The sequence below is a fragment of the Oncorhynchus nerka genome, linkage group LG20, assembly GCF_034236695.1.
Source record: "Oncorhynchus nerka isolate Pitt River linkage group LG20, Oner_Uvic_2.0, whole genome shotgun sequence".
NCBI classification, from domain to species: domain Eukaryota; kingdom Metazoa; phylum Chordata; class Actinopteri; order Salmoniformes; family Salmonidae; genus Oncorhynchus; species Oncorhynchus nerka.
Genome location: NC_088415.1, coordinates 48,035,362 through 48,323,719, shown reverse-complemented (window position 1 = coordinate 48,323,719; position 288,358 = coordinate 48,035,362). Strand labels below are relative to the sequence as shown.

General features: G+C 43.5%; 4 protein-coding genes across 6 annotated transcripts; all 4 read left to right on the top strand.

Moving 5' to 3' along the window:
- Positions 1 to 33,615: 33,615 nt before the first annotated feature.
- LOC115102583 (ral GTPase-activating protein subunit beta-like) lies at positions 33,616 to 38,149 on the top strand. 2 transcript variants are annotated; one of them, XM_065005554.1, is made up of 4 exons: positions 33,616 to 35,651; positions 35,948 to 36,136; positions 36,673 to 36,826; positions 37,243 to 38,149. In XM_065005554.1, the coding sequence occupies exons 3-4, from the start codon at positions 36,734 to 36,736 to the stop codon at positions 37,402 to 37,404; spliced, it is 255 nt and encodes an 84-aa protein (XP_064861626.1). In that variant the 5' UTR covers positions 33,616 to 35,651; positions 35,948 to 36,136; positions 36,673 to 36,733; the 3' UTR covers positions 37,405 to 38,149. Both variants share the same exon structure in this region; 1 of them encodes a protein (XP_064861626.1).
- Positions 38,150 to 60,089: 21,940 nt separating this feature from the next.
- Positions 60,090 to 199,208, top strand: LOC115102584 (phosphatidylinositol 3,4,5-trisphosphate-dependent Rac exchanger 1 protein-like). 2 transcript variants are annotated; one of them, XM_029622685.2, is made up of 40 exons: positions 60,092 to 60,685; positions 91,064 to 91,129; positions 91,378 to 91,500; positions 98,790 to 98,894; positions 100,700 to 100,801; positions 110,011 to 110,172; positions 116,577 to 116,710; positions 117,035 to 117,150; positions 118,526 to 118,675; positions 121,199 to 121,346; positions 126,102 to 126,202; positions 139,116 to 139,219; positions 139,719 to 139,768; positions 141,588 to 141,663; positions 141,785 to 141,857; positions 144,627 to 144,772; positions 157,177 to 157,269; positions 158,468 to 158,616; positions 160,376 to 160,461; positions 161,636 to 161,775; positions 163,657 to 163,771; positions 163,928 to 164,112; positions 165,566 to 165,727; positions 165,943 to 166,153; positions 168,506 to 168,785; positions 173,559 to 173,765; positions 176,709 to 176,797; positions 176,933 to 177,015; positions 177,542 to 177,632; positions 177,797 to 177,922; positions 178,076 to 178,117; positions 178,602 to 178,819; positions 180,275 to 180,377; positions 181,312 to 181,455; positions 186,248 to 186,362; positions 187,578 to 187,644; positions 187,785 to 187,960; positions 188,195 to 188,297; positions 188,819 to 188,886; positions 189,766 to 199,208. In XM_029622685.2, the coding sequence occupies exons 1-40, from the start codon at positions 60,548 to 60,550 to the stop codon at positions 189,806 to 189,808; spliced, it is 4,890 nt and encodes a 1,629-aa protein (XP_029478545.1). In that variant the 5' UTR covers positions 60,092 to 60,547; the 3' UTR covers positions 189,809 to 199,208. The 2 variants fall into 2 exon arrangements, with proteins under 2 accessions (XP_064861625.1, XP_029478545.1); XM_065005553.1 differs by lacking the exons at positions 186,248 to 186,362; positions 187,578 to 187,644; positions 187,785 to 187,960; ... (1 more) ...; positions 188,819 to 188,886; positions 189,766 to 199,208 and having other exon boundaries at positions 60,090 to 60,685; positions 180,275 to 180,373; positions 181,312 to 181,449.
- Positions 199,209 to 233,991: 34,783 nt separating this feature from the next.
- Positions 233,992 to 235,901, top strand: LOC115101702 (tumor necrosis factor receptor superfamily member 6B-like). Its single transcript, XM_029621170.2, has 4 exons — positions 233,992 to 234,123; positions 234,331 to 234,742; positions 234,890 to 235,072; positions 235,382 to 235,901. The coding sequence occupies exons 1-4, from the start codon at positions 234,115 to 234,117 to the stop codon at positions 235,651 to 235,653; spliced, it is 876 nt and encodes a 291-aa protein (XP_029477030.2). The 5' UTR covers positions 233,992 to 234,114; the 3' UTR covers positions 235,654 to 235,901.
- An 11,917-nt stretch (positions 235,902 to 247,818) lies between these two features.
- Positions 247,819 to 260,607, top strand: zgpat (zinc finger, CCCH-type with G patch domain). The gene is made up of 7 exons (XM_029622686.2): positions 247,819 to 247,977; positions 248,507 to 249,165; positions 250,468 to 250,601; positions 255,261 to 255,425; positions 258,174 to 258,296; positions 258,875 to 259,316; positions 259,691 to 260,607. The coding sequence occupies exons 2-7, from the start codon at positions 248,558 to 248,560 to the stop codon at positions 259,827 to 259,829; spliced, it is 1,611 nt and encodes a 536-aa protein (XP_029478546.2). The 5' UTR covers positions 247,819 to 247,977; positions 248,507 to 248,557; the 3' UTR covers positions 259,830 to 260,607.
- Positions 260,608 to 288,358: the final 27,751 nt, after the last annotated feature.

Genomic DNA, 288,358 nt, shown 5'->3' with positions numbered 1-288,358 from the left:
CTTATTTTGCACACCTGGTTTGCATTCCCCAATCATACTGCATGTATTTATTCCTCTGTTCCCCCTCATGTTCCCCCTCATGTCTTTGTGTGATATTGTTTGTGTTTACGTGTCATTTTGACGTGCCAGACTGGTGTTCGTATTATTCCGTGTTTTGTCACGAGGTATGTTTATTTGTTTGTACATAAATTATTGTGAATGTTTTTGGCACTTTTGCCAATTGGCTGGAGGTTTAGACGCAGTTGCGTCCGTCTGTTGGTTTCTCTTGCCTAAATAAAGAGTGCGCTTGTTCACAACTCTCGGCTCTCCTGCACCTGACTTCGCTACCAGTACGCACACCCCTGACACTATTCTTATTCACAATAAAAGTGACTTCAAAATGACACTATTCATTATTTACCATTAATTTCTATTCAACACAACATAATCCAAAATACTCATTATTTAACCTTTCTGCTATTATAATCAAGACATCCATCCTGAAAGAGTGGTTGTATCACAAGGTGGGGCATTGTACGGTTCAGGGAATCGTACATGTTTTAATAACACATGGCAGTTCAGGGTGACATGGGTCTGGGCCATTAACTTTGGCCTCGTGCTAACAGCTGTTGTAGCCCGCCTGTTATTTAGTAACTGGAATACAAATACTGCTGTTTCATATCACCCAAGCCATTTATTGGTTGCTGAGGTGTGGGGGCTTGCATGTGCCTTAGGGGGAAGGGAGAGGGTGTAACAGAGGAATACTTAAGGTCTCCCAAGTGGCACAATTGTCTAAGGCACTGCATCTCAGTGCTAGAGGTGTCACTACAGACCCTGGTTTGATTCCAGGCTGTGTCTCAACCGGCTGTGATTGGGAGTCCCATTGGGCGGCGCACAATTGGCCCAGCACCGGGGTAGGCCGTCATTGTAAATAAGAATTTGTTCTTAATTGACTTGCCTAGTTAAATAAAGGTTAAATACCTGGAATTTGTGCGCATGCCTGTAAATATGTTGCCAGCCTTTAAAATGAGTGACTGTCCCGAAGAGAAGCAACGGAGCACACAGCGACTATGACAAGACGGTTTGATTCTACTAGTTGCTGAAGCTTGATGCTTCAGATGAAGCTTGATGCTCGCACGTGAGCGGGCAGTAATGGTTGAGGAAAGGGGAAATAAATAATACTAGGTTTACTATCTACATTTTACTCTGGGCCTGTTGGGGAAACAAGCGAGATAGGGAAAAGGCGATTTGTTTCCCTTTAACATAAGTTCCTCATGGGATTCGATTGTAAGTCACATAAGTGTCTTGAAAACCTATATTGTAAGGTGTTATGTGTGTTTTAAAGCCAACTTTGGTGGTATACACTGTTGTTTTTGAGTGCTTCATAATTGGTGTGATTTTGCAAGTATATTTCAAATATGAAATATGCCTTACTACAAATACAAGTTATATCAGGGTTAGTTAATCAGTCATTAATATTTCTGAGTATGTTAGTGTTTAACCAGAAATGCATGGGTCATTATAATTCAGTTCATATGCAGTGTGTGATTACATTTGATGATCAATGTATTATGTAACTTATGTAACCTTTTTATGCCGAACAGCATTTCTCTGAATCGATAGAGTTCAACAGGTCGGAGCTGGAGAAGAAATCATATACCTTAAGGCCATTCTTTCTCCACCCTCCATTTACCAGCAGCCAGCCCACACTCGCCTGCGCTCCACAGTTTAGCATACACCATGAATAGATGAATCCTTTCCAGTAACAACTAAACTATAAAACCCTCACACTTGAATCATACTGTATGCCCCTAACTAGGGCAAGCATGGATACAATGTATGTCAATTCAAAGATGCTGTTTATTTTTAAGCCGCTAATCAGCACAGTGACCTCGATGCCTGGGCCTGTGAACGGAGCTAACAGATGATTTTGGTACAGTGAAGGCTAGCGCAACGTATGAGAGTCTCCGAAGACCTTCTGGATCTTGCATAATAGGTTAGCTCTTCAGTAGGATAGCGTGACCGTCTATTGGCTTCTTGGCTAGATATGGATCCCTATGGGTTGGGAGTGATCAGCCAATGATCAGAGCATTGATTGTCTTCTTCTTCAAATGTGTTTGCCTAGTTTGTAAATGGCTTTATACTATATCACCGCCATCTAGTGGCCACAATAAAATAATGAAAACAAGATTTGGTTCAAGTCTCCAGCAGTTGATGTGGCGCTAAATCACTAGTAATAGCATAATTCTTTCCCTAACATCAACAGAAGAAGAAAATGTACTACTTTAAAGTGGAGGTAACTTTGTCACAGATGCCATAATGGCACATATACAACATTGTGATCTCTATAAATCTATAAGAACAGGACCTAGTTCTGAGGAGAGAGATTCTCTGCACGAGCATTGGAGCTGAACATCAGTTCAATAATACTTCATTTTACCTCAGGTCCAACTTGAACACACTTGAATCCTCTACATATGTGATGCTGCATTCACATACTATTGACAACTCAGAATCTCCGAGTTAAAATGAATGTAAGTTATTTGCATTGGACATCCTATTGGTTGATTCTGATACTTCCCAAGTAGAAAACCCAGGACCATCTTTCTACAAGGATTTAGTAAGTACTTTCCTAATTCCGACTAGCACGTAAAATCGGCATAACCTCAAGCAGCTACAAATATAATATTTTTGAATTACTTTTTTTCTATTACCCATTTTGTCTGGTGGGGAAAACTGCAAAAACTTTATATTGAACACGATCCAACATTAATCATTGAATGAATTGCTTGTCAGAGTATACATAAAAAAACATACATATTGAACTCTGTATAAACCAAATATGGATTATTTTGGCCTATTCACTGTAAAAAGTATAAAAGCTAAATAATAGGTCATTTGTCTTAATGTGAAGGGGACACAGAAAAATGGATATGTACAGTGCCTTGCGAAAGTATTCGGCCCCCTTGAACTTTGCGACCTTTTGCCACATTTCAGGCTTCAAACATAAAGATATAAAACTGTATTTTTTTGTGAAGAATCAACAACAAGTGGGACACAATCATGAAGTGGAACGACATTTATTGGATATTTCAAACTTTTTTAAACAAATCAAAAACTGAAAAATTGGCCGTGCAAAATTATTCAGCCCCCTTAAGTTAATACTTTGTAGCGCCACCTTTTGCTGCGATTACAGCTGTAAGTCGCTTGGGGTATGTCTCTATCAATTTTGCACATCGAGAGACTGACATTTTTTCCCATTCCTCCTTGCAAAACAGCTCGAGCTCAGTGAGGTTGGATGGAGAGCATTTGTGAACAGCAGTTTTCAGTTCTTTCCACAGATTCTCGATTGGATTCAGGTCTGGACTTTGACTTGGCCATTCTAACACCTGGATATGTTTATTTTTGAACCATTCCATTGTAGATTTTGCTTTATGTTTTGGATCATTGTCTTGTTGGAAGACAAATCTCCGTCCCAGTCTCAGGTCTTTTGCAGACTCCATCAGGTTTCTTCCAGAATGGTCCTGTATTTGGCTCCATCCATCTTCCCATCAATTTTAACCATCTTCCCTGTCCCTGCTGGAGAAAAGCAGGCCCAAACCATGATGCTGCCACCACCATGTTTGACAGTGGGGGTGGTGTGTTCAGGGTGATGAGCTGTGTTGCTTTTACGCCAAACATAACGTTTTGCATTGTTGCCAAAAAGTTCCATTTTGGTTTCATCTGACCAGAGCACCTTCTTCCACATGTTTGGTGTGTCTCCCAGGTGGCTTGTGGCAAACTTTAAACAACACTTTTTATGGATATCTTTAAGAAATGGCTTTCTTCTTGCCACTCTTCCATAAAGGCCAGATTTGTACAATATACGACGGATTGTTGTCCTATGGACAGAGTCTCCCACCTCAGCTGTAGATCTCTGCAGTTCATCCAGAGTGATCATGGGCCTCTTGGCTGCATCTCTGATCAGTCTTCTCCTTGTATGAGCTGAAAGTTTAGAGGGACGGCCAGGTCTTGGTAGATTTGCAGTGGTCTGCTACTCCTTCCATTTCAATATTATCGCTTGCACAGTGCTCCTTGGGATGTTTAAAGCTTGGGAAATCTTTTTGTATCCAAATCCAGCTTTAAACTTCTTCACAACAGTATCTCGGACCTGCCTGGTGTGTTCCTTGTTCTTCATGATGCTCTCTGCGCTTTTAACAGATCTCTGAGACTATCACAGTGCAGGTGCATTCATACAGAGACTTGATTACACACAGGTGGATTGTATTTATCATCATTAGTCATTTAGGTCAACATTGGATCATACAGAGATCCTCACTGAACTTCTGGAGAGAGTTTGCTGCACTGAAAGTAAAGGGGCTGAATAATTTTGCACGCCCAATTTTTCAGTTTTTGATTTGTTAAACAAGTTTGAAATATCCAATAAATGTCGTTCCACTTCATGATTGTGTCAAATCAAATCAAATCAAATCAAATTTATTTATATAGCCCTTCGTACATCAGCTGATATCTCAAAGTGCTGTACAGAAACCCAGCCTAAAACCCCAAACAGCCAGCAATGCAGGTGTAGAAGCACGGTGGCTAGGAAAAACTCCCTAGAAAGGCCAAAACCTAGGCTATGTGGGGTGGCCAGTCCTCTTCTGGCTGTGCCGGGTGGAGATTATAACAGAACATGGCCAAGATGTTCAAATGTTCATAAATGACCAGCATGGTCGAATAATAATAAGGCAGAACAGTTGAAACTGGAGCAGCAGCACAGTCAGGTGGAAGTTGAAACTGGAACAGCAGCATGGCCAGGTGGACTGGGGACAGCAAGGAGTCATCATGTCAGGTGGTCCTGGGGCATGGTCCTAGGGCTCAGGTCCTCCGAGAGAGAGAAAGAAAGAGAGAAGGAGAGAATTAGAGAACGCACACTTAGATTCACACAGGACACCGAATAGGACAGGAGAAGTACTCCAGATATAACAAACTGACCCCAGCCCCCCAACACAAACTACTGCAGCATAAATACTGGAGGCTGAGACAGGAGGGGTCAGGAGACACTGTGGCCCCATCCGAGGACACCCCCGGACAGGGCCAAACAGGAAGGATATAACCCCACCCACTTTGCCAAAGCACAGCCCCCACACCACTAGAGGGATATCTTCAACCACCAACTTACCATCCTGAGACAAGGCTGAGTATAGCCCACAAAGATCTTCGCCACGGCACAACCCAAGGGGGGGGGCACCAACCCAGACAGGATGGCCACAACAGTGAATCAACCCACTCAGGTGACGCACCCCCTCCAGGGACGGCATGAGAGAGCCCCAGTAAGCCAGTGACTCAGCCCCTGTAATAGGGTTAGAGGCAGAGAATCCCAGTGGAAAGAGGGGAACCGGCCAGGCAGAGACAGCAAGGGCGGTTCGTTGCTCCAGAGCCTTTCCGTTCACCCTCCCACTCCTGGGCCAGACTACACTCAATCATATGACCCACTGAAGAGATGAGTCTTCAGTAAAGACTTAAAGGTTGAGACCGAGTTTGTGTCTCTCACATGGGTAGGCAGACCATTCCTTAAAAATGGAGCTCTATAGGAGAAAGCCCTGCCTCCAGCTGTTTGCTTAGAAATTCTAGGGACAATTAGGAGGCCTGCGTCTTGTGACCGTAGCGTACGTGTAGGTATGTACGGCAGGACCAAATCAGAGAGATAGGTAGGAGCAAGCCCATGTAATGCTTTGTAGGTTAGCAGTAAAACCTTGCAAGTGTCCCACTTGTTGTTGATTCTTCACAAAAAAATACAGTTTTATATCTTTATGTTTGAAGCCTGAAATGTGGCAAAAGGTCGCAAAGTTCAAGGGGGCCGAATACTTTCGCAAGGCACTGTATACCAACAGGTAGGTCTAATCCTGAATCCTCCTCCCCCTCCCCCCCCCTCCTCCCTCTCTGCAGATGACTTCGTCAACCATTTTGAAAAGAAGGTCGACGACATCCGATCCTCGTTTGCTAAGTCAAACGACACCGCTGGTTCTGCTCACACTGCCCTACCCTGTGCTCTGACCTCTTTCTCCCCTCTCTCTCCAGATGAAATCTCGCGTCTTGTGACGGCCGGCCGCCCAACAACCTGCCCGCTTGACCCTATTCCCTCCTCTCTTCTCCAGACCATTTCCGGAGACCTTCTCCCTTACCTCACCTCGCTCATCAACTCATCCCTGACCGCTGGCGACGTCCCTTCTGTCTTCAAGAGAGCGAGAGTTGCACCCCTTCTGAAAAAACCTACACTCGATCCCTCCGATGTCAACAACTACAGACCAGTATCCCTTCTTTCTTTTCTCTCCAAAACTCTTGAACGTGCCGTCCTTGGCCAGCTCTCCCGCTATCTCTCTCAGAATGACCTTCTTGATCCAAATCAGTCAGGTTTCAAGACTAGTCATTCAACTGAGTCTGCTCTTCTCTGTATCACGGAGGCCCTCCGCACTGCTAAAGCTAACTCTCTCTCCTCTGCTCTCATCCTTCTAGACCTATCGGCTGCCTTCGATACTGTGAACCATCAGATCCTCCTCTCCACCCTCTCCGAGTTGGGCATCTCCGGCGCGGCCCACGCTTGATTGCGTCCTACCTGACAGGTCGCTCCTACCAGGTGGCGTGGCGAGAATCTGTCTCCTCACCACGCGCTCTCACCACTGGTGTCCCCCAGGGCTCTGTTCTAGGCCCTCTCCTATTCTCGCTATACACCAAGTCACTTGGCTCTGTCATAACCTCACATGGTCTCTCCTATCATTGCTATGCAGACGACACACAATTAATCTTCTCCTTTCCCCCTTCTGATGACCAGGTGGCGAATCGCATCTCTGCATGTCTGGCAGACATATCAGTGTGGATGACGGATCACCACCTCAAGCTGAACCTCGGCAAGACGGAGCTGCTCTTCCTCCCGGGGAAGGACTGCCCGTTCCATGATCTCGCCATCACGGTTGACAACTCCATTGTGTCCTCCTCCCAGAGCGCTAAGAACCTTGGCGTGATCCTGGACAACACCCTGTCGTTCTCAACTAACATCAAGGCGGTGGCCCGTTCTTGAAGGTTCATGCTCTACAACATCCGCAGAGTACGACCCTGCCTCACACAGGAAGTGGCGCAGGTCCTAATCCAGGCACTTGTCATCTCCCGTCTGGATTACTGCAACTCGCTGTTGGCTGGGCTCCCTGCCTGTGCCATTAAACCCCTACAACTCATCCAGAACGCCGCAGCCCGTCTGGTGTTCAACCTTCCCAAGTTCTCTCACGTCACCCCGCTCCTCCGCTCTCTCCACTGGCTTCCAGTTGAAGCTCGCATCCGCTACAAGACCATGGTGCTTGCCTACGGAGCTGTGAGGGGAACGGCACCTCAGTACCTCCAGGCTCTGTTCAGGCCCTACACCCAAACAAGGGCACTGCGTTCATCCACCTCTGGCCTGCTCGCCTCCCTACCACTGAGGAAGTACAGTTCCCGCGCAGCCCAGTCAAAACTGTTCGCTGCTCTGGCCCCCCAATGGTGGAACAAACTCCCTCACGACGCCAGGACAGCGGAGTCAATCACCACCTTCCGGAGACACCTGAAACCCCACCTCTTTCAGGAATACCTAGGATAGGATAAAGTAATCCTTCTCACCCCCTTAAAATATTTAGATGCACTATTGTAAAGTGGCTGTTCCACTGGATGTCTTAAGGTGAACGCACCAATTTGTAAGTCGCTCTGGATAAGAGCGTCTGCTAAATGACTTAAATGTAAATGTAAATGTAATCCTGGATGCTGATTGGTTAAAACCAATCCGTGTCTATTTCACGACTAGACTTACCACTGGCTAAGGCTATGACATTGAAATGCCTATTAAGTTTCCATCTCACTTCTCAATTCACTGTCTCATCTCCCCAGCCATGCAATTTATAAACTTTTTTTTATTTATAAAAAAGCACCTACTGTAGACATCTCCCCTTGCTTTTTGCTAGCATTTGATTTGCAACAGTAGAGATTTGTATAAACCTTGTTGTCTGTCTCTCTGTTTGTAACATTGCTGTCCTACACATTAAAATCAGGGAGGGGACTGTACAATTGTCTCCAGGCGTTAAGACTGGATCTGTCTCTGTCTGTGGTACGTTAGTACCTTCTTATGTTAGTCACACACGATATCTTAAACAGCCCTGGCCCGATTTTGATGAAACTTTTTGGTGAATGATGCGTCTGTCACGGTTCATGAATCCACTGCCTACTTCTCTCTTTCTCTCTCTCTCTCTCTCTCTCTCTCTCTCTCTCTCTCTCTCTCTCTCTCTCTCTCCCGTGTTTGTGTGGGCGTGGTTCCCAATCTCGGCCTGATTGTCTGCGCCAGCTGGAATCACTTATCTTCCCTTTATATGTTCTGTAACCAGTGTTTCTTGTTGTCAGATCGGTGTTACTTCCCTGAGGTTGTGTCGTGTGTCCGTGCTCATTCTCTCGCCGCCCTTGTGTGGATTATCTGCTGTGCTCCTTCCTACCCATCCGGACACTCTCCCCTGGATTTCTCAGCACGCTATCATAGGAGGATGCGCCCTAGTCCCTGGGTCGGATTCCATCTGAGTACAGTCTGTCTGTCCTGTTGCTGCTGTAAACTGTATTCATTAAACCATCGTTGCTTGCATCTTGCATCCGCCTCTGTATTGTTACAGCGTCTTGCCATAGAAATCCGGCATTTACAAAATTACACTAATTGGCCTAAGGGGGGCACTAAGGTAATCAACTGTAAGTACATTAGTCACATGCAATATCTGACACCGCTGGCCCAATTTGGACGAAACTTGGGTGAATGATGCGTCTTGCAGTAGAGATCCGTCATGAACCAAATTACACTAATTGGCCTAAGGGGGCCGATACATAATTCGTGGTGGATGACATGTTTACTTTGCCTTGTATACATTTTGAATTGCACTCCCATAACATGTAAGGATGAAACAGACAGCTTATCTCAGCCAGCCGAAATCATTAATCAGCATCATTTTTATGGATATATACAAAGAAATGTAAATATTAAAAAAGAGTAAAACAAAAATAAATGCAGCTACCCACTGGGGCACATACTGGTTGAATCAATGTTGTTTCAATGTAATTTGTCAATGTATTGTGATGTGGAATCAATGTGAAAAATATATTGTATTTGAAAAAGGCAATCAACTGGTGCTTGGTTGGTCCAAGAACGCCTTGTCTGCAGCTGGAGACCATGTAAACGGGACCTCGGGAGAGGTGAGAGCTGACATGAGGGGAAGCCCGGTGCTGTAGCCTCGGATGAACCGGCAGGTAGAAATTGGTGAACCCCAGGAAGCGTTGCAGCTGCACTCTGGAGGTGGGTTTGCGGCCAATCCACCCCGCTCTCACCTTTTCAGAATACATCTTTATGTTGCCTGCAGCTATGATGTACCCAAGGAAGGAGATGGTGGAGCGATGGAATTTGCATTTGGTTCTCGAGAAGAAGCTGGAGGACTTGTCTGACATGGATGATATGTTCTTGAGCCGAGTGGGAAAACACGAGGATGTCATCAAGGTAGACGCACTGGTTCAACATGTCCTGGAGAAAGTTGTTTACCAGGGCCTGGAACACAGCAGGAGAGTTGGTCAGTCCAAACGGCATCACCAGGTATTTGTAGTGTCCGCTAGCCATGTTAAAGGCTGTCTTCCACTCATCCCCTTGCCATATCTGTACTAGATGGTAGGTGTTTCGGAAGTCCAACATAGAGAAGATGGTAGCCCCCTGGAGAGGCTCGAAAGCTGAGGCGATGAGTGGAAGCGGGTAACGTTTTTTAACCGTGATGTCATTCAGGCCCCGTTAGTCGGTACACGGATGCAGGGTTTTGTTCTTCTTCTCCACAAAGAAGGACCCTGCGCCGTTATGGTAGAGTGCCTTCAGAAAGTATTCACACCCCTTGACTTTTTCCACATTCTGTTGTGTCACAGCCTCAACTTAAAATGGATTTAAGATGTTTTGTCACTGTCCTACAAAAAATATACCTTAATGTCAAAATGGAATTGTGTTTATAGAAATGATTAGTAATTACAAAAAATTAAAAGCTGAAATGTCTTCAGTCAGTCAATAAGTATTTAACCCCTTTGTTATGGCAAGCCTAAATAAGTTCAGGAGTAAACATTTTCTGAACAACTCATATAATAAATTGCATGCACTCAAGTTAGCTTTCAAAAGTCTGCATTTTCAAACACAGACCCTCAAAAAATCTGCACTTGAATAGAGTTCACCTGTATTCTAATTAAACAAAAGGACGATAAATACATACTCAGTGTTCTAGAAAGCAGGACAATATGGGTCAGTTCAAGAGGGTGCTATGTGAAAACATTATAATCACATACAATCACATCACATAATCTGAGCGATATTTTAGCCTCAATATTCTTGTAGTCGTTAGTGTTGATGAAATAAGAACGCTATAGGTGCATTGTAAAAATGACAAGCACGTGACACGCATCTGATTAATTCATTAGGAATAGGATTAATTGAATTGAATTATTTTACATTATTCATTGTAACCACAATGTAACAAATAATCAAACTCTGGTTTGAACTTTAGCAAATGAACTAGTCTGCTGTGCACAAATGTGTTACATCCCTCTTACTGAGAATTTCTCCTCTGCCAAAAAAATACATCCACCTGAAAGGTGGGGCATATCAAGAAGCTGATTTAACAGCATGATTGTTACACAGGTGCACCTTGTGCAGGGGACAATAAAAGGCCACTCTAAAATGTGCAGGTTTGTCACACAACACAATGCCATAGATGTCTTAAGTTTTGAGGGAGCGTGCAATTGGCAAAGAATTGTTGCCAGAAAATGTCATATTCATTTCTTTACAATGAGCCACCTCCAACGTTGTTTTAGAAAATTTGGTAGTAAGTCCAACCGTCCTCACAACCTCAGACCACATGCAACCACACCAGCCCAGGACCACCACACCCGCGGGATCATGAGACCAGCCACCAGGACAGTTGATGAAACTTATAAGTATTTCTGTCTGTAATAAAGCCCTTTTCTGGAGAAAAAACTCATTCTGATTGGCTGGGCCTGGCTCCCCAGTAGGTGGGCCTGGCTCCTAAGTTGATGGGCCTATGCACTCCACGGCCCCTGCCCAGTCATGTGAAATCAATAGATTTGGGCCTAATTAATGCATTTCAATTGACTGATTTCCTTATGTGAACTGTAACTCAGTAAAATCATGGAAAGTGTTGCATGTTGTGTTTGTATTTTTGTTTAGTATATATTTACTCATTTTAGCACTGGTCAAAAATGGCTCGTGACCTACCAAAATAAAATTTGGGGCCTCCAGTGCCCCCATCGGTGGAATGAAGACACCCCTGATCACACACAAACACAGTTCACTTTCATAGCAGCCACATACAAACAGCATGATCACTTTGCTCTTTGTATAATTCCTTATCACATCTACTCGCTCTCCTCCTCTCATCTTTTCCCTTTGCTTGTGGACAGTGGACAACTCATCAACTCTCTGTGACCAGACGAAAAAACCTTTCCAAACCAAACCTTAATATCATAACTGCTCACCACTACACATAGCCTAAATCATTGTCACTATATTAGCTAATGTCATAGTCAACATTGCTACTATAACTAGCGTGTTAGTAAACCCGTCACAATAATGCAGCACAGTGTACCATCAGCAAGCAGTTTAGCAGTTACACAGGTGGGCCCTGGTGGCAATAAATTAATAAAAACAAAAGCTTAGCTTGACTTGGAAGAGTTCCAGTTTTGGATACCCATAGCCAGCTAGCTAACATAGCATCCCTCTCCGTTTGAGCTGGGTGTTTGCATTCGCTAGCTACGAAAGTGAATGTCAAAAAAGGAAAAGAAATATAGCTAGCTCTCTCTACCTTCTCTTTCATTATTAAAGAAATTAATTTGTTCAAAACTGTTAAACTATTGTCTTTCTCTCACTTTGAGTCAACTACTCATCACTAGCTAGCTAGCTAGCTGTAGCTTATGCTTTCAATACTCGATTCATTCTCTGATCCTTTGATTGGGTGGACAACATGTCATTTCATGCTGCAAGAGTTCTGATAGTTGGAGGACGTCGTCCAAACGTTGTCATAATTACTGTGTAAGTCTATGGAAGGTGGTGAGGACAATGAGCCTCTTGTTTTGTATTCAAATCAAATCAAATGTATTTATATAGCCCTTCGTACATCAGCTGATATCTCAAAGTGCTGTACAGAAACCCAGCCTAAAACCCCAGGTGCCAGGTGGAGATTATAACAGAACATGGCCAAGATGTTCAAATGTTCATAAATGACCAGCATGGTCCAATAATAATATATTGATAATAATAGTAATAATAGTATTGAAGTCAATGTACCCAGAGAAGGACGGAAACTAGCTGTCTTCCAGCCTCACCATGGTGTGATCATGCTGTTTGTATGTGGTTGCTATGAAAGTGAACTGTGTTTGCATGTGATAAGGGGTGTATTCATTCTGCTGATCTAGCAAGAAGTGAGTTATTGCTACGAAGCTCTCGGTCTTGATTCGTTTCAGCAGGACTTCGGCGATTAGATTTCTCTTTGTTGCTGCGCCCTCTTCCATCTCCATCACCAGCACAGGCCAATTGGAGTGAAATCCCTCGACTGTTCTGGATAGGGACAGCCACCTCACAGCACTGGGTTGCTTTGTATTGGGCAATTTTCTCTGTTCCTTTTGATGCATCTAAGGCCACAAGCGCAGCACAATGTGCACCACAGTTTCTCTCCTACAATCTCTGACCGACCCCTGCGTTTCAGACATGACACTTGCCCAGTCCAACCTTCTTCAAATCAAAACCCCTTGATACGAATGTTGCTAGAACGATGTTTGGCTAAAATATAATAATTTCTATTATGCGTGGGAATACTTTGGAACAGATTTCTTACATTTACAATCCCTTGGAGAAAACCATCCGCTGGCTACATTTGGCCAGTTGGGGAACCCTGGTGTAGGTGGTACCCGACTGAAGGGCAGGGCATCCGTTTTCTTTTTGCAGTGCTATCTACATTGGAAACTTGCTGTATGTCCTCTTTTGCCATACAGTCAGCAGTTGTACCATTTTGGAGTCCCTTGTTTGCTTTTCTGCCTCTTCCAATGTTAGGCTACTCCCCCTAAAAATGTGTAAGGGCTGAAGCAATACTGCTTCCCAGTGGTCACTGCTCTGCATGAAGTTTTAATACACTTTCGGATATGTTGCACAGCCTCTGGAGAAGGAATCATTTTTCAGAACAGGGCTCCGGGCAGCCGAGCGGAAATGGGGGAAAACTCGCCTCCCTGCGGACCTGGCATCCTTTCACTCCCTCCTCTCTACATTTTCCTCTTCTGTCTCTGCTGCTAAAGCCACGTTCTACCACTCTAAATTCCAAGCATCTGCCTCTAACCATAGGAAGCTCTTTGCCACCTTCTCCTCCCTCCTGAATCCTCCTCCCCCTCCCCCCCCTCATCTCTCTCTGCAGATGACTTCGTCAACCATTTTGAAAAGAAGGTCGACGACATCCGATCCCCGTTTGCTAAGTCAAACGACACCGCTGGTTCTGCTCACACTGCCCTACCCTGTGCTCTGACCTCTTTCTCCCCTCTCTCTCCAGATGAAATCTCGCGTCTTGTGACGTCCGGCCGCCCAACAACCTGCCCGCTTGACCCTATCCCCTCCTCTCTTCTCCAGACCATTTCCGGAGACCTTCTCCCTTACCTCACCTCGCTCATCAACTCATCCCTGACCGCTGGCTACGTCCCTTCCGTCTTCAAGAGAGCGAGAGTTGCACCCCTTCTGAAAAACCTACACTCGATCCCTCCGATGTCAACAACTACAGACCAGTATCCCTTCTTTCTTTTCTCTCCAAAACTCTTGAACGTGCCGTCCTTGGCCAGCTCTCCCGCTATCTCTCTCAGAATGACCTTCTTGATCCAAATCAGTCAGGTTTCAAGACTAGTCATTCAACTGAGACTGCTCTTCTCTGTATCACGGAGGCGCTCCGCACTGCTAAAGCTAACTCTCTCTCCTCTGCTCTCATCCTTCTAGACCTATCGGCTGCCTTCGATACTGTGAACCATCAGATCCTCCTCTCCACCCTCTCCGAGTTGGGCATCTCCGGCGTGGCCCACGCTTGGATTGCGTCCTACCTGACAGGTCGCTCCTACCAGGTGGCGTGGCGAGAATCTGTCTCCTCACCACGCGCTCTCACCACTGGCGTCCCCCAGGGCTCTGTTCTAGGCCCTCTCCTATTCTCGCTATACACCAAGTCACTTGGCTCTGTCATAACCTCACATGGTCTCTCCTATCATTGCTATGCAGACGACACACAATTAATCTTCTCCTTTCCCCCTTCTGATGACCAGGTGGCGAATCGCATCTCTGCATGTCTGGCAGACATATCAGTGTGGATGACGGATCACCACCTCAAGCTGAACCTCGGCAAGACGGAGCTGCTCTTCCTCCCGGGAAGGACTGCCCGTTCCATGATCTCGCCATCACGGTTGACAACTCCATTGTGTCCTCCTCCCAGAGCGCTAAGAACCTTGGCGTGATCCTGGACAACACCCTGTCGTTCTCAACTAACATCAAGGCGGTGGTCCGTTCCTGTAGGTTCATGCTCTACAACATCCGCAGAGTACGACCCTGCCTCACACAGGAAGCGGCGCAGGTCCTAATCCAGGCTCTTGTCATCTCCCGTCTGGATTACTGCAACTCGCTGTTGGCTGGGCTCCCTGCCTGTGCCATTAAACCCCTACAACTCATCCAGAACGCCGCAGCCCGTCTGGTGTTCAACCTTCCCAAGTTCTCTCACGTCACCCCGCTCCTCCGCTCTCTCCACTGGCTTCCAGTTGAAGCTCGCATCCGCTACAAGACCATGGTGCTTGCCTACGGAGCTGTGAGGGGAACGGCACCTCAGTACCTCCAGGCTCTGATCAGGCCCTACACCCAAACAAGGGCACTGCGTTCATCCACCTCTGGCCTGCTCGCCTCCCTACCACTGAGGAAGTACAGTTCCCGCGCAGCCCAGTCAAAACTGTTCGCTGCTCTGGCCCCCAATGGTGGAACAAACTCCCTCACGACGCCAGGACAGCGGAGTCAATCACCACCTTCCGGAGACACCTGAAACCCCACCTCTTTCAGGAATACCTAGGATAGGATAAAGTAATCCTTCTCACCCCCCCCCCCTTACTAGATTTAGATGCACTATTGTAAAGTGGCTGTTCCACTGGATGTCTTAAGGTGAACGCACCAATCTGTAAGTCGTTCTGGATAAGAGCGTCTGCTAAATGACTTAAATGTAAATGTTTTCACACATTTCTCACAAAGAGCAAAACATATGTTTCCCTTTCACACCATCTACTACTTCTTCCTTCAATTTAAGCTGTTTCTGTGGGCCATTAGCATTAGCTGCAGTCTCCTCTTTCCTGGCCATCTCTGTAGCTGCAGTCTGTCATTTTCTCTGTCTGTCACATTCTCTGTCACAGTGTCTCTCGCAGTCTCTGTCTCACTTTCATTTCGATTTGCAGAAGGGTTAAAGAACCCTAGTAGTGTTCTTTGTGTTAATTGGCTCGTCATTGTTTATGTTGGCTAGCCATTCCATTCAGTCAAGCTTTTTTCTTAAAATATTCCCCCGGTTTAAATGTAACCTAGCAATGAAAATGCCACTGACAGCTACACTCACCCTCCGAGCACTGCCGCAGAGAGAAAGTTTGTGTTTTGAACAGTTTTAACATTTTTGGATAATCACAGCGAGTCTGTTTAAATATAAACATGTGGAACTTGAAATGTAATGTAATGGTCTGTACACCTGCATTTTCAGAATGCAACACACATGTGTTATGCTTTTTCAGCATAAAAAAAGACAATGAATATCCCTTTGAGCATGGTGAAGTTATTAATTACACTTTGGATGGTGTATCAATACACCCAGTCAATACAAAGATACAGGTGTCCTTCCTAACTCAGTTGCTGAAGAGGAAGGAAACTGCTCAGGGGTTTCACCATGAGGCCAGTGGTGACTTTAAAATAGAATTTAATGGCTGTGATAGAAGAAAAGTGAGGATGGATCAGCAACATTGTAATCATCCTGTTTGCAATAAGGAACTAAAGTAAAATTGCAACAAAAAAATGCATAGAAATTAAGTTTATGTCCTGAATACAAAGTGTAATGTTTTGGGCAAATCCAACACAACACATCACTGTGTACCACTCTTCATATTTCAAGCATGGTGGTGGCAACATCATGTTATGGGTATGCTTGTCATCGGCAAGGAAGGTTTTTTTGGGGGGGATAAAAAGAAACGGAAGAGCCAAGCACAGGTAAAATCCTAGAGGAAAACCTGGTTCAGTCTGCTTTCCGACAGATACTAGGAGACAAATGTACCTTTCAGCAGGATAATAACCTAAAACACAAGGCCAAATACACACTGGAGTTGATTACCAAGATGACAGAGAATGTTCCTGAGTGGCCTTGTTTTGACATCAATCGTCTTGAAAATCTATAGCAAGACATAAATGGTTGTCTAGCAATGAACAACAACTGACAAGGCAGAGCCTGAAGAACAATACAAATAGTAATGTACAAATATTGTACTATCTAGGTGTGCAAAGCTCTTAGAGTGTAAGAGGGTCAAACAGGGGGGGGGGGTGCAAATAGTCTGGGTAGCCATTTGATTAAGTGTTCAGGAGTCTTATGGCTTGGGGGTAGAAGCTGTTTAGAAGCCTCTTGGACCTAGACTTGGCACTCCGATACCGCTTGCCATGCGGTAGCAGAGAGAACAGTCTATGACTAGGGTGGCTGGAGTATTTGACAATTTATAGGGCCTTCCTCTGACACCGCCTGGTATAGAGGTCCTGGATGTCAGGGAGCTTGGCCCCAGTGATGTACTGGGCCGTTCTCACTACCCTATGTAGTAGTGCCTTGCGGTTGGAGGCCGAGCTGTTGCCATACCAGGCAGTGATGCAACCAATCAGGATGCTCTCGATGGTGCAGCTGTGGAACCTTTTGAGGATCTGAGGACCCATGCCAAGTCTTTTCAGTCTCCTGAGGGGTAATAGGTTTTGTCGTGTCCTCTTCATGACTGTCTTGGTGTCATCTCCTTTGTCTTGATCAAATTGAGGGAGAGGATGTTGTCCTTGCACCACACAGCCATGTCTCTGACCTCCTCCCTATAGGCTGTTTCGTCATTGTCGGTGATCAGGCCTACCACTGTTATGTCATCGGCAAACTTAATGATGGTGTTGGAGTCATGCCTGGCCATGCAATCATGGGTGAACAGGGAGTACAGGAGGGGACTGAGCACGCACCCCTGAAAGGCCCCTGTGTTGAGGATCAGCGTAGCGGGTGTGTTGTTACCTACCCTGACCACCTGGGATGCGGCCCATTAGGAAGTCCAGGATCCAGTTGCAGAAGGAGGGGTTTTATCCCAGGATCTTTAGCTTATTGATGAGCTTTGAGGGTGCTATGGTGTTGAACGCTGAGCTGTAGTCAATGAATAGCATTCTCACATAGGTGTTCATTTTGTTCAGGTGGGAAAGGGCAGTGTGGAGTGCAATAGAGATTGCATAATCTGTGGATCTGTTGGGGTGGTATACAAATTGAAGTGGGTCTAGGGTTTCTGGGATAATGGTGTTGATGTGAGCCATGATCAGACTTTCAAAGTACTTCACGGCTACAGACATGAGGGCTATGGGACGGTAGTCATTTAGGCTTGTTACCTTAGTATTCTTGGGCACAGGCACTATGGTGGTCTGCTTAAAACATGTTGGTATTACAGACTCAGACAGGGAGAGGTTAAAAATGTCAGTGAAGACACATGCCAGTTGGTCAGCACATGCTCGCAGTACACGTCCTGGTAATCGGTCTTACTCACATCGGCTGCGGAGAGCGTGATCATAGTCTTCTGGAACAGCTGCTGCTCTCAAGCATGTTTCAGTGTTATTTGCCTCGAAGCGAGCATAGAAGTAGTTGAGCTCGTCTGGTTGGCTCGTGTCACTGGCAGCTCTCGGCTGTGCTTCCCTTTGTAGTCTGTAATGGTTTGCAAGCCCTGCCACATCCAACGAGCATCAGAGCCGGTGTAGTATGATTCAATCTTAGTCCTGTATTTTCACTTTGCCTATTTGATGGTTCGTCGGAGGGCATAGCGGGATTTTTTATAAGCTTCCGGGTCAGAACAACGCTCCTTGAAAGCAGAAGCTCCAGCCTTTAGCTCAGTGTGGATGTTGCCTGTAAATCCATGGCTTCTGGTATGTACGTACGTCATAGATGCACTTATTGATGAAGCCAATGACTGATGTGGTGTACTCCTCAATGCCATCAGAGGAATCCCGGAACATATTCCAGTCTGTGCTAGCAAAACAGTCCTGTAGCTTAGCATCTGCTTCATCTGACCACTTTTGTATTGATCTAGACACTGGTGCTTCCTGCTTTATTTTTTGCTTGTAAGCAGGAATCAGGAGGATAGAATTATGGTCAGATTTGCAAAATGGAGGCTGAGGGAGATCTTTGTATGCGTCTCTCTTTGTATGCGTGTGTTGAGTAAAGGTGGTCCAGAGTTTTTTTTCCTCTGGTTGCATATTTAACATGCTGATAGAAATTTGGTCAAACGGATTTAAGTTTCCCTGCATTAAAGTCCCCAGCTACTAGGAGCACCGCCTCTGGGTGAGCGTTTTCTTGTTTGCTTGTGGCAGAATGCAGCTCATTGAGTGCTGTCTTAGTGCCAGACTGAACGTGGTGGTATGTAAACAGCTTTGAAAAATATAGATAAACTCTCTCAGTAGATAGTGTGGTCTACAGCTTATCATGAGATACTATAACTCAGGCGATCAATAGCTTGAGACTTCCTTAGATATCATGCAGCAGCTGTTATTAACAAAAATACATTGTCCACCCCCCTTGTCTTACCAGACGCCGCTGTTCTATCCTACGGTACAGCGTATAACCAGCCAGCTGTATGTTGATAGTGTATGTTGACAGTTTTGAATGGTAGTTGGTAGTTTAATCTGGTGCGTAGGTCATCAATGTTATTCTCCAAAGATTGCACTTCTGCTAGCAGAATGGAACAAAATGAAACCAAGATAGAACTCTTCGGCCTGGAATGCCAAGCGTTCTGTCTGGAGGAAACCTGTCACCGTCCCTATAGTGAAGCATGGTGGTGACAGCATCATGCTGTGGGGATGTTATTCAGCGGCAGGGACTGGGAGACTAGTAAGGATCAAGGGAAAGATGAACGGCGCAAAGTACAGAGATCCTTGATGAAACCCTGCTCCAGAGCACTCAGGATCAAGAAGTTTCACCATCCAACAGGACAATGACAATGACCCTAAGAACACAGCCAAGACAACGCAGGAGTAGCTTCGGGACAAATCTCTGAATGTCCTTGAGTGGCCCATCCAGAGCCCGGACTTGAACCTGATCAAACATCTCTGGAGAGACCTGAAAATAGCTGTGCAGCGACACTCCCCATCCAACCTGGTAGAGATTGAGAGAATCTGCAGAGAAGAATGAGAAACTCCCCAAATACAGGTGTGCCAAGTTTGTAGTGTCATACCCAAGAAGACTCGAGGCTGTAATCGCTTCTTCAAAGTAAAGGGTCTGAATAATTATGTAAATCTTATGTAAATCTATTAAAAATAATTATACATTTGCAAACATTTCCAAAAAACAGTTTTTGCTTCATAATTATGCTGTATTGTGTGTAGATTGATGAGGAAAAATAGAATTTAATCAATTTTAGAATAAGGCTGAAACAAAATGTGAAAAAAGTCAAGGGGTCTTAATACTTTCCGAATGCACTGTACATCAATTACAAAATACATAAAAAGCAAACACAAAAACATAAAAGCGATAACACAATCATTAGTAAAAAAAAAAGGCCCTCTAGCATCTGTCGGAATTGCCCTAGAGGGACCAAATCCACCAACTTTAAGGACTTTTGGAGATCATTCCATACGAGGGCTGCAAGAAAACGAAATGCAGATTTACCTAACTGTAGAGGTTGAAGGGATCTCCAGGGTTAGCCATCCCTGAATCCGGGTCCGGTAACTTATATACGTCTGAAGGTTAACAATGAATAGGTCTGCACAGTGTTTCTTCTTACAGTATGTGAATCCAGTCCATCAATTCCTGCCTGACGAGTGACTACTACTGGTAGATGAGGGGTAATGCAATTTGATATTTGGTTTGGTTCACAATTCAGTCTGTCTACAAATGAATGATTACAAATGTCTACAAATGAATGATTATGTTATATTCACGTCTCCATCTCAACCAAAAATCTAAGTCAAAGAATAGAACTAAATCAAATCAAACTTTAAATGCAAGAAATAAAGTTTGATTTAGTCCTATTTTTCAGCTTGGATTTTTGGTTGCGATGGAGACGTGAATCCAACATATTAAAAACGTGTCGATTAAATCTGAAATCAAGCAACCAGCCTTCATATACAAGACAATATCCAAAGGTAGACGTTTATTATTATCATGAATTTGGCATCCTCTTTATAGGGCTAATGGTACCTACTTCTAAACTTCCAAAGATCCAGTCAAACATGAATGAATGAATGAATGATAGTATACCTAGCTACACATTGAAATGGTTTCATTTGTTGGGAAAATCAGATGTCGACTTAGCCTGCATAAACCCAACCACACTCCCAATTTACTGTCACATACAGCTTGTGTAAGAAAAGTTAGAGTTACTTTCAACTATTTAATGTTATTTAGGTCGTCTACGCAAATGAGTATGGAAGCTGATCAATGTCTAAATGTGTTGACATAATAGCTCAGCTGAAATGTACACAGCTTGTTTCCAAAGGGTCCTGAGACGTAGCCATCAGGATGGTAAACTTGTTTTCACTGAAGTGTATTACTCCTCATATACCAGTAGGAGTCACTGTTCAGGCTACAGTCATTGGACTGTGGCTTCACATTTTACTTTTCTATATAGAATTCACATTGAAATTTCAATGTATACACAGTTCTGATTATTAGATTAATGTAACAACCTGTTAGTCAGATTAGGTCAATGTAGTTACAGTTGAAGTTGGAAGTTTACATACACTTAGGTTGGAGTCATTAAAACTCGTTTTTCAACCACTCCACAAAAGCTTTTTGGCAAGTCGGTTAGGACATCTACTGTGCATGACACAAGTCATTTTTCGAAGAATTGTTTACAGACAGATTATTTCACTGTATGGCAGTGGGTCAGAAGTTTACATACACTAAATTGACTTTTGCATACACTAAAGTTGACCTTTAAACAGCTTAGAATATTCCAGAAAATGATGTCATGGCTTTAGAAGCTTCTGATAGGCTATTGACATCATTTGAGTCAATTGGAGGTGTACCTGTGGATGTATTTCATGGCCTACCTTCAAACTCAGTGCCTCTTTGCTTGACATCATGGGAAAATCAAAAGAAAACAACCAAGACCTCAAAAAAAATGATACACCTCCACAAGTCTGGTTCATCCTTTATAGCAATTTCCTGAAGGTACCACGTTCATCTGTACAAACAATAGTACACAAGTATAAAAACCATGGACCACGCAGCCGTCATACCGCTCAGGAAGGAGACGCATTCTGTTTCCTAGAGATGAACGTACTTTGGTGTGAAAATCAATCCCAGAACAACAGCAAAGGACCTTGTGAAGATGCTGGAGGAAACAGGTACAAAAGTATCTGTATCCATAGTAAAAAAAAGTCCTATATCGACATAACCTGAAAGGCCGCTCAGCAAGGAAGCCACTGCTCCAAAACCGCCATAAAAAATGTCAGACTACGGTTTGCAACTGCACATGGGGTCAAGGATCGTACTTTTTGGAGAAAAGTCCTCTAATCTGTTGAAACAAAAATGGAACTGTTTGGCCATAATGACCATCGTCATGTTTGGAGGAAAAAGGGGGAGTCTTGCAAGCCACCATCCCAACCGTGAAGCACGGGGTGGCAGCATAATGTTGTGGGGGTGCATTGCAGCAGGAGGGACTAGTGCACTTCACAAAATAGATGGCTTCATGAGGAGGGAAAATGATGTGGATATATTGAAGCAACATCAAGACAGCAGTCAGGAAGTTAAAGCTTGGTCGCAAACTGGTCTCCCAAATGACAATGACCCCAAGCATACTTCCAAAGTTGTGGCACAATAGCTTAAGGACAAAATCAAGGTATTGGAGTGGCCATCACAAAGCCCTGACCTCAATCCTATAGAAAATTTGTGGGCAGAACTGAAAAACAATTTGCGAACAAGGAGGCCTACAACGCTGACTCAGTTACACCAGCTCAGGGATAGCTCAGGGACAAAATTCACCCAACTTATTGTGGGAAGCTTGTGGATGGCTACCTGAAACATTTGACCCAAGTTAAACAGTTTAAAGGCAATGATACCAAATACTAACTGAATGTATGTCAACTTCTGACCCACTGGAAAAGTGATGAAAGAAATACAATTTTAAATAAATAATTCGCTCTACTATTATTCAGACATTTCACTTTCTTAAAATGTGTGTACCCAGTGGGTGGTTTTCTAGCAAGCAAGGGGAAGAGCCTCCATAGCAACCATTTTTGTTTGCCATAGCAACCTGTCAATCCAATGAGCGACTTGTGAACCTTGACTGGCAAAACATTCCAATTGAACAAATGACCATCCGGCCTGGGTAGCAACCCCAGGACTATAGCCTTGTGGAAGGATGAAATAGTATGAATAAATTATTTTTTAAAAAGTTAATGAAAATGTCAATCATTTTTTTAATATGCTGGTAACTGTTGAATTCAAGTGACAATGCCATCGAAGCAGTGGTTTGGAGGATATGTTGGCACGGTTTGCCGGCCCTCGACGAGCAACACTGTAAAATAATAATTTTAAGTATGGGTAAAAGGTTTAATATGTCAACCAATCTTGAAGCCTTGCTCAAGAAGAAGAGCATGAACACTCATTTGACAAATTTCTCTTGCATCCATTTTGTATGAAATATATTTCAAATACATAATATTGGATCATCAAGGACACCTTCAATGTTTTTAAAAGAGCAACAAACACCAGTATTTTCATCTAGTGCACTCTCAGGTATACTGTATATCCTTTCGGTCTTGTTCTTGCTGTGTTCAAACAAAACTAATTTCCTCGAACACCACATTTCTGGAAACATTTCAATTTTTTGTAATATCCTTTGAATTTGAGTGTCCTGTGAGGGCATAAGAGTGACAGATAGATAAAATAACTTTGTTGCTGGCATGAGTTAGTAGTCGTAAGAGAATATTACAGCAATTTTAAACAGGGAAAGGGTACAGTCAAAGCTACCATGACCATATCCTCAAACTTGGTAATAATAAGGGCAAAGAATGATGAAGGCAAGAAATGCAAGTAATTGTGTGCTATGCTTTGGAGAGAATACAATGTAAAGGAACATACTGGAAACCCCTGATATTATATGAGCCACTTTACAAATCATTTAGAATGATGAAGACTTTGGACCATGAATAATGTTACATGAGAGCAATAATACAAAGAGAGCAATAAGAATGGTTGCATTCAGAGATGAGAGAACATAACACATTCAGAACATTTTTAAGTCACATACATGTTATCATATGATATCTACCGTATGGATGTAACAAGGTAGATGTCCACCCCCTGGTGGTGTGATGCAGTCCATTCCTTGACATAATCACTGATCTGTAAGTGAGTGGATGGTGCAGACAGGAGGGGGTGCGAAGGGGGGTGCTGTGGGATTATTTAAGAAACCCTTTTTGTTGTCTTTTAAAAAATATATTTTTATTAAAGTTTTACAAAATGTACATCAATCTAGGTACAACGATTGTACCATATCCCAACCACCCTCCCTCCATACAACACATGCACCCAACCCACCTAGTCCCTTCCCTACCTCAGTCCACCCACCATGATTCCCTCCCAACCACCCACCCTGATCACCACATATAGCCATCCCACACCCTCCCTCAATTCAGTCCTAGAAAATTCACAACAAATAAACAAGAATATGGGGGGTACAAACAACAATACAGATTCAAAATACAAAAACATAAATAAATGATCAGTAAACCTAAGACAAACTTGCTTGAACTTGATAGCATTATATTGATGACTGTACCTATTATGTAATGACTACTGGTAATACCTACTGGGAAATCTTAAAGCATTTTATCAGAGCGGAGCCTCTGCAAGCCATTAAAGTATGATATAATTGTTGCCATTTTCTAACAAATGTATCATTGGAACCCCTATGAGAATACTTACTTTTCTCCAGCTTTAGGAAGAACATTACATCGTTGAGCCGTTGAGAAGTAGAGGGGGGCTGTGCAGACTTCCACTGGAAAATAATTCTACGTTGAGCTAATAAGGATGTAAAAGCAACAATATCGGCATGTTTGGGGTCCAAGGAGAACAAGTCTTCTGGAATACCAAAAACAGCTATCAAGGGAAAATGAAAAATGGATCAATGATGGCTAGAAGACCGGTGACGTCGACCGCCGAGCACCACCACCAACAAGGAGAGGCAACGACTTTGGCAGAAGTCGTGACAGCCAGCCAATCTGGATTTGGAAAAATGCACCCTCAGTAAAACCTTAAATTGTACGAGACCAAGACGAGCACAAGATGTAGTGGAGCGTACTCTATCAATTGCCTCATCCCACCATTCATGTGTAAATTCAACACCCATTTCCTGTTCCCAAGCGGATGTAATTGTTATTGGAGTGTTTGTTCAATGACAAAATACACAGATAGATCTGAGAAATGACTGCTTTCTGTACATTTCCTTGTCCAGTAAGAGAAAGCATTTAAGTCCTTCCAAGACTTGTGTAAATATACTTTTTTCTAGTTTTCCCAACTTGGCCTTTAAATACTCTTTGCCTCCATCTCACTTTTTCCGTTACCTTCAAATTAGGCATTGTGTCTCCTCCCAATTTTCTGGCTTCCCTGCCCCACCCCCTTGCCAAGCCTGGAATGCCATATTGACTCTATTACTTCAACAGAAAGCAGTAATTTCTCAGATCTATCTGTGTATTTTATCAATAGGACCCATAGTAGATGCAGCTGAGAATTTAAAAATGCCGTCAAAACTGGTACCAAATCTTAAGTGTGGAAAGCACTAGAGGATTGATCCTTTTTACAGCATTAATCCTTCCTATCGGAAAATCAGTTTTAATTTGCGAAAGAAGGCGAGCGAAAAAAGAGCATGAAATGAACGAGTTGCGTTCACTCCAAGGTATTTGAAACCAGAGTGGCTAAGCTGAAAGGACAAGTCTGTCTGCTGGAGCTGTAGCGCTGCTGGATTGACTGGGAAGCACTCACTTTTCTGGAGATTCAGCTTGTAACCGGAGAAGGAGCCAAAGATCTCCAGAATAGAAAGGGTCGAAAGTAAACCAGTTACTGGGTTATTTACATAGATTATCATAATATGCAGATGATTTGTTACTCTATGTTCAACTCCTTCCCGTGTTACACCTTGGAAAGAGGAGGATGCCTGTAAAGCTACTGAAAGAGGCTCATCGGCGACGAGAAATAATAAAGGGGACAGCGAGCAGCCTTGGCGTGTCTCACGTTCCAGGGCAAAATAATCAGAACAGGTGTCATTGGTACAGACACTGGCTGGGGCGATGTATACAAGAGCTTGATCCATGAGCTAAATTTGTATCCAAATCCACACTTTAAGAACAGCAAATAGGTACTCCCACTCAATTCTGTTGAATGCCTTCTCTGCGTCTAGGGAGATTACCACCTCGGGGGAGTTGGAGGATTGTTTAGAATAAATCATGTTAAACAGCGTCCGAAAGTTTAAAAAAAAGGAATATCTGTCCTTTATAAAGCCGGTTTGTTCCTGTGATATGAGTCCTGGTAAGACGACTTCCAGACGCCTCGCTATCACCTTCGCCTTTACATCCACATTAAGGAGACTTAGGGGGCTAAATGAAGAACAGGAAGTGGGGTCTTTTCCCTTCTTAAGAAGCACTATTGAAGCCTGTGTTAGAGTAGGTGGCAACGAGCCACGTTCAAGTGAGTCATTATACATAGCCCCTTTACTTTTATCTAAATTGGTATAGAATTTCTTAAAGAACTCAGTTGGAAACCCATCAGGCCCTGGAGCATTGCTGCTCTGCACTGACTTGATAGACTGAATGACTTCAAGGCTGAGAGGGGAATCAAGGTCATCTGCAGTTTTAGCCTTAACTGTGGGAGTCTCCAGTTCACCCAAAAATTTGGTCATATTGGCAGTATCTGATGGAAATTCAGACATATACAGGAAGGAATAGAAAGATTTGAAGGTGTCATTGATCCCCGTAGAGTCGGAAATCAAGCTATGAGAGGAATCTTCCAAGGCAGTTATAGTCAATGAACTAATCACTGATCGTAATCCTGATATGATTGGCCTGACTGAAACATGGCTTAAGCCTGAAGAATTTACTGTGTTAAATGAGGCCTCACCTCCTGGTTAAACTAGTAACCATATCAAATCACGTGCGCTGAATACAACAGGTTTAGACATTACAGTGAAATGTTTACTTACAGCCTCTAACCAATAGTGCAAAAAAGGTATTAGGTAAACAATAGGTAGGTAAAGAAATGAAACAACAGTAAAAATATAGGTTATATACAGTAGTGAGGCTATAAAAGTAGCGAGGCTAAATACAGACAACGGTTAGTCAGGCTGATTGAGGTAGTATGTACATGTAGTTATGGTTAAAGTGACTATGCAAATATGATAAACAGAGAGTAGCAGTAGCGTAAAATAGGGGTTGGCGGGTGGCGGGTGGGCACAATGCAGATAGCCCAGTTAGCCAATGTGCGGGAGCACTTGTTGGTTGGCCCAATTGAGGTAGTATGTACATGAATGTATAGTTAAAGTGACTATGCATATATGATAAACAGAGTAGCAGCAGTGTAAAAAGAGGGGTTGGGGGGCACACAATGCAAATAGTCCAGGTAGCCATTTGAGAACCTGTTCAGGAGTCTTATGGCTTGGGGGTAAAAACTGTTGAGAAGCCTTTTTGTCCTAGACTTCGCACTCCGGTACCCCTTACCATGCGGTAGCATAGAGAACCGTCTTTGACTGGGGTGGCTGAGGTCTTTGACAATTTATAGGGCCTTCCTTTATAGGGCCTTCCTCTGACACCGCCTGGTGTAGAGGTCCTGGATGGCAGGTAGCTTGAAGCTCTCAACCTGCTCCACTACAGCCCCGTCGATGAGAATGGGGGTGTGCCCGGTCCTCCTTTTACTGTAGTTCACAATAATCTCCTTAGTCTTGGTTACGTTGAGAGATAGGTTGTTATTCTGGCACCACCCGGCCAGGTCTCTGACTTCCTCCCTATAGGCTGTCTCGTCGTTGTCGGTGATCAGTGCTACCACTGTTGTGTCATCAGAAAACTTAATGGAGTACAGGGGGGGGACTGAGCACGCACCCCTGGGGAGCTCCAGTGTTGAGGATCATCGCGGCAGATGTGTTGCTAACTAACCTCACCACATGGGGGCAGCCCGTCAGGAAGTCCAGGATCCAGTTGCAGAGGGAGGTGTTTAGTCCCAGGGTCCTTAGCTTATTGATGAGCTGTGAGGGTACTATGGTGTTGAACGCTGAGCTGTAGTAAATTAATAGCATTCTCACACAAGTGTTCCTTTCGTCCATGTTTGGAAAAGGCAGTGCAATAGAGATTGCATCATCTGTGGATCTGTTTGGGTGGTATGCAAATTGGAGTTGGTCTAGGGTTTCTGGGATAATGGTGTTGATGTGAGCCATTACCAACCTTTCAAAGCACTTCATGGCTACGGACGTGAGTGCTATGGGTCTGTAGTCATTTAGGCAGGTTGCCTTTGCTTTCTTGGGCACAGGGACTATGGTGGTCTGCTTGAAACATGTTGGTATTACAGGGACATGTTGAAAATGTTAGTGAAGACACCTGCCAGTTGGTCAGCACATTCCCGGAGCACACGTCTTGGTAATCCGTCTGGCCCCGCAGCCTTGTGAATGTTGACCTGTTTTAAGGTCTTAATTACGTCGGCTGAGGAGAGCACGATCACACAGTCGTACGGAACAGCTGATGCTCTCATGCATGCCTCAGTGTTGCTTGCCTCGAAGCGAGCATAGAAGTAATTTAGCTCGTCTGGTCGGCTCGTGTCACTGGGCAGCTCGCGGCTGTGCTTCCCTTTGTCCTCTGTAATAGTTTGCAAGCCCTACCACATAAGACGATCGTCGGAGCCTGTGTAGTATGATTCAATCTTAGCCCTGTATTGACGCTTTGCCTGTTTGATGGTTCGTCGCAGGGCATAGCAGGATTTCTTGTAAGCTTCCAGGTTAGAGTCCCGCACCTTGAAAGCGGCAGCTCTACCCTTTAGCTCAGTGCAAATGTTGCAAGAAATCTGTGGCTTCTGGTTGGGGTATGTGCATACAGTCACTGTGGGGACGACGTCCTCGATGCACTTATTGATAAAGCCAGTGACTGATGTGGTGTACTCCTCAATGCCATTGGAAGAATCCCGGAACATGTTCCAGCTTGTGATAGCAAAACGGTCCTGTAGTTTAGCATCTGCTTCATCTGACCACTTTTTATAGACCGAGTCACTGTTGCTTCCTGCTTTCATTTTTGCTTGTAAGCAGGAATTAGGAGGATAGAGCTGTGGTCGGATTTACCAAATGGAGGGCGAGGGAGTGCTTTGTACGGGTCTCTGTGTGTGGAGTACAGGTGATCTAGAATTTGTTTCCCTCTGGTTGCTCATTTAACATGTTGGTATAAATTATTGACACTGACCCAACTCCAGCCACTTTAATAATGGGAATTGATGGGAAATGATGTAAATATATCACTAGCCACTTTAAACAATGCTACCTTATATAATGTTACTTACCCTACATTATTCATCTCATACGCATACGTATATACTGTACTCTACATCATCGACTGCATCCTTATGTAATACATGTATCACTAGCCACTTTAACTATGCCACTTTTTTTACTTTGTCTACATACTCATCTCATATGTATATACTGTACTCGATACCATCTACTGTATGCTGCTCTGTACCATCACTCATTCATATATCCTTATGTACATATTCTTTATCCCCTTACACTGTGTATAAGAGAGTAGTTTTGGAATTGTTAGTTAGATTACTTGTTGGTTATCACTGCATTGTCGGAACTAGAAGCACAAGCATTTCGCTACACTCGCATTAACATCTGCTAACCATGTGTATGTGACAATACGATTTGATTTGATTTTATGTAGAACTGATTTAGGTATCCCTGCATTAAAGTCTCCGGCCACTAGGAGCGCCGCCTCTGGGTGAGTGGTTTCCTGTTTGCTTATTTCCTTATACAGCTGACTGAGTGCGGTCTTAGTGCCAGCATCTGTCTGTGGTGGTAAATAAACAGCCACGAAAAGTATAGCTGAAAACTCTCTCGGCAAGTAGTGTGGTCTGAAATTTATCACAATATACTCTACTTCAGGCGAGAAAAATCTAGAGACTTCCTTATGTGCACCAGCTGTTGTTTACAAATATGCACAGACCGCCCCCCTTCGTTTTACCGGAGTGTGCTGTTCTATCTTGCCGGCGCAGCATATATCCCGCTAGCTGAATATCCATGTCGTCATTCAGCCACGATTCTGTGAAACATAGGATATTACAGTTTTTGATGTCCCGTTGGTAGGATATTCGCGATCATACCTCGTCTAGTTTATTGTCCAATGATTGCACGTTGGCGAGTAGTTTTGACAGTAACGGCAGCATTCCCACTCGCCTTTACCGGGTCCTGACCAGGCATCCGGTTATTTGTCCTCTGTATCTGCGTCGCTTCCTCTTGCAAATAACGGGGTGTTTGGAGAATGTCTTTTGCGTCTTGTTTTTTTTTTTTTTTTTTTTACCCCTTTTTCTCCCCAATTTCGTGGTAACTAATTGTTGTAGTAGCTACTATCTTGTCTCATCGCTACAACTCCCGTACAGGCTCGGGAGAGACGAAGGTTGAAAGTCATGCGTCCTCCGATACACAACCCAACCTAGCCGCACTGCTTCTTAACACAGCGCGCATCCAACCCGGAAGCCAGCCGCACCAATGTGTCGGAGGAAACACCGTGCACCTGGCAACCTTGGTTAGCCGGCCCGGCCCGCCACAAGAGTCGCTGGTGCGCGATGAGACAAGGACATCCCTACCGACCAAGCCCTCCCTAACCCGGAAGACGCTAGGCCAATTGTGCGTCGCCCCATGGACCTCCCGGGCGCGGCCGGTTACGACAGAGCCTGGGAGCGAACCCAGAGTCTCTGATGGCACAGCTGGCGCTGCAGTACAGCGCCCTTAACCACTGCGCCACCCCGGGAGGCCTGCGTCTTGTTTGTTGAAGAAAAAATCGTAGTCTAATCTGAGGTGAGGGATCGCGGTCCTGATATCCAGAAGCTATTTTTTTGCCATAAGATACGGTTGCAGAAACATTATGTACTTAATAAGTTACAAATAATGCGAGAAAAAAAAACAATTGATTGGGTGCCCGTAAAACTCCTGCCATTTCTTCCTGCACATCCCGCCAAGACGGAGGTGCTGCTAACATTTATAATAGCAAATTTCAATTTACAAAAAAACAATGTTTTCATCTTTTGAGCTTCTAGTCAGGAAATCTATGCAGCCTACTTAATCACTTTTTGAGCTACTGTTTACAGGCCTCCTGTGCCATATACAGCGTTCCTCACTGAGTTCCCTGAATTCCTATCGGACCTTATAGTCATGGCAGATAATATTCACATTTTTGGTGACTTTAATATTGATGTGGAAAAGTTTCAGAGCCATTGACTCAGTGGGTTTTGTCCAACATGTCTCCGGACCTACTCTGCCAGTCATACTCTGGACCTAGTTTTGTCCCGTGGAATAAATGTTGTGGATCTTAATGTTTTTCCCTCATAATCCTGGACTATCGGACCACCATTTTATTATGTTTGCAATCGCAACAAATAATCTGCTCAGACCCCAACCAAGGATCATCGTGCTATAAATTCTCGGACAACCCAAAGATTCCTAGATGCCATTCCAGACTCCAGCCGCCTACCCAAGGAAGTCAGAGTACAAAAATAATTTAACAACCTAACTGAGGAACTAAATGTAACCTTGCGCAATACCCTAGATGCAGTCTCACCCCTAAAAACAAAAAACATTTGTCATAAGAAACTAGCTCCCTGGTATACAGACAATATCCGAGCTCTGAAGCAAGCTTCCAGAAAATTGGAACAGAAATGGCGGCACACCAAACAGTATCGTGTAGTATTGAAGAGACTGTTGCAAAGCTAACTAAAAAATCAGCATTCCCCAAGACAGGATGTCTTTCACTTCAGCAGTGATAAATTCATGAACTTCTTTGATGAAAAGATCATGATCATTAGAAAGCTAATTACAGACTCCTCTTTAATTCTGCGTATTCCTCCAAAGCTCAGTTCTCCTGAGTCTGCACAACTCTGCCAGGACCTAGGATCAAGAGAGACACTCAAGTGTTTTAGTACTATATCTCTTGACACAATGATGAAAATAATCATGGCCTCTAAACCTTCAAGCTGCATACTGGACCCTATTCCAACTAAAGTACTGAAAGAGCTGCTTCCTGTGCTTGGCCTTTAAATGGCGTCAGACCGAGGCTGTGCATCCGTCATCGTGTTCCTAGACCTTAGTGCCGCTTTTGATACCATCGATCACCACATTCTTTTGGAGAGATTGGAAACCCAAATTGGTCTACACGGACAAATTCTGGCCTGGTTTAGATCTTATCTCTCTGAAAGATATCAGTTTGTCTCTGTGGATGGTTTGTCAACTGGACATTTCGGTGTTCCTCAAGGTTCCGTTTTAGATACCACAATTGTTTTCACACCTCAGTGATGTCATTCGGAAACAGAATGTTAACTTTCAATGCAATGCGGAAGACACAAATCTCTACATTTCTATGAAACATGGTGAAGCCCCAAGGTTGCCATTGCTGAAAGCCTGTGTTTCAGACATAAGGAAGTGGATGGCTGCAAATGTTCTACTTTTAAACTCTGATCAAACAGAGATGCTTGTTCTAGGTCCCAAGAAACAAAGAGATCTTCTGCTGAATCTGACAATTAATTTTGATGGTTTTACAGTCGTCTCAAATAAAACTGAAGGACCTCGGCATTACACTGGACCCTGAGCTCTCTTTTGATGAATATATCAAGACTGTTTCAAGGACAGCTTTTTTCCATCTACGTAACATTGCAAAAATCAGACACTTCCTGTACAACTTTTTTTTTTTTGTCACTTCTAGGTTAGACTACTGCAATGCTCTACCTTCGAGCTGGATAAGGCACTAAATAAACTTCAGTTAGTGATAAACACGGCTGCTAGAATCTTGACTAGAACGAAAAAAATGTATCATATTACTCCAGTGCTAGCCTCTCTAAAGTGGCTTCCTGTTAAGGCAAGGGCTGATTAAGGTTTTACTGATAACCTACAAAGCATTACATGGGCTTGCTCCTACCCATCTTTCCGATTTGGTCCTGCCGTACATACCTACACGTACGCTACGGTCACGAGACGCAGGCCTCCTAACTGCCCCTACCATTTCTAAGCAAACAGCTGGAGGCAGGGCTTTCTCCTATAGAGCTCCATTTTTATGGAATGGTCTGCCTACCCATGTGAGAGATGCAGACTCAGTCTCAACCTTTAAGTCTTTATTGAAGAGTGATCTCTTCAGTAGGTCATATGATTGAGTGTAGTCTGGCGAACGGAAAGGCACTGGAGCAACGAACCGCCCTTGCTGTCTCTGCCGGGCCAGTTCCCCTCTCTCCACTGGGATTCTCTGCCTCTAACCCTATTACAGGGGCTGAGTCACTGGCTTACTGGTGCACTTCCATGCCGTCACTAGTGTTGTGGAGGATCGTTAAAAAATATAACACTTACAAGAACTTGTGAATTCAATATAGGCTTTTAATACAAACATATCAGAAGCCTAGATGGTCCGCGGAACACACACTTTTCCAGAGCACTGGCTCTGATTTATATACATACAAAATATGTGTCCATCCCGCATGAAAATTAAGTTATTTCCCTCAGTCCATCTGCCACCATTATATCCCAATCGGTGCATCCTGCTTGTTCACGCCCAATAACGCCCATATATGCTTTCAGTCAAGTTATAATGGTCACAGGACCTCTTCATGTCCCAAAAATAATACATGCCCATCTTATCCTATGGGCCCCTTATGTTCAGTTTGGTGTGGTCTTTGGTATGTCTGTCCTTATTAGGACTAGTAGACTATGTGTCTCTTCTCTTCATGTCCTAAAAATATATGCCCTATGTCTATAGTCCATCCGTTGGTCATTTGGCTGACCCCCTCCTTTGTATGTTCCTATGACCTTGGTATGTCCAGCTGTCCTATGCTCTCATGGCCTTACTTTGGTTTCCTGTCCTATACAATAGACAATGCATTTTTACCAGAATGGCAAATGCACTCTAAGTGTATCTTTCTCTTGTGGTACAGTATTATGTTTCTCCCTATATGTACATCTTTCTCCCACACTAGGAGGGGTGCGTCACTTGAGTGGGTTGAGTCACTGACATGATCTTCCTGTCTGGGTTGGCCTCCCCTTGGGTTGTGCTGTGGCGGAGACCTTTGCGGGTTTTACTCGGCCTTGCCTCAGGATGGTACATTGGTGGTTGAAGATATCCCTCTAGTGGTGTGGGGGCTGTGCTTTGGCAAAGTGGGTGGGGTTTTATCCTGCCTGATTTGCCCTTTCCGTGGGTATCGTCAGACGGGGCCACAGTGTCTCTCTACCCCTCCTGTCTCAGCCTCCAGTATTTATGCTGCAGTAGTTTATGTGTCGGGGGGCTAGGGTCAGTCTGTTATATCTGGAGTATTTCTCCTGTCTTATCCGGTGTCCTGTGTGAATTTAAGTATGCTCTCTAATTCTCTTTCTCTCGGGAGACCTGCGCCCTAGGGCCATGCATCAGGACTACCTGGCCTGATGACTCCTTGCTGTCCCCAGTCCACCTGGCCGTGCTGCTGCTCCAGTTTCAACTGTTCTGCCTCTGGCTCTGGCTGTGGGACCCTGACCTGTTCTCCGGACATGCTACCCGTCCCAGACCTGCTGTTTTCAACTCTCTAGAGACAGCAGGAGGGATAGAGATACTCTCAATGATCAGCTATGAAAAGCCAACTGACATTTACTCCTGAGGTGCTGTCCTGTTGCACCCTCGACAACCTCTGTGATTATTATTATTTGACCCCGCTGGTCATCTATGAACATTTGAACATCTTGGCCATGTTCTGTTATAATCTCCACCCGGCACAGCCAGACTGACCACCCCTCATAGCCTGGTTCCTCTCTAGGTTTCTTCCTAGGTTCTGGCCTTTCTAGGGAGTTTTTCCTAGCCACCATGCTTCTACACCTGCATTGCTTGCTGTTTGGGGTTTTAGGCTGGGTTTCTGTATGGCACTTTGAGATATCAGCTGATGTAAGAAGGGCTATATGAAGACATTTGATTTATAGTGCGATTAATGTATTGTTTAGTGTTGTGTTGTGTAATGGCTTTGCTGGCATGTATCTAAAAAAAATGGGGAGTTTGCCCCACATGATTTACATGCTAAAATCACCACTGATGGGCAGTGAAACATGACAGTTCGTGGCTGTTTCTCAGGAACCTACCAATAACAGAGGTTAGAATTTTATATCATACCCCCAAGACATGCTAACCTCTCACCATTACCAATAACAGGGGAGGTTAGCATTTTATATCATACCCCCAAGACATGCTAACCTCTCACCATTACCAATAACAGGGGAGGTTAGCATTTTATATCATACCCCCGAGACATGCTAACCTCTCACCATTACCAATAACAGGGGAGGTTAGCATTTTATATCATACCCCCGAGACATGCTAACCTCTCACCATTACCAATAACAGGGGAGGTTAGCATTTTATATCATACCCCCGAGACATGCTAACCTCTCACCATTACCAAAAACGGGGGAGGTTAGAATTTTATATCATACCCCCAAGACATGCCAACCTCTCACCATTACCAATAACAGGGGAGGTTAGCATTTTATATCATACCCCCAAGACATGCTAACCTCTCACCATTACAATAACAGGGGAGGTTAGCATTTCTCTTTCACACTCTTCATGATTAATTAATTCATGATTATCCATAAATGTGGTTGAATCCACGTTAATGACGCAGTGTTTAGAAACACATTCTAATTACAATAAACGTGACTTCAAAATAACACACTACATTATTTACATTTCTATTGGGCAAAATAATCTTAAAAACACAACCAAAACAAACTGCAACTGCATCCAACAGTATTTTTTTCAACGGTTCACCCGATTTGGATGAAATCACAAAGTACTGGAATACAGAGCCAAAACAACAAAACATGTCACTGTCCAAATACCTTTGGACCTCACTATATTTGTCTATTTGTTTATTAACCATGTATGACCAATATGTTTGTTGTAGGACCATGTCTGAGGTATTGACCATGTGTGGAGTTTTTCCTGTATTTGACCTGTGTCTCTCTCTCTGTCAGGTGGAGGTGTTGTAGATCGTAGAGATGGGTATCTCAGGCAGCAAGTCTAAACAAGAGCAGGAGGTGAGGCACAAGGGAGGGAAGGAGCACATCCCGGCCTCCAATAGGGTTAAGGATGCAGCCGAGGCCACCCTCTCCTGGTGAGATTCTAAAACCAGCACAGTGCACTAAACACCTGGGTTGTGTTCATTAGGCATAACAATGAAGGAAAATGGTTGATACAGGGTGTATCTGCCCAGACTTGTCCATTAACAAATATATTTTTGTTTTCTGTTTCAAAACACGGTGTACCTTGATGAACATGACCCTTGTATTTTTGCCCAAAATTGCACATGTCCAATAATAACTAAATAAATACTGTTAATTGCTCCTGTCTGGGTAGCCACTTTGTAACCAACCTCCTATCTCTCTCGTTGGTTTTGTTGTTGTTGTCCAGTATCATCCAGGTCCTGGGGGCCTTCCCCTCCCCCAGTGGCCCAGCCTCCACCTGCAGCCTGCTGAACGAGGATACCCCCGATACGCTACGCCCGCCTCAAAGCCACGGGACCCAGAAACCTCCGCTACTTTGTCCTGGACAACTCAGTCATCCTGGCCATGCTGGAGCATCCGTTGGGCAATGAGCAGAGTGAGTGGGACTGAGCAGAACTGACAAAACCAGACCTCCCTTTTTTTTAAAGACCTGGGCTTTCACTTCATTTGGATAAACTCACTTTATTTGGATAGACTGCAGCTACTGTACATTCCTCTTATAGCGATCACATCTGTGCAGGACAATTTATTCACTCTAAGCACTATAACCACATACTATAACCACATTCACTACAAGCATAGTGCACTGTATTGATTTTGACATGTAACAACTGGGTTTATGAACTATTGTCAGTTGCATGTTGCTGTTGTTTTTGTCGTATTGTCGTGTCTGTTGGTTGATGCTTGTGTTGCTTTTAAAAAAAAACTCAAAATCAAGCTTGTTTTGCTAAGTTTCTCAATCATGACACTCACCTGGTACAATGAACCGCAAAATAAGTCAGAGACATAAATGCAAATAGGACACTGGCTTATGAAAGTGTGTAGGCATCCCAATGGCAGATGGCTAGTCAGGCAGCCATTTTATCTCAAGCACTGGGAACCCTGGTGTAACCGCTTCTCTGCTCTCTGCAGAACCCCGGCCCGTCAGTGGCTTTCCTGATCCGAGGGCGTGCCTGGCCGACACACCTGGACCATGCAGCTCTTCCACCAGCCCAGAGGAGCACGGGCAACCAGAGGGGGAGACCAGTTAGTTGGCCCACTGGTCCACCTTAGTCTGTCTGTGAGGGTATAACAGAGTATAACCTTTCACACTACCTTAATAACCCGAACCTTACTGTTCTGGCTCTGATATTGTCATAGTACAATTTAGCAGGCTTTGCTTAGCTCAGCTCAGTAGTGTGGAAAGGGTATGAGAGCTTTGCTTCCATACAAAATGATTTGTGTAAGGGGGTGCTTTCCCTATTACCAATAGGAAAATGTTAGAAATGAAATGGCTAGCAAACTACAATAACAAGCGATTTATTTGCATCTTCAAATGTTTGAGGCTTTATTTTGTGGTAGCTGTTTACACCAACTAGTATTTCTCAAATCTCTGCTGATTCCATACTCTACTCTTATAGTAATACACAACTGTTATACCCAGTATTATATAATAATAATAATAATAATAAATAAATACTAATTGAACATCCTCTCCTACAGCAGGTGTTTGTCCCAGAGGGCAGCCCAGTGTCCAAGGATGACGTGGGAATCCGCTACAACGTCAAGCAGAGGCCCTTCCCAGAGGAGGTGGGCAAGATCCCCCTGGTCAAAGCTGACGTCTGCATTCCAGACCTGGACGACATAGTCAACAAGGAGGTGTGAGCGACAATGTTGACCGCCACCATGACCCCAATAGACTCTTGATTATCCTAGTCTTCTCATATCCTCTCTTACATGACCAATGATATGAAAGTACCTTGATAACATGTTCATCTTATTTCTCTCACCTATCCAGTTTTTTTCTACTATCCATGATCATAAAGGAAAGAATGCAGGGACAGGAGGGTCAAAGTAGTTTAGCATATTGGAACGCAGCTCTTATCACTGTCCAAATTGAATGTAAACTTATTCTAAAGTGAATGACTTTTGGACAAAACCCTAGATGTGGAGAATAAAGAGAGTAAAATGATAATGTTACCCACGCTTATGGAGACAGACCAGCTACTATGGTACATTCTTATTGATGTGGAATCAAGTGTCGTCTATGAACTGGCAGGATGAAGTGTGTGTGCCATGCATACTGAAATATAATCACCCACGCAGGAGTTGTCCCATCCTTTCGGAGACGGACAGGTCAAAGGTCAACCAGATCTGGCACCTCCATGTCTCTTTCGTTTTTTTGTCAAACTTTTTATTGCAGCTTTGTCTTTGTTCATTTTATAGTTTTTATTTTTCTATACTGTGTCTTGTCTTTCTGTTAGTTGTTATAAAAACCACGTGCAACCTACAGTACATTACATATTGAGATAAACGTTTCCTTTGTTATTCATTTTGTCCAGAGTTGTCTCATTCACTTGTAGCTGAGATTTAAAAAATAAATAAATTTGGATTCCATGGAGTATACTCACATTGTTACGTTTCTTCCTCACTATCTAACTGAGGGTTACTGAGGGCTGTTTTATATCAAAGCATGTCTTGGGGGTATGATATAAAATGCTAACCTCCCCTGTTATTGGTAATGGTGAGAGATTAGCACTGTGTTTCACTTTAGCCATTCAGATACTGGATTTGATTAGACTAACATTAGAGCCCGAACGATAAACCAGTTGACCAATATTATCTGCCGAATATTAGCCTTCACCGAAATATTTGTATCGGTCTTTAATCCACTGATAAAGCACTGATCTTATAAACATAGAATGAACCAATACATCTGCTCCTTTGCGGACATTAAAAAAAAAAGTTAAATGGTTCCCTGAAGAGGGTGCTCTACAACCTGCTCATTGAACATCATTCATCCCTAAGTCACAACGTGAGAGAAAGTAGGCAACAGTGTATTTTAAATAAGTAAAAAATCTAAAGTACACTTCACCAAGCGAGCAGGCCTGACCTCATCACATTCTCACTTAGTTAGCGTTACCTGGCTATCTAGCCAGCAAGGTAGTTTGACTAGCTAGCTAGCAATCTGTGCTACTAATGTACAAACACTGGACTGGCGCCAAAGTGAATACTCATCCTGATTAACATAGTTACTGCCTGGGCCTGTTATGTTAGTGGGCTTATTTAGTTTGTTTTCCAAAATATGCAATCTGCAAAATGAAGACAGTTGGTGTAGATCTATCATTCAGGCCATATGCTTGCATTCATGATGAGATAAGATTGTTAGCTAGCTAGCTAAATTAGAATGTGTGTGGCTAAAACCAGTGCGGCAAGCATTTTGCTGCATTTCATGCATTCCTGCATTAATGTTTTCAGTCATCAGCGCGTGCCATTTGCAGTTGAAGGATATTCAATACAAAATGTATTGGCTATAAAAGTTTAATTTACATTATAGGTTCAGTAAGAAAATATTGTTGTAATGAGCACCTAGCGTGTGCTTGTCGTAACAAGCTCTCATTGCTAGGTTGTCATAAAGTGATTCTACCCATTACCTTTGTTGTAATGTACTGTAGTGAATCTACTCAATACAAATGCTGCCATTTAGTGGTGACATTATGAACTGCATGTTACTGCATTTCACTGCATAGGTTGTGAACAGTGCAGTTTCAGATTTACTTTGAGACCAAGTTTAAATTATTCAGCCCTTCTTGTTTATTAGTGTGCTTGTGGTGCTTCAGCACAAACACTTCTGCATTCTTATCCACGGCTATAGATGCAAATATTTTAAGTTGTACCTAAGAAGATAAACTGAACAAGTATTTTGTATTTAGTTTCGTATAGAGAATATAGTTGCTTCATATAAACCACAAATTAAATGTTCTTCAATAATATTAATTTAATATTTAGTTAAAAAGTCATAATTTAGAGTATCTGTTAATCATTTGGAGTATAATTTGTGTAAAAAAATACATGTTTTTCAATCCACCTCTAAAAATCAATATCGGTTTCAGACCCAAAAATCCCATATCGGTTGGGCTCTAACATTTGTAAATAAAATGTAAAAAATGTATTTTACCCCCTTTTTCGTGATATCCAATTGCAATCCAATTACAATCTTGTCTAATCGCTGCAACTCCCCAACGGCCTCGGGAGAGGTCGAGTCATGCGTCCTCCGAAACATGACCGGCCAAAACGCGCTTCCTAACACTCGCCCGCTTTACCCGGAAGCCAGCCACGCCAACGTGTTGGAGGAAACACCGTTCAACTGACAACCGACCGTAAGTCACAAGGACTTGCTAGAGCGTGACGAGTCAAGTAAAAATAAACGGCCAACCCCTCCCCTAACCTGGACGACGCTGGGCCAATTGTGCGCAGCCCTATGGGACTCCCGGTCACGGACGGTTGTTTCACAGCCTGGAATTGAACCCGGGTCTGTAGTGACACCTCAAGCTCTACGATGCAGGGCCTTATACCGCTGCAACACTCGGGAAGCCCACATTGGTCTATTCTTGATTGCAGTTCTGAATTTGTTTACAGGTATGGTTATGGCAGAACTTGGTTTACTTACATTGTTTAAGATTATAGGGTGGGTACAGTCGCGGGTACATACACTAATATGTACAAACACTACAACATGAGGTGTGTATGACTGTGTGTGAATCCTTACAGTTGCCCCTGCTCACACATACTTTACCTTTTCCATCCTCTCAGCTGGAGATGCAGCATGTTAGGCTGCGAAGCATTATGAGCCAGCAGATGGAATATGAGTGTTCCCTGGAGCATCACAGCAAGGACATCTGAGTTCTAAGTCCTTCCCGGACCCACTGACCGACTACAGCCCCCTCTGCCTGCCCAGGAGTTTCAGGCGGCACTCATCTTCCTCTCTCACTTCGGCTTCCTGTCTTTGGAGACACTAAAGGTAGGAAAATGTAGTTTATGGCCAATGTATAGTAGTTTTTTAATTTTTTTATACAAAAAACCACCAACCCACCAACCTTAGCTTTCTATCTGAAAGGTATTGCCGTCAAAAAAGCCACTACTTCTATTTCTGCCAACTGCCCTAGGCATGAATGCGGTAATGTTTAAAAGTCCTCCCAACCCCTCAGTATAAACATCGCCTCTCATCTTACCGTCTTCGGCATGCATTAAATCATGAACATTCTATTGTTGTTGTCCGACATTAAACTTGTCCTTTTCCTCATGAAAAACTATAAACAAACAAATGTCAGTCTGCATTAAATCTCAGCAGTCTGGTCCAAATAGCAACGTTACCTGCTCTCTATTTTTCTTTTTTTTGCATCAAAAAACCTGCTTACAAATGCATTTAGGATATGTCAATCTCACAAGACAGGCAACTAAACTAATGTTTTAGTCTGTTGCTAGCTTTTTAGCTGGCTAGCCAGCACATATCTGACAAAGTTTTGAGTTTTACTATAGCCAACTTTTTATTCTCCATAACAGGTGTAACGTCGGGATAGTGATGGGTGTGGAGTCAGACGCAGAGAGTAGAAGGTAGACAGGGAAAAAAGCTTTAATGTCCTCAATCACAGTAACAGGGACAAACATGGGTGAAGCCCAAAACACAGGCGCAACAAAACCCAAACCCACTGTTACCAAGATACCAGACAGCGAAAACCCAAACCCACTGTTACCAAGATACAGGACAGCGAAAACCCAAACCCACTGTTACCAAGATACCGGACAGCGAAATCCAAACCCACTGTTACCAAGATACAGGACAGGGAAAACCCAAACCCACTGTTACCAAGATACCAGACAGCGAAAACCCAAACCCACTGTTACCAAGATACCGGACAGCGAACACCCAAACCCACTGTTACCAAGATACCGGACAGCGAAAACCCAAACCCACTGTTACCAAGATACCGGACAGTGAAAACCCAAACCCACTGTTACAGGGCAGGGAAAACCCAAACCAAGATACCGGACAGCGAAAACCCAAACCCACTGTTACCAAGATACCGGACAGCGAAAACCCAAACCCACTGTTACCAAGATACAGGACAGGAAAACCCAAACCCACTGTTACCAAGATACCAGACAGCGAAAACCCAAACCCACTGTTACCAAGATACCAGACAGCGAAAACCCAAACCCACTGTTACCAAGATACCGGACAGCGAAAACCCAAACCCACTGTTACCAAGATACCGGACAGGGAAAACCCAAACCCACTGTTACCAAGATACCAGACAGCGAAAACCCAAACCCACTGTTACCAAGATACCAGACAGCGAAAACCCAAACCCACTGTTACCAAGATACCGGACAGCGAAAACCCAAACCCACTGTTACCAAGATACCGGACAGCGAAAACCCAAACCCACTGTTACCAAGATACCAGACAGCGAAAACCCAAACCCACTGTTACCAAGATACCGGACAGCGAAAACCCAAACCCACTGTTACCAAGATACCGGACAGCGAAAACCCAAACCCACTGTTATCAAGATACCGGACAGCGAAAACCCAATCTCACTGTTACCAAGATACCGGACAGCGAAAACCCAAACCCACTGTTACCAAGATACCAGAAAACAAACCCACTGTTAAAACCAGACAAACCCACTGTTACCAAGATACCGGACAGCGAAAACCCAAACCCACTGTTACCAAGATACCGGACAGCGAACACCCAAACCCACTGTTACCAAGATACCGGACAGCGAAAACCCAAACCCACTCTTACCAAGATACCGGACAGCGAAAACCCAAACCCACTGTTACCAAAATACCGGACAGCGAAAACCCAAACCCACTGTTACCAAAATACCGGACAGCAAAAACCCAAACCCACTGTTACCAAAATACCGGACAGCGAAAACCCAAAAGTACACAAACACCACTCACGTAAAATAACCACAAGCCCGCACAAACACCAGCGGGCTAAACAAACTTAAATAACACCCAACCCAAAACCCCAACAAGGAACAGGTGAAAACAATTAGACATAATCAAATTAAAATTAAATTGGGATCGGTGGCAGCTAGTAGACCGGCGACGACGACCACCGAGCGCCACCCGAACAGGAAGGGTAGCCACCTTCGTTGGTATTCGTGACAACAGGAAAATTAAAACATTACAAGATAAAACTGTCACAACAACAGAGTCAACATTGAATTACTCTTGCTAAGTTTAGGGCTGGGACGATATATAATTCAATCGAATATTGTGATATGCAAGACTATATTCTATTTGAACTTTACAAATGAAAACATTGCAGTTTTACCAGTTAGACCGTATCAATATGCTGAAATTGAAGTCTAAATATACAATGCATTCAGAAAATATTCAGACTCCTTAACTTTTTCCACATTTTGTTATTGTCACATCCTGACCTTAGTTCCTTTTTTTATGTCTCTATTTTAGTTTGGTCAGGGCGTGAGTTGGGGTGGCATTCTATGTTTTGTGTTCTATGTGTTTGGCCTGGTAAGGTTCCCAATCAGAGGCAGGTGGCAATCGTTGTTTTCATTTATTTCTCTTGTTCTTTTGTATTCAGTGTTCGGTTACATTTCATTAAAATATGGAAACTTACCACGCTGCGCATTGGTCCGATCTTTCCTACTCCTCCTCAGAAGAGGAGGAAAACCCTTACAGAACTACCCACCACCAAAGGACCAATCAGCGTGGTGAAAGGGACTCCTGGACAGGTCAGCAGCGCTATCTGGAGTATGAGACAACCTGGGAGGAGATAGAGGTGGTCGGTCGACTCCAGGAAGAGTGCCGGAGCCCGCCTGGGATTCTCTAGAACAGTGCGAGGAGGGATACCGTGCCGGGCGAATGTGGGCATTGAGCCTAAGGGAGAGGTGTGAGTGGTATGCACCAGATCTCCAGTGCTCACCCACAGCCCGGTTCAACCTGTGCCTGCACACTGGAGGGTCCGGGCTAAAGTGGTCATCCAGCCTCGAGGAGTGGTGCCAAGGCTGCGCACCAGAGCTCCAGTGCTCCCCCACAGCCTGGTCCATCCGGTGCCTCCTCCACGCACCAGGCTTCCTGTAGGACTCCCCAGCCTGGTGGGTCCTGTGGCAGCCCCACTCACCAGGCTGTCTCTCCGTCTCCTCCCTCCAGGTTCTGCCGCCTGTCCGGCGCTTCCAGAGCCGCCCTCCTGTCCGCAACTGCCAGAACCGCCCTCCTGTCTGGAGCTGCCCATCAGTAAGGAGCCGCCCGTCAGTCAGGAGCTGCCCAAGTCGCCCATCAGTCCGGCGCTGCCGGGGTCTGCCGCCTGTCCGGCGCTGCCGGAGTCTCCCGTCTATTCGGGGCCAGCTGCAAGGGTCCCCAGGTCGGCGGCGAGGATCGCCGCTCCACTGAAGTGGGCCAAGACTATGGTGGAGTGGGGTCCACGTCCCGCGCCAGGGCCACCACCGCGGACAGATGCCCACCCAGACCCTCCCCTATGGGTTTAAGTTTTGCGGTCCTCACCTTTGGGGGGGTACTGTCACGTCCTGACCTTAGTTCCTTTTTATGTCTATTTTAGTTTGGTCAGGGTGTGAGTTGGGGTGGGCATTCTATGTTTTGTGTTCTATGTTTTCTATTTCTATGTGTTTGGCCTGGTATAGTTCCCAATCTGAGGCAGCTGGCAATCGTTGTCTCTGATTGAGAACCACTATGGGTTGTGGGTAGTTGTTTTCTGTGTCTGTGTTTTACCATACGGAACTGTTTCGGTTTTCATTTATTTCTCTTGTTCTTTTGTGTTCGGTTACATTTCATTAAAATATGGACACTTACCACGCTGCGCATTGGTCCGATCTTTCCTACTCCTTCTCAGAAGAGGAGGAAAACCGTTACAGTTATGTTACAACCTTATTCTAAACTGACTTAAATTGTGTCTCCCCCCTAATCAATCTACACAAAATAACCCATAATGACAAAGCAAAAACTGTTTTTTAGAAATAGTTGCAAATGTACTAAAAATAAAATTAATCTCTACTTTGATGAAGCACCTTTGGCAGCGATTACAGCCTCGAGTCTTCTTGGGTATGACGCTACAAGTTTGGCACACCTGTATTTGGGGAGTTTCTCCTATTCTTCTCTACAGATCCTCTCAAACTCTGTCAGGTTGGATGGGAAGCGTCACTGCACAGCTATTTTCAGGTCTCTCCAGAGATGTTAGATAGGGTTCAAGTCATTCACAGACTTGTTCCAAAGCCACTCCTGCGTTGTCTTGGCTGTGTTCTTAGACTTGCTGTCCTGTTGGAAGGTGAACCTTCAACGCAGTCTGAGGTCCTGAGTGCTCTGGAGCAGGTTTTCATCAAGGAACTATCTGTATTTTGCTTCGTTCATCTTTCCCTCGATCCTGACTAGTCTCCCAGTCCCTGCCGCTGAATAACATCCCACAGCATGATGCAGCCACCACCATAGGGATGGTATTGGCCAGGTGATGAGCTGTGTCTGGTTTCCTCCAGACGAGTTCCTCCAAAGAGTTCAATCTCATTTTCATCAGTCCAGAGAATCTTGTTTCTCATGGTCGGAGTCCATTAGGTGCTTTTTACAAACTCCAAGCGGGCTGTCATGTGCCTTTTACTGATGAGTGGCTTCCATCTGGTCACTCTAGCATAAAGGCCTGATTGGTGGAGTGCTGCAGACATGGTTGTCCTTCTGTAAGGTTCTCCCATCTCCACAGAGGAACTCTGGAGCTCTGCCAGAGTGACCATCAGGTTTTTGGTCACCTCCCTAACCAAGGCCCTTTTCCACCGATTTCTCAGTTTGGCTGGGCGGCCAGCTCTAGGAAGAGTCTTGGTGGTTCCAAACTTCTTCCATTTAAGAATGATGGAGGCCACTGTGTTCTTGGGGACCTTCAATGCTTTAGACATTTTTTGGTACTTTTCCCCAGATCTGTGCCTAGACACAATCACGTCTCGGAGCTCTACGGACAATTCCTTCGAACTCATGGCTTGGTTTTGCTCTGTCATGCGCTGTCAACTGCTGGACCTTATATAGACAGGTGTGTGCCTTTCCAAATCATGTTCAATCAATTGAATTTACCAAAGGTGGACTCCAATCAAGTTGTAGAGACATCTCAAGGATGACCAATGGAAACAGGATGCACCTGAGCTCAATTTCGAGTCACCTAGCAAAGTGTCTGAATACTTATGTAAACAAGGTATTTCTGTTTTTTTATACATTTACAAAAAACTCTGAAAACCTGTTTTCACTTTGTCATTATGGGGTATTGTGTGTAGATAGATGAGGACAAACATTTATTTAATCTATTTTAGAATAACGTAATAAAATGTGGAAAAAGTGAAGGGTCTGAATACTTTCTGAATGCATTGTAATTACGGTGATGCTTCCAGAACGTTAGTATAATTTCAACCAGTAGTTTTGAAAGTTGTGCTCACGATAAAAACGGGTCCCTGTTTTTGTGTACTACTTCATCCAATTATGTACTGTGTCATCCATTTTGTATGATATGTTTGTTACATCCTGCAAAAGTTATTATTATCATAACATTTTTGCAATTCGTATATGTAACGAATCCAATTCATACAATACTTTACAAATTTGTTGTTCTTAAGGTCCCGGACTGTAAATAAGCACAAAAATTGCACAGTTTGGAATTATCAAGCCATTACACAATTATATTGGATATCGTGAAAGCATATCGTGGTAGAGTTCTCCCCAAATATCACCCAACCCTAGCTCAGCTGCAGCTATGCAATGGCTATATAAAAGGCAAATGCCGACAAAAATGTGACTGTTTGAAAGCGGAACAGATAAACATTACCCAATTGTTTTTTCAGGCAACATTCCCGAAAAATGTAAATCATAGGTACACTTCAACTATGACAGACAAAATGAGAGAAAAAATCCAGAAAATCACATAGGATTTTTAATGAATTTATTTGCAAATTATGGTGGAAAAAGGAAAGGAGGAAGGGGGATCCCCAATAGCACCGAGAGCTGCAACGTTCCCGCTGTTCTTTCCAGTCTGCATGTTCAAACTAAAAATAGGTGTGAAAAAGGAATATATTAAATATTGCAAGTTCTAGGACCATCGAGGACTTTGAAAGGAGAAGAGTATATAGCTATCAATGTGAGGTTAAATAAAAATAAAACAAAGAAAATTGGTATGTGTTTTTCAGCATAGCCATTACATTGTTGGAATCACTTTTAATTTTAATTGATCTACCATTTTATTAGGCCAATTATACTTTAGTAGCCGGGGATGTCAAAAGGACTTTGGATTATTAATCAGGGGGAAGGCACCTTGGGAGTGCTTAGGAAAGAACGTTCCCTCCTCCAAGAGGCTGCATAACAATATTCTTGGTACCATTTGAAAGAAAACATTTTACGTTTGTGTCAATGTGAATGAATCTGCATCTGCAAATATAACTAATAAAGGTGATGTAAAAATGGTGTCCACAAGAGGGCATCAGTGGATGTAGACATGAATATATTAAATTCAAAGCATTCCAAATGACCTCCACAAGAACAAAACTATAGAAAACATACAAAAATGCTATCACCTACATAAAATGTACTAACAGGAGACCAAACCCCAACCACAAAGTAAAAAATAAATAAATAAGTCAAATAAAATGAGCCCTCTACAAGATTGTGCTGCTGGTCCCAAGTCCCTTCAGCTGTACCAATTATTATTTTTTAATGAACCTTTAGGACTACCCCGGACCAAACCAACGCTGGTCCATTGTGCTGAACATAAGATAAGCCTAATCAGTCAAATAAAATGTACACATTATTTACAATGACTGATCTTACAACACGCCCTCTACACAAGATTGTGCTGCTGGTCCCAAGTCCCTTTCAGCTGTACCAATTATTATTATTTTTTAATGAACCTTTATTGAACTAGGCAAGTCAGTACAAATTCTTATTTACAATAATGCATACCCCGGCCAAACCTGGACGACGCTGGTCCAATTGTGCGCCTCCCTATGGGACTCCCAAAAATCAGGGCCGGATGTGATGCAGCCTGGATTCAAACCAGGTACTGCAGTGTGTTAGACGACTGTGCCAGTCGGGTGCCCAATGTGTATTGTATGTTGACTTTGACATGTTGTGGCTTTCGGATTTACAATATTAAAGAATATAAATATAAAGACTCGGATTTCACTTACCATGCATACAGCTGTTGTGCAAGAATATCTGCATGATTTAGCTTTTCCAGTATTAGTAGCCATGTTGTAAGTTCAACATTTGCAAAACACTTAGTTTTCATAACTCACAGATATGCAAATGCACTTCGCCATATTCTTGCATAAATGGCCAAAAGGAACTTGCCTCCTGGCGCGCAAGGTAAGTTCAACGATTGTGCGACGGATAGATATTTGACTTTCTAAAATGGGCTTCCGTAGATACCTTTCTAAAATGGGCTTCTTATTGGACATAACGAATGCAGAACGATTTAGTAATGACTGGATAACTGTTAGGGTGTCTGAGGAATAAATACCAACGTAATTTGACTGGTTGAATTCATGTTTAGCGGTAGATTTTCACAGATTTCTTTCTTTGCAAGTTGAATGAGTGGAAATACAAAATCGATCGTGCATGCTATATGGACCTTTTTAGGGTATGAAAAATGATTTTATCTAACAAAATGACACTGGGACCCTTAGGATGACAAATCAGAGCAAGATTTCAGAATGTAAGTAAATATTTCACCTTTAGATGTGAATGTATCAAGCCTGTCACGGTGAAACAAGTGTTTTGTTGATTCCCTCAAACAATAGCATGGCATTTTTTTCCCGCTGTAACAGCTACAGTAAATTGAACAATGCAGTTAGATTAACAATAATTTAAGGTTTCAGCAGATATAAGACACTTATATGTACCAACATTTTATTCCACGCTAAAATCAGCGTCCATGACACATTGGGCTACATGATTTACAACTGTCCCGTAGACGGGACACGATCCCGAAGAAGTTGACAGTTAATTGGTACTTGAGGTCACCGAGAAAGTCTGGACATGGCCTGCTCTCCCTTATGGAAGGAATTAGGCACTTTCCCATGTTTACTACAGTATGTATTGTAGGCTGTGTACTTGTCAGTAGCCTAATAAACAAATGCAGGTGGCTTATCTTCAAAATGCTTTAAATGCTTTAAATGCTTTATTATCCAACTGAAAAAGCATATACTGCATAGTACTGTATTTCTTCATCTGCATCTTTATGCTTTCGTTAATACAATAATGATAAAAATACTCTTTAAAAATGCAGATGTTTATTTAGTTATAAGGCCATAATTAATTACTATGGGAATAAATATCACTGAATTACAGAAATATTGGAACAAAGTTGTCTAATGAGGGTAAACAAATGGTTGCTTACTGGAAAACACTCTTTCAAACACACATGGTCACGTTGTACAGTGCCATTATGGCTATTAGCAGGTAGCTGGACAATAGAATTGCCTAGAAGGAGGGTAGGGGGAGAATTCTATCATCAAAAGTATTTCTTAGTCAGGTTGGCTGTGATTGGTTGCAATTTTAGTTTAATCCACCAGAAAAGACAAAAAAATAATACAACAAAAAGTATTATTATTATTATGTATCTCATCCGACTGTGATTAGGAGACCCATACGGCGGTGCACAATTGGACCAGCATTATTTTGCACTTTATTCAGATTACAATCGCTCACTTATGTTTAAAAAAAATAATTAAAAAACTCCAAAATATCGTTATACATTATCAAGTTGATGGCACAGTCATATAGCCTCGGCACCTACATAAAGCTGAGTGACTCACTCATTCATGGCTTTGGATCAAAATAAATTAGAACCAACATTCTTTCTGATAGTCTTTAATAAAGAAATGTTCTGGTTATCCTGACCTGGACACCATGTACAGTATTATAATAGCCCATTATGGGCTGTTAGCAGGACAATATACCTTACCAACACCTCTCTGTATTTTGATACCTTGTGGATGGCGGCTCCCGAGTGGTGCAGCGCAGTGCAAACTGCGTTCTACAGATGCAGGTTCGATACCCGTGCCGTTCGCCACCGGGAGACCCATGAGGCAGCTTTTGGTTATAGTTTAGAATCCTCTATATGTAATTATTGGCAGAGTCACGTCATATTTGTCGATATACTGTAGGCCTACCATAGGCGACATGAGTCTCACTAGTGTTGAGTAATGTTCTGTTAAAAGTGTGCCCGCACGTCACAGGTATTCTTTAGTTAAATAGTCTGGTACTGTAGCCTACTCCCGACCACATTGTACAGCGCCATATTTTCTGTTCCATTCCAACAGAAACCCAGAGGGTTTTTCATTTCTTGTAATAGAAACACCATAATATTAAGCAAATGAATTAAGCAAAATGTCTTAAAATCAGTCCCACATACAATGTTCTTACAAGAAAGGTTCTCTGGAACAGCCACTAACTATTGAAGGCTATCAAATGCTTCTCAAAGATGCCCTCTGGTGGTTAAACTAGCACTTAAATAACGTGCCATAGAATTCTGTGGCACCATGCAAGCTGTGCTGCAGTACACTGCAACTTTTAAAGGGCGACCCTGTCAAGCCCAGGTCGAAGAATTTTGTGTTTATCTTCATTTATTTGGTCAGGCCAGGGTGTGGCATGGGTTTTGTATGTGGTGAGTATGTATTGGGATTGTAGCTTAGTGGGGTGTTCTAGTTAAGTCTATGGCTGTCTGAAGTGGTTCTCAATCAGAGGCAGGTGTTTATCGTTGTCTCTGATTGGGAACCATATTTAGGCAGCCATATTCTTTGAGTGTTTCGTGGGTGATTGTCCTTAGTGTCCTTGTTCCTGTCTCTGTGTTAGTTTACACAAGTATAGGCTGTTTTGGTTTTTGTTACGTTCTTTGTTTTGTAGTGTTTATAATTGATTCGTGTTTTACGTTTGTTTATTAAACATGGATCGCAATCTACACGCTGCATTTTGGTCCGACTCTCCTTCACCACAAGATAACCGTTACAGACCCACTGCAGATTGCATCATACTAAGTATTAAGATGGGGTTGGAACAGAGCCTATATCTCAGACAAGGTGAACGGTTAATACTTCCATATTTGCTCTGTCCCCACAGAAGAGGCAGCGACACCGGCGGATCAAATCAAATCAAACAGTGGCATAGTTAAAGTGGCTAGTGATACATGTATTACATAAAGATGCAGTAGATGATATGAGATTAATAATGTAGGGTGTGTAAACATTATATTAGGTAGCATTGTTTAAAGTGGCTAGTGATATATTTTACATCATTTCCCATCAATTCCCATTATTAAAGTGGCTGGGATAGGGATTGATTGAATATGTCCGTAAACACACCAGCCAGCTGGTCTGCACATGCTCTGAGGGCGCGGCTGGGGATGCCGTCTGGGCCTGCAGCCTTGCGAGGGTTAACACGTTTAAATATTTTACTCACCTCAGCTGCAGTGAAGGAGAGGCCGCATGTTTTGGTTGCAGGCCGTGTCAGTGGCACTGTATTGTCCTCAAAGCGGGAAAAAAAGTTATTTAGTCTGCCTGGGAGCAAGACATCCTGGTCCGTGACGGGGCTGGTTTTCTTTTTGTAATCCGTGATTGACTGTAGACCCTACCACATACCTCTTGTGTCTGAGCCGTTGAATTGAGATTCTACTTTGTCTCTATACTGACGCTTAGCTTGTTTGATTGCCTTGCAGAGGGAATAGCTACACTGTTTGTATTCGGTCATGTCTTTCAGTTTCACGTAAATGCTGCCATCAATCCACGGTTTCTGATCCAGGTGGTTCTGTGTTCAACGGGGAAAAGAAGGTGCTGTACAATGCCGATGCTCTGACTGAGATTACCTTTGTAGTTTAATCACTGACAGACTCCTCAGGTCAGCATTTACATATACCTGTAGGTTGTATTAAACTGTCATTTTATTTTGTCTTAAAAGGACATTCTCCAAAATCTAAGTTTTCCAGATGTTTCCGGACCTAGAAAGTAGTCTAATGTCAAGATAAATCCACGTCTTTCCCATTCATTTCGGATATTTGCATATAACTAAAGCTACTGAACAGATGTCCTGGGATGTGGTCTTATCTCAATGGATCACTTTTGACATGTAAAATATATGACAAACTTAGTGTTGAGTGTAATGTCTCTTTAATGCAAACTATTTGAAGACACAGTTTTGCCCATCTCTGGATGGCTTATGGCTCTTTTTGTATTTGCAGAGGATTCCTCGGTGCACAGTGACTCGAAAGTGGAAGCGGACACACACGCAGACCTCCTGCCTTGTTTACTGAAGCAACCCAACCTAACACTGGAGCTCTTCCCCAATTATTCAGACAACTTATCAGCTTCCCAAAGGGTAACTAACTCACAATCCTACATGAAGACAGATTTGATTTAACAAAGGGTTGTTTTGGTATTGTCATCAGCGCTGAGATTTCTCAGATCACTTTGATCTCAAGTATGAATCAGTCCTTGTATCAATCGCTGTCTATGTATTTTAGAGTGGTTACATTTCTCCAACGCCATTACTCAGCTGTTTGGGATTGTTGTTGTTTGAATCCCAGATTGCACCTTTAACGTTACTTGAGTTTGAATATATAACATGTTCAAAGAATTTCAAACTTAACTTCAAGAATTTGTTTGAGGAAAATATTAAATCTCAGGGTATCTCTGGACACTTCTATGCCTGGTCTATTGACATCTCTCTCTCTGATCTCTTCTCTCCTCTAGCAGAGTCATATGTTGAAGACCAAGATATCATCTACAGGAAAGACTGCTCCTCCCCTGGGGCCTGAGACCAAGGTGCTTGTGGTCTGGGTGGAGCACCACTTTATAACACGTTCACCCTCTGACCTGCGTCTGTGTTTCTGTCCTCATATGATTTTGCATAAGACCACCCATGATTTGTTTTTACTGTTCCGTTAGCAGTACCTGCCTAACCAAAGTGAGAAACCAAAGTGAGACACTGTTGAAGGTGTTTCCCCTTGTTTTTCTCTAGAGAACATCCCTCTGTCTAATCTCTTGGTGGAAACCAACACAGGTTTGGAGGTGAACCCTAACAACAGCACTTCCTGCAGGTCCTGAGGCCCACGCCCAACCAAACAGTAACCCTCAGGCTAACACACCAAACATGGCTGTCCGTTATAGTGAGCAGGAGTAATGTACTGAAGAGCCAGATGTACAAGCAAATATTTAAATGGGATGCCTTCCTCTTGATGGGATGCCTTCCTCGGTATAGATATGATCATTTCAGCAGTAAGGAATATTTTTTATTCATGTCAAGTAGAATGACAATTTCAGTAGGTTACCACTGTGGACATTTTCAGTTCACTGTTTGTGACTGTTTGAGGTTGTGGACAGGTGTCTTTTATACTGATAACAAGTTCAAACAGGTGCCATTAATACAGGTAACGAGTGGAGGACAGAGGAGCCTCTTAAAGAAGAAGTTACAGGTCTGTGAGAGCCAGACATCTTGCTTGTTTGTAGGTGACCAAATACTTATTTTCCACCATAATTTGCAAATAAATTCATTAAAAATCCTACAATGTGATTTCCTGATTTTCTTTTCTCATTTTGTCTGTCATAGTTGAAGTGTACCTATGATGAAAATTACAGGCCTCTCTCATCTTTTTAAGTGGGAGAACTTGCACAATTGGTGGCTGACTAAATACTTTTTTGCCCCACTGTAAATATAAAGTGAGGCATATCAGTTGTCTGTTGCGTTCCTCATTTGAAAAGGCAAACAAAAATTGTATGAAACTAGAATCACAGTGGATAATAATGTAACCTGCATTCATTATATTTTCATTTCTTAAATGTTTAACCAACATTTGAGGAATATAGTAAAAACACACTTAACGTTCTCTCAATCATTGGAATTTGACTCGTTTGACACTTTAATTTGACCCAAAGTTGTAAGAGTTTGCTGCTGTGCTATGAATGAGTCCACTCTCATATTTTTAAATTCAACACGGCTCCTGCTTTGTGCTCAACTAAAAACCAACTTATGTTTCATCCGAAAATGTGGTCGGAGGCTCCGTGTGGGGGCATGCAGAGGCCAAATACAACTCTGCCCAGCATCTCCATGCGACTCCAAAATGTTATAACAGTGGAGGGCTCAGTATCGCACCGCATTGACATGATTGGTTGACTGTAGGTGGGGGCGGGATGTCCTGTATAAACACAAACTTGTTTCCTTGACAACAGCTCTGTTCAACCGCTCTGTGCTGACAACAGCTCTGTTCAACCGCTCTGTGCTGACAACAGCTCTGTTCAACCGCTCTGTGCTGAAAACAGCTCTGTTCAACCGCTCTGTGCTGACAACAGCTCTGTTCAATCGCTCTGTGCTCACAACAGCTCTGTTCAACCGCTCCGTGCTGACAACAGCTCTGTACAACAGCTCTGTTCAACAGCTCCCTGCTGACAATAGCTCTGTTCAACCACTCCATGCTGAAAACAGCTCTGTTCAACCGCTCCGTGCTGACAACAGCTCTGTTCAACCGCTCTGTGCTGACAACAGCTCTGTTCAACCGCTCTGTGCTGACAACAGCTCTGTTCAACCGCTCTGTGCTGAAAACAGCTCTGTTCAACCGCTCTGTGCTGACAACAGCTCTGTTCAATCGCTCTGTGCTCACAACAGCTCTATTCAACCGCTCCGTGCTGACAACAGCTCTGTACAACAGCTCTGTTCAACAGCTCCCTGCTGACAATAGCTCTGTTCAACCACTCCATGCTGAAAACAGCTCTGTTCAACCGCTCCCCGCTGACAACAGCTCTGTTCAACTGCTCCCCGCTGACAACATCTCTGTTCAACTGCTCCGTGCTGACAACAGCTCTGTTCAACAGCTCCGTGCTGACAACAGCTCTGTTCAACTGCTCCGTGCTGACAACAGCTCTGTTCAACCGCTCCGTGCTGACAACAGCTCTGTTCAACAGCTCCGTGCTGACAACAGCTCTGTTCAACCGCTCCGTGCTGACAACAGCTCTGTTCAACCGCTCTCCGCTGATGACAGCTCTGTTCAACTGCTCCCCGCTGACAACAGCTCTGTTCAACTGCTCCCCGCTGACAACATCTCTGTTCAACTGCTCCGTGCTGACAACAGCTCTGTTCAACAGCTCCCCGCTGACAACAGCTCTGTTCAACTGCTCCGTGCTGACAACAGCTCTGTTCAACAGCTCCGTGCTGACAACAGCTCTGTTCAACCGCTCCGTGCTGACAACAGCTCTGTTCAACAGCTCCCCGCTGACAACAGCTCTGTTCAACTGCTCCCCGCTGACAACAGCTCTGTTCAACCGCTCCGTGCTGACAACAGCTCTGTTCAACAGCTCCCCGCTGACAACAGCTCTGTTCAACTGCTCCCCGCTGACAACAGCTCTGTTCAACCGCTCTGTGCTCACAACAGCTCTGTTCAACCGCTCCGTGCTGACAACAGCTCTGTTCAACTGCTCCCTGCTGACAACAGCTCTGTTCAACCGCTCTGTGCTCACAACAGCTCTGTTCAACCGCTCCGTGCTGACAACAACTCTGTTCAACCGCTCCCTGCTGACAACAGCTCTGTTCAACCGCTCTGTGCTCACAACAGCTCTGTTCAACCGCTCCGTGCTGACAACAGCTCTGTTCAACAGCTCCCCGCTGACAACAGCTCTGTTCAACTGCTCCCTGCTGACAACAGCTCTGTTCAACTGCTCCCCGCTGACAACATCTCTGTTCAACTGCTCCGTGCTGACAACAGCTCTGTTCAACAGCTCCCCGCTGACAACAGCTCTGTTCAACTGCTCCGTGCTGACAACAGCTCTGTTCAACCGCTCTGTGCTCACAACAGCTCTGTTCAACCGCTCCGTGCTGACAACAGCTCTGTTCAACAGCTCCCCGCTGACAACAGCTCTGTTCAACTGCTCCCTGCTGACAACAGCTCTGTTCAACTGCTCCCCGCTGACAACATCTCTGTTCAACTGCTCCGTGCTGACAACAGCTCTGTTCAACAGCTCCCCGCTGACAACAGCTCTGTTCAACTGCTCCGTGCTGACAACAGCTCTGTTCAACCGCTCCGTGCTGACAACAGCTCTGTTCAACAGCTCCCCGCTGACAACAGCTCTGTTCAACCGCTCCGTGCTGACAACAGCTCTGTTCTGTTCAACAGCTCAACCTCGCTGAGCTCTGTTCACCGCTCCGTGCTGACAGCTCTGTTCAACTGCTCCCTGCTGACAACAGCTCTGTTCAACTGCTCTGTGCTGCTGACAACAGCTCTGTTCAACCGCTCCCGTGCACAACAGCTCCTGTTCCGCTCCGTGCTGACAAAAGCTCTGTTCAACTGCTGCTGACAACAGCTCTGTTCAACTGCTCTCCCTGCTGACAACAGCTCACAACAGCTCTGTTCTGTTGCTCACAACAGCTCTGTTGCTCCGTGCTGACAACAGCTCTGTTCAACCGCTCTCCTGCTGCTGACAACAGCTCTGTTCAACCGCTCTGTGCTGACAACAGCTCTGTTCAACCGCTCCCTGCTGACAACAGCTCTGTTCAACTGCTCTGTTCCGCTGACAACAGCTCTGTTGCAACTGCCCGTGCTGACAACAGCTCTGTTCAACCGCTCCGTGCTGACAACAGCTCTGTTCAACAGCTCCCCGCTGACAACAGCTCTGTTCAACCGCTCCGTGCTGACAACAGCTCTGTTCAACAGCTCCCCGCTGACAACAGCTCTGTTCAACTGCTCCCTGCTGACAACAGCTCTGTTCAACTGCTCTGTGCTCACAACAGCTCTGTTCAACCGCTCCGTGCTGACAAAAGCTCTGTTCAACTGCTCCCTGCTGACAACAGCTCTGTTCAACCGCTCTGTGCTCACAACAGCTCTGTTCAACCGCTCCCTGCTGACAACAGCTCTGTTCAACCGCTCTGTGCTCACAACAGCTCTGTTCAACCGCTCCCTGCTGACAACAGCTCTGTTCAACCGCTCTGTGCTCACAACAGCTCTGTTCAACCGCTCCGTGCTGACAACAGCTCTGTTCAACAGCTCCCCGCTGACAACAGCTCTGTTCAACTGCTCCCCGCTGACAACAGCTCTGTTCAACCGCTCCGTGCTGACAACAGCTCTGTTCAACCGCTCCCCGCTGACAACAGCTCTGTTCAACTGCTCCCCGCTGACAACAGCTCTGTTCAACTGCTCCCCGCTGACAACATCTCTGTTCAACTGCTCCGTGCTGACAACAGCTCTGTTCAACAGCTCCGTGCTGACAACAGCTCTGTTCAACTGCTCCGTGCTGACAACAGCTCTGTTCAACCGCTCCGTGCTGACAACAGCTCTGTTCAACAGCTCCGTGCTGACAACAGCTCTGTTCAACCGCTCCGTGCTGACAACAGCTCTGTTCAACCGCTCCCCGCTGACGACAGCTCTGTTCAACTGCTCCCCGCTGACAACAGCTCTGTTCAACTGCTCCCCGCTGACAACATCTCTGTTCAACTGCTCCGTGCTGACAACAGCTCTGTTCAACAGCTCCCCGCTGACAACAGCTCTGTTCAACTGCTCCGTGCTGACAACAGCTCTGTTCAACCACTCCATGCTGAAAACAGCTCTGTTCAACCGCTCTGTGCTGACAACAGCTCTGTTCAACCGCTCCTTGCTGACAACAGCTCTGTTCAACCGCTCTGTGCTGTCAACAGCTCTGTTCAACCGCTCCGTGCTGACAACATCTCTGTTCAACCGCTCCGTGCTGACAACAGCTCTGTTCAACCGCTCCCCGCTGACAACAGCTCTGTTCAACTGCTCCGTGCTGACAACAGCTCTGTTCAACAGCTCCCCGCTGACAACAGCTCTGTTCAACTGCTCCGTGCTGACAACAGCTCTGTTCAACCGCTCCCTGCTGACAACAGCTCTGTTCAACCGCTCTGTGCTCACAACAGCTCTGTTCAACCGCTCCGTGCTGACAACAGCTCTGTTCAACAGCTCCCCGCTGACAACAGCTCTGTTCAACTGCTCCCTGCTGACAACAGCTCTGTTCAACCACTCCATGCTGAAAACAGCTCTGTTCAACCGCTCTGTGCTGACAACAGCTCTGTTCAACCGCTCCGTGCTGACAACAGCTCTGTTCAACCGCTCCCCGCTGACAACAGCTCTGTTCAACTGCTCCCCGCTGACAACAGCTCTGTTCAACTGCTCCCCGCTGACAACATCTCTGTTCAACTGCTCCGTGCTGACAACAGCTCTGTTCAACAGCTCCCCGCTGACAACAGCTCTGTTCAACTGCTCCGTGCTGACAACAGCTCTGTTCAACCGCTCCGTGCTGACAACAGCTCTGTTCAACCGCTCCCCGCTGACAACAGCTCTGTTCAACTGCTCCGTGCTGACAACAGCTCTGTTCAACAGCTCCCCGCTGACAACAGCTCTGTTCAACTGCTCCGTGCTGACAACAGCTCTGTTCAACCGCTCCGTGCTGACAACAGCTCTGTTCAACAGCTCCGTGCTGACAACAGCTCTGTTCAACCGCTCCGTGCTGACAACAGCTCTGTTCAACAGCTCCCCGCTGACAACAGCTCTGTTCAACTGCTCCCTGCTGACAACAGCTCTGTTCAACCGCTCTGTGCTCACAACAGCTCTGTTCAACCGCTCTGTGCTGACAACAGCTCTGTTCAACTGCTCCCTGCTGACAACAGCTCTGTTCAACCCGCTCTGTGCTCACAACAGCTCTGTTCAACCGCTCCCTGCTGACAACAGCTCTGTTCAACCGCTCTGTGCTCACAACAGCTCTGTTCAACCGCTCCGTGCTGACAACAGCTCTGTTCAACAGCTCCCCGCTGACAACAGCTCTGTTCAACTGCTCCCTGCTGACAACAGCTCTGTTCAACCGCTCTGTGCTCACAACAGCTCTGTTCAACCGCTCCGTGCTGACAACAGCTCTGTTCAACAGCTCCCCGCTGACAACAGCTCTGTTCAACTGCTCCCTGCTGACAACAGCTTTGTTCAACCGCTCCATGCTGAAAACAGCTCTGTTCAACCGCTCTGTGCTGACAACAGCTCTGTTCAACCGCTCCCCGCTGACAACAGCTCTGTTCAACTGCTCCCCGCTGACAACAGCTCTGTTCAACTGCTCCCCGCTGACAACAGCTCTGTTCAACTGCTCCCCGCTGACAACATCTCTGTTCAACTGCTCCGTGCTGACAACAGCTCTGTTCAACAGCTCCCCGCTGACAACAGCTCTGTTCAACCGCTCCGTGCTGACAACAGCTCTGTTCAACCGCTCCGTGCTGACAACAGCTCTGTTCAACAGCTCCGTGCTGACAACAGCTCTGTTCAACCGCTCCGTGCTGACAACAGCTCTGTTCAACAGCTCCCCGCTGACAACAGCTCTGTTCAACAGCTCCCCGCTGACAACAGCTCTGTTCAACCGCTCCGTGCTGACAACAGCTCTGTTCAACAGCTCCCCGCTGACAACAGCTCTGTTCAACTGCTCCCTGCTGACAACAGCTTTGTTCAACCGCTCCGTGCTCACAACAGCTCTGTTCAAACGCTCCGTGCTGACAACAGCTCTGTTCAACAGCTCCCTGCTGACAACAGCTCTGTTCAACCGCTCTGTGCTCACAACAGCTCTGTTCAACCGCTCCCTGCTGACAACAGCTCTGTTCAACCGCTCTGTGCTCACAACAGCTCTGTTCAACCGCTCCGTGCTGACAACAGCTCTGTTCAACAGCTCCCCGCTGACACCAGCTCTGTTCAACTGCTCCCTGCTGACAACAGCTCTGTTCAACCACTCCATGCTGAAAACAGCTCTGTTCAACCGCTCTGTGCTGACAACAGCTCTGTTCAACCGCTCCGTGCTGACAACAACTCTGTTCAACCGCTCCGTGCTAACAGCTCTGTTCAACCGCTCTGTGCTCACAACAGCTCTGTTCAACTGCTCCGTGCTGACAACAGCTCTGTTCAACCGCTCTGTGCTCACAACGGCTCTGTTCAACCGCTCTGTGCTGACAACAGCTCTGTTCAACAGCTCCGTGCTGACAACAGCTCTGTTCAACCGCTCCGTGCTGACAACAGCTCTGTCCAACCGCTCTGTGCTCACAACAGCTCTGTTCAAGCACTCTGTGCTGCTCCACGAAGAGCAAGACGTATGAATGCCTGACTTCTGCAGAGGCCGTATCTCCCTAAACGCTGCATGGCTAATGGAGACCTTGGATTGACCATGCAGCGTTTTAACACTTGAGCCAGTTGGTGGTACCGTTGGTTCTCTCAGAACCTCTTCATAAATTAAATAACAACAATCATCTATGATATTACATTGTATTCCTAAAACTGTCGACTTCATTTGCACCCTCGACTTGTTCAATTGTTTAATAGGCCTGGACAAATCATGGCACTTTATGCGTAAAGTAAATTATTAATTAGGCTGCCTTATTGAAAGAAGAATTGGGTATAGCATATGTTGTAGGTGCAGAATTAATGATTTGATATTGAACATGCATTCGTTATGCTAATTTCACCTACAGGTGGTCGGTCCCTACACTGCGGCACTTCTGAAAGCTACCACTTGCACCAGCGTTGGCACTGCGCTTAGTCCCAACAGAAGCTGAGAAGAGGACAACAGGCACTTTTCAGACTGCCTTCTGCAGAACTAGTACTGATTACATCGTGTGTTGTCTCCTCAACTAACCAACCTGAGAGCTTGTGCTTTAGCTCTCCTCTGATAGTTCATGAGCTGTAAGATTCTTATCTGAAGTTGTCCTTTGTTGTCCGGGAATCGGATCAATCAAATCGATCTGGAGTCGTTCGTCATTTATTGTGGCTTCAGTGTTTTCAAGAAACAACAAAAAAGTTAATCAAGACGTGTGCTTTTGTTTTAATACTTTTGGTTAAGTTCATGTAAAGCATATTGCGCATCCGTGTTTGGGGTTTGAAAATACGGTGTTGCAAAATGGACCTAAACTGCAACTAACTCGGGATACTTTTGCAGTGACTCAAGTATAAAGAATAACTGAAAGACTTGTTTTCCCGTACTTTTTTGGATAAAGATCAATCATGGAAGAGGGGCAACAGAACCGCGTCCTCCACAGCACCAAAGAGTCGGACCGCGAGCAACGCTTGAGGCTCTGTGTTTTACATGAAATCTTGAACACCGAGAGGGATTACGTTCGGGTATTGCTTTTCCTTCAATCGGTAAGTTTCTGTTCACGCTTTTGGCATTAACTGAGTTTGTGTTAGTCTGCTTGCCAAACATGGTATTTGCATTGTTCAGCTGTTGGATGATGTCACAAAGTGATGGCAACAAACACCTTTATGAGAAAGTGAAGGCAAGGCTGGCTTTCTACAACTGCTGAATGTCCTAGCATGGATCACTAGTTTATTTGTTGCACCGAAAACACAATCCAACATCCTGTCTGGTTTTAAACTTGTAGCTTCACCCTTCTGTTTAGAGCGGCGCTTTTCTGCATTTAATGAGGTTTTCGTTTGGGGGAACGGTCACTTCACCTCATCTCCATAGACCTGCTGCTTATGCTGTCTGACAAAATCACTGTTCTAGTGAATATCAATACCTCGCCAAGCAACTGGTCTCTGTATCCTCTTGATCGCGCATTTTTCTGTATTTTACATAGCAACCATAAAAGAAACACAGATTGGACAAGTAGCCGTGATTATGCTCATTATAGTCGGGTATCACCTTTTCTGCGCTGAACTATGTAGAACATTTGCCAGGTGGAAACAACTCCATTCTGCATCGCACAGTTCATGCATGATAGGATTTTATTTCAAGAGAAACTGCAGCGTGCATTGAGCTCACAGGAAGAAAAACACCAGAACATGGAATTCGAATAATTGAACTGACATCCGTTGTGTGGAAAAATAACCAACTTTTCGTTAATCACTCAGCCCTACAAGATACCATCTGATCAGAAGATGCGTAATTGTATCCCATCAATTTAGAGACAATTCAATTGTCCCATCAATTGTTCTGCTGATTCTGGTCTGTTTATTGGCTACGGTACTGTCTGACTGGTCCCTCTTGTCTGATTCAGAACCAGTGGGTGGGTGTCTGCTTTGATCCTATTCTGACCATGATAGCATGCCAGGGCGCTAATTCACTTCCCACAAGCCATCTTCTTAGCAGGTCTCAGTGACGCTGCTAATGGCTTATGTCGGCCTGAGTAACTTCGAAGTGTGGCATCCTATGGCTTGACGCGCGCGCACACACACACACACACACACACACATAATACACACAAACATCTCCTATTGTATCACTTAGTGTTTGTACCTTTTATCCATTATACACTATATTCTGAAGCTATACTGTGTAGATAACTTCCGATTGCTCTACATAAATCTAAATGTTAGCATGTAATCGTATCTAGTGAACAGCTATAGAAGGGGCTGTAGTATGGAGTGGAGATGTACAAGTTACCCGATGTCTTACATCACCGGCAGATCTGAGGCCGGTATCATATTGGAACATTCCGGATCTTACATCTATCTCTTCCCTGTCCAACTGATCTGTCACAGTGGACACACATCACTACTTCCAGATGGCCTCTACAATCTGTCATCTCCACCGCGTCACGTCACCTCTCAACATGATACCAACCACCGCGTCCCATATCCACTTCAGAAAAGCTCCACTCAAAAACCCCACTCATGCAAACGCACATTAAAGAGTGGGGGTGAACATAATTGTTGCAGCAACAGCAAACTGACTTGAAAGAGCTAAGTGCTCATAAAAGGATATTTATAATAGATTTCAATTAGCGTTCAGCGACCTAAGTCGGGAACACCCAAATTAGATGATTACAAAGACCCTCTCCTCCAATTGGACTTGCTTCTTTACTACTGGGCCAATTAAAAGGTCCTGATTCAGAGGACAAGCTGTACTAAAAAAGCTGTACATTCAACTAACCCAGAGCTAGTTGAATGTTCAGGGTTCTCACATACAGACTAGTAGCAATATGGGATGCATTGGACACTATAGCCTGTCATGATGGAACCCTCTGTTTTTCACCGAATCTTGATAAATTAGTGGTCCAATCAGCATGGCTGCAATTAGTAAAATGTTTTAGCTTGGCATTGTTGTAGAACCCATTGAGTAATATTTTCATTTTGGCATCGTACAAGATTTCCAACAACCCCAAGACAAAGTGTCATGTATGGAGAGACTACGGTCAGTAGTTTTAAATGGAACCAAGCTCGTCCGACCTACAGACAAGACAACAGAGTGTCTGGTCTCTCTTGTCTTTGAGAGGAAGTCTCTCATCCAGTCTTCCTGTCTGCGGCACCTTTTTGACGGAGCTGAGGAGAGACCGACTAGCCTCCCCGTAGCGAGACAGCTTCCGCTGTGAGCCTCTCAATGAGCCGTGAACTTTACAGCCCTTAAAGCAGAAGTGAGCGAGAGAAAGGCACGAGACCAAAATATGACTGTTGGCGATGCGCACGGCCGAGAGAGGAGGATTGTGGGGGAGAGGGTAAGATTATGAGGATAATTTTATCCCCCGCTGTGGGCAGGCTACAAAAAGGGGATTTCTTAATTTATTTATTCAATTTTAAATCAATTTTATTTATATAGCCCTTCTTACATCAGCTGATATATCAAAGTGCTGTACAGAAACTCAGCCTAAAACCCCAAACAGCAAGCAATGCAGTTGTAGAAGCACGGTGGCTAGGAAAAACTCCCTAGAAAATCCAGAACCTAGGAAGAAACCTAGAGCGGAACCAGGCTATGAGGGGTGAAATGCTTGTGCCTAGGGTTGCATATTTTTGGGAATATTCAGAGGTAGAAACTTTCAATGGGAATTAACGGAAATAAATGCAAATTAATATTAATACCATTTAAATGTAGATGTTTTATGTATTGGATATATTAAACTTATCATATGGAGACAAACCTTTTACCTTATCATAAGTAGACATAATTGCAAATGATTAAATCCTTCTAGTAGAATATATATATATTTTTAGGTATGATTTAAACTTTAATTAAATGAGTTGACTCTTCACATGGGATGATTTCACTGAACAACAAAAAAGGGAATATTGAATGATCCATCGCATCTCACAAAAACGTTTTCATCATGCATCTGTAAAATGATAGTCTAGAAACTAAAGCTTTGGTTGGTGGGATTTGGAAGATAGAAGGGAACGAGACGGATTACCAGGACGCTTACTCAAAGCATGCGCGGGCCAACTGTCAAGTGTCTTCACTGACATTTTCAACCTCTCCCTGACCGAGTCTGTAATCCCTACATGTTTCAAGCAGACCACCATAGTCCCTGTGCCCAAGGGAGCGAAGGTAACCTGTCTAAATGATTACCGCCCCGTGGAACTTACGTCGGTAACCATGAAGTGCTATGAAAGGCTGGTCATGGCTCACATCAACAGCATCCTCCCGGACACCCAAGACCCACTCCAATTCGTATACCACCCCAACAGATCCACAGATGACGCAATCTCAATCGTACTCCACACTGCCTTCCTCACCTGGACAAAAGGAACACCTATGTGAGAATGCTGTTCATTGACTACAGCTCAGTGTTCAACACCATAGTGCCCATGAAGCTCATAATTAAGCTAAGAACTCTGGGACTAAACACATCCCTCTGCAACTGGCTCCTGGACTTCCTGACAGGCTGCCCCCAGGTGGTAAGAGTAGGCAACAATACATCTGCCACTCTGATTCTTAACACTGGGGCCCCTCAGGGTGTGTGATTAGTCCCCTCCTGTATTCACAGTTCACAAACAACTGCGTAGCCAAACATGACTCAAACACCATCATTACGGTTGCTGACGATACGACAGTGGTAGGCCTGATCACCGACAACAATGAGACAGCCTATAGGGAGGAGGTCAAAGAACTGGCAGTATGGTGCCAGGACAACAACCTCTCCCTCAATGTGAGCAAGAAAAAGGAGCTGATCGTGGACTACAGGAAAGGCGGGCCGAACAGGCCTCCATTCACATCAACGGGGCTGTAGTGGAGCGGGTTGAGAGTTTCAAGTGCGAATGGCCCAGTACATCACTGGGGCCAAGCTTCCTGCCATCCAGGACCTATATAATAGGCGGTGTCTGAGGAAAGCCCATAAAATTATCAGAGACTCCAGACACCCCCACCTACATGTACAAATAACATCAACTAATCTGTACCCCCGCACCCTGACTCGGTACTGGTGCCCCCTGTATATAGCTTCGTTATTCTTATTGTGTTCATTTTTATTACTTTTTAATTTAGTCTACTTGGTAAATATTTTCTTAACTCGTCTTGAACTGCACTGTTGGTTAAGGGCTCGCATGTAAGTATTTCACGGTAAAGTCTACACTTGTTGTATTTGGCGCATGTGACAAAGTTTAATTTGAGCCTCAGATCCACCAGGTGGCTGCTAAGATATGTTGGCACGACTGCCATATTGCATCTCCATCCCAAAGCCCTTGCTTGGAAGTGTACTTTGTCAGATTGCCAAGAACCTTGCCCTCATCCAGGCCAAGGGGGTGAGACACGGTAGTGATGACACCATAGGCTTTGTTGATCTCTACACTAGACAGGATGCTCTTGCCAGCATACTTGCGGTCCAACATGTATGGGCGTCAGGCAGAAGTCTTCACGCTTTTTGATATGTTTCAGAACTGCAGTGTCCTCTGCTTAGGACAACAGTGAAGTAGGCAGGGCAGTACGGATTTCTTCTCTTACATCTGCAAGCAGAGTCTGATCATCAGACAGGATGGCATTGTCTCCTTCAGTCCGTGCAATGGCTACTGCTATAGGCTTCAGGCTGCTTACCACTCTCCCAAAATACATCATCCAGGAGGATCCTCTTGGTGGGGCTGTCCATATCACCAGACTGTCATATGGCCATTTCTTTGAGAGACTCCTTCCCCTCCATGAGACTGTCAAACATGATGACAACACCACCCCAATGGGTGTTGCTGGGCAGCTTCAATGTGGTGCTCTTATTCTTCTCACTTTGCTTGGTGAGGTAGGTTGCTGCTATGACTTGATTACCCTTCACATACCTAACCATTTCCTTGACTCTTTTGTAGAGTGTATCCATTGTTTTCAGTGCCATGATGTTCTTGAGGAGCAGATTCAAAGCATGAGCAGCACAGCTAATGGGTGTGACGTGAGGGTAGGACTCCTCCACTTTTGACCAAGCTCATGTTCACAGCATTGTCTGTCACCAGTGCAAATACCTTCTGTGGCCCAAGGTCATTGATGACTGCCTTCAGCTCATCTGCAATGTAGAGACTGGTGTGTCTGTGCTCTTTTTAAAATACTGCTTTAGGGGTGGAGATGATGTAGTTAAGTATTCCTTGCCCACGACCATTCAACCCCCCATCAGAGATGATTGCAATACAGTCTACTTTCTCTGATTTGCTTGACCTTCACTTGACCTCTGAACTCTGCATCCAGCAAATAAGTAGATAAAGCATGTTTGGTTGGATGGGTGTATGCTGGGTGAAGAACATTTAGTAATCTCTTCCAATACACATTTCCTGTGAGCATCAGAGGTGAACCAGTTGCATACACAAGTAAGACATTCAGAGTAAGACATTCATCAGCATTTCTCTGACTACTTTCCTCCATTTGAGTCAAAACGACTACTGATTCCAGGAGAACCATGAGCTGTCTGATTCATCATTTTCACCTCGAATAGAAGTAGAGGGACTTTTGTCAGAGGTTTCTTGTTGTGAGCGCTGAGGGAACTTTATGCTCTTGGCCAGATGATTCTGCATCTTTGTTGCATTCTTCACATGATTAGGCACATTATTTGCAAATGTACACAGCTTTTCCTTCTACATTAGCTACAGTGAAATGTCTCCACATCAGATAGTGCATGTGGCACTTTCCTGTAAAGACAAGACAAAAATGTATGAAAATAAAACAAATACAATTCCATGTACAGATTTAGTTAAGCCGTTAGATTAAACAACTCGTTTGTAAGATACATCTCACTGGTCATCCCCAAAGCCAACACCTCCTTTTGCTGCCTTTCATTCCAGTTCTCTGCTGCCAGTGACTGGAACGAATTGCAAAAATCGCTGAAGCTGGAGACTTACATTTCCCTCACTAACTTTAAACATCAGCTATCTGAGCAGCTAACCGATCGCTGCAGCTGTACATAGTCCATCTGTAAATAGTCCACCCAATCTACCTACCTTATCCCATACCTACCTCATCCCCAAAATCATGTACGTCATATAAAATATATTCCCCCACCCAGTATTGTAATCAAAACCTACCAGAAAGCATGTAGTCCTTGGCTCACACAGTGTAGTAGTGTGGGCTCAATTGCATGTCATTAGTGTGCAAGATCTTGAGAATCAGCTGTACATGCGATGGAAGAGTGGACTGCACTGTGTATGCAGAGGGTTGCAATTCCATTGAATTGTGGATAGTTTAACCAAAATATGCCACAAGACCTAGAATTGCCACAAAAAAGGTTCACTGTTATAAGCTAACTTTCTTTTGATGAATTTAAGCAAAATTCCCCAAATTCCAGAGCTTAACTTCCCATGGAAAAATTCTGGAAATTTACCGTAAAGTTTCCAACCCTTTGCAACCCTAACCAGGGTCTCTTGTGACTGAGCTGGTCTGGTGCTCATCGTAGGCTATAGCTTCTGAGTGCTGATGCAGCTATTGCTGGTGCGCAAACAGGAAAACACTCCATTTTTGTACCAGTCTCTTCCCCCTCGACCTCCACCCCTGTGCTTGGGGTGACCTGCTGATAAGACCTGCTACACTACTGTGGGAGACTTCTACCCCATTACGAATCATGGCCCTCTCCCGATGGGATGGGTTTGGTAGCATGTATTTAGAAATATGAGCAATACATGTTTCTTATGAGATACTGTATATTCCTTTCTCTTGCCCAGTAGATACTTCCAATCCTGTTGCCCGACGTGATGTTGGGCCCCTAATTCAACTATGAGAAGTGCAAGGCTTATATTTTGAAAGAGGCAATGTAGCCAATTGTGGTTTCCTTCCATATGTTTCCCATGCATTTCACACCCGCAGTCATTCTTTTGTCCGACGTAAAGGAAGGATGTGCTCCGTCTGAAACTCTCAATGTCACAGCCTCTATGATTCCCTTTCAATCCACAAATGGATTATTAACACGAATGAGCAGATGTAGCAAACAGTCCTGCCTCTTATGTCGATAAACAAAGAGCATGTTGGAGTGTCCTGTTGCCCTCAACTTCAGACCAGGCTTTCAGGCTCCCAAGTGGCGCTCCTAAGGCACTGCATCTCAGTGCAAGAGGTGTCACTACAGTCCCTGGTTCGAATCCAGGCGGAATCACATCCGGCTGTAATTGGGAGTCCCATATGGCGGTCTACAGTATCTCAATGTTCTTGTAGATTCAAATGACTCACTTGCTCTCTTCTGCCATACTAGCTTACAATGAACATACCAGAGGGTGAAATAGGGGTCTAACTAAGTTGCACAACTGACTGACCTTGTACCTCTTGAGCTGGTGCTTGTTGCACCCCAATTACTGTTCTGATTGGGGTGTAGTTGAGAACGTGCAGAGCAGTTTGATGTGAACCCACACACTCTTTCACTCATAGCGAAGAGAACCATATGATGCGCATAGTTGTTTCACTTTGCCGATGTTCGTAATTCATACCCAGATGTAATGCCAGGAAACCAATGGTCGATTTGCTTTTTCATCATAGCACTAATATAAGCACTGGTGCACTTCTACTACAGTCACAAAATGACTGCCATTTCCTTTGTTTAATAGTGGAGGAATGAACGAGACCATGGAGCACTTCAGTGTCGATACAATTCACTGCAAAAGTACCTGCCACCCTTTTCCCCTGCCCTCATCCATCCCCTCTTTTGCGCTGTTAGGCTCTTTTTTATTTAAAAAAAAAGTATTTTTCTTCTTTTTTTTTTTACCCTCCACAATGGCTGAGCGGCCCCTTTTGTGACTTCTGCTTTTCCCCTTCAGGGCCCCTTTTGTGACTTCTTTGTGACTTCTGCTTTTCCCCTTCAGGCCTGGGCCCGTGGGCCCGTATCCACAACGGCTGAGCGGCCCCTTTTGTGACTTCTGCTTTTCCCCTTCAGGCCACAACGGCTGAGCGGCCCCTTTTGTGACTTCTGCTTTTCCCCTTCAGGCCTGGGCTCGTATCCACAACGGCTGAGCGGCCCCTTTTGTGACTTCTGCTTTTCCCCTTCAGGCCTGGGCCCGTATCCACAACGGCTGAGCGGCCCCTTTTGTGACTTCTGCTTTTCCCCTTCAGGCCTGGGCCCGTATGCACAACGGCTGAGCGGCCCCTTTTGTGACTTCTGCTTTTCCCCTTCAGGCCTGGGCCCGTATCCACAACGGCTGAGCGGCCCCTTTTGTGACTTCTGCTTTTCCCCTTCAGGCCTGGGCCCGCACAACGGCTGCGGCCCCTTTTGTGACTTCTGCTTTTCCCCTTCAGGCCTGGGCCCGTATGCACAACGGCTGAGCGGCCCCTTTGTGACTTCTGCTTTTCCCCTTCAGGCCTGGGCCCGTATCAACGGCAGCGGCCCCTTTTGTGACTTCTGCTTTTCCCCTTCAGGCCTGGGGCTGAGCGGCCCCTTTTGTGACTTCTGCTTTTCCCCTTCAGGCCTGCCCCTTTTGTGACTTCTGCTTTTCCCCTTCAGGCCTGGGCCCGTATCCACAACGGCTGAGCGGCCCCTTTTGTGACTTCTGCTTTTCCCCTTCAGGCTGGGCCCGAGCTGAGCCCTTTTGTGACTTCTGCTTTTCCCCTTCAGGCCTGGGCCCGTATCCACAACGGCTGAGCGGCCCCTTTTGTGACTTCTGCTTTTCCCCTTCAGGCCTGGGCCCGTATGCACAACAGCTGAGCGGCCCCTTTTGTGACTTCTGCTTTTCCCCTTCAGGCCTGGGCCCGTATGCACAACGGCTGAGGCCTTTGTGACTTCTGCTTTTCCCCTTCAGGCCTGGGCCCGTATCCACAACGGCTGAGCCCCTTTTGTGACTTCTGCTTTTCCCCTTCCCCTTCAGCGGCCCCTTTTGTGGCTTTTCCCCTTCAGGCCTGGGCCCGTATCCACAACGGCTGAGCGGCCCCTTTTGTGACTTCTGCTTTTCCCCTTCAGGCCTGGGCCCGGCCCCTTTTGTGACTTCTGCTTTTCCCCTTCAGGCCTGGGCCCGTATCCAGCGGCCCCTTTTGTGACTTCTGCTTTTCCCCTTCAGGCCTGTATCCACAACGGCTGAGCGGCCCCTTTTGTGACTTCTGCTTTTCCCCTTCAGGCCTGGGCTCGTATCCACAACGGCTGAGCGGCCCCTTTTGTGACTTCTGCTTTTCCCCTTCAGGCCTGGGCTCGTATCCACAACGGCTGAGCAGCCCCTTTTGTGACTTCTGCTTTTCCCCTTCAGTAGGTATCGAGTCATTGCCGATTTAATGTTGCATAAAATATTTTAACGGTCATTAGTCAATGAACACACAGTCCATAGATGCTATCAATTGCCCAATTTTATAGGTGTGCCCAATTTAGGCATATTTTTTTTTAAAGGTGTAATATTGCGCTCCAAGGGAATAACTTGAAATAATGCATGTTAGTGAAATATTCTAAATATAAATGTGGTTATTTATTAGTCTAGTGGTTCTAAGTATTTAGCCCTCCATGTAAAATCATTTTGAAAAGCGCAACCAATACCTACTGTTGCATGTAGGTCTATATTATTTATCGGTTGATCATATAGAAATATCTAAATATTTCCTTTTGTTCTTTTTTTTATTACCCCAGTTCTCCTTTTAGCTTCACATCATTTTTTTCTGCATATCCCTGCTACTGTTCTGAGTAAAGGACTGAAAAAGGCTTTCCCTTTTTTGGTCTCCTTGTGTAAATGCAAACATCACTGCTTGTGCAGTGGAGAGGGGACGTGGGTAGACGAATGACGGTGACTTAACAGTAGGACTTAAGAGCTTTTGACAAATCCAGTCAGACGCCGTGATGTTTCACTGTTGATCTTTTGGAGAGGTTCACTGTGTCAATGTGAATGTGTGCAGCTCTCGAGTTTTGCAAGAAATGTCGATACACGGACAAAGGGGTCATGTTCAGTTGAGTCCAACGCCAGAATAGAACCGAAATAGAACATCCTTTTGAGACAAATCAGCCAAGAAGTGCCCCTCTTCAACCCTTCCCCTGTTTCAATCATAAGGTGGTGAAGTAGAGGGCTCCAGGTCAAGGTGCTGGGATAAAACTACTCTAGAATGATCACCAACCCTCATTATCCCATGAATGCCCTGATTAATCTTGTTAAAGCTGCAATATCTACATTTCTGGGCGAGCTGGCAAAATTCACATAGAAATGTTAGTTATAGATCTGTCATTCTCATTGAAAGCAAGTCTAAGGAGCGGTAGATTGGTTCTATGTGCGCTATGTATAGGCTTCCCGTTCTTAAGTTTGTTTTTGCATCTTACTTTTGTTTTTGTACACTGCTTCAAACCAGTGGTTTAGATGGTACAAAGATTCTCTACACTATAGTTGCTTGTTTTGTCACACTGACCTTAGGCAAACAATTAGAATTTTAGCAACCAGGAAATGGCGCAGCAATTTCTACATAGTGCATCTTTAACTGAATCAGGTTAACATTTTCATAGTGTCAACAACAATGTACAATCCCTTTTTTAACGAGATGTGTGTGCGTGTGTATATATAAGCAGAAATATTACATGAAAAAAAAAACTGCAAAAACCACATTAACAGCAACTAAAAATAAATAAATGGTGAAACACCCTAAGACGTGTTACAGAAGCATACAACCACCAAAATAACATTTTACAGTGGTCTGATCCAATAGGATAGAACATATTTGGGATATATTTCAGATGAAACACAGTGCCACAAGCCAATTGGATATCTCTCACAACCGCCCCACATGCACACAAAGCATAGTACACTACCCAGAGTTCCCTTCATTAGCCACTATTTCACCCACATCACTCTGCTCAACAAAATCAAAAAATTGCCCCCAAACCTTTTCAAAAGTGTCTTGTTTTACCCTTAACCGTATATGTTATCTTTTCCATAGTTAGGCAAGATGACATTTCCCTAAGCCATTGGGCAATACATTTCCCTAAGCCATTGGGCAATACATTTCCCTAAGCCATTGGGCAATACATTTCCCTAAGCCATTGGGCAAGACATTTCCCTAAGCCATTGGGCAAGACATTTCCCTAAGCCATTGGGCAAGACATTTCCCTAAGCCATTGGGCAAGACATTTCCCTAAGCCATTGGGCAAGACATTTCCCTAAGCCATTGGGCAAGACATTTCCCTAAGCCATTGGGCAAGACATTTCCCTAAGCCATTGGGCAAGACATTTCCCTAAGCCATTGGGCAACACATTTCCCTAAGCCATTGGGCAATACTAGAAGTGTTCACCCTTTCACAGGCAAGAGCTATCAATCGTTTTGCCTACAACCAGCAATTTTTTTAACCTTTTATTTAACTAGGCAAGTCCGTTAAGAACAAATTCTTATTTTCAATGACGGCCTGGGAACAGTGAGTTAACTGCCTTGTTCGGCGGCAGAACAACATATTTTTACCTTGTCAGCTTGAGGATTCAATCTTGCAACCTTTTGGTTACTAGTCCAACGCTCTAACCACTAGGCTACCTGCCACCCCATTTCTATAAGTGTTTGCACTTGGTTCTTTAGATGAGAATTGAATTTGGTACAACCCCAGGATGGACACTTTGGGATAGAGAGGCAAACAATCTGGAATTGTACTATTAAACATATTTAATTTAGCAGGGGTTACATATGTTTGCATAAACCAATAGTTTTGCAGAGTATTCACATTCTGAGCCTTAGTCTTGGAGTGTGGAGTAGTGTATGTACTATGTCCTCCCGAATAACTTCCTTCCAAGAGTTCAGTTTGTTGGCAGAGGATTCGTTTGAGCCAGACTCTAGCATATTGTATAGAGCTGAAATTCTACCCTTACCATTACAATGGGTTGAGATCGTATTTTCTAATGTGGACAGAAGGGGTTCTGTTAGGTTATGGGCAGCCGTGAGGAAGCTCCTTAGCTATAAATATAAAACAAATGTTTTCTAGGAACGTCATATTTCTTCAGATGACATAAAATACCTTCTTTATACAGGTCTTGAACTTTTCTTAAACCCTTGCTGGACCAACCCGGATCAGTTCTCCCAGGAGTGAAACTGTGGTTTCCCCAGATAGGACTAAAACATGACAAAGAATGCATTTCACCAAAGAACTTCCGCACCCCATACCAAACGTTGATCGTATAATTTTTTTAGTGTCTTGATATCAGCTGAATAAATGTAGAGGTTAAGGGGTAATTTGGGTACAACTGAAGACATTTCAATCTCCATGCACGTAGGTGAGAGACTCTGAGGTAAAATAGTACATAGCAGTGCGAAGCTGAACTGCCCAGTAGTACCACTAGATATTAGGCAAATGGAGCCCCCCTCTGTCATACGGTAGGTACAATAAGGACAAGTGAACTCTGGGATGTCTGTTATTCCAGATAAATATAGTGAATGTATTTTTTAAGCCTTGTAAAGAGGGGATGGTGGCGGTGGCAACAGAACGTTCTGAAATAAATACAACAGTTTTGGGAGGACATTCATTTTCACAATGTTAATCCGGCCAATTAAAGATGTACAGTAGGTAAAGATGACCATGTATCGATTGAGTTATTGAATCTACAACAGGTGCATAGTTAGTTGAGACTATGCAGTCAATCACTGGCACATTATGAATTCCGAGATATGTAAAGCATTCCGTAGCATTAAAAAAAAATAAGTCAGAGGTGTAAGTCTACGTCTTTCCTCCTCCTTTAGCATCATAATTGAGGATTTTGCATTATTTATTTTGTATCCCGAGAACACCCCAAACTCTTTGATAAGGTGCGGATATGGAATTTGCACAAGTCTGTAAGAAACAAAATGACATCGTCTGCATAGAGGGCAATTCAATGTTCCATCTGATCTATTCTGATACCTGAAATATAGGGGTGGGACCTAACATCTATGGCTAGAGGCTCAATGGCTAGGATAAACAGGAGAGGAGAAAGAGGGCAGCCCTTCCTAGAACCCCTGTAGATGTCGAAAGGTTAAGATACCGTATTAGTAGTAAGGATCTCTGCATTGTGATTTGTATTTAGTGTCATTATCCATTTACAAAAGCTCTCACCACAACCAAAATGGGTTAACATTTCAAAGAGGTAGGGTTACTCAACCCTGTCCAAGGCCTTCTCTGTGTCCAACGACAGGATCGCAGTGTCTGACGACCCAATTTAGGGTGGAAGCAGAACTTTTAGCATTCTCCTAACATTATGAATTCCTTGACGACCTTGAATAAAGCCATTTTGGTCTCAACCCACCACATCCGGATGAAAATCCTCCAACCTCCTCACAAATGCTTTCCAAAGAACCTTAGTGTCAGAATTCAAAAGTGAAATAGCATGATAGGGATCACGTTTGGTATGCAGCTTTTCAGGTTGTAGGAGCGGAGTGATCAGAGCTGTCAAAGAAGGGGGCAGGAGACCATTTTCGTAAGATTCCAAAAACATCTCCTGGAAAGGAGTGCACAGTTTGTTCTTAAATCTCTTGTAGATGTCAATGGGCAGCCCATCTGGGCCAGATGCCCTCATACTATCAATTGCATTGGAAATTTCCTCCACAGTCAGCTCAGCATTAAGAATATCCTTAGATTCATCTGAACGATTGGAGTTTCCCAATATATCTAAAAAGCTAGCCTGGGTATCAGTTTCAGGAGGATACTCTGATGCATATCATTTTTCAGAAAATGATTTAAAGGTATTGTTAATCTCCCGAGGGTCTACCGTCACAGCTCAAGAGGGATCACTTGTAGTCAGACTGGCTTCTCGCTTTGGGCACCTGAATGAGTCTTTAGGACCAGGGGTGTGTTCAGTAGGAACAAAACAGTAAAGAACGTTTTGAAACCGAACAGGTAGCCTACTACCTAGATTTCCAATAAGAAATGTCATTTTTCATTGCTCCGTTTTCAAAATGAACCCAGTCCAGGCCAGTGAACCCGACCCAGGGCAGACGTTGGAGGCAGCAGGCCTTTTCACCCTCTTGTCACTCTCCAGATGAGTGAACGCGGAATCCGATGCCAGCATATGTGCGTCTGCTCGTGGACACCCGTATGTCTGGCCCTTCCTTGAATTTGCTAAGTCACAGCAAATGGCAAACTCGGGGACCAACTCACATGACCCTTTTGGCTGCAAGTCATATGAGACTGGACCATGACCTCCCTGGGTTTGACTGAGAGCGCCACCAGCAGTTTGTGGCAGAGAAATGCTATCTCTCCAGCTGTGGTGATAGTTGGTAGTTGGCTAGTTTGTGGTGCTACTAGCTTCCAATGGTCTCCATCTTTATCTATGACCTGACAGCATGGGGAAGTGGAAATAAGGGCACAGTCTTTAGCCTTATGGCCCTTATGGTTGCATCTGAGGATTTGTTGCACTCCCTAACCAATCAAGAATTGTATTTTGGCCTGTGTTGAATTCATCTTATCTGTTGGCCTACGACTTTTGGGAATATGTGTAAATGTCACAATACCGCAATTCTATTGTCCTAATGCTATGATCATTTCCCATCTTTCAAGTCTCCAACGTATAAGGGATAAACTGTACCATTCTGTACATAACCTTGGATGACACCGCCGCCAGGTCCCTTTTGAGGAGTGCAATTTTCCAAGGTCATGTACAGAACACAGGTGTTTATCCCACTATACCACAGTTGCAAAGAACCATATGAAAGCACACATTTACTGGTAAAAAAAAACTTTTTCTCATTGATATATTTATAAGCTAATTCTCCTATCTTTTGGTTGCTAGAGTTGCGACCCAGTCGTTCTGGGGATTATCATCTCCCTCACTAGCTTTAAGAACCATCTGTCAGAGCAGCTCACAGATCACTGCACCTGTTCATAGCCCATCTTTATACAGCCCATCTATCTACCTCATCCCCATACTGTATTTATTTATTTTGCTCCTTTTGCACCACAGTATCTCTACTTGCACATCCATCTTTTGCACATCTACCATTCCAGTGTTTAATTGCCATATTGTAATTACTTTGCCACCATGGCCTATTTATTGCCCTATAACTCCCTTATTTGACCTTATTTGCACTCACTGTATATAGACTTTGTTTTCTTCTACTGTATTATTGACTGTATGTTTTGTTCATTCCATGTGTAACTCTGTGTTGTTGTATGTGTCGAACTGCTATGCTTTATCTTGGCCAGGTCGCAGTTGCAAATGAGAACTTGTTCTCAACTAGCTTACCTGGTTAAATAAAGGTAAAATAAAAAAGTTCAATATTTATGGACGTGACCCAGTCGTTCGTGCTTTATTTTTCGTTTGCTGGGAACGTTCTTATCCCTTGCTTGCTGCTAGCTAGCCAACAAGCTATGGCTACAAAGTCAATACCTCTGCAGCCAGAATAAATGCAATGTAGCTGTTTTTCTATTGAAGTTCATTTGGATTCATCTATGTCAATGAGCTGATGATGCCCGATTTTGCCTGGCATAGCTAGAAAGGTGTGCCTTCTCGTCAGGACACTCGTCAACACTGACTGTTCATTAAGAGGAGATTGCATATCAAACACTAGGCTAGAAGCTAGCTAAGTAGTTTGTTGCTAGCAAACCTGCCAACCAAATTCAAAAATATTCAAAGACTCATGGACACTTACTGACAGTTGTGGCTGCTTTGTGTAATGTTTTTACCCTGTGCTGCTGCCATGTTGTGCTGCTACCATGTTGTGTTGCTACCATGTTGTTGTCATGTGTTGCTGCCTTGCTATGTAGGTGTCTTAGGTCTCTTTTTATGTAGTGTTGTCTCTCTTGTTGTGATGTGTATTTTGTCCTATATTCTTATAGAATTTATTTGTATTCCAGCCCCCCCGTCCCTGCAGGAGGCCTTTTGGTAGGCCGTCATTGTAAATAAGAATTTGTTCTTAACTGACTTGCCTAGTTAAATGAAGGTTTAAAAAAAAAAACAGCTGGTCAAATTACAAAAGTGGGAGGATTTGAAAGCTTAAAGTCGGAGGGGACAGGAGAAATTCATGTTCATCACTCACCACGTTAAGTCATCAGATGCTCCCAAAAGATACCTGCAAAATCCAATCAATGCTAGCTAGCTAGGTTTTTTTCCCTCATTGGGACCTGCGTTTACAATGTATACAATTTCAGTTTGTGTGGTTGATGGTTTATCTTTCTGTAACTTTGTCGCAACTACACATGCAGACCGTATGTGGTTTTTGCGTCATGATTGCAAGTTGTCCTGATTTAAAATATATATATATTTTCCAACTGTCCGGTTATCTGGTTTTAATGTCTATTCTAGAATGCCCTTCTAGTCAATCAGAAACAAGTATTCAACAATGCTGTGGTATAAGAACTCTATACATTTTTACTACAGCACAATACTGTACACTCTGAAGCTCTATCTTGGCTCCTTGCAGTGACTTTGTGCAAAACCACAAATTATGTTCATGTATGGCATGATTGGACACGCACACTTCCTCTTCACAAAGCTTCACTTCCTGTCACGGGACATCCGCCTTGCTACTTTTGTGTCGCAAGCCAGTCACTGCGTATCTAACTTGAAATAATCTACTTTTTTTCAGACTTATACAGAAAAATATCTGTGGCTTTTTGTCAAATCTGACTGCTCTGTTTTCACTTCCTTTTTGAGCATCACAGAAGCACCAACAAAGAAAAGACAAACCGCAGTAAATCCTTTGCAACTGGGCTTGTACAAGCTACTCTGCAAAAAAATAAAATTACTCAGGTGGGAAGGGGTGGTTGCGTGCTGAGTGTGTTATTGACTCAACAGTGACAGAGAGTGCAAGTCTCTTTGGCTCTCAAACAATCAATCAAGTATTGTCCTTGTCCAGAACGCACACTGGAAACCAAGCTCCACTCGAGGCAATGCAGACATGGTTGAAGACTCAATTACCACAAGCGATACTCCTCCGTACTGTATAACATGTTGCTAGCAGATGGGTGATTCTTATGACGTTTTGGTTTCAAACATGAAATCTTTAAAAAGACTTGCATCAACAAATATAATTTTTAAGCATTAAAAACTAGGTCTGAAGTGTTTGAGCATTAATGTAAAAACATTTACTGAAAATTCTAACCTTTTTCTGAACATATTTTCCAAAACATGTCCTTAAAAAGCTCATTACCCCAGTGGTCTGAAAAGATCAAGACCATTAGGAAATCTAATACATTTTCATTTTTTTTTGTGTGTGATTATTAACAGTCATGCACAGTTGCTTGAAACTCTAAAATAATGTTTTTAAGTTTTAAAAATGGATTTGATTTTGACATTCTTATTACCGCAACACCTTCCGCAATCTACAACCTAATATTTTTTATATTATATTGAAACCTGACATAATTTTGAAAAATATGTGGCAAGCCTGAATGTGGCAAGCCTGCATTTAAAATAACTACTATTTTTCCTTTCATTAAATTAACATAAAATAAACCACTGTTGCCAAAATGATACATAGGTTTCGGAAATGAGGTTGATTTCGATAATGATAATAGGTATACTAAGACATGTTTTAACATAACATTTAATGTAGAAAATAAATTTGACTATTGGCACAATCATGGATTCAAGTTCAATCAATTTTGCAGTGCTTCAAAAGTGAATAACACAGGCTAAAAACAGAGAACACATAGAAACAACACATTAGAACAGCACATGTCATCGTCACTACACACACTGGACTGTACAGTGTCCCTTGGGGATTATGTTTCTATGACCCCAAGCTGGTGCAGCTTCTTTCTCTTCAAGCCAGTTTTCTCCTGTGACTCTTCGCTGGCCAATCCAAAATGGCTTAAATGTAAAGAATTGAGCCTTGGAAAGGTTGTGCCTTGGATTCTCAGACATAAATGTTCTATGAAGATTTGCCATAGTGTCCATTTTAAGGCTCTCTTATGGAATATCTGGTCCTTTCTCTGAATTTCTTCGGATTTCCCAGTTATTACAGTGGAGACTTCATCTTGATGAAGGAAGCGGCTAAGTTGCACATTAGTCTTCTCTGGCTGTTATTGGGTAATGTTCTCTGATGACCTCTTTGTCGTTTTCTTCTGGACCTCTGCCTTTCATGTTGACAATTACCTGCTTCCTCTTGGCCATCATCTCAACTCTTCTTTAGATTGACTATCTCTTTGGTCCTCTCTAGCAGCTTCTCTTCAGTGTCACGCAACTTTGAACTCAATTGTGATAGTTTTCTTTCTTCTGTTCCTCTTCTTGGGTGATTCCTTTAGGATAGATGTATTCATTGGTCCTGGTGTCTGTAGAGATGTCTCTTCTTTTAGGAGTTGAGTTGATGGCAGGGACATTTACCTGCTGAGGTGAGAAGGGCTGTGTCTTGAAGATGTTGAATAACTTCTTCATTTTGCTTCTTGAACATGTTGAAGTGTATCATCTTCCTTGATGGTGTTATGTCCAACAGCTGTCAGCTGTTTCTTTCCTCTGTGAAAACTGCGTTTTCAGACACAGTTTTTTTATTTTCATGTTGCTTCTTTGTCGGATCTTGAGTTTTGGCTTACTGACCGTGTGTGTGTATCCTATAGTAGAGACTGAATGGCTTACTGACCGTGTGGGTGTGTATCCTATAGTAGAGACTGAATGGCTTACTGACCGTGTGGGTATGTATCCTATAGTAGAGACTGAATGGCTTACAGACCGTGTGTGTGTATCCTATAGAAGGGACTGAATGGCTTACACTGTGTGTGGACATCCTATAGGATAAACTAAATGGCTTACTATGTGTGTGTGGTGGATGTGTTAGCGTGCATGTGTAGACTTCATAACACTGTAGGGTAATGACTTCCTATATGTATGTGACTTCTCTCTGTCCTTCCTTCTGGACTCTTCCAGCAGTTCTGGTTTGGTATAAACCTTTTCTCTGAATTCTGTCAGCCTTCGCTAAAGCTTTCTTTTTATCACTAGCTGACTATCTGCAATTAAACAAAGACGTAAAGCAAAATATCAACAGTTGGTAAATAATATTTAACTTTAATAGTTCATTTTATTTAAAAATATAGTCTGTATGATTAAATTCTCATTACCGAAACAGAAGTTCTCTCTACCGCAACTGGCCTTAAATTGCAGCGGTAAGTGAGAATGGTGTTGCGAAGGATGAGGAAACTTAAGATGTTTTGCTAACAATAGCAAGGTCTGCACCTGTTGTATTCGGAACACGTGACAAATAAACTTAGATTTGATTTGAAATGACTCTTTGTGCAAGGTAGAGAACACCATCTTTTATTATGATGTTATTTTACTAAATGTTTTATATTTAAAATCATTACTGCCATGGTATTTTAATGGTTTCATGAGAATGACCAGGATAGGACATTTGATCGGAGGTTGATCTTATCAGGCATTCAGTGTTGTAGCTATGATTCACAGTATTTCTCTTACTGACACAAAGTTTGTACATTAGTACTTGAATGTTTGGCGTTCATTTGTCTGGCAAGCGAGGCTAGAGAACAAGCAGGTTGGAGCGGATCTCCTTTGGGAGTTCCATATGAGCAAATTCAACCTTACAACCCCATAGTATTTTTATTTCTACTTTGCACATTCTTCCACTGCAAATCTACCATTCCAGTGTTTTACTTGCTATATTGTATTTACTTTGCCACCATGGCCTTTTTTTGCCTTTACCTCCCTTATCTCAGATCATTTGCTCACATCGTATATAGACTTGTTTATACTGTATTATTGACTGTATGTTTGTTTTACTCCATGTGTAACTGTGTCGTTTGTGTCAAACTGCTTTGCTTTATCTTGGCCAGGTCGCAATTGTAAATGAGAACTTGTTCTCAACTTGCCTACCTGGTTAAATAAAGGTGAAATAAAAAATAAATAAATAAAAATAGTCCTTCTGGCTACAGACCCTGGTGTGCAATATTGCTGCTCTGCTCCATTCAACAGCTCTTCCACTGTACAGCAGCAGACCATTAATCACCTGAATGAGGATCTCCAAAAGGAACTTTGTGGCCCTGCCAGAGTACTATTTGATGTGCTGTTATTAGCACATGATGTATTGACGACCCAACTAAATTTAGTCTGCATGCTATTTTGAGCCATCTATACGAGCACAGTGGATGACGTACTGTATAGAGTGGCGGGTCTCTTGCGATCATGGTTGGGGTCCGTTCAATTCAGTTGACTGAGGGGGGAAATGTACAGTGCCTTGCGAAAGTATTCGGCCCCCTTGAACTTTGCGACCTTTTGCCACATTTCAGGCTTCAAACATAAAGATATAAAACTGTATTTTTTTGTGAAGAATCAACAACAAGTGGGACACAATCATGAAGTGGAACGACATTTATTGGATATTTCAAACTTTTTTAACAAATCAAAAACTGAAAAATTGGGCGTGCAAAATTATTCAGCCCCCATAAGTTAATACTTTGTAGCGCCACCTTTTGCTGCGATTACAGCTGTAAGTCACTTGGGGTATGTCTCTATCAGTTTTGCACATCGAGAGACTGAAATTCTTTCCCATTCCTCCTTGCAAAACCGCTCGAGCTCAGTGAGGTTGGATGGAGAGCATTTGTGAACAGCAGTTTTCTGTTCTTTCCACAGATTCTCGATTGGATTCAGGTCTGGACTTTGACTTGGCCATTCTAACACCTGGATATGTTTATTTTTTGAACCATTCCATTGTAGATTTTGCTTTATGTTTTGGATCATTGTCTTGTTGGAAGACAAATCTCCGTCCCAGTCTCAGCTCTTTTGCAGACTCCATCAGGTTCTTCCAGAATGGTCCTGTATTTGGCTCCATCCATCTTCCCATCAATTTTAACCATCTTCCCTGTCCCTGCTGAAGAAAAGCAGGCCCAAACCATGATGCTGCCACCACCATGTTTGACAGTGTGTTCAGGGTGATGAGCTGTGTTGCTTTTATGCCAAAACATAACGTTTTGCATTGTTGCCAAAAAGTTCAATTTTGGTTTCATCTGACCAGAGCACCTTCTTCCACATGTTTGGTGTGTCTCCCAGGTGGCTTGTGGCAAACTTTAAACAACACTTTTTATGGATATCTTTAAGAAATGGCTTTCTTCTTGCCACTCTTCCATAAAGGCCAGATTTGTGCAATATACGACGGATTGTTGTCCTATGGACAGAGTCTCCCACCTCAGCTGTAGATCTCTGCAGTTCATCCAGAGTGATCATGGGCCTCTTGGCTGCATCTCTGATCAGTCTTCTCCTTGTATGAGCTGAAAGTTTAGAGGGACGGCCAGGTCTTGGTAGATTTGCAGTGGTCTGATACTCCTTCCATTTCAATATTATCGCTTGCACAGTGCTCCTTGGGATGTTTAAATCTTGGGAAATCTTTTTGTATCCAAATCCGGCTTTAAACTTCTTCACAACAGTATCTCGGACCTGCCTGGTGTGTTCCTTGTTCTTCATGATGCTCTCTGCGCTTTTAACGGACCTCTGAGACTATCACATTGCAGGTGCATTTATACGGAGACTTGATTACACACAGGTGGATTGTATTTATCATCATTAGTCATTTAGGTCAACATTGGATCATTCAGAGATCCTCACTGAACTTCTGGAGAGAGTTTGCTGCACTGAAAGTAAAGGGGCTGAATAATTTTGCACGCCCAATTTTTCAGTTTTTGATTTATTAAAAAAGTTTGAAATATCCAATAAATGTCGTTCCACTTCATGATTGTGTCCCACTTGTTGTTGATTCTTCACAAAAAAATACAGTTTTATATCTTTATGTTTGAAGCCTGAAATGTGGCAAAAGGTCGCAAAGTTCAAGGGGGCCGAATACTTTCGCAAGGCACTGTATTTGACACCAACCCTGTTTACTATTTGTAACTTTGAAGAAATGTGTTCACTGGAGCATTTTCTGTCAGCATGAATCTGGGCTGCCTACTCTATCCACATTGCTTTGTCTGCTTTTTTTCAGTGGGACACTGACTCTCCTCACATCTCTGTGTGCTACTGTCCCATTTGCCCACCACAGATTGTTTTCTTTTAATTCTGACCAGCCAGTGTGTTATCTGATCTGCCCTTTATCACCCCTGCTCAGTGATGCTGGTGGCAGCGCTTGGAGATTGACAAACTTCTCCTCTTCTCTTCCAATAAAAAAGTCTAGTCGTTTAGTAACGCAACACTGCCGATAGCCAATACAGCCTGGGTGATGGGGCATAATGCAGACACTGAAAGGACCCCTTTGTTGCTTGTGGCGTCGCACATTTGTACCACCTCCCTCTTTCTTCCACATCTGTGTGGCACATTTAGAAGTTTAGGAGTGAGACCATCCACAGTGCAGTTGAAATATATAATTTGACTTCTGAGAAATTAAGCTAATTGATTGCACCCAATTTGGCTCGTTTTAATTTATAGGGTTCATATAATAATCAGTAAATATACACTGTGCCCAAAAGTATGTGGACACCTCATCGAACATCTCATTACAAAATCATGGACATTAATATGGAGTTGGTCCTCCCCTTTGCTGCTACAGCAGCCTCCACTCTCCTGGCAAGGCTTTCCACTAGATGTTGGAACATTGCTTTGGGGACTTGCTTCCATTCAGCCACGAGCATTAGCGAGGTCGGGCACTGATGTTGGGTGATTAGGCCTGGCTTGCAGTCGGCATTCCAATTCATCCCAAACATGTTCAATGGAGTTGAGGTCAGGGCTCTGTGCAGGCCAGTCAAGTTCTTCCACATAGATCTCGACAAATAATTTATGTATAGACCTCGCTTTGAGCAAGGAGGCATTGTCATGCTGAAACAGGAAAGGGCCTTCCCCAAACTGTTGAAGCACAGAATGTCATTGTCAAATCAAATTACATTAGTCACATGCGCCGAATACAACAGGTATTCAACAGGTAACAACCTTACAATGAAATACCTACTTATGAGCCCCTAGCCCCTAACCAACAGTGCAGTTTCCCCCAAAAAATATGGATCAGAATAAGAGATTAAAGTAATAAGTAATTAAAGAGCAGCAGTAAAAAATAACAATAAATACAGGGGGGTGCCGGTACAGAGTCAGTGTGCGGTGGCACTGGTTAGTTTAGGTAATATGTACATGTAGGTAGAGTTATTAAAGTGACTATGCATGGATGACAACACCGAGTGGCAGTGGTGTGGAGAGGGGGGCAATGCAAATAGTCTGGGTAGTCATTTAACTAGATGTTCAGGAGTCTTATGTCTTGGGGGTAGAAGCTGTTTAGAAGTCTCTTGGACCTAAACTTGGTGCTCCGGTACCGCTTGCCATGCGGTAGCAGAGAGAACAGTCTATGACTAGGGTGGCTGGAGTTTTTAACCATTTTTAGGGCCTTCCTCTGACACCGCCTGGTAAAGAGGTCCTGGATGGCAGGAAGCTTGGCCCCAGGGATGTACTGGGCCATTCACACTACCCTTTGTAGTGCCTTGCGGTTGGAGGCCGAGCAGTTGCCATACCAGACAGTGATGCAAACAGTCAGGATGCTCTCAATGGTGCAGCTGTAGAACCTTTTTTGAGGATCTGAGGACCTATGGCAAATCTTTTCAGTCTCCTGAGGGGTAATAGGTTTTGTCATGCCCACTTCACGACTGTCTTGGTGTGCTTGGACCATGTTAGTTTGTTGGTGATGTGGACACCAAGGAACTTGAAGCTCTCAACATGCTCCACTGCAGCCCTGTCAACGTGAATGGGGGCATGTTCGGTCCTCTTTTTTTCTGTAGTCCACAATCATCTCCTTTGTCTTGATTACGTTGAGGGAGAGGTTGTTGTCCTGGCACCACATGGCCAGTTCTCTGACCACCTCCCTGTAGTCTCTTTGTCGGTGATCAGGCCTACCATTGTTGTGTCATCTGAAAATGTAATGATGATGTTGGAGTCATGCCTGGCCGTGCAATCATGAGTGATCAGGGAGTACAGGAGGGGACTGAGCACACACCCCTGAGAGGCCCCTGTGTTGAGGATCAGCGTGGGCGATGTGTTGTTACCTACCTTTACCACCTGGGGGTGGTTCAGCAGGAAGTCCTGGATCCAGTTGCAGAGGGAGGTGTTTAGTCCCAGGGTCCTTAGCTTATTGATGAGCTCTGAGGGCAATATGGTGTTGAACGCTGAGCTGTAGTCAATGAATAGCATTCTTACATAGGTGTTCCTTTTTTTCCAGGTGGGAAAGGACAGTGTGGAGTGCAATAGAGATTGCATCATCTGTGGATCTGTTTGGGCGGTATGCAAATTGGAGTGGGTCTAGGGTTTCTGGGATGATGGTGTTGATCTGAACCGTGACAAGCCTTTCAAAGCAATTCATGGCTACAGACGTGAGTGCTTTGGGTCGGTAGTCATTTAGGCAGGTTACCTTAGTATTCTTGGGCACAGGGACTCTGGTGGTCTGCTTGAAACATGTAGAGATTACAGACTCGGAGAGGTTGAAAATGTCAGTGAAGACACTTGCCAGTTGCTCACAGTACACATCCTGGTAATCCGTCTGGCCCTGCGGCCTTGTGAATGTTGATTTGTTTAAAGGTCTTACTCATGTTAGCTGCGGAGAGCGCGATCGCACAGTCTTCTGGTACAGCTGGTAGTCTCATGTATGTGTCAGTGTTATTTGCCTCGAAGCGAGCATAAAGTAGTCTAGTTCGTCTGGTAGGCTCGTGTCACTGGGCAGCTCTCGGCTGTGCTTCCCTTTGTAGTCTGTAATGGTTTGCAAGCCTTGCCACATCCGACGAGCGTCAGAGCCGGTGTAGTACGACTATCTTCGTCCTTTATCGAGGCTTTGCCTGTTTGATAGTTCGTCGAAGGGCATAGCGGGATTTCTTATAAGCTTCCGGGTTAGAGTCCCACTCCTTGAAAGCGGCAGCTCTAGCCTTTAGCTCAGTGCGGATGTTGCCTGTAATCCATGGCTTCTGGTTGGGGTATGTACATATTGTCACTGTGGGGATGACGTGATCAAAGCACTTATTGATGAAGCCAATGACAGATGTGGTGTACTCCTCAATGCCATTGGAGGAATCCCGGAACATATTGCAGTCTGTGCTAGCAAAACAGTCCTGTAGCTTAGCATATTGATCTAGTCACGGATGGGTCCTGCTTTAATTTGTAGCTTGTAAGCTAGAATCAGGAGGATTGAAGTATGGTCAGATTTGCTAAATGGAGTGTGAGGGAGAGGTTTGTATGCATCTCGGTGTGTGGAGTATAGGCGATCCAGAGTTCTTTTCCCTCTGGTTGCACATTTAACATGCTGATAGAAGGTTCCCTACATTAAAGTCCCCAGCAACTAAGAGCGTCCCCTCTGGTTGAGCGTTTTCTTGTTTGCTTATGGTGGATACAGCTCATTCAAGGCGATCTTAGTGCCAACCTCCTGACTGAGGTGGTATGTAAACAGCTATGAAGAATACTGATGAGAACTCTCTCGGTAGGTAGTGTGGTCTACAGCTTATGATATACTCAACCTCAGGCGAGCAATAGCTTGAGACTTCCTTAGATATCGTGCACCAGCTGTTATTTACAAAAATACATAATCCTCCGCTCCTTGTCTTACCAGGCGCCGCTGTTCTATCCTGCCGGTACATCGTAAATCCAGCCAGGTGTATGTTGATATTGTCGTCATTCAGCCACGACGCCATGAAGCATAAGATGTTAGTTTTTATTGTCCCGTTGTTTAATCTTCCCCGTAACTCGTAAAAAAAAAAAATTGTCCAAAGATTCCATGTTTGCTAGCAGAATTGAGGGAGTTGGGGGTTTATTCGATCGCCTTCAAATTCTCAGAAGGCATCCCGCTCTCCGGCCTTTTTCTCCGCCTCCTCTTCACGCAGATCACGGGGGTCGGAGCCTGTTCCCGAGGGAGCTGTATATCCTCCGCCTCGGGCTTGTCATTGTCGTGAAGGAAGAAAAAGGATTCTGCTGGTCGCAGTCCTGATGTCTAGAAGTTATTTTCGGTCATAAGAGACAACAGCAGCAAAACATTATTTACAAAATGAGTAAAAAAATAAGTTATAAACAAACAAAATAACACAATTGATTGTGGGCACGTAAAACATCTGCCTTCTGCTCCAGCGCCATCTTAACCTTAATTGTATGCTGTAGCGTTACGATTTCCCTTCACTGGAACTAAGGGGCCTAGTCCGAACCATAAAAAACAGCCCCAGACCATTATTCCTCCTCCACCAAACTTTACAGTTGCACTGTGCATTGGGGCAGGTAGCGTTCTCCTGGCATGATCTAGAAGAAAAAGTAACGCACACCTATTAAGACGAGGTGCTGGCTAGCGGAGTAGAAACTTGAAAAATAAAAGGGAGCTGCACACTCTTGGAGCTCAGATGCAAAAATGTAATACCAACGTTTCGACAGCCAAGCTGTCTTTGTCAGGGTATAATCACAAACACTGCGGGATGACTCGTTTATATAGTGTCAAAAGACACCGGCGTCTGTAATCATGGCCAAGAGTGGCCTAAAATCATTGGTTAATTCTCAAATATTAAAATGGCATACAAACAACACCATACAAACAACAAATGGATAGCATACGATCATAAATTCATTTTTGACTACACAAGCTTACAAACAATTACAATGGCAGTCACAATAATCACAAGAATGTCTTCAGATCAACGTCTATGTTGAGACCGAAGGGAGCAAGGGCCTTTAAGTTAAAGATCCAGGCAGCCTCTCGTTTTAAAGGTCACCCCCTCTCCTAGGGATGGTGACATATTCGAGGCCAATATAACGCAGAGACAAAATCGAGTGGCCTGCCTCCAAGAAGTGGGCCGCAACTGGATAAGTAAAGTTTTTACACCTAATGGTGCTACGATGCTCTGACATACGTACTTTTAATTCGCGCTTTGTTTTACCTACATAATTTCTACCACAAGGACAAGTTATAAGATAAATAACTGCCTTAGTGGAGCACGTAATAACACCTTTTATTGGGATCGATTTCCCTGTTTGTGGTTGTTTGAAGGATCTACATTTATAAGTGCCATTGCATTGAGCACAGCCATTACATTTGTAATTTCCATCCAGTAGGGGCGCAAATAGACGTTGTTCAGGAATATCTTGGGGTGGTAAATCAGAGTTTACCAATTGGTCTCTGAGATTTCTGCCCCGTGAGAATACGACCAAGGGAAGGTCCGAAAACACATTACCGAGACTATCATCGGATTTTAGGATGTGCCAATGTTTGAACAATTCCCTTAATTTGTTCAGAGCACTTTGAATAGCGGGTAGTTAGAACGCAAGAATGCGTCTTTTTGCGAGACTGACCTTGAAAAAGGTCATGTCTCGTTTTGTTTTGAATTTTCTCAATGGCAATATTAATCTGATCATTCTTGTAGCCCCTCTCCTTGAACTTTCTTTGCGTCTCAGCCATATTTCTGTCGAAATCGGACTGTTTTTTTGCAAATTCTTTTGATTCAACAGAATTGGCTGTAGGGCAAACTATTTTTTAAGGGAAGTGGGTGACAACTATCAGCCCTCAACAAACTGTTACAATCAGTAGGCTTCTGGTAAAGATCAGTGTATAGAACATTATCTTCACACAAGATCAGAAGATCAAGAAAACTGATTAGACGTGTATCAGATTGCATAGTAAATCTCAGATGCTCAGAACAGGAGTTAAGAAAAGCCTAAAACGCCTGGAGCTGTTTTGCATCACCCCTCCATAGAACAAAAATATCATCAATATGCCGTTTCCAAATAATGATGTGAGGCAAGAAAACATTTTTCAAAATAGACTGTTTCTCCATGTAACCCACATACAAATTAGCATAGTTAGGAGCCATGGGGGATCCCATAGCAGTACCCTTGTCTGAATAAAGAAATCATTTAGAAACACGAAATAGTTATGCGTGAGTACTATTTCAGCCAATGTTACAATGCATGCACTGGAAGGTAGTTCATTAGGGTCACGTTGCAGAAGAAAATGTTCCATAGCTTCAATACCGCCCTCGTGTGGAATATTGGTGTATAATGACTCAACATCAAAAGTAACTAACAAGGTATTCTCAGGGAGAGATCATACTGCTGGTGTCCTTTACAAAGGAGGGTAGCTGTTCTGCGAGTGGTCTAATAAAAAAGTCAACAAAAGTAGATAGGGGCCGTTACTGCATCAATGCCCGCTACAATAGGGCGCCCTGGAGGTTGTGTAACATTCTTGTGTAATTTCGGCAAAGTATAGAAAGTGGCAATTTTAGGGTGTTATCTGACCCGCAGTGTTTGTGATTATACCCTGATGAAGACAGCTTGGCTGTCGAAACGTTGGTATTCAATTTTTGCATCTGAGCTCCAAGAGTGTGCGGCTCTCTTTTTATTTTCAAGTTTCTACTCCGCTAGCCAGCACCTCGTCTTAATAGGTGTGCGTTTCTTTTTCTCCTGGCATCCACCAAACGCAGATTTGTCCATCGGACTGCCAGATGGTGAAGTGTGATTCATTACTCCAGGGAACTCGTTGCGCGTAGTGATCTTAGGCTTGTGTGCGGCTGTTGGAAATCCATTTCATGAAGCTCCCGGCGAACAGTTCTTGTGCAGATAGATGTTGTTTCCAGAGGCAGTTCGGAACTCGGTAGTGAGTGTTGCAACCAAGGACAAAATTTTTACGTGCTTCAGCACTCTGTTGTTCGGTGAGCTTGTGTGGCCTACCACTTCGCAGCTGAGCCGTTGCTGCTCCTAGATATTTCCACTTCACAGTAACAGCACTTACAGTTGACCAGGGCAGCTCCAGCAGGGCAGAAACTTGATGAACTGACTTGTTGAAAAAGTGGCATCCTGTGACAGTGCCACGTTGAAAGTCACTGATTTGGAGAAGAAAGTGCAATATGTGCCATGTAAGAAAGCTAACATTTTAAGTTCCTTCCTCAGAACATGAGAACAAATGAAAGCTGGTGGTTCCTTTTTAACGTTGAGTCTTCAATATTCCCCGGTAAGAAGTTTTAGGTTGTAGTTATTATAGGAATTATAGCACCATTTCTCTCTCTACGATTTGTATTTCATATACCTCTGACTATTGAATGTTCTTTTAGGCACTTTAGTGTTGCCAGTATAACAGTATAGCTTCCGAACCAGGAACACATCGACAACAGCCACCCTCGAAGCAGTGTTTCCCATCGCTCCACAAAAGCCGCGTCCCTTACAGAGCAAGGGGAACAACTACTCCAAGTCTGAGCGAGTGATGTTTGAAACGATATTAGCGCGCACCCCGCTAACTAGCTAGCCATTTCACATCGGTTACTCCAGCCTAATCTCGGGAGTTGATAGGCTTGAAGTCATAAACAGCGCAATGCTTGAAGCATTTTCACGCTTCGTAGCCAGATTATCTATAAGTAACACCATTGAGTTACACAATACATGTTTAAATACTTTAGGATGATTTTTAAATGAAGTGTGAAAATGCTAATATAGGTACCATTAACTTGCATTGGATTTGTGCCACAAATGTTAAAGTTGGCATTTGAAACAGTGACTGCTGTCGAACCTAGTCAATAGCCTGCTTACATGGTAAGGAAACCAATATATAATTTTGTCATTTGGGTGAACTCTCCCTTTTAACTTTGAGCTGGTGGGGTATCTTTAAAAAAATGTAATCTCCTAATAGCAAAAACGGCACCATCTAGTGGTCAGAATCTGGTAATATCAGGATGTAGGATAGAACATGAACTTCAATGACTAATTCCTCTGAACAGGGGAAAAAAATGTTTACTGGGAATAGGTGACGTAGGATGAAGAAGCAATACGCCGAGCCACAGCTCCATACTACTTGTCAGACCCTGACAACTGATACTAAATACTCGTTGTCGGGAATGCTAATAACTGTTTCTAACAACAAACGATTTCAGAAAAATCTTTACTGGTGGGTGTCAATCCTTTTTCTTGTTCAGTTTGAGGTGGAACAACCCTGCTCTGTCACTGTGGCTAGGAATGGGAAGGTGTAAAACAGTGCCACCAAACCCCACAAGAAGTTTGGGTCAACATTGCAAAAGGCAGTTGAGAAATCTGTTTCCAAGTTGGTGTTATTTCCCCATCTTCAGACTTTCTCTTTAGGTTTCATTAGTTGTCATTAACAATCTCAGTTATTGTAAGTGCTGCTAAAATATTTTTTATCCAGACACCGCTCCTACGTTGTCAAGCTATGAGTAGAAGTTTCGAGTCAGACAAACCGAGAGGAGACGGGACGGGGAAAGAGAGAGAGACTGAGGAGGCACGCTTTCCCACATCTCTTTTTCTTTTCTCTTGTCAGGATTTGAGTGACGGCTCAACATTTCTCCAGGGAGACGGTTTCCCACATATGTTGGTTTGAATGGCTTCTGTAGCAAAGACCTACAGTATACAGTAGTTACATTCATACAGATTCCCCGATACCTGTAAGGTACTGAGGCAAAGGTAAACAAGGGTGTAGCACATTTGGGTCTTCATTCTTGCACTGTGTGCGTCTGCGTGAGACCAGGATATTCACCCCCAACCTTAACCTTAAAACTAAAGTAAACTTACAGCCTATTGCTGTAAACAAACCTATGACAGTAAGACCGGATTTGAACCAGCATCTTTGTATTTCCTCTACTACCCATGCAGGCCTTTTTGCACAGAATCCGACAAACTGCAGAGGAGCAACAGTGTCTGTCACCTGAGCATGTCAAGGTAAATATACCTTTGCCTTTTTTAAAAACCGTTAGGATTATCCTGTAGATGTTTGGGCCATAATCGCCTTGTAATCTCTTCTGCACAGAGAAAAGTGTATTGTGGCACTGTAACGCTTTGATAATAGTAAACATTGACATGCTTTATAAGATACTGACCTTGGGTGAGTGTGTGTGTCACAATTTTGAATACAAAGTGAAGCGTTGAAATGACTGAAGTACTGGGAGTGTATGTGTCTGCTACCACAGACCCTGTTTTCCAACATCGAGTCCATCCTGGACGTTCACAAAGAGGTTCTGTCTGCAGTGGAGGCCAGTCTGCAGCCGGAGCCGCAGCCTGGGCACGGCCTTGGACACGTCTTCCTCCAGTTTGTGAGTGACACACACTTCCATTCACACACACACACACACGTGTATACACACACAGAGACCGGCATGATCATAAACACAGTCTCTCTCTCTCACACACACACACACACACACACACACACAGAGACCGGCATGATCATAAACACAGTCTCTCTCTCACACACACACACACACACACACACACACACACACACACACAGAGACCGGCATGATCATAAACACAGTCTCTCTCTCACACACACACACACACACACACACACACACACAGAGACCGGCATGATCATAAACACAGTCTCTCTCTCTCACACACACACACACACACACACACACAGAGACCGGCATGATCATAAACACAGTCTCTCTCACACACACACACACACACACACACACACACACACACACACACACACACAGAGAGACCGGCATGATCATAAACACAGTCTCTCTCTCACACACACACACACACACACACACACACAGAGACCGGCATGATCATAAACACAGTCTCTCTCTCACACACACACACACACACACACACACACACACACACACACACACACACACACACACACAGAGACCGGCATGATCATAAACACAGTCTCTCTCTCTCACACACACACACACACAGTCAGCTCTACTTGTTGAGGATTAACCTTCAAGATGGCTGAGAATGTAAAAGCCCTCCAACTCTCTCTTTCACATAATATACACAATCCACTCCCTCTCCCCCAGCCCCTCAAAAAGCCTGTATCCTGTTAACCAGAAAGACCCCTCTATCTGGGGTGGCAGGTAGCCTAGTGGTTAGATCGTTGGACTAGTAACTGAAAGGTTGCAAGATCGAATCCCTGAGCTGACAAGGTAAAAATCTGTCGCTCTGCCCTTGAACAAGGCAGTTAACCCACTGTTCCTAGGCCATCATTGAAAAGAATAATTTGTTCTTATCTGACTTGCCTAATTAAATCAGATACAATATCTGTTGCCTGCCAGCCCTATGCAAGGCCCCTGTCACTGGCATCAAATCAAAATGTATTTGTCACATTCGCCGAACAGTTGAATGCAACCTTACGGTGAGATGCTTACTTTACATCCCCTCAGCAGATTTATTTCCTCCTCCCACCTTCTCTTCCTCCCTCCTCCTTATCCCACCCTTTTTTAACTAATTTGGCCCTTGGGGACAACCAATAAGTGCCTTTGTTGGGGGAAGAGAGAGTGTCAGTCATCAATGGGACAAGTAACGGACACAGACACACTGAGGGGACTTTGTAGAATAAGAGACATTGAATGGAATATTCATTCAGTTGACGGAAAGTATGCTGTAAATGGTGTTTGTTCAAAGGGAAAGCTCCTGTAGTCAAAACAGAAATCGGTCAGTATTATCATTGTTTGTTGTATCAATTGAACGGATTTCGAAATGCCTTAAACTTCTCAATTAACATCTTTCAACTTCAGAATTTCAATGATTGAGAGACTCACCTGTCATTTTTTTACCCAACTAAAATATTCTATAATAAGGTTTTTCAATAAGTTATAGTAAATTGGGCTGTGTGGTAGTACCTGAGAAAGTGAGAGGCATCCCAAGTATTCCACATATGGGGCTTTGGTTTACAAAACGGATGGCACTGTGATAGACTACATCCAGTTTGCTGAGTAGAGTGTTGGATGCTATTTTATAGATGACATCGCCGAAATCAAGGATCGGTAGGATGGTCAGTTTTACGAGGGTATGTTTAGCAGCATGAGTGAAGGATGCTTTGTTGCGAAATAGGAAGCCGATTCTAGATTTAATTTTGGATTGGAGATGCTTAATGTGAGTCTGGAAGGAGAGTTTACAGTCTAGCCAGACACCTAGGTATTTGTAGTTATCCACGCATGTATTCTAAGTCAGAGCCGTCCAGAGTAGTGATGCTGGATGGGCGGGCAGGTGCAGGCAATGATCGGTTGAATAGCATGCATTTAGTTTTATTTGAGTTTAAGAGCAGTTGGAGGCCACAGAAGGAGAGTTGTATGGCATTGAAGCTCGTCTGGAGTTTAGTAAACACTGTCCAAAGAAGGGCCGGAAGTATACAGAATGGTGTCGTCTGCGTAGAGGTGGATTAGAGAATCCTCAGCAGCAGGAGCGACATCATTGATGTATACAGAGAAGAGAGTTGGCCCGACAATTGAACCCTGTGGCACCCCCATAGAGATTGCCAGAGGTCCGGACAACAGGCCCTCCGATTTGACACACTGAGCTCTATCAGAGAAGTAGTTGGTGAACAAGGCGAGGCAATCATTTGAGAAACCAAGGCTGTTGAGTCTGCCAATAAGAATGTGGTGATTGACAGAGTCGAAAGCCTTGGCCAGGTCGATGAGTACAGCTGCACAGTAATGTCTCTTATCGATGGCGGTTATGATATCGTTAAGGACCTTGAGCGTGGCTGAGGTGCACCCATGACCAGCTCGGAAACCAGATTGCATAGCGGAGAAGGTACGATGTGATTCAAAACGGTCAGTAATCTGTTTGTTAACTTGGCTTTCGAAGACCTTAGATATGTAGGATAGATATAGGTCTGTAGCAGGTTCATTGATAAATTGTGTGAGTTTGAGGGCATCAAGCTTAGATTGTAGGATGGCCGGGGTGTTAAGCATGTCCCAGTTTAGGTCACCTAGCAGCACGAGCTCAGAAGATAAATGGGAGCAATCAAATCACATATGGTGTCGAGGGCATAGCTGGGGGCAGAGGGTGGTCTATAGCAAGCGGCAACAGTGAGAGACTTGTTTCTGGAAAGGTACATTTTTAGAAGGTGAAGCTCAAATTGTTTGGGTACAGACCTGGATAGTAAGACAACCTGCAAAGTTCTATCTTTGCAGTAAATTGCAACACCGCCCCCTTTGGCAGTTCTATCTTGTCAGAAAATGTTATAGTTAGGAATGGAAATGTCAAGGTTTTTGGTGGTCTTCCTAAGCCAGGATTCAGACACGGCTAGGACATCCGGATTGGTGGAGTGTGCTAGGGCAGTGAATAAAACAAACTTAGGGAGGAGGCTTCTAATGTTAACATGCACAAAACCAAGGCTTTTACGGTTGCAGAAGTCAACAAATGAGAGAGCCTGGGGGATGGGAGTGGAGGTAGACACTGCAGGGCCTGGATTAACCTCTACATCACCAGAGGAACAGAGGAGGAGTATGATAAGGGTACGGCTAAAGGCTAACAGAAATGGACGCCTAGTACATTCAGAACAGAGAGTAAAAGGAGCAGATTTCTGGGCACGGTAGAATATATTCAAGGCATACTGTACAGACAAAGGTATAGTAGGATGTGAATACAGTGGGGGTAAACCTGTGCATATAGTGATAATGAAAGAGATATTGTCTCTAGAAATAGCTTTTAAACCAGGTGATGTCACTGCGTGTGTGGGAGGTGGAACTAAATTGTTAGCCGAGGCGTGTTGAGCAGTGCTAGAGGCTCTACAGTGAAATAAAACAATAGTTACAAACCAGTACAGCAATCGACACGGCATGGTGACGTTAGGGAAAGGCATGCGTAGCCGGGTGATCATACAAGTCCAGTGCGTGGCTTCAGGCAGCTAGCGGCACGGGGCTAGCAGGCTAACAGAAAGGCCTTAGAGGGATGACGCAACGGAGGAAAGTCTTTTGTGGCCCCCTCGTGCAGTTACATGAGCGGACGGATCAGCAGGGCTCCGTGTGGTAAACCTGGCCAATTGGCAAAATATGTATAAGGGCCGAAGAAATATGTCCGAAGGGCCTCTTAAGCCAGCAGTCCAATGTGCTTTAGATAGCTAGCAGGCCGCAGATTAGCGGCTGTGCGTTCAGGGGTCGTTAGCTACTATAATTCCAGGTGAAAAAAAATTAATACCATAATAAAAATGTCATTAAAAAAAATAGATTCAGAGCTTTCGGTAGGAATCTGGAGATATCGAGAAGAATAAGTCCGACTAACTCTGGTTTGAGTCGCGCTGTACAGACTGGCGAGAGTTGTCCGGGATAAAGGTAGCTGATGACTGCTAGCAAAGGATAGCTGACTGCTAGCTAGTGGCTTCGGAATGTATTCGATGGGCCTCGTAAGCCAACAGTCCGTTGTGCTCTAGACAGCTAGCATTCAGGGGACGTTAGCTGCGAAGGTCGGAAGGTGAGAAGGTTCAGAGTTTGCGATAGGAATCCGGGGATATGGAGAGAAAAAAATAAGCAAAGAGGCACTGAGTTTGAAGGTAGGCCTTGAAATACATCCACAGGTATACCTCCAATTGACTGAAATGTTGTCAATTAGCCCATCAGAAGTTTCTAAAGTCATGACATAATTTTCTGGAATTTTCCAAGCTGTTTAAAGGCACAGTCAACTTAGTGTATGTAAACTTCTGACCCCCTGGAATTGTGATACAGTGAATTAGAATTGAAATAATCTGTCTGTAAACAATTGTTGGAAAAATTACCTATCAAATCAAAATGTATTTTTTACATACACATGGTTAGCAGATGTTAATGCGAGTATAGCAAAATGCTTGTGCTTCTTGTTCCGACCATGCAGTAATCACAACAACTACCTTATGCACACAAGTGTAAAGGAATGAATAAGAATATGTACATAAAAATATATGAATGAGCGATGGCCGAACGGCATAGGCAAGATGCAGTAGATGGTATAGAGTTCAGTATATACATATGAGATGAGTAATGTAGGGTATGTAAACATTATATAAAGTGGCATTGTTTAAAGTGGCTAGTGATACGTTTATTACATACATTTTTTTATTATTAAAGTGGCTAGAAATGAGTCAGTATGTTGACAGCAGCCACTCAATGTTTAGTTATGGCTGTTTAACAGTCTGATGGCCTTGAGATAGAAGCTGATTTTCAGTCTCTCGGTCCCTGCTTTGATGCATCTGTACGGACCTCTCCTTCTGGATGATAGTGGGGTGAACAGGCAGTGGCTCGGGGGATTCTTGTCCTGATGATAATTTTGGCCTTCCTGTGACATCATGGGGTGTAGGGGTGCTGGAGGGCAGGTAGTTTGCCCCCGGTGATACGTTGTGCAGACCTCACTACCCTCTGGAGAGCCTTACGGTTGTGGGCGGAGCAGTTGTCGTACCAGGCGGTGATACAGCCCGACAGGATGTTCTTGATTGTGTATCTGTAGAAGTTTGTGTGTTTTTGGTGACAAGACGAATTTCTACAGCCTCCTGAGGTTGAAGAGGTGCTGTTGCCGCCTTCGTCACCACGCTGTCTGTGTGGGTGGACCATTTCATTGATGTGTACGCCGAGGAACTTAAAACTTTCCACCTTCTCCACTACTGTCCCGTCGATGTGGATAGGTGGGTGCTCCCTCTGTTGTTTCCTGAAGTCCACGATCATCTCCTTTTTGTTTTGTTGACGTGTGAGATTATTTACTGACACCACACTCCGAGGGCCCTCACCCCCTCCCTGTAGGCCGTCTCGTTGTTGTTGGTAATCAAGCCTACCAATCTAGTGTCGTCTGCAAACTTGATGATTGAGTTGGAGGCGTGCATGGCCACGCAGTCATGGGTGAACAGAGAGTACAGGAGAGGGCTGAGAACGCACCCTTGTGGGGCCCCAGTGTTGAGGATCAGCTGGGTGGAAATGTTGTTTCCTTCCCTCACCTCCTGGGGGCGGTCCGTCAGGAAGTTCAGGACCCAGTTGCACAGGGCGGGGTCGAGACCCAGGGTCTGGAGCTTAATTACGACGTTGGAGGGGACTACGGTGTTAAATGCTGAGCTGTAGTCGATGAACAGCATTCTTACATAGGTGTTCCTCTTGTCCAGATGGGTTAGGGCAGTGTGATAGCGTCTGTGGACCTATTGGGGCGGTTAGCAAATTGGAGGGGGTCTAGGGTGTCAGGTAGGTTGGAGGTGATATGGTCCTTGACAAGTCTCACAAAGCACTTCATGATGATGGAAGTGAGTGCTACGGGGCAATTGTCATTTAGCTCAGTTACCTTCGCTTTCTTGGGAACAGTAACAATGGTGGTCCTCTTGAAGCAGGTGGGAACAGCAGACCGGGATAAGGATTGATTGAATATGTCCGTAAACACACCAGCCAGGTGGTCTGCACATGCACTGAGGACGCGGCTGGGGATGCAGTCTGGGCTGTCAATCTTGCGAGGGATAACAAGTTTAAGTGTTTTACTCACGTTAGCTGCAGTGAAGGAGAGCCCACAGGTTTTGGTAGAGGGCCGTGTTAGTGGCACTGTATTGTCCTCAAAGCGAGCAAAGAAGTTGTTTAGTTTGTCTGGGAGCAAGACATCGTGGTCCGTGACGGGGCTGGTTTTAATTTTGTAGTCCGTGATTGAATTTAGACCCTGCCACATACCTTTCATGTCTGAGCCTTTGAATTGCGACTCTACTTTGTCTCTATATTGACGCTTAGCTTGTTTGATTGCCTTGCGGAGGGAATAGCTACACTGTTTGTATTCGGTCATGTTTCCAGTCACCTTGCTGTGTGTGTGTGTGTGTGTGTGGGGCAGCAGAGCCCTGGTCCCAAAAAAATTCCTCCCGCTGCATTGCCGTGTGGACCTGACACAGTCATGAGATTTGGAGGATCGAAGGCTAGATTAGACTATAGCAGCCTAGCTTCTTGAGTTAGTATATCAAGTCAATGTATCCAAAAAGCTGTGAGAGTTGGAATTTAGAAAAGAGAGCGGGGGTGAGAGAGAGCGACAGGGAAACAGAGGGAGATACTGAGACCAATGGAGCACCTTGTCAAGATGGTTACCTTTTACAATACTTTGTCCCATTAGAATTTTCACAATTACATCATGTTTTTAACATTGGATGCCTGATGTGCAGCATTCTTACCTCATGCTCAATATTCTAATGGCGAACGAAAACAAATCTTTTTAAAAGCACACATCCGGCTTTTGAGAGAGTGAGCGTAATTTTTGTTGGTTGTGAATTTATGCTAACCTTGCACACTCGGGCTAGGATTTAATTTCCTGCTCTGTTTCGGGTGACAGCAGCAGCATTTCGGGAACCAACCGTAGAGTGCAGTGCCCAGCACTGAATCTGGTTTCACTTCCTAAATGCTAGGGTACAACACATGGGTCTATCTGGAGTTTGGGGCTGTAGCCTAAATTGAATGCTGAGAGAGTGATTGCCTATGCCTATACATTGTTTCTAATGGTAGATGAATAATGCATCTATGTTTATCACAGCTATCATATTACTAAGTGTTCACGAGGAAAGCCTTCAGTGGCCAAACCTATTTGACCGTACAGTATATCCACTAGCTAGATCAGATCGGGCACTGAATGACTTGTTGTTTCTTCCTCCAACTTTCAGAAGGGGCGGTTCTCTGTGTATGGGGAGTACTGCAGTAACAACGAGAAGGCCCTGCGGCTGCTGATGGAGCTCAACAAGATCCCCGAAATCAGGACCTTCCTCCTGGTGAGGATCCCACCGCTCACGCAATTTGTCTCCTTTTCACGCATCTCCTTTTTGTCTCTTTCTCTGTCTATTATCACTATCTCTCTCATCATGTCAACTCTTCTTCCGCTTATGAACAATGAACACAGGAACTGCCTTTGACTGTGCTTCCAATGGTGATGTCATGCTCGGTGCCAGCTGCAGTGCATTGGCACAGCTGGATGGAAGATCTGAGCCTTGTTAACCCCGATGTGCTTCCTCCGTCTGGTTATTGACTGACCTGAACTTGCTCTAGTTGTGTTCTGTACATTTTCTCCCAGGCTGCTAGTGTAAAATTACATGGGGTACTTCTACTCAAGTCACATTTTTGTCTGACTAGCTAATGTTAGCTAGCGAACGCTAGACTATCTTACCTGTATACATCATCATGCATGATGGACGCATCTCCCTGTCAGGAATGCCATACCACGGTTGCCCTTAGTTTGAAGATGTCATCTGGAGAGAGGTGTTTTCTCCATCTCTTTAACTATCATACTCTAATTCCATTGATTTCAAAACTTGATCCTTCAGAAAGTGGAGAACACTTATGCAGCTCCACGACACAATACATTTTTTTTAATGCTGCGTTCGACAGCATTACCAAAACAGACTGAAGAGCTCAAATAGACCAAATTCTTCTATATGGCAGACCAATCCAAACTCATCTCTCGGCATGTCCAGCCCACTCATTATCTCAGCCAATCATGGCTAGTGGGAAGGTTAACAATTGTATTTGTATTTACAGATGGCATACACGTTTGATATTAAGGCACATGAAAGTTCACATGTTCAAGAAGGCATTTCCACCAAAAAACACATTTTGATATAACTATTTTTTTTTACATTCAAAGGGCTCTCCTGTGAATTCGTGACTTGAGACATACGCCTAGTTTCCTGAATCGGGTCACAACCCATTCCTTTTTCAACTGGTACCGGGGTTTCTTCAGATGTGTCTTGTGAGGCCTGTTGACATTCTAGAGTCCCACCTTTGCGCAGATGGGTCATATTACTGTGTATCCCAGACAGAAGTTGGCAGATCGGCTATACCGACCTCAGACGAGTCTCCTGACAGTTATGGAGGTCGTTGAGCAAAATGGACAACACCATCGTGTTTGTGAGAGTCTCATAGATGGGTCATAATAGTCATTTGTAGGCCAAACTGTTCGGATGCTACAGCCGATTTTGTGAGAAGACCGAGATGTCTCATGGTCTGACAAACACCGCTGTAGCTCTGTCATGGTTCACCGCAGATGCGAAAGTGCGACATAGGCGGATGCAGTGGATTGTGATTAAAAGGAAATGCGTGCCCTATACCGACCAATGATGGGCTTTCTGTTTTCTCCACTGTAGTATTCTGTTTTCTCCACTGTAGTATTCTGGTGTATCTACTTTGGTCTGGTGAATGCTGCCCTTGCTTACCCTTGGGGACTTAGAGCACAGAGAAGAGTAAACCCTCCAGCTTTATCTCCTTTCTCTCTCTCATGCAGCTGAATAATTCTCCTCAGAAGGGTTTCACCACCAAACTGATTTCTCGGTTTAATCTTTGAAGCATGACTTTTGTTCCAGTATGCCACCCGTCCCCCATGGAGGTCATTAATGCGGCTGAGACTTTCTATGGTGTTTTGGATTTTGCTTCTTGCCCATTTTACATAATCATTTTAGTGGAGTAACCAAGTTAGTTTGAGAAGAATAGTAAAGAATCACAAAAAGGAAATGTGTAATTTTACATGACCGTAGATGTGCCACATTAATAAATTAGTTTTTGTTCAAATCTTTCTGTGTTCCAGCACTGTATGCTGTTGGGAGGGAAGAAGAGCACAGACATTCCCCTGGAGGGGCACCTGCTATCACCCATTCAGAGAATCTGCAAGTATCCCCTCTTACTGAAGGTAAGGTCCTGCTGACCCCAAGGAGAATGTAACTCAGTCCTGCCTCCAAGTCAGAGGGGCAGTGTACTTTCTGACCAATTCATATTTCCTATTAGATGTCAAGATATATATTAAAAAAAGTCATTCTTTGATTACTTGATTTGAATCTGAAATCAAACAACCCAAACGGTTTATTTTTGTAGTTTTTACTGTCTAAAGTAAATATTAAATTACAAGAAAGCCAGTTCCACTGCAGTTTTTACATTTGTCCTGGTAAATGTGCACATCATTACCATATACAGTGGTCATGACCAATAGAGAACAGTTTTTAGTTTTGTCTATGTCAGGATCTGGTCATTTGTGATGAAGCCTATAAGCTACATCAATAATAAGGTATTATATAAAAAGCTCTGTCCACGGACCTATAGGATATGACACATCCTTTTGAAACTCTGATGCGCAACCGTGCGTAAAGACCAGAGCCTGGTTTCCTAAAATCATCTTGGTTCATCGTTAGAACCTATGGTTCTAATGCTGAACTTCGCCTTAAGATGGTTTTGGCAAGCTTGGCCCTGTGCCTCATTTCCCAAAGTCTTTGTATAGCGTTAAAATCATTGTTTGTGATCCAGACCACTTATAAAGCAGCCAGAGTGCACTGTTAGGCATATTGTCTGCCTTACCACACTAATAAATTGTTTAAGAATTATATATTGAGTTTTGTGTGAACGGGCAGGATCATATGATGATAAATGTTTAATTTGGGTAATGTATAGGATCTAATGTAATATTTGAAATGCAGTAGCAGTCAAGACACCTACTCATTCAAGGGTGTATAAATTTCTACATTGTAGAATAATAGTGATGACGACAAAATGATGAAATAACACATATGGAATCATCTAGTAACCGAAAGTGTTAAACAAATATATTTTATATTTCAAATTAGCCACCATTTGCCTTGATTGACAGTTTTGCACACTCTTGGCATTCTCTCCACCAGCTTCACCTGGAATGCTTTTCCAGCTGGAGTTCACATAAAATGCGGAGCACTTGTTGGCTGCTTTTCCTTCACTCTGCAGTTCAAATCATCCCACACCATCTCAATTGGGTTGAGGTCGAGTGATTGTGGTGACCAGGTCATCTTATGCAGCACCCGTCACTCTTTATTGGTCAAAAAGCCCTTACACAGCCTGGAGGTGTGTTGGGCCATTGTGCTGTTGGAAAAACAAATGATAGTCCACTAAGCGCAAACCAGATGGGTTGATGTATCGCTGCAGAATGCTGTGGTATCCATGCTGGTTAAATATGCCTTGAATCCTAAATAAATCACTGACAGTGTCACCAGCAAATCACCACCACACCACCTCCTCCATGCTTCACAATGGGAACCACACATGCAGAGATCATCTTCACCTACTCTGCGTCTCACAAAGACACAGCGGTTGGAACTAAAAATCTCAAATTTGGACTCATCAGACCAAAGGACAGATTTCCACCGGTCTAATGTCCTGTCCATTGCTCATGTTTCTTGGCCCAAGGAAGTCTCTTCTTCTTCTTATTGGTGTCCTTCTTATTGGTGTCCAGTTTTTGCGACTGCGCTTGAAGAAACTTTCAAAGTTCTTGACTTTTTCCAGATTGACTAACCTTCATGTCTTAAGGTAATGATGGAGTGTCGTTTTTAGTATGTGTGTCTAAACTTTTAACTGGTACTGTATGTATTTGTAACATTTTGTCAAGATTCGGTTTATCCCAAGCTGAATCTTATCTGGTACAAATTGGAAACACCTGGAACACTATAAACGCCAAGCCATTGTCAGACATCAGCAGAACAACTAAAAAGCATGTGGCTGCTATTCAGAAGATTGTTGCTCTCCATCATAACCGACGGCTGCGTTGGTGTATATAAAACAACCTGAGCCTGTTTCAGACTCACAATGATAGGGCAATAATACAGTAGAGGAGATACTCAAGACTGCTCTAACTTGTGTCCCTCTCAATCAGCCAACCAACCCGCTGCAACTTTGCGCTGAGTGCTTTTACTCAGCTGGGAGTTTTCTCGATTTCAGCACCAGGGAACTGGACTGCTCCCCCCAATGGAATCATGTGAAAATCTGAACATGCCCCCCTAAATCAGAGTCCAGCCTCAAGTGGGCCAGATGCACAGTTGTCAATAGGCCTATGGAAGCACCGCCACACCGGTGGTCATGAAGACAGTCAAATTTCATATGACCATTTTCAGCACAATAATTAGGTTTCTCCAAGCTCTGATGATGCTGCTGGTCATTAGTAGCCTACCAAACTTGTTAACTGACTGGTACTCAGCACTCTATTGTCCCTCTAATCACTCTGACATCAATGCAAATGTAATCTAAAATCTGATCAAACACTTCATGAGAGCCCATGAGCTCATTTTGCACAACATTTCTATAGGCTATGCAATTGTGTAAGAAAACAGCGTGATGGCCTCTATTAAAGAGACGAGGATCGAATCAGCTTTCTATAGGCTAGGCTTACTATATTTATTTCTCAACTTTCCTAATATTGAGCACATTGCTTCTCTTTACAACAAGAGTATAAAATAAATACAGCTATTCTGTTTCGAGACAGGTGCATGATATTGGTCCATTCTAAATCAAAGTTTACACATATCTAGAATCCACCACCTGGATTCGGTCTTATGTAGCAAGATTGGAAATGTTTTTTTTTACATTAGTAAAAAGTAGTGAATCAGAGCTACAAAATGGTATATTATACACTGCATTTTTGAGGAACAATGGGAAAGTAATTCTGCTTTGAATGTTGGTTAAACTTGAAAACTCACTTTTGAGAAAAAGGCCTTTTGAATCTTATGGTATCTACTGGAGAGCTCTCCTTTGTCAACACCCATTCAGCATTGTTCACCCTCTTAAGCCAGTCCCACCCATCTCTTTAAGGATTCACATGTGAGGTCATGTGCTAAACAGTGAGTAGTGTAGTAAAGATTAAGACTAAAAGTGGAAGTAGCCTACAATAAGGAAAAATTATAGCTAAACTGTGTCCAGATAAATAAAAAAAAATCTAAATATTAGATGATGCTGTCGTGTCTTAGGCATCATTAAAGGTGAAGACTTATTTTATCAAATCAGTTCTCTGTAATTATTATTACGTGATTAAACTAATCATGTACATTTAATTAACTAAGAAGTCGGGGCGCCACGGAAAATCTTCAGATTACAAAGTTTGAATTTTCCGAATAGAACTCTTCAGATATTTAATATCTGATTAATTAGTCTTCTATTAATTAATTATTCTTTACCTCACATCAGTCTCATTCCAAACATTTGTAAATCGTTGGTTATCTGCACGAACCCAGCCTAAACTATGAATCATCCATACACCAATCATTTATTTACTAGCTAAATAATCACAGAAATGCATTAACCTCTTGAGTGTGCTACATGACATTTATCATGAAGTCACCCAGGTGTCCCACACAAGTAGCTCAAATGTACCCAAGTGGCCAAATTGGTGAAGTTATACATTTTGAATGGAATAACTATATACAAAATACCAAAATGGTATTGTAACACCCCCCCAAAATGGAGAAAAAAAACATGAAGAAAAAAAGATTAACATTTACAAAATAACACTTTCAATATTTGGAAAAACCTCAGTCCTCTACACAATATTGTGCTGCTGATGCCAGGTGCCATAGCAGTCTCTTTCTGCTGTAAAGCAGAGGGTCACCAAGCATGTGGTGCAGGTGATGGGGGACTTAATTTTGCAAAGAACACAACGACGCCTCCATGCTGTGCCCTTTTGGCAATTCGGAGTCAGTGTCACTGTGAAAGAAAATGTTCAGTTAGAATAGTTTCACATATGAGCCCTGTATCAACAGGTATAATAAACAGATATATAAAGAGTACAGGGAACATAAGGTTGAATATATTATTATAGACCTGCTAGATCTACTGTCGTATTTATATTATGACAGACCAGCTAGATCTACTGTCTATTTTATATTATGACATTTCAGCTAGATCTACTGTCTCCATTTCACTTTGGCCATTGTTGTGGGCCTGCCCGCCTCCTCCCCCCTCAACAGCCTCAAATAGGCTATTTCATGTGAGGCTGGGTTGGGGCGGCAGACACACGGATCTCACATTTCATTACATTACATTTTTATATATTGCTACTCACATTTTAAAAAATCACAAATAATATTTTATATTATTAATTTCAAACAATGGCATTGGCATGAGAAGAACTTACCAGTCCAAAACGATGTCCTCTCCTTTCAAAATATATTCCTCCATTTGGGAATCGCTGAATTAAACGACCTCCAACAATCTGTCTCACTTTCCCGATCAATTTCTTCTAAAATTGTGTGTATATCTAGACCTAGATTTAGCTTTCCCTGACTTAGTCGCCATACTGATTGATATTTATAAACAGCTGAAAATGCGCTTTACCAAAACAACGCTGTGCGTAACATGCGTGGCTCCTTCCAGTATGAAACTTCAACGGCGAATGACCCTCTTTACGCCAGAGTTTACTACATGGGTTGGTCTTCCAACACATAAACATAACATATTGCCGTTTACCTCAGCTCATTGGCTATCTACCCAGCTAGATTTCAAGACGATCAGTGGTCATTGGGTTAAAATACAGTCAATCAATGAAACAGTGGTCATATCATTGGTGCACAATGATGTCATTACTTGTTGTCTTCAAATCGGTTTCTTTCAGTCAATACGTCCCGTGAAATGACCCATCACGTTTGGTTGTGTTACAAACAAACCAGTTGATTGCAATGAAACCAAACATGACTGGAAAAGTCACGTTTTGTGTGTGTATTTACATCAAATATGTCATCGAAATGGAATGAGACGGAATTCACGACACAAGCGGTTCACAAAATGTTAGGCTATAAAAATGGATTTTATCAAACAAAAGACCATTCATTGTGTAACAATGAGCATTGGGATTGTAAACAGAGGAAGATCGTCAAAGGTAAACAATTTATTTTATTGCAGTTTGTCATTTTGTTCCGCCTGTGCTGATTGAAATGGTTGTTTTTTATGGGGCCCTATCCTCAGATAATCGCATCGTACTCTTTAGCAGTAAATCCTTTCTTAAATCTGACAACGCAGTTGGATTGGCAAGATTCTAGGCTTTCGAAACTTGTGAGACACTTGTATTTTCATGAATGTTTAATATGACTATTTATGTAGCGATCACCGTATGTTGTCGAATGTTATCCCGCTAACGGGTTCGGTGCGCAGAGGTTAAGTAAATGTAAAGATACCCTAATAGAAAATGACTGAAGGAAAATACTACTAGAGTAAAAGTCTAATAAAAGTATTTTGTTTTAAATATACTTAAGTACAATTATTTTTGATACTTAATGTATTCCTTTTTTCTTTTGATACTGATCTCAAATTTCTTATATTAAACCAGGCGGCTCAATTTTTAATTTATTTTTATTGACGGATAGCCAGGGGCACACTCCAACACGCAGACATAATTTACAAACAAAGCATTTGTGTTTAATGAGTCTTCCAGATCAGATGCAGTAGGGATGACCAGGGATGTTCTCTTGATAAGTGTGTGAATTGGACAATTTTCCTGTCAAAATGTAACAAGTATCTTTGGGTGTCAGGGAAAATGAGTGAAAAGTACATTATTTTCTTTTGAAATGTAGTGAAGTAAAGTTGCCAAAAGTATAAATAGTAATGTACAGATACCCCCCAACAAATACGTAAGTAGTACTTTAAAGTATTTTTACTGTAGTACTTTACACCATTGCCCAAATGCCTTCACAGCAGTACATTAGCTTACTCTATATACTGTTACACACGCATTTATCACATAGTATTCCATACATAAGTTCATGCAACCGGAGTTGAAACCTGAGTGAGGTGCACATGTACAGTACATAAACAGTAACCAGCCAAATGGTTACTTGCGGAGTAGCAATATGTACATGAACAATATCAATAACGATATCAGCGATAGACAAGGTAGTTATATGCATACAATCAGGGGTAAAGTGGCTGAGCAGTAGTATAAAAAATTGTAGCAGCAACGTATGCATGTGTGTTAGGAGAGTCATTTGAATAGAGGCCCTGCAGATAGTGCTGATGACTGGATCGCCCGAACCACACATGAACAGGGGAATCTATATTTGGAGATCCTGTTTCTGTCCTGCCTTTGACTTTGGTGCAGGGCATGTGACGTCTCTATAGCCTCTTTGTTACAAAACTCCCTGATCTTCTCAAAAAGGTAAGTTTGTCTAGCTGTGTCCAGTCCAGGTGGTGCTTGTACAGGCACACCATCTTTGGGAGGAAGGATGTCAGCTTTGTGCAAACTTGTTCTTGTTTTGGCCACTGCAGTTATTACAATTCGGGTCCACACGTGTTTCCCCAACTCCCTAGTTGGTGAAGAAATGGTGCATATAGTTGATAACTGCACTGCTACCTTTGCTGGATGACGTGCCCTCATCAATCAAGTAGTTGACTTGTTGTGGTATTCCTTCACAGCAGACACCAAACAAGCCACACTTGCGAGGAGTTAAAAAGTAGATGGGACCTGGCTACATAGGGTCAGAAGGATTGTAGATGGACCTGGCTACATAGGGTCAGAAGGATAATAGATGGGACCTGGCTGCATAGGGTCAGAAGGATAATAGATGGGACCTGGCTGCATAGGGTCAGAAGGATAGTAGATGGGACCTGGCTGCATAGGGCCAGAAGGATAGTAGATGGGACCTGGCTACATAGGGCCAGAAGGATAGTAGATGGGACCTGTATACATAGGGCCAGAAGGATAGTAGATGGAGCCTGGCTGCATAGGGTCAGAAGGATAGTAGATGGACCTGGCTACATAGGGTCAGAAGGATAGTAGATGGACCTGGCTACATGGGTTCAGAAGGATAGTAGATGGGACCTGGGTCAGAATGATAGTAGATGGGACCTGGCTACATAGGGTCAGAAGGATAGTAGATGGGACCTGGGTCAGAAGGATAGTAGATGGACCTGGCTACATAGGGTCAGAAGGATAGTAGATGGGACCTGGCTGCATAGGGTCAGAAGGATAGTAGATGGACCTGGCTGCATAGGGTCAAGAGGATAGTAGATGGGACCTGGGTCAGAAGGATAGTAGATGGGACCTGGCTACATAGGGTCAGAAGGATAGTAGATGGGACCTGGCTACATAGGGTCAGAAGGATAGTAGATGGGACTTGGCTGCATAGGCTCAGAAATATAGTAGATGGGACCTGGCTACATAGGGTCAGAAGGATAGTAGATGGGACCTGGGTTAGAAGGATAGTAGATGGGACCTGGCTACATGGGGTCAGAAGGATAGTAGATGGGACCAGACTGCATAGGGTCAGAAGGATAGTAGACCTGTAAACAACAAAATAACATTGAGATAAATTACAATTAATTGTCTCACCCCTGTCAATCTGTATTCACACAGCTCAGTAAAAGGTATTTGCCTGCCTCCATTTATATATACACTACCGTTCAAAAGTTTGGGGTTACTTTTATAAATGTTTAAAAAAAATAAAGATAAGCACATTTTTTGTTGTCCATTAAAATAACATTAAATTGATCAGAAATATAGTATGACTATTGTAGCTGGAAACGGAAGATTGTTTTAAAAAAAGGAATATCTACATAGGTGTACAGAGGCCCATTATCAGCAACAATCACTCCTGTGTTCCATTGGCACGTTGTGTTAGCTAATCCAAGTTTATCATTTTAAAAGGCTAATTGATCATTAGGAAACTCCCGTCTGGATTACTGCAACTCGCTGTTGGCTGGGCTCCCTGCCTGTGCCATTAAACCCCTACAACTCATCCAGAACGCCGCAGCCCGTCTGGTGTTCAACCTTCCCAAGTTCTCTCACGTCACCCCGCTCCTCCGCTCTCTCCACTGGCTTCCAGTTGAAGCTCGCATCCGCTACAAGACCATGGTGCTTGCCTACGGAGCTGTGAGGGGAACGGCACCTCAGTACCTCCAGGCTCTGATCAGGCCCTACACCCAAACAAGGGCACTGCGTTCATCCACCTCTGGCCTGCTCGCCTCCCTACCACTGAGGAAGTACAGTTCCCGCGCAGCCCAGTCAAAACTGTTCGCTGCTCTGGCCCCCCAATGGTGGAACAAACTCCCTCACGATGCCAGGACAGCGGAGTCAATCACCACCTTCCGGAGACACCTGAAACCCCACCTCTTTCAGGAATACCTAGGATAGGATAAAGTAATCCTTCTCACCCCCCTTAAAAGATTTAGATGCACTATTGTAAAGTGGCTGTTCCACTGGATGTCTTAAGGTGAACGCACCAATTTGTAAGTCGCTCTGGTTAAGAGCGTCTGCTAAATGACTTAAATGTAAATGTAAATGAAACTCGCAATATGTTAGCACGGCTGAAAACTGTTGTTCTGATTTGAAAAACAATACAACTTGCCTTCTGTAGACTAGTTGAGTATCTGGAGCATCAGCATTTGTGGGTTTGATTACAGGCTCAAAATAGCCAGAAACAAAGACCTTTCTTCTGTAACTCGTCAGTCTATTCTTGTTCTGAGAAATGAAGGCTATTCCGTGAGAGAAATTGCCAAGAAACTGAAGATCTCATACAATGTGTACTACTCCCTTCACAGAACAGCACAAACGGGTTCTAACCAGAATAGAAAGAGATGTGGGAGGCCCTGGTGCACAACTGAGCAACAGGACAAGTATATTAGTCCTCAACTGGCAGCTTAATTTTTATTTAACCTTTATTTAACTAGGCAAGTCAGTTAAGAACAATTCCTATTTATAATGACAGCCTAAGAACAGTTCTGCCCCTGAACAGATTTTTGTCAGCTCCGGGATTCGATCTAGCGACCTTTCAGTCACTGGCCCAACACTCTAATCACTAGGCTACCTGCCACCCCATTAAATAGTACCCCGGAGTCGCCTCTTCACTGTTGACGTTGAGACTGGTGTTTTGCCGGTGCGATTTCATGAAGCTGCCAGTTGAGGACTATTTATGATCGCCATTTTCCACCCCACGTCCAACTTCTCTCTTTTCCAACTTCTACATTCAACTTCCACATAATGAGCATGGTGCTTAACAGCCCCGGTGCGCTGGATGACATCTGAAACAAATACTGTTTATGTACTGTAGTACTACTGAAGACATTTTGACTCTTTGCCATCATCCCCTTATGGTCTTTATTCCCTACTCTCTCTCCCCCCACTAGGAGCTGCTGAAGCGGACGCCCAAGAAGCACTCGGACTACCCTGCGGTGGAGGAGGCCCTGCAGGCCATGAAGGCAGTGTGCTCCAACATCAATGAGACCAAGAGACAGATGGAGAAATTGGAGGCCCTGGAGCAGCTACAGTCGCACATCGAGGGCTGGGAGGTGAGGGATACTATCCTATTTTAGGCCATGGTGCTAGGATGCACCCTAAAGATCACCATTGATGGAGGTAGAGCGGATGGGAGTGAGGGTAGAGAACAGTGCTCGAAGGTGAGAAAAGGGGGAAGAGAAGCGTTCCATAAGGATGAGGGGTGATCGAAGGGTGAGAGGGACATGGAAGGTGAAAAGAGAGAAAGGAGGAAGGAGTAATATAAAAATGAGAAGGATGAGAGCGAGAGAGGGGTGGGAGGTGAGGAGAAAGATTGAGAGGTCTGAGATAAAGATGGATGAGAGTCAGATGAAGATGGATGGAGAGAGAGAGAAAAGGGCAAGGTTCTCCTTTTATATAGAAATGGGACATGTGACCTGAAAGGGATGGAAAAGGGAAGCTCTGAGTTTGGAGTTTTGTCATTGGATTTTCCCCACTCTCTTTCTAGCTCGATCTCTCACACACGTATACTGTACACACAGACACACACGCACGCGCACACACCGTCCACCTCATTGACCCCATCCCCACTCTGTCCCGGCTGTTGCTATAAAGCTTTGGCCAGTTTTCGAGAGTCCACTGAGCACCATTTCATTTTCCGTGACGGTAAAATGCTCCTCCAGCCTCCCAAATCACCAGCGTGCACAGTACATGGATAGGGCTTGGGAGTGGAGTGGAGTGGGGTGCCCAGTGCTTTTCTTTCACACATCCCTCACCCTCCACAACAGAGCCCATGTCTCCTGACTCCCCTTGGCCCCCGAGAGGACAATCCACTCGCTCAAGAGCCAAGGGAAGGCCAACAGGCACCCTGCCTAATGTCACGATGTCATTGCGGTCCCTTCCACAGATCAATGTGTTGTGTTGATATAGAAATGTGATTGTGGTTTTTTTTCTCTCTAATTCAATTCTACCTACTGACGTGGGGGCAGTTGGACATCTGCGTTTGCGATTGGTTCTCTCATATCACTTTGCATTGACCCCTAGCAGTATTAGGATGAACGAGTAATGGGACATACACTCTTGCGTATCACAGTCTCATGAAAGGCACTGCCCTTCCTTGCTCCCTGTAAAGCACTCCATCTTTAGCCCATTAGTTCTACTTTCTCCACTCCCCCACGTTCCAGTTGAATTACCTCTCCACTCATAATGGGAATGTAGTAGTGCGGAATCAAGACCCAGCCGCATTACCGTTGTCCTGATAGACAGACAGCCCCCACTATCCCTACATCAACCACCTGGCTTTCTGCCCAGTTAAACATGGAATTGGATTGATCGGGGGAAACCTTATGTCTGCTAGGCTGGTTGGAATCTATCTGACCTGAAATGGCACCTATTTTTGTGCACTATTCCCTATTTCAAGGGGTACACAAGTAGTATTTGAGAAGGTCCTGTCGCACACATTTCCTAGGTGTCAAAGGTCCGGATGGATAATGTAATTTATCATCGTAGTAACAAACCCCCACCTCGCAACCCACTCGACCCGAAACTGTTCACACACCTCTTGTTGGTGGAGAGAACATTAAAAATGCACAAAGCTAATTTCCCACAATTCTGCACATTTTGCTTTGGGAAGAGATTGTTTTTCCTTTTTTAAGCTGATTTCCTGCAGTTCTACGCATTCTTCTATGTCTTATGTTTGTTTATATGATACCAGGAGTCGAAGCCCGACCAAATAAAAAATAAATAAATACATTTTGGAACCTGCAGTCCATATTGATCCCATTCCGGGTACCGTTCCGGTCTTCCAGTTGAGTATGGGGGCCCTATATAGTGCACTACTTTCGACCAGGGCCCTTAGGGTGCCATTTCAGACGCACCCCCATACGTGATTAACGTCACAGCTGAAATCCCATTGGTCAACCTTTGAAAATCCCTTTAGCTTTCTTGTTTACATTTTGTGATGGTGTATAACCCTAAAAATACTGACTTACAAATGTCACATCTAATGACTAAATTGTGATGAATGGACCTAAAGTTCACCCACGTTGTCAAAAAGGTTAATTGGCCACATACCGAGTCATATTAGAGCCTTTAGCACATACTGGATGATGTTATCCAGCTTCTAAAGCTACAAAGCTAATCAGAGAGACTTTAATATGTAGCCTGAATGATAATGTGTTATGAAACAAGTTGAGTCTCTCAATTGAAAACGTGTGGGTGGCTTAAAGAAGGACAAGTGAAATAGCCAGGTATTCAGACGCGCCTGAAATGCGGTTTGAGAGACATGCTAAAGCGAACAGTTTTTCCCATTTAGTTTGACAAGACTCCTTGTTGGTCCATTTTCGGCCGTTCAACTTTGACATTGAAAGGCCACCAAGGTTTTATTTCCTGTGAAACCGTGAGACTGGTTTATTTTCCATAAGAAGCAACACAAACAGAAGTGTTCTTCGCACTTATCGTTTTCACACATACCAACAAACTGGTGTGATCATTCTAAAGTGGTCCCTGCAGCATACGCTCAAACCGGTGTGATTAGAATGCTTATTTAGAATGTCCAGTTTTGATTGACGCAACAGTCAGCATGTGAGCTAGCCACACTGTTTTTTCACAGAAACCTTTTGCACAAGCACAGTCCTTACAAAGTTATGTCCTGAATGTGACCAGTTTATTTTTGGATGCAATGTTCAGACATTCACAGAAGTAGCGACAGCATAACACAATCGTCAGAACCGGAAAATGTAGGCTAAATTAGTCTTAGTGCTAACTGAGGAAAGATTGACGTAACACAAGTGGTCATAGTTAGCCAACTCTCGGCTGACAGAAACTACAATATGAATTAGCTAATAGCAATTACTATTTATAATTTGTCACATTACGGGTGAGCTCACCATTTATCGAAATAATCGAGTAAAAAACTTTCTAGAAAACAAAAGTAATCCGACGATGTGGTAGTTTGTGTGCGCCTCTGTTTTTTGTGTCAACCAAAGATAGAGGAGACTAGATGAGTTTGGTCTGTTTGCGGTGTGCATGTTGAAGGAGATGTGTCAGCTACCTTCCCTTCATTCACTTCCGGAAGTTGACACGAAAGATGAGTGAACCATTCCTTCAGCTCCATTATAACGTCTTTTGTCAAACAGACGTTTAGGTGATACCCAGAATGCATTATATAATGTCAACAAACATGGCGCCACACACAGCTGGCAAATAGCTTAGCATTAGCTCATTATAATCAGTACAACTTTCAGATAAGTATTTTACACACACCATAGGAATCCAATACAATCTATACAAGAATCAGAAGGCATTATTTGTCAGCAGTACTTGAAAACATGAATAAAACTGTAAATACATTATGCCACATGCATGTATACATTCAGTTGAAGTCGGTGGTTTACATACACCTTAGCCAAGTACATTTAAACTCAGTTTTTCACAATTCCTGACATTTAATCCTAGTAACAATTCCCCAGATTTAGGTCAGTTAGGATCACCACTTTATTTTAAGAATGTGAAATATCAGAATACTAGTAGAGTGATTTCTTTCAGCTTTTATTTCTTTCATCACATTCCCAGTGGGTCAGAATTTTACATACACTCAATTAGTATTTGGTAGCGTTGCCTTTAAATTGTTTAACCTGGGTCTTTTGTTTCGGGTAGCCTTCCACAAGCTTCCCACAACAAGTTGGGTGAATTTTGGCCCAATCCTCTTGACAGAGCTGGTGTAGGTTGGTCAGGTTTGTAGGCCTCCTTGCTCGCACATGCTTTTTCAGTTCTGCCAACAAATTTTCTATAGGCTTGAGGTCAGGGCTTTGTGATGGCCACTCGAATACCTTGACTTTGTTGTCCTTAAGCCATTTTGCCACAACTTTGGAAGTATGCCTGGGGTCATTCACCATTTGGAAGACCCATTTGCGACCAAGCATTAACTTCCTGACTGATGTCTTGAGATGTTGCTTCAATATATCCACATAATTGTCCATCCTCATGAAGCCATCTATTTTGTGAAGTGCACCAGTCCCTCCTGCAGCAAAGCACCCCCACAACATGATGCTGCCACCCCAGTGCTTCACGGTTGGGATGGTGTTCTTCAGCTTGCAAGCTTCCCCCTTTTTCCTCCTACCATAACGATGGTCATTATGGCCAAACAGTTCTATTTTTGTTTTATCAGACCAGAGGACATTTCTCCAAAAAGTACAATTTTTGTCCCCATGTTCAGTTGCAAACCGTAGTCTGCCTTTTTGTATGGCGGTTTTGGAGCAGTGGCTTCTTCCTTGCTGAGCGGCCTTTCAGGTTATGTCGATATAGGACTCGTTTTACTGTGGATATAGACACTCTTGTACCCGTGTCCTCCAGCATCTTCACAAGGTCCTTTACTGTTGTTCTGGGATTGATTTGCACTTTACGTACCAAAGTACGTTCATCTCTAGGAGACAGAACGTGTCTCCTTCCTTAGCGGTATGACAGCTGCGTGGTCCCATGGTGTTTATACTTGCGTACTATTCTTGTACAGATGAACGTGGTACCTTCAGGCGTTTGGAAATTGTTCAAGGATGAACCAGACTTGTGGAGGTCTACAAAAAAAATTCTGAGGTCTTGGCTGATTTCTTTTGATTTTCACATGATGTTATGGAAAGATGCACCGAGTTTGAAGGTAGGTCTTGAAATACATCCACAGGTACACCTCCAATTGACTCAAATTATGTCAATTAGCCTATCGGACGCTTCTAAAGCCATGACATCATTTTTTCCCCAGGCCTTTTAAAGGCACAGTCAACTTAGTGTGTGTAAACTTCTGATCTACTGGAATTATGATACAGTAAATTTTAAGTGAAATAATCTGTCTGTAAACAATTGTTGAAGAAATTACTTGTCATACACAAAGTAGATGTCCTAACCGACTTGCCAAAACTATAGTTTGTTAACAAGCCATTTGTGGAGTGGTTGAAAAACAGTGTTTGTAAACTTCCGACTTACATACATACATACATACATACATACATACATACAGTACAAGTCAAAAGATTGACACACCTACTCATTCCAGGGTTTTGACTGTTTTCTACATCAAAACTATGAAATTACATTCAATGTTGCCTTGATGTCAGCTGTGCACATTGTTGGCAGTCACCTGGAATGCATTTCAATTAACAGGTGTGCCTTGTTAAGTTAATTTGTTGAATTTATTCCTTAATGCATTTGAGCCAATCAGTTGTGTTGTGACAAGGTAGGGGTGGTATTCAGAAGATAGCCCTATTTGGTAAAAGACCAAGTCCATTTTATGGCAAAATCAGCTCAAATAAGCAAAGAGAAATGACAATCCATCATTACTTTAAGACATGAGGGTCAGTCAATCAAGAACTCTGATAGTTTCTTCAAGTGCAGTCTCTCAAACTATCAAGCGCTATGATGAAGCTGGCTCTCATGAGGACTGCCACAGGAAAGGAAGACCCAGAGTTACCTCTGCTGCAGAGTATAAGTTCATTAGTTATCTGCACCTCAGATTGCAGCCCAAATAAATGCATCAGAGTTAAAGTAACCGACACATCTCAACATCAACTGTTCTGAGGAGACTGCGTGAATCAGGCCTTCATGATGGAATTGCTGCAAAGAAACCACTACTAAAGGACACTGATAATAAGAAGAGACTTGCGTGCGCCAAGAAACACGAGCGATGAACATTAGACTGGTGGAAATCTGTCCTTTTGGTCTGATGAGACAAAATTTGAGATTTTTGGTTCCAACTACTGTGTCTTTGTGAGACGCAGAGTAGGTGAACGGAGTATCTCTGCATGTGTGGTTTCCACAGTGAAGCATGGATGAGGCGAGTCCAGGCTCTGTCGCAGCCGGCCGCGACCGGGAGACCCATGGGAAGGCGCACAATTGTCCCAGCGCCGTCCGGGTTAGGGGAGGGTTTGGCCGGAAGGGATGTTCTTGTCCCATCGTGCACTAGTGACTCCTGTGGCTGCATCGTTGAGAGCATCTTGACTGGCTGCATCACCGTTTGGGATGGCAACCGCTTGGCATCTTACCACAAGGCCCAGTACATCAATTGGGCCGAGTTCCCTGCCATCCAGGACCTCTATACCAGGCGGTGTCTGACGATGTTCCAAAACTACAGTCACCCAAGTCCGACTGTTCCATCTAGATTTTTTGATGCACCAAATCTGGAACCGACAGGACCCTGAACAGCTTCCACACCCAAGCCATAAGACTGCTAAATAGTTAACTAAATAGCTAGCCTATTTGTATTGACCATTTTTTGCACTAACTCTAACCCAAGTTAACGTTACTAACATTGTATTTATCCCTTGTGTTTATTATTTTTTAAATGTTCCTCTGCATTGTTGGGAAGGGCCCATAAGTAAGCATTTCACTTCTAGTCTACACCTGTTGTTTACGAAACATGTGACAAATACGATTTGATTTGAGAGATTGACGGGCACCAGTGATCTAATTGCCACCCTCTCTTGACTGTCAGGGCACCAATCTGACTGACATCTGCACCGAGCTGCTGCTCCACGGCAACCTGCTCAAGATCTCCGCCGGCAACATCCAAGAGAGAGTCTTCTTCCTGTTTGACAACCTCCTGGTCTACTGCAAGAGGAAGTCCAGGTGAGATTGGGTAGGAAGGGAAGGAGTGACGGAGTCATGCACCTCGGGAAAGTGGCAGGAATGTGTTTTCATTCATTGACGAGAAGTCACCATAGAAAGAAGCCAGACGTGGGAAAACTGAGTAAATCGCCAAATCCTGTTTGTGTAGTGTGTACCAAGCTCATTTTATATGCAAGTCAAACTAACGTGTGTGTGTGTGTGTGTGCATACTTGCGCCTGTGTGTGCTTGAGCACTGTATAATTGTTGTTTTTCCAAAGTTGCCAACACATTTTTTTTCTGAGCAGGAGTAACACATTTTCACAATTTTATGTTAAATTTCGTAGGGTAACTGGGAAGAAATCCACAAAGAGGACCAAGTCCATCAATGGCCCCCTGTATGTGTTCAGAGGAAGAATCAACACAGAGGTGATGGAAGTGGAAAACGTTGAGGATGGAACAGGTTCGTGCCAGCCCCACCAGTCATCAGTTCATATAGGAGCATCCATCCATCCCTCTTTTCATTCATCCATTCAGTCATTTTCTTTCTTTCTCGATTAGCTGGTAGAGTAGATTATACAAAGCTAATGAGTGTTGACAATTTGGGTGTGGCAATAAAATCTTGCGTAGGTTTTTCTTGTTTGAACTGCTTACAAACGGTCAGGTGACTATATGAATCTGCTGTCTGCACATTGGTTCAGAGCGGATGCACCGACCTGCATTTCACACCTTTGAACTACTGGGATGCATGCTGTTGCAAGAACTCGCACTTACCAATTTATAACACTGTTTTGCTCATGTGGTTTATTGCACACCAGCCTGTTTTTTTCATGTCTTGTGTTCAAATAGTAGTTAAAATTGTTCAACTAATTTAGTTGTGCTTAATCGAGCTAGCCTGGGGCAATATAACCAATGAAGTAGCTCCTAAAATGCTAATCCCTCCATTCTTGCACTCTAGACAGGCTCAAGGAAATGTTCAAAGCATCTGAAATATTTCAAGTACTCTTTGACGCCCAGGTCTGGTTGTTTTCTCTGAGTGGGTTTATAGTTGTAGCTGTAGGCCTTAGAGGTATGAATGCACGTCTTCTTGGGTTCACATGCCTCTTCTCTGTGCCCCACGGGTTATTTGCTGCCTGTCGCTTCGTACTTTCAGAGGAAATCACAAAGGAAAACATGTTCTCTCTCTGTATGTTTGTCAGAGAGACCGTATAACCTGATAGTGGGACCAAGGTCATGTGTCCTCTTTACACTGCCAGGTTAGCTTGTCTAAGGTTGATAACTGCACTTTTACACCATTCCATTGATTAGTTTTACAGTAATAAGGACAAGACCTAGTGGCTATTTTTTTCTTCAACTACATATTACAACATTGACATGCACTGACAACTGCAGCTAGACAACATGTAAACAAACAACAAAGCGAAGGCCAGTTCCTTGTTCGTAAGGAGACCTTTTTAGGGTGAGTGTGTGTATACACAGTCACACTGCTTTCATTGGATGAATGCAGTAGCATCATCCTCTTACATCTACTATTGTTTGATACCATTCCCCATGCACACCCAAACATGATTATTTCTCCCTATGCCTCCATCCGGTTTCACATTGCACTAATCCAACTCCATTACCCCAACCCATTGAGAGAGAGACACTCTGCTATTTTTTTCTTAGCAGTACTTACAGAATTATGGATATTTCAACTCCAGGGTGTTTCAAAGATAGGTGATGCTTGAGAGTGGTGTGGCTAGGCAGGCTGTATTACCTTCCAAGTTTTCAAGAAGAGGAGTATGGGGTGTGTACTGTACCATGGTCCCTTACTTGTTATCTACCTCTTTTCTTAGCTGACTACCACAGCAACAACTACACAGTGACCAACGGCTGGAAGCTCCACAACACGGCCAAGAACAAGTGGTTCGTCTGCATGGCCAAGAACGCAGAGGACAAGCAGAAGTGGCTCGACGCCATCTTGAGGGAACGAGAGCAGAGAGAGAGTGAGTAGAATGACAAGGGGGATGTCACTCACACTCCTTCTCTCCCACCTCCATGGAGTGTGTGAAAGAATGCTCTCATGTTTTCTGGTTGTGCTGGCTGACCTCCTCGACTGATGCAGTATCTCAGCAATGCTACGCTACGTGTTGCTAACACAATAATGCTTCAGATAAACAAATGGTTAGCGTTGCAAGAGGGAACAAAATAATTCCTCCTGGCTGTTGTGAGAGCTCCAATTGTCGCACGCAGGCATGCAAATTAATTGGTGCATCACTAGAACTGTTGTGTTATGCTTATGGTATGTGGATTATGATGCAGTATGTCTTTACTACCCAGAGTCTCTCTAGCTAGCTAGCATTTGTTTCATAAATAAAGTCTTTAAGATCATGACGTGATGACCTAGACCTGCGTTGCCAAATGTATGCAGGTGAGAGCCTAGAGTTTAACATTCAAAGAAATGAGCCAGTCGCCTCATGCGACGCAGTACGAGACCATGTTTTCGAATCAACACCCCTGAGAGAGCACTTTCTGGAGCAGTTCATTCACAAACAAATTTGAGATGTGCAAAAAAACAGACTATTCGCCAGAGCCCGAAAAAGAGCAGTAGCAGCAGCTTTGCCAGAAACCGTAACGCACCAAGCGTGCCAATAAAGCTTGAAAGGCTTTTGCAGGATTCTGTGGCTGTAGGCATGCCTGGTGATACCTGATAGCATTGGAGGCAGAAATCACAACAGCTTTCCCCAAACTGCATGCAAATGGCAATGACTCAACTTAAACAGCCAAGGGTTTTGAACAAATAGCCACACCTGGTTCTAGCTGTGTACAACAATATTGAATATTTGAAATGTAGCGAATGAGCCTAACGCATGGCCTTGAGTGAGCGGTCACAGCATGTCATGGTATCAGTACCTGATCCTGTGGCTACAGTCGAGAAGTGGAGCTTTCCAGAGTACCAAGGGACATTCTGGGTATCCGGTTATGCTAGGCGGAAGTTGACCTGAGGCTAATAGATACCAGATCAGTCACAGTGCAGCCGACCCCAACCCCAACCCCCCTCCCTGAAACCCCCGGCCTAGCCCACATCTGGAAGGTTTGACCATGGCCATTAGATCCACGGCACATCCCTTTCATCCCTGTTTTACTATTGATACCTGACCCATTGTTGGATTCCAGTTCCCGCAGCACACCTCTTTAAAAGGGTTTTGGTTGTGGCCCCTTTAAATACTCCCAAGACAGATCAATTTGTTTTGGCCCTGGCAGCTGGATGGGTCTGAGATCGTCTTATCAAAGATTTTGTGGCGATAGAGGGAAAATGAGTGGGCTAGCATGTAAGCCGGTTAGTCTGTGCCTGTGAGAGTGGGAAGAGGGGGTCTCTCGTCAGGCACTGACAGCTGGGGCAGCAGCCCGGGGTTGGGGCCCCCTGCACCAGGACCAGACCCCAGTCTGTCCAATGGCACTCTTTGTTTGAATCTACTCCAGCTCCTGTCAAGTGTAATCCAACCCCACCTCCATCAGCGGCACCCAGCTCTGGCACACCCGCAAATTGAGTTGGAATCCCATGGTTTAGCAGGACAGTGGAATTTAGCCAATCAGAGAGCCTGATGATGGAGCTTCAAGGTTCAGAGAGCCCAACCGTGTAGTTTAGCAGCTCAGAGAGCCCCACGGTAGAGTTTAGAACAGAGCTAGTTTTACCTACAGTATATGGTTTGGTAGCTCTGTGAGCATGGTCAACCTTCAACGGCTCAACATCAACTCTTGTTTTGAATTGCCTCTACATGTTTTTCATAATTTAACATTATTACTCATCTCAGTTGTGTTGCAGCTTGGTAAGCATAACTGCTGCTCTACACCAAAGATATAAACGCTCAGTGATGCCACAGTACATTAGCAGGCGAGTGTCGATACAGTACATTGGCAGGCGAATGTCGATACAGTACATTGGCAGGCGAATGTCGATACTGTACATTGGCAGGCGAGTGTCGATACAGTACATTGTTCGAGACCTAGACAGATTAACATCTGGATTTCCATCCGAAGGAGGTGGCATACGCCCCTGTACCGTGCCAGACTCCCCAACGAGGCCCTGCAGGCAGGGGCATTGCGTCTTCTGACAGCCCCGTGACAGCCTCTCCCCCTTGGGGGCTGAAACGCGTAGACGTCAGAGGGCTGACTGGAGGAAATGGTGGTGTCCCTCAGGGTTAGGTGTTGGGCCTTGTTTTTTTGACTGCTGTGACTGCTGCAGCCCCCCTGTGCAAGTCATGGGAATCAGCATGGCTTGTTATGCAGTGAGAGGAGGGTTGCAGCCTTTCTCTCGTTCACTCTCTCACCACACAGGGATTTATCTTTACCCCTATATTTTCTCCCCTTTCTTTCCTGCGTCTGAAAATCCAATTTCACAGTTGGGTTAGACAAATATTGATTGCAGTTTCTAACACCTTAGGCTTTCAATAATAACCAGGCTCATGAACTTCATATGCAAAATGCTTTGGTGTCTGACCCCTTGAGTTTTTCTCTGTTGGTAACAGGTCTGAAGCTTGGGATGGAGCGGGATGCCTACGTTATGATCGCCAAGAAAGGCGAGAAGCTTTACCATATGATGATGACCAAGAGCCGCCACCTGATCAAGGACCGGCGCCGAAAGTTGACTACCGTGCCCAAGTGCTTCATGGGAAAGTGAGTTCTTTCCCACGGAATAATTAACTGATGAGGGAGGTGTCTGGGAATTGTTTTCCTCCCTGTGTTGGGAGCCAAGCACTTTGTCTTTGGAGGCGACAGTTCCCAACGAATACAGAAAGAGCTTCATTAGAGAAGAGACCTTCCCTTTAACTGCCAGAGTATAATTTGGAACACCCTCCCCTCAAGGTGTGTCTGTGAATTAGCATGAACACACATGCTACAGGAATCATACATTTACCCTGCTTTCACAGTTATACGCACAAACCCACACACACACACTTTGGCATGAACACACATGTGGGGATCACACGTTTAGTCTGCTTCCACAGCAGGGAACACGCAAACATTGCATGAACACACATACAGTGGCAAGAAAAAGTATGTGAACCCTCTGGAATTACCTGGATTTCTGCATAAATTGGTCATAAAATTTGATATGGTTTTCATCTTAGTCACAACAATAGACAAACACAGTCTGCTGAAACTAATAGCACACAAACAAGAATATGTTTTCATGTCTTTATTGAACACACCGTGTAAACATTCACAGTGCAGGGTGCAAAAGTATGTGAACCCTTGGATTTAATAACTGGTTGACCCTCCTTTGGCAGCAATAACCTCAACCAAACATGTTCTGTAGTTGTGGATCAGACCTGTACAATGGTCAGGAGGAATTTTGGTCCATTCCTCTTTACAAAACTGTTTCAGTTCAGCAATATTCTTGGGATGTCTGGTGTGAACTGCTCTCAAGGTCATGCCACAGCATTTTAAATTGGGTTGAGGTCAGGACTCTGACTGGGCCACTCCAGAAGGCGTATTTTCTTCTGTTGAAGCCATTCTGTTGTTGATTTACTTCTGTGTTTTGGGTCGTTGTCCTGTTGCATCACCCAACTTCTGTTGAGCTTCAATTGGCGGACAGGTAGCCTTACGTTCTACTGCAAAATGTCTTGATTAACTTGGGAATTCATTTTTCCATTGATGATCGCATGCTGTCCAGGCCATGAGGCAGCAAAGCAGCCCCAAACCATGATGCTCCCTCCACCATACTTTACAGTTGAGATGAGGTTTTGATGGTGGTGTGCTGTGCCTGTTTTGCTCCACACATAGTGTTGTGTGTTCCTTCCAAACAACTCTACTTTAATTTCATCTGTCCACATAATATCTTGCACTCTTTTGCGAAATTCACACGTACAGCAATGTTTTTTTGGACAGCATTGGCTTCTTCTGTGGTGTCCTCCCATGAACACCATTCTGGTTTAGTGTTTCACGAATCGTAGACTCATCAACAGAGATGTTTCCATGTTCCAGAGATTTCTGTAAGTCTTTAGCTGACACTCTAGGATTCTTCTTAACCTCATTGAGCATTCTGTACTATGCTCTTGCAGTCATCTTTGCAGGATGGCCACTCCTTGGGAGAGTAGCAACAGTGCTAAACTTTCTCCATTTATATGCAATTTGTCTTTCCATGGACTGATGAACGTCAAGGCTTTTAGGGATACGTTTGTAACCCTTTCCAGCTTTATGCAAGTCAACAATTCTTAATCTTAGATCTTCTGAGATTTATTTTGTTCGAGGCATGGTTCACTTCAGTCAATGCTTCATGTGAATAGCAAACTCACATTTTGTGAGTGTTTTTTTATATTGCAAGGCAGCTCTAACCAACGTCTCCAATCTCGTCTCATTGATTGGACGCCAGGTTAGCTGACTCCAATTAGCTTTTGGATAAGTCATTAGCCTAGGGGTTCACATACGCATTCCAACCTACACTGTGAGTGTTTTAAATGATGTATTCAATATAGACAAGAAAAAGACAATAATGTGTGTGTTATTAGTTTAAGCACACTTTGTTTGAGTATTGTTGTGACTTAGAGGAAGATCAGATCAAATTTGATGACCAATTTATTCACATACTTTTTCTTGCCATTGTATTTGGATATTAACACACACAGGAATGACCCATTTAGACTGCTTCCTCAGCAATGCTCATGAACACACACGCGTTTTGCATGAACACACACACACAGGAATCACACATGTAGCCTGCTTTCTCAGCAATGCTCACATGCACACAGCGAGCCACTGGACTGAGCTGCGCTCTCCTTTTTTCTTTCCCATCAGTCTTTTGAATGCCATGAATTAACAATGAGGGCTGATTTGCCTGCAAGTAATGCATTTCTCATCATGCCTCACAGCTCCATAACAAAGTGTTTGCGAGATTCCTTTCAGGGGAAGGGGGAAAAAAGGGAGGAAAACGATGTTGATCACCAGGCATTCATTATGGAGTCAGTCAGCATCCTAACAAGGATTTAATGAGTTTCTTTAGAACTGTAAAATGTCATGTCAGGGAGGTACGATTCCATGGGCGTTATGTGTGGGGCAGTTGTCATTCTGTCTTATAAGGTTGAATTTTAAACCCAAATGAATTTGATACAGAATCCTACAATGCATATCAGTGCCCTCCCAAGTACTACTGATAAGAGAACTCATAATGCCAAGAACAATAACATTTCACACTGTCCCGCACCCAAACAAGCTCAATGCTTCCCCCCTCCGTACATCAAGCCGTCCATCCCCTCTGGTAGTTTTCCTTGTATGACATCCATATAAACACGAGGGGCAGCATTCTTCCCTCCTGTCAGCCCTCCCTCCCTGCATCCTTCCCTTCCTGCATCCTTCCCTTCCTGTTTTTATTGAATGCATCCTCTCTGTGTTACTGATGTTATTATAAATGAACATAGCTCACTTCAGGAGATGTCACTAAGTCTTATTGGATTAAATGATTCCGGTACAGAATGCCAATTTCACGGTGCCATTTATCTTCGTAGCTTCCTAATTCCACAATTTTTCAACGTCGTATTTAGGCAGTTGGTCGTATTCTTCTTTTAGCCTTCCTCTTTCTCAGCCAATTTCCTAATGCAGGTTTCTTTGCTCACATTGGTGCCTGTATTGCATCTTGGGTTTGGCAATGCACCAGGACAGTATTCATTGGCACGAAATGGAAGAAAACAGGCCCAAACATGAAAGGGTTACCTTAATTCTTATCTTATTGTCCTATAAGAAACACTTGTTTTAGTTTTATGTTACAAAACATTTTTCTATGTTTTGCTATGTTGTGCAGTAATGAATACGACCCAGATCTTGTGTATGCTGGATGTGCAAACTGATGTGGTTTTCACAAGATTAATTCATTTGACAGATTAGTATCTTGCACAATAGAAACAACATTTGCAATATCAAGTTCCTTGTTCAAGATGAAGCAAGCCTCATGTTGACTCTGATGTAGTATATCCAATAGCTAACGTAGATGACATTGTAGCATGCTGTGCAGAATGTCCGATACAGACACGTGTTCATATGCATGCACGCACACATACAGTACACACACACTGAGATAATCCCTTAACTTTATTGTACACCCCCCCCCACACACACACACACATATTACACATTTAGCCTGCTTTGGCAGGACTATTCATGACCGTTCGTTCGTTCATACATACATACACATTTGGCATGAACATGCATGCAGAGGAATCATACATTTACCCTGCTTTCGCAGCAGGGTACACAAGCACTCTCTCACATTTTGCATGAACACACACACAGGAATCGCACATTTAGCCTGCCTTCTCAGCAATGCTCACTCACACATACACATTCAGACAGTCGCTCACATTCACTGTTCGTCGTTCAATGGGATATTGAGTTTGCTCAGTGGTGTGGAACATTGAGCAGAGGGAAATGTTATTTTATCTGCTCCAAACATCTGGTTTGTCTCAAGAGGGACAATACAGTCTGAGGAGAGAAAATGCTATATTTAAATATGAGGAGGCTTGTATATGAATGGTGCTACAAAAGCCATGAATACAAATTGGCACATTTTGGAGGGAGTGAGAGCGAGAAAGAGGGTGTTTAAGGCTGGTGGGAGGGAGGACACTGGGAGCAAGGGAGAAGGGGCAGAGGGATAGAAAGGTTTAGGAGATGTGGAATAGGGGATAAAGAAGGGAAGCGGGAGAGATGAATGAAAGGGAAGAGAGAAGGCACCTCTGTACCTTTTGGGAGCGCTTATCTGTTACACACACACCTTTTAAAACCCAGTGTGTGTGTGTGTGTGTGTGTGTGTGCCATTTATATAATTCAGGTGACTGCATACGGTCTAAGGTGAATAGCACTAATTTCCAGAATCAGTAGTGTCAATGCCAGGCTGAAACAAAAAGCCTGCACAACCTTTGCCTCTCCCAGAACTGTAGTTGCCCTTCTCATTTTGAAATATCCTTGCCTAAAGCTATATCTGTATTCTATACCATTGGTTCCCAACAAGGGGTACTAGGACCCCTAGGGGTACTTGAAAAGACTGAAATGCACATGAGAAGGTACTTAAGGGGTAGTCCGGGCAGAGAAAAAACAAGTCAGGCTGGACTCCAGGAAGACCAGCAGTCATCATGGCATCAGGAAATGGGGATCTCAATAATGAATAATTCATTAATTTAATTATTGGGTTCCCCATTTGCTGATGCCATGATGACTGCTAGTCTTCCTGGGGTCCAGTCTGACTGTATCCCATGCTATTGGATCTGTGTGGCTCAGGGTTCGATTCCTGCTGGGGCCACATTTATACAGAAAAAGTATGCACTCACTTTGGATGAAAGCATCTTCTAAATGGCATTTGGTCTGTCTTTTTAAACTTTTTAACACCATGTTTATTTATGTTACACCTTATTATACCTAAGTGTTGTGTCCTTGTAACCACAGTGAGTTTGTGTCGTGGCTGATGGAGAGTGGAGAGATCAGCACGCCAGACGAGGGGGTCAACTTGGGTCAAGCTCTGCTGGAGAACGGAATCATCCACCATGGTGAGAGGACAGACTCTGTCCTTCATACCATTCTGTCATTCTTTCTGGCTTAACCCCCCTCTCACTTTTTCTCTCTGGCTCTCTTTGTCTTCCTCGTTCTCTCTCTGTCTCTCTGTCTCTTCTCTTGTTCTATATATGTTTCTCTCTAATCCTCCCACTCTCTTTTATTCTCTTCTTCTCTCTTTCCATATGCCTCATTATTTGCACTTCATGGGTGTATTTGTTTATATTATATTTTCAGTCTCACACTTCTGTCAGTCTCATTTGATATTATTGATTTATTATTTACTCCCCTCCTGTCTTGTCTCCATATTTCATTTATGTTTGTTTAACCAGGTAGGCCAGTTGAGACAAGTTCTCATTTACAACTGCGACCTGGCCAAGATAAAGCAAAGCAGTTGGGACAAAAACAACAACAGAGTTACACATAAACAAATGTACAGTCAATAACACAATAGAAAAATGTATGTACAGTGTGTGCAGATGTAGTAAGATTAGGGAGGTAAGGCAATAAATAGGCCATAATGCTAAATTGTAATTATTTTGCCAGTAACAGTGGTGTGTTAATGTGCAGATGATGATGTGCAAGTAGAGATACTGGGGTGCAAAAAAATAAGTAACATGGGGATGAGGTAGTTTACAGATGGGCTGTGTACAGGTGCAGTGATCTGTAAGCTGCTCTGACAGCTGACGTTTAAAGTTAGTGAGATCTAAGTCTCCAGCTTCAGTGATTTTTGCAGTTCGTTCCAGTCATTGGCAGCAGAGAACTGGAAGGAGATGTTTTGACGAATTGGCTTTGGGGATGATCAGTGAGATGTACCTGCTGGAGCGCGTGCTACGGGTGGGTGCTGCTATGGTGACCAGTGAGCTGAGATAAGGCAGAGCTTTACCTAGCAAGGACTTATAGATGACCTGGAGCCAGTGGGTTTGGCGACGAGTATTAAGTGAGGGCCAGCCAACGAGAGCGTACAGGTCGCAGTGGTGGGTAGTATATGGGGCTTTGGTGATAAAACAGATGGCACTGTGATAGCAACTTGGATGCAGTCTGAGTAGTGTTTGAGGCTATTTTGTAAATTACTTCTCCGAAGTCAAGGATCGATAGGATAGTCAGTTTTACGAGGGTATGTTTAGCAGCATGAGTGAAGGATGCATTGTTGCGAAATAGGAAGCCAATTCTAGATTTAATTTTGGATTGGAGATGCTTAATGTGCGTCTGAAAGGAGAGTTTACAGTCTAACAAGACACTTAGTTATTTGTAGTTGTCCACATATTCTAAGTCCGAACCGTCCAGAGTAGTGATGCTAGTCAGACGGGCCGGTGTGGGCAGTAATCGGTTGAAGAGCATGCACTTAGTTTTACTTTCATTTAAGAGCAGTTGGAGGCCACGGAAGGAGTGTTGTATGGCATTGACACTCGTCTGGAGGTTAGTTAACAGTGTCCAAAGAAGGGCCAGATGTATACTGAAGGGTGTCATCTGCGTAGAGGTGGATCAGAGAATCACCAGCAGCAAGAGCAACATCATTGATGTATACAGAGAAAAGAGTCGGCCTGAGAATTGAACCCTGTGGCACCCCCATAGAGCCTGCCAGAGGTCCGGACAGCAGACCCTCTGATTTGACACACTGAACTCTGTTGGAGAAGTAGTTTGTGAACCAGGCGAGGCAGTCATTTGAGAAACCAAGGCTATCGAGTCTGCCGATAAGAATGCAGTGCTTGACAGAGTCGAAAGCCTTTGTCAGGTCAATGAAGACGGCTGCACAGTACTGTCTTTTATCGATGGCGGTTATGATATCGTTTATCGGACTTTGAGCGTGGCTGAGGTGCACCCATGACCAGCTCGGAAACCAGATTGCATAGTGGAGAAGGTACGGTGGGATTCGAAATGGTCAGTCATCTGTTAACTTGGCTTTCGAGTACTTTAGAAAGGCAGGGCAGGATGGATATAGGTCTGTAACAGTTTGGGTCTAGAGTGTCTCTCCCTTTGAAGAGGGGGATGACCACATCAGCTTTCCAATCTTTAGGTAACTCAGATGACATGAAGGAGAGGTTGAACAGGCTTTGCAACAAGGGGTTGCAAAAATTTCGGCAGATAATTTTAGAAAGAGAGTCCATATTGTCTAGCATAGCTGATTCGTAGGGGTCCAGATTTTGCAGCACTTTCAGAACATCAGCTATATCGATTTGGGTAAAAGAGAAGGGGGGGCTTGGGCAAGTTGCTGCTGGAGGTGCAGAGTTGTTGGCTGGGGTAGTGGAAGCCAGGTGGAAAACATGGCCAGCTGTAGAAAAATGCTTATTGAATTTCTCAATTATCATAGATATATCGGTGCTGACAGTGTTTCCTAGCCTCAGTGTAGTGGGCTGCTGGGAGGAAGTGCTCTTATTCTCCATGGACTTTACAGTGTCCTGAAACTTTTTGGAATTAGTGCTAAAGGATGCAAATTTCTGTTTGAAAAAGCTAGGAAAGCAAAGGCTAACTGACTGTGTGTATTGGTTCCTAACTTCCCTGAAAAGTTGCATATCGCGGGGGCTATTCGATGCTAATGCAGAACGCCACAGGATGTTTTTGTGCTGGTCAAGGGCAGTCAGGTCTGGAGGGAACCAAGGGCAATATCTGTTCTTAGTTCTACATTTTTTGAAAGGGGTATGCTTATTTAAGATGGTGAGGAAATGACTTTTAAAGAACGACCAGGCATCCTCGACTGATGGGATGAGGTCAATATCCTTCCAGCATACCCAGGCCAGGTCGATTAGAAAGGCCTGCTCGCTGAAGTGTTTTAGGCAGCATTTGACATAAATGAGGGCTGGTCGTTTGACCGCGGACCCAATACGGACGCAGGCAATGAGGCAGTGATTGCTGAGATCCTGGTTGAAGACAGCAGAAGTGTATGTAGAGGGAAAGTTGGTCAGGATGATATCTATGAGGGTGCCCATGTTTACGGATTTAGGGTTGTACCTGGTAGGTTCCTTGATAATTTGTGTGAGATTGAGGGCATCTAGCTTAGATTGTAGGACTGCCGGGGTGCTAAACATGTCCCAGTTTAGGTCACCTAACAGTACGAACTCTGAAGATAGATGAGCAATCAATTCACATATGGTGTCCAGGGCTGAGGGGGGTCTATAACAAGCGGCAACAGTGAGAGACTTATTGGATTTTTAAAAGTAGAAGCTCGAACTGTTTGGGCACAGACCTGGATAGTAAGACGGGACTCTGCAGGCTCTCTCTGCTGTAGATTGCAACTCCTCCCCCTATGGCAGTTCTATCTTAACGGAAAATGTTGTAGTTGGGGATGAAAATTTCAGAATTTTTGGTGGCCTTCCTAAGCCATGATTCAGACACGGCTAGGACATCAGGGTTGGCGGAGTATGCTAAAAGCAGTGAAGAAAACAAACTTAGGGAGGAGGCTTCTGATGTTAACATGCATGAAATCAAGGCTTTTACGGTTACAGAAGTCAATAAATGATAGCGCTTGGGGAATAGGTGTAGTACTGGGGGCTACAGGGCCTGGGTTAACATCACCAGAGGATCAGAGGAGGAGTAGGAAGGGTACGGCAAAGGCTATGAGAACTGGTCGTCAAGTGCATTGGGAACAGAGAATAAAAAGAGCAGATTTCTGGGCGTGGTAGAATAGATTCAGGGCATAATGTACAGACAAGGGTATGGTAGGATGTGAGTACAGTGGATGTAAACCTAGGCATTGAGTGACGATGAGAGAGGTTGCATCTCTGGAGGCACCAGTTAAGCCAGGTGAGGTCTCCGCTTGAGTGGGGGGTGGGACAAAGGCATGTTGAGCAGGACTGTGGGTTCTACAGTGAAGTAAAACAATAAGAACTTTCTGAAACAGCAATAGACAAGGCATATTCACATTAGAGACGGTCACAAAGCAGTCACAGGTGTTGATCGGGAGAGCTCCGACAATAACGGGTAAATGTGATGGATGGGCAGAGAGGGTCAGTCCGGTACACACAGGACCTGAGTTCAAGGCTGCGGCTGACAGATAAACACATTTATGTACCGTGTTAGTGAACAGTCCAGCAGGCATCAGCTGTGTAGCCGAGTGATCACAGGGTCCAATGAGCAGCAATAGGTGAGTCAGGGAGCCGTTCGGTAGTCACAACTATTGTATTGTAGCCGAGAGTTAGCTGGTATACTTTGACGGCTAGCCGGGAGATGGGCCTAGCTCGAGGCTAGCTCAAGGCTAACTGGTGCTTGCTTCGGGACAGAGGTGTCAGCCAACAATAGCCACTCGGTTGCAGCTAGCTAGCTGCGATGATCCGGTGTAATGGTCCAGAGCTTGCAGCAGGAATCCGGTGATGTGGTAGAGAAATGCAGTCCGATATGCGCTGGGTTTATATAGCGCTTTGCAGACTGGCAGGTATTGATCTAGCTAAAGCTGGATGGTGTCCGAGCTCAAGGTCAAGACCGCTAGCAGTGGCTAACAATGAATACTAGCTAGTAGCTAGTTAGCTGGCTAACTTCTGATGGAGGTTCCAGTGTCTATCCAATGAGGGATGGTAGGAAAAAGAAAGAAATAAGAAATATTTTTCATAAATAGTTACAAAACCATTTCCCCAGGTTTATACCAGCAGACTTAGTAACTTAGTTACAGGTTTACCGATATAAATGATGCATTGATAACAGAACACACACACACACACACAATGTATTTGGCGCTGACAGTGAATCACTTGGGGCCTGCCTGCATCTAACGCAATAACAGACCTAAGCTATGAGAGAAACCAAAACCGAGAAACCTGCATATTTCTTGACACTGCCTACAGTGGCCCAGTAGGCTCAAAGGCAACACTGACTGGATTGGGGGGGGGGGGTGTTGTGGGATAGGACATGGGGACAGTGATGGCTTTACCTCTGGGGTATAGGGCTGCCACTCATTAGGCACTGATCTCAAGGGGAGCACAGGTGACTGAGAATGAGATTCAGGGTGACAGCAGAGAGTGGCAGGGAAAGAAGGCAGGGGAGAGAGACCTACTTTGTTATGGGGAGCTCAATTTGTGTGTGTCCAGTCATCAGCATCTCAAAACCAATTTCCCTGTGTTTTCCCCTTTCGACTTTTCATTTATGATTTGAGAGCTCTCAATGGGTCTCCCTTTGCACTGGCTCAATGGATGTTCTGAAAGCGTTAGTCTATACACAGCAGCAACCCTACTGGTTCAATGATTAGTGATGAATGTTTAACTAATGAACCAATCAGTTGTTGAACCCTCTCTCTCGCTCCCCCTTTCTCTCGCTCTCCCTCTCTCTCTCCATCTCGCTCTCTCTTCCCCATCTCTATCACTCTCTTCCGATCTCTCTCTTCTTGCTCTTTCCGTCTCGCTCTCTTTCCATCTCGCGCTCTTTTCGTCTTGCGCTCTTTTCATCTTGCTCTCTTTTCATCTCACACTCTCTCGCTCCCCCTCCCCCTCTTGTGCACTCTCTCGCTCCCCCTTCCTCCCCCCTCTTGTGCGCTCTCTCGCTCCCCCCCTCTTGCTCTATCTCTATTCCCGTCTCGGATCTTGCGCAATTGGTGGCTGACTAAATACTTTTTTGCCCCACTGTATATAAATAAATGGTGGGACCAACAGCGTTAATAATAGTAGTAGTGGACATGGGATTACCATTAACAACAACTACACTAACAATATTAATCAGAACAACAATGCATTAAAGCAATGGTAGTAGACCGGTGTCAACGTGACTGAGAAGACACATGGTATGAAAGACGAAACAAAATGGGAAATAATATTGACATTACACTTTTCACTGGCTGTCCCTCAGGTTGTGGCAGGAGGATACATATTTGGCTGCCAAAACTGCACATTTTGGCTTTGCACCCAATGAATATTAGATTTTTTTCTTAATCTTTTATAGTTTCATATTCTTTTGATTGAATTATAATTTTTTGAAATAAATATTCTCTTAGGTCTGAATATGTGTCACAGTGTAATAGGAAATGCAGCTCTGTCTCTACCTCTCCCCTGGAGCAGAGTGAGCGCCGCCTGTCCTCTCTGGACAGCCAGGTTTGTCTGTGACGACCGGTTTCTATAGCCAGACTGTGCTCACTGAGTCTGTACCTAGTCAATGTTTTTCTCAGTTTTCTATCAGTCACAGTGGTCAGATAGTCTGCCACCAACTACTGTCTGTTTAGAGCCAAATAGCATTGAAGTTTACTTTGTCTTTTTTGTGGTGTCTTTCCAATAGGTGATATATTTTTCTTTTTGTTTTATGATGATTTGGGCCAGATTTTCTGAGTGCTGTCCTGAGGCTCTATGGGGTTGGTTTGGGTTGGTGAACTGAGCCTCAGAACCAGCTGGCTGAGGGGACTCTTCTCTTGTTTCATCTCTTGACATTGTAGAGCTGTGTGATGAAATGTTTTGGTCGCTTGTTTTTAGATGGTTTTAACATTTGATGGTTCTTTTTTCTTTTCGAATGAGGGGGTATTGGCCCAATTCTGCTCTACATGCGTTATTTTGAGTTTTTCTTTGCACTTGCAATACAGTCTTGCAAAAATCTGCATGCAGTATTTCAATTGGATGTTTGTCCCATTTGGTAAATTCATTATTAGAGATTGGATCCCATACTTCACTGCCATATAGAGCAATTGGTTCTATAACCGATTGGAAAATTGAGCCAGATTGGAATTTCGATTATATAATGTTCCTTTTAATGGCATAGAATGCTCATTCACAACCATGTGAAAAACCATGTGAAAGCTACCTGAGTTGCTGATATTTAATCCTAGATATGGTGTGTTCTAATAGAACTGTGTCCAAATAGAATTTATATTTGTCAGCCTAATTTCCAGACCTTTTTTGGAATATCATTATATTTGTTTTTTTTAGGTTAAAGGTCAGAGCCCAGGTCTGACAGAACCTGTGAAGACGATCTAGGTGCTGCTGTAACCCCTCTTTAGTGGGAGACAGCAGCACCAGGTCATCTGCGTACAGCAGACACTTGATTTCAGTGCTTTGTAGGGTGATACCAGGTGCTTCCGATTCTTCTAATGTTTTTGCCAATTCATTAATGTAGATGTTAAATAGTGTTGGACTTAATGGGCAGCCCTGTTTCACTCCATGTCCCTGAGAGAAGAATTCTGTTTGCTTGTTGCCAATTTTAACCACACATTTTTTTTTGTGTATATTGATTTAATAACATACGTTTTCCCTCCAATACCACTTTCTATTAGTTTATAAAAAAGACCTTCGTGCCAAATTGAACCAAATGCTTTTTTGATATCTAGAAAACATGAGTAGATTTTGCCTTTGTTTTGGTTTACTTGTTTGTCAATTAGTGTGGAGGGTGTAAATGTGGTCTGTTGTACGATCATTTTTTAGAAATCCAATCTGGCTTCTGCTCAGAACGTTGTGTTCATCAAGGAAATTATGTAGTCTGCTATTTATAACACAGCAGAGAATTTTCCCCTAGTTGCTGTAACACACATTCCTCTAATTATTTGGGTCAAATTTGTCTCCATTTTTATAGATTGGTGTGATCAATCTCCAAATATCGGGGAAAATACCTGCAGTGAGGGTAATGTTGAAGAGTTTTGAGTATAGCCAATTTAAATTTAAAATACCATCAGCAACACAGGCCTTATTGGGTTTGAGAGTGCATTGTTTTTCCAATAATTCTTCTTCTGTTATTGGGGTATCCACACGATTCTGATAGTCTTTGACTACTGATTCAAGCATTTTTCTTGAATATATTGTTTTGTTCTGGGCTTTTTCCTATATTGCTGTAGAGGTTTGCAAAGTGATTTCTCCACATATCCCCATTTTGGATTGCCAATTCCTCATGATGAGGTTTGTTTAATTTATTCCAATTCCTCTAGAAATGGTTTGATTATATGGATTCCTCAATTACATCCAGCTGTTTTCTAATGTGCTGTTCTTTTTTGTTCTCAGGGTGTGTTTGTATTGCTTCAGTGTTTCCCCATATTGAAGGTGTATGTTTGTTCTCAGGGTGTGTTTGTATTGCTTCAGTGTTTCCCCATATTGAAGGTGTATGTTTGTTCTCAGGGTGTGTTTGTATTCCTTCAGTGTTTCCCCATATTGAAGGTGTATGTTTGTTATCAGGGTGTGTTTGTATTGCTTCAGTGTTTCCCCATATTGAAGGTGTATGTTTGTTATCAGGGTGTGTTTGTATTGCTTCAGTGTTTCCCCATATTGAAGGTGTATGTTTGTTATCAGGGTGTGTGTATTGCTTCAGTGTTTACCCATATTGAAGGTGTATGTTTGTTATCAGGGTGTGTTTGTATTGCTTCAGTGTTTCCCCATATTGAAGGTGTATGTTTGTTCTCAGGGTGTGTGTATTGCTTCAGTGTTTACCCATATTGAAGGTGTATGTTTGTTATCAGGGTGTGTTTGTATTGCTTCAGTGTTTCCCCATATTGAAGGTGTATGTTTGTTCTCAGGGTGTGTTTGTATTGCTTCAGTGTTTCCCCATATTGAAGGTGTATGTTTGTTCTCAGGGTGTGTTTGTATTGCTTCAGTGTTTCCCCATATTGAAGGTGTATGTTTGTTCTCAGGGTGTGTTTGTATTGCTTCAGTGTTTCCCCATATTGAAGGTGTATGTTTGTTCTCAGGGTATGTTTGTATTGCTTCAGTGTTTCCCCATATTGAAGGTGTATGTTTGTTCTCAGGGTGTGTTTGTATTGCTTCAGTGTTTCCCCATATTGAAGGCATACATTTTTGTTGGTTGGTTCTCTGTGTTTCTGAATAGATATTTTTCTCAATTACTTAGATTATCAAACCATTTTTCATTATCTGTTATTTCTGGTTTGCTCTTATGCTTCTTTAGATTAGCCAAGGAGGCTAATTTGTCAAATATAAAGTTTATGTTCCAAATGGCCAAATGTACACCTTCGTTGCTGTAGAAGGATGTTAAGGATAAAAAGTTGTCCAGAAGAGATTGTATTTTTTGGCTACTAATTGCTTTTTGGCAGATGTCTGTACTGTTTGCACTCCATCTATAGGCCTGTTTAGTACCATGTCATTTATTGGGCTGTGATGCTTCATGGTTGGGTTCCACTCTTCTCAGATACACTGTGATTTCACTGTGGTCTGAGAGAGGTGTTGGGGGGGTTACTGTGCAGGCTCTGAGAGACTCTGGGTTTAGGTCGGTGAGGAAGTAGTCTACAGTGCTGCTGCCAAGGGATGAGCTGTAGGTGTACCTACCAAAAGAGCCCCCTCTCAGCCTACCATTGACTATGTACAGACCCAGTGTTCGACAGAGCTTCACGAGCTGTACTCCGGTTTTGTTTTTCACTTTGTCATAGTTGTTTCTGTGGGGGTATTTGGGGAGGGAAAGGTTGTTACTTCCTGGTAGGTGTTTATCTCCATGACTGTTAATAGTGTCTTGTTCTTCTGCTGTTCTAGCATTCAGGTCTCCACAGACCAGTATGTTGCCTTGCGCCTGAAAGTGACTAATTTCCCCCTCTAGAATGGAGAAACTCTCTTCATTGAAGTAGGGTGACTCTGAGGGGGGAATGTATGTGGCACAGAGAAATATGTTTTTTATCTGGCAAGATAGCCTCCTTGTTGATTTTTAACCAGATGAAGAATTCTCCTGTTTTGATCAATTCGATTGATTTAATTAGTTCAGATTTATACCATATTAGCCTTCCCCCTGAGTCTCTGCCCTGTCTGATTCATTTTAATTTAGTGGATGGTATGATGATCTCCCTATAACCTAGTGGACAGCCAGTGGAAACATCACCTCTGCACCATGTTTCCTGTAGTACTACAATATCAACATCATCGATTTCTTTCAGGAAGTCTGGGTTTCTGCTCTTTAGTCCAAAAGCAGAGGACTTCAATCCTTGTAAATTCCAACATGTAATGTAAAAATGTACCTTCAAAATGAGACAAACACTCACAATCAAACAATAACTATTAAAATAGGATTTTTCAATTAAAGAGAACTCTTATGATTTGTTTATCAGTTAAGATATTATTTGTGTCATGACACTTGGGTGGATGGAGTGTGAGGATGGTGGAGTTCTTGTGCTCATCTTACCATGACCCTCGGCCTATCACATGTGAGCATAGTAGACTCTGCATTTGTTTAATGTCACTCATTTGGTTGGTGGGGGCTGGGCCAGTTGCTCCTCTCACAGCCTGTGTGTAGCTCTACCTGCTGGGCTGGGGCTTCTCCAAGTGTGGGTCTGCGGTGGGGCGCAGGGGGGTGGGAGGCCTCGCCTGGGTGGCTCTGAAGCTGGGCTAGGGTGGTCTGTGCTGTGCTGGCTGTGGTGGGCATTGAGGTTGGTGGTGCTGTGGTCGTGGCTGGGGGGTCCAGGGTGCTGGTCCGGGTTTTGTCTCGGTGAACTCAGAGGGGTGGAGATTTGCTCCTCTGTTCCTGGGTGGCGAGGTCGGGCTGCGGTTTAAAGCGATGTCCTTGAGTCTTGGCAAGGATGGGGAATGTCTCTCTGTACAGGTGAACATGGTCATAGAGACAGTCCAGATCGAGGGTGGGATTTAGATTTAGATGCACTATTGTAAAGTGGCTGCTCCACTGGATGTCATAAGGTGAATGCACCAATTTGTAAGTCGCTCTGGATAAGAGCGTCTGCTAAATGACTTAAATGTAAATGTGTACAATAGGTCGCAGGGCACAGTCCCGGGAGAGGCTGGCGTTTATTCTTTGGATTGTGGCAGGGTGGAAGTCCTTCCTCTGTAGAAGGGTTGACAGCGCGATTCTTGAGTTGGGAAAGATTGCGGAGGCCTTCTCGATCACTCCTCGTAGTGAAGTCGACACCCTCTTCTGCTGAGCACGCAGGTCGTTGCTTCCGGTGTGTATGGTTATGTGGCTTGGCGACCCGAGATGGGCCTTATCAAGCAGCTCCATGGCACTCTGCGTTGTTGGACACCACACCTTTCTCGTTTTGTGTTTAGGGAAAAATGTATTCTCCTGAACTAACTTCCCATTTGAGTCCATCAACATGACGATGTCAGCAAATATTTCTTCAGGACTGGAGGGGGCAGAGGGGGGGCTGGTGGGTGTTGGAGCTGGGGTGTGGCTGGTCTGTGCCGGTGCCACTGTCAGTGGGAGGCTGTTCTGTGGGTTGGGGAGGAGGGGTGCAGCAGGCAGGTCTGGGGAAGCCTGGCTGGTTGAGCTGGGCTCCTCTGCTGTGTGAGGGCAGGTCATAGAGTGGTCTAGCTGCTCCTGGAGCCTGTCATTCTGTTCTTTCTCTCCTGCAGCTCCTCTCTTAGTGTGGTCAGATTATTATTACTGCTCTGCCTGTCTTTTTGGAGCTCTCTCACCTCCTTTGTTAGATCAGCCAGCTCTCTCTTGAGTCCGTCTCTCTCTTGCTGAACCTCTTTCAGCTGTGTTGCAAGGCTGCTGTCCTGCTCTGTCCGCACCTTGGTTAGGAGCTCCTCTAAGGTGTGGTTGTCTGGTTGCTGTTGGCTCACGCTCTCCCTGAGCAGGACCACCTCCCCCTCCAGTCTGGTGAACTCATCCCTCATGGCAGCCATGGTGTTGAGGAGGACCACCTCCCCCTCCAGTCTGGTGAACTCATCCCTCATGGCAGCCATGGTGGTGAGGAGGACCACCTCCTCCTCCAGTCTGGTGAACTCATCCCTCATGGCAGCCATGGTGGTGAGGAGGACCACCTCCCCCTCCAGTCTGGTGAACTCATCCCTCATGGCAGCCATGGTGGTGAGGAGGACCACCTCCCCCTCCAGTCTGGTGAACTCATCCCTCATGGCAGCCATGGTGGTGAGGAGGACCACCTCCCCCTCCAGTCTGGTGAACTCATCCCTCATGGCAGCCATGGTGGTGAGGAGGACCACCTCCCCCTCCAGTCTGGTGAACTCATCCCTCATGGCAGCCATGGTGGTGAGGAGGGCCTGAGCCTGCTCTGCACTGAGGGGGTCGCTCTCCTGGGGTGTGTCCTCCACTATGGTGGGAAGAGAGGTGCTGGATGTGCCTTTTTGGGTGGGGAGAGTAGGGGTGAGGGTGGTGCTGGTGGAGTTTGTCTTGTGGGAGGGCATGTCACTGGTGGTGTCCTTCTCTCTCTCTGCTCTCTCCTTAATGGTCTGAAAGTCTGTTTCAAACAGCCTAATGTTACCTTGTACCATGACAGTCCCAGTCTTGTAGAGGTTGATTGTTATCATGGTGCTGTCAGGGTCGTCTGTCTCGATTTTCAGCTTCCACCCATTACAGATTCCCTCTGTCTTTATGGATGGGTAGTGAGAGCAGACTGCTGAGCTCCATGCATTTGGCTGGTCAGTGAGGAAGATGAGATTACTCACGTCACCGTTTTTGTAGAGGTCTGCGAAAAGGGTTTCTGGCTTCCCCTTTAGTAGTTTCTGTTTAAAAGCTTTCCTCGGTGTGTCATTTTTGGCCTCTTTAGGATAGAGAATGGATTCAGCGCTGAGGGGGAGTGGGCACATGGTGCCTGTGGGCTCTGCTGCTGCTGCTCTGTCCTGCTGCCCAGTTGCCATAGCAACCAGTTTGTCTGTCTGTTGCTAGCTAGCGCTAATTTAGCTCAAAAAACATTTTAAAAAAAGAGTGACTAATCCTCACACACAAAAAAACAGAAGATATGTTTAAAGTTAGTCCGTGCTCCTTTCTGGTTTACTCACTCAGTTTTGTCTTTTGATGTAGTTGTATTAACTCCCCTTGCTAGGTTTGTTCCTGCTTGTTTATTCTGGCTAGCTTGTTAGTCTGCTGGCTAGGTCTTTGATGTGTAGCCAGCTAGCTAGCTAGAGTCAAAACTTCTTACCTTGAGGCGCAAAGTTATTTTTTTCCTATTCTGATTGAATAGAGTTGTTGTTCATCACTTCTGGTCTGGAATTCTTTCTTGATTATAGTATCTCATTCTAAAAACCAAAAAATATGAAATATATCAGGAGCTCATGTTAAGCATGTCTCTTTCTCTCTCTTTCTCTCTCTTTCTCTCTCTTGACATTTAAGTGTCAGACAAGCACCAGTTCAAGAACGAGCCGGTGTTTTACCGTTTCCGCTACGATGACGGCACCTACAAGGCCAGGAGCGAGATGGAGGACATCATGTCAAAGGTATCTATCTGTGTTGGTATCAATTCCATTTCAATTCAGTCAAATTGAATTGTCTGAATTTAAATCGAATTGACCCCAACCCTGTTAATATATCAAGATGAAAAACAGCAGGAGTTCTTGTTTTGCACCAAAGCCATAAATAAACAGGCATCTGAAAAGTAGTTGTGGGATGTTGGACTTGGGGAGGGCAAGAGCTGTTACGAGATCAGCGCTTTAAGTGATGTCTGAACACATCTGACTGACTCATGTTTTGTTGCGCAAACGATCACTTCCACCAGGTGTCTTTAGCCAACATCCTACAGCACTGCTTCTGCTTTTGAACACTCAAGGGGAATCCTGACTTCTTCTTAAGTCAAATGTTCACTAAGTCATGCAGTGATGTCAATAGGAGACCAGGTCAAATTTGACTTAAGTTGAAGTTAGAATTTGCCCCTGATTTTGAGGGTTGCCTGCTGAGGATGCAGTGACTCAAAACTTGTTCTCTCTCTACTTCTTGTAGGGCGTGAGGCTTTACTGTCGTCTGCACAGCCTGTATACCCCTGTCGCCAAGTAGGTATCCCTCCTCCTCCCCTCCTACTCTTCCCCCATTTCTTCCTCCTCCCCTTTCCACCTCCGCCTCCCCCTACACCTCTTTCTCTGCCTACTCTCTGTTTCTTCCTTCTCCTCATCTCTCTTCTTCCCCCTGTCCATCTTGTCCCTCTTCCTTCTTCCACGCACACACACACACACACACACACACACACTGCTTCGGTCCTACCGCCGCCTCTCCCTCTTGCTCTGGGGCATTGATTGGTGTTGCCAGGGTGTCTGTCTCATACTTAACAGAATGGGTTTGGGAAAATATCACACTGATAGAAATATGTTGGTCACCCTGTCATAATGTAACAATGTTGGACCCATTTGGTATTTACAATGCAGTTTAGTGAAAACTAATCTGCCAGTTCAGAATGCCAACCGTTGACTGGCAAGGTACAAGGTTTTAAGAACACAGATTTTGGTTTTCTAAAATGTTTAGTGTGACGACTGACCACAACCCCGAGGTTGTATGGTCGTATAGAGGGTGCTACACTGTCGTTTAACATTACATTTGGGTCAATTTGTCATCGTTCACATAGTGCCTTGCAGAAACACCCTGTACTTAGTCACCACAGTGAGATTTATGAGCAAACACACTGTCGGCGTTTTCCGCCCGTCACGTGACAACCAACCAACCACATCCTTTCAGTGCTTCCTGAATCACTTATTTCTTTTTCTTACAATAATGGCCTAGTTTAGATGGTAGGACTTGCCCCTAACTACCAAAACCGGCCTTCGAGTTGAAAAATAAATTCTCTCATTGAATGGCATGCTTTGAGCACTACCGAAAAGTGCTATTTGCAATGAATGAATGACAGACATTTTATTTTTGTGTCAAATCGGCAATTGGCAACCCATCCCTTTGGGGATTAATTGACACATAAACAGACATTATAATTCACTATGGTAATTAAATGATCATTAATCTTCCGGCTTTCTCTGCATTGCGCATCGCATAAAGAGAAAAAATATATATATTTTATTTTATTTATTCATTTAACCTTTATTTAACTAGGTAAGTGAGTTAAGAACAAATTCTTATTTACAATGACGGCCTACACCGGCCAAACCCGGACGACTCTGGGCCAATCACGGCCGGTTGTGATACAGCCTGGATTCGAACCAGGGTGTCTGTAGTGACACCTCTAGCATTGAGAGGCAGTGCCTTAGACCCCAGCACCACCAGTAAATAAGGTTATCCAAACAATAACTACAACCCTAGAGCAGTAAAAATAATATCCATGCATATATATACACACACACAGACCTCAAAAAAAAAAATCTGAAAATCCTCAGGGTTTCGCCTGCCAAATAAGTTCTGTTATACTTGCAGACATCATTCAAACAGTGTTTTCTATCCAAATCTAATAATAATATACATATCTTAGCTTCTGGGCCTGAATAGCAGGCAGTTTACTTTGGACATGCTATTCATCCGGACGTGAAGATACTGCCCCCTATCCCAAAGAAGTTAACAAGAGATTTGTGGAGTGGTTGATACACTTAGGTTGGAGTCATTAAAACTAGTTTATGTAAACTTCTGACTTAAACTGTATTTGAATAGATTACCGGGCATATACAAACAGTTGAAACCGTTATTCAGTACAATGCATCGTATTTAAGCCAATGCTATTTGTGATACAATTTTCTGGTTGTCCCCCCTTGGCCTTCCCATATAAAAAAATCCTAGAACCCTATCTTGGAAGTGTGATTATTTGTGTGCACCTGATTTGCTTGAATGGGTGTTTTATGAAACCATATCCTTACTCGCCCATCTCCTTTTCACTTACAGGGATAGAGACTACCATTTAAAAACCTTCAAGTCTGTGTTGCCTGCCAGCAAACTTGTGGACTGGCTCTTGTCACAGGTACAGTGCACACACACACACACACACACACACACACACGCTCCCCACTGTGTCAACGAGGTGAAAACAACAAGTAAACAGGTGACACTCTTAATTGTGACTGCTTCATTCTGTTTCCAAGGGTGATTGTTCCACACGTGAGGAAGCGGTGACAATGGGGGTCGGACTGTGCAACAACGGCTTCATGCACCATGGTCAGTACAACACATACCAACGTCATGTGTTATAACTGACTGGAGGATATACACCAGGGATATTGCAGTACATTTTTCATCAGGCTCATGTTCCCCTGAGCAGATAGTCAGAGGGCCATAACATAATTTCATATAATTAATTTATGACAACACACGTTGCACTTCACTGGGGAATATACTGTACACACCATGCTAAGTGTTTCTCTGAGCAGGATATTTTTTCCAGAGAACATAATATACCTCTTGTTATACGATTCGGTTATCAATGATGGTATAATCAAAACATAACGTTTGACATTCACAATTTCTTCCTCATAGGTGTCAATTGTCATACACGTTCGGTTGTTTTCTTATAAACAATTAACACCTGGTATTGCATTGTCATATTTCTGTTTCATACTGTAACTGGCATTAGAAAGGTTTCCTATTCACATTGGAACGAATCCATACTTCCACTTTAGGCAAATTTTCACTTAATCATGCATGGATGTCAATGGGAGACTTCCACGTAAATTGGAGTTAAGTGCAAATTCGGGATTTGCCCCATTTATGACAGTCAGTAAATGTAGAAGGTCGTCCCACATCCATACATTTGAGTCAAGTCAGACGACCATAGACCACAGTCAGATATACACTGAACGCTCATGGTCTACGTCATAGCATTGAACCATTGAGAGTCTTTTAAAGGCCTTCCCAGAGCCCAAACATATCCCATAGCCTGGTCTGATTTAACTAGGCTAGACATTCCTGTTCTTGGTAGCTATTTCCTCGGGATGTCGAACACACTCAAACCAGCATAATATACAACATGTCCCGTGACGGACGGAGGCGACCGGAGGCGGGTGGGCGGACGGTCAAACGGATGGACGGACGGACGGAGGCGGGCGGACAGTTTCCGGTCACCTTGCCATGATTAAAAGCAGTGGTTCGCGAGAATGCTGCCATCAATCCACGGGTTTTGGTTGGGGAAGGTTTTAAGTCACCGTGGGTACAAAATCACCAATGCACTTGCTAATAAACTCGCTCACTGAATCAGTGTATAAATCAATGTTGTTGTTCGATGCTATCCGGAACATATCTCAGTCCACGTGATCGAAGCAATTTTGAAGCGTGGAATCAGACCAGCGTTGAACAGACCCGAGCATGGACGTTTCCTGTTTTAGTTTCTGTCTATAGGCTGGGAGCAACAAAATGGAATCGTGGTCAGATTTGCTGAAATGAGGGCGAGGGAGGGCTTTGTATGCATTGCGGGAATTAGAGTAGCAATGATTCAGAATTTTGCCAGCCCGGGTCGCGCAGGATACAAACAGCACTGGATTGAAATCATCAACATGTATTGATAACATCTTTACTAATGCTGCAGAAATGTGCTTAAAAGCAGTATCCAGATTAATCGTATGTAGTGATCACAATATAGTAACCATCTAGGAAAACCAAAGTTCCAAAGGCTGGGCCTAATATAGTTTATAAGAGGTCATACAATAAGTTTGGCAGGGATTCATATGTTGATGTAAAAAATATTTGTTGGTCCGTGGTGTATAATGAGGAGCAACCAGACACTGCACTTGACACATTTATTAAATTGCTTATCCCAGTTACTAGTAAGCATGCAGACATTAAGAAAATGACTGTAAAAACTGTTAAATCCCTGTGGATTGATGAGGAATCGAAAAATGGAATGGTTGAAAGGGATGAGGCAAAAGGAATGGCAAGTAAAGTCTGGCTGCACAAACGATTGGATAACGTACTGCAAATTGAGAAATCATGTGACTAAACTAAATAAAAAGAAGACTACACTATGAAATTTAGATACATTACATAAGGAATGATAGTAAAAAGCTTTGGAGCACCTTCAATGACATTTGGGGACAATAGGTCAACTGAGCTCCAACATTCATTGAACCAGGTGGCTCATTCTTTACAAAACCAACTGATATTGCTACAACTTAAATAATTTTTTCATTGGCAAGATTAGCGAATTTAGGCTTGACATGCCAGCAACACATGCTTACACTACACATTCAAGTATATCTGACCAAATTATGAAAGACAAGACATGTCATTTTGAATTTGTCTATCAACAATGACAAGCCACCAGGGTCTGACAACTTGGATGGAAAATTACTGAGGACAATGGCGGAAAATATTGCCACTCATATTTGCCATATCCTAAATATATCTTAAATGTCTGTCAGCTCAGACACCCATTCAGACACCCATGCATACCCCACAAGACACACCACCAGAGGTCTCTTCACAGTCCCCAAGTCCAGAACAGACTATGGGAGGTGCACAGTACTACATGTAGCCATGACTACATGGAACTCTATTCCACATCAGGTAACTGATGCAAGCAGTAGAATTTAAAAAAAAAAAACAGATAAAAATACACCTTATAGAACAGCGGGGACTGTGAAGCAACACAAGCATAGGCACAGACACATGCATACACATACATTATAACATGCGCACTATACACACACGTGCACATGGATTTTGTGTTGTCGATATGTGGTAGTGGAGTATGAGCCTGAGGGCACATACCTGGTGTGTTGTGAATTTTGTAATGAATATATTGGAATGTTTTCTAAATTGTATAACTACCTTAATTTTGCCGGACCCCAGGAAGAGTAGCTGGTGCCTTGGGGATCCATAATAAATACAAATACAACCTAGGGAACAGGGTGACGTTCCTTTTCAGACACAGACTCCGGTTAAAGATGTATTCAAGTGAACCACATTTATCTTCAGTTCAACTCTTTGTCACAGTTCTGGAGAAGACTGAGTTCAAAGACGAGTCGCAGTTCTTTCGTTTCTACGCCGACGAGGAGATGGAGGGTACCAACTCCAAGAGCAAGCAGCTGCAGCGCAACGACTTTAAGCTCATCGAGAACATCCTGGTCAAGTCCCTAGTGGTGAGTGTAATTACGGTGGTTCCTCCTTTAAAAGTTGCGAGCTTACGCTGCAGTATTTAGAGGTAACTCGTGGTTTAGTATGGTATCCTGCCACTTCATTGCTCCAGACCACCACAAGGGGGAGTTAGAGTACTGATTATGCTTTTGTGTCCTACTGTGTCTAACTGACAATGAATGGGTGACTTAAACCTAATTAGAAACTGATAATTGTGCACGACTTCAGTATTACTTACTAAAACTGTTACACTAAGGTTTTTATTATTTTATTTGTTAGGATTATTTTGCTCTTACTGTATTACTGTAGGCCACTCGTTGTACAGCGCCTGAGTGGCGCAATGGGCTATAAGACAGCATAGCAGTGCAAGCTGTGTTGCTACGGATGCTGGTTCAATACCTGTGCTGGCCTTGAATGGGAGACCCATGAGATGGTTTTTGTTTTTTCTCCCCCTAAAATCAGAAATAAATCATTCAGAATAACAAACTGGCTTAATTTACACATTAGTAACAATGGCTCACCCCATGTTCAAGAATGGCCTTTTTCTCGCTCGTTTTACATTATTTGAAAACAAAATCCTCTTCAAAATATTTAAGGGGCATTGCACTAATAATGGCGCTGACTAGGGAAATGTTCCCGCTGTTCTGTTCTTAGTATCAGTCTGCACGTTCAAACTAAAACAATGTAACTAATAGCATCTTTATGCTTTCATTAATAAAATAATGATAAAAATACTCTTTCAATATGCCGATGTTTATTTAGTTATGGATCCATTCCCCGTTGGGGAATTGAACCCCGGTCTTCCGCGTGCCTTGCCCGCATGACATAGGGATTCTTAAGCTAAATAGCCCAGTACTGTACTGCCGACCGTCACCTTGTGCAGCGCCATATTTTCCATTCCATCCTAATGGAAACCCAGAGGCTTTTTAGTGTTTTCTTGGAATAGAGAAACCATTATATTAATCAAATGAAATAAGCAAGTACCAGTCGAAAGTTTGAACACACCTACTCATTCCAGGATTTGTCTTTATCTTTACTCTTTTCTACATTGTAGAATAATAGTGAAGACGTCACAATTATGAAATAACACATGGAATCTGTTAAGAACAAATTATTTTTAACAAGGACAGCCTACCCCTTCCTCCACGTTGGGGAATTGAACCCTGGTGTCCTGCGTGCCTGCATTTCCATGTTTACTATAGTATGTATTGTAGGCTATGTTTACATGTCACACTGCACAGTAACCTAATAAACAAATGCAGGTGGCTTATCTTCTTTATTGCTTTATTATCCAAATGGAAAAGCATATACTGTACAGTACTGTATTTCTTCATCAGCATCTTTATGCTTTCGTTAATAAAATAATGATTAAAAATACTCTTTCAAAATGCCTTTATTTAGACTACAATCGCTCACTGTCGTTTTTATATTTTTCAAATATCGTTACTTTTTTAACGAAGCGATTTATTATTATTAATTTAGAATTATATTAAAGCCCCTTAGGATCTGTGAGAATATCTAACGAAAAATGCCCCTTAGAGATTAATTTAGAATCCTCCGATCCTCTAAATGTAATTATTGGTGGAGAGTTATGTCATTGAAAAAAATATTTTTTGATATACTGTAGGCCTACCATAGAAGAAATGAGTATTGGTTACACTACAATTAGGGTGTGGAAATGTTATGCCCCTTAGATATTAATTTAGAATCCTCAAATCCTATTACGCTGTAGCCCACTCCCGACCGTCACGTTGTACAACGCAATATTTTCCATTCCAACACTGAGGGTTTCATTTTTCTCGGAATAGAAACACCATAATATAAATTCAATTAATTAAGCCAAATTTCTTAAAGTCAGTCCCATGTACACTGTTATTCCAAAAAAGGTTTTAAATTCTCTAGTACAGCCAGTATTGAAGAATGTCAAATGCTTCTCAAAGTTGCCCTCTAGTGGTAAAACTAGCACTAACTTGCATTAACGTAAAAATGTCTGACAATTAAATAACGTGCCATTGAATGCTGCTGCTGCAGTATGACACAACTTTTAAAGGAGGAACCACTCTACACACACAAGAATGTACACAAATACACACACAAGAATGTATCCCCACACACATGAATGCACACACACGCACACACACATGAACGCACACACACACGTACACGCACACACACACACATGAACGCACGCACACATACACGCACACACATGCACGCACACACACACATGTGTTGGTCAAACTAGCACTAACTTGCATTAACGTAAAAATGTCTGACAATTAAATAACGTGCCATTGAATGCTGCTGCAGTATGACACAACTTTTAAAGGAGGAACCACTCTACACACACAAGAATGTACACAAATACACACACAAGAATGTATCCCCACACACATGAATGCACACACACACACATGAACGCACGCACACGCACACGCACACATGAACGCACGCACACACACACGTACACACACACACTTACACGTACACGGACACACATGAACACACACACACACGCATGAACGCACACACACACAAGCACATGAACGTACACACACACACATGAACGTACTCACACACACATGAATGTACACACACACACATGAATGTACTCACACACACATGAATGTACTCACACACACATGAACGTACACACATGAATGTACCCACACACACATGAATGTACCCACACACACATGAATGTACCCACACACACATGAATGTACACACACACATGAATGTACACACACACAAGAATGCACACACGTCCACACACGAACGTACACACACACACACGCATGAACGCACACACACACGCATGAACGCACACGCGCAAGCACATGAACGTACACACACATGAACGTACACACACACACACACACATGAACGTACACACACATGAATGTACACACACACACACACTCACACAAACATGCACACACGTCCACACACGAACGCACACACACACACACATACATGAACACACACACACACACAAACGCACACACACGCATGAACGTGCACACACACACACGCATGAACGTGCACACACACACACGCATGAACGTGCACACACACACACGCATGAACGTGCACACACACACACACACACACACATGAATGCGCACACACACACACATGAATGCGCACACACACACACACACATGAATGTACACACACATGAACGTACACACACACATACACACACATGAACGTACAAACACACCACACACACACACACACACATGAATGCGCACACACACACACATGAATGCACACACACACACACACACATGAATGTACACACACATGAACGTACACACACACATACACACACATGAACGTACAAACACACCACACACACACACGAATGTACACACACACACACACACACACAAATGTACACACACATAAATGAGCACATACACTTGTGTGAACGTAACAGCACTGTACATTTGTTACCAGTCAGTAATTCATTGAATGGTTTGTCCGCTGCTGTAACAATAAGCTGTCACACAGTGGTATTTAGAGGAGCAGGTTTTTGACTTCCCCAGAAGTCTGGGCATGATCAGAAACAGCCATGTCCTTCACTCTGCAAGGCCCAAGTGTGTGTGTGCGTATGTTTGTGTGATGACTTTAACCACATCTGGCTGTGGGTATCAGAGAGCACTTGGAGACATCTCATCCCCTCAGTGTCTGATGCAGCTCAAAACATCTCCTTTGAAGATGAGACAGGGCTTTGAAGTCCAACTGATCCATTAATGGCAGATGTCTTTGGGAAATCAGCGGGTTATGTTTCGGTGTGTGTGTAAGGAAGTCTCATAGGATGCGAGCATCAGGAAGAACAATTCAAACTAATGAGTTCAGTCGCTTTTGAGGAGACATGCACTTGACAGTTTGCTCATATTCAAACCGAACATTTGACAACATTAGTTCCGATAAAACGGTTAAGATATAAATATATTCTACAATATATATAAGGAAAATCAAGTATCAACACCCACAGACGGTCATGAGTTCAGTTGAAATGGATATAATTATTTTCTCCATGGGGGTAATTTCAGAAAGATGTTCCAAGAGAGGAGTCACGTTACGTGTTACGTGTTTCCATGCGTGAGCCGCACTTAGAATTGAATTAACCCCCCAACTGTGTGTGAAGATGGTAATTACGAATGGCTCTCCTATCCAATCAAATCTGATTCAAATCAAATGTTGTCACTAACAGTGAAATGCTTACTTATGGGGCCTTCCCAACAAATGCAGAGAGAAAATTAAAAACAATAATAAATACACAATGTGTAACGACAACTTCCCTATATATACACGGGATACCAGTATCGAGTCAATGTGCAGGGGTACGAAGTACAGTTGAAGTCGGAAGTTTACACACACCTTAGCCAAACACATTTAAACTCAGTTTTTCACAATTCCTGACATTTAATCCTAGTAAGAATTCCCTGTCTTAGGTCAGCTAGGATCACCACTTTATTTTAAGAGTGTGAAATGTCAGAATAATAGTAGAGTGATTTATTTCAGCTTTTATTTCTTTCATCATATTCCCAGTGGGTCAGAAGTTTACATACACTCAATTAGTATTTGGTAGCATTGCCTTTAAATTGTTTCACTTGGGTCAAATGTTTTGGGTAGCCTTCCACAAGCTTCCCACAATAAATTGGGTTAATTTTGGCCCATTCCTCTTGACAGAGCTGGTGTAACTGAGTCAGGTTTGTAGGCCTCCTTGCTCGCACACACTTTTTCAGTTCTGCCGACAAATTTTCTATACGATTGAGGTCATGGCTTTGATGGCCACTCCAATATCTTGACTTTGTTGTCCTTAAGCTATTTTGCCAAAACTTTGGAAGTATGCTTGGAAGACCCATTTGCGACCAAGATTTAACTTCCTGACTGATGTATTGATGTTGCTTCAATAGATCCACATAATTGTCCATCCTCATGATGCCTTTTATTTTGTGAAGTGCACCAGTCCCTCCTGCAGAAAAGCACCCCCACAACATGATGCTGCCACCCACGTGCTTCACGGTTAGGATGGTGTTATTCGGCTTGCAAGCCAAAAAGTACGATCTTTGTCCCTGTGTGCAGTTGCAAACCATAGTCTGGCTTTTTTATGCCGGTTTTGGAGCAGTGGTTTCTTCCTTCCTGAGCAGCCTTACAGGTTATGTCGATATAGGACTCGTTTTACTGTGGATATAGATACTTTTGTACCTGTTTCCTCCAGCATCTTCACAAGGTCCTGAACTGCTGTTCTGGAATTGATTTGCACTTTTCGCACCAAAATACATTCATCTTTACGAGACGGAATGCATTTCCTTCCTGAGCGGTATGATGGCTACGTGGTCCCATGGTGTTTATACTTGCATACTATTGTTTGTACAGATGAACGTGGTACCTTCAGGCATTTGGAAATAGCTCCCAATAATGAACCAGACTTGTGAGGTCTACAATTTCTACAAGGTCTTGGCTGATTTCTTTTGATTTTCCCATGATGTCAAACTGAGTTTGAAGGTAGGCCTTGAAATACATCCACAGGTACACCTCCTATTGTCTCAAATGATGTCAATTAGCCTATCAGAAGCTTCTTAAGCCATGACATAATTTTCTGGAATTTTCCAAGCTGTTTAAAGGCACAGTCAATAAAAATAATCTGTCTGTAAACAATTGTTGGGGAAATTACTTGTCATACACAAAGTAGGTGTCCTAACCGACTTGCCAAAACTATAGTTTGTTAATAAGAAATGTGTGGAGAGGTGTATATATGCACATATAACTAGGAATAAACTGACTAGGCAACAGAATAGACAATAAACAGTAGCAGCAGCATATATGATGAGTCAAAAGAGTTTGTGCAAAAAGGGTCCCAACAAATTGTGCTATTGTGTTTTTCTCACTTTTTTTGTAACTTAATTTGTACATCATGTTTCTGCCACCGTCTCATATGACTGAAAAGTGCTTCTAGATATTCAGGACAGCGATTTATCATCTTGGACTGGAAGAATACTTTTTCTTTAACGAGCCGGACACAAAGGATTTACTTCAGACATCTGACAAGGCCCTCATCCCCATCATTCGCAGGAGAAAGAGGCGGAGATATCAGGGACTTAGGTCTGGGTGCCTTGTAAGGATCCGACAGAGAGTGGGTAATCTGCCTTTACCATCGGTCGTATTAGCCAACGTACAATCATTGGATAATAAAATGGTCGACCTACGATCACCTTTATTTTCTACCAATGGGACATTAAAACTGTAATATCTTATGTTTCACTGAGTTGTGGCTGAATGACGACATGAATAACATGCATCTGGCGGGCTTTACACTGTATCGGCAAGATAGAACAGCAGCCTCTGGTAAGACAAGGGTTCTGTGTAATATTTGTAAACAACAGCTGGTGCATGAAATCTAATAGTAAGGAAGTCTTGAGGTTTTGCCCGCCTGAGTTCGAGCATCTCATGATAAGCTGTAGACCACACTATTTACCAAGAGATTTTTCATCTATATTCTTCATAGCTGTCTATTTACCACCACGAACTGATCCTGGCACTAACACCGCACTCAATGAGCTGTGTAGGGCCATAAGCAAACATGATAATGCTCATCCAAAGGCGGCGCTCCTACTGGCCGGGGACTTTAATGCAGGGGAACTTAAATCCGGTTTACCTAATTTCTTCCAGGATGTTAAATGTACAACCAGAGGGGGAAAAAATCTTAGACCACCTTTACTCCACACACAGAGACGGGTACAAAGCCGTTCAGGGTCCTGTTCGTTCCAGATAGTACATCTTGCCACGTGGTAGCAGAGAGAACAGTCTGACTTGGGTGGCTGGAGTATTTGACAATGAAAAAAATCTTTTTTTTCCCAATTATTTTTCTCCCTTTTTTTCTCCCCAATTTCATGGTATCCAATTGTTAGTAGTTACTGTCGTCTCATCGCTACAACCCTTGTACGGACTCGGGAGAGGCAAAGGTCGAGAGCCATGCGTCCTCCAAAACACAACCCAACCAAGCCACACTGCTTCTTAACACAGAGCTCATCCAACCCGGAAGCCAGCCGCACCAATGTGTCGGAGGAAACACTGTACACCTAGCGACCTGGTCAGTGCGCACTGCGCTAGGCCCGCCACAGGAGTCGCGTGAGGAGACAAGAATATCCCTGCCGGCAAAACCCTCCCTAACCCAGACGATGCTAGGGCAATTGTGAGTCGCCCCATGGACCTCCCGGTCGCGGCCGGCTGCGACAGAGCCTGAGCTCGAGTATTTTACAATTTATAGTGACTCCTCTGACACTACCTTGTATAGAGGGCCTGGATGGCAGGGAGCTCAGCCCCAGTGATGTACTGGGCTGCACACACTACCCTCTGTAGCACCTTGCGGTTGGATGCCGAGCAGTTGTCATACCAAGCGGTGATGCAGCCAGTCAAGAAGCTCTTAATGGTGCAGCTGTAGAACATTTTGAGGATCTGAGGGCCCATTCCAAATCTTTTCATCCTCCTGAGGGGGAAGAGGAATTGTCGTGCCCTCTTCACAACTGTGTTGGTGTGTGTGGACCATGCTAATTCCTTAGTGATGTGGATACTGAGGAACTTGAATCTCTCGACCTGCTCCACTAAAGCCCTGTAAATTTGGATGGGGGCATGCTCAGCCCTGCGTTTCCTGTGGTCCACTATCAGCTCCTTTGTCTAGCTGATGTTGAGGGAGAGGTTGTTGTCACTGACCTCCTCAATATAGTCTGTCTTATCATCATCTGTGATCAGGCCTACCACCGTTGTTGTCAGCAAACTTATTGATGGTGTTGGAGTCGTGCGTGGCCACGCAGTCATGGGTGAACAGGTATTACAGGAGGGGACTGAACATGCATACCTGAGGGGTGCCCGTGTTGAGGGTCAGCGTGGCGGATGTGTTCCCTAACCTCACCACCTGGGGGAGGCCATTCAGGAATTCCAGGATCCAGTTGCAGATAGGTGTTCAGTTGCAGGGTCCTGAGCTTAGTGGTGAGCTTTAAGGGCACTATGGTGTTCAATGTTGAGCTGTAGACCATGAACAGCATTCTGTTCATTCACATAGGTGTTCCTCTTGTCCAGGTGGAAAAGGGCAATAGAGATTGCGTCATCTGTAGATCTGTTGCATTACAGGTGTAGCGAAAACAAGCATTTCGCTACACCTGCAATAACATCTGCTAAATATGTGTATATGACCAATAAAATTGGATTTGTTTTGATGGGGTAGTATGTGAATTGGATGTGAATCTGGGATGATGGTGTTGATGTAAGCCATGCCCAGCGTTTCAAAACATTTCATGGCTACCAATTTGAGTACTACAGGACTATTGTAATCTTGAAAGGTCCACTTGGCATTCTTGTGCACAGGGACTATGGTGGTGTGCTTGAAACATATAGGTATTACAGACTGGGTCAGGGAGAGGTTGAAAATGTCAGTGAAGACACTTGCCAGCTGGTCAGCGCATGCTCTGAGTACGCGTCCTGGTAATCCGTTAGTCCCCGAGGCCTTGTGAATGTTAACCTGTTTAAAAGTCTTAATCACATTGGCTAGAGAGAGCGAGATCACACAATCATCCGGAACAGCATGGTACATGGTTCAGTGTTGCTTGCCTCGAAGTGAGCATAAATGGCATTTAGCTCATCTGATAGGGTCACATCACTGGGTGGTTGGGTTTCCCATTGTAATCTGTGATGGTTTGCAAGGATCTTAGTCCTATTTTGATGCTTAGCCTGTTTGATGGCTCGTCGGAGGTCATAGTGGATTTCTTATAAGCTTCCGGATTGGCGTACTGCTCCTTGAAAGCTGCAGCTCTAGCCTTTAGCTCATAGCGGATGTTGCCTCTTTCATGTCTTCTGGTTGAGATATGTACGTACGGTCATTGTGGGGATATCATTAATGCACTTATTAACCTGTCTGGCAGGTGGCACGGTAGCGTCCCACCTCGACAACAGCAAGTGAAATTGCAGGGCGCCAAATTCAAAACAGAAATCCCATAATTAAAATTCCTCAAACATACAAGTATTATACACCATTTTAAAGATAAACTTCTTGTAAATCCAACCACCGTGTCCGATTTCAAAAAGGCTTTACGGTGAAAGCACAGTCAGAAATGGCGATTAAATTCATCACTGACCTTTGATCTTCATCAGATGGCACTCACAGGACTTCATGTTACACAATAAATGTGTGTTTTGTTCGATAAAGTTAAACTTTATGTCCAAAAACCTCAGTTTTGTTGGTGCGTTTTAGTTCAGTAATCCAAAGGCACAATGCGCGCCCTCAACATCCAGACAATAATATTTCAACCGGACAAAAGCTTCATCAGTAGAAAAGGTAAACATGAAATGCGCGCTCCCGATCACGTGCTTGGCTCATGTCTGGAAATTTCCACTGCCCACTCATTGAAAGTGCTGTATCTCCCTAATTTTTCAGAGTAAAAGCCTGAAACAATGCCTAAAGACTGGCCACATGTAGAGGAAGCCATAGAGATCGTGAACTGGGTCCTAAGTCTTTGTATGGTGGATAGGCTTTCAATGGAAAAACAGCCTTTCAAAATAATAGTACTTCCTGGATGGATTTTCATCAGCTTTTCGCCTGCCATATCAGTTCTGTTATACTCAGACATTATTTGAACAGTTTTGGAAACTTTAGTGTTTTCTATCCAAATCTACTAATTATATGCATATCCTAGCATCTGGGCCTGAGGAGCAGGCAGTTTATTTTGGGCACGCTTCTCATCCAATCTTCCGAATGCTGCCCCTACCCGAGTGAAGTTAATGAAGCCGGGACTGATGTGGTGAATGTTAGCTGATGAATCCTGGAACATATTCCATTCTGTGCTAGTGAAGCTGTCCTGTAGATTAGCATCCGCTTTATCTGACCATTTCCATATTGAGCATCACTGGTACTTCCTGTTTTGAGTTTTTGCTTGTATGCATTAATCAAAATATAGCATTATGGTCAGATTTGCCAAATGGAGTGCAAGCCTTCTATGTGTTTCTGTATGTGGAGTAAAGGTAGTCTAGAGTTTTATTGCCTCTTGTTGCACAGGTGACCTTCTGGTAAATATGAGGTCAAACTGATTTCAGTTTCCCTGCATTAAAATGACTGGCCATGAAATATGTATTTTCTTGTTTGCCTATACAGCTTGTTGAGTGCGGTCTTAGTGCCAGAATCGGTTAGTGTCGTGGTAAATAGACAGCTATGAAAGATATATTGCTTAACCTCTCTGGGATATGTGGTACGCTAGCGCCAGGGAAAATGCAGAGCACCAAATTCAATTCAATTACTATAAAAATCTAACTTTCATTAAATCACACATGCAAGATAGCAAATTAAAGCTACACTTGTTTTGAATCCAGCCAACATGTCAGATTTCAAAGGCATTTCAGCGAAAGCAAACGATGCTATTATCTGAGGATAGCACCTCCGTAAACAAAGAGAAAGCATATTTCAACCCTGCAGGCGCGACACAAAACGAAGAAATAAAAAAATAATTAATGCCTTACCTTTGACGAGCTTCTTTTGTTGGCACTCCAATATGTCCCATAAACATCACAAATGGTCCTTTTTGTTCGATTAATTCCGTCGATATATATACCCAAAATGTCAATTTATTTGGCGCGTTTGATCCAGAAAAACACCGGTTCCATCTTGAGCAACGTGACTACAAAATATCTCAAAAGTTACCTGTAAACTTTGCCAAAACATTTCAAACTACTTTTGTAATATAACTTTAGGTATTTTGTAATGTAAATAATTGATCAAATTGAAGACGGGATGATCTGTGTTCAATCCAGGAGTCAAACAAACTGTAGCATGCTTTCTGGTCACGCACCTCTATCTATCTAACAGTACACTTCAAGTGACCCTTGTTCAAGATGGCCGTACTTCTTCATTACACAAAGGAAAAACCTCTACCAATTTCTAAAGACTGTTGACATCCAGTGGAAGCGATAGGAACTGCATGAAGGTCCCTTAGAAATCTGGATTCCCAATGAAAACCCATTGAAAATAGTGACCTCAAAAATACAATCTGAATGGTTTGTACTCTGGGTTTCGTCTGCTATCCAAATCTACTAATAATATGCATACCTTATCTTCTTGGGCATGCATTTCATCCGGACGTGAAAATACTGCCCCCTGTCACCAAGAAGTTAATAGTATGGTCTGCAGCCTATCATGAGCTATTCTAACTCAAGCGAGCAAGAACTTGAGACTGTTTTTAACATTAGAAATCTTTGCACTTGCTGTTGTTAAGAAATAAACACAACCCTCCTCCGTTCGTCTAATCCGAGGCTGCTGTCCGGTCTTAAAGATGTATTATCCAGATGTATTATCCATATCCATACCATCAATGAGATGTGCATTGTCCTTGTTCAGCCACGACTACGAGAAACTTTGAATATTACAGTTCTTCAGGTCCCATTGATAGGATAGTCTCAAACGGAGCTCCTCCGGTTCCTTCTCTAGTGACTGTAAGTTCTCCAATAGAAAGGAAGGTAGAGGCGGTTTATTTGCTCACCAACGTTGTCTCATCAGGGTACTGGCTCGTCTGCCTCTTTTACATCGTCGCTTCCTCTTTCGAGTCTGGGGCATTAGGGCCTGGTATGGAGTAAGCTGAACGTCCATAGCTGCCGACTTGTTTACGTAGAAATTGTCATCCAGATCGAGGTTAGTGATCGCATTCTGATGTCCAGAAGCTGTTTTCGATAATAGGAAATGATGGTGGAGACATTATGTAGATAAGTGTTTAAAAAAAACACACAAAACATCAGAATTGTCACATTTACCAACAGGTGCTGGAAGAATGAGAGGAATTTCGAATCCCCTTAACCCCTTAAGAAAAGGGCTGGAAACTGGAGTTACATTGCCAGGCTAACATTAACGCATTAGCTTTCCCTAGTGTTTCTTCAGAAGAACAAAGTAGGAAGTAGACATGATGCCCCATCCCCAATGATTAGCTCAAATGCTAATCCTTCCTAGTCCTTCCAGCCATGATTGAAGTGATGGACCCCAACACACACACACACACAGCTCTTTGACGCTGCAGAGACCATTGTTTTAGCCGTTCTCCTGTTACCAGTCTCCTCAGACGGCGTTAGCGATAGCCATCTTATCACAACTATGCAGAAGGGAAATAACCCCCACCTTGCAATTGGCGACTCTCCCGTTATTGCTCTGTAATGGAATAGTCCCAAATAAACCCAAATGTGATGTACGTATTTTACGCAGGTCTGTCATTGCATTGTCATTCGTTTGTTATTGACTGCACAGAGAGTGCCAGATAAAATGTCCTGATTTTGTTGGTTTGTTGTTCTGATGCATGAATGAATGAATCAATGTCGGTCAATGCCTTCTAAGCTCCTTGGTTGATGTTATTTTGTCTCCCCATAGATCCACCCGGAGGAGGAAGACTACGGCTTTGAGATTGAGGAGAAGAACAAGGCCATCGTGGTGAGGTCTGTCACCAGGGGCTCTCACGCTGAGGTGAGGAGTCTATAAACACACACACACACATAGACACGTAAAAGACACACACATAGATGACGACATACACACCCACCTATGCTTCCTCCTCCTTACTGACAGAGCCCGTTAGTCCCAGTGTGTGAGACAGTGGTGGTACTGTCTCCTCATGGGGACTTTATTCTCAGTGTGAGGATCAGAGCTGTTAGACATGTCTGCTCACATTCTCCCCACTGCCATCTCAGCTCTCTCTCTCTCTCTGTGTGTGTGTGTGTGCTGGAGGACATCCTTATATCTACTCTCTTTCTGAATCAACTCCTCAAGGTCTTGTTGACTAGTTGGATCAGAGCATATGTGCAACGACTGGGGATCCCTGAGGAAGGGAGGGATTGGTAAACACAGTCTTACAGCATTCCTTCCCTAACTGTTTCTGTGTTCCTTAATATCTTACTCCCCTCGCTGCCTGCCCACTCCAACTCACTCCTCCCGCCCTAAGGCCTACAGTTGTACCATCATCCTTACAGTTCCTAAAACGAACCTCTCACACTCCCTCTGTGCCCCTACACAATTTTTCCTCCCTCTCGTTTCCACTCCATCTCACTCCTCCTCATCCCCCTTCTATTCCTCCCCTCCTCTGCTTCAGACAGTGCCAGTGTAGTTGGGCCCTGGCTGGCACAGAGCGTGTGTATCCGAGACTGCCCAAACAATGAGTCCGTGTGTGCGTTGTGAATGAGGCTCAGCTGATTCCCATGGCCCAGTGGGGGGGAAAAAACCTGGGAGAGCCAGGGACTCCGGGAGTGTTGCGGGGAGAATACCGAACACACAAATGTGAAAACGCACGCAGGCACACTCACTCACTCACTCACTCAGTGGGCCACTGTGCATTCCTGTTCTGGGCTGTTCTCTAGAGCCAGCTTCCCAGACAACCAAAGCCAAGTGTCATACTGGTGGATCTGGTCCCTGTTTTGTCTCCTGTGTCCTGGGCTAGCCAGAGAGGATATAAAGGCTGCAGTGGGAAGAGCTGTGTTTTTGATCATTTAGATGTTATTTTTATGCTATTTCCATCACTTATCCAGGTTTTATAAGTGAAATCTGGTCAAATTGTTCACACTATTTTACATCTGAAAAACAAAATGGACACTGACATACCAGAAATGAAGAGACAACCTACCCTGATGTTCCGCCGTTGTTGTCTCTCTCTCTCCATCCTCCCCTCCAGATGGCGGGGCTGCAGGAGGGCAGGAAGATCTTCACCATCAACGAGGACCTGGTGTTTCTCAGGCCCTTCCAGGAGGTGGAGACCATGATCAGCCAGGCCTTCTGCATCCGCCGCTCCTTACGCCTGCTGGTCAACACCAAGTCCAAGGAGTGAGTACACAGGCATGTGTATACACACAGACAAGTATCCTCCACACACCTACACTAGTGGCAGTCGGTGCTGTTTAAGATGAGGGAGGACAATTTTTTTTTTAGGAGCATGGCCTTATTTCTATTACAGCATATTGGAAGACTGTCGTATTCCATTCATCCAGCTTAATGTAACACCGATAGGTTTAGGCTACTACATGATACTCATTGTTCCTATATCCATCATGCGGTTGGCTGCAAAATAGCCTATGAATGAAAGTTTACAATGTAGGTGAACAGGTAAACAGAGAAATTTGAGTCAAGGTGACAGACATTGACACATTCAATACCGCCTTGCACAATCTTACCTGCATCTAGCTGATCTAGTGTGTAGTCATTAGTCCACCAGTTGCAAACGAGTTTCTATTGAACAGGTATGTTTATCCCTGTTTTTGTTCTGTTTGCTTCTGTTTAAGAAACGTTTTTCAACAGAATCGGCGGAATGAATACACACCTGATCACATGCAAGGGTGTGTCGAGTAATCAGAGAAAACGAGTATCGTAACGCATATGGGAAATTTTCTGGATCAGATTACAGATTAGTATCGGGACAAATAATGCTTCACAAAAGCAGTGCACTGGGCCTTTTACAGGAAGGTTGCACAGGAAGGTTGCATTTTGGCTTCTGCTCAGATGGCTGAAGCGAGCGGGGAACACATGCAGCACACACACACACCACCGGCTACAGACCTACCACAGATCTTACTTGCAGTGCTGTAGTGCTATTTCTATAGATGAGGGAGCGCACAACTTGCATATATATATACACGGGGTACCAGTATCGAGTCAAAGTGCAAGGGTACGAAGTATAGTTGAAGTTGGAAGTTTACATACACCTTAGCCAAATACATTTAAACTCCGTTTTTCACAATTCCTGACATTTAATCCTAGTAAAAATTCCCTGTTTTAGGTCAGTTCGGATCACCTCTTTATTTTAAGAATGTGAAATGTCCGAAAAATAGTAGAGAGAATGATTTATTTCAGCTTTTATTTCTTTCATCACATTCCCAGTGGGTCAGCAGTTTACATACACTCAATTAGTATTTGGTAGCATTGCCTTTAAATTGTTTAACTTGGGTCAAAAGTTTCAGGAAGTCTTCCACAAGCTTCCCACAATAAGTTGGGTGAATTTTGGCCCATTTCCCTCTGACAGAGCTGGTGTAACTGAGTCAGGTTTGTATGCCTCCTTGCTCGCACACGCTTTTTCAGTTCTGCCCACTTTCTCTCTCTTTGAGTCAATTACTAACCACATTTTATGCACTGCAGTGCTAGTTAGCTGTAGCTTATGCTTTCAGGACTAGATTAATTTTCTGATCCTTTGATTGGATGGACAACATGTCGGTTCATGCTGCAAGAGCTTTGATGTCATAATTACCGTGGAAGTCTATGGAAAAGGGGGGGTGAGAAAGACGAGCCTCCTAGGTTTTTTATTGAAGTCAATGTACGCAGAGGAGGATGGAAACTAGCTGTCCTCCGGCTACAACATGATGCTATCTTATAAAATGCTGTTGAGGCTACTGTAGACCTTCATTGCAGAACAGTGTGTTTTAATCAAATATTTGGTGATGTGAATATATTAAGTATAGTTTTATCTAAAAAGGTTTTTTAAAAAAACGTTTTTAATGTTTCACTATTGTTTTAAATTCACTGGCGCTGGTCCTCCCCTTCCTCCTCTGAGGAGCCTCTACTGACCTACACACACACACTCTCGTTGTTATAGGATTGTGAAGATTCCAGACACTCCCTATGCCCTGTCCTTCAAACTCAGTGGCTCTGCCCCACCTCATGTACATGCAGTAAGGAAAGGTGAGTAACAACCTCTCTGATTGGGAAAGGGGGATACCTAGTCAGTTGTACAACTGAATGCATTGAACTGAAATGTGTCTTCCGCATTTAACCCAACTCTTCTGATTGGGAAAGGTACGGGGGGCTTCCTTAATCATCATTAAATTATAGGATGAGCCGTTACCTGCCAGCCATGCACCTGTTAGCTTCACTTCCAGTTTCTTGAGGCTCTGCTCTTTAGGACCACATGTTGGCCAGGCTATGGTCAAAGTACGTTTAAAAAGGAAAGAAAAAACACTGATTTACAACTGAGTCACGAGCAAGGGATCGGTCCAAATGTGTAAAACAGTTGGATAAGGAAGGAGGAAACATGACCGCCTATTTTCTGCTGCATTGAGGGAGAAGGAGTCACGACCCGGGGTCTTGCTTCTCTTTTATTATGTCAGAGGGAGCTCATACCCTCTGATCTGAACAGACACACGCAGGCTCCTTTCAGCTACTGGCCCCATAGGAGTTTCTGAATGATATCATACTCCCCAGCTCCCTCTCTCTTCTCCTAAATCAGGATCCTGGTTGACGGCTGGGATTTGGTTGGCTTGGGTTGGCTGCTTAACTGAAGTTATGGAGTCGTGTGCTTAGTGTGAGGTGGATCACTGGGGAAATTATGCTATGCCTGTTTTTTTTTTAAAAGGGACAGGAGATCTGTTCTTATTTTAGGGCACAGCTAAAGTGTTACCAGACAACTTATTTGAGTACCAAAACAATATAGGAACTTTAATTATTATTAAACACATAGCTTTATAATAATATATGCCATCTAGCAGATGCTTTTATCCAAAGTGACATACATGTGTGCTTACATTTTATGTATCGTGGTCCCGGGAATTGAACCCAAAACCCTGGAATTGCTAATGCCATGCTTTACCACCTAAGCCACACACCTATCTACTTCTGAGATAAGCAGATGGTCTTGGACATGCCTTATTCTCTGATGATGATAAAAACAGATGGGATCTCCAAATAAAATAGAATTAGCTAAATATGTACAGAATGGACCAGATAAGGATACATTGTACACATGCTGTTATTATAGAAAAACACTCATTCAACATGCATACATTCTGTGACATCGGTGGTTACAGGATTACACATAAGAACTGTGTCCCTGCCCACTTTGACCCCTGCATGATTATAGGGTCGGAGGCGGCGGTGGCAGGCCTCCAGCCAGGTCAGTGCATCCTGAAGGTGAATGGCAACAACATGAACCATAGCGACTACCAGGAGGTCCTGGAGCACTTCACCTCCCACCACGACCAGCAGGATCAGCCCGACATGGTGAGACATAGTTTGCGTGCAGAGCTGTGGTCCAGCGGTAACACTGCCAGATCCATACAAACATGGGACTCCCTACTGGGAAAACAGGGTTCAATCCCTGTCTCATCCACCTCTGATTCTTACTGTCTGTCAACAAAGCATTCAAATACATAGGGAGAGTCTCTTTTTTTAAGAAAGAGACATTTGACGACAAACATTGTTTTAGTACTTTACGCACAATATTAGGGAAACATACAGGATCAGAGATTCAACCATGATGGCATTAGCCTAATGTACCATTGTGACTTTTCTACCAGTGTCAAGACGTGTTTCAATCAAACTACTGTAGTGTGTTCCCTTCTACAGTGTCACATGCAAGGGTTTGACTGGTTTAATGCATCACAACCAGGGTTCTTCTTCATCCTCAATTTCACTCTTCTATTGTTTACAGTGAACTGCCAATATACCTACTTTTCCACTTGTTTTTATTTTCCTACTGTGACAAATATTTTGGCTTTATCGGCTTGGGACAGTGCAGGGTATACTATGGAGCAGAGGTGAGACCAGGTCATTGTTTTACAAGTCATAAGTAATTCTCAAGTCTTAGCACTCAAGTCCCAAGTCCAGTCCCAAGTCAAGACAGGCAAGTCCCAAGTCAAGACCGATAAGTGTCAAGTCTCAAGTCCTAAACTTTGAGTTTCGAGTATAACAAATAAATGTTATTGTGATCGACTATCGAGGTTCGCTATGGGGCGAAATCAGGTGATGTATGCTTGTAAAACAATCGTATAACCTCAATCGCCCAACCTTGATTTAGGAACATCTGGCAGGATTTAGGCTACCAACTGCCTAGCCAGTTGTAGCTCAATCTTGGGTGCAATGATCACATTCCCGCACTGATTGTGTGGAGGCTCATTGATTTAACGTTACGCTAGCCTACATGACACTAGCAAAGTAATAAAATATATAGCTGTCGGCTATATTCGCCACGCCTTACCATTCTTTGTGCAGCTTCAAATGCCGAACAAAGTTGGAAATTGTTGCGTCGCCGTCTAATTTTCTTCCTGATTGTTTTGCAATCCGTTTTGCAATCCGTTTTTTTGTTGATACAGCGTCATCTTTATATCCGTAAATAATAATTTTGGGTATCATCTTTCCAAGGGCTCCATCTGAATTCCCCCGCAGACGTTCCTCTGCACTGCCACGCACAACTTTTTCTCCGCTGGTACAATTTGATTGGCTGCTGTCCGATTCAAACTGTAATCCGATAAATGAAGAGTTGATAGCATATTTTTATATATTTGGGCTTGGGGAGGGTATCAAGTCAGGTCGAGTCAAAAGGCTCATGTCCAAGTTAAGTCACGAGTCATTGGTGAAAGTCCAGTTGCAAGTTATCATATTTGTGACTCGAGTCTGACTCGTACACACCTCTGCTATGGAGTGCTTTTATTAGAAGCTCCTTTGTTGATGTTTACTCTGGCTCCTCTCCTCTTGTCCAATCCCCTGCTTTGTTGATGTTTACCCTGGCTCCTCCTGTCCAATCCCCTGCTTTGTTGATGTTTAACCTGGCTCCTCCTGTCCAATGCCCTGCTTTGTTGATGTTTAACCTGGCTCCTCCTGTCCAATCCCCTGCTTTGTTGATGTGTAACCTGGCTCCTCCTGTCCAATCCCCTGCTTTGTTGATGTTTAACCTGGCTTAACTCCGTTTGGAGCACATCCTAATGTCTCTCTTTCTTCATTCACACACAACTTCTTTAACTGCCAGAGAAGCACATGTGATTCCAAGCACACTCTTGCACAGAAACCTAGACACACACTTGAATGTATGCACGCATATTATACACCTAGAGACACAAACACACCAGTGTTTGACCCTGGTGTGTCCTCCATGTGTCCTGTCAGTGTCAGTGGGTGTACCGTGCGTTTGAGGACGTGGAGGAGGAGGGGGGCTCGTTCAAGGCCTGCGCAGAAGAGAAATGCTCAGACATAGATGAGGAGCACGGCAGGAACGGAACAGGTACTGTACACCACCTCACCGTGTGTGTGAGAGAAAGATTGGGAACGGATCAGGTACCTTACACTTCTATGGTGAGATTGTGTATGTTTGTGTCTGTCTGCGAACAGCTGTGTACATGAAAGTAGGTACTCAAAAGCGTCTCTTTGTCCGATCCAGACTACAGGGGGGGCCTGAGCCAGCTGTCTCTGTCTGATGACACGGTGCCCCTGGTGAGCATGACGGTGGACAACGTGCACCTGGAGCACGGCGTGGTGTACGAGTATGTCAGTACAGCCGGCATCAAGTGCCACGTCCTGGAGAAGATGGTGGAGCCCAAGGGCTGCTTCAGCCTTACTGCGAAGGTACAGCACATGTCCACTGTTTTTGTAGTATTAGCATGCCAACACTACGCTTATCATGCTAGCAGCAGTATGTGGTTTATTTTCATGTTTTTATTGTGATGTACGCTAGCACAGTGACATGCTTTTCTTTCTTGCTCTTTCCCAACAATGCAGTATATATATTTTTTAAGTAGAACAAAAACACTAGAAATAGGAAGAACACGAATCAGTAATAAACCTATATACAGGGTCAGTGCAAACACCATATTTATCATGTGCAGGGATACTGGAGTGGCAGGGCTAGATATGTACAGTTGAAGTCGGAAGTTTACATACACCTTAGCCAAATACATTTCAACTCAGTTTTTCACAATTCCTGACATTTAATCCTAGTAAAAATCACCTGTCTTAGGTCATTTAGAATAACCACTTTATTTTAAGAATGTAACCAGGTAGGCCAGTTGAGAACAAGTTCTCATTTACTGCGACCTGGCCAAGATAAAGCAAAGCAGTGCGACACAAATGACAACACAGAGTTACACATGGGATAAACAAACATAGTCAATAATACAATAGAAAAAGTCTATATACAGTGTGTGCAAAAAATATATATATACACACGGGACACGACAAAGACGTCCGACTGCTATGCCATCTTGGAGTAGAGAGAATTATTTCTTTCAGCTTTTATTTCCTTCATCACTCAGTGGGTCAGAAGTTTACATACACTCAATTAGTATTTCGTAGCATTGCCTTTAAATTGTTTAATTTGGGTCAAACGTTTCGGGTAGCCTTCCACAAGCATCCCACAATAAGTTGGGTGAATTTTGGCCCATTCCTCCTGATAGAGCTGATGTAACTGAGTCAGGTATATAGGCCTCCTTGCTCGGACACACTTTTTCAATTCTGCCCACAAATGACTTGTCACGCACAAAGTAGATGTCTTAACCGATTTACCAAAACTATAGTTTGTTAACAAGAAATGTGTGGAGTGGTTGAAAAACAAGTTTTAGTGACTCCAACCTAAGTGTATGTAAACTTCCGACTTTAACTGTATAGGGGTAAGGTGACTAGGCATCAGGATATATGATAAACAGAGTAGCAGCAGCGTGTGTGTGTGTGTGTGGAAATGATGAGTGAGTGTGTAGAATGTGCATAGAGAAAAAATTAATAAATAAAATGGACGGGTCAATGCAGATAGTCACTGTAGCCTGAAGCCTTCTTTGGCCGTCAAGGAACAGGAAATGTCCTTTGTTGTAGTCTACTAGCATTAGCATAAACACTTTGGTTTTATCCTTATTGCATAACCACTGCCATGATTTCTACCATTTAGCATTTATGATGAGAACAATAGGAGTGAATGGTTCCCAGGTTGCTTCATGCTCTTCTCTCCATGCAAAAAAATCATTTCAAATAACTTGAACTTGAAGACGTGAACCCAAAGGGATTTAAAACATACACTCTGCCCTGTCAGATCCTGGAGGCCTTTGCAAGAGACGACAGTCATTTTGTGCGTAACTGCAGCCAGCTGATCTCGCAGAGTGACCGCGTGATGTCCATGCCCCAATTTGAGTTCAGGAACATCTGTGATACCAAGCTGGAGAGCATCCGCCGGCGAATCAGCAGATACCAGCAGGTACAGGAGCTACAGGATCCCTCATCATAGCCCCTTTTGTAGTGCAAGAGCAGCTACAAAGTCTTCAAGTTCTCTCTCTTTCTCCCTCTTCTTTCTCTCCTTCTCTCTCCCCCTCCCCCGCCACACACCCAGACACTCAGATCAGCAGCGACTATTGATCCATCATTATGTGATAGCGGTAAATATACCGTTTTTTCATTAGCTGTGGTTTTCAGTTTGCCCAGGAGCTGAGGAGAAAGGCGTGCCCCACATTCAAGCAGGCAGGCGTACTGACCCACCCACTGGGCTGCATGGACTTTGTGCCCACCAACTGCCACGTCAACCTGATGCAGGTGTCCCACCCCAAGACCACCATGGTGTCCGGCAGGGCCTTCAGCTTCCGCTTCGGACGCAAGAACTCCTTCTACGGCCTGGACCCCAACCAAGGTGGGGTGAGAAGACAATGCAGACGTGTGTGTGTGTGTGTGCGTGTGCGTGCTTAATAATTACAAATTAAAAGCTGAAATGTCTTGAGTCAATAACTATTCAACCCCTTGGTTAAGGCAAGCCTAAATAAGTTCAGGAGTAAAAATGTGCTTAACAAGTCACATAATAAGTTGCATGGATTTTTGACATTTTGCCTCATTGACCACAAAGACCAGGGAGGTTTTCCAATGCCTTGCAAGGAAGGGCACTATTGGTAGAAAGAAGACATTGAATATCCCTTTGAGCATGGTGAAGTTATTAATTACACTTTGGATGGTGTGTCAATAAACCCAGTCACTACAAAGATGCAGTTGCCAGAGAGGAAGGACTTTTGAACAGGTACAGAGTTTAATGGCTGTGATTGGAGAATATAACAAAACATGCATCCTGTTTGCAACAAGGCACTAAAGTAATACTGCAAAAAAATGTGGCAAAGCAATTCATTTGTTGTCCTGAATACAAAGTGTTATGTTTGGGGGCCAATCCAACACATTACTGAGTACCACTCTCCATATTGTCAAGCATAGTAAGAGTGAGAGAATGTTTTACACGTACTTAGCTGGTGAATTCAGCTTGATAGTCCAGCCTCCTCAAACAGAGACTAAATCTATGTTAGCTAGCTGGCTATGGCTATCCAACACTGGAACTCTTCCTTAGGAAAGCTTTTGGTTGTATTCATTTATTGCCACTGGGGCCCGCTGGTGTAACTGCCCAATAGAAAATCTTGTTTGCAACGGTTGGACCAATGATTACACCCTAGATCCGCTAGATGCAGGTAAGATTGTGCAAGGCGGTATTGAATGTGTCAATGTCTGTCACCTTGATGACTCAAATTTCTCTCGACCTGGGCACATACGTTGTAAACTTTAATTCATAGGCTAGGCTATAACAGAAATAAGGCCATGCTCATAAAAAAGATTTGCCCTCCCTCATCTTAAACAGCACCGACTGCCACTGTACTGTACATGCACACACATATAGTACACACTCATACACACACATACCTTTAGATTACAAATAGAACAACAGTACAGCAGCACACATACTACACAGCTCTATACCAACTCTGTAGAGTTGTGTCAATGCCCCAGTTCTGTTATTTTGTGGAATTCTAGTCCCAGTTGAGTTTTGCCAACAATAGCAAAGATCCCCTTTACAACATTGTGCAGAGCTAGCCTATAATCCACTTTAAAGCTTAAAACAAAGAGATAATTTCAACTAAATACCATCTTTGATCAATTAAATCCCACAGTACAAATGACTTTATAAGCTCTTGTGATGAAACAAACTGAGTTAATTAGCCTTTAGCCGCATATAGTGACAACTCCCACAGTACATTTGCGGTAAAGTAGTTGTAATCCCACCACTCTAATCGTCTCCATTGGTTTCCCATTAAACAACCATTAGCCTCAGGCGACCCCCACTCTGAAATGTTTATCCATCCTCTCTGTGGGTGTTGGTGAATGTCATCAAAGCGGTCCCTCTAAGACACCAGGGGTGGAATATTCTTCAGAAAGTGAGGGGAGAGAAGGTGATCATTGGATTACTTTTTCTGTTTAGATGGACAGGGAAAGAGAGGGGGAAGGACAGAGAAGAGGGAGAGAAACAGAGCGGAGAGAGAGAGTCGGCGGGAGAGATATTTTACAGGTGTAGCCCTTGGCCCCATCCTCAGAATTAAATGGAACATTATGTTTCTCTATGGGCCCATCTTGTCCTGTCTGTTTTGTCGGTCTCTGCGGTTTTGGTAGCCTGCCTTTCGGCCCGTCATACGGGCCGCTCTGACACGGCTCAGAAAAACACTAAGACGGGAAGAGACAGAGGAAGCTGCAACAGACAGACAGCCAGATGTCTGACTGGAAGATTAGCATTGTTAGTATTTCTTCAACCTTCCCCTCTCCTCAGTTCCTCGACTTAATCATAGCCTGTGCTATTATGTGCTAACATTACACCCATAGGCTTCTAGATCAGGCAGTAGAATTGTGAATTAGACATGATTATTCACTGTGTTTTTATCATGTTCCAGGCATTTTTTCATGACTCTCAAGGCAGTAGAATGTACATAGAACAGCGTAATGTGTAATGGGCCCTTTATACACAAGCACACTGTTTTTGTCAAAATGATAGGCTCAACATGTGGTGTAGGTATAGGTCTCGAAGTGAAAGTTGATTGTCTCTCCCTCTTCCAAGATGTGACGTGCAGCTTTTCTGATCAAAAATTTGAAAGACGTAGACACTTATTTTAATACTCTTTCACTTCCTTTCCTTTTCTTTACCTCCTATTTATTCATCTATTTATTTTCTCTCTCCCCACAGCTAACCTGTCTCGCATGTCTCACACCCAACACTGTGTGACTAGCATGGGTGCCCCGTCTTACAGCTGCAGCGATCTCGGGGAGGAGGGGGATGGTGAGGAGGACATCGAGGGCTCTGGAGAGGGCATCCCAGACAGGATGCAGCAAGCCAACCGGGGGAATGGCCTCAGCTTCCTGCTCAAACAGGAGGACATGGAGATCCAGGAAGCCTACATCCACCTCTACAACCGCCTGAACATCGCCGTGCAAGAGATGAGGCAGTACGTCACCCAGATAGACGTGTAAGTACACATATATGAAAATCCTTGCCAAGTACCTATTGTACGTCAGGGATCTCAATCTGGTGGCCCTCGAGCCAGACATGTTCCGCGAGCTCATTTAATGTGGCCAAATATACAGTGGGGTTCCAAAAATGTTTACACACTTGATAAAGACGAGTAAAAATATATCTATAAACCACAGGTTGCCAATGTGATTCAAGTCCTGAGACTGAGATGGCCATTGCAAAATGTAGATTTTTTTTGCCCAATTAATCAATTCTTTGTGGATTTTGATGTGTGCTTGGGGTTATTGTCTATATATAATTTCTCTTCTTTTTTTTAGCATACAATATAATTTAGCTCAGTATTTATCAAGGGTGTTATTATTCTGCATGAAATTGAAAGGCCAAGATATTATGGAACAGTTGTCCCCAGGCTGTCTTCTGAGGCCTGCCCCTGTTTGTCCAGCTTCCTGTTTTTCTTGTTTAAAGGAAAGAGTCACCCATTTTGCATGCTATATTGTATTTGTGCATGTCTGAGAGACGTTCTATTTATTCCTGGGGTCATTTTATGTTTTCATCTGTATATGAGCTATTCACCGTTCAAGCAGACAGAAATACAGCCGGTGTGGCGGCTGTGTTTCTGCATTCTTGAACGGGAATCGTTTCCATTGACGAGTCAAACAAGAAGGATACACTGCTTTCCCGGGAACAAGCCCAAATCCCGGGAATTTGCTTGAATAAAAGACAGAAGAAAAGAGGCCGCAGGTCAGGCTGCTTTCTGAGAATCCATAGGCAAGCGAGTAAACTCCCACTGCCATCCGTTCTACTCGCTAACATAACAATAATAAAATTGATGACCTACGATTTTCCTACCAATGGGACATTAAAAACTGTAATATCTTATGTTTCGCCGAGTCGTGGTTGAATGACGACACAGATAATATAGAGCTGGCGGGATTTTCCATGCACTGGCAGAACAGAGAATAAGCTACGTCTGGTAAGACGAGGAGTGGGGGTGTGTGTCTTTGTCAATAACAGCTGGTGCACGATGTTTAATATTAAGGCTCTGCGGAGGTAGACAACACTATTTACCAAGAGAGCTCTCATCTGTATTATTCGTAGTCATTTATTCGTATCACCACAGACCGATGCTGGCACTAAGACACACTCAACCAACTCTATAAGGCCATAAGCAAACAAGAAAATGCTCATCCAGAAGCAGCGCTCCTAGTGGCCGGGGACTTTAAGGCAGGCAAACAGACAATCAGTTATACCAAATTTTTACCAGCATGTCACATGTGCAACCAGAGGAGAAAAAAAAGTCTTGTCATGGTTCACATCAACAGCATCCTCCCGGATACCCTAGATCCACTCCAATTCGCATACTGCCCCAACAGATCCACAGATGACGCAATCTCAATCGCACTCCACACTGCCTTTTCCCACCTTGACAAAAGGAACACCTATGTGAGAATGCTGTTCATTGACTACAGCTCAGCGTTCAACACCATAGTGCCCACGAAGCTCATCCCTAAGCTAAGGACCCTGGGACTAAACACCTCCCTCTGCAACTGGATCCTGGACTTCCTGGCAGGCCTCCCCAGATGGTAAGGGTAGGCAACAACACGTCTGCCACGCTGAACCTCAACACGGGGGCCCCTCAGGGGCATGTACTTAGTCCCCTCCTGTACTCCCTGTTCACCCACGACTGCGTAGCCAAACACGACTCCAACACCATCATTAAGTTTGCTGACAACACAACAGTGGTAGGCCTGATCACCGACAACGACGAGACAACCTATAGGGAGGTCAGAGATGTGAGCAAGACAAAGGAGCTGATTGTGGACTACAGAAATAAAGGTGGGCCAAACAGGCACCCATTAACATTTACGGGGCTGTAGTGGAGCGGGTCGAGAGTTTCAAGTTCCTTGTTGTCCACATTACCAACCAACTAGAATGGTCCAAACATACCAAGACAGTTGTGAAGAGGGCACGACAACACCTTTTCCCCCTCAGGAGAATGAAAAGATTTGGCATGGGTCCCTAGATCCTCAAAGTTCTACAGCTGCACCATCGAGAGCATCCTGACCGGTTGCGTCACCGCCTGGTATATGGCAACTGCTCGGCATCTGATCGTAAGGCGCTTCCTGCCATCCAGGGCCTATATACAGTGGGACAAAAAAGTATTTAGTCAGCCACCGATTGTGCAAGTTCTCCCACTTAAAAAGATGAGAGAGACCTGTAATTTTCATCATAGGCACACTTCAACTATGACATACAAAATGAGAAAAGAAATCCAGAAAATCACATTGTAGGATTTTTTATGATTTTTTTGAAAATAAGTATTTGGTCACCTACAAACAAGCATGATTTCTGGCTCTCACAGACCTGTAACTTCTTCTTTTAAGAGGCTCCTCTGTCCTCCACTCATTACCTATATTAATGGCACCTGTTTGAACTTGTTATCAGTATAAAAGACACCTGTCCACAGCCTCAGAGAGTCACACTCCAAACTCCACTATGGCCAAGACCAAAGAGCTGTCAAAGGACACCAGAAACAAAATTGTAGACCTGCACCAGGCTGGGAAGACTGAATCTGCAATAGGGAAGCAGCTTGGTTTGAAGAAATCAACTGTGGGAGCAATTATTAGGAAATGGAAGACATACAAAACCACTGATAATTTCCCTCGAACTGGGGCTCCACGCAAGATCTCACCCGTGGGGTCAAAATGATCACAAGAACGGTGACCAAAAATCCCAGAACCACACGCCTAGTGAATGACCTGCAGAGAGCTGCGACCAAAGTAACAAAGCCTACCATCAGTAACACACTACGCCGCCAGGGACTCAAATCCTGCAGTGCCAGACGTGTCCCCCTGCTTAAGCCAGTACATGTCCAGGCCCGTCTGAAGTTTGCTAGTGAGCATTTGGATGATCCAGAAGAAGATTGGGAGAATGTCATATGGTCAGATGAAACCAAAATATAACTTTTTGGTAAAAACTCAACTCGTCGTGTTTGGAGGACAAAGAATGCTGAGCTGCATCCAAAGAACACATTTACATTTAAGTCATTTAGCAGACACTCTTATCCAGAGCGACTTACAAATTGGTGCGTTCACCTTAAGACATCCAGTGGAACAGCCACTTTACAATAGTGCATCTAAATATTTTAAGGGGGGGGGGGTGAGAAGGATTACTTTATCCTATCCTAGGTATTCCTGAAAGAGGTGGGGTTTCAGGTGTCTCCGGAAGGTGGTGATTGACTCCGCTGTCCTGGCGTCGTGAGGGAGTTTGTTCCACCATTGGGGGGCCAGAGCAGCGAACAGTTTTGACTGGGCTGCGCGGGAACTGTACTTCCTCAGTGGTAGGGAGGCGAGCAGGCCAGAGGTGGATGAACGCAGTGCCCTTGTTTGGGTGTAGGGCCTGATCAGAGCCTGGAGGTACTGAGGTGCCGTTCCCCTCACAGCTCCGTAGGCAAACACCATACCTACTGTGAAGCATGGGGGTGGAAACATCATGCTTTGGGGCTGTTTTTCTGCAAAGGGACCAGGATGACTGATCCATGTAAAGGAAAGAATGAATGGGGCCATGTATCGTGAGATTTTGAGTGAAAACCTCATTCCATCAGCAAGGGCATTGAAGATGAAGCGTGGCTGGGTCTTTCAGCATGACAATGATCCCAAACACACCGCCCGGGCAACGAAGGAGTGGCTTCGTAAGAAGCATTTCAAGGTCCTGGAGTGCCCTAGCCAGTCTCCAGATCTCAACCCCATAGAAAATCTTTGGAGGGAGTTGAAAGTCCGTGTTGCCCAGCAACAGCCCCAAAACATCACTGCTCTAGAGGAGATCTGCATGGAGGAATGGGCCAAAATACCAGCAACCGTGTGTGAAAACCTTGTGCAGACTTACAGAAAACGTTTGACCTCTGTCATTGCCAACAAAGTGTATATAACAAAGTATTGAGATAAATGTTTGTTATTGACCAAATACTTATTTTCCACCATAATTTGCAAATAAATTCATAAAAAATCCTACAATGTGATTTTTTTTCTAATTTTGTCTGTCATAGTTGAAGTGTACCTATGATGAAATTTACAGGCCTCTCTCATCTTTTTAAGTGGTAGAACTTGCACAATTGGTGGCTGACTAAATACTTCTTTGCCCCACTGTAATAGGCTGTGTGTCAGAGGAAAGTCCATAAAATTGTCGGACTCCAGTCACCCAAGTCATAGACTTTTCTCTGCTAGCGCACGGCAAGCGGTACCGGAGCTCCAGGTCTAGGACCAAAAGGCTCCTTAACAGCTTAAAATCAACATCAGACTATTTACATTGACACCCTCCCTCCATTTGTTTTGTACACTGCTGCTACTCGCTGTTTATTATTTATGTATAGTCACTCCAACCTACATGTACAAATTACCTCAACTAACCTGTACCCCCACACACTGACTCGGTATCGGTACCCCCTGTATATAGCCTCGTTATTGTTATGTTACAAATTTTGATTTGAATAGCTCTGATACACATTCTCTATCTCGCTCTCTCTCTCTCTCATAAATGGGGGAATTCTTCAGTGCAAAACTGTTCATGGACTGGGCAAGCAGGAATGGGCTGTGAAACCACAACCCCATTGAGAGGAGGGAAAACCTTAACTGTGTGTGTAAACTAAGTGTGCGCTTATAAAAGCAAAGTGTGTGTGCATAAAAGACACACATTATGAGAATATTTCTTATATAGTTCCCTTTCTCTTATTTTTCATGTGATTCCTCCAATGTGGCGGCGGGAATCACAGCCTCCTTTTGTCCATCACGGAGCCCACCCAGCCGCAGGGCAGCGAGTCCCCAGCCTACGAGGCCATTCAGCCCCCTTCCGTGACCCCCGAAGAGGGGGACCAGGAAAAGGCGGAGCACGGGGGCATCAAAAGGGTCTGCTTCATGGTGACGGAAGAGGACCAAGAGGACTCGGGCCAAGACACCATGAGCTACAGGGACTCCTACAGGTAAGATAAGAAAGACTTAAGACAAGATTTAATGGTGACTCGTTTCAGGAAACTAGGTGAATGTTGTGCGTCACTACTTCACAGTAGAGCCATTTGAATGTAAACTTCTTTTTTTTTATCAAAATGTGTTTTTTTGGCAGAAATGCCTTCTGGAACATGTGAACATTCATGTGCCGTATGCTGTCTGTAAATAGGAATAACATTGTTACATTACGAGCCTAGTTGGTTTAGCCACAGAAAAAGTCAGCAACCCTCCCGCTAGCCATGATTGGCTGAGATAATAAGTGGGCTTGACATGCCGAGAGATCGAGTTTTGAAATCAGTATGATAGCTGAGGAGATGGACAAAACGCCTGTCTCCGGATTACATCTTCAAACTAAGGCCAACCATGCCATCCGTGACAGAGAGTGAGAAGTGTTCATCCATGTATACGGGTAAGATTAGCTAGCTACATTTTCAGATATTACATGTTTCTAATTTTGTCAGAAAGTTGTTTTCATTTCAAGTTAAAGTGTACTATTAGCTAGCTAGCTAACGTTAGCTGGCTGGCTCGCTACCTAACGTTACGTGTATAATCTTTGTCGTAATATTATTTGTATCTCAGAGCCATCAGTCTAGTTTGTCTCTCAGACAGTCAGTCTCGTCACATCTGGAGAGGGTAGGCTGCTCCAAACCTACCATGAGGTGCGACTAAATTTGGAACCCTCTCCCAGAGAGCATGTGTGTGTGCGCAAGAGTGCCTGTGTATGCGGAGGAGATAATCAAGGCCAAACTCCCGTGTGTTTTACGTAAGGGTTGGCACTTCAGTCCCAGCTCGACTGGAATGATCCAGCATCCCATTGGCAGACCCATTAAGATGCACACAGTTTATAGGGCAGGCAATAATAGAGACAACACCCCGACTCACAAACAACCCACTAAGCTTAGTGTCTTCCTGTGGTTTCCAGTTAACAGTGTGGGCCAATTTGTTGCTGAGCCAAGCTGGATGATTATAGTAAAACAAGAGTAATTGTTTAAGTGCGATGCACGATGACAATGCTACTTCTGGCTCCTTAATCCTCAACGCACACAGAGATGTTCACAACAGTAGGGCTGCCTATTAAAATGCATTGAAAATGTAGGGATAATTAGAGAATAACTATTGAGCATTAACTCTTTTGGGATATTCATCTCATATGTATACGTATATACTGTACTGTACTCTATATCATCTACTGCATCTTTATGTAATACATGTATCACTAGCCACTTTAACTATGCCACTTTGTTTACATACTCATCTCATATGTATATACTGTACTCGATACCATCTACTGTATCTTGCCTATGCCGCTCTGTACCATCACTCATTCATATATCTTTATGTACATATTCTTTATCCCCCTACACTTGTGTGTGTATAAGACAGTAGTTTTGGAATTGTTAGTTAGATTACTTGTTGGTTATTACTGCATTGTCAGAACTAGAAGCACAAGCATTTCGCTACACTCGCATTAACATCTGCTAATCATGTGTATGTGACAAATAAAATTTGATTTGATAGGGGGCAGCATTTTCACTTTTGGATCAATAGCGTGCCCAGAGTGAACTGCCTCCTACTCTGTCCCAGATGCTAATATATGCATATTATTATTAGTATTGGATAGAAAACACTTTCTAAAACTGTTTTAATGGTGTCTGTGAGTATAACAGAACTCATATGGCAGGTGAAAACCTGAGAAAAATCCAACCAGGAAGTGGGGACATCTGAGGTTTGTAGTTTTTCAAAGCTTGGCCTACCGAATACAGTGTCTATGGAGTCCAGTTGTACTTCCTACGGCTTCCACTAGATGTCAAACGTCTTTAGAAACTTGAATGAGGATTCTACTATAAAGGAGGGGCTCATGAGACCTGTTTGAGTCAGTGGTCTGGCATAGTGCCTTGGTCTCATGACGCACGCTCCCGACAGAGTTACCTCTCGTTCCAGTGCTTTTCTTCAGACAAAGGAATTCTCCGGTTGGAACATCATTGATGTTTTATGTTAAAAACATCCTAAAGATTGATTCCATACATTGTTTGACATGTTTCTAAAGGACTGTAATGGAACTTTTCAAGTTTTTGTCTGGACTGCCTGCGCCTCATGAAGATGGATTACTGGGCTGAACACGTTAACAACAAGTGGCTAAATGATGGACTTTATGGGACAAATCAGTCATTTATTGTCGAACTGGGATTCCTGGGAGTGCCTTCTGATGAAGATCATCAAAGGTAAGTGAATATTTATTTCTAGCTTCTGTTGACTCCAAAATGGCGGATATTTCTCTGGCTGGATTGGGCTCTGAGCGCCGTTCTCAGATTATGCTTTTTCCGTAAAGTTTTTTTGAAATCTGGCACAGCGGTTGCATTAAGGAGAAGTCTATCTTTAATTCTGTGAATAACAATTGTATCTTTTCGCTAGCGGAACGCCTGCCCTAGAAAGGTTAAAGGGATGGTTCAGCAAATTTACATATTTGTTTCCTTACCTTAAAAGCAGTCTATGGACAAGGAGTGACAGCAATTCAAACGTTGGTTTTGTTAAACTAGCCACTGCCAAATGGAAACGTATCTAAATGTAATTATTTTTCTGACCTGTCCCTTTAAAGCAAAGACTTTGGTGTTGTGGAGGCATTTGATTTTCTTTCATGTTTGAGTATCATTTGACTTCAACTTTTCTTGTATCTATTATTTTAACAATCTTCTTTGGGACATTGGTCACACCTTACGATATTATAGTGGAATGCATTTTAGTCATGCCAATGAAGTAAGTTGATGTTTGTAAGAAGCATTTGACTACTGCTCGCTCTTCCTATAATTACAAGTCAGACTCCACATTTGACCTTGTGTTTTTTCCTGTAGGGAAAGAATGTACTCTGGGTTTGTTTTTCAACCGTTTCTGACCATCTCTCTCGCTCTCTGTGTTTTCAGTGAATGTAACAGTAATAGGGATTCCGTCTTGTCATACACAAGTTTACGTAGCAACAGCTCTTACCTGGGGAGTGATGAGATGGGTTCAGGTAAGAAACAGTTCATAAAGTAACGACTAGACAAAGATGTTCATACCCCTGTAGGATAAAAAATATCACGTTGGTTTGCCTTATGTGGAAAAATGTACACAATGTCCCTTCCATCTCTCTCTCTCTCTCTCTCAGGTGATGAGCTGCCCTGTGACATGAGCATTCCCTCTGACAAGCAGGACAAGCTGCACGGCTGTTTGGAGCACCTTTTCAACCAGGTGCTCCATCTTTACCACAACACTATCTTTACCACAATACTACTTTTACCATTACCTCTGTAATCAGTCAGTAGCAATGCTGTTCTCAATCTTCTCACTCTGTTTTGTAATAAACTGTGTTCACGTGTGTAGTGAAGATACTGTTCTGCACTAATATTATGCGTACACATGTACACACACACACACACACCTTTTCCATTAGCCCTCAGAAACATCATGTTAATAGTAATCAGTCTGGTCTACATCTGTAGTGCATTGCCTTGTTGTGCTATCTCTCTATTCTCCTCTTTGTCTTCCTGTCTTTCTCGCCCTTTCTCTCCACACACACACACACACACACAGACATGTGTTCCTCCTTGCATCTACTCTTACCGATATCACATGCCCTTTGACCTCTCCCATACTCCCCGAGGGACACCACCATTTTGGCTCCCGTCGATTTCCTGGGCCCTAGTTTCCTGTTGCTGAGAGACTATGGCCAGTCTCTTTGTGTTGAGGTCTGACTGGTTATGACTATCATCTGCAGGTGGACTCCATCAACAGCCTGCTCAAAGGGCCCGTCATGACCAAGGCCTGCGAGGAGACCAAGCACTTTCACCCTGACCACACTAAGCCAGGTAGCAGCTACGTTTTGTGTGTGTAAGACATGTCTGAGTATGTTTGTTTAGAGTTTGTCAGGGTTCACTGAGAATGTGTGTATAGATGTATTATACTAAAGAATTCTCATAACATTTATATTGGTAATTAACCAAATCATTGAAACCCCCTGTTTCCGGAGCAGAGTTCCGTCACACTGAAGACTGGATGGTGCACTGTCACATCATCCACAAGAACATCCAGGAGGACCCTTGGAACCTGCCCAGCTCAATTAACACACTGGTGGAGAGCCTGCAACGATTTGTGGATGGTCAGTAAAACACACACACGTGTAACAAATGCACACACCGCAGAAACCCACGTGTAACACACCCATCACGCAAGCAAACACAGACACACACACATAGACACCGCAGAAACACATGTGGATCACTCCGGTAATAAAATCCTCCTTGTTCTGTAGATGGGAAGAACCAGGTGCTTCTGGCTCTGCTCAAATGTACAGGTAAGCCTTGTGTCATATTTAGATGATTGATTGTCTTACTTCTCTGAGGGACCAGACAGAGGCAGTATTTATGTCAGTGTTTTGGGTTGAGAGTAATAACGGTTGTCCAAATCCTGTCAACCATCCGTCTCATATACCCTCTTTCACTCTCTTTTACCCTTCCCTCCTCTCTCTTTCACCCTTCCCTCTTTCACCCTTCCCTCCTCTCTCTTTCATTGTCTGTCACTGTCATATCCTCTTTCTTTTGCAATTACCCCTCCCTTACCTCTCTTTCTCCAACCTATCTCCCACCTCTTTCCATTATATTCCTCTCTCTCTCTCTCAACCCCACCCCTCCGCCTGTCTAATGACCTGCATAGTCCCCTGCCTTCCGTATGGTTTGTATGTTGCTGTTTTTGAAATGTCCTGTGAAGAGTGTATATGTGAAAACCGACAATTAACAGACAAGTATTTTACCCCTCTCTTCCACTCCTCTCGGCCCCAGACACGGCTCTGCAGCTGCAGCGGGACGTGATCTTCTGCCAGAGTGCGGTGAGCGCTGTGTGCACACTGGCCGAGCAGCTCCTGGCGGCGCTGCGGGCACACTTCAACAACGCTGGCGAGTACGAGGAAGACTGCAAGGACACGAGCCGTAAGTGGCTGGAGCAGGCGGCCGCCATCGGCGTGCTGCTCAACTTCCAGGCAACGCTGGCACCCCACGTGGTAAGAGCCGGTACTGTGGTGGAAGAATATCTGGATACATTGAAGAATAGCCAAAGACTGTTAAATATAACCAAATACTGTAAAAGAACACGCATCAGAATGAATAGGCTCTGATTATTAAGAGAACACGTTAAACATTAATGCTGTATGATTTATTTCCCTTTCGACTCAGCAGACCGGAGTCAAATACTTAACTTGAGCTTGATTTAGTTAGACCAGTAAGTATTTTGTTTAGACATGTAGCTAGCTAGCTAAACATTGAACCATAATCCAACTCATAACGTTACTACCATGCATGAATCTGCAGGTAGCTAAAGCTAACCAACTAGGTTCAATGTTAGTCTAAAGTTAGCTAGCTAGCTATCACTAGCAATGCAAATGGCTTTCTGAGATACTAATAGTATTACTATACAGGTCATACACGTAATGTTAGCTGGCGAGCCAGCCAGCTAACGTTAGCTAGACTATCTTACCCATGTACATGGATGAACACTTCTCCCTCTCTGTCATGGATGCCATGGTTGCCCTTAGTTTGAAGATGTAATCCGGAGACAGGAGTTTTATACAACAAGTGTTGTATAAACAAGTGTTGTATGTGTTCCCTTTTTGATTTTCTCCACATATTTGCAAACAAACGCCAGATTTTTCTCCATCTCCTTAGATATCATACTCTGTTTCCACAGAGCATTCCACAGATGTCAAAACTCCATCAACTTCTTCTGTTACAAGAACACTGTTGATCGCTGTTTTCATTGTCTGGGATCAATGAAAATGTTATTTTTTTTACCTAAATCAGGAATTTTCTCATTGTCTGATTTATTTTCAGAGTCAGAGTCAGCATGGCATGATCGTCCTCCAGAAAGTGGAGAGCATTAGCAACACTTTTGCAGTACTTTGTGATTATTATTTTTTTAAGCCATGTTTGAAAGGATTACCTACACATACTGAGCAGCTCATGTTATTGACAGCTGCTCATGCATGCTACCAATCCAAACTCATATCCTGGCATGTCCATCCCATCCATTATCTCAGCCAATCATGGCTAGCAGGAAGGCCCTGCCTATTTCTGTAGCTAAACCAACTAGGCTCGTAATTTAACAATTTGATTTATAGATGGCATAGAAGTTTGTTATTAATGCACATGAACATTCACATGTTCCAGAAGGCATTTCTGTAAAAAAAAACACATTTTAATAAAAATATATGTTTGTGTTCAAATGCCTCTCCTGTGAAGTAGTGACGTGTGACATATGCCTAGTTTCCTGAAACGAGTCACATATTCAGTATTAGCCTCGGAATATGAGTGCTAATCTAGGATCAGGTCCCTTCGGTCCATATAATCTTATTCATTTTGATCTAAAAGGCTAAACTGATTCCAGCTCTGCACTCCTACTCTGAGACGCTTTCTGAATATGGTCCCTGGCCTGTTAGCTGAGCTTTGTGTCTGCTGTGTAGAAGGAGGAGAGGACAATGCTGGAGGATACCCAGGCAGCCCTGTTGGACCTGGACAAAGTCACCGTGTTCTTCCGCCAGCTGGAAGATGAATGCCTGGTTGTAAGTAAGTAGACCCTTTCCCATAGCAATGGTGGCCAGTTTAAAGAGTTGTGACTTGTGTTTACGCATGGTGGAGGAAGACACACACGACATGTGCATCCCCAACATGTCCCTTTTCACTAACTGTAATATGGTTAGCCGAGATTGCTGTGTTAAACACATCAGATGCATTTCCCATTTACGGGGAGAAAGCCACGGATAAAATACGGAGGTACTATTCTAGGTTACTGCTCAACAGTAAGCATAACACACACGCATAATACAAAATACCTCTTTGGAAAATGGGCCCAGTTTAGCAGTATGGCGCGGTCTAGCTAACTAGCACCAGCACATCGTAGCGGCCGTTGCTTAGGCAGACAGTTTGTGGAGGCGTTAAGCTCATCTGACAGTATTGATTTGATAAAAGCCTGTTCAGTAACCCCCCTGAACTCTCGGTTTAGTAGAGCCATTTGTAAACATTATGAAGGCGGAGGATTCCATGAAAGTCTAAAACCCAATCCCAAAGGATTACAGGTGGATGGTCTTCAGAAGGTCTGCTAACCTCACAGGAGTTGTTGTTCCTAGGGGTGATTAAGTAATATATTTATCTGTTGCAGAGTTTAGTACACTGAATACCGATATTGTCATATGCAACATAGTAATAGATAGCTATGAACAAGTTTACACGAAGTAACCAATAGTGCTGTATTTGAGGAAAATATACTTACTATGACTGTGATGTGGTTGTCTCACCTAGCTTAAGATGGCTACTCTAACTCTAAGTTGCTCTATGTAGGAGTGTCTGCTAAATGACTCAAATGTAAATGTAAGGCCAATAAGGCCAATCAGTAAGCCAATGGGTAATTGAAGGGAAAAATACCCCCATAACTAACCTCCCCTTGGGGTCAAATGTGAAAGCTCAGCGGATTTCTGTGAAGCGTGTGGGTTTTTTCCCCCAGACACGCCGGTGTGTTACCACGTGGAGGGCACCCGGCAGGCCCTGAGGGTCACCATGTACCTGGACAGCTGCCACTTCAGTGAGCTCCCCACACGCCTGCAGAATGGGGGCAGCCTCAAACTGCACACTGTACTCTTCACCAGCGGTGAGTAGAAAGAGAACAGCCCGCTAGACTAAAATTTTGCTGAACTCCGTTTGAGTCGAGTCAATTTGAATTATCATCAAATCAAAGTTAGCTGAATTCAATTGAGTTGATTTGAATTATCATCAAAACAAAGTTGGCTGAATTAGAGCCCAGGCGGTGGTCATCAAAACCTCATTGAATCACAGTTTAATGAATTGAATTGGATTCGAGTCAAATGGCATTGGATTGAATATTATGAAATGCACTAGAGGCACCTTCAGGAAATATGTTGCAGCTCCATAGATACAGACTTTCACAATGCAGAAGTATAATTAAGCAATGAGGCCCGAGGGGGTGTGGTATATGGCCAATATAACAGGGCTAAGGGCTGTTCTTAAGCACGATGCAAAGCGGAGTGCTTGGATACAGCCCTTAGCGGTGGTATATTGGCCATATACCACAACCCCCCAAGGGGCCTTATTGCTATTATAAACTGGTTAGCAATGTAATTAGAAGAGTAAAAATACATGTTTTGTCATACCCGTGGTATGCGGTCTGATATAGCACAGCTCTCAGCCAATCAGCATTCAGGGCTCAAACCACACAGTTTATAATGCCTAACAATTTGCTATAATCTTAAATATGTACACAGTTTTAAAGAGACAGTAGCAATTAGATGTATAGAACATTTACATTTACCTATAACATTAGCCTGGATAAGTCATGCCAGGCACCCTATTCCCTAATATTCCCTAATACTATAATACATACTAAATAAGAATGTACTATATAGGGAATAGGTTGTCTACACTGACCATGTGTGGGACCCAAATGGCTCCCTATTTAGTGGCCAAAAGGAATGTAATTATTTAGGGAGTAGTGTGCCATTTGGGATGCAGGCCACGTGTCTATAATAATCAAGTTCAACAGAGGTCTTTTACTCAGTAGCTCTAAATCGCTTTCTCCTTACTGATTAGATCAGGGGTTCTTAAACTTTTTCAGCCTGGGACCCAAATGAGAAGTTATGTTTTTCCTGGGACCCAAGCTTAGGAAAACATGCAACTATACATAAATATCGCTACATTTCATTGCCCTTATGCCTAAAACAAATGCAATATAGACAAAAACAAATAACAATGAAATTAAATATCCATATCTACAGTTGAAGTCAGAAGTTTACATACACTTTTGTTGGAGTCATTAAAACATTATTTACAATCACTCCACAAATTTCTTGTTAACAAACTATAGTTTTGCCAAGTCGGTTAGGACATCTACTTTGTGCATGACACAAGTCATTTTTCCAACAATTGTTTACAGACAGATTATTTAACTTATAAATCACTGTATCACAATTCCAGTGGGTCAGAAGTTTACATACACTAAGTTGACTGTGCCTTTAAACAGCTTGGAAAATTCCAGAAAATGATGTCATGGCTTTAGAAGCTTCTGATCGGCTAATTGACATCATTTGAGTCAATTGGAGGTGTACCTGTGGATGTTTTTCAAGGCCTACCTTCAAACTCAGTGCCTTTTTGCTTGATATCATGGGAAAATCAAAAAGAAATCATCCAAGACCTCAGGAAAATAAGTTGTAGACCTCCACAAGTCTGGTTCATCCTTGGGAGCAATTTCCGAACACCTGAAAGTACTGCATTCATCTGTACAAACAATAGTACGCAAGTATAAACACCATGGGACCACGCAGCCATCATACCGCTCAGGAAGGAGATGCGTTCTGTCTCCTAGAGATGAATGTACGTTGGTGTGAAAAGTGCAAATCAATCCCAGAACAGCAGCAAAGGACCTTGTGAAGATGCTGGAGGAAACAGGTACAAAAGTATCTATATCCACAGTAAAGCGAGTCCTATATCGACCTGAAAGACCGCTCAGCAAGGAAGAAGTCACTGCTCCAAAACAGCCATAAAAAGCCAGACTACGGTTTGCAACTGCACATGGGTACAAAGATCGTACTTTTTGGAGAAATGTCTTCTGGTCTGATGAAACAAGTATAGAACTGTTTGGCCATAATGACCATCGTTATGTTTGGAGGAAAAAGGGGGACGCTTGCAAGCCAAAGAACACCATCCCAAACGTGAAGCACAGGGGTGGCAGCATCATGTTGTGGGGGTGCTTTGCTGCAGGAGGGACTGGTGCACTTCACAAAATAGAACATCTCAAGACATCAGTCAGGAAGTTAAAGCTTGGTCGCAAATGGGTCTTCCAAATGCACAATGACCCCAAGCATACTTCAAGTTGTGCTAAATGGCTTAAGGACAACAAAGTCAAGGTATTGGAGTGGCCATCACAAAGACCTGACCTCAATCCTATAGAACATTTGTGGGCAGAACTGAAAAGGCGTGTGCAAGCAAGGAGGCCTACAAACCTGATTTAGTTACACCAGCTCTGTCAGGAGGAATGGGCCAAAATTCACCCAACTTATTGTGGGAAGCTTGTGGAAGGCTACCCGACCCAAGTTAAACAATTTAAAGGCAATGCTACCAAATACTAATTGAGTGTATGTAAACTTCTGACCCACTGGGAATGTGATGAAATAAATAAAAGCTGAAATATATCTCTACTATTATTCTTACATTTCACATTCTTAAAATAAAGTGGTGATCCTAACTGACCTAAGAGAGGGAATATTTTACTAGGATTACATTTGAACTAGAGTTCAAATGTATTTGGCTAAGGTGTATGTAAACTTCTGACTTCAACTGTATGAATGTTTATTTTCCCCCATTAAAACACTCTTACATATCTGTCTAGGTTGGATCTGTTGCTATTAAAATACAATAAATAATTGTAATTCTGAACTGGAATAAACAGATTGATTACATCACACAGATGTAGACCAGAAAACACACACAGTCCTAATGAGAGCATGTCTATTCTGGCCTCTGTTAGTAACAACACTGACTTCATGCTCAGCCTTGAAACTGTTTCTGTACTTGATTTTTAAGTACGTCAGAGTTGAGAACCCTGACTCACATAGGTATGTGGTGCCAAACTGGACCAGAACATCTACTGCTTTCTCAGTCAGGCAGGAGACCGCTTCCTGCTGTAGATGAGCAACCCAGAACTGTGAGTGGGTTTACCTCAAAAAGCATCTTGCTTCAATCAGTTTATTCCAGTTCAGAATAACAATTATTATTGTATTTTAACAGAAGCAGTTCCAACCTAGTTTTCAACAATAATTTATACAGTAATATGTACAGTAGGCCTGATCATTTCTATAGTAAGATGTACAGTAGGCCTGGTCATTTCTACAGTAAGATGTACAGTAGGCCTGGTCATTTCTACAGTAAGATGTACAGTAGGCCTGGTCATTTCTACAGTAAGATGTACAGTAGGCCTGGTCATTTCTACAGTAAGATGTACTATTACTTAGGGTTGCACCATCAGTAGCTAGCTAGCTTGCTTTGGCAAATGTTAGCTATTATCTGTTGTTTGAAAGAGAAATTCACACCTACCACTATAAGAGTTAGTTAGTTCGTACTCCCTTATTACTGTTGATCATCACCGGTTAAAAAATGACAACAGTGCCTTGCTAGCTGACTTACTTTTCCACTGTTGAAGCACTGTTTCCTGAAGCATGCTGCCCTGTTCTGAAAGACCTCCCTGGGTTTACCATCATGCTGTGGATGTTTGGTCAGGACCTGTCATTTTATTAATTTCTTCTTTATGCGAGTCTCATTACTAAGCACTTCCACACACAAAACACCATTGTGGGTGCTCCTCATTATAAGTTTGTATTTTAAGAGAGAGAAACTCATCGCTGTATATGCGTTTCATGACAATTGAGCTCAGTCAGAACTTGTGGGTAGCATGAGTCCATTTGATGACAGCGGTGAGTTTTTTTAATTATTTTTTATTTTACTATGCAAGTCAGTTGAGAACAAATTCTTATTTTCAATGACAGCCTAGGAACAGTGGGTTAACTGCCTGTTCAGGGGCAGAACAACAGATTTTGTACCTTGTCAGCTCGGGGATTTGAACTTGCAACCTTTCGTTTACTAGTCCAATGCTCTAACCACTAGGCTACCCTGCCGCCCCAAGTGGAAATGACAAGTCAGTGGCTGACAGTGGATCATCTGTTGCCTGAACGACAGCACTGCATCGCGTGTGTTGCAGGTCGCGGGTTAGATGCTTACATGTCATGTTCTAGTTACAATGCAAGCGTGAAAGTTCCTATAGTCACAAACAAAATACTAATGTTGGGGTATTTCTTATGTAATTGCCATTTACGGTGTCATAACTACCATTTGAATAACGTACTATGACGTAAAACCAGGAAATGTATTCTGTGCCTACTTATCTACTTCCTCTTCGCTATTATTTCACTGCAGTGTCCTTTCGACCTTTGTTGGGTCCATATAAATGGCTGGAATTATGCTGGACTCTCTGTGCTAGGGAACCATTCATTTTCTATCCACATGTGCCAATTGGGACAGTAACCCTACAGGGAGGCTCACATTGTTCAGTGGCTGCAAAGCGCAAGCCTGTAATGTAATACTATTCTGCAGTCGGAGACCTGGACAACTAGGTCTAAATTGGGTGTCGCCGCCACCTACAGGCCACTTGTATTGAATACAGTTTTGTGTTCAATGGTCTTATTCAGCTGTCAGAGTATAAACTTGTACATTTTATCCATTATAAAATAATATTAGCAATGTGTCTGTCTGTCTAGGTGCGTGTATGTACTGTATATTTATGTGTCTTCCTATCGTGTGTGTGCTTTTCTGTGTATGTATCTGTGTTTGCCTGCATGTGCTGCATTTTTACTGTGTTATATCTGTTCCTGGGTCAGCCCTGGAGAGGCCAGAGGGAATGTCCGAGCAGGACTACGTGTCCATAGAAGAGTTCCAGCAACGCACCAACGCCGTCGCACTGGAAAGGGTCAAAGCCTACTACCGAAAACTCAGGTAGCAACCCACACACTTTCTATTGTGTTATACAGTATGTGTTGTACTACCCACTGTGTTCTACTACCCACGGTGTTGTATTACCCACTGTGTTGAGGTACCCACTGTGTTGAGGTACCCACTGTGTTGAGGTACCCACTGTGTTGAGGTACCCACTGTGTTGAGGTACCCACTGTGTTGAGGTACCCACTGTGTTGAGGTACCCACTGTGTTGAGGTACCCACTGTGTTGTATTACCCACTGTGTTGTATTACCCACTGTGTTGTATTACCCACTGTGTTGAGGTATCCACTGTGTTGTGGTACCCACTGTGTTGTACTACCCACTGTGTTGTACTACCCACTGTGTTGTACTACCCACTGTGTTGTACTACCCACTGTGTTGTGCTACCCACTGTGTTGTGGTACCCACTGTGTTGTGGTACCCACTGTGTTGTGGTACCCACTGTGTTGAGGTACCCACTGTGTTGAGGTATCCACTGTGTTGAGGTACCCACTGTGTTGAGGTACCCACTGTGTTGTATTACCCACTGTGTTGTATTACCCACTGTGTTGTATTACCCACTGTGTTGTATTACCCACTGTGTTGAGGTATCCACTGTGTTGAGGTATCCACTGTGTTGAGGTATCCACTGTGTTGAGGTATCCACTGTGTTGTATTACCCACTGTGTTGTATTACCCACTGTGTTGTACTACCCACTGTGTTGTACTACCCACTGTGTTGTGGTACCCACTGTGTTGTGGTACCCACTGTGTTGAGGTACCCACTGTGTTGAGGTACCCACTGTGGTGTGGTACCCACTGTGTTGTACTTCCCACTTGCATAAAGGGGTATCTTTTGCTGATTAGTTTGACTACTGTATTAGCTTTAGAAGGTGGATGACGTTTGTTGATGTGAAGTTTTTACAGGAAATAGAGAAAATTGAGAATATCAATGGATTCATTAATTGTTCAATAGCAGTCATATTGAATGATGACTTGAGCAAAGCTCTTAACCCTAATTGCTCCTGGGTCACCATCGAAAATGGTAGAACCTGGCCGTGACCACACTCCGAGGGTTTCTCAGGGAGAGTGAGATATGCAAAACACACATTTCTAATTCATACATATGTATTAACAAACACGTGTACATGTGTGAAATAGGGCAAATATAATAACGACAACTGTTATTATTATTATTATTAATTATTATAACCCTTTACTGTGTTCTTACAGGGCTTTTTACCTGGAGAAGTCAAATCTTCCCACCGACTCCAACACCACAGCTAAGAAGATAGACCAGGTAAACAGAAATCAAAACTACTCTTTGTTTACAAACAAGCTCAGGGGCAGTACTTTTGACAGGAAAGGAAAGTTAGAGTACTTATTTTAATAGTCTTTACCCCTAAATCCCCTGTCTTCTGTCCCCCCTCTCCTACCCAGCTCCTCAGACCCCTCAACACTCTGGATGACCTGTGTCGTCTGATGCAGTCATATGTCAACGTGCATCCCAATGCCGCAGGCCACCCCTCTGGCGTCAGCGTCCTGTGTGTGTCCTCCGAGCTGTGCAACCGCCTGGGCGCCTGCCACATCACCATGTGTGCTACTGGCATGCAAAGGTCTGTCGTATGACCTTGAAAGTGATGTGATAGTACTGCCAGTTAGCGTCAGCTGGAGCAAACACTCATGCACATCTATGTGTTGCTATGTCAGGTGTAGTACTTAGACATGCACTACGTACAGTATGCCTTACCCCTTTAAAACAGTGTGTTTTCAACTCCTTGCCATTAGGTAATCACTAACACAGTCAAAACACCTTTGACCTGCTGAATTCTGACCTTTGTGTTGAGCAGGTGCACCCTGAGCGTGACCCTTGATCAGGCTATGATCCTGGCGCGGAACCACGGCCTCATGCCCCGCTGCATCATGCAGACCATGGACATCATGCGCAAACAGGTGCCCTAACTACACCCTTTTTACATGCCTAGCAACAGATTTAAGTTCTGGGTCATATTCATTATGGTACACCGTAGCAAAACATTTAGCGAAGGTGACTAATGAATACAGCCCACATCTCTCTCTATCCCCTTGCTAATATTTAATGACCAGTGGCTCAAAAATGAAAACGGAATATGAAAGGAAGCAACTTCCACCTATTGTATAATTTAGCATTACTAAAAAAAGTACTTTACTGACAAACAATAATCTACTGTACTTTGAACATGGGCTTTGAGCTGAATTCTAAGACATTCACTGCATACTATACAGTACCATCAGGACAACGATGCAGTGGGATGGGTGAATGTAGCCTTTCCCCGATAGGTGTGGGTCGCTCTCAACGTAAAGACATTAGGTAGAAATATAACTTTGAGTACACTTTCTGAGCAGCAGATTTGGGTGCAGTAGCTGCTACCCTGTGGGCACTTGTCAGTCTAAATATGTAAACATTGTGTAACCCTCTCTCTTCTCTCTGATAGGGCACCAGGGTAGAGATCTCGGCTAAAAACCTCAAAGTGATGGACCAGATGCCGCCCGCAGCCCCAAGGTATAGACAATAGGAATGCGTTCAATCTCAAGCCTTGTTCACATTGCCAGGTCGAGCCTTGTTCACATTGCCAGGTCGAAGTGACTCGAATCCAATTTCTTTGCATGTCTGATTCGAATCTGTTCATTTTTCTGTAGTCTGAACAGTCAAAAAGCACATGGAATCGGATAGTTCAAGCCACATTTCAAACCGTAGTCGGTGGTGTGAAATGGTCAAATCTGCTTTGTTTGCCCTCAAGTGGTTTTTAGACTGTTATTTTGCATATCTTCGCTTGCTTGCTACTCTGTTGACAGTTTGACAAGTACATATGGTAGCTAACCAGTTTGTTAATTGTTCACAAACAAATTAGTGAACATTTTAGAAAGCTAAACCGTTACCTAGCTAGCGAAGTAACTGCTGTTAATAGGCAAAAAGGACTTGTTTTGAAAGTTGGATCATCTTGTCCTTTTGAGGCTTTAAAGGTATTCTTCCACTATGATTTTGAACATTGAAAGTAACTGGGAAACGTCCATGGCAGGCATTGTTGTCACCTTCGCCTACTACATAACTTCTGGGTGATAGCAAGCACGAGCACCAATCAACCTACACCATTACACACACACCTGTCATTACTATGACAACTAGCGTAGCCATGTCAGGACTGCTGGTCACTTGTAACTTGCTGTTTGGACAGTCAGTATTCCAAAACGGATTTGAAAAACAAAATTGATTTGAGCATTAAGGCCTGCAGTGTGAACAAAGCTTTAGTTACACAGTACTAGCCTGGTTTCAAATCCTTTCATGCTGTGGGATTCTGCAAGATGGCACAAACACATCTGGAACCAGGCTACACAAATATCAGATCTTCAAATAATGTTCAACCATTTTTACTTCCCACAGGCTCTTCAAGTTGTGTCTGCCACCCGAAGACGGAGATCTATAAGAGACTAAGCATCGCTGTGTTTTTATTCCGCTCTGCTCATTTATTTAGCCAAGATGCTCCACTCAGTAACAATTGTCAGTGTTTTCCAGGGAGTCCTCGGTTCCATAGAATCAATAAAAACATATACAGCATACCCATTGGCATACATACAAAAGCACATCAAAAATCACCGCATGCACAGAAGCACACACATCATACGCGGTAGCATACATACAAAACAATGCTCACATTACAGCTATGTGTACTGCTCTTTTGAAGGCGGGCATGCTAGCTAGCTGTCGTGTGGATCAGTCAAGCTTGTTCCAGAGCAATGGAGACTGCAGACTGCCTTGAAAGGCCATATTTTTCACTAATGGTTGTGCCAGTAGATGTGGGTCCCATTGGTCAGAGGCTTTGACTGCTGCTCTGGTGTGCCCCCGGAGGATGGGTGGAGACTCCCACCTGAACAGGTCTGACATGTGTTCAGGCAGTCTGTGCTGTGTGTCGTTGAAAACAGTCACTGGGGTGTTGTAATGGATCGTGACTCTGTCAGTGGTTCGATTGCAGCTTTTTACAGAAGAAACTCTGTTTTTATGTGTTCCCTCCGTGAATGCCCGGTCATGATACCAGCAGCCCTGTTGATGATACGCTGTAGCCGGTTAAGACCTGTCTTATTGTCCTAATGTAGGGTGGGAAGCGATACTGTGGCACAGTAGTCCAGGTGAGTTGTTATGGTGTGGTAAATTGTCAGAATGATGTCCTTGGAAACAAAGTCCCTTGCTCTTTTTAGCCCAGACAGTAGTTTCCCTGGGGCCAGGCTGGCGTGTTCATAAGTGTTTTGTCCATCTGTTATTGTGGTACTTTTACCTGTGTATCTCAGCTTTTGTGGGTTGCCAAACAGCATTGCCTTGGTTTTCTGAGGGTGTAGGGAGAGCTTGTTGTCAGCAAACCAAGCTGCTGCCCTCTTGATGTCGTTTGACACTGACTCCTCACTCTCCCTTGTGGTATTTGCTGAGTAGTAAAGGACTGTGTAATCTGCATATACAGTACATTCTGAAAGTATTCAGACCCCTTGACCTTATTCTAAAATGGATTAAATATTTTTTGCCTCATCAATCTACATACCCCATAATGAAAAAGCAAATGTTTTTTTAGACATGTATAAAAATAAAAATAAAAAACATACCTTATTGACATAAGTATTCAGACCCTTTGCTATGAGACTCAAAATTGAGCTCAGGTGCATCCTGTTTCCATTGTTCATCCTTGAGATGTTTTCTATAACTTGATTGGAGTCCACCTGTGGTAAGTTCAATTAATTGGACATAATTTGGAAAGCCACACACCTGCCTATAAGAAGGTCGCACAGTTGACAGTGCATGTCAGAGCAAAAACCAAGCCATGAGGTCGAAGGAATTGTCCATAGATCTCCGAGACAGGGTTGGGTCGGCACAGATCTGAGAAAAGAGCAAGATGGTGCCGACAGATGGTCCCCTTCTTTGTCCTTAGGAAACTATGCAGTAATTCGTTTATGTATTATTTCTTACATTGTTAGCCCAGAAAATCTTAAGTGTTATTACATACAGCTGGGAAGAACTATTAGATATAAGAGCGACGTCAACTTGCCAACATTACGACCAGGAATACGACTTTCCCGAAGTAGATCCTTTGTTTGGACCTCCACCCTAGACATTGGTTCTAATCCCAGAGGCCGACCCAAAACAACGTCATCGCCGCAGGAGAGGCAAACAGAGCGGGCTCCTGGTCAGACTTAAAAGGTGAGCACACCATCCACCGTTTCCGAGCGTATTACTCTGACCTAGAATTCCTTACAATGAAAAGCCGACCCCATTATCTTCCAAGAGAATTCTCTTTGATTATAGTCTTTGATTATAGTCTCCCCCCAAGCAGATACCTCGACGGCCCTGAAAGAACTTCACTGGACTCTATGTAAACTGGAAACCATATACTACGGCTGCATTTATTGTAGCTGGGGATTTTAACAAAGCTAATTTGAGAAGGTTACCGAAATTCTACCAGAACATTGATTGTTGCAGCTCCTCGAGCAAAACATTGGACCACTGCTACTCTAACTTCCGCGATGCGTACAAGGCCCTACCCCGCCCTCCCTTCGGCAAATCTGACCATGACTCCATCTTGTTGCTCCCCTCTTATTGGCAGAAACTAAAGCAGGTTGCATCCGTGCTTAGGTCTGTCTATCCAACGCTGGTCTGACCAATCAGATTCCATGCTTCAAGATTGCTTTGATCACGTGGAATGGGATATGTTCCGGGTAGCCTCAGACAATAACATCAACGTATAGGCTGACTCGGTGAGTGAGTTTATAAAGAAGTGCATTGGAGGTGTTGTACCCACTGTGACTATTAAAACCTACTCTAACCAGAAACTGTGGATGGATGGCGGCATTCGTACAAAACTGAAAGCGCAAACCACCACATTTAACCATGAAAAGAGGTCTGGGAATATGGCTGAATATAAACCGTGTAGTTATTCCCTTGGCAAGGCAATCAAACAAACGAAATGCCGGGACAAGGTGTAGTCGCAATTAAACGGCTCAGACACGAGACGTATGTAGCTCCCAAAGACCATGGGCTCTCCTTCAACGTGGCCGACGTAAGTAAAACATTTAAACGTGTTAACCCTCGCAAGGCTGCCAGCCCAGACGGCATCCCTGCACAGACGGCATCCCTAGACACGTCCTCAGAGCATGTGCAGACCAGCTGGCTGGTGTGTTTACGGACATATTCAATCAATCCCTATCCCAGTCTGCTGTCCCCACATGCTTCAAGATGGCCAGCATTGTTCCTGTTCCCAAGAAAGCTAAGGTAACTGAACTAAATGACTAATCGCCCCATAGCACTCACTTCTGTCATCACGAAGTGCTTTGAGAGACTAGTCAAGGATCATAACACCTCCACCCTACATGATACCCTAGACCCACTCCAATTTGCTTACTGCCCCAATAGGTCCACAGACAATGCAATCGCCATCACACTGCACGCGGCCCTATCCCATCTGGACAAGAGGAATATCTATGTAAGAATGCTGTTCATTGACTGCAGCTCAGCATTCAACACCAGCTCAGCATTCAACACCATAGTACCCTCCAAACTTATCATTAAGTTTGAGACCCTGGGTCTCGACCCCGCCCTTTGCGACTGGGTCCTGGACTTTCTGACGGGCCGCCCCCAGGTAGTGAAGGTAGGAAACAACATCTCCACCACGCTGATCCTCACCACTGGGGTCCCACAAGGGTGCGTTCTCAGCCCTCTCCTGTACTCCCTGTTTACCCATGACTGTGTGGCCATGCACGCCTTCAACTCAATCATCAAGTTTACAGACGACACTACAGTGTCAATGATGAGACAGCCTACAGGGAGGAGGTGAGGGCCCTCGGAGTGTGGTGTCCAGAAAATAACCTCACTTAACGTCAACAAAACAAAAGGAGATGATCGTTGACTTCAGGAAACAGCAGAGGGGACATCCACCTATCCACATCGACGGGACAGTAGTGGAGAAGGTGGAACGTTTTTTCTTTTTTTTTTTCTCAGCATACACATCACGGACAAACCTGAAATGGTCCACCCACACAGACAGTGTGGTGAAAAAGGTGCAACAGTGCCTCTTCAAACTCAGGAGGCTGAAGAAATGTGGCTTGTCACCTAAAACCCTCACAAACTTCTACAGATTCACAATCGAGAGCATCTTGTTGGGCTGTATCACAGGCTGGTACAGCAACTGCACCGCCCTCAACCGCAAGGCTCTTCAGAGGTTGGTGTGGTCTGCACAACACATCACCGGGGGGAAACTACCTGCTTTCCAGGATCCCTACAGCACCCGATCTCACAGGAAGGACAAAAAGATCATCAAGGACAACAACCACCCGAGCCACTGCCTGTTCACCCCGCTATCATCCAGAAGGTGAGGTCAGTACAGTTGCATCAAAGCTGGGACCGAGAGATTGAAAAACAGCTTCTATCTCAAGGCCATCAGACTGTTAAACAGCCATCACTAACATATAGAGGCTGCTGCCAACATACAGACTCAAATCACTGGCCACTTTAACAAATGGATTTAATAATGGTATCACTAGTCACTTTAAATAATGGCACTTTAATCATGTTTACATATCCTATGTTACTCATCTCATATATATATACTGTATTTTATATTTAGCCTATGCCGCACGGGCATCCTGCATCTATATATTTATATGTACATATTCTTATTCCATCCCCTTACATTGTGTATATAAGGTAGTCATTGTGAATTTGTTAGATAGTACTGCACTGTCAGAATAGAAGCACAAGCATTTCGCTACACTCACATTATCTGCTAAAAATGTGTGTGACCAATTAGATTCATTTGGGAAGGGTAATAAAAATTGTCTGCAGCAGTGAAGTTCCCCAAGAACACAGTGGCCTCCATCATTCTTAAAAGGAAAAAGTTGGAACCACCATGACTCTTCCTAGAGCTGGCCGCCCCCAGCCAAATTAGCAAAAGGGGGAGAAGGGCCTTGGTCAGGATGGTGACCAAGTATCTCTCTGACAGAGCTCCAGAGTTCCTCTATGGAGATGGGAGAACCTTCCAGTAGGACAACCATCTCTGCAGGACTCCACCAATCAGGCCTTTATGGCAGGGTGGCCAACCGGAAGCCACTCCTCATGAGGTAAAAGGCACATGACAGCCTGCTTGGAGATTGCCAAAAGGCACCTGAAGGACTCGCCGATCATGAGAAACAAGATTCTCTGGTCTGATAAAACGAAGATTGAACTCTTTGTCCTTAATGCCAAGCTTTACGTCTGGAGGAAACCTGGCACTATCCCTACAGTGAAGCATGGTGGTGGCAGCATCATGCTGTGGGGATGTTCTTCAGAGACTGGTCAGGATCGAGGGAAAGATGAAAGAGCAAAGTACAGAGAGCTCCTTGATGAAAACCTGCTCCAGAGTGCTCAGGACCTCGGACTGGGTCGAAGTTTCACCTTCCAACAGGACAACGACACTAAGCACACAGCCAATACAAGGCACAAGTGGCTTCAGAATGTCATTGAATGTCCTTGAGTGGCCCAGCCAGAGTCTGAATCAAACATCTCTGGAGAGACCTGAAAATAGCTGTGCTGCAACACTCCCCATCCAACCTGACAGAGCTTGGAAGAATGCGAGTAACTCCCCAAATATAGGTGTGCCAAGCTTGTAGTGTCATACCCAAGAAGACTCAGGACAATAAACTGGGTAAAGGGTCTGAAGTTTAATACATTTGCAAATATTCCTAAAAACCTGTTTTGCTTTGTCATTATGGGGTATTGTGTGTAGATTGATGATGGGGAAAAAAACATTTAATCCATTGTAGAATAAGGCTGTAATGTTACAAAATGTGGAAAAAAGTCAAGGGGTCTGAATACTTTCCGAATGCACTGTATATGTATATGGCAATTCTCCAGCACTGATGGGGGGGGGGGGGGGGGTGTAATTTATGTAAATGCAGAACAGCAGGGGTCCAAGCTCACTCCCTTGTGGTACTCCATTCACCACAAGTACCTGGGCTGATTGCGTGACTTGCAGTTTGGTGTACTGACTTCTCCCCTGTAAGTATGATGTGAACCACTTGATTGCAGTGCTGTCAAAGCCTAGTTTCTCAAGCTTCCTCAGGAACTTGCGTTGGTGGCCAGTGTCAAAAGCTTTCTTCAAATCCAAGAAGATTGCTACAATGACTGCCTGACTGTTATAAGCCAATGTCATGTCCTCCACAACCTTTTGCGCTGCTGTAGATGTGCTGTGTATCTTCCTAAAACCTCTTTGATAGGCTGTAAATAGGCTGATGAGTGAGAAATAGTTAGCAACCTGTGTGCGCACCAGCCTTTCCAGCACTTTGGAGTGCATAGAATTGACACTGGATGGTAGTGGCCACATCCGATTTATCCCCTGACTTGTAGATTGGTGGTATATAAGCCATTTTCCATTGACATGGGAGCTCCCCTTTTGAGATTGACAGATTGAGGATATGAGTCAGTCGCCATGGCATTTCTCTTTAAAAAAAAAAAGTGCTATTACTGCAATATGAAGGCATTAGTTATTTATCGTATTGGGAAGGAGCATTTGTATTCCTCAATAATATCAGGTATTCAAGAATTGAAAGCATTCCAGCCTACACATCATGCAGTATTAAATGGAGCAATGGCATGCCATGTTTTTTAAAGAACTCCTTGGTCATTGTAATGCTTACCGGTCTAATGATCTGATAAATGTGTTGAAATTGAATAATAGATCTATTTTCAATTCTTCTATTTACTTTTTTTTTTACACTAACATTTAGATTTTTATATATTTTTTCACATTTTCAAATGTGCCTTTATTCATTTGAAAAGTTAAAGTTGAGTGTGGGGGAGATTAGCTTTGCCTACACTATACAATGAAGTGTTAAATCAATGTGGTCCTTGGAGGCAAAGTCAAACAGATACACACACCAGATATCCCCAAAGCAATGCCATATAGAAACTTACCATGACATTTTCTCTCCCATTGTAGATGAAACTTCTGCACCCGAATATGATAGCTAATCCCTCATCAAGTTGTGAATAGTTATTCTCTGTAGGAGGGAGAGTGCGTAATACAAATCCTATTCCCCCCTCCGGCATGCGATGAGACAATACTGCCCCTACCCAGTAGGGCGAGGCATCACAGGAAAGTATCAGTTATTTTCCTTCATCATAATGCATTAACACTCTGCTCGACTGCAACATTTCTTTTGACAGCTTGAAAGCCTTTTGTAGTTCTGATCCCCAACACCATGGCTCGTCCTTCCTCAGCAGCTTTTGCATAGGACCCAATAGTGTCGACAGATTCGGTCGGAAACCTATTGTAATAGTTTAATAGGCCCAGATACAATTTCAGTTCTGTGACTGGTGGGCATTGGTGCGTCCTGCACCGCCCTTACTTTCTCTGGCACTGGATGCTGTCCAGTAGCGTCCACCCTGTGTCCTAGGAATGTCACTTCCTTCTCCATGACGCTGCACTTTCTCCGTTTCAAGCGTAGCCCAGCCTCCTCCAGTCGCTGTAACACTCTGTCCAGTGTTCGGATGTGGTCCTGATCATTTCTTCCTGTCAGGAGAATATCATTGAGATACACTGGGTAATCCCCTGTAGAATCTCCTCCAGAGTGTGCTGGAAGATAGTGGGACTGGAGCTGACGCCAAAGGGTAACATGGCTTAGGTGAATAGTCCTTTGTGTGTGTGTTCACTGTGACATATTTCTTTGAATCTTCACCTAGCACAATTTGCTGGTAAGCATGACTCAAGTCTAGTTTGATGAATTCTTCTCCTCCAGCTAAGGATGTGAACATGTCCTCCATTTTAGGAATGGGGTACTGTTCTAGTGATGATAACTCTGTTTACTGTTACTTTATAGTTACCACACAATCTCACTGTACCGTCTGGTTTTAACACTGGGACTAACAGTGCTGCCCAGTCTGAGAACTTCCCTGGTTCCATGATTTTGTTGTCCTGGCAACAATCTAACTCAGCCTCTATCTTAGTTTTCATTGCAAATGGTACTTACCTTGGTTTGAAGAAACGGGGTGTGGCATCACTTGATACATGTATCTTTGCTGTAAATCCTTTCAACCTGCCCAACTCATCCTTGAACACTTCCTCATGTTTCTTTAACACTTCCTGTGGAGCATCTTTGCTGTCAAGCATCTTATTCATGGTATGCCAGTCCACATCCAACATGGTGATCCACCCTCGCCCCAGCAGGTTTGTTCCTGACCCAGCTACAACTACAACTGGTAGCTCTTTGACTATTCCTTTGTATTCAACATTCACCTTAGCTGATCCTACAATGTCCACGTTTCTGTCCTGTATATGTTTTCAGACTGATAAAACATGTACCTATCTCTGGAACCTTTGCTTTCTTCCCTAGCCTAGCATTACTCTGACTGTGACGTTACACTACAGCCACTATCTCATACTTCACTTTACATCCATGTACAGTTAAATACTGTCTAAGCGGAGGTACCTTAGTAAAGGTAGTGTCCATATTGTGAATAGTAAACACATCCGCACTATACTCTTCCTCTTCCTGTATGAAATTTGCCCTTTTCGAATGTCTCTCTCTCCCCCCTCGAGTCGTTTTAGGAGCCTGCGTGATCATTTAGTCTGCGACTGTAATTCTGCAGGCCCTCTTTATGTGCCCCATTTGACCACAGTTGTGACACTTTTCTCCCGTGAACTTTCACTCAATATCCTCCCATCCTTGAAGACAACATCGATAGATGTGTGAAAGGAGATTTTACTCTCGGCTACCAACCAAGTCATGTCAGATCAGTAATTATTTCTGCAGCCTATCATCATTGATCCAATGATTTATTTATTTTTTAAAGGGGAGAATCCATCCATGGATATATTCAAACAGCACCTATATGCTACTTTGCAGGAGTGGTCCTTGAGTTGCCTCTCCTCCCAGAGACGTTTGCGTAAAATCCTTGCTTTACTCATCCTGCAGCCATTGTTTAGGCCTATAATTCCGTTATACTATAGTCTAATTTACTTTCACTTGCCCACTGTAACCTGCTGTTAGCCTACAGGTTATGGGTACTCAGTCTAGTGAGCCGCTATAGGTTTAGTCTGTGTTTATAATGGGCTGCAAAATAGCGGTGTTGTAGCGAATTTGGAGGGCAGCTCGACATGGGAAACATACACACTCTTAGCCCCTGGTCTCCATGATCCCAAAGTAATTAGCCTCATTAGAAGGATAAGGGGGAAATACTGTTAGTAAAGCACCATGGGTAATGTCATTAACCTCTAAAAGTCTAAGCCATTGGTGGGAGGGGGTACTACGCTAACATATGGAATTGTTTTAAGTTGGTGATATCATTTAGCTATTTGATTTAGAATTTTAGGACCCCTTTAGGTATCTAGCTATTTGATTTAGAATTTTAGGACCCCTTTAGGTATCCCCCCCAAAATATTATTTTATCAAATGCATTGAATAACACATTTATAAATGGCAAAATACAGTAAATTTAGCGCATTTTCTATATTAGCGGGTTAGGGTCAGGTGCGGGCCTCAGATTTTCACTTCATAAAATATTGTCTGGTGGTTGCGGATGGGACATTAGCAATTACGGCGCAACACTAGTGTGCACAGTGACGCCTGTTATACATGCATGCCACCAAACGTCTGCTTGTGTGTGTGAGAGAGACATTTTTCTCCAAAGGACCCCATTAATATACCACTTTGGATGAGCAGTGTCTTTACATTCGCACTGTGATAGTGCGGCTGGGATGGGCTGGATAGTAGCATCCACTTGAAGCACGTATTTAGAAATCACCCAGTTTTCCTAACTGCAACAAACTTACATTTTTCAAATGACTCAAGGTAAATAAAACATGTAAAACTCCATTTCTATGTGTCAATTTTATGAATGGGTCAGAATATTTAGAGATTGAAACAAACATTATTCAACTTGAAAGATCGTATTAGAGCATTGGCTTGATAAGCATTACATGCAGCCTCCTTATTCTATTTTTTTCATGTTTTGATTTTGTCTTTGTCATTTCCTCTGGAGGGAGACAACTTTTAATCCGAGTGTGGGAAAAACAAGGTAACCGTGTCTAATCTCAGAGCTGTTTGTGTGTGCCAATCCGCATGCCTGGTCAAAAGGTTGGAATATTTGAAGCCTTTTAAAGTATTAATATATAATTGTTAATAGTGGGAGACTGCCTCCTGTTGAGACAGCCAACTCACCAAACCAATGTTTTGCGGAGACCTTGTTGCAATTTTGTATTTAATGTAGCTGTAACTATCTAGCTGCTTTGAAATCTGAATGTTTCAATATTTAAATGGCATAAGGATTAATCTAATCACTCTGCAGTGTCAGCACAACGTACAGTAAACCGCCCGAGGATGAGGACAACAAAGGGATCATTGACATTAACATATTAGCATGATTTTCATTAAGATTTTGTGTTATTTTTCTTTTACATACTTACTGGAACCAATGTCTTTGTCAGAGACAATAGGATATGGTCTATGCCTTTGGCAGCAGAGTTAATGCTATAATTTAAATTATAAACTGGGTGGTTTGAGCCCTGAATGCTGACAACCGTGGTATATCAGACTGTAAACCACAGGTGTGATAAAACATTTATTTTTACTGCTCTAAACTGGTAACCCGTTTATAATAGCAATAAAGGCACCTCTGGGGTTTATGGTATATGGCCAATATACCACGGCTAAGGGCTGTGTCCAGGCACTCCGTGTTGCGTCGTGGTAAGAAAAGCCCTTAGCAGTGGTATGTTGGCCATATACCACAACTCCGTGGGCCTTATTGCTTAATGATAATATTTTTATAGGCTACCTGGGGCGGCAGGTAGCCTAGTGGTTAACGCGTTGGGCCAGTAACCAAAAGGTTGCTAGATCGAATCCCTGGAGCTGACAAGGTACAAATCTGTCGTTCTGCCCCTGAACAAGGCAGTTAACTCACTGTTCCTGGGCCATCATTGTAAATAAGAATTTGTTCTTTCACTGACTTGCCTAGTTAAATAAAGGTTAAATGTTAAAAAAAATATATATATAATCTATAAAAAAAAATGTATTCATATTGTATTTTTAAAAATAATGGACAGATTTTTGGTTGATGCATATCCACACTGATGTTGTTATTTACTTTATTTAGAAGTTCTTGTCAGGTCCCAGTTCTGGAGGGTCGTGTTCATAAGGCAGCAAATGGAACAGAATAGCTTGAAACATGAAGGGGCTACCTGAACTTGTCCAATTAGGAAAAGCTTACTTCAGTTTGTTGCAAAAGACACCCCAGATTTAAATTCTCTTTACAGCCTCTGATGTTGGCATAGCTGTCATTTTAACAGGAAATATTCAATTGCATCTTTAGAAGTTAGAAGACATCCCTAAGTGATCAATTGATCAAATGTTGCACTCTTACCAGTTCACCCCTTGATAGAAATGTATACAGTTATCCTGCCTCTTGGTCAAATTCATGTAATAAGTGTGTCTAACTTGCGTTGCTCCAATGTCAGTCATTAGCTAATGAATCCTGTACTGTATGTCGGTGTAGAGGGAAAAATATTTCAACATGTAACATTTACTTGTTCTAATTTCTCATCATTGTACATACTTTATTTGCATTTTTTTATATATTTATTTTTAAAAGTAGTATTGTAAATTGAACTTTAACAAGCTAGTAAAATAAAATGCTCTTCACAAAACATTGTGTTGAATTCTAAGGCTTAAGTATGAAGTCCCCACACATTTTCTTGATACCGGGTAAATACCCAGCCGTCTATCTCTTGGAAATACTGCTGCTGTGTTGGGTAGCTTTGTACATTGATTTTACAGGTCTAGTAAGTGCTGCTGTCCCATCTCTAGAGGCCTTCCATATAGGGGCCCTCCAAGCCTTAACTTAGTAAATGATTGAGGGAGCGTTATTGCTGTGACATGTACCCCTTACTCTCAATCCCAACCGAGACCATTTATAGGGGAGAAACACACAGTTAATTAGGTTTAAGTGTCCATTGTCTTGATTAAGGAAAACTGGACTGGTGTTATACATATTGTATTAGTGTGCAACATATAATAAAAGCCTTAGGATATGCTCTCCCTCGTCATAGTGTAAGGGGAATGAGGAACAAGACTTGAGTGATAGCAAATAAGGATATTGGAATGATTCTTGGATGGAGAAGTTAAGATTTTTCGAACAGCAATTCATTGGGGGCTGTGCACTTGCATACAGAAATCTTGTCTACAATGTACAACTTGTTAATTAAAATCTAAGATCATCCTAAACAATCCATGTGCCATCACTCTAATGATCATAAACCATCAAGGTATTGGTATTACTACACGTTTTGCTTCCTAGCCTACTTCATCACCATTCTATTTTTAACATTTTGCTTACGTTTTCCTATAGATTCTAAAATATGTCAAGCTCATTGCCCCCGACCCGGGCTTGTCAGATGGCCGGAAGAGAAAAGCCTATACAGTAGCCTATACTCATTGCCGATTCGCAATTGCATGAACATTGCAACAGCTGTTCCAGGCGGACACCAACTGCCTTTACGAGCACATACACACCTCACCTGTGATGCCTCCCACAGCAACGAGATTAAATACTCCCAGTTTGCATTGCCTTGTCCTTAGAAGATTGCCGAAAAATGTCAACGATGTGCTTTACCCAACGCAAGCCGGAGAGAAGAAACACGAAGTCAGCTTTGGTAGGATTGGGCCGCGGGGCTCACGAACCAAGCAGGGACGGGGTGCAACTGATAACGGGCTCAGAAAGCACCACGCGGAGGTCCACTGCACTTGGGAAGTTGATGCGTGCAGTTTAGGCCACCCGTTGTAACTCGTTGTGGGCGTGCTGGCAGCATGTTCGATTGTGCGTTAAGATTTCAGCATAGCAAGTTTGTATGAAGGTCTGGTTATTAAATGTGTACATAGTTCACTAGTAATATCCTCTAAAACACTCTGGTGACAAACAAACTTTGCTGCCCTGTTTCCAATTGTCCACATGGCTGGGAAAACCTAATCAAGTAAGTAAATACATTTTGAAAATGTAAAATAAACGATGCATTAGCTAACTAGCTACAGTGCAGGCTAACCCACGTGAGCTAGCTAGCTAACGTTAGCTATCTAGCAAACTTCACATACTGTATAGATAGGTTGACGGTGATATTTAATTAACTTAGCTAGCTAATATGAAGTTAGCTATCTTGATGTATTTATCACTGTAAAAAAAGGTAGCTAGCTAGCTAACAGCCATGGTGGAGGGTGAGAGGATAGCAGCCCCAACTGTCAAAGAGAGTAGGCTATTCTGGATAGGGCAGGTACTTTTGTGTAGTTCCTGTCCCTAGAAGTGAGGACGGAGATAGTAACATAATATTCAATACGGTGTAATTTGACTTCTTGTTAGGTTTTCTGGCCTCAGATAAAGATAGCTGTGAAAGCCTGTTGACATATGAAGAGTTCCCAATGAAGAGCAGTGGTTCTCCGTCCTGGGGACTCAGAGGTGCACCTTTTTTTGTTTTTGCCTTAGCACTGCACAGCTGAGTCAAATGATCAACTCAACAAGCTTCAAATGGTATTTATGTATTCATTTGTGATGCTGTCCTTTATGATCCTGTTATTGTCACATACATGCACATATGTGTGCCCATGCATCTATCAATCCAATGTTATCATGATTTGTTATCAGGGATATTATACTTCAGTAATCCACAATGACCTGGTGATGTAAAAGTCTAATTACGTTGTCTTCCATATTCCTACAGATGCCTTGTAACTGGAGATTCCTTCAAAACGATTGCCGACGGTTAACGTGTAGGGCACTGCAAGGTTGGGTGACCAGGGCCATCTGGGACTGCATCCTGGAGGAATTCAGGTGTGTGAAGGCTACCTGTGTCCTGCATAACTTCATGAGGATGGACTCCAGGATCTGAAACTCGCCGCCATGTGCCAGAGGAGGAGTCTGCAGGATGTTTCAAGGATGGGGTCCAACAACGCAGCAAGAGAGGCAACCCGTGTGCAGGAGATCTTCACCTCCTACTTCTTCGAAGAGGGTGCAGTTCCCTGGCAACACCATAGACTACACTATGCACAACCAAAGGCTATTTTAACTTCTCTAGGTTAGGGGGCAGCATTTGAAATTTTGGATGAAAAGTATGCCCAAATTGAACGGCCTGCTACTCGGGCCCAGAAGATATGATATGCATGTAACTGGTAGATTTGGATAGAAAACACTCTAAAGTTTCCAAAACTGTTAAAATAGTGTCTGAGGGTTTAACATAACTGATTTGTCAGGCGAAAACCTGAGGAAAAATCCATTCAGGAAGTTTTTTTTGTGTGGGTTTTGTAGTTTTCTATTCAATGCCATTAGTATCCATTGACTTAGGACTCAATTTGCAGTTCCTATGCCTTCCACTAGATGTCAACAGTCTTTAGAAATTGTTTCAGGCTTGTATTCTTATAAATGAAGGAGTAATACCAGTCTGAATGAGTGCACCCTGATGTGTTCCAGAGCTTTTTCATGCGCAATCCCGAGAGTGCATTTCTTGTTTACCTTTTATATTGACAACGTTATTGTCCGGTTGAATAGATCATTTAGGCTAAAAACACCCTGAGGATTGAATATAAACTTCTTTTGACAAGTTTCTATTAACTTTACGGGTACAATTTGGATTTTTTTGTCTGCCTGTTTTGACTGCGTTTGAGCCTGTGGATTACTGAAGAAAACGTGTGAACAAAACTTAGTTTTTTGGATATAAAGAGACTTTATCGAACAAAAGGAACATTTATTGAGTAGATTAATGTATTCTGAGTGCCACCATATGAAGATCATCAAAGGTAAGGGATTAATTTAAATATTAGCGCTCTGCAATTTCACCGGATGTTGTCGAGATGGGTCGCTTGAGGCACGCCCAGCCCAACTGGTAACAGATGTTAATTCAACATCTATTCCACGCTGGTTTGACTTGGAAACAATGTTGTTTCAGTCAGTGTGTGCCCAGTGGGTTGGGATTTCTTTCCTTTGCCTGTGTAGTATTTGTGGCTCTGGAAGCATCCATTTTCCCTGGTACCAGAGAGTGGCTTCAAACCCAGATAAGAGCACCACCTGATGCAAGTACACACTCATCATCATTGGTCTGAAGGAAGCAATGTTAGGCTCATGAATTCCGACACAGGTTAAACCTGTGTAAATTGAATGTAAATCCCTTTTTATGACTTTTCTCTCAACATGTATGCTGACCTTGTGGCGGAGGTGTGTCTACAGATACCCTGTATTCTGACCTTGACTTAATTCCCTCATAATTCCACCACCTTTACGCTCAATGAATTAGGTCGAGCAACCTGTCGGTTCCAAGTGAAACATCTAATTCATTTTTTCAGCTAGAAATGGCACCATTCTCCATGCATTGTTATTTACAAATTGATTACAGCTTTTGATAAGAGTTAGGTAAATGACTATCATTTGGATAAGGAGATTGTAAATATAAATGACAATTGTTTTAGATCTATTTTACCTTATGATTGCTGGAGACAAATTTGAAATCAATCATATGGCAGCTAACTGAAGCATATCAACAAAAACCTATTTTCCACAGTGAAGTTAATGAAATGCTGGCCTTAAAACTTTGAATGAAATTTGGAGACCCAAGCTATAGGCTTCTGTAGCCATATGCAAATGACTGTAGGTTTAGCCCTATACTGAGTTGATTTATGACTTATAGAATGTTTTCATTATATGCCCAGATGTTTGACTGTACTATTTTTTTCAATTTGTATCGTGGCAAATATTAGCCACTATCAGTGCACACTGTTAGTTATAAATGTATGTGGGTATAACTAACACAAGTCAGTGACAGTTTTCTTACATTTTGCATCATTCCATTACATCATTAGTTTGCCTTTCTTTCCTGTCATGTTCGTGTGCTTGTTCCAGAGTATCGCTAACAACAGTGGATCATATTAGGCTAACTTATTACAAGTTGTGCAATCATTTGGGACGTGTAGCCTATTTGAATCATTATGGCATGCAGACCTGTAGCACGGTTCACGACTTCTGGACCATTGTCATAGTTCTATGATTATTGATGATTATTAGGGTACATTTACAGACTACTGTTCAACCCCTATTGTACACTTCTCTCCTTCCAATAGATCATGGATTGAATAATTTAATATGGCAACTTTCAGCATGAATCAAACCACTTTTTTTTATTCAGCAATTTTTTCATAAATGTTTTCCTAACCCTAAATAATATTAAAGATCAGAGTATTTTTTTATCAACCAAAGTTCAAGGCCGACGGCAGTACTCCAGGCGTTGTTTGCAGAAAACAGGATCCCCAAATTATAGTGAATGGGAACATGGCAATCTTTGTGTAAATAAAATAGAAATTCAAAGACAAGTATGGTACCAATCATTTCTTCTATTGCACCAGATGTACTGTATGTCCTTGAACCGATTATTTTTAAATCACACACAAAATAAGTTATAAGGATAATTTAGTAGTTAATGGCAGCCTGCAGTATCCTGGTCGGCTTTGAACTTGAGATAATCAATTAGAGGGAGCAGCATTGAGCTAGCCTGCCACGTTACTTCCTGGAGTGTTATGTCTACATAAATCTCCCACATGAGACGCCATCTTAACGGACTTCCTTGGCTTCAAATGCACTATTGAGTCTTCACATAGGAATAAATTATCATGATCGATGGCTTTGTCCATTCATATATACAGTCGTTGCTCATTATTTGAGTTAAACTGTACCCAAAACACAAACTTGTTTTAATCCATTGTTAACAAAGTAATTGTAAACAAATACTGTATAGCTTCGAAACATAGTTCAAAGTATAGTCCTACATTTTGATCCATATCTCGGTCTATGAATTTGAGAGTGGTTATATTTCTCAAGCCCCATGTCAGCTGACTACTAGAAAAGTGGCAGGCGGCTGTTTTGTTGCTGTTTGAATTATGGACCGCAGCTTTAACCTCTGCTCAGAGAGAATTCTGGAAAAAATAATTCAAGAGGTGTGATTTTTCTGGTCAATGACCATATAACGAGCAACTATTTTTCCATCTTAAATCTTGACAGAATCTTAGTCATTTCTTTGTTGTACTCTCCTCTGTATATTATTTCCGTGTACTGCCTGTTTTATATTTTTTATGTTGACAACTAAACCCCATTAATAAACTAAGAAATCCACTCCAAATTTGAAGTAATTTACAGATATTCACTGTTTAGCATTTCCCATAGCAATGCTGACCGTGGGTACAGTCTACAGTCATTGTAGCTAAGGAAGTGAGCAATGGAAAGCAACTCTATTATTGTGGTCATCCATTGCAACAATAAGCTCAGAGCTGGAAAATAGTGTCTCCCATGGCAACAATATTCTCCTTGTCTTGGTACCACTACTTTACTTGGAATTATCTATATTAGACACAAGACAGTCTGAGCTCTGAGGATTTTCTGTTTTTAGTGTTCTTATTTTAGCAGAAAGTGCCTTTCTCAAGGGCACAATGGCAGTATGTGACATGAGATATTGATGCCAACAACCAAACTTCTCCCGCAAGATTTCCCCTGTTGGCCCTGGGATTTGAAACGGAACTATCTTCTCTGTGTCCCTCTCTCTCGCCTCTCAATTTCAATTCAATTCAAGGGGCTTTATTGGCATGGGAAACATATGTTAACATTGCCAAAGCAAGTGAGGTAGATAATATACAAAAGTGAAATAATCAAAAATTAACAGTACAGAATACAGATACAAATACAGAAGTTTCAAAAGAATAGACATTACAAATGTCATATTATGTATATATACAGTGTTGTAACGATGTACAAATGGTTAAATTACAAAAGGGAAAATAAATAAACATAAATATGGGTTGTATTGACAATGGTGTTTGTTCTTTACTGGTTGACTTTTTCTTGTGGCAACAGGTCACAAATCTTGCTGCGATGATGGCACACTGGTATTTCACCCAGTAGATATGGGAGTTTAGCAAAATTGGGATTGTTTTCAAATTCTTTGTTGATCTGTGTAATTGAGGGAAATATGTGTCTAATACGGTCATAGATTGGGCAGGAGGTTAGGAAGTGCAGCTCAGTTTCCACCTCATTTTGTGGGCAGTGAGCACATAGCCTGTCTTCTCTTGAGAGCCATGTCTGCGTACAGCGGCCTTTCTCAATAGCAAGGCTATGCTCACTGAGTTTGTACATAGTCAAAGCTTTCCTTAAGTTTGGGTCAGTCACAGTGGTCAGGTATTCTGCCATTGTGTACTCTCTGTTTAGGGCCAAATAGCATTCTTTCCAATGTGTCAAGTAATTATCTTTTTCTCATGATTTGGTTGGGTCTAATTGTGTTGCTGTCCAGGGGCTGTGGGGTGTGTTTGTGAACAGAGCCCCAGGACCAGCTTGCTTATGGGTGGTTGTAGAATTTAACGTCTCTTTTCTGGATTTTGATAATTAGCGGGTATCGGTCTAATTCTGCTCTGCATGCATTATTTGGTGTTCTATGTTGTACACAGAGGATATTTTTGCAGAATCTCAATTTGTGGTATCTCATTTTGTGAATTCTTGGTTGGTGAGCGGACCCCAGACCTCACAACCATAAACCTCTCTGTCTCTCTCATTTCAGCTCTTGCCATCAAAAGGGTAATCTGAACCTATCTGTGGCAACATCTACCAGGAGATAACTTTCACACTCAACCTGTCTTTTGTCATGGTGGTGGTGTATCTTAAGTCCCAACATCCAATTTAGAGCAAGGTTTATGCTAGCGCATGAGAAAGGCATTGACACCTCTGGTATTGCCATTTCTGTTGGTCTTTCAATTGATTGGGCTTAAAAGTGGCTTATTGATGTTTTCCTTCACTCCTCCTGTCCCAGGGGCATGCTGGGAATTCTGTATGATAGTAAGTCGGGTCCTATTTTGACCGTTTGTTGGCGTGAACTCATCCCCATGAACTCATCACCCAAGGTGTAACGGCTGTTGGTGGAAGAAGGTGAGGACCAAGGTGCAGCGTGGTACGTGTTCATGTTGTTTATTGACACTGAACACTAAATACAAAAATAACAAGGGGAATAACCGAAACAGTCCTGAAAGGTGAAGAAACACAACAGAAACAGAAATGAACTACCCACAAAACTCATGTGGGAAGTATGGTTCTCAATCAGAGACAACGATAGACAAGCTGCCTGTGACTGAGAACCATACCCAGCCAAACAACAAAGAAATACAAAACATAGAAAATGAACATAGCATGCCCACCCTAGTCTAACCAAAATAGAGAATAAAAGCCTCTCTACGGTCAGGGCGTGACAGTACCCCCCCCACCTATCGGGGAGGGTCTGTGTGGGCATTACTCCGCGGTAGCGGCTCTGGTGAGGGACGTGGACCCCGCTCCACCTCTGGCTTGGCCCACTTAGGTAACGCCTCTAGAGCGGGGACCCTCACCGCCGACCAAGGACTGAAGGCCCTCGTAGAGAGCTCCGGACAGGCGGGAGACTCTGGCAGCTTCGGACAGGCGGGAGGCACAGACCTCACTGGGCTGGGGAGACACACAGGAGACCTGGCTCTGGGAGCAGGCACAGGACTCACGGGGCTGGGGAGACATCCAGGAGGCTTCTTCCTTGGCTGAGGCACCGAATACACTGGGCCTTGGAGGCGCACTGGCGGTCTCGAGCGCAGAGCTGGCCCCACCCGTTACCAAGGCGGGACCCAGATGCAGACACAGGAGGCAGATGGTTGGAGTCATACAATGTTTAATAATCCAAAAGGAGTAGGCAAGATAATAGTTGTGGACAGGCAAAAGGCCAAAGGTACAGAGTAGCAGAAAGGCACAGAGGTACAGAGTCCAGAACAGGCAAGAGTCAAAACCGGGAGGACTAGAAAAAAGAGAATAACAAAGGCAGGAGTACGGGAAAACCGCTGGTTGACTTGGAACATACAAGATGAACTGGCAAAGAGAGACAGGAAACACAGGGATAAACACACTGGGGAAAACAAGCGACACCTGGAGTGGGTGGAGATGATCACGAGAACAGGTGAAACAGGCCAGGGTGTGACAAATCTGAAGCGTCTTAAGGTTGTCCGGTGTCTGGACATCAAGACATGTCAAAGAAATCCAGGTGTAAAACTAAAGAAGAGAAAATAAGTATCTCCATGTAATACGTTATTGATCCTGAGCCTTTAAAAATAGAAGAGGATGCCAAATTTCTGGCCCATCAACTTTGATTGGGTGGAGACGAGGACCAGAGTGTAAGGCCAGCATGCTGAGATACAATGCGTCACCGACTCACCAGTCTTAATGTTCATACTTAGGAATCTTTGCTGAAGCCTGTTTAAAATCATAAAGGGCAGGGTATGCTCAGTACTCAATACACATGAAATGTTAGGGCAAGAGAAAGAAGGAATAAATAAAAGACTGGGCTTAAACATCACCCAGGCTTTGTGCTCTTGCTCCCCTCCTAATTGTTCTCAGACATCATTAGGTCATCCTCCCTGCTAAATGAGACCATTTTTAAAAGGAGGAATTGTTATTGACTTCACTCATCTGAGCCGAATGGGAGATAAGAGAGAGGAAGAGAGAAAGAAAAGAGAGAGAGAGAGCAAGAGAGGGATGAGAGGCTTCTCGTCTGATTGTACCATCAGCATGTCCTGGGCGTCAGCCTTCCTTCCTCTTTTTCATCCTCTTGCATCCCTCTCTTTCTCTGGGAGGGGGGGGGTGTACAGTTCATACTCAATGAGTGACCTTTCAATTTCTACCTCTATTAGAGCTCTATTTTTAGATGATACCACCTGGTTATGATGATTTTTCAATGTAGGGGAGTTAGAGCTCCAGTGCAAAAGTATGTATAAAGGTTAAAATAATCCAATATTTAAAACGTTGGAATAACCTTGTTAATTATTGTAACACCAAATGAGTCTGAGCAAAATCGTTGGTAAAGATAAGCAGCAGGAATGAGAGATGATTGTTGTCTAACTGGTGTAAAAGTTTTGTGACTATCATTAATGTAATGACTGCTGTTTATCTAAAAATTCCCTACTACGTTTAATTATTACTCGATTTAAATTAATCATGTTACAATTAACTCAATAGGAATTTGAGTGACCACGGGAAAAGTTGTTTACCGAGTTTCTATCGCCCAACTTAACTCTGAAGATATGTAAATATATCTTACATCAATAACAGTAAATTATTAATTATTACCTCATCAGGCTCATTCTGAACGTTGCATAATTCGAAAATCTGCACAAACCTGAGTTTCACTGATCATTCTGTACCAAACACTGATCATTACAAACAAACTAAGTGATAACATAGGATAAACACACACATGGTATAGGTTATTGATTGTAAACTTAATACAATGACAACGGGTCCCTAGCGGACCAACACAACTTCAAATACATTTTAACTCCGTTTTTAACAATTCCTGATATTTAATGAAGTAACACTTCCCTGTCTTAGGTCATTTAGGATCATCACTTAATTTTAAGAATGTGAAATGTCAGAATAAGAGTAGAGAGAATAACTTATTTCAGCTTTTATTTCTTTCATCGCATTCCCAGTGGGTCAGAAGTGTATGTACACTCAATTAGTATTTGGTAGCATTGCCTTTAAATTGTTTAACTTGGGTCAAATGATCCGGGTAGCCTTCCACAAGCTTCCCACAATAAATTGGGTGAATTTTGGCCCATTCCTCCTAACAGAGCTGGTGTAACTAAATCAGGTTTGTAGGCCTCCTTGCTTGCACACGCCTTTTCAGTTCTGCCCACAAATGTTCTATAGGCTTGAGGTCAGGTCTTTGTGATGGCCACTCCAATACCTTGACTTTGTTGTCCTTAAGCCATTTTGCCACAACTTGAAGTATGCTTGGGGTCATTGTGCATTTGGAAGACCCATTTGCGACCAAGTTTTAACTTCCTGACTGATGTCTTGAGATGTCGCTTCAATATATCTACATACTTTTCCATCCTCATCATGCCATCTATTTTGTGAAGTGCACCAGTCCCTCCTGCAGCAAAGCACCCCCATAACATGATGCTGCCACCCCCGTGCTTCATGTTTGGGATGGTGTTCATCGGCTTGCAAGCCTCCCCCATTTTCCTCCAAACATAACGATGATCATTATGGCCAAACAGTTATGTTTCATCAGACCAGAGGACATTTCTCCAAAAAGTACATGTGTCCCCATGTGCAGTTGCAAACCGTGGACCATCTTTTTTTATGGCAGTTTTGAAGCAGTGGCTTCCTTGCTGGGCGGCCTTTCAGGTTATGTCGATATAGGACTCGTTTTACTGCGGATATAGATCCTTTTGTACCCGTTTCCTCCAGCATCTTCACAGGGTCCTTTGCTGTTCTGGAATTGATTTGCACTTTTCGCACCAAAATACGTTCATCTCTAGGAGACCGAACGTGTCTCCTTCCTGAGCGGTATGACAGCTGTGTGGTCCCATGGTGTTTATACTTGCATACTATTGTTTGTACAGATGAACATGGTACCTTCAGGTGTTTGGAAATTGCTCCCAAGGATGAACCAGACTTGTGGAGGTCTACAATTTTTGGGCTGATTTCTTTTGATTTTCCCATGATGTCAAGCAAAGAGGCACTGAGTTTGAAGGTAGGTCTTGAAATACATCCACAGGTACACCTCCAATTGACTCAAATGATGTCAATTAGCCTATCAGAAGCTTTCAAAGCCATGACATCATTTTCTGGAGTTTTCCAAGCTGTTTAAAGGCACAGTCAACTTAGTGTATGTAAACTTCTGACCCACTGGAATTGTGATACAGTGAATTATATGTGAAATAATCTGCCTGCCTAGTTTTTAACAAGAAATTTGTGGTGGTTGAAAAACAAGTTTTAATGATTCCAACCTAAGTGTATGTAAACTTCTGACTTCAACTGTTTGTCTCCACTGACACTTTGCTTATTTTTGCTGGATAAGCATTTCAGTTTTGAGATTTAACTCGTGCCCATAAGATGCATCCATCAACGCCTACACTCTAGTAATTAGGGGTTCAACAAGGGTTCTTCTAAGAATCTCAAAGTTCTTAGGAGAAATGTGGGTTCTTGGCACTGAAAATGGCCCCGAAAAGGTTCTTCCAAGAACCCCATAGGAGGTGGGGTTCATCGAGGAACCTCCTTAATTGGTGGGGGTTCTTGCAGGACTGCCCAACTGAAACATTAGGATTTGAATTTGAAAGGACAGCAGGAGCACGCACATAAGTGAAAAAACAGGAAACCTGTTCGATCACCATGCACTGCAAAATCATTCTGGCTATTTATACGGAGAACATCAACACATTAACATCAACAGCCCAGAGGATATACCCATTGGACTTGGGGCTCTGCTGGGAGGTTACCTCATATTTAGACTTTTTTATTCTGCTTTGCCACTAAAATCATAATAAACACTGACAACTAAAATATTGTGTTATTGTTGTTATTGCTGTGCGTATTATTATTAATAATCATAATTGGAGAGGGGGTAGTTCAAAAATGAACCCCAAAAAGATATTTAAAGGGTTATGCGAGGATACATTAAAATTAGTTAATTGAGGAACCCTTTTAAAGGGTTCTTTTGAAGAATTTATAGGGGTTCCCCCACAGTTTCAAGTTGAAGAACCCCTAAAGGATACTCCAGGAACCTTTTTTCTTTTTAGAGTGTATTCATTTCAAATGGAAAGGAAAATGGAAAATGGAATACCTAGTCAGTTGCACAACTGAAGGCATTCAATCAAAATGTGTCTTCCACATTTAACTCAATGCCTCAAAGTTATTCAGAAATTGCTTAGCCTATGTCATATTGAGGATCTAACAATATTTGATGTGATGCAAGTTGTACTGTAAAATGTAACTCACAGTAAGTGACATTGGGACAAAATGAGTGGTCTCATCAGCATCTGGACCAGTAGCCTATTAATCTCACAATGAAGATCGTTTTTACAACGTTTAAAAAATTCCATCAAATGTTTACCCGTTTGATTGAATATTTAGCGTTTTCTCAATAGTGTAACGTTTAGCCAATAGGTAGGATAGGTGACTATGGTAACATTGTCTATAGCATACAGTGCATCAACACGAGCCTACACCCCATCTACAACGCACGCGACTATCCTTGAAATAATAGAGCCTTTCTACGCCTCCTACCTCATATTGTGCTCGCCATGGTAACTGACGGGAGACGATATGGTTGTGTATCCTTGTCTGGGAGCAAGCTGTCCGCTGCCTTGTTATCAAACAGTGAACAATGCACTCAGTCAGATGTTATGCAGTCTCCGTCAGATCTAACGGGCTGGCTGTGGTCTGTCAAGAGGAGGGGTGATGGGAGGTGGAGGCGTTAGTGATCTGAAGACATATCACGCACACAGGATATGTGGATGCAAGGATAGACACAAAATTACACTGATTGGCCAATTGCTATAGTACTAAACTGAAATTCCAAACTTCCAAAAATAATATCCTGTCCTGTTTTAAGAACATGTTTTCCATAAGGACCTATAAGATCATCCCATTACATACAGTCAGGGAAAAAATACCCATTAATACACACAACATACAGTGTGTTTGAGTTGTCACTAATTGTTCCCTTGTTGTCTATGAGAAATGAGCCTTGTGGCACCTTGTGAGGCATGTGGGTAGGTGTGGTTGAAGGACACACCCTTCAGCACCATGGACTGAGCCAAGCCTATTTGTAGCCTATTCGCATGTATTCAAATGGAAAGTTGTATGCAACTGCTTTGAAATCTATAACCAATACTCCTGTCACATGTAATTGTCTCTGTGTTCACACTCCTAAAATATATCTTTCTCTCTCCACATACCCAGTTGCATAACCCATACAGTTCATAAATAAATACAAATATATAAATATTTCCTAATTGCGTTCAAATATTTTGGATTGTAACTGGTTTTGGGAAATGGTGCTTCCGGTCATTTGAAATATTGAAATGTTTTCTCTAAGTTGCATATTTCCCATAGCAAAACTGCACATCCCTTCTATCAGAGCCAGGTAGAATTTTAAGCAGCAATTCTAATGCTTGATGAACACTTTTATATATTATGCATACTGGAGATTCAACATAGAATTTAAATAAGGATCGGACCCTTTTTCCCCATTTCTGCCTAAAATCCCACATCTAACATCTGCTCTATACCTGAAGCAATGATATGCATATTCATGGTACCATTTGAAAGAAAACACTTTGAAGTTTGTGGAAATGTGAAATTAATGTAGGAGAATATAACACATTAGATCTGGTAAAAGATAATACTAACAAAAAAACATGCATTTTCTATTTTTTTTTATCATCTTTGAAATGCAAGTAAAAGGCAATACATTGAGATTGGATTCTATATGTAATTTAGACGTTGACCACAAGATGGCAGCAGTGTGTGTGAAAAGTTTCAGACTGAACCAGTGAAGAATTACTTAACTGCACATTATTTTGTATCAAGTCTGCCAGGAGTTTGCCCAAATGTGCCGAATGGGTCCATTTCTACATTTTCAAGTTCATAACTATAGAGAACATACAAAAATGCTATGGTAATAAAAAATGTAAGTTTCCACACTCCCAGGAATGTCATACATAATGGATCATTAGCTTCCCTACAGAAAATACACTAACCTTCACACATCTAGATGGCCGGGGGGTGTAGCCAGAGGCAGCAGTTGGGTCCAACTGTTGAACCCAGTCCCTACATTTGAAAAAAAAAATGGATAAAAAAAAAAAAATGTATGCTACATTTTATCTCTGGGACTCTCAGGATGACAAATCAGAGCTAGATTTACCTTCAGAGGAACTTTTTTACCATTTTGCTCTAATTGCTACTGTAAATTGGACAGCGTAGTTAGATTAACAAGAATTTAAGCTTTCTGCACATATAAGACTTGTCTATGTCCCCGAATTGGCTGTTAATTACCACATCATTGCAGTCACATTATGGCGTATTGAGCAACAACTGTCCCGGTTTCAGGACACCGATCCTGTAGAGGTTAACCCTTTTTTGGTTACTACATGATTCCATATGTGTTATTTCATAGTGTTGATATCTTCACTATTATTCTACAATGTAGAAAATAGTCAAAGTAAAGAATAACCCTTGAATGAGTAGGTGTGTCCAAACTTTTGACTGGTACTGTATATATATATACATGTATTAACCCCTTATTTTTGGCACTAAACCGTCTCCATATAATAATTATAAAGTACATTATACTTCCATACATTTTTTCAACTGGTACCGGGGGACATTCAGCCGAGTCTTGTGTGACCTGTGGGCGTGCCAGAGCAAAACAGAGAACACCAATGTGTTCGTTATTAGGCCAAACCATTCAGATCCTATAGATCATTTTGTGAGAAGACCTGAGATCAACCTGCTCTCCTCTAGGTGTTAGGCAATCTGGCCACTACCTGATCAGTCTCTCTCTCTCTCTCACGCGCACACTGCACTGCAGTCAGTGTATTCCCTGCAGGTGTGTTCCCTGATATGCTCAATCACACTGTTTCAAGTTACCCTTTTGTAATATACTGTTTCTAAACTGCCCTTTTTTCTAACTTTCTCTGAAACAATCTTTCATGGTTCCTGATATCCCAGGGGGAGTAGACATGTCCTTGGTATGATATGTCTTTCTCTTGTGCCTGTTATCTATTGCTAAGCAGAAGAACCGGACTCATTCGAAGAGCAGGTGTAACACCCCACCCATCCTGGGTCTGTATAAATGTCTGCGAGAGCAAAGAGCGAGTCTAAGTGGTTTTCCCATGCATGTTCAAATAAAGCTTTTGTATGTTGAGATTGGACTGCCTTCTTAGTGATTTTTCCACCACAATTCATGTGGCTGTGACCCGGAAAGCTGCAGCAGGACCCAAACCCATATCGCCCGCTGGAAACCTGACTTCACCTAGCTAAATCTAAGAGGTAAGGGACCTTTTTTCTAAATCTCTATATGACAGTTTGTTTCTCCAGTGGGTGGTGGGGTTTCCCCTATCATAAGCGATCTACAAACTGAGGGTAAATTGGCTGTCCTTCCTCAAAATACTTTTAATCTGTCTGAAAGTATAAGAATAACTCTACTGTAACCGGTAACAGTAGACCCAATCTGTATTTGCAAGATGGCGCCGCTGCAGAAGGGGCAGACGGTGCGGCCTCCTGGTCAGGCTCTGTAGACGTGCACATCGCCCACCGCTCCCGAGAATACTACTCGCCGAAATTCAAGCAAGGGTTGCCTTTCAGAGATTGTAACATTCTCTGTTTCACGGAAACATGGCTCACTCTGGATATTTTGACGGAATCTGATCAGCCACCAGGCTTCTCCGTGAATTGCGCCGACAGAGATAAACACCTCTCTGGGAAGAGGAAGGGCAGGGGTGTATGCTTCATGATTATCAACTCATGCTGTCATCATAACAACATACAGGAACTCAAGTCCTTCTGCTCACCCGACCTAGAATTCCTTACAATCAAATGACGGCCATTTTTCCTACCAAGAGAATTCTCGTCAGTTATAGTCACAGCGGTGTACATTCCCCCTCAAGCAGACACCAAGACAGCGCTCAAGGAACTTCACTGGACTCTATGTAAACTGGAAACATACAGTGGGGCAAAAAAGTATTTAGTCAGCCACCAATTGTGCAAGTTCTCCCACTTAAAAAGATGAGAGAGGCCTGTAATTTTCATCATAGGTACACTTTAACTATGACAGACAAAATTAGAGAAAAAAAATCCAGAAAATCACATTGTAGGATTTTTTATGAATTTATTTGCAAATTCGTTGGGAAGGCCTATGATTGGTTTTGTTATGAAGAAACAGACTACATTGTTCAAATTGAAACCGTTTTTTTCTATATTTGAAAGTGTATTGTATATTTTCATTCCAGGTTAAAACATATGTTTGACCAGGTTAAAACATACGTTTTTTTGTTTTTTTAAATATATTCGTCATGTAACCCTCACACACTAGCATAAGAAGCATGATATTTCACCAATGAATGTGACCAATGGTTTCACTGTGTAATCTCTGAGATTGAACTGCACAACTCTTAAACTCTTCATACATCACTGGTTTTGCAGAGGTGTTCGACACCAAAACCGCCATCTTTGAAGCCCTGGAGCAGATCACTGGATACCTGGTTGGAAGTGAGTCTCTCTGCCACCTGTTCGTATGGCTCTCCCTTTATTAGGCCATCTGATGTGATATTCTCTAATTACATTTTGTTGAATGAAGAGGATGACTAATTCTGAAAAATTATTGAGTTACGCCCACTTGTTTCAAGTTCTGATTCATTGCGATCTTAAGAGTCAAGTTACGCCTCCCATTTTTTTTTAAATGTCAGCCTTTTCTAGTACCTTACATTGTCAATTTGACTGCTGACTGTGAGCCTCTGAACATAGTTAATGATGGTGATAATACTGCCAGGCATATTCATGAACACAACTGGATTACAGAAATTGCGGACATAATTCAGGTTTGTGCACTTTTAAAGCCTTTTTTTTTCATCCTAAAACAATTATTTGTAAAAAATATTTTGCAAATAAAAAAAGAGTAGTCAGATCAGGTTAAGAAACAAAGAGGGTGAAAGAGAAGGATAAGAGAAGGGAGACATTATTGAAGTAAAGTAAAATGCTCAGCATTATATCAGGAACAATGTCTTTAAAAAAAAAAATACAAATAAAATGTATGTCCAATCTGCAATGCATGCAATAATATGTCATGTATTTTCTTATTTATCTCGTTTTAATCTTTTCTCTCACTAGCTGGTGTTCATGCTTAATCCACAAGAGGGCGGCAAAGGTGCAAATATGCAGCCTAACATGTAATCCAGCAAATCAAATCAAATCAAATCAGCACCACTCAATATAAGGTGTGCAGTAGGCACGGCAGTCACTACCACATATCTGGAGAAATGGTATATTTGAAGCATGGTTTTAATACGGTTGGCACATATATTCTTTCTCATAGGTCCCATAAAGACACCAGAAATAATAAGAAACAACCAAACGCCTCCAAAAGAGAAGGTAACAGTCAGTCAGTTTTCCTCTTGAGGACACTGTAAAAAAAAAAAAAACACAATTTCAAGACAAATGGGTTAATACTCCCCAGGACTACATTATATAGCACTAAACAGCTCTGAACTAGAGCTACATCCATGTAAAATACTCTCTTGAGGACTCCATTGTATTTTATAATCCAGTCATGATGTCTGTAATGTAATATAATATTTCATGGAAACGTTATGTTTCATGTGTGTACTGCATGCTGTACACCTCAATCTCAACTTGCAAGACAAGCGCCTGTATTCACAAAGCGTGTCAGATTAGCAGGGCTAGGATCAGTTTAGTATTTAATATCATAATAACATTGTATGGACACGGGGGACCTGATCCTAGATCAGCACTTCTTTTCTGAGATGCTTTGTGGATATGGGCCCAGGACTACATTATGTAGCTTTAAGCACGGAGATAGAGCTTCTTACAGAAGTCAACCTGAATCAACCTGCCATACTACAACCAAAATATTATGTTGTGTGCAGGCAACTGAGCTAGACAGTGTATTATGCACGTATGCGCTCATGTTAGGACCCGTAGTGTGCAGGAAGGTTAAAATAATACATGCTGAATGAAATGAATGGGTTGAATGAAAATTCTTGTTTTGTTACGGTGGTTCTGGTAACCATTGTGTGTGGTGTTTTCTTGCGATGGTTTCCCCCAGGAATTGTTCTGAGTTAGTGGTGCATCTTCGTTAGATCTCAAGATAATAATCATCACAATGTAGAGTCATGATGTGTTTTGTTTACATCTTCTCGTTCCCCAGTTGAATGAAAGATCATGGTGGTTTCATGATTTTGGGTAACCATTGGTTGTGTGGTGTGTAGTTTTCTGGTGGTGTATTCCAGGAAGTGTTCAGAGTTACTGGTGCTTCTCACCTGGATTCAGCATGCAGGAGCTGGTGAGGCAGGGTGTGTGCAGCATTATCCTCACCAGCTGGAACCTCTCCCCCTGTCCCCCTTCACCTCCAAAATGCAAATGTGAGTGTGTCATCGTCTCTGACCGAGAGGTGTCTGTCTAAAAAACACATGCCTGTGTGGGTCTTGTTCTTTTTCATTAAGGTGCCAAATTGACTCCTAAAAAAGGAGTGAAAAAAAGCTACAACGTGAAATAAACCGTCATCTTTGTTTATCACCTGAGGTGCTGGGGTAAAAAAGTTTGTAAATATTTTTCCTCTATTTCTTTGGGGACAGAGCTACATAAGAACATTGCACAGTTATATTGTTTAGGTCATTTTTCAGTCGTACTTGTCTTGACATTTGCATGTTGGTCATTTAGTAGACTCTTATACAGAGTGACTTCAAATCAGAGCACATAGTTCTCTTTTTGGTGTTTTCCACTGACCGTGGTTTCCTTTTTGGGGGGTTCGCTTCTTCTCCTGAACTCTTGCCCCCATAGTCCATTTCATGTGTGCCTGGAGAATCCCTATGTGATTCAGAATGATTAGATCTTTGTCAGCATCATCGACCGGGGTCCAGACAACATGCAACTCCGCTCAGCGTTCTACTGCAGGTGGGCACCTCCACCGACTCTGTCTACCTCTCTGTCACACTGAAAGTCTTTGAGTATGGGCCCAGGCTTGTTTTGAAGTGGGTGTGGGGAAACTATGTGTCAATGGGTCCGATTTGAATAGATTGCAAAACAAAGACTATGGAGTAGTGGGTGCCTAGCTATTTGTTTATGATACACACTAACAGGTCAGAACCTGCCATAGTAGTACTGTACAACACACTGCTCTCACTGCATTGTATACTCCCATGTCATTTATTTAACATTTCTTTTGACCACTCGGGTCTTCATCAGGTCAAAGAAAACATTACGACTATATTGGGAAACCAAAATGTTGGATGGTTGTGGTAACATATTTAGCTTTGCTTCATAATGCCTTTGGTAGCGTTCCCTGTGGTAGCATTCTCACAATCACAGTTAGACACAGTACATCGTTTGATTTAACACAACCAATTTTGCACTCACAAAAACCTATCCCATTATTCCTCTCAAATAGACAGACAAGTGGCTGGGTCTTGCTGTCGAACAGAAATAGGAGCCTCAGAATTTTGTCTTGACTGTGGTTCCATGACTAATGACAATCTGATGTTATAATGATATAATTGTAGATTAAATTCCCTATTTGAGTCCCTTGCCTTTGCAACCATGAAACAATACTTTAAAAAGACATAGTTAGTTTATCAATAATAAAGCAATGCAAGTCCTGTATACTGCAAGTCCTGTCCTGTATGACTTATATTTAAGCAATAAAGCATGATGAGGTGTGGTATATGGCCAATATACCACGGCTAAGGGCTGTTCTTATCACGACGCAAAGCGGAGTGCCTGGATACAGCCCTTAGCCGTGGTATATTGGCCATATATCACAAACCCCCAAGGTGCCTTAATGCTATTATAAACTGGTTTACCAAAGTAATTAGAGCAGTAACAAGAAATGTTTTGTCATACCCGTCTGATATACCACGGCTTTCAGCCAAGCAGCATTCAGGGCTCAAAATACCCAGTTTATAATGGACTATAAATTGTGCCTTCCTGTATGATACTTACTTTATGTTCATATTCTAATCTTTTATTATTTCTTATTGCTGTCGAAAAGGAACCTGCAAATAAGCATTTAGTTGGACAGTGTATATCCTGTACAATCCACAAATAAAACTTCAAACTTGATGCCTTTTATCTTTATCAGAGATGCATGATACAGTGGGGCAAAAAAGGATTTAGTCAGCCACCAAATGTGCAAGTTCTCCCACTTAAAAAGATGAGAGAGGCCTGTAATTTTCATCATAGGTAGACTTCAACTATGACAAATTGAGAAAAAAAATCCAGAAAATCACATTGTAGGATTTTTAATGAATTTATTAGCTAATTATGGTGGAAAATAAGTATTTGGTCAATAACAAAAGTTTATCTCAATACTTTGTTATATACCCTTTGTTGGCAATGGCAGAGGTCAAATGTTTTCTGTAAGTCTTCACAAGGTTTTCACACACTGTTGCTGGTATTTTGGCACATTCCTCCATGCAGATCTCCTCTAGAGCAGTGATGTTTTGGGGCTGTTGCTGGGCAACACAGACCTTCAACTCCCTCCAAAGATTTTCTATGGGGTTGAGATCTGGAGACTGGCTAGGCCACTCCAGGACCTTGAAATGCTTCTTACGAAGCTAATCCTTCGTTGCCCAGGCGGTAGGTTTGGGATCATTGTCATGCTGAAAGACCCAGCCACATTTCATCTTCAATGCCCTTGCTGATGGAAGGGGGTTTTCACTCAAAATCTCACGATACATGGCCCCATTAATTCTTTCCTTTACACAGATCAGTCGTCCTGGTCCCTTTGCAGAAAAACAGCCCCAAAGCATGATGTTTCCACCCCCATGCTTCACAGTAGGTATGGTGTTCTTTGGATGCAGCTCAGCATTCTTTGTCCTCCAAACACAACGAGTTGAGTTTTTACCAAAAAGTTATATTTTGGTTTCATCTGACCATATGACATTCTCCCAATCTTCTTCTGGATCATCCAAATGCTCTCTAGCAAACTTCAGACGGGCTTGGACATGTACTGGCTTAAGCAGGGGGACAAGTCTGGCACTGCAGGATTTGAGTCTCTGGTGGCGTAGTGTGTAGGCTTTGTTACTTTGGTCCCAGCTCTCTGCAGGTCATTCACTAGGTCCCCCCGTGTGGTTCTGAGATTTTTGCTCACCATTCTTCTGATCATTTTGACCCCACGGGGTGAGATCATGCGTGGAGCCCCAGATCGAGGGAGATTATCAGTGGTCTTGTATGTCTTCCATTTCCTAATAATTGCTCCCACAGTTGATTTCTTCAAACCAAGCTGCTTCTCTATTGCAGATTCAGTCTTCCCAGGTTGGTGCAGGTCTACAATTTTGTTTCTGGTGTCCTTTGACAGCTCTTTGGTCTTGCCATAGTGGAGTTTGGAGTGTGACTGTTTGAGGTTGTGGACAGGTGTCTTTTATACTGATAACAAGTTCAAACAGGTGCCATTAATACAGGTAACGAGTGGAGGGCAGAGGAGCCTCTTAAAGAAGAAGTTACAGGTCTGTGAGAGCCAGAAATCTTGCTTGTTTGTAGGTGACCAAATACTTATTTTCCACCATAATCTGCAAATAAATTCATTAAAAATCCTACAATGTGATTTTCTGGATGTTTTTCTCTCATTTTGTCTGTCATAGTTGAAGTGTACCTATGATGAAAATTACAGGCCACTCATCTTTTTAAGTGGGAGAACTTGCACAATTGGTGGCTGACTAAATACTTTTTTGCCCCACTGTATATCGGTGAAGATATCGGAATCGGACGATATTTCCTAAAAATGCCAACATCGACATCGGCCCAATGTCTAGTTTAACGCCAATGTGAAAAACCAATGTTGCTGATGTGCATACCTATATAATGTAGGTACATGACATAATGACGCCACGTAAAATTTTGTGCTCCACGTGCAACACAGCATTCCTAACCTAGCCCACAACGAGCAGTCAACGAGTAAAGCAGTCATTTGAAAGAGTAAGAACATTTCAGCGAGACAACTCAAATAAGATAAATGAATTCATTGCCCTTTGCAATCAACATTCTCTGCCGTGGGTGATGTTGGTTTTTGCCAACTGGTTGAGCACCAGTACACACTACCAAGTGCACTATTTTTCAGATGTTGCCCTACTGAAGTTACACAGTAATAGCGTCACTGCTATTAGCTTCACAACTGACATTTGGACCAGTGATATCAGCCCCATGTGCATGCTGTGTCTGACAGCACAGTGGGTCGTCGAGGATTTCGTACTGAGGAAAGCTGTATGTCATGCTCATGATTGTGCTGGTTGTCATTCCGCTGCTGCCATTTCAATGGCATGTGAGAACACGTTTGAAACTTGGAAACATGAACACACTAGCTAGCTCCATTCGATCAACTGACTGGAGAAATAAAGCAGACGTGATACCCTCTGTCACGGCATTGAAACACCTGCTCAACAAAACTGCCGACACAGGCTGTGAACAAGCGATTCGGTGGCATTCTCTCTTTACTGTGTCGCCACCATTGTCGATGCTAGGTACAAGGACCGCTACTTCTTTAACAGGCATTCTCTCTTTACTGTGTCGCCACCATGCTCGATGCTAGGTACAAGGACCGCTACTTCGATGCAGACAAGAAACAGGGTGTACATGAAATGTTAGACACCGCTGGACAAGATGGAAACGGACACAGTGACCGTGCGCACAGAGGAAGAGAGGCCATGGACAGACAGACAGCTGAAACTTCACTGCTTGACATGTATGATGAAATCCTGGTTGAGAATGAAACGACTGAACAAATGAACAATGAAACAGCACAGCAAGTAAGTGAAAGAAATAGGTTTTGATGTTTTACTGGTAATGGGGACATATGTAAATGCCCACAAATAACTGTTATGGTATGTGTGTAACCTTTATTTAAGTAGGCAAGTCAGTTAAGAACAAATTCTTATGATGACTTTACAATGACGGCCTACCCGCCCTATGGAACTCGCAATCACGGCCGTATGTGATACAGCCTGGATTCGAACCAGGGACTGTAGTGACGCTTCTTGCACTGAGATGCAGTGTCTTAGACCGCTGCGTCCGTGTGTGTGTTAACTATTTAACTATACTAGAATGCTTAAATGGCCGCAAAACATTTTTATATTGGGTATCGGTATCGGGTTTTTTTGCCAAGGAAATTATTGGATATCGGTATGCGCCAAAAATGTCATATCGGTGCATCACTAATCTTTATGCAGTGTTTTAAAGTACTTAGGGTAAGCAAATTGAATTGTCCCAGTAGCGATTTGTAGAGTTGTGGTGACATGTTTTGGGGATTTAGAGGTATCTATATATTATTTTGAATGCTCAAAAGTGACCAAAAGTATTTAATATATTGTATATATCAATAAAAACATCCTGTGGCGTTCTGCATTAGCATCGAACAGCCCCCGTGATATGCAACTTTTCAGGGAAGTTAGGAACCAATATATACAGGCAGTTAGGAAAACTAAGGCTAGCTTTTTCAAGCAAAAACGTTCTGGGACACTGTAAAGTCCATGGAGAATAAGAGCACCTCCTCCCAGCTGCCCACTGCGCTGAGGCTAGGAAACACTGTCACCACCGATAAATCCACTATAATTGAGAATTTCAAGAAGCATTTTTCTACGGCTGGCCATGCTTTCCACCTGGCTACTTCTACCCCGGTAAACAGCCCTCAGCAACTCCCCACAGCAACTCGCTAGCTGATGTTCTGAAAGAGCTGCAAAATCTGCTCCCCTACAAATCAGCTGGGCTAGACAATCTGGACCCTCTCTTTCTAAAAGTATCTGCCGAAATTGTTGCAACCCCTATTACTAGCCTGTTCAAACTCTCTTTCGTATTGCCTCAAAACCCCCTTGGGTTGTGCCGTGGCCAAGATCTTTGTGGGCTATACTCGGCTTTGTCTCAGGATGGTAAGTTGGTGGTTGAAGATATCCCTCTAGTGGTGTGGGGGCTGTGCTTTGGCAAAGTGGGTGGGGATATATCCTTCCTGTTTGGCTGTTTGGCCCTGTCCGGGGGTATCATCGGATGGGGCCACATCGGATGGGGCCACAGTGTCTCCTGACCCCTCCTGTCTCAACCTCCAGTATTTATGCTGCAGTAGTTTGTGTCGGGGGGCTAGGGTCAGTTTGTTATATCTGGAGTACTTCTCCTGTCTTATCCGGTGTCCTGTGTGAATTTAAGCATGCTCTCTCTAATTCTCTCTCTTTCTTTCTCTCTCTCGGAGGACCTGAGCCCTTGGACCATGCCTCAGGACTACCTGGCATGATGACTCCTTGCTGTCCCCAGTCCACCTGGCCGTGCTGCTGCTCCAGTTTCAACTGTTCTGCCTGCGGCTATGAAATCCTGACCTGTTCACCGGACGTGCTACCTGTCCCAAATCTATTATTTGACCATGCTGTTCATTTATGAACATTAGAATATCTTGGCCATGTTCTGTTATAATCTCCACCCGGCACAGCCAGAAGAGGACTGGCCACCCCTCATAGCCTGGTTCCTCTCTAGGTTTCTTCCTAGGTTTTGGCCTTTCTAGGGAGTTTTTCCTAGCCAACGTGCTCCAACACCTGCATTGCTTGCTGTTTGGGGTTTTAGGCTGGGTTTCTGTACAGCACTTTGAGATATCAGCTGATTTACGAAGGGCTATATAAATACATTTGATTTGATTTGATTCCCATAGATTGGAAAGCTGCCGCGGTCATCCCCCTCTTCAAAGGGGGAGACACTCGAGACCCAAACTGCTACAGACCTATAGCTATCCTACCCTGCCTTTCTAAGGTTTTCGAAAGCCAAACAGATTACCGACCATTTCGAATCCCACCATACCTTCTCTGCAATGCAATCTGGTTTCAGAGCTGGTCATGGGTGCACCTCAGCCACGCTCAAGGTCCTAAACGATATCATAACCTCAACTTCAGCGATGTCATTTACAAAATAGCCTCCAACACTCTACTCAACAAATTGGATACAGTCTATCACAGTGTCATCTGTTTTGTCACCAAAGCCCCATATACTACCCACCACTGCGACCTGTACGCTCTCGTTGGCTGGCCCTCGCTTCAAACTTGTCGCCAAACCCACTGGCTCCAGGTCATCTACAAGTCTCTGCTAGGTAAAGCCCCCCTTATCTCAGCTCACTGGTCACCATAGCAGCACCCACCCGTAGCACGCGCTCCAGCAGGTATATCTCACTGGTCACTCCCAAAGCCAATTCTTCCTTTGGCCGCCTCTCCTTCCAGTTCTCTGCTGCCAATTGTCTTGTTTTGCACACTTTGTACAAAATAATAAAATGCAGTACTACAAGCTGCGGTATTTATTCAGAGGAATAATGTTTACTTGTGCACCACTAGTTTGAACTTTAGCTTTGTGCCTTGTGTTCCTATCTCAATGTCAACAAAGGCTTGCTCTGTCTCTGATATTTGACTTTTCTGTGTCACTGAATCAATAAACAGTTCATCAGCGTTCAACTCTTTGATTGACATTTCATCTTCACTCACTGTGTGTACTGTAATTACTTTGCCACCATGGCCTATTTATTGCCTTTACCTCCCTTTATCCTACCTCATTTGCACATGCTGTATATAGACTTTTTCTACTGTATTATTGATTGTATGTTTGTTTATTCCATGTGTAACTGTGTTGCTTTATGTGTCGGAACTGCTTTGCTTTGTCTTCATCGCAGTTGCAAATGAGAACTTGTTGTAATGAGTGCGTACTGGTGGCAGAGAGTTCAGGCGCAGGAGAGCAAAGACTGTTACAACGACGCAGTTTAAAAATAATATCACCATGAACAAAAACAATATATACAATGGGAGAAAACCCCGTAGCACACCAGACATAACGTGCACAAGAACTTACAATAAACCATTTCGGACACGGACATGGGGGAAACAGAGGGTTAAATACACAACATGTAATTATGGAATTGAAACCAGGTGTGTGGGAAGACAAGACAAAACAAATGGAAAATGAATGGTGGATTGGCGATGGCTAGAAGACCGGCGATGCCGACCGCCGAACGCCACCCGGACAAGGAGAGGGACCGACTTCGGCGGAAGTCATGACACTTGTTTTCAACTAGCCTACCTGGATAAATAAAGGTGAAATAAAAATAAATCAATCAATCAAAACAAAGAATGCTATTAAAATACCAAATTGTTTTTTCTCCTACCATGTGTGTCCCTAAGTTTTATGTCATTGGTGTTAACACCTTGAAAATCAGTCATTGCACAGATACAGTACACAACGACCTCGAGCATTCCTTCCAGTGTCAAATTGTTATCGGGGTAGGGGTCTAAATTAAAGACAATTATTAGCTAATCCCACCCTTTTAATATGTCATATATTTGAGGATGCTATTGATAATTTGGTGTGTTTAAATTCAATGTGTCGCTGTTACTCAATGAAGGGAAATTACATTGTGAGTAAAATTATTAATCATTTTTAAAGGGTTAGATTTGACCATCTGCCGCCTTCATTTAAGAAAATCATCAATAACCTAAAATGTTTAATTGGTGTTACTACTCCTACTGTTGGCACAATCTTTTATAGTGGTAAAACAATTATTTAAAGTAATTAAGCTGTCATATTAGTTGATTTAGTATGGGAAGATGTACCCAAAAAAGCCTAGAATCATTTTTTCAAAAATGCTTTTTTTAATCCAAAATGCCATGCCCAAATGCCACCGCATTTCAAAACAACCCATGTACTAGCCCCTGAATTCTTTGGCTCTTACCTGGAATTCAAGAGACTGCATGGCTCTGACGCTCCTCAGATCGGCCAGTCTGTTTAATTTCAATATGGACTACACAACATATTCTTCTAAATTACCCTAATTCTTATTCTTGACCTTTTCTTTCTGCTGTGCATCTGGGCTGTGTGGTCCCTCATGGATTGCCGGTGTTCTTCCTATTTTACCTTGTGATGGACAAGACCCTGGAGTTCTGGAGTGTGAGTGTAGTTCAGGGATTCCACAGGAAGAGGTTGTCACCATTTGAACACCCTCAATTGCCTGTAAACACACAGTCCAGTTCAAAGTGAATGACGGCAGGCCCTACTGCCTGTAAACACACAGTCCAGTTCAAAGTGAATGACGGCAGGCCCTACTGCCTGTAAACACACAGTCCAGTTCAAAGTGAATGACGGCAGGCCCTACTGCCTGTAAACACAGTCCAGTTCAAAGTGAATGACGGCAGGCCCTACTGCCTGTAAACACACAGTCCAGTTCATAGTGAATGATGGCAGGACCTACTGCCTGTAAACACACAGTCCAGTTCAAAGTGAATGATGACAGGTCCTACTGCCTGTAAAAACACAGTCCAGTTCAAAGTGAATGACGACAGGCCCTACTGCCTGTAAAACACAGTCCAGTTCAAAGTGAATGACGACAGGCCCTACTGCCTGTAAACACACAGTCCAGTTCAAAGTGAATGACGGCAGGCCCTACTGCCTGTAAACACAGTCCAGTTCAAAGTGAATGATGACAGGTCCTACTGCCTGTAAAAACACAGTCCAGTTCAAAGTGAATGACGACAGGCCCTACTGCCTGTAAAACACAGTCCAGTTCAAAGTGAATGACGACAGGCCCTACTGCCTGTAAAACACAGTCCAGTTCAAAGTGAATGACAACAGGCCCTACTGCCTGTAAACACAGTCCAGTTCAAAGTGAATGACAACAGGCCCTACTGCCTGTAAACACAGTCCAATTCAAAGTGAATGAAAACAGGCCCTACTGCCTGTAAACACACAGTCCAGTTCATAGTGAATGATGGCAGGACCTACTGCCTGTAAACACACAGTCCAGTTCAAAGTGAATGATGACAGGCCCTACTGCCTGTAAACACACAGTCCAGTTCATAGTGAATGATGACAGGTCCTACTGCCTGTAAACACACAGTCCAGTTCAAAGTGAATGACGGCAGGCCCTACTGCCTGTAAACACACAGTCCAGTTCCACGTGAATGACTGTAGGCCCTAATGCTTATAAACACACAGTCCAGTTCAAAGTGAGTGACTGTAGGCCCTACTGCTTGTCAACACACAGTCCAGTTCCACGTGAATGACGGCAGGCCCTACTGCCTGTAAACACACAGTCCAGTTCAAAGTGAATGACGGCAGGCCCTACTGCCTGTAAACACACAGTCTAGTTCCACGTGAATGACGACAGGCCCTACTGCCTGTAAACACACAGTCCAGTTCATAGTGAATGATGGCAGGCCCTACTGCCTGTAAACACACAGTCCAGTTCCACGTGAATGACTGTAGGCCCTACTGCTTGTCAACACACAGTCCAGTTCATAGTGAATGATGACAGGTCCTACTGCCTTTAAACACACAGTCCAGTTCAAAGTGAATGACGGCAGGCCCTACTGCCTGTAAACACACAGTCCAGTTCCACGTGAATGACTGTAGGCCCTAATGCTTATAAACACACAGTCCAGTTCAAAGTGAGTGACTGTAGGCCCTACTGCTTGTCAACACACAGTCCAGTTCCACGTGAATGACTGTAGGCCCTACTGCTTGTCAACACACAGTCCAGTTCAAAGTGAATGACAACAGGCTCTACTGCCTGTAAACACAGTCCAGTTCAAAGTGAATGATGGCAGGGCCTACTGCCTGTAAACACACAGTCCAGTTCCACGTGAATGACTGTAGGCCCTACTGCTTGTCAACACACAGTCCAGTTCATAGTGAATGATGACAGGTCCTACTGCCTTTAAACACACAGTCCAGTTCAAAGTGAATGACTGCAGGCCCTACTGCCTGTAAACACACAGTCCAGTTCAAAGTGAATGATGACAGGCCCTACTGCCTGTAAACACACAGTCCAGTTCATAGTGAATGATGACAGGTCCTACTGCCTGTAAACATTTACATTTACATTTACATTTAAGTCATTTAGCAGACGCTCTTATCCAGAGCGACTTACAAATTGGTGCTTTCACCTTATGACATCCAGTGGAACAGCCACTTTACAATAGTGCATCTAGGTCTTTTAAGGGGGGGAGAAGGATTACTTTATCCTATCCTAGGTATTCCTTAAAGAGGTGGGGTTTCAGGTGTCTCCGGAAGGTGGTGATTGACTCCGCTGTCCTGGCGTCGTGAGGGAGTTTGTTCCACCATTGGGGGGCCAGAGCAGCGAACAGTTTTGACTGGGCTGAGCGGGAACTGTACTTCCTCAGTGGTAGGGAGGCGAGCAGGCCAGAGGTGGATGAACGCAGTGCCCTTGTTTGGGTGTAGGGCCTGATCAGAGCCTGGAGGTACTGAGGTGCCGTTCCCCTCACAGCTCCGTAGGCAAGCACCATGGTCTTGTAGCGGATGCGAGCTTCAACTGGAAGCCAGTGGAGAGAGCGGAGGAGCGGGGTGACGTGAGAGAACTTGGGAAGGTTGAACACCAGACGGGCTGCGGCGTTCTGGATGAGTTGTAGGGGTTTAATGGCACAGGCAGGGAGCCCAGCCAACAGCGAGTTGCAGTAATCCAGACGGGAGATGACAAGTGCCTGGATTAGGACCTGCGCCGCTTCCTGTGTGAGGCAGGGTCGTACTCTGCGGATGTTGTAGAGCATGAACCTACAGGAACGGGCCACCGCCTTGATGTTATTTGAGAACGACAGGGTGTTGTCCAGGATCACGCCAAGGTTCTTAGCGCTCTGGGACGAGGACACAATGGAGTTGTCAACCGTGATGGCGAGATCATGGAACAGTCAGTCCTTCCCCGGGAGGAAGAGCAGCTCCGTCTTGCCGAGGTTCAGCTTGAGGTGATGATCCGTCATCCACACTGATATGTCTGCCAGACATGCAGAGATGCGATTCGCCACCTGGTCGTCAGAAGGGGGAAAGGAGAAGATTAATTGTGTGTCGTCTGCATAGCAATGATAGGAGAGACCATGTGAGGTTATGACAGAGCCAAGTGACTTGGTGTATAGCGAGAATAGGAGAGGGCCTAGAACAGAGCCCTGGGGGACACCAGTGGTGAGAGCACGTGGTGAGGAGACGGATTCTCGCCACGCCACCTGGTAGGAGCGACCTGTCAGGTAGGACGCAATCCAAGCGTGGGCCGCGCCGGAGATGCCCAACTCGGAGAGGGTGGAGAGGAGGATCTGATGGTTCACAGTATCGAAGGCAGCCGATAGGTCTAGAAGGATGAGAGCAGAGGAGAGAGAGTTAGCTTTAGCAGTGCGGAGCGCCTCCGTGATACAGAGAAGAGCAGTCTCAGTTGAATGACTAGTCTTGAAACCTGACTGATTTGGATCAAGAAGGTCATTCTGAGAGAGATAGCGGGAGAGCTGGCCAAGGACGGCACGTTCAAGAATTTTGGAGAGAAAAGAAAGAAGGGATACTGGTCTGTAGTTGTTGACATCGGAGGGATCGAGTGTAGGTTTTTTCAGAAGGGGTGCAACTCTCGCTCTCTTGAAGACGGGAGGGACGTAGCCAGCGGTCAGGGATGAGTTGATGAGCGAGGTGAGGTAAGGGAGAAGGTCACCGGAGATGGTCTGGAGAAGAGAGGAGGGGATAGGGTCAAGCGGGCAGGTTGTTGGGCGGCCGGCCGTCACAAGACGCGAGATGTCATCTGGAGAGAGGGGAGAAAGAGGTCAGAGCACAGGGTAGGGCAGTGTGAGCAGAACCAGCGGTGTCGTTTGACTTAGCAAACGAGGATCGGATGTCGTCGACCTTCTTTTCAAAATGGTTGACGAAGTCATCTGCAGAGAGGGAGGAGGGGGGGGGAGGGGGAGGAGGATTCAAGAGGGAGGAGAAGGTGGCAAAGAGCTTCCTAGGGTTAGAGGCAGATGCTTGGAATTTAGAGTGGTAGAAAGTGGCTTTAGCAGCAGAGACAGAGGAGGAAAATGTAGAGAGGAGGGAGTGAAAGGATGCCAGGTCCGCAGGGAGGCGATTTCCTCCATTTCCGCTCGGCTGCCCGGAGCCCTGTTCTGTGAGCTCGCAATGAGTCGTCGAGCCACGGAGCGGGAGGGGAGGACCGAGCCGGCCTGGAGGATAGGGGACATAGAGAGTCAAAGGATGCAGAAAGGGAGGAGAGGAGGGTTGAGGAGGCAGAATCAGGAGATAGGTTGGAGAAGGTTTGAGCAGAGGGAAGAGATGATAGGATGGAAGAGGAGAGAGTAGCGGGGGAGAGAGAGCGAAGGTTGGGACGGCGCGATACCATCCGAGTAGGGGCAGTGTGGGAAGTGTTGGATGAGAGCGAGAGGGAAAAGGATACAAGGTAGTGGTCGGAGACTTGGAGGGGAGTTGCAATGAGGTTAGTGGAGGAACAGCATCTAGTAAAGATGAGGTCGAGCGTATTGCCTGCCTTGTGAGTAGGGGGGGAAGGTGAGAGGGTGAGGTCAAAAGAGGAGAGGAGAAGAAAGAAGGAGGCAGAGAGGAATGAGTCAAAGGTAGACGTGGGGAGGTTAAAGTCGCCCAGAACTGTGAGAGGTGAGCCGTCCTCAGGAAAGGAGCTTATCAAGGCATCAAGCTCATTGATGAACTCTCCGAGGGAACCTGGAGGGCGATAAATGATAAGGATGTTAAGCTTGAAAGGGCTGGTAACTGTGACGGCATGGAATTCAAAGGAGGCGATAGACAGATGGGTAAGGGGAGAGAGAGAGAATGACCACTTGGGAGAGATGAGGATCCCGGTGCCACCACCCCGCTGACCAGAAGCTCTCGGGGTGTGCGAGAGCACGTGGGCGGACGAAGAGAGAGCAGTAGGAGTAGCGGTGTTGTCTGTGGTGATCCATGTTTCCGTCAGAGCCAAGAAGTCGAGGGACTGGAGGGAGGCATAGGCTGAGATGAACTCTGCCTTGTTGGCCGCAGATCGGCAGTTCCAGAGGCTACCGGAGACCTGGAACTCCACGTGGGTCGTGCGCGCTGGGACCACCAGATTAGGGTGGCTGCGGCCATGCGGTGTGGAGCGTTTGTATGGTCTGTGCAGAGAGGAGAGAACAGGGATAGACAGACACATAGTTGACAGGCTAGAGAAGAGGCTACGCTAATGCAGAGGAGATTGGAATGACAAGTGGACTACACGTCTCGAATGTTCAGAAAGTTAAGCTTACGTAGCAAGAATCTAATTGACTAAAATGATTAAAATGATAGAGTACTGCTGGGGTAGGCTAGCTGCGTTGTTGACACTACCCTAATCAAGTCGTACCGTTGAGTGTGAAGTTTCTACAATGCTGCTTTTCGGGAGCTAGCTGGCTAGCTAGCAGTGTTGGTTACGTTACGTTGCGTTAGGAGAACGACAATAGCTGGCTAGCTAACCTAGAAAATCGCTCTAGACTACACAATTATCTTTGAAACAAAGACGGCTATGTAGCTAGCTATGTAGCTAGCTACGATCAAACAAATCACACCGTTGGGACTGTAATGAAATGAAATGAAAAAGTGATACTACCTGTGGAGCGACGCGGAATGCGACCGGAATGCGAAAGTTCTATTCAGTAGACGTTGGCTGGCTAGTAAAAACACAGTCCAGTTCAAAGTGAATGACGACAGGCCCTACTGCCTGTAAACACACAGTCCAGTTCAAAGTGAATGACGGCAGGCTCTACTGCCTTTAAACACACAGTCCAGTTCCACGTGCATGACTGTAGGCCCTAATGCTTGTCAACACACAGTCCAGTTCAAAGTGAATGACTGTAGGCCCTACTGCTTGTCAACACACAGTCCAGTTCCACGTGAATGACAGCAGGGCCTACTGCCTGTAAACACACAGTCCAGTTCAAAGTGAATGACAACAGGCCCTACTGCCTGTAAACACAGTCCAGTTCAAAGTGAATGACGACAGGCCCTACTGCCTGTAAACACAGTCCAGTTCAAAGTGAATGACGACAGGCCCTACTGCCTGTAAACACAGTCCAGTTCAAAGTGAAGGACGACAGGCCCTACTGCCTGTAAACACAGTCCAGTCCAAAGTGAATGATGGCAGGCCCTTGTGGAGAATAGGGTGCATGTGGTTTAGGAAGAAAGATGACAATTGTTTGTACGCAAACATGACCTATGTGGTCTCTTGAGTTGAATCAACCCACATGATTTCGTTGCAAGCAATGACAACACCATGTGATATGTTCCAGACTATCGAAAAGGCAGGATGTTTTTGAGAACTGAGCATGAGAAATGAGTCATCATCCCTATTTATCCACTCGAAAGACGGTGAACAAACCAGTTGCTAGCTGACTAGAGAGGGAAATGTATCTGGTGAGTTATTTCTCTACTCAAATATACCGGCCTCTTCAGTGCCTGTAGGAATGTATATTATACCGTAGCCAATAACTCTTGAAGCTGAATAGCCTCATATGAAATAGTAATTTGATGGCATTGGACAGCCATACTGTGAGACGTAACCTAGCCTACATAAAAGTTATGATTGATTCTAAAGTATAACACTGCTCTTTCTTCCAATAGCTGATCGATCTTTTTCTGCCGCTCCTGGTATTCACGCTCTGTGGCGGCAAAGAGCCAGAGCCAGAGCCAGAGCCAGGCGCACTTACACCGACCTACATCTGGAGAGATGACGTGACAGGAGTTTACTTTACATGCGACAAATGTCCTCCCGGAACATACTTACGGATGCGTTGCACGAAGGACAGCAAGACAGAATGCGAACCTTGCCCAAAGTCCCACTACACAGAAATCTGGAACTACATCGAGCGGTGTCAATACTGCAATATTTTTTGCACGGATGATCAGTTTGTCAGCGTGCAGTGCACCCAATTTCACAACCGAAAGTGCGAGTGCAAGGACGGGTTTTACATGAGACATGGATCATGTTCGAGGCACAGCCGGTGTCTGCCCGGCGAAGGGGTGCTCTCTAATGGTAAGTGATAATATAATGTTAGGCTTTCATAATAAACATGCATTTTCCACCCCTATGTTTCCAATTGACTCTGCACACCACCAGGGTTTTCCTTTGTTGTGGTTTGCGGATGATACATTCTATACGATCAACATTCTTATTTTCTAGGAACAGCATACACTGATGTGACGTGTGAACCTTGCCGAGGGGGCTTCTTCTCTGCAGATTCCTCCAGCAGGAAATCATGTCAGACGTTCACTGTGTGTACTTCAGATCGCACCACTATACCTGGCGACGACAGGCATGATGTTTACTGCTCAGCCTGTAAGAGGGGTTCGATAACACAGGAAGGTGAGAGATTGATGTTCATTTGAACAGTATAATCCACAATAAATGTTGAAGATTTGAAGATTCTGGCCATGCAGTTGTTTAGTCTTTTGGATACACATTAAAAAAACATGTATTGAATGACTAGTTTAATAATTGTATGTTGTTGTCACTTTCTTACCTACTAAAACTGACTGAAAAGCCTTTTTGTTTATCACAAATGGTGGTCTCATTTATTGGAATACAGTCAATTAATATGGTCTTGGTTGCTCTCCTTTCTCTCTCTCACTCCTTCACTCACACTCTCTCTATCACTCTCTCTCAATCACTCAGATGAAGCTATCTGTGATGGAGAGTTGATGGAATTCCTGGGACTGCAGATCCTCACATCAAGAAAGCACAAAAGACTGATGACTGTGCTCAGGAGGAGTGCAGGGAAAAACTTCACAGAAAAGTCAACTGTCCTAGACCTTCTCACAACTATTAAGAACAAACCTCGCAACAACAAACCTTTTGCGAATCGAATGCATGATATCCTGGACACAGACGGGCTGCTCCATTTAAGACGTAAAGTCAACAAATGGTTTCCTCATATGACTTTATAGGTCTAATATATTGTAAAATGTATTTTTTATTTAAGCCTATATGTGTGTGTATATATATTATATTTATATATATATGTGTGTGTGTGTGTATATATATATCTATATATTACAGGTATATTTTTTCAGTTCCTGCTGATGTGAGGTCTGTCTTTTTCAGAAATATGTCAAAGATGAAAAACAACCTATTGTGAAACTGTCCATAATATTGTGACCCTGTCCTTTAAAACAAATAAACACTCAAAACATCATACATGTGTGTCAAGTGCATTGAGCTCTGTAGATGAACTCTGTAGGTGTTGGTGAACTCAGTAGGTGTAGGTGAACTCTGTAGGTGTTGGTGAACTCTGTAGGTGTTGGTGAACTCTGTAGGTGTTGGTGAACTCTGTAGGTGTAGGTATTGATGTTCCATCAAAGGTCATGCTGCACTTCAAATGGCAATGCATGTCACTGGTACTTTCAAAAATAATCCTCCAGTCCTAAACTACCTACTCTGACGAATACCCATCATCACCTGATAAAAACATACAGACCTGGAGGGCCTCATTTGTAAAACCACCGTAAGCACAGATTTGATTATAAATTGTACCTACAATGAAATCTACAGCAGCAATGTGATTTATGAATCTTGAACTTGATGTAAAAAAAAAATGCAATTTACATAGATTTTGCATGAAATTGTGCGATTTTTAAATGAAAATGAAACAACTTTATTTGATATTTAAAAAAAAAAAAGTTGTATAAATGAGCCACCAGGTACTCTCCATCTATGACCTTATCACCTGGCATTGAAATAAACATTTAACAACAGTAGGTTTATCAGCATGTTGTGTGCCATGCATAGTGGTTAGAGCGTTGGGCCAGTAACCGAAAGGTTGCTCGATCGAATCCCTGACCTGACAAGGTACAAATCTGTCATTCTGCACCTGAACAAGGATGTTAACCCACTCTCCCTAGGCTGTCAATGTAAATAAGAATTTGTTCTTAACGGACTTGCCTAGTTAAATAAAAAATGGTCTCCATGCATTACATTAGCCACTGCTACTAAATATCAACACTAGCCTATACGTAATGGGTCAAAAGCACTGGCACCTCCAACAGAAAGTTCTTAGACATTTCAATCCACAAATCCATGAAATCTGCTGTTAAATGGCATCTGGTAGCCACTGCTAATGCTAAGAATCAGCAGTAGGACAAATCAACTGCAGCCTACAACTCAAATGCTCAAACATTTCAATCCACTTATGTGGCTGTCAAAGTCCAGTTAGTCCTTTCCTATCCCAGTGGCATGTACTGACTTGACTTGGAACTCTTGGTATTTACATATAACTATGTTGAAACTTACTCACCCTGCAAAAGGTGGTCACCCTGGTTCCTCTGGGCAAGTATGGTATTTTTTAACCCACAGAGTCTATATATTTAAGTAGCATGATAAATACATCCCCATCACAATATGTCTGTTTACATTTGATAACACAGCCACAAAGACAAAATTGGCAAAAACATTTAACTTTTGGATCTTAATTTAAGGTTAGGGTTAGGCATAAGGTTAGCAGTGTGGTTGGGGTTAATGTTAGGGTTAGGTTTATAATAACAAAATAAATAGTAGAAATGGGCAGGGTTTAGCCATAATTAAGACTTTGTCCAAGGACAGGGACTGGGAGCCTAGTCAGGATTGAGGGAAAGATGAATGGAGCAATGTACAGAGAGATCCTTGATGAAAACCTGCTCCAGAATGCTCAGGACCTCAGATTGGGGGGAAGGTTCACTTTCCAACAGGACAAACACCCTAAGCACACAGCCAAGCCAATGCAGGAGTGGCTTTGGGACAAGTCTCTCGATGTCCTTGAGTGTCCCAGCCAGAGCCTGGACTTGAACCCGATCTAACATCTCTGGACAGACCTGAAAATAGCTGTGCAGCAACGCTCCCCATCCATCCTGACAGAGCTTGAGGGGAAATGCAGAGAAGAACGGTAGAAACTCCCCAAATACAGGTGTGCCAAGCATATAGCGTCATACCCAAGAAGACTCGAGGCTGTAATCGCTGCCAAAGGTGCTTCAACAAAGTACATCCCAACCTTGAAGCATGTGGGTGGCAGCATCATGTTGTGTGGGTGCTTTGCTGCAGGAGGGACTGGTGCACGTCACAAAATAGATGGCGTCATGAGGAACAAAATTATGTGGACATATTGAAGCAACATCTCAAGACATTGATCAGGAAGTGACAGATGAAACTGACTCAGTTATATCACCTCTGTCAGGATGAATGGGCCAAAATTCACCCAACCTATTGTGGGAAGCTTGATGAAGGCTAACCAAAACATTTGATCGAAGTTCAACAATTAAAAGCAATCCTACCAAATACTAATTGAGTGTATGTAAACCTCTGACCCACTGGGGATATGATGAAGGAAATAAATGCTGAAATAAATTATTCTCTCTACTATTATTCTGACGTTTCATATTCTGAAAATAAAGTGGTGATCCTAACTGACCTGAGGCAGGGAATTCTTTACTAGGATTTAATGTCAGGAATTGTGAAAAACTGAGGTTTAAATGTATTTGGCTATGGTGTATGTAAACTTCTGACTTCAACTGTATGTAAATGCAATATATATTTTTTTAAACTTTAAATAAATGAGCAAACATTAAAAATAAAAAAAATCTTTGTCATTACGGGGTTTTGTGTGTAGATTGATGAGGGAAAAAACTATGTAATCAATTTCAGAATAGGGCTGTAACCTAAAAAAATGTGGGAAAAGTTAAGGGGTCTGAATACTTTCCGAAGGCTCTGTGTGACGGTGACAAAGAGTGTGCCCATGAAAACTGATCAAACACACTCGAAGCCTAATCATCTCAATTATAACTTTGACATAACATCAAAGGTCAACATTTCAGTTTCATTATGATGTTATTATATAAAAGTATTATGGTAATTTTCCAAGACAATTTTCTTACACAAGATGGTAATTTTCCAGGAAGAATTTCATACACTATTTAAAACTGTTGAAATAGCATTCATCTCTGCTGTTGAAACCAGTAGGAGCAATGGGCAGATTGTGTCACGGATTCCGCCGAAGTCGGTCCCTCTCCTTGTTCGGCGGTGTTCGGCGGTCGACGTCACCGACCTTCTAGCTATCGCTGATCCATTTTTCATTGGTTTTGTCTGGTCTTCCATCACACCTGGTTCCAATCACATCAATTGCATGTTGTGTATTTAACCCTGTTTCCTTCATTTTCATGTCGGTGATTGTTTGTTGTGTGTTGGTGCAGGTTGTTCTGGTGTGCGATGGATTTTGCACCCTCTTGTTTTATTTTGTATATTTTGGTATTCTGAGTTTTTGTATATTCATTAAACTGCTCCGTTTATACCAAGTTCACTCTCCTGCACCTGACTTCCCTGCCACCAGTACGCAGACTTTACAGATTGGCCGTCTAGCAATTTTGGCAAATGCCAGAAGGGCCGGACTATCTTTTATTAGGGTGAGCTGGTCGAAACTGACAAAATAATAATAATATGAATTATTTATAGGTTGACCAGTGGGCCCGGTTTTTTGATTGGCTGAGCTGTGGCACAAATTCACATTTAAAGTCAAACGCGCATCACAAAAGAGAATGAGACCTGCTCTGAATCTGTCAGTCTCTCAGTCAAAACATAAAAACAGAAGGGTGGTGTCGAAAAAGTTAAACAAAAAAGGGCTCGAGGCCGATGCTGCTAAATGTACCGACTTATACAATATACAGACAAAATAACTGTCAGTAGTATATGATCCATGTCAGAGACGTTCTCTGTTTTCTTCCTACCTCGACTGCACCACAGCAGATGATCTGTAATCTCTCACAAACACAGCACTCATCCCTACTATAGTATGCTAATTAGGGAAGTGTAACGGTTTTCTTGTGTCGAAGGAGAGGCGGACCAAAATGCAGCGTGGTTGAAGTTCATGTTTTTTAATAAGACAACTAAACATAATACAAAACAATAAACGTGGAAAACCGAAACAGCCCTATCTGGTGCAACAAACACAGAGACAGGAACAATCACCCACAAAACCCAACACCAAACAGGCTACCTAAATATGGTTCCCAATCAGACACAATGACTAACACCTGCCTCTGATTGAGAACCATATCAGGCCAAACACAGAAACAGACAAACTAGACACACAACATAGAATGCCCACTCAGATCACACCCTGACCAAACAAAACATAGAAACATACAAAGCAAACTATGGTCAGGGTGTGACAGGAAGGGGGATTCGGAGGAATATTTAGACACGAGGCTACTTGTAATATAGCCTATCAAGTTGTTAGATTGGCTTACATAGGTTAGGCAATATCCATCTACTTGACATTTATACAATTATTTTATTAAGTCTTTAAGTATAACAATAAAGGTGAATTAGGGGACTGTCTGTGCATTTTCATTGTTTTATCAATGTTAATTCGCTTCTAATGTCAGATTACATTACATATAGCCAATGCACTGAAGAGTGGAAAATCCCACCTTCTCCCGCATTTTTCATTCACTGAAAGGTGCGTCACCTATTGGCAGAAAGATACGCATACACAACACTGTCAAGCGGGCACAGCACTGGAAATCTACCCATGTCCACAAAAAATAGTCTCAGCATTGTTCTTTGACAAACACAGAATGTTGTATATTGAATTCAGTAGAAGAAAACAGAGAGAGAGAGGATGAGAGAGACCACCAATTCCTTAATGTAGCCATTGGCTACAGCCAAAATATTAATGAACTGGCAGTCTCTCTCTCTCCTTTTCTCTGTTTTTTTCAATTGAATTACATGTAGCCTAATATTTACACTCTTATCTAAAGTGTGTAGGGGGAAACAGTTGAAATGAACTAATTTGAAATACGTAGTTAGGCTATAAGGTATTATTGTAAGCCAATGCTCATCTATAAGGTATTTACTCAGTGATTTTCTACTTTGTCTAATAATGTGTTTATTCATTCACATCTATAGGAAGTAAAACATTTAAACGTCTGTCATAAACCATTCCTAAGGCATTTATGCATTGTGTGTTCAGCACATGAATAAACCAGTCTTTTTGCAGTCCCTAATCTAAAGTCAGTGCAATTCATACTTTATGAATACTTGATGAAGGTTTTGAGTGACCAGTGTAATTTCTCAAAAAATAAAGATGAGCATGCCATTGGTAGACATTCCTGCTGTACCTGGCAAAAGAACAAGCACAGGACACAGGATGTTCAAGGAAATATATATACATGTGTGAATAACTAGCTTACAAATGTGGGAGTAGTGATTAATAAATGGTGAGCAAACGGTTTAGAAATACCTTATAAGTGGTTTATTATGGAAAGTGTTACTTCAGGATGTTGCAGATTCTTGCTATCCTGTTTAATGGTGTGTAGACTTTCCCAGACATCCAGCATGTTTCTTGGCATATTATTATGTGTTCTTTTTCACTTTCTAGTTTATTATGTTTATGGAGAAACTGGAAGGTAATGACAGTTATTTTGAAAGTGATACTGAAAGTTAACTCAGGGTTGGATTGATAGGTTTAATACTGTGGTTAGGGCTTGGATGAAAATGGAATGGAGAAAATGTTTATGGAGAAACTGGAAGGTAATGCAAGTTATTTTGAAAGTGATACAGAAAGTTAATTCAGGGTTGGATTGATAGGATCGGGGTTGGGACTAAATGGAGTTTGGATCACTAGTAGTCACCCCTGCAAATTACATACACATCACCGGGCTCCATGCTTTGTCTGCCCACACAAAACCTATTCACTTACTTACTTTGTTACGTCACTGACAGCAGCCACTGCTGCCTTTTAATCTTTGCACGCATGTGTGGTTATGAAACCAGGTGGGCCTATCATTAAACAAGATAATCTTGATAGCGCACATTATCCTCACAATACACAAAAGTCTTAACCCACACAGTGACACAAACAGCTACCCTCTTTCAATGGACTATTTCAGACGCACAGATTTTATTCAATTAAACCTGAGAGTCCTCACGACATGGACAATCTCTTGATATGCAACATTTTCTCTCGAGGGTTTCTAGACATGCAAGAGTGATTCACCCACTCACTGAAGGTCATGTAAATAACAATATACATACTTGTCAATAACCAACAATCAATTATTGTCAAATCTAATATTTGTTGTCTTGTCTTTAGTTTGCCCCTTGTTCATTAGTAGTAAAATATAAATTTGTTTTACTAAGTAGGAAGAACATTATTTTTGACAGAATCTGGAATCCCCCAGTTGTAACGGCTGTCGTGGGTTGAAGAAGATGAGGACCAAAGTGTTCATCATTATGTAATAGAACAGAACACTGAATGACAAAAACAACAAGAGAACAAAATGACACCGAAACATTTAATCAAATGGCTACCCAGACTATTTGCATTGCCCCCCCTGCCTATTTTACGCTGCTGCTTCTCTCTGTTTATTATCTATGCATAGTCACTTTAACTCTGATGCTCTAATACTGGAATCTCTCCAACATAAAAACCAGCCAGCTAACTAGCCAGCTAACGGTCATCAGCTAACCTCTAGCTCAGAAAGCTCTCGCCAGTTTGTACAACGCGATTCAATCAGAGCATACCGGACCTATTTTTCTCTCCATATCCCCAGGTTCCTATCACAAGCTCTGAACCTTCTCACCTTCCGACCTTCGCAGCTAACGTCCCCTGAATGCTAGCTGTCTAGAGCACAAAGGACTGTTGGCTTACGGGGCCCATCGAAAACATTCCAAAGCCACTAGCTAGCAGTCAGCTATCCTTTGCTAGCGGTCATCAGCTACCTTTATCCCAGACAACTCTCACCAGTCTGTACAGCGCGACTCAAACCAGAGCTAGTCGGACTTATTCTTCTCCATATCTCCGGATTCCTACCGCAAGCTCTGAAACATAAAAAAAAAAAAAAAAAAAAACATTTTTATTATGATTTTAAAAAATCCACTTGGAATTATAGCTAACGACCCCTGAATGCACAGCCGCTAATCTGCGGCCTGCTAGCTATCTAAAGCACATTGGACTGCTGGTTTAAGAGGCCCTTCTAACATATTTCTTTGGCCAGTATGCATAAGGCATTTCTGTTAGCCTGCTAGCCCCATGCCGCTAGCTGCCTGAAGCCACGCACTGGACTTGTATTATCACCCGGCTACGCATGCCTTTCCCTAACGTCACCATGCTGTGTCGATTGCTGTTCTGGTTTGTAACTATTGTTTTATTTCACTGTAGAGCCTCTAGCACTGCTCAACACGCCTCGGCTAACAATTTAGTTCCACCTCCCACACACGCAGTGACATCACCTGGTTTAAAAGCTATTTCTAGAGACAATATCTCTTTCATTATCACTATATGCACAGGTTTACCCCCACTGTATTCACATCCTACTAAACCTTTGTCTGTAAATTATGCCTTGAATATATTCTACCGTGCCCAGAAATCTGCTCCTTTTACTCTCTGTTCTGAACATACTAGGCGTTCAGTTCTGTTAGCCTTTAGCCATACCCTTATCCTACTCCTCCTCTGTTCCTCTGGTGATGTAGAGGTTAATCCAGGCCCTGCAGTGTCTACCTCCACTCCCATCCCCCAGGCTCTCTCATTTGTTGACTTCTGCAACCTTAAAAGCCGTTTCATGCATGTTAACATTTGAAGCCTCTTCCCTAAATTTGTTTTATTCACTGCTTTAGCACACTCCACCAATCCGGATTTCCTAGCCGTGTCTGAATCCTGGCTTAGGAAGACCACCAAAAACCTTGAAATTTCCATTCCTAACTATAACATTTTCCGACAAGATAGAACTGCCAAAGGGGGCGGTGTTGGAATTTACTGCAAAGATAACCTGCAGAGGTCTGTCTTACTATCCAGGTCTGTACCCAAACAATTTGAGCTTCTACTTCTAAAAATGAACCTTTCCAGAAAAAAGTCTCTCGCCGTTGCCGCTTGCTATAGACCACCTCTGCCCCCAGCTGTGCCCTCGACACCATATGTGATTTGATTGCCCCCCATCTATCTTCTGAGCTCGTGCTGCTAGGTGACCTAAACTGGGACATGCTTAACACCCCGGCCATCCTACAATCTAAGCTTGATGCCCTCAATCTCACACAATGTATCAATGAACCTACCAGATATAACCCCAAATCTGTAAACACGGGCACCCTCATAGATATCATCCTAACTAACTCACCCTCCAAATACACCTCTGCTGTTTTCAACCAAGATCTCAGCGATCACTGCCTCATTGCCTGCATCCGTAATGGGTCTGCGAGCAAACGACCACCCCTCATCACTGTCAAACGCTCCCTAAAGCACTTCTGCGAGCAGGCCTTTCTAATCGACCTGGCAGGGATATCCTGGAATGACATTGACCTCATCCCGACAGTAGAGGATGCCTGGTTATTCTTTAAAAGTGCCTTCCTCACCATCTTAAATAGGCATGCCCCATTCAAAAAATGTAGAACCAGGAATATATATAGCCCTTGGTTCACTCCAGACCTGTCTGCCCTTGACCAGCACAAAAACATCCTGTGGCGTTCTGCATTAGCACCGAATAGCCCCGTGATATGCAACTTTTCAGGGAAGTTAGGAACCAATATACACAGGCAGTTAGGAAAGCTAAGGCTATTTTTTTAAACAGAAATTTGCATCCTGCAGTACAAACTCAAAAAAGTTCTGAGACACTGTAAAGTCCATGGAGAATAAGAGCACCTCCTCCCAGCTACCCACTGCCCTGAGGCTAGGAAACACTGTTACAACCGACAAATCCACTATAATTGAGAATTTCAATAAGCATTTCTCTACGGCTGGCCATGCTTTCCACCTGGCTAACCCTACCCCGGTCAACTGCCCGGCACCCTCCACAGTAACCCGCCCATGCCCCCACCATTTCTCCTTCACCCATATCCAGATAGCTGATGTTCTGAAAGAGCTGCAAAATCTGGACCCTACAAATCAGCCTGGCTAGACAATCTGGACCCTCTCTTTCTAAAATGATCTGCCAAAATTGTTGCAACCCCTATTACTAGCCTGTTCAACCTCTCTTTCGTATCGTCTGAGATTCCCAAAGATTGGAAAGCTGCCGCGGTCACCCCCTCTTCAAATGGGGAGACACTCTAGACCCAAACTCCTACAGACCTATATCTATCCTACCCTGCATCTCTAAGGTCTTCGAAAGCCAAGTTAACAAACAGATTACTGACCATTTTGAATCACATCGTACCTTCTCCGCTATGCAATCTGGTTTCCAAGCTGGTCATGGGTGCACCTCAGCCACGCTCAAGGTCCTTAACGATATCATAACCGCCATCGATAAGAGACATGACTGTGCAGCTGTATTCATCGAACTGGCCAAGGCTTTCGACTCTGTCAATCACGACATTCTTATTGGCAGACTCAACAGCCTTGGCTTCTCAAATGATTGCCTCGCCTGGTTCACCAACTACTTCTCTGATAAAGCTCAGTGGAGGGCCTGTTGTCCGGACCTCTGGCAGTCTCTATGGGGGTGCCACAGGGTTCAATTGTCGGGCCAACTCTCTTCTCTGTATACATCAATGATGTCTTGCTTGCTCTTGCTGCTGGTGATTCTCTGATCCACCTCTATGCAGACGACACGATTCTGTATACTTCTGGCCCTTCTTTGGACACTGTGTTAACTAACCTCCAGACAAGCTTCAATGCCATACAACTCTCCTTCCGTAGCCCCCAACTGCTCTTAAACGCAAATAAAACTAAATGCATGCTATTCAACCAATCGTTGCCCGCACCTTCCCGCCCATCCAGCATCACTACTCTGGACAGCTCTGACTTAGAATACGTGGATAACTACAAATACCTAGGTGTCTGGCTAGACTGTAAACTCTCCTTCCAGAGTCACATTAAGCATCTCCAATCAAAAATTAAATCTAGAATCGGCTTCCTATTTCGCAACAACGCTTCCTTCACTCATGCTGCCAAACAAACGCTTGTAAAACTGACCATCTTACGGCTCCTTGACTTCGGCGATGTCATCTATAAAATAGCCTCCAACACTCTACTCAGCAAACTGGATGTAGTCTATCACAGTGCCATCCGTTTTGCCACCAAAGCCCCATACACTACTCACCACTGTGACCTATACGCTCTCGTTGGCTGGCCCTCGCTTCATACTCGTCGCCAAACCCACTGGCTACAGGTTATCTGCAAGTCTCTGCTAGGTAAAGCCCTGCCCTATCTCAGCTCGCTGGTCACCATAGCAGCACCCACTCGTAGCACGCGCTCCAGCAGGTATATCTCACTGGTCACCCCCAAATCCAATTCCTTCCTGGTCGCCTTTCCTTCCAGTTCTCTGCAGCCACTGCCTGGAACGAACTGCAAAAATCACTGAAGCTGGAGATTCCCATCTCCCTCACTAGCTTTATGAACCATCTGTCAGAGCAGCTCACAGATCACTGCACCTGTTCATAGCCCATCTGTATACAGCCCATCTATCTACCTCATCCCCATACTGTATTTATTTATTTAGCTCCTTTTGCACCACAGTATCTCTACTTGCACATCTACCATTCCAGTGTTTATTTGCCATATTGTAATTACTTAGCCACCATGGCCTATTTATTGCCCTATAACTCCCTTATTTGACCTAATTTGCACTCACTGTATATAGACTTTGTTTTCTTTTTTCTACTGTATTATTGACTGTATGTTTTGTTCATTCCATGTGTAACTCTGTGTTGTTGTATGTGTCGAACTGATATGCTTTATCTTGGCCAGGTCGCAGTTGCAAATGAGAACTTGTTCTCAACTAGCTTACCTGGTTAAATAAAGGTGGGGAAAAAAACTCTACATGTACACATTACCTCAATTACCTCAACTGTCCGGTGCCCCCGCACATTGACTCTGTACCTGTACCCCTGTATACATCCTCTGTATACATCCTTGCTATTGATATTTTATTGCTGCTCTTTAAGTATTTCTTACTTTAATTTTAAATGTTTTATTTTGTACTTATCTATTTTTTACTTGACACTTATTTTTCTTAAAACTGCATTGTTGGTTAAGGGCTTGTAAGTAAGCATGTATTTTGTATTCGGCGCATATGACAAATACAATTTGATTGGATTTGATTCTACTGAGATTGTGACAGCCGGTTAAATGGCATCCCTTGAGAAGGGAATATGTCAGGAGAAGTGCAGTATTAGCATAAGGAGATACATAATTGGAATAAGGAGGAGGAATGGAGTGAAAAAAAGAGACAGAGGAGGTCTTAAGAGAGAGAGGGAGGTAGAGGGTGAGCTTGAGTCGGTTAAAAATGGCAGAAAAAAAGGAGAGTTTGTTAAAGAAGAATGGTCGAAAGTGTAAGCAGAGTGAGCTGAAGACGAGGAGAAATGGTAGTGAATGAGGGTGAAGTATTGGAGGTGGTAGGTGTGGTGAAGTTCTCGGAGCCTGAGGCCTGCATCGAGGGTCAGGATAAAGATGAGTCTGTGAGGGTACGTACGAGTGAAGTTTTTGGAAAAAGTGGACCCTTGCCTTTTGGCTGATCTATTTGGGTTTTCAGGGTGGGTGAAAACAGAGTTGGGTGCTGTGGAATCAGTGAGGGTAACCAGAAGTGGTCTTGTGATAATTGTTTATGTTTCTGCTAGAAGAGTTGTTATCTGTTCTTTTGACTTTTGATGTTGAGTCTTTGACCAACAAAGTGATGTTAGGATTTTTAAGTTATCCTTGACGAGCTTTTGTGCCGAATACATTACGTTGTTACAGGTGTCAAGCTTATGGGCATGTAGCAGCAGTGTGTAGGAAGGAGGTTCCTAGGTGTGAGAAGTGTGCAGAAAGGCATGAGACAAAGGAATGTGTAGCATTGGGGAAAGTAGTGAATTTACTAATGCACCCAAAGTATCACACAGTCTGAGATACACTACTTTCTTTTGTCCATTTATTGATTTATTGCGCTACAGGAAATAGGGTCCTCATGATTGATCACACACACATTAGTTACACTTATCCATTATGTTGAAGCACTTTTTGAAACGGTCAAGATTGTTTAATATATGTATCTTAAAATAAAATCTGCTAAATGGAAGAAAACGTATTGTCAACCTATATAAATTGATATTTTCTGCCAATTCTTCACTGTTTAATGATTCTATAATAATACTTTCAAAATACTTGTATTTCGTGAAGACGCAGTGGGAAATGAATTACTTCCGGGTTACATTTCATTCGCACGGACATCTTCGGCGGCCTGCTTGTAATTTCCCCTATTGTTGTTATGTGTTCTCTTGCAACATGACTTTAAAGTTCTCCCCCCAATAGGCATTTTTGTAGAAAAGGGATTGAATGTCACGAAGTAAGTATAACGTTTCTAATTGAAGTGCTAGCCTGCTGGCTACTGGTACTTAACATCTAGATAGCATACATTGTTAGCTAGATTATCATTGCATCAGCTAATTGTGTTGCTAACTAGCAGCATTATTTTTGTTAGCTTCCTAATTTACGATTTGCCATTTACTTTGAATGTTATATGGCTAGGTAACCTTATCTAGCTATCCCCCATGATTCATTTAGCTAACTAGCTAATTTAGTTAGCTAGGTAGACATATTCGCTAACTGAGGAACGCTCAACTCATCTCCTAGCTATATCTGCTTTCGATATAAGAGCGGAGTTAAGTGTTCTTCAGCTAATCGGTGTTGTCAGTATCACCGATGAGCTCATGTCATGGTGTTTTTATAGCTAAGCATGATAGCTAACTATTCTAGCCATAGCCTAGCAAGTAAGTTAGCTGATGGATGCACATCCAGACCTAGTTATGCAACATGTTAATGATGGACTCATGACACAGACACACATCTATTCATGAGCTTTTCTTGTGCCACAGTCTCCTTAATAACTAGATGTTGACCAGTGGTTGCTGCCCACCCAGGCCAGTATGGACGAAGGAACCCTGGAGACAGCCATCACGGCCTACAGCGCCCAGCTGCAGCAGGTGGAAAGTGCCCTGTTGGCAGGCCTGGACCCATCGCAGCAGGCTGACCTGCTAAAACTGAAAGAAGACCTCTCTCAGCTGATAGAACTCACAGAAGCTAGCCTAGTGTCGGTCAAGAAGAGTCGGCTCCTAGCCACTCTCGAAGAGGACGACGGGCTCCAGTCGCTAGCCACAGGCACACCAGCTAACGGTGGCTTGGACAATGAGTTTGCTGCCTTCTACTCGGAAGTGGGGGAGGTTTCCGGAAGTAGCTCAGACATGAGAGAGAGGGAAGATGAGAGAGAGGAGGAGGATGAGGTGGAGGATGATGAGGTGGAGGATGATGGCGAGGTGGAGGGAGAGGTAGATGTGCTAAGTGGCACCAAAGTGCGAGCACCCTACCGCACCTCTTGGGGGACTTTGGAGTACCACAATGCAATGATCGTGGGGACAGAGAGTTGTGACAGGAATGAGGCCCAGGTGAGGGTGCTGTATGTCCATCCCACACAGAAGTCCATGAAGCCCTGCCCATTCTTCCTGGAGGACAAGTGTCGCTTCGCAGACAACTGCAGGTATAGGGTTTTATTAAGGGGTGAACATTTAAATGAAATTGTGATCCTTAACGTTAAGAAAAATCAGGAACCAAATTCAAATCGCATTGCAGTTATCACAAAACATGTTCTTTTCCATGTGATAGCCGAACTAGATGATAGGCTTGGGAAATGTTATGTAATTGGAATAAAACCGGAGGGGACAGGCAAACTTTAGGCTACTTCGGTGAATTTGCGAGATGTGCATCACATTTTCTTCAGCCTGCCCCTCTCTTTCCTTTGCACTGGCTCGCCTGGGCCTTTTTCATTACGCCAATTATTTTTCAAAATGTTTCTTAAAACTCTAGTTTTAGTTGCAAACCGGAACGTTACGTTTTGCAACTGTTTGGACTAATGATTACACCCCTGCTCTTTCTCTTCACTGATGACGTGAGAGTGTTCCGTTTTTGCTCTATTGCGTGTAGAATATCCTACCCTATTCACTGATGGTAGTCCCTGTTTTACTGATGTTGCAAGAGATTGCAAGCCCAGAAATTGAGATGGATGGGCGTAGTGCACTGTTCTGGTAGATCTGCCTACACTGTGCCCCCCCCCAACCTTACTGTCCCTCGCTATGAAAGATATGAATGTTCTCGGAAGTACAGCAACTAATCAGTTTCCTTCCTTCCAAAAATACTCAATCTAAGGAATCTTGACACTCAGAAATGATTTTGGAGTCCACTCTCCACCACTATGTCGACATCATTAACAATTGGAAAAATGGCAGAAAGGCAAGCGACAGCAGCGAAGTCCTGAATGGCAATACTTTAAGAAGTTAAATGAGAAAGAAAAGCTAACTTTGAGAGGTAGAATTGAGGAACGGCAATACAGGTGCAATGCTTAACCATCTGAAAGGGACGCACCGTGAGACCTAAACTGTTGCTGGCTCAGCGCAGCTGCATTGTTAATTCACATCAAATTGTATACATTTTTCTTATCGTTTTAACGGAAAACCTATCTATGATCTCACACGGATATCTTTTTACAGGGTTGGAAGGAAAGCAGAACACACATTTCCTTTCTAACTGATGAAGTAATAACATTATTGTTTTGTCATTCAAATTATAACGTTACACCCTTATTTTTCCTCAACCCCCACGTGGTTTTACACTTAATTTTAATTGCCATAAAATGTTTGAAGTGTTGAGCTTTCATGCAGTCTTTCGTACATTTTTTCAGTTCAATTGAAACCCTTTTCGACTACTCTCCCCAATGTTATTTTGCCTGGCTATGATACGGCGTCTCAGTAAGGACCCTCGTCTGACCCCTGTTCTGGTGCTGTAGGTTCTCCCATGGCGAGGTGGTGTATGTGTCAGAGCTCAGAGAGTTCCTGGAGTCGAACCTCACTAACCTTCAAGAGGGCTCCTCCTGCTTGGCCAGGCGAGACGACGGCATCTGGTACTCGGGCAAAATAACAGGTGTGTCACTGACTGTCCATCACATACAGCAGGGGTACTCAACTACTATTTGAGAAGGTCCGGTCACACGCTTTCTATGTGACAAATGTCTGGATGGATATTGTCATTTATCGGCGTAGGAACAAACACCCACCTTGCAACCTTATGCAACCCCAAACTGTTTGCACCCCTCTTGTTGGCCGAGAGAGAGTGTTGCAATTTTTTAAAGATAATTTCCCGCAATTCTACACATTTTGCCATGTCTTATGTGTGTTCATATCAATCAATCAATCAAATGTATTATAAAGCCCTTTTTACATCCACAGATGTCACAAAGTACCTTATACAGAACCCAGCCTAAAACCCCAAAGAGCAAGCAATGCAGACGTAGTCACACGATGGCTAGGAAAAACTTCTTATAGCAGAGAAAGAGAGGGGGAGTGGACAACCACAGGTCTGGGACAAGGTAGCATTTGATGAACAGGTCAGGGTTCCATAGCCGCAGGCAGAACAGCAGAAACTGGAGCAGCAGCACGACAAGGTATGATACCTGAGTGACTTAACAAAATCAATAGGGGTCAGGGCTCCTGGCCATGATAACTGCATTTACACTGAACAAAAAAAAATACCCGCAATATGCAACAATTTCAGTGATTTTACTGCGTTATTTCATACAAGGAAATCAGTCAATTTAAATTAATTACTTAGGCCCTAATCTATGGATTTCACATGACTGGGAATACAGATATGCATCTGGTCAAAGATACCTTTAGGGTCGGGGATCAGAAAACAGTGTGACCACCATTTGCCTTGTGCAGCGTGACACATCTCCTTGTCATAGAGTTGATCAGGCTGTTGATTGTGGCTTCTGGAATGTTGTCCCACTCTTCCATGGCTGTACGAAGTTGCGGGAACTGGAACTCACTGACAGACACGGCGATCTAGATCCCAAACATGCTCAATAGGTGACCATGGAAGAACTGGGACATTTTCATCTTTCAGGAATTGTGTACAGATCCTTACGACCTGGGGCCATGCATTATCATGTGATGGTGGTGGATGAATGGCACAACAATGGGCAGGCCTCAGGATCTCATCACTATATCTCTGTGCATTGAAATTGCTATCGATAAAATGCAATTAGGTTCATTGTCCGTATCTTATGCCTGCCCATATCATAACCCCACCGACACCATGGGGCACTCTGTTCCCAACGTTGACATCAGCAAACCACTCGCCCACACGAAGCCATACACGCTGTCTGTCATCTGCCCGGTACAGTTGAAACCGGGATTCATCCATGAAGAGCACACTTTTCCAATGTGCCAGTGGCCATCGAAGGTGACCATTTGTCCACTGAAGTTGGTTACGACGTAGAACTGCAGTCAGGTCAAGACCCTGGTGAATACGACAAGCTTCTCTGAGATTGTATAGAAATTCTTTGGTTGTGCAAACCCAGTTTCATCAGCTGTCCGGGTGGCTGGTCTCAGACGATCCTGCATGTGAAGAAGTCTGGTGTGGAGGTCCTGGGCTGGCGTGGTTACACGTGGTCTGCGCTTGTGAGGCCAGTTGGACATACTCAAATCAAATCAAATTTTATTTGTCACATACACATGGTTAGCAGATGTTAATGCGAGTAGCAAAATGCTTGTGCTTCTAGTTCCGACAATGCAGTGATAACCAACAAGTAATCTAACTAACAATTCCAAACTACTGTCTTATACACAGTGTAAGGGGATAAAGAATATGTACATAAGGATATATGAATGAGTGATGGTACAGAGCAGCATACAGTAGATGGTATCGAGTACAGTATATACATATGAGATGAGTATGTAGACAAAGTAAACAAAGTGGCAGTTTTTTTTTAAGTTTTTTTATTACCTTTATTTAACCAGGCAAGTCAGTTAAGAACAAATTCTTATTTTCAATGACGGCCTGGGAACAGTGGGTTAACTGCCTGTTCAGGGGCAGAACGACAGATTTGTACCTTGTCAGCTCGGGGGTTTGAACTCGCAACCTTCCGGTTACTAGTCCAACGCTCTAACCACTAGGCTACGCTGGCATAATTACTGCCAAGTTCTCTATAATTATGTTGGTAGAGAAATTCTCAGGCAACGGCTCTGGTGGACATTCATGCAGTCAGCATGCCAATTGCACGCTCCCTCAACTTGATACATCTGTGGCATTGTGTTGTGTGACACAACTGCACATTTTTGTGACCTTTTTATTGTCCCCAGCACAAGGTGCACCTGTGTAATGATCATGCTGTTTAATTAGCGTATTGATATGCCACACTTGTCAGGTAAATGGATTATCTTAGCAAAGGAGAAATGCTCACTAACAGGGACGTAAACAAATTTCGGCACAGTTTGAGAGAAATAAAAAAAAATTTGCGTATGGTACATTTCTGGTGTCTTTTATTTCAGCTCTAACAGGTTGAGTTTATTGTTTTTGTTCAGTGCCTTCAGAAAGTATTCATATCCCTTGACTTGTTCCACATTTTGTTGTTACAGCCTGAATTCAATATGGATTAAATATATTTTTTTACCTCACACAATACCACATAATGACAAAGTGAACATGTTTTTGTATTATTTTCTCTCCAAATGTATTGAAAATAAAATGCAGATGTAATTTACAATTACTCACAGCTCTCCAAATTGAGCTCAGGTGCATACAATTTCCTTTGATCATCCTTGATGTGTTGCTGCAACTTGATTGGAGACCACCTGTGGCCAATTAAATTGTTTGGACATGATTTTGAAAGAAACATACCTTTTCTGTATAAGGTCCCACAGCTGACAGTGCATGTCAGAGCAGAAACTACAAGGAACTGTTTGTAGATCTCTGAGATAAAATTGTGTTGAGACATATCTGGGGAGGGTATAAAACAATTTCTAGAGTAATGAAAATGTCCAAGAGCACACTTGTCTCCGTCATTAGGAAATGTGAAAAAAGAATATGGAACTGGCCAAACTGAACAACCGGGCAAGAAGGACCTTGGTCATGGAGGTGACCATGAACCCAATGACCACTCTGACAGAACTACAGAGTTCCTTGGCTGAGATGAGAGAACCTGCCTAAAGGACAATCGTCTCTACAGCATTTCACCAATCTGGGCTTTATGGAAGAGTGCTGTTTTCATCTCACTCACTCACGCTCTCACCTGCTGTCTCGACCTCTGAATGCTCGGCTATGAAAAGCTAACTGACATTTACTCCTGAGGTGCTGACCTCTGTTGCAACCTCTGATTATAAATTACAAGCAGGGTCAAAATAATAAACGTTTGAACATCTTGAAGAACAATCTGGCCTTAATGTCCTGTACTCGTATCTTCCCCCTGCACAGCCAAAAGAGGACTGGCCACCCCTCGGAGCCTGGTTTCTTCCTAGGTTCCGGCCTTTTCTGGGAAGTTTTTCCTAGCCACTGTGCTTCTACAGCTGTGTTGCTTGCTCTTTTGGGTTTTAGGCTGGGTTCTGTACAGCACTTTGAGACCTGATGAGGTGATAAGGGCTTTCTAAATACATTTGATTTGATAAGTGGCCATACGGAAGCAAGTCCTGAGAAAAATACGCATAACTGGAGTTTGCCAAAAGGCACGTGAAAGACAGAGCACAAGGCAAAATTTTCTGTGGATAGATTAAACAAACATGTAATTATTTGGCCTGAATGCAAAGCACTATGTCTGGAGAAAACCAAGCACAGCTCATCACCCATCTAACACCATCCCTACCGTGAAGCATGGGTGCAGTAGCATCATGCTATAAGGATGCTTTTCAGTGGCAGGGACTGTGAGACTGGTGAGGATAGGGAACAATGAATGGAGCCAAGTACAAGCAAATCCTTGACGAGAACCTAATCCAGAGTGCAAACGACCTTAGACTGGGATGAAAATGTACATTCCAACAGGACAATGACCCCAAGCATACAGCTAAAGCAACGCTGGAATGGCTTCAGAACCAGAATGTGTAAGTTCTTGAGTGGCCCAGCCAAAGCCCAGACTTGAATCCCATTGAAAATGTGTGGAAAGACTTGAATGCTGTTCACCTCCGCTCCCCATCCAATTTAAGAGCTTAAGAAAATATGCAAAGAAGAATTGGAAATCCCCAAATCCAGTTGTGCAAAGCTGATACTGACAAGCCAAAAGCTGTAATGGCAGACAAAGGTGCTTCTAAAAAGTTTTGACTCGGGTGTGAATACTTGTGTAAATTATTTCTTTATTTCATTTTGAATGAATTTGCTAACATTTCGCACAAAAAAACCCTGTCATTTTGTGTGTGTGTGTGTAGATGGGTGATCCTTTTTGAATTCAGGTTGTAATACAACAACTTGGAATAAGTCAAGGAGTATGAGTACTTTCTGAAGGCACCGTTTCTTATTTTGTAAGTCATGCCCAGCGATCTATATTGACCCTGTTCTGGGTCCAGATCCGGACTGTGGCCCGCCTGTTGAGTATGGCTGACATACAGCATAACAAGCATTGCCTTTCTCAAACCCATTCCAATTTCACCCAATTTACCCACTACTAGAGATGTAGCCTATTGAGTCCCAAATGAGTTACATCATGTTGGGTGTCATGTCAATGTTTTGTAGTAGACAAGATTAACATCTGATCAGCTCAGATTACTGTGTTCCACTAACCAAGGTGATTTGAAATGCTCTTGTCTGTCTGAGTAGACATCGACAATGATTTCTACACGGTGAAGTTCGACTCGGCCTTGCTGAAGAACGTCATGGTGGAGGCTGACGGGGTCATCCCACCGTTGAGAGAAGATGACCTGCCCTCCTGCTCTGACTCGGAGGATGATGACAACGGAGAGGGCGAAGCAGCGTTCCCCATAGGTAGGTACCTTTTTCAACCATTTGTAGACCATATTCACTGAACAAAAATATAAACGCAACTTGCAAAAATGTCAGTTTTTACTGAGTAAAAGTTCATACAAGGAAATCAGTCAGTTTAAATACATTAATTAGGCCCTAATCTTTGGATTTCACATGACTGGGAATACAGATATGCATTTGTTGGTCACAGATGCCTTTAAAAAAATGTAGGGGAGTGGATCAGCAAACCAGTCAGTATCTGGTGTTACCACCATTTGCCTCATGCAGCGTGACACATCTCCTTCACATAGAGTTGATCAGGCTGTTGATTGTGGAATGTTGTCCCACTCCTCTTCAATGTCTTTGTGAAGTTGCTGGATATGGAACTGGAACGCACTGTCATACACGTCAATCCAGAGCATCCCAAACATGCTCAATGGGTGATATGTCTGGTGATTATGCAGGCCATGAATGAACTGGGACATTTTCAGCCTCCAGGAATTGTGTACAGATTTGCGACCTCGGGTCATGCATTATTCTGAAACATGAGGTGATGGTGGCGGATGAATGGCAAGACAATGGGCCTCAGGATCTCAAGGTATCTTTGAGCATTCAAATTGCTATCGATAAAATGCAATTGCGTTCATTATCCGTAGCTTATGTCTGCCCATACCATAACCCAACCGCCACCATGGGGGGCACTCTGTTCACAACATTGACATCAGCAAACCGCTCCCCCACACGACGCCATACATGCAGTCTGCCATCTTGCCGGTACAGTTGAAAATGGGATTCATCCGTGAAGAACACACTTCTCCAGCGTACCAATGGCCATCAAAGGTGAGCATTTGTCCACTGAAGTCGGTTACAACGGTGAACTGCAGTCAAGTCAAGACCCTGGTGAGGACGACGAGCACTCAGTTGAGCTTCCCTAAGAAGGTTTCTGGCAGTCTGTGCCCACAGTTTCATCAGATGATCCCTCGGGTGAAGAAGCCGGATGTGGAGGTCTGCTGTCGTTACAAATGGAGCCGGAGGGTGTGGCTGCCGTAAACTGGATGAGCTCCGTTTGAAACTGTCCTACTGACGGAACATTAGAAACAAATCTCTTATGTTTCAACTACTTGTGGCTGAACGAGGAAATGGATAATATACAGTTGGCTGGATTTTGTATGTCTATTTGCCACCACAAACTCATGCAGGCACTAAGACCTCACTCAATGAGCCCTATAAGGCCATAAGCAAACGAGAATGTTCATCCAGAAGCGGCGCTCCTAGTGGCCGGGGACTTTAATGCCTGGAAACATCATCCGTTTTACCTAATTTCTTCCAGCATGTCACTTGCAAACACGGGGGTTATAAAAATTTTAAAAACTATACCCCCTTTACTCCACTCACAGAGACTCGTACAAAGCCCCCCCTCCCCCAGTTGGCAAATTCTATCCTCCTGCTTAAAAGCAAAAACTACAGCAGGAAGTACCAGTGACTCGCTCAATGCGAGTGGTCTGATGCTCAGTTACAGTACTGGTTTGCTAGCACAGACTGGAATATGTTCCAGGATTCATCCAATGGCATTGAGGAGTATACCACATCAGTCACCTGTTTCATCAATAAGTGCGGTGACCGTACGTACAGTTGAAGTCGGAAGTTTACATACACCTAAGCCAAATACATTTAAACAAATTGTTTCACAATTCCTGACATTTAATCCTAATAAAAATTCCCTGTCTTATGTCAGTTAGGATCACCACTTTATTTTAAGAATGTGAAATTTTAATTTTAATTTCTTTCATCACATTCCCAGTGGGTCAGAAGTTTACATGCTACCAAATACTAATTGAGTGTATTGCCTTTTAAATTGTTTAACTTGGGTCAAACGTTCCAGGTAGCCTTCTACAAGCTTCCCACAATAAGTTGGGTGAATATTGGCCCATTGTCTCCTGCCAGAGCTGGTGTAACGGAGTCAGGTTTGTAGGCCTCCTTGCTCGCAAACCTAAGAATTTTTACAAGGATTAAAAGTCAGGAATTGTGAAAAACTGAGTTTAAATGTATTTGGCAAAGGTGTAAGTAAACTTCTGACTTCATCTGTATGTTCAGTATGAATAGACTCCGGATTCTGTTTCTATGGTGTAGACACAGCTTTGTCTTGAGGATTTCCATGTAATGGTATGCAGCTACCTTAAAGACATTTGTTATGGATGACTACCCCAGCATGGCCAGAAATGATTTTGGTTATAACAGATTGTTTTGACAAATCTCACAAAAGAACTTTGTTGGAGGTTTAAAATGATTTTTACATTTGTGTCAAACATTTTTTTGGGGGGGCGGACATGATGAAAGTGTCCATTTTAGGCCCTTTTGAGAGCTATACATGCCCCCCTCATTGTACTCCAAGGTGGTGTTTGTATCATGTATGGTTCACGGATCAAAGAAATGGCCTAAAATAGCCACTTTCATCATGATTTTCCAAAAAAATGGTTTGATACAAATGTCAAAAGCATGTTAAATATCCTTCACCCCAATGACATTTCGATAAACAATCTGAGGTGACAAAAATATTTTGGGGCATGCTGGCATGGAATCGACCCTAATGTAGAAATAGAGGATGTTATTGATTTGTAATTTGCTTCCCATTTGAATCTGTTTTTCCTTTCGCTCTAACCACAAACATTAATGACACCTACTTACACAGTAACTTGGCTGAATGTTTCTTTGTACAGATGCCCTGCATGTAGCTAAAGTATTGAGTTTGTCTTCTCATTGACCCATCAGTTTTAACCCAAGAGGAGGATTGGGCGCCGTCGGGAAGTTCTTCTGCCTTTGGTGGCTGGGAGGCACACACAAGAGGCATAGGCTCCAAGCTCATGCTCAAAATGGGATACGAATATGGGAAAGGTAAACAAGTGATTATCAGTCAACAAACATGGAGACAATGCAGATAAGTAATACTTTACAGTAATACTGTAAAACACAATGTAATGAAAAATGTTGGGCTACTCTAAAATCAAATTCATATTGCCTTGTGGCACATATTTCTGGTGAATGAAATTGTCAATTTAAAAGGTTAGTTCACAATCAAGGATAAGTGAAACACTCTGGCACATAGGTGCAGCAACAGTCTCCACTTCTGTCAGTCAGTCTCGGGTCATCTTCTTCACCATGCCCCAGCTCTGCTGGTGTTGATGGAGCTCAGTCTTGATTGTTCTCTGCAATGTTTTTTGGGCTTCTCCCTCTTATGTCTCCCCCTAGATTTGTGAAATGTGTGGATTAGTAAAAGCAATGTCCCATACAACTCGTACTCTAAGTTTAAAGCAATTTTACTGTGGTCATTTCAAGTTGACACTCTAAAATCCACTTTAAAGCATCACACAAATGGCCATTGTTTTAGGCTTTCAGTTTAATTGCTTTTCGAGATACAAGCCACAATTTGCCACTCCCAGCAAGCCCATAGTAGATGTGTCTGTGCCCAACAGGTCTGGGTAAAACTTCAGAGGGTCGGGTGGAGCCAGTGCTGGCGGTGGTCCTGCCCAAAGGTAAATCTCTGGACCAGTGTGCTGAGCTCACTGCGAGGAAGACTCAGAGCAAAGTGGCCAAAGGCAAAGATGGGCAGAAGGTGAGCCGCAATAAGAGAACGAGAAAGGCTCGTGCACATAACACTGGTGGGTGCCACAACGTCTTTGACTTCCTGAACCGCAAGCTGGGCAACGGGGACGCCAACCCTGAGGCAGGAGGCACTTGTGGCCCCCCTCCCTCACATACTCCATCGTCTCAAGGGCCCGGAGTGGAAGCTTACAAGGGGGGGAAGAGCACCAAGAGAAACCTGAACGTGAAGCTGTTCCAGGCGGCAGAGAGGGTGACCCAGACGGAGAGGGAGATCCAGAGACTCACAGAGTCCCTGAGCCGACGGACTGGGAGGTAAGGAAAGGAGGGACCCTGGGAACTCACCTCGCCTCTCATGTCATAAGATAGATGCCCAACAGCCATACAGGAGCACTTCACCGGCCATCAGATGTGAATGGCAATGTACCCTAGTTGTTAAAAAAATGTTGTCTAAACTCATGTCAATGATAGTTTGATCTTTGCTGACTAGAGATGGGTTTAGGATTTGCCCCAAAACACAAATATAGTAGGTCCTTATTCTCCCAAATCAGCCTCTCCCTCTCTTAGATCTCTAGTTTTCTTCCTCTGTAGATGAACTTCTACAGTGTAAGTCTGTAAAGCAACCCCCCCCCCCCCCCCCATGTCTATGTAGATCTTATTAAACCACTGTTCCCTCTGTGTCCCCACAGGGATTCTTCCATGGTGACTCACCTGGAAGAGAAGCTGTCTGCAGCCCGCAGCCTGCTGGTCCAGCAGAAGGCCCAGGAGCTCTCAGCCCAGAGGGAGAACAGGAAGGCTGACACTCACAAGAAAATGACAGAGTTTTGACCACACGGTCCTCCAGTGATTTAGAACCCACAAACAATTTTTGTCAACTGAGAGAGGTGCCTCCTTAAGCTTATTTCATCCATTTGACTCAAGACTTTGGATTGTCTTAAGGTCTCTGGTTGTTGGACTTTTGCCTTTTTTTGGAGTCATCAACTGGCTCCATGCATGAGTTATTTCTGTTAATATTGGTCCTTTTCTGTTTATAAAATGTCGACATGGGTTGCAGTGGTGGAGATTTTAAGTGTTGGTCAGTTGCTGATGACCCTCTTGTTGTTAAAGGATGAGCCATGACACACTTGGATAAACTGTTTATCATGAGACGGCTACATATAAGTGGATATGACAGATTTTGGTTTCAGGTCCATAATTCTCTTATGTTGTTTTTCAAGTTGGGGCGGCTGGTAGCCTAGTGGTTAGAGTGTTGGGCCAGTAAACGAAAGGTTGCTAGGTTGAATCCCCGAGCTGACAAGGTAAACATCTGTCGTTCTGCCTCTGAACAAAACAGTTAAGCCACTGTTCCTAGGCCGTCATTGTAAATAAGAATTTGTTCTTAACTGACTTGACTAGTTAAATGAAGGTTAAATAAAATAAAAAGTCCCACCAATGTAACTAACCATTTTCTTATGTTATATAGTTTGGAGTGGACAGCTTTCTTTAAATAAATGTTTTTATTATTTTGCCAATGTTTTCAGAACTCACTGTACATTTTCCATTCTTTGTAAATATAAACCTCATGCATAACCTAAGCGTGATATAAAAAAAAATGTATCCCAAGAAATGCTTGTGTGTTCATATTGTTATTCTTCTGGCACCTTTGACAGGTTTTGTCAGAAGAAATTTGAATTATTTTGAACAGATGCCGGTGCCAGCATTGATCTCTCGCCCACCTCAAATTTTTGACTGACTTGGGGATTGAAACCTTGAGTTCAGAGACCTTTCGAAGTGTTAAAATCCTCAGCAATCTACATACCATACCCCATAATGACAGTACTGAGACAGGATTGTGTCGAGGCTCAAATCTGGGGAAGGGTACCAGAACATTTCTGACGCATTGAAGGTCCCCAAGAACACAGTAGCCTCCATCATTCTTAAATGGAAGAGCTCTTCCTAGAGCTGGCCGCCTGGCCAAACTGAGCAATCGAGAAGGGCCTTGGTCAGGGAGGTGACCAGGAACTCGATGGTCACTCTGACAGAGCTTTAGAGTTCTTCTGTGGAGATGGGAGAACCTTCCAGAAGGACAACCATCTCTGCAACACTTCACCAATCAGGCCTTTACGGTAAAGTGTCCAGACGGATGCCAATCCTCAGTAAAAGGCACATGACAGCCCGCTTGGAGTTGCCAAAAGGCACCTAAAGACTCTCAGACCATGAGAAACAAGATTCTCAGGTCTGAAATCAAGATTGAACACTTTGTCCTGAATGCCATGTGTCACTTCTGGAGGAAACCTGGCACCATCCCCATGATGAATCATGGTGGTGGCAGCATGCTGTGGGGGTGTTTTTCAGCGGGCAGGGACTGGGAGACTAGTCAGGATCGAGGGAAAGATTAACAGAGCAAAGTACAGAGAGATCCTTGTTGAAAACCTGCTCCAGAGCTCTCAGGACCTGAGACTGGGGCGAAGGTCCACCTTCCAACAGGACAACACAGGAGTGGCTTCGAGACAAGTCTGTGAATGTCCTTGAGTGGCCCAGCCAGAGCCCAGACTTGAACCCAATCGAACATCTCTGGAGAGACCTGAAAATAACTGTGCAGCAACGCTCCCCATCCAACCTGACAGAGATTGAGAGGATTTGCAGAGAAGAATGGGAGAAACTCCCCGAATACAGGTGTGCCAAGCTTGTATACTTATGTAAAGGTGAATGTGATATTTCTGTTTAAAAATATATATATAAATGAGCAAAAATGTCGAAATTCTTCTTTTTGCTTTGTCATTGTGGAGTATTGTGTGTAGATTGATGGTGAAAAGAAACGATCGAATCCATTTTAGAATAAGGCTGTAACCTACCAAATTGTGGAAAAGTCCAGGGGTCTGAATTCTTTCTGAAAGCACCGTCGCTCTGGTGACAACTGATTTGACTGGATTTAATTGCTTGAAGGTGATGAATGGGAACGGGGCTGTAAGTAAGCCCAGCAGATAATTGACTGCAACGAAGCTCACTGCATTTGTTCAGGTGTTTTGAGTTCGAACATTGCGCTGGTTTCACAGATATACTCTTGTACCCAGTATCTATTAGCCTAATCAGATTCAACTCAATAACGTCAGACACATTTAACTGATATTCTTAATCACTTATCAAAGCGTTTGAAAATCAAGATGGAAGGAAAATCGCAACATTTATTAACAGTAAAGGTCTGTTCTTTCCTCAAAGATTAATTAAATAACCTGACATTTAGTGGTAATTAAGTTATTTAGTCTTATTGCTTTTTGTGTATCCACCAATTTAAATATCGGGGCGGCAGCGTAGCCTAGTGGTTAGAGCATTGGACTAGTAACCGGAAGGTTGCATGTTCAAATCCCAGAGCTGACAAGGTACAAATCTGTCGTTCTACCCCTGAGCAGGCAGTTAACCCGCTAGGCCGTCATTGAAAATAAGAAGTTGTTCTTAACTGACTTGCCTAGTTAAATAAAAAAAATCACAAATAGTGCAAACCAACGAAGAGAAGATTGATAATAGCAAACTTTTAAAAAGACATTGATAATTTAAGATAACATGAGCATTTACTACACTACTCAAAAAAATAAAGGGAACACTAAAATAATGCATCCTAGATCTGAATGAATGAAATATTCTTATTAAATACTTTTTTCTTTACATAGTTGAATGTGCTGACAACAGAATCACACAAAAATTATCAATGGAAATCAAATTTATCAACCCATGGAGGTCTGTATTTTGCTTTCATCGAGACCATCATTATTCCATCAAGAAATCACATTCTACCCTATATTGTTTATCAACTGCAAAAAATAAATAATGATTTTATTATTTCAGTCAGCAGAAGTACCCTGAAAGACCATGTGCGTTTCCATATCTTGCTTAATGGCTATTTTTTTCTGTCTGTGTTTTTCTATACAAAGATCAATGCTAGTTCCTGTGCTGAGGCAGTGGAAATGCAGTCGTTGTACTTTGGTCAGGTTTGAGGTCATCTGTCCAGGCCTTCAGGTGTAACATTAGATACTATCATTGATGTCCAACAGCAGGGGGCTTTGAAAAAATAAATCTAACTTATTCATTCTGTCTGCAGTTTGGTATGGAAGAGTTGTTTATTCAAAAGTCACGAATCTAAAGGTATCAAATATGTGTTTCTTGTGTTTAATTGATGTACATGGACTGTTTAGACTGAAATAAACAAATTGGCAACGTTAAAACGATTTATTTTCTTTAAATAGAAGTCTAATAAATCCAATGTTAGAATTTGAATATAACTAATTTCTGTAATGATAACACAAGTCTCAAAGTAATGTGACATATCAGCTATCAATGAAAACATCACACAAGCATACAGTTGAATAAAAATCTAAATCCACTCCAGAGTTTTGCATTTTGTTGTTTTGTGGATGAACATTTGAGCAGCACGATGAACTCCATACAGTTCACAGTACAGTATTACATGAACAGATGGCTTGTGCGTTTCAACACCAGTGGTACTTCTAGCACTACGTTGGTACTTCTATCACTGTTGTTTTTTGTATGACAGAGTACTATGGACATAGAGGCTTTGATAAGGCTACTGGTAACCCGTAATGTGTTCATCAAATTCACAGTGGTTTCAAATCCAATTTGAACAACTATAAAGTTTGCAGAATTTATTAAATAGATTCCCATTTGAATAGCTGTGTTACAATTACAGATATTCTGAACTGTTTATTTCTTTTGTACCCCTTTTATGTGATATTCAATTGGTAGTTACAGTTTTGTCACATCACTGCAACTCACCTACGGCCTTGGGAGAGGTCAAGAACCATACGCTCCTCCGAAACATGATCCTGCCAAGCCACACTGCTTCTTGACTCACTGCTCGCTTATCCTGGAAGCCAGCCGCACGAATGTGTCGGAGGAAACACCGTACAACAGGCGACCGAAGTCAGCAATGTATGCGCCCGGCCCACCACAAGGAGTCGCTAGAGCGCGATGGGACAAGGATATTCCGGCCGGCCAAACTCTCCTAACCCGGATGATGCTGGGCCAATTGTGCGACGCCTCAATGGTCTTCCGGTCGAGGCCGGCTGCGACACAGCCTGGGATCGACCCCAGGTCTGTACTGACGCCTCAAGTACTGCAATGCAGTGCCTTAGACCGCTGCGCCACTCGGGAGGCCCGTCCAAGAGTTTAATTGTAAAACTCTTGTCCATGTTTTATTTTCTGTTAATAAAAAAGAGACTTTGACATAAAAAAGTTCTCTTTTCATTGATAAATGACTTTTGTTCCATCATCAAAATCAATATCTAACAGCTGAGACTTTAAATAGAGGTCATTAAAATCCTGCCCCTGAAATGTAAAACACTGGTAACCAGAAATCAAGATTTCGTGGTGATTCATCAGGTCGTAAAATATATTTGTGAACTTCATAATTATCTTTGAATGCCTATTGCTGATCATGATAATTGTTCAGGATTGTGAGCATATGTCATCAGGCCAAATAAAATTTCAGATGGACAAACATCAATATAATGATCAGGTCTTAAGGATGTGATTTTTCATGATGAACCACAAATGGCTGTTTTCTGACATTTCCCTACATTGATATTGAAACTGAACACTCCCCTAGCAAAGATCCAGGTTTTCTACGTTATCCTGACCACATCCCTTTCTGTTCTTATAGGAGGATTTTCTTTGGATATGAAGAGTTGCTGTACTAAGATGACCAAAAGTAATTTTTGGTACATGGGTTTTGACATGTTTTTTTAGGGTAGTAGGTGACAGAGCTGCATACGGTTCCATTGTTCTATTATTATTAACCTGCCCAATTCAGGAACCTATATTCAACATTTCAAGCTAATAACTCCTTAAATGTTCCCTCTGAGTGTGTGTGCATATGTGCATGTCAAGCCCATCCATTCATTATATGCAGGTGAAGACCTGGGCCCGGTTTCCCAAAGATTGCTTCGATCACGTGGACTGGGATATGTTCCGCATAGCGTCGAACAACAATATTGATGAATACGCTGATTCGGTGAGTGAGTTTATTAGCAAGTGCATCGGTGATGTTGTACCCACGGTGACTATTAAAACCTTCCCCAACCAGAAAGCGTGGATTGATGGCAGCATTCGCGCAAAACTGAAAGCGCGAACCACTGCTTTTAATCATGGCAAGGCCACTGGAAACATGACCGAATACAAACAGTGTAGCTATTCCCTCCGCAAGGCAATTAAACGAGCGAAGCGTCAGAATAGAGACAAAGTAGAGTCGCATTTCAACGGCTCAGACACGAGACGTATATGGCAGGGTCTACAGTCAATCACAGATTACAAAAAGAAAACCAGCCCTGTCGCGGACACCAACGTCTTGCTCCCAGACAAGCTAAACAACTTCTTCGCTCAATTTGAGGACCATACAGTGCCACTGACACGGCCCGCTACCAAAACCTGTGGGCTCTCCTTCACCACAGCCAACGTGAGTAAAACATTTAAACGTGCTAACCCTCGCAAGGCTGCCGGCCCAGACTGCTCCCCTAGCCACGCCCTCAGAGCATGCACAGAGCATGCACAGCTGGCTGGTGTGTTTACGGACATATTCAATCAATCCCTATCCCAGACTGCTGTTCCAACAGGCTTCAAGAAGGCCACCATTGTTCCTGTTCCCAAGAAAGCTAAGGTAACTGAGCTAAACGACTATCGCCCCATAGCACTCACTTCCAACATCATGAAGTGCTTTGAGAGACTAGTCATATCACCTCCACCCTACCTGACACCCTAGACCCACTCAAATTTGCTTACCGCCCCAATAGGTCCACAGACGACGCAATCATACTGCACACTACCCTAACCCATCCGGACAAGAGGAAAACCTATGTAAGGATGCTGTTCATCGATTACAGCTCAGCATTTAACACCATAGTACCCTCCAAACTGGTCATTAAGCTCGAGACACTGGACTTTCTGAAGGGCCACCCCCAGGTGGTGAGAGTAGGAAACAACATCTCCACCCCGCTTATCCTCAACACTGGGGCCCCACAAGGATGCGTTCTCAGCCCCCTCCTGTACTCCCTGTTTACCCATGACTGCGTGGCCATGCACGCCTCCAACTCAATCATCAAGTTTGCAGACAACAGTACAGTGGTAGGCTTGATTACCAACAATGACGAGACGGCCTACAGGGAGGAGGTGAGGGCTCTCGGAGTGTGGTGTCAGGAAAATAACCTCACACTCAACGTCAACAAAACAAAGGAGATGATTGTGTACTTCAGGAAATCGCAGAGGGAGCACCCCCCTATCCACATCGAAGGGACAGTAGTGGAGAAGGTGGAAAGTTTTAAGTTCCTCGGCGTACACATCACGGACAAACTGAAATGGTCCACCCACACAGACAGCGTGTTGAAGAAGGCGCAACAGCGCCTCTTCAACCTCAGGAGAATGAAGAAATTTGGCTTGTCACCAAAAACCCTCACAAACCTTTATAGATGCACAATCGAGAGCATCCTGTTGGGCTGTATCACCACCTGGTACAGCAACTGCTCTGCCCACAACCGTAAGCCTCTCCTGAGGGTAGTGAGGTCTGCACAACGCATCACCGGGGGCAAACTACCTGCCCTCCAGGACACCTACAGCACCCGATGTCACAGGAAGGAAAAAAAGATAATCAAGGACAACAACCACCCGAGCCACTGCCTGTTCACACCGCTACCATCCAGAAGGCAAAGTCAGTACAGGTGCATCAAAGCTGGGACTGGGAGACTGAAAAACAGCTTCTACCTCAAGGCCATCAGACTGTTAAACAGCCACCACTAACATTGAGTGGCTGCTGCCAACATACTGACTCAACTATCTCGCCACTTTAATAATGGAAAATTGGATGTAAAATGTATCACTAGTCACTTTAAACAATGCCACTTTATATAATGTTTACATAATGTTTATATTTATATGTACATATTCTTATTCATTCCTTTACACTTGTGTGTATAAGGTAGTTGTTGTGAAATTGTTCTATTACTTGTTAGATATGACTGCACGGTTGGAACTAGAAGCACAAGCATTTCGCTACACACACATTAACATCTGCTAACCATGTGTATGTGACCAATACAATTTGATTTGATTTGATAATAACAGCTTGAGGGAGGGAGATAGAGGGGTGAGAGGGGGGCTGCTGGTGAGCCAAAGGATAAATCATATTACAATTTAATCTGGAACCATTAACATGAAATATGGAGGGCCTCAACCTACTGTAATTTCCTAGCAGCACCCAGTTATCCGGGCAGTGCTACTGGAGGAGATAATATTGCATTACTGTAGTAGGGGGGCTTTTTGCACATGTATGGGGATGGGGGATACAGTAAAATAGATTGTTTTTTTCATTTTCCTGAAACTGTGCCACAGTTCTCCTCTTAGCTAACAGTGACGCCAATATAGGGGTTGCGTTGGATCATAGACTTGATTTGTTTGTGTGTGTGTGTGTGTGTGTGTGTGTGTGTGTGTGTGTGTGTGTGCGTGTGTACAAGTCAACAGAATGTCCTGACGAGGTAGGAAAATAAGACATTTTTTGAACAGGACTTTTGTCATGCCCTGAATTTGTTAAAATTATTGTAGGTTAAAGGCTTAGGTTTATGGTTTGGGGTTAAGGTGTAGGGTTCATTTTAGGGTTAGGTTTAGGAGTTAGGTTTAGGGTTAGGGTTAGTGGTTTGGAGTTAAGGTTGAGAGTTAATGTTAGGGGTAAGGGAAAATAGGATTTTGAATGGGAATACCTTTTTACTCCCCAAAAATTCACCAAAAAAAGCGGTGTGTGTGTGTCTGCCTGCGTGCGTTGTGTGTGTATTTGGGGGGCTCAGGTAGAAGAATAGACTATATTGCTTCCCTTGAATTCCCCTTCATGGAACTTTTCGAATCAGGGCCATGGATAGCTATACTGACAGAGGGAATTAGTTCAACAGACCAAATCAGGAGTCAGAAGCACAACGGATCAGTATCAGACAGATCCACATTCAGGGCCAGAGGGAAGTACACAACGCAGATTCAGCACCATGAACAGTACCATACAATGCACCATAGAATCAAAACCCTTTTTCTCCATCATACAGATTTAGCACCATAGACAGCATCATACACCGTAGACATAATCCGCACCTTGGTATATAGCAGCATTACATGATGGATTTATACCACAGCATTGTTGAATACTCTTTCTAATTGGCTAGAAGGGCATTCTAGAATGAGCATTAAAACCAGATATTTGGGACAGTTGGATGTCTCTGGGACATACACTACCGTTCAAAAGTTTGCTGTCACTTAGAAATGTCAGTGTTTTTTAAAGAAAAGCACATTTTTTGTCCATTAAAATAACATCAAATTGATCCGAAATACAGTGTAGACATTATTGATGTTGTAAATGATGACTGTAGCTGGAAACGGCAGATTTTGAATGGAATATCTACCTACATAGGCTCACAGAGGCCCATTATCAGCAACCATCACTCCTGTGGTGGCTTCATTAAATAGTACCTGACAACAAACACAATTCGAATTGAAGGCAGTCAATTCAGGAAGTGATTTCCGAAATGTTTTATTGAGAAGTCTGTGGACGGACCACTAGAGGGCAGGCTGGGCTCATGGATAGTTGCCCAACAGAGCCTGGGAGACAAGGTAACCAGAGTCAATTAAGCACAGCTGACGGTACTAATGAGATACTCTCCTTCCCCTATAAAAGAGAGAATGGAACCAGAAGAGAGAGGGGAAACTATCTCTGGAAGATGGCCACCGAGAGAGAGAAGCTGTGCTGAAAGAACCACTAAGACTGTGACAAAACCGTGATTTATGTTTGTTGTAGTTTAAAGATTATCCTATTGTGTTCTTGTTTCATCTGGAGAAGAAGATGTGTGTTTTTCCTTGGAAGATTTTTCATTGATTATGTTTGAATGTTTTTGTTGACAAAATACTCTCAATAGAGAACCGTGTTCAATCAGAAAAACCTTTTTCCTGACTCGTTTATTCCACCTTCCCGCTTTAGAGTGACGCCTAATTACTTGGTACGCTCACATTGGTGGAGGATGCAGGCATTAGGTGGACGAGTGACACAAGGATAAGTGAGTAAATCAAGATTCTTCCAGTAGACCCGGAGGAACCATTCAAGAACAATGGATAACGCCCTACTACAACAATTGATCACGGCACAGCGGACAACCATAGAACTCCTGCAACAACAGCTGAACCGACTAGAAGAACCTAGAGTTAAGCCAAGAGCGGCTGCTCACGCCATCTTACCTCGTCTCTCCAAGGAGGATGATATTGAGGCCTTCCTCATGACCTTCGAAAGGACGGCCACCTTGGAAGAGTGGCCGCCCACAGAATGGGCGAGCGCATTAGCCCCTCTTTTGACCGGGGTGGCTCAGGAAGCCTATTTTGACCTGGATTCCCACGAAGCTGCGGACTATGGGCGACTAAAAACCGAGATCCTGTCCCGGTACCAGCTGACTGCCAGAGATAGGGCTGTAAAGTTCCATCAATGGACCTATACAGCTGATCAACCCGTCCGTGCCCAGATTTTCGCCTTAATACGACTGACGAAACAGTGGCTAGAACCTGGAAAGGGAGTAGGACATGTGATAGAGACTCTCGTAGTGGACAAGATATTGAGAGAATTACCCAGTGACTTAAAAAGGGTTGTGGGGCAAGCCAACCCGTTGTCAGCCGACGACATAGCCCAGGCGGTGGAAACATATCGATCTACAGGGGAGTTGTTAAAAAGTGACAAGGAGGAACGGAAGGAGTCTTGCAATCCCGTACCACGACTCACCCCGGCGCGCTCGCCACCGAAACGTCCAAGCCCCTCCCGGAGGTGGGAGAAGTCAGCCACCACACAGCAGGGTCGGTGTTATAAATGTCAGTCTCCCAACCATTATGCCCCACAATGTCCTAGCAAGGATGAGCCCATGGTCACGGAGTCATCACTGCCTACCCCCACACATCCCGTTTTGAGGGGGCAGGATCAACACTGTTGGTTAGCAGAGATAGCCCCAGCCTCAGAGATTCCGGTGCAAGTCGAAGGACAAGATGTGGTAGCTATTCTCGACTCGGGAAGTATGGTTACGTTAGTAGAGGAGCGGATGGTGACCTCCGCAACACTGCTACCAGACAAAGTAGCCGTATCCTGTATCCATGGAGACACCCACTATTACCCCACTGTGAATCTGCCTATTCTCACTCCAAAAGGAAGGTGTACAGTCAGGGCCGGGAAAGTGCCGCAGCTGAAGGTGCCATTATTGATCGGGAGAGACTGTCCCTTATATAAGGAGCTTCGGCAGATGACGTTATGCACGGGAAGAAGGGGGACAGGAAAGAAGAGAAAATCCAAGCCCGATGTAGTAGTCCTACAAGGAGACGTAGCGCGTCCTCGTCCTCTGCAGCAGAGGAAGAAATAGCGACCCAACGTTTACGACAGATATTCCAAGAAACCACCGATGAAGACACATGTGAAGGGCTATACACAACGCAGGAAGGAAGGAGCAACCAGGCGTTAAGGGATATATTTGAAGCTCCATCCGAGGAGGGAACCTGGAAGGGATTCTCCTCGGTCACCCCTGATGGGGATGTGGAACAACCTCCACATCCCTCTACCGAGGTCGACCTGCCCCAGGAATTAAAGGGACAGTTCGGCACCTCGCAGCATAGAGACCCAGACTTAAGGGAGGCCATGAGGAAGGTGAAGGTGATCGACGGGAGGAACGTTGACGGATCAGGTGAGCCCCCTCTTCCTTACTATGCAATCAGGCGAGGTCTCTTATACTGGGTCGTCGACGAAGGGGGAAAACCAGGAATTACTAATGGTGCCTAGGCCATACAGAGATACAGTTCTACAGTTAGCCCATTCCCACGTCCTAGGAGGACACCTGGCACGAGACAAGACTATTGACAGAATCATGCAGAGATTCTATTGGCCCCGGGTCACCCGGGATGTGGCCAGGTATTGTAGGACGTGTGATCAATGTCAACGTACAGCCCCACGGCCACACCTACGTAACCCTTTGATTCCTCTCCCCATCATAGAGACTCCCTTTGAACGCATAGCTATGGACCTCGTAGGACCCCTCCCAAAATCCGCCAGAGGACACGAGTACATCCTAGTGGTTATAGATTACGCTACCAAGTTCCCGGAGGCCATACCCCTGCGTAACATGTCGTCAAAGGGAATTGCCAAGGAGTTATTCCTGATGTTCTCTCGTGTGGGCCTCCCCAAGACTATCTTGACTGATCAAGGAACCCCGTTCATGTCCCGGTTGATGAAGGACTTGTGTCGGTTATATCAGGTTCAACAGATACGTACAAGCATATTCCACCCTCAAACAGACGGGTTGTGTGAACGCTTGAACAAAACGATAAAAAGCATGTTGAGAAGGGTGGTGTCCCGAGATGGGAAAAACTGGGACATGCTTCTCCCACACTTAATGTTTGCCCTGCGAGAAGTACCCCAGGCATCCACTGGATTCTCTCCGTTTGAATTGCTCTATGGCAGACCCTGTCGAGGAATCCTCGACTTAGCCAAGGAGACCTGGGAGACCCAACCATGCCCCTTTCGATCCACAATAGAACACGTTACCCTGATGAGAGACCGCCTGTCAGCAGTGTGGCCCATAGTCAAGGAGCATATGGAGAAGGCCCAAAGGACCCAAGGCCGGGCCTATGATAAGTCTGCGACCCCCCGTGAGTTCACCGTGGGAGAGAAAGTGATGGTGCTTGTGCCCACGGCCGAACATCGCTTGCTGGCGCAATGGAGGGGGCCCTACGAGGTAATGAAAGGGTCTCACCGGTCAATTACCTCATCAAGCAACCTGACAGGAGGAAGAAGGTCCAAATCTATCACATAAACCTGCTGAAGACATACCATGGACGAGAGGAGGAGGTGGCTTTGATGGCCCTGGAGGGCAAAGGAAAAGAGGAGGCTCTACCACAGGTGCGCCGTGGCCAAACTCTCCTACCGGAGCAGTCAAGACAGCTAGACAAGCTGATTATGAACTTCGGTCGAATATTCTCTCCATTCCCAGGACAAACAGATGTCCTGTTCCACCATATCCACACTGAACCCGGCAAGAAGGTGCACATCCGCCCTTACAGGATTCCTGAGGCTCGCAGAGTCATCGCTAAGAAAGAGGTGAGGGAGATGTTGAGGATGGGCGTGATCGAGCCCTCGACGAGTGAGTGGTCCAGTCCCATAGTCCTGGTCCCCAAATCCGATGGTAGTATGAGACTCTGCAACGACTTTAGGGGCGTGAATGCCATCTCTACATTCGATGCGTATCCCATGCCCCGCGTGGATGAACTCTTGGAGCGCTTAGGAAAGGCCAAGTTCATCACTACCCTGGATTTGACGAAGGGATATTGGCAAGTGCCGGTGGCTCCGGAGGATCGCCCAAAGACTGCCTTCGCCACTCCAGAGGGGCTTTTCCAGTATGTGAGGATGCCCTTCGGACTGCACGGTGCCGCTGCAACCTTCCAACGCCTCATGGATGCCATTCTACGGCCCCATCAAGAGTATGCAGCGGCGTACATAGACGATGTGGTCATCCACAGCGAGGACTGGGATAGTCACCTCCTGCGATTACGGGCGGTGCTCGTGAGTTTGGAAGCCACAGGGTTGACAGCCAATCCAAATAAATGCTGCCTGGGTTTGTCCGAAGCGGAATACCTGGGGTACACCGTGGGGAATGGGAAAATACGCCCACAGGCAGAGAAGACCAGGGCAATTCGTGACTGGCCTCGACCCCGGACCAAGCGAGACGTTCGGGCCTTCTTAGGGATAACAGGATATTATCGCCGTTTTATCCCGGGATATGCAACCATTGCCAACCCCCTCACAAACCTCATCAGGAAAAACCTGCCAAACCAGGTAGAGTGGAAAGACGAGACGGAAGAGGCCTTTCAATTGTTAAAAGATGGCCTATGTTCTGATCCCGTTCTACAGGCTCCGGACTTCTCACAAGAGTTCATTGTGCAGGTCGACGCCTCGGATACAGGGCTCGGGGCCGTACTAGCTCAGGGTAAAGGTGAAGCAGAGAAGCCGATTCTCTTCATTAGTAGGAAACTCAGCGATCGGGAACAGAGGTATGCGACCGTAGAGAAAGAGGCCTTAGCCATCAAGTGGGCCCTCGATTATCTCCGGTACTACCTACTGGGTCGGAGGTTTGCATTAGTTACTGACCATGCGCCCCTCACGTGGATGGCTGGTAAGAGAAACAATAACAACAGAATAGCCAGATGGTTTTTGTCTTTACAACCATTCTCTTTCCATGTCATCCACAGGGCCGGATCGAGGAACGGGAATGCAGACGCGCTGTCCCGACGCGACCAAGACGGTGCGTCTGGCGCCCGACCCTCCGGTTCGGTCCTGGGGGGGGAAGGTATGTGGACGGACCACTAGAGGGCAGGCTGGGCTCATGGATAGTTGCCCAACAGAGCCTGGGAGACAAGGTAACCAGAGTCAATTAAGCACAGCTGACGGTACTAATGAGATACTCTCCTTCCCCTATAAAAGAGAGAATGGAACCAGAAGAGAGAGGGGAAACTATCTCTGGAAGATGGCCACCGAGAGAGAGAAGCTGTGCTGAAAGAACCACTAAGACGGTGACAAAACCGTGATTTATGTTTGTTGTAGTTTAAAGATTATCCTATTGTGTTCTTGTTTCATCTGGAGAAGAAGATGTGTGTTTTTCCTTGGAAGATTTTTCATTGATTATGTTTGAATGTTTTTGTTGACAAAATACTCTCAATAGAGAACCGTGTTCAATCAGAAAAACCTTTTTCCTGACTCGTTTATTCCACCTTCCCGCTTTAGAGTGACGCCTAATTACTTGGTACGCTCACAAGTCATTGAAATAAATGCAATTTTTTTCCAGTATCGAATTGTAATTTTTGTTTACTTCCTGAATTGACTGCCTTCAAATCAAATTGAGCCAAACTCTGGTGTGAGCATACTGTATGTGGGTGTATATATACATTTTTATTTAACCTTTATTTAACTAGGCAAGTCGGTTAAGAATGACCGATTTTTACCTTGTCAGCTCAGGGATTCAATCTAGCAACCTTTCGGTTACTGGCCCAACGCTCTAACCACCTGCCGCCCCACTAGGCTACCTGTAAGTGTAGTTTAACTTTGTGTGTCTGTGCGGTGTCCACACACATGCAAATGGATGGAGGAAGAGGAGTGTAGAAGTTGACAGCACACCTTAAACATTCAGCACATGACCGGGCAAAACTGAGATTACTCCAGTTGCTGGTTTTGCCCAGCCTCATGGTCGGGAATGTGCCTTCTCTTTAAGAGTGCATCTCAGAGGTGTATGCATAGCTGCACCCACAATCCTCTGCTGTTTCCCGGCAGGATTTAAAAAGCAGCTCAGCTCCAGTGTTGTATAAGGAGTAGGATGAAGTTTCCCCTAGACATTGGTCTTGGGTCAGTTTTACATTTTATCCACTAATGGTTAAAGGTTAGAAAACTGATCCTAGACCCATAACTAGGGGCAACTTGAAACTTTAAAGAGAGAATGGAGGAAAACTGCTGAGACTAAGAAGTCTTAGCAGGATTTCCTCCTTAATAGAAATATGTGAAATACTGAATGTCTGGGGGTGAGTGCATGTGCAGACACTTCTCCTTCTCTTCTTCTTCTCTCTCTTTCTCTTTCCCATCATCTCAGCCGCATGCTTTTGCTTAAACAAAAGTGATTCCATATAGATTTCAGGCACAGATACTTTCCGATTGGGTCCAGCCGTGCATGCCTACACGTACGCTATAGTCATAAGACGCAGGCCTCTTTATTGTCCCTAGAATTTCTAAGCAAACAGCTGGAGGCAGGGCTTTCTCCTATAGAGATACATTTTTACGGAATCGTCTGCCTATCCATGTGAGAGACACAGACTCGGTCTCGACCTTTAAGTCTTTATTGAAGGCTCATCTCTTCATTAGGTCCTATGATTGAGTGTAGTCTGGCCCAGGGGTGCGAAGGTGAACGGCAAGGCACTGGAGCGATGAACCGCCCTTGCTGTCTCTGCCTGGCCGGCTCCCCTCTCTCCACTGGGATTCTATGCCTCTGACCCTATTATGGGGCTGAGACACTGTCTTACTAGTGCTCCTCCATGCCATCTCCATGCCATCTCTCACTTGAGTGGGTTGAGTTACATACAGTGCCTTGCAAAGTATTCATCCCCCTTGGCATTTTTTCCTATTTTGTTGCATTACAACCTGTAATTTAAATGGATTTTCGTGTAATGGATGTACACAAAATAGTCCAAATTGGTGAAGTGAAATGAAAAAAATTACTTGCTTCAAAAATTATTTAAAAAATCAAAATGGAAAAGCGGCACGTGCATATGAATTCACCCCCTTTGTTATGAAGCCCCTAAATAAGATCTGGTGCAGAAGTCACATAATTAGTTAAATAAAGTCCACCTGTGTGCAATCTAAGTGTCACATGATCCGTTACATGATCTCAGTAAACTTACACCTGTTCTGAAAGGCCCCAGAGTCTGCAACACCACTAAGCAAGGGGCACCACAAAGCAAGTGGCACCATGAAGACCAATGAGCTCTCCAAACAGGTCAGGAACAAAGTTGTAGAGAAGTACAGATCAGGATTGGGTTCTAAAAAAATATCAGAAACTTTGAACACCCCACGGAGCACCATTAAATCCATTATTAAAAAATGGAAAGAATATGGCACCACAACAAACCTGCCAAACACGCACCAAAGACCAAAGATAACCCTGAAGGAGCTGCAAAGCTCCACAGTGGAGATTGGAGTATCTGTCCATAGGACCACTTTAAGCCGTACACTCCACAGAGCTGGGCATTATGGAGGAGTGACCAGAAAAAAAAATCAAACACAAGTGGTGTTCGCCAAAAGGCATGTGGGAGACTCCCCAAACATATGGAAGAAGGTACTCTGGCCATCAAGGTAAACGCTATGTCTGGCGCATACCCAACACCTCTCATCACCCGAGACTACCATCCCCACAGTGAGGCATGGTGGTGGCAGCATCATGCTGTGTGGATGTTTTTCATCGGCAAGGACTGGGAAACTGGTCAGAATTGAAGGAATGATGGATGGCGCTAAATACAGGGAAATTCTTGAGGGAAACCTGTTTCATACTTCCAGAGATTTGAGACTGGGACGGACATTCACCTTCCAGCAGGACAGTGGCCCTAAGCATACTGCTAAGGCAACACTTGAGTGGTTTAAGGGGAAACATTTACATGTCTTGGAATGGTCTAGTCAAAGCCCAGACCTCAATCTAATTGAGAATCTGCTGTATGACTTAAAGATTGCTGTACACCAGAGGAACCCATCCAACTTGCTGGAGCAGTTTTGCCTTGAAGAATGGGCAAAAATCCCAGTGGCTAGATGTGTCAAGCTTATAGAGACATACCCCAAGAGACTTGCAACTGTAATTACTGCAAAAGGTGGCTCTACAATGTATTAACTTTGGAGGGGTGAATAGTTATACACACTCAAGTTTTCTGTTTTTTTTTTGTCATATTTCTTCTTTGTTTAACAATAAAAATTGTTTTTCATCTTCAAAGTGGTAGGCATGTTGTGTAAATCAAATGTAATCCATTTCAATTCCAGGTTGTATGGCAACAAAATAGGAAAAATGCCAGGGGGGTGAATACTTTCGCAAGCCACTGTACGTGATCTTCCTGTACGTTTTTGTGCCCCTTCGGGATCATGCAGTGGAGGAGATTTTTGTGGGCTGTACTCAGCCTTGTCTCAGGGTAGTAAGTTGGTGGTCTGTTGATACATCTAGTGGTGTGGGGGCTGTGCTTTGGCAAAATGGGTGGGGTTATATCCTGCCTGGTTGGCCCTGTCCGGGGGTATCGTCGGACGGGGCCACAGTGCCCCCCAACCGCCCCTGTTTCAGCTTCCAGTATCTATGCTGCATTAGTCTATCTGCCGGGGGGCTAGGGTCAGTCTGTTATATCTGGTGTAATTTTTCTGTCTTATCTGGTGTCCTGTGTGAATTTAAGTAGGCTCCCTCTAATTCTCTCTCTCTTCCTCCCCACCCGGAGGACCTAAGCCCTAGGACCATGCCTCAGGACTACCTGGCCTGATGACTCCTGGTTGTCCCCAGTCGACCTGATCATGCTTCTGCTCCAGTTTGAACTGTTCTGCCTGCGGCTATGGAAATCTGACCGGTTCACCGAACATGCTACCTTGTCCCAGACCTGCTGTTTTCGATTCTCTCTCTTTCTCGCTCTCTCTACTGCACCTGCAGTCTTGACTTCTGAATGCTCTGCTTTGAAAAGCTAACTGACATTTATTCCTGAGGTACTGATCTGTTGTTGCACCCTCTACAACCACTGTGATTATTATTTGACCCTGCTGGTCATCTATGAACGTTTGAACATCTTGAAGAAAAGAACATCTTGAAGAAAAATCTGCTCTTAATTAATGGCCATGTACTCTTATAATCTCCACCTGGCACAGCAAGAAGAGGACTGGCCACCCCTCAGAGCTTAGGTTTCCTCCTAGGTTCCTGCCTTTCTAGCGAGTTTTCCCTAGCCACAGTGCCTCTAAATCTGCATTGCTTGCTGTTTGTGGTTTTAGGCTGGGATTCTGTATAGCACTTTATGACATCTACTGATGTGCAAAGGGCTTTATAAATACATTTGTTAGAAGTTGATTGAGATACAGTGCCTTCGGAAAGTATTTGTACCCCTTGACTTTTTCAACATTTGGTTGCGTTACAGCCTAAATTTAAAATAGATTAAATTGTGATTTTTATTTTTTGGGGGGGGTGTTACTGGACCGAAAACATCATGTCAAAGTTGAATTATGTTTCTCAATTTAAAAAAAAATAATTAATAAAAAATGACAAGCTGAAATGTCTTGAGTCAATTACTATTCATCCCCTTTGTTGTGACAAGCCTACACATCTTCTTAATTAACAAGTCACAGAATAAGGTGCCTGTACTCACTCTGTGGGCAATAATAGTGTTTAACATTATTTTTGAATGACTACCTCATCTCTGTACCCCACACATACAAGTATCTATAAGGTCCCTCAGTCGAGCAGTGAATTTCAAACACAGATTCAACTTTAAAGACCGGCAAGGTTTTCCAATGCCTTGCAAAAAAGGGCATCTATTAGTAGCTGGGTAAAAATGAAATATCCACTCAAGCATGGTAAAGTTATTAATTACACTTAGATGGTGTATCAATATACCCAGTCACTACAAAGATACAGGCGTCCTTCCTAACTCAGTTGCTGGAGAGGAAGGAAACCGCTCAAGGATTTCACCATGAGGCCAATGGTGACTTTAAAACTGTTACAGAGTTTAATGGTTGTAATTACTCCACAATACTAACCTAATTGACAGAGTGAAAAGAAGGAATCCTGTAGAACATACAAACGTTACAAAACATGCATCCTGTTTGCAACAAGGCATTAAAGTAATACTGCAAAAAATGTGGCAAAGCAATTCACTTTTTGTCCTGAATACAAAGTGTTATGTTTGGGGCAAATCCAATACAACACATTACTGAGAACCCCTCTCCATATTTTCAAGAATAGGGGTGGCTGCATCATGTTATGGGTATGCTTGTAATCATTAAGGAATGGGGAGTTAAGGATTAAAAAAAGACACTGGAGTTGCTTACCAAGAAGACAGTGAATGTTCCTGAGTGACCGAGTTACAGTTTTAACTTAAATCTGCTTGAAATCTATGGAAAGACCTGAAAATGGTTGTCTAGCAATGATCAACAACCAATTTGACAGAGCTTGAAAATGTTGAAAAGAACAATGGGCAAATGTTGCACAATCCATGTGTGGAAAGCTCTTAGATACTTACCCAGAAAGACTCCCAGCTGAAATAGCTGCCAAAGGTATTTCAGCACTATGGCAGTGTCCAACTAAACATATTATCTTCTCCATGCTTACACCCGACTCAAACCAAACACACCCAATTGTAATTAGAAGAGATCTGAGACAAATCAAATCTGTAGCAGATCTCTGCAAATTACAAAGTAGTGTCTAACATTGCGTGAACCCCATGGATATGACTTAACGATCTGATAATGTCGGAGACTAGAAACACGTGTGCGTTCTAATGAAGGCCAAAATGTTAACACTACTTTTAACAATTTTTCTTGATAAAGGACATGTTTTTAAACTCCAGAGTGCGAGCTGTGCCCACTTTCCTCATTTACCCATAAGAGTTAGGGCACCTCCCACAATGAGGGCCACAGCCTGCTTATCTATTCAGCAGCAGCAAGCTACCTTAAAAGGTATTGATTTAAGAGGAAGTATTATTTCCGGGGGCTAATCATCTAGACATGCTCAGGCTCCTGCAGGCAGTCATGGGGTGCGTCCGAATGTTCTTCTCTTTCTCCTAGAGTGTGTACAAATCATGGATTTGAAAGGAAATGACTAGTATATGGAAACTTCTTCTATCCCACGTCAACACTAATCCAATGCTTTTAAATGTGTGGAATTGTGGTGAACAAGTGCACACTTCAGGAGGATGGGGAGATTATTAGGACGTAATCATGGAATGTGTTAGATTGGCTTGTTAGTATTCTGTAACGGAACCTGTGACTGCAGAGAGGCATCCTCAAATCCCATTGACAAGGTTTTTCAACACAAGTGCTTGGATGACTCCTTCAAGAAATGCTGACATTACCACTTTCACACACGGACCCCCAGGGTTGAGAACTACTGCTGTAAAATACTATAGCATAGGATGTCTTTCATTTACAATGTGTAGGCTGGCATAAGTTTCTTAAAACACAACTGAGCAGCACTTCATGTGTTGATGATGTGAACAATATTTGCTGGTCTGTGGTGTGCAATGAGGAGCAACCAGACGCTGCACTTGACGCATTTATGAAACGACATTTTCCAGTTACTAATAAGCACGCACCCATTAAGAAAATGACTGTAAAAACTGTTAAATCCCCTTGGATTGATGAGGAATTGAACAATTGTATAGTTGAGAGGGATGAGGTAAAAGGTATGGCAATTAAGTCTGGCAGCACAACCGATTGGCAAACGTGCTGCAAATTAAGAAATCATGTGTCTAAACTAAATAAAAAATAAACTACACTATGAAACAAAGATAAATTATATAAAGAATGATAGTAAAAAGCTTTAGGGCACCTTAAATTAGATTTTTTGTTTTTTTTACCTTTATTTAACTAGGCAAGTAAGTTAAGACTTGGAGTAACACTAGATTGTAAACTGTCATGGTCAAAACATATTGATGCAGTAGTAGCTAAGATGGGGAGAAGTCTGTTTATAGTATAGACTTCTTAACAACACCATCAACAAGGCAGGTCCTACAGGCCCTAGTTTTGTCGCACCTGGACTACTGTTCAGTCATGTGGTCAGGTGCCACAAAAAAGGTCTTATGAAAATTGCAATTGGCTCAGAACAGGGCAGCACTGCTGGCCCTTGGATGTACACAGAGAGCTAATATTAATAATATGCATGTCAATCTCTCCTGGCTGATAGTGGAGGAGAGATTGACTTCATCACTACTTTTATTTATGAGAGGTATTGACATGTTGAATGCACTGAGCTGTCTGTCTAATCTACTGGCACACAGCTCAGACACCCATGCATACCCCACAAGACATGCCACAAGAGGTCTCTTCACAGTCCCCAAGTCCAGAACAGACTATGGGAGGCACACAGTAATACATAGAGCCATGACTACATGGAACTCTATTCCACATCAAGTAACTGACACAAGCAGTAAAATTTGATTTAAAAAACAGATTAAAAAATACCTTATGGAACAGCGGGGACTGTGAAGCAACACAAACATTAGCACAGACACACGCATACACACACACACACACACACACACACACACACACACACACACACACACACACACACACACACACACACACACACACACACACACACACACACACACACACACACACACATAATATAACATACGCACTAAACATACACATGGATTTAGTACTGTAGATATGTGGTAGTGGTGGAGTAGGGGCCTGAGGGCACACAGAGTATTGTGAAATCTGGGAATGTATTGTAATGTTTAAAAATGGTATAAACTGCCTTAATTTTGCTGGACCCCAGGAAGAGTAGAGGGATCCATAATAACTACAAATACTTTGAGTCAGGTGCTGGTGAATGCACCCCATGGCTCACACACCCTATCAAACATAAAATAAGACATACGCTGCAGAATACACACCATTGAACACAGATTGCTGAGCACAGGATACTTACAGCTGCTAAGGACATTTAAATACCAAATTTCAGGGCCCCATGAACTGAACACCATGGGTTCAGTTCTTATAACCCTGGTGTGATATGGGGCCATCTAGTGGTGTAGCGTATCCAATTATTTTGTTTTGTTTTGATTATTATTTACCCCATTTTCTCCCATTGCTTGTTATGACCTTGTATCATTGCTGCAAATCCTTAATGGGCTCGGGAGAGGCGAAGGTCAAGACATGCGTCCTCCAAAACATGACCCGCCTGGCCGCCAACTTCTTAACACAGATTTTTTTAGCGTGTTAATTAAATTGACGCACAGGTGTGTCAATATACTCTTAAGGATTATTAAAACAGTTACAGATTTTAATGGCTGTGATAGGAGAAAACTGAGGGTGGATCAACAACATTGTAGTTACTCCACAAAACTAACCTAATTGACAGAGTGAAAAGAAGAAAGCCTGTACAGAATAAAAACACTAAAGTAAAATTGCTAAAATGTTGGCTAAGAAATTAACTTTATGTCCTTAATAGAAAGCATTATACTTGGGGCAAATCCAAAACAACACATCACTGAGTAGCACTCTTCATATTTTCAAGCATGGTGCTGGTTGCATCATGTTATGGGTATGCTTGTCATCGGCAAAGCCGAGGGAGTTTTTGTGGATAGAAAAAAAACAGGAATAGAGCTAAGCACAGGAAACATTCTAGAGGAAAACCTGGTTCAGTCTGCTTCCCAACAGATACTGGGAGACAAATTCACCTTTCAGCAGGACAATAACCTAAAACCTAAAAGACAAACTATACACTGGAGTTGCTTACCAACACAACATTGAATGTTCCTGAGTGACCTAGTTACAGTTTTGACTTAAATACGTTTGAAAATATATGGCCCGATTTGAAAATGTTTGTCTAGCAATGATCAACAACCAATTTGGCCTTGAAGAAATAAAATAATAATCATATGCAAATATTGTACAATCCAGGTGTGCAAAGCTCTTAGAGAGCTGTAATCCCTGCCAAAGGTGATTCTAACATGTATTGACTCATGGTTGTGCAGTGGCGATTTTAGCATGTAAATCTTAGTGGAGCAAATGCAAAAACATTTTTTTAGATGCATACCACAAATAAACTACACAACACTAAACAATACATTAATTGCAGTATAATGGTGACAAACGGTGCCGACAAACTGTTAGGGCCTACATAAAGCTATCCCAACAGCATTCCCAAACCTTACCACTGCTACACCTGGCTATTAGCGGAGTCTTGTCTGGCAGCGACGAGCGTAGAAGAGGCAATCTGTAATTTCAATTAAAACATTAACAAGCGAGCTAGGACGGACATAGTCAATATTTGTTCAGCACTTTTGAAATGTACAGCGACAGAATTCAGAACATGGGCCGTTACAGTATTCTCCCCTGTACACCAAGTCAGAACTGTAAGATAAATAAAGTGGGAATATAAGCAGACATGGAAAGCTCTTACAGTATTCGATGATGGCATTTATCTAAAACAAGTTATAGGCTAAATGTGCAGAACAGTAGGCTAAGTTAGGAGGTGAAAAGAGAGACATTTTTTAGGGTGAGGCACATGAGATACTAACTCACTCCACAACATATGACTTTTTTAGCTACATACAATACATTTTTGAACTCACCTTGTTGTGCTGTGCTCACTTGAATAGAAAGATAGCGCAGCAGTCCTTCTTGTGGGCTCTAGAAAGAGTTGGATGACGGTTAAAAATAATTTTCCATATTTTCCCAGTCGGAGTTAGTTTTATCCGAGTTCTCAGTTGTCTTGAACTCACTGAAGTCTGAGATTTCCCAGATTTGAGTTTCCAGTTGTTTTAAACACGGCAGAAGTCATGCTGGATCGACAGCATGGCCAATATATTAAATTGATTTTGGACCATGGAGTTACCCCCTTTTTCGTGATATCCAATTAGTAGTTACGATCTTGTCTCATCGCTGCATTTCCCATACGGACTCGGCGACGGTCGAGAGCCAAGCCACACTGCTTCTTGATACACTGCTCGCTTAACCCGGAATCCAGCTGCACCAATGTGATGGAGGAAACACTGTCGAACTGATGACCGAATTCGATTGATCGGAACGCCACAAGGAGTCGCTAGAGCACGATGAGACAAGGACATCCCGGCCGGCCAAACCCTCCCCTAAACCGGACGACGCTGGGCCAATTGTGCGCCGTCCCATGGGTCTCCCGAACACGGCCGGCTGTGACACAGCCTGGGATCGAACCCGGGGCTGCAGTACTAGCATAAGTGCATTAGTCAAAAATAGCATTATAAATATTCACTTACCTTTGATGATCTTCATCAGAATGCACTCCCAGGAATCACAGTTCCACAATGTTTGTTTTGTTCGATAATGTACATGATTTATGTCCAAATAGCTTCTTTTGTGAGGGCGTTTGGTAAACAAATCCAAAAGCGCTTTCAGGTCCAGTCGGACGAAAAGTTCAAAAGGTTGTATTACAGGTTGAAGAAACTTGTCAAACTAAGTATAGAATCAATCTTTAGGATGTTTTTATCATAAATGTTCAATAATGTTCCAACCGGAGAATTCCATCTTTAGAAAAGCAATGGAAAGAGAGCTACCTCTCATGTGAATGCGCGTGACTGAGAACGAGGCTGCTGACAGACCCCTTAGTCAAACAGCTCTCATCCGGCCCCCCTTCACAGGAGCAGCCTGAAACAACATTCTAAAGATGGTTGACATCTAGTGGAAGCCTTAGGAAGTGCAAAATAACACATATCCCACTGTGTATTCGATAGGGGCTGAGTTCAAAAACTACAAACCTCAGATTTCTCACTTCCTGTTTGGATTTTTTCTCAGGTTTTTACCTGCCATATGAGTTCTGTTATACTCACAGACATCATTCAAACAGTTTTAGAAACTTCAGAGTTTTCAATCCAGTGCTAATAATAATATGCATATATTAGCATCTGGGACTGAGTAGGAGGTAGTTTACTCTGGGCAAGCTATTCATCCAAAAGTGAAAATGCTGCCCCCTGTCCCAAATAAGATAAGTCCACGCAAGTTGATTCAACTGTCTTCTGACTGTAATTAGAGTGATGTTGATGTTGTGCCGTGATGCCAGCAGTTGTGCCGTGATGCCTTTGCTGATCGCTCATCATCTACAAAACAATTATCTGGTAATGCCAATATGGAAGACTATCAAATGCTTCTCAAAGATGCCCCCTGGTGGTTGAACTAGCAATAACTTGCATTAACAGAAAACATGGTTGATAAATAGATGAGGTGCCACAGGATGCTGCAGCAGACCGCAAGGTGTATCGCAGTATGACGCAACTTTTAAAGGAGGAACCACTGTATGTTCACATTTTACCAACATACTCACATACCCAAGCTGTGTTCGAATACCTATACTAATATACTGTATACTACATACTTAACGAGGATATACTACATACTATATGCTATTAGTTCATTTTAGTATACTGTAAACGAATAGTAACCTTTCAGTTGAGCTGTGCATGTCTACCAGAAGTTGATGCTGTTGCTATGCAGCCTCTTGCTAGCATAACAAAATACTAGTTCAACATTTAACAAATTTGAGTGTTTGGAAATTCAGACTGTTCAGAGCGAACACTGCCCTCTCTGGCCAAGGAGCAGGGTTTTATCCGAGCGTTCTGACCTCACAAAGGCAGTCAACCACCCAAGACTTTCAGACACAAATAAGAGAACACCTCTGACCATTTTACTCACCCTAGCAGACTTGGTTAGGCTTTTTTCATGTTATCCAAAGCATTGGTGACTAACTGTGCTGGCAACAATTTAATTACTCCCCCCCCCCCCCCAATTGTTGGAAAAATGACTTGTGTCATGCACAAAGTAGATGTCCTAACCGTCTTGCCAAAACTATAGATTGTTAACAAGAAATTTGTGGAGTAGTTGAAAAACAAGTTTTAATGACTCCAACATAAGTGTATGTAAACTTCTGACTTTAACTCTATATTCAATGTATTAGTAGCCGACTAACGTTAGGTAGCTAGCTAACATGTATTACCGGTTAATACTGCTCTAATGATATGCTTTGAGGTTCATAAGGATAACGTAACTAACAAACTGTCTGCCAATATAATGTATAATGTAACTTATTTGAAAAGTTATTACTTAATAACATTGCTCAAACTTTTCTTAACATTTGTCATAATTAATTAAATTCATGAATTTGTATCTTAAGAAAAATAAGCACACTACATACTCAATTTACTTCACAAATATTACAGTTAGTGTGTTTATGCTGAGTGAAATACTAATCTTGGTTTTATTGGTTTTCCTTTTCTATTGACAGAACGTTAACATCAAAATGCTGATTTATTGAGCTTTTGATTGTCTTTCATGTCATTGTGCCAATTCACTATAGCATCTCTGAATTCTTTATTAGATTGTAATTTTCCGTCAGCAGGGAAATGCTGCCCAATTTTATCCATGATTTTTTTTAAATCCCACATTCGAGCCGAATTGGTAGAATGCTCTTTTAGTGCCTCTATGGCTTTGCTAAATGTTTTCCTCTTGTATGATGGTTATTTCTGCTCCTTTCTTAACAATGTCCAGTTTAGATTTCCTCTCTCACGGTTTTAATATGTGCCAATTGAAAAAAATAATCAAAGGTAGTGATAACTACTCTCCAGGGAAGTGGGTATGGTATTTGTGCCTTTTAATTGGTCACGACACCTGATACCTTGTATTAGAACCAATACTGAAGCTCTGCCAATTTACTACTGGAGAATATGGGAGACCTAATGTCTTATACCACTATCATGTGTTGACAACACACATTACCAAAATATGGTCAATCGTTTGTCCATAATGTAAATCTCTCATCAATACACACACACTCAGGAAACAAAAACAAACACACCAAACAAACAGTTATTTGGTTAGGAGCATCTTCCTTTCTTTTAATTTAAAATGAGTAATTTCGTCTCCATCAAAAAAAAATAGATTTATTCTATGTAATTTAAAATATTGTACCCACATGGTAGTTCCTATGTACATTTCCGTGTAGAGTTTAAATTTATAGCTGGTTTCCCAAAAATAAACAACTATTTTATCAGTGCACTGACTAATTCATTTTCTTTTACGATGTTTATTATTATTATTATTATTATTATTATTATTATTATCTTTTACTGCAGGTGTCACACCCTGATTTGTTTCAGCTGTCTTTGTGCTTGTCTCCCCTCCACCATGATCTTTTCCTAGGCTCAGTTTTCTAGCCCTGCCAGTTCCTGACCTGTTCTGCCTGCCCTGACACTGAGCCTGCCTGACCATTCAGCGTGCCCTGACCTTGAGCCTGCCTGCCCCATTGTACCTTTCGGACTCTGACATGGTTAATGAACTTCTGCCTGTCCTCGACCTGCCTGTTGCCTGCCCCTTGTATTTTAATAAATATTAGACACTCAAACCATCTGCCACCTGTGTCTGCATCTGGGTCTCGCCCTGTATCGTTATAGTACAAACTGGCCATGACTGGCCCAGCAGACTCGGACCGGTTCCGCAATGCTGTCTCCCTGCAGGGAGTCACCATTGAAGAACATGAGTAGCTACTTCAGAGCCTTATGGAAGGTCTCCATACACTGTCGAGATGCCCTGACCATGGTTTCAAGACATTCCTAGAGCATGTTCAGCAAGGCTCGCGCCACCTCCCTCTGCATCGTCCCTACGATTGCGCTACTGATCTCCTCATGGGCACAACACCGCCTCGTGGGCGGCTATGTTCCCTGTCTGGCCCTGAGACCAAGGCCATGGAGGAGTACATTGAGGACTCTCTGGCTGCTCGGCACAGTCGTCCTTCTGCGTCCCCTGCCGGCGCAGGGTTCTTCTTTGTGGAAAGAAAGGACAAGACCTTGCGTCCATGTATCGACTACCGAGGCATCATGGCGAAGAATCGCTACCCTCTACCACTCCTCTCCTCGGCTTTCGAACCTATCCAGGGGGAATCCATCTCTTCCAAGTTGAACCTTCGGAATATCTACCAAATGCGAAGAAGACGAGTGGAAGATGGCCTTCAACACAGCTAGTGAACATTATGAGTACCTGGTCATGCCGTTTGGACTCACCAAAGCTTCCGCAATGTTCCAGGCCCTGGTCAACGATGTGCTCCGTGACATGTTGAATAGATTTGTGTTCTCAACGACATCCTTGTTTTCTCCAGTTCTGCTCAAGAACACGTCCTCTATGTACGACAAGTCCTTCAGCACCTCCTAGAGAACCAGTTGTTTGTGAAAGCTGAGAAGTGTGAATTCCACCGCTCCACTATCTCCTTTCTGGGATACGTCATCGCTGAAGGGAGTGTTCAGATAGATCCTGAAAAGGTGAGGGCGGTGGGGGATTGGCCCCAATCCACATCCAGAGTGCAGCTGCAATATTTCCTGGGATTTGCTCATTTCTACAGTCTCTTCATTCGGGACTACAGCACCCTGGCGGCTCCCCTCTCAGCACTCACTTCTCTCAAAGTACCGTTCACATGGTCTCCAGCTGCTGACAGGGCGTTTTTGGACCTCAAGCGTCAGTTTACTACAGCCCCCATCCGGATCTGTCCCATCAGTTCGTGGTTGAGATCGATGCTTCTAACGTTTGAGTGGGGGCCGTCCTGTCCCAGCGGTCTGCCCAGGACCAAAAGCTGCATCCTTGTGCCTTCCTGTCCCTTCCTGTCAAACCGAATGTTTGTCCCTGATTCGGACCCAATCTCAGGTCCTGGAATGGGCTCATTCCATCAAGCTCACCTGCCATCCCGGCTCCCGTCGAACCCTGGCATTCCTCCGACAACAGTTCTGGTGGCTCAGTATGGTTCCTGACATCTCAGGATTCTTCACCGCATGCACGGTGTGTGCTCAGAATAAGACTCCGCAGCAAGCTCCGGCTGGCCTCCTTCAGCCACTGCCTGTTCCTCATCGTCCCTGGTCACATATATCCCTGGATTTTGTCACTTGGCTTCCTTCGTCTGATGGCAACACCACTATCCTAACAGTAGTGGATAGGTTCTCTAAAGCCGCCCATTTCATCCCTCTCCCCAAGTTACCTTCAGCCAAGGAGATGGCCCAGCATGTCTTCCGAATCCATGGACTCCCTGTCGACATTG

Coding starts and splice junctions, on each gene's coding strand:
- LOC115102584 (XM_029622685.2), top strand. CDS start 60,548: ATGGAAGAGGGGCAACAGAACCGCGTCCTCCACAGCACCAAAGAGTCG. Junction 173,766..176,708: donor AGCTACAGGGACTCCTACAG/GTAAGATAAGAA, acceptor CTGTGTTTTCAG/TGAATGTAACAGTAATAGGG. Junction 186,363..187,577: donor GCCTACTACCGAAAACTCAG/GTAGCAACCCAC, acceptor GTGTTCTTACAG/GGCTTTTTACCTGGAGAAGT.
- LOC115102583 (XM_065005554.1), top strand. CDS start 36,734: ATGCAGCTCTTCCACCAGCCCAGAGGAGCACGGGCAACCAGAGGGGGA. Junction 36,827..37,242: donor ACCTTAGTCTGTCTGTGAGG/GTATAACAGAGT, acceptor CCTCTCCTACAG/CAGGTGTTTGTCCCAGAGGG.
- zgpat (XM_029622686.2), top strand. CDS start 248,558: ATGGACGAAGGAACCCTGGAGACAGCCATCACGGCCTACAGCGCCCAG. Junction 249,166..250,467: donor CGCTTCGCAGACAACTGCAG/GTATAGGGTTTT, acceptor CTGGTGCTGTAG/GTTCTCCCATGGCGAGGTGG. Junction 258,297..258,874: donor GGGATACGAATATGGGAAAG/GTAAACAAGTGA, acceptor TGTGCCCAACAG/GTCTGGGTAAAACTTCAGAG.
- LOC115101702 (XM_029621170.2), top strand. Junction 234,743..234,889: donor CGAAGGGGTGCTCTCTAATG/GTAAGTGATAAT, acceptor CTTATTTTCTAG/GAACAGCATACACTGATGTG. Junction 235,073..235,381: donor GGGTTCGATAACACAGGAAG/GTGAGAGATTGA, acceptor TCAATCACTCAG/ATGAAGCTATCTGTGATGGA.